Here is a 243,202-nt window from a genome sequence, read left to right as displayed (position 1 = left end):
GACAAGGGATATATTCTACTCCTAGGGGTAGAGGCGCCCAGCAACAGATCAATCGCACAATCCCAGGGCCTATGTGGGGGTAGTTTAGCAGCCTTACTCTTACTTAAAACTTCTGCAAGTTTCTGATACTCCACAGGGATAACAAAGGCCTCTGCCATGTCAGGGCTTTCCACAGAGGTTGCCTGGAACAGACTGTTGATCATAGGCCGCCTGCTCTAGAGTTTTAGACAGGAAAGAGGAGGGAGACTGGTCTGTAGTTTTGGACCAAATTGGGAGGTGATGTGAGAGCAATTTTGAAGGCAACTGGGAAACAGCCAGAGGAGAGGGAGGAGTTGTTGATCTTAAAGATGAAGGTGGAGAGTTGCAGGGAAATGTTCTGTAGGAGTGACGATGGGATCGGATCAAGCGAGCAGGTGGTGGCTCTGTGTGATATCAGGAGGTCAGAGATTTCAGATTCGGAGAGCGGCTTGAATTTGGAGAGCATAGCTTCCCAGGGAGGTCCAGCACAAACCGGACAGGGTGATGCTGAGAACTTGTCAGTGACTGCTTTGATTTTGTCTCTGAAAAACAAAGCAAAGTGTTCAGCAATGAGAGAAGAAAGGGGAGGAGGCGGCAGAGGACACAGAAGGGATGAGAAGGTGGTAAAGAGTCTGTGTGAGTTTTTTAGTAGCAGACTATTTTTTGTGGTAGAAGGAAGCTTTAGCTGAAGAGACAGAAGAGTGAGAAGTAGCTAAGAGTAATTTGTAGGCATCCCGGTCCGAGTGAGTCTTGGATTTTTGCCATCTCTACTCTGCAGCCTGGAATTTGATCCTGTTAAGCACGTAATGTATCTGTCAGCCATGGGGTGGCACTGGGACGTATTGCTCTGGAAGATAGTGGACAGAGAGAGTCAAGGGTGGAAGATAGGGAAGAGAGGAAAATGTTAGTGGCATCGTCTGTTGATAGATCCAAAAATTATGCAGCAGAAGGGAGAGCGGACAGCATGGCAGAAGCTAAGGATGGGACAGCCACTGTTGCAGGAAACCACAAGGTCAAGACAATTGCCTGCTTTGTGAGTAGCATGGGATGGGGACAGGGAGAGATTGAAGGACTATAGGCGCAATTGAAGGCTGCTTGCATGAATGTCATCAACATGCAGGTTGATGTCTCCCAGGAGAATCAACAGAGCATTGTCTCCTGGCAGAGAGATCAACAAGATCTCAAGGTCATCCAAGAAGCAGCCGAGAGGGCCAGGACAGCGATAAAGAACAGCTACAACAAGAGTAATTGGGGCAGTGATGGAGACAGCATGCCATTCGAAGGAAAACAGATTATGCAGGTGCAGAGGGAGAACAGAATATTCCCACAGGGGAGAGATGAGCAGGCCTGTACCTTCACCTCTGCCAGAGGGACGAGGGGTGTGAGAGAAGGAGTAGTTAGTGGCAAGAGATGCGGGTGTGGCTAAGTTGTCTGGGGTGATCCGGGTTTCAGTTAGGACCAGGAGGTCCAGTGGCAGATGAGAGGCGTAGGCTGGTATGAAGTCTGCCTTTCTCACCGCAGACTAGCAATTCCAGGGTCCCATGGAAAAATTAAAGCAGGATGGAGGGTTTGACAGATGAGGATAAACCAGGTTGCTACAGCAGCAAGAGAGTCCAGGTGTCCAGTAGTGGCAACGTCGCACAGTTCAGTTGCCGTAGACAGCTTCGATGGTCAACATGTTAGATGAAACATCCCTTGCAGCGCACAATGCTGGTGGTCTTCCTCAGGGGACTCCCACAGGTAGACTCCCTTGTCTTTGCACTAAGAGGCTGCTACTACAGGTGACCAGCCGCTATTTAAAACAGGCTAATTCCTGTCAGCTGAGATTCCAAATTGAAATCAAAAGTACTCCAACAATAGTAACTAAAACAAACAGACGTGATTAATCGATTGATGGAGTCACCCCCACTCCACACTACGGTACACAGAATTGTTTTGGTGAATGGGTGCCCTAACAAACAAATTAATATATTTGTTTGTTAAATTGCTAATAATTAATGTTGTAGCATTTATATAACATTTGTGTATGCTAGATAGTTTTAAACTGAAGTTTTACCCATTAAAATCATGGAAATGGGTTTTTTTAAGTAAGAAAATTTTGTTTAACAGCAACTTTGTAGAACAGATTGTATCTGTGAGTGATAGCTGCATAGCAACCACAATGATGGATGTGTGATATAGTTTTCTCGATCAATTTGAGACATTACTCCAAACTCAGATCACTGCTTTCAAAACACCGCCATCTGAACACTTTGTATTTGTCCTAAATAGATTGACAAAAACTTACAATCTCATACTAATTACAAATTAAATGCATAATTTTCTCAAAGGGCTGTGCACAAAATTCTTCAATGTTTACACAATAGTTCATACAGCCAACCAGAACTTCAATATATCAGGAAAAAAAAAATTGCATCTTTCTTATTGGTTTAACACAAATCGCAAACATTTATGTCTCATTTTTCCAAACACAACAAACAAAACTGTCGTTTCTTAAATTCTCAGTTATACATGGTATGTTCTCAATGAGCCCCAAATTGATATCTGCCGATTTAGTAATACACACAACACAGGAAATGCAAATTTCCTAATTGATAAGTTATCACAAGTCCTACAACTATAAAAGGGGAAAAGAAAAAGACAAAGAATGAGAAGGAGAAAAGGAAGAGATGTGAGAGGTGGTGGAGAGGGTAGAGGAAGACAAAGAGTAGAAGAGGTAGAAAGATGAGGGGAGCGAAGGCAAGGATGTAGGAAGAAGAGAAGGGAGAGGAGTAGCGGGAGAAAATGATGGGTAGACTGGAGGGCAATGGTGTAGTGGAAAGAGCAAGAGAAGAAAATATAACAAGACATGAGCAGAGAGGAAGGGGAGAGCAGGGTGGAAGAGGAGGGAGGAGAGGCAGAAGGATAGGGTACAGATGGGTTTCAATGAGGGCCACACTAATTGACCATGTAATAAATCATGGTCTCTCCTTCAGAGAAGCTGGGCGGAAAGTTTAGCCCAGCATAAATAGATCCACAGTGGCTTCAATTATCTGCACATTTCAGAGTGAAAACTGGTAACTATACCATTCTACTTCTATAGTTAGTCTAGTTCTCTACTAATGTTCCTACTCGTCCCGACATTTTTCAGAATGGAAGTCCAACAACATTCAGGTGGACAAACAACTCTTTTCAACTGAGCAAGAGCATGTCATTGTTGACATGGTTGTCCAGAACAACACCGTCTGCCTCATAGAAATTCAGCAAAAAATAATACAGGACAACCAACGATTCCAGAATATTCAGCAATGCAGTCTTGCCACAACTGATCGTGTTGTAAGGAGAAATGCCATCCGGATGAAGCAGATATACAAAGTGAGAGGAACTCTGTCAGAGTGAAGAATTTCCGATTCCAGTTTGTTCAGATACGTGTAAGGCACACGATTACTGCTCTTTTACTGTAAATATAAAGATATTGTTTTCCTAGATGTTTTGTGTCTGTATACTATTCCACTCTAAGTGGAAAAATTCAGGCATCTCTGGGCATAGCGCTGTGTCAAAGTGGGAACCTAGACTGTTCGCAACAGTTACAGTATAAACTTTGCAATCAATACCATCACTTTAAAAAACACTCACTTATTGTACCTTGTGTTCTTTTTACTCTAGAGGATTTTGGAGTTGGATAGCAGTGCTACTCATTTTGAGTACCTGTATACTGATGAAGCTGGCTTCAATCTTAACAAAAAAAAAGAAGAGGGAGGAATATGATTGGCCATCGTGCCACAGTAAATGTCCCTGGACAGCGGGAAGGCAACATCCCCATGTCTGCCGCAATTTCAACTACTGGTGTTGTAGCACACAATGCTGTCTTCGCGCCATGCAACACCAAAAGGATACACATTTTTTTTGAACTCCCTCAATGAAATCCTCTTCCCGCAGGTTGACCAGAAGCAAATGGATCGAGGTTTTGTAGTTGTTTGGGTCAATGTGCCATTCCACTATTCGGCACTGGTGCAGGACTGGTTTGAGCATCACCCATGTTTCAGGATGGTGTTCCTTCCACCATATTCTCCTTTCCTAAATCCAATTGAGGAGTTCTTCTCCTGCTGGAGATGAAAAGTGTATGGTTGCAACCCTTACAGCCAAGTAAGTCGTCTTCAAGCAATGGAAGAGGGCTGTGGAGATGTTGAGGCAGTAGCTTGTCAAGCATGGATTCAACATTCACAGTGTTTTTTTTTTTTTTTTTCACGATGCATGGCTCACGAGAATATATGCTGTGATGTACATGAAATTTTCTGGCCAGATGTGAATGAGAGCCATGATCAATAAAGTTCAGTGACTGCAGTGTATTTTTTTCTTTCTTCTTTCAGACAACTCATTGTTATACAACAGAACTCCTCAGTAGAGAACTTCGCGATAAATGTGTATTTGCATTCATGTATTTGTGTGTGTACATCAGACTACGTTATACAGTCAACAGAGCACACGCTTGCACTTTTGATGTTAGTATTTATTTTTAGTAAATGCATTAGAATAAACGGCAGTACTTCATTATGCAGTGGAACTGAACTGTCAAGGTAAGAGTGTGTTTAGTCGGCTGTGTTAATTGTTGTGAGAGCAATTTAATTCATTTGGAGAAATGTGTCAAAAACAATTGAGAAAAACTGTAATAGTGGGTTCAAGTTTCCTGAGACAATGTTAACCGTGAACACATGCAAACAATTTGTTTGTTTGTTCTCTGGTTTTCAATTTGGAGTTATGGGATTTTTTTTAAGGAACTGAGTTTGGGAGTAAGGGATAAGTGGTTCTAGTTCTACCTTTTAAAGTGGGGTTTTCCCAAAGGAATCTCTGCAAGCAGAATAGAGGCCATCTCAATTGAAGGTAGAGTATCTGTCATTGTTTTAACTGTTTACAGATTATTCATACACAATTGAACCTCAGGTGATAATAATTTTGAATAATTTGAATTTTGAATAATTTTGACCAAACAGCCTAGAGTATCACAACATTAGATTTAATTGGGTTTTAACTATTTTCAAAACAAAAAAATCAGAAAACACAAAAAAATGTAAAGATAAATTGTTTAAAAAATCATTATAGGGTAGTTGCACGGCCACTTAAATTCTGTCTCCCTTTTAGAAACCCAAATTTTTTATATTTCTTCCTCTGTATGAATTCTTAAAGTCAAGAGGTCAACTGACAGAGTCTTTCATCTGTCATTCCAATGACGAATACACATCACACATCTGAAACCGCTTGTCCCAAACGGGGTCGCGGGGAGCCGGAGCCAAATCCGGCAACACAGGGCAAAAGGCTGGAGGGGGGAGGGGGTCACACCCAGGACGGGACGCCAGTCTGTCGTAAGGCACCGTAAGCGGGACCAAAACCCCAGACCCACTGGAGAGCAGGACCCGGTCCAACCCACTGCACCACCACGCCCCCCAGTGACGAATAAGAATACCCAATTTTTTTGTACAACACACTGTTGGAAAAGTAAAAGCAAATGAAGGAGTCATGGAAAAGAAATCAACTCCGAGCTAAGAGCCCAGAGCGGTTGCTGTAAGTACATATAAAGAAATTGGTCTTGTTTGTCTATCACATGACCGGAACACCATTTCCAGCCCCTGGATTAGTTTGGTCATGTGGAGATTAATAAATACCGAGTGGGACCGTACTGAACATCTAGGAAGGGACAAGTACTTAAGAAAGAGTATCTGCTGACCTTTCTTTGCAGAGCAATGGAATAAAAACTTTGCTTTGGAGTGTTTATGGTTTAAAACAAGGTAGTTTTAGGGTTTAAACTGAGGCAGTTTAATATTGGGGTGTCTTTCATTTATCTGCTCATTGTTTCCTTCTCCATGACGACTGTAGAAGTATATTTTATTTTTTATGCAGTTTAAACCCATAGTGTGCTGTAAACTGATTGAAGTGTTTTTTTTTTTAATTTTGAGAACTCAGTTTTATCTGCTGCTTTGCAGAGGGCTGGCAATTATTGGTAAGAACTCTGGTCTGAAATCTGTAGTGCAAAATGCAATTTTAACTTTATCTGTGGGATGCTGCAGTCAAGAAAGATCGAACTGGAACCCTCGTAGTAATACACTGCAACAGAACGGCATAGAAAGGTTTTTCTATTTAATCGTCAAACAAATTTTTATATGGTCATTGGTCATTTGCGTTTGCTGTTACTCATTTAGAATATGTTTTTCTCAGACAATATATTTCAGATCACATTTTACATATTTAAATACAATGAATCAGTTGCTGGTTGTGGAACGTTTTACACAATCTGCAAGTGCAAAGTCACTGTGAAAAACTAAAAAAAAATTTTTTACTCTAAATTTACTGGTTTCAATTCACATACCACTTTTAAGTACATTATAGAATAATTGAAAACAGATGTCATTGTCTTCCTCTTGTAGCACACTGCAAAATTTACAGATGATTTGCAGGTTTGTATACACACATTATGCACGTGCTATATATTTATACAATCTATATTGTCTGCTTGTATGTATGTGAATGTGTACATGTCCATGTGAATGCTCTAATTACTGTGTATAATTGTTTAAATGCACAGAACAATTTTCAATTTTATATGTGTCCGTCTGTCCCCCCCCCTCATTTGGACATATCTGAGGAAAATTTTAAACACTGATAAATGTAAAAAATAGACTTTGTGGGAATTTCCTCACTGAACACATACCTTTTTTGTTAGTTACCAACCATCGTATGTTTGATTGGGATTAGAAATAATTCATTCCGTCAAAGCAGGAGTCATTCTGAAGTTCTCACAATGATCGATAAACACTTTTTATGTATGTGAGCATCAGAAAGCATCTGTCATAATGAGTGGGCATAAATGCTTCCACACAAAGGAACTTCATATGTATTTGTCTCCCATCTTTGCCACAAATAATTTGAGTCCAATAGAGTCTGGCTTCTCTCTCTATACATTGCTGACCCGAACTCTAAGGGTGTTGCGCTCTCCTGTTTCCCTGTAGCTCTGTTCCGTGATCTTCTCTGCCTCCTCCCTTTCCAACACAACCCCTCCTGTGATTGGATAATGGGGCATGTGAGGGGTTGTGTTTGGGGGTGGGGCTTGTTTCAAGAGGGGTGGGATCTTAGTCTTCGTAACCTTGTCAAAGAATGTGAAGTCAGCCACATACTTCCCAGAGGGTGCAAGAGAGATGATTGGGGCAAACTCGTTACCCCACAGGATCTCCTCAGGCAAGTAGGAGGTGCGCACCTGGCAAGTGGCTGAGGTGGGCTCTATGGTGGCGCTCAGGATAACCAGTAGCTCAAAGTCACCAAGCTCAGGTTCCACCCACCCTCCTCCTGGGGAGAACAGGAAAAGGTGTCAAATCAGGGCCATACACACAAATCAAAGCAACTGGGATGAGCAGTACAAAAACATCAAACCCTTCCTGCCCAACCTATAGCTGCAACATGCAGACTGAAGAGTGCCACGGCCTGTTGACCCACCTTTCTTATATTCAAACACTCAGTCTCACACACCGACTGACTGTACAGTCACACACTTTTAGTTCTATACAAAAGGATGTGCACCCCTGGTAAAGCTGCATATTTCTCTGAATCAGTAAGTGAACCCCTGCAGTGTACAAATCTGAATATTACACATTTTTCAAAAAGCAGTGTCATGGATGAGCTGCCACATTTAGTCTCTAAAAACCCAGGTTTGAATCCCACCTCTTGCTTTAGTGCCCTGGTGTGTTACTTGCTATTGTACTCACCCTGACTTGCTGCTGTAAAAATTACCCAGCTGTTCAAACAGGAAAGTCATTGCAAGTACCTTAGCATTGTAAGTCATTCTGAAGAGTAAATAAATTGATACATTTAACGCACAATTAATATTTATTTGCTCATTTAACAGATTGAAAAACACGACCTGGGGCCCAGGTTTTTCCATACATCTGATCCTGCAATATAAGTTGCACCTGTACGGTGCGCTAGACTTCTGTTTCCACGGCATTTACCATCATTATGACAGTGGGCCATGCAGGTACTGTACATGGCTAAGAATCAACAGGCACAGAATTTAGAAACTGTCTCTACAACATTTTAAATGACACAGCAAAATTCCTCAGGAGCTTCAAGACGTGTCAGTACTGGAGTGGCTGGATAAGTGACTGGTTAAAACATAACCACAACCACTGAATTAAGCTCAGCCAACACTCAGTACTGCCAGTCACCAATGTCCTCACTCTGAAAATATGTAACTTCATTGACCAGCCAGATTATTCGTACCCTTGGCCGCCCATGCGAACAGAGGGCTGCTGTCATCTATCACATGGTAGAAAGTGAGGGGCAGGATGAGGAAGGGGCTGTCACTGGATGTGTCCACCTGAAATGAGACGTTCCTCTGGTCCAAACACAATGTCTCACCCTCCTTTGTTAGAGATGTCTGCAATAACTTGCCAGTCACCTGGATAACACACACAAACATAGAAATTGCTCTGTACATATAAAATAAAGAGATTAATTGTGTATTGAACAGGAAAAAATACACCCCACATCATATGCTTCCAGAACCCACCAGTATGTTCTATTGCCACATTTTCATGAATATCTAACAAGCTACATGTAACCTGTATCTTTTTTTTTTAAAACTTTATTAATTTTTTATCAGATATATCAAAACATCACAACACATAAACCAACACAACCACAACCATGTAGAAAATAATCTCACAGAAAAAAAAAAAAAAAAAAAAACCCTCTCCTTGTACATAGTAGTGTCAGCATCCCTCCTTCCTGAACCTGTTCTTTATTCAACAGAAATAGCTAAATTTATCAGAGGAGCCTGCATAATTGACAATCTATGAGAAAGCAATTTACATTGCAAAATCCATAAACTTTCCTGACATTAGTCACCTTTACAGGTTAAAAAATGTCCAAGGAGGAAAAACAAAAAAAAAAAAAAACAAAAAGGGAAATAAATAAAAAATAATCATAGTAATAAAAATAGTAATGAATGGCAGGGGGCATTAGGCTATTAAATACTTCATATATTCATTAAATCCACTTCTTACTTTGATCACTGTATATTAAGGGGTTGTGTTGTTTAGCTGTCACCTGTAGAATTAATCTCCTTGAAATAATCTATGAAGGGTTGCCAAATTCTATAAAATTTTTCCTCTTTCTTTTTCAAGGAGAACCTAATTTTCTCTAGCTCCAAATATTTCATAACCTCTTTCATTAAATTTATATGTGTAGGGGCAGATTTATGTTTCCAATTTAATAATATTAATCTCCGTGCTAGTAAATTGGCAAATGAGACCATACTGTGTTCAGCACTGTGTTTTTTACTATCTCGGATTCTACTATACCTAGAATCGTCGCCAGGGGGTCTAGATTAATAGGCCTTTGCAATATTCTTGACAGCGTCAGAAAAACACCTTTCCAGTATGCTGACAATTTAGGGCAGCTCCAAAACATATGGGCCAATGAAGCTGGTGCAAGCCCACAACAGTCACATGAAAGGTCTATATCTGGAAATATCCTGTTCAGTTTTTGTTTAGACCAGTGTAAACGATGTATTATTTTGAACATGTAATCTGTATCTTACCGAGTAAGTGCTTCCTTGTGCCCAATCACATGTTGTGATTCACACCGCAGCACCAGGCTCCACCCCATTTACACTTGACATCAGTTTAACAAGTTTCACCCAGCCTAAAACCAATAAGTCAATGAGAGGTACAAGGTTCCTCCCTTTTACCTGACACCCGAGCAGGAGGCTCTTGCGCATGTTGGCCACTCGGATCATGAGGCATGGTCGGCCCTCATAGTTGGACACCACAGCATGGTGACTGAACTTCACGGTCTCAGCACGCTTCTTGGGACGAGCCACCTGGATGGTTCCATCAAGAGTGCAAAATGGTAAATGGGGCACCTATTGCTGACAATCAACAGCGTACTCTGTTGTGTTGCAGTGTACCTTGGCGAGGAAGGTGCCAACAATAAAGATTTCCAGCACCATGGTGATAACTAGCTGCAGGATGAGGAGGACTATGGCAACGGGGCACTCCTCGGTGATGCAACGGAAGCCATAGCCAATGGTGGTCTGGGACTCCAGCGAGTACAGGAAGGCTCCGGTCAAGGTGTGCACCTGCCTCACACACGGGGTGTGGTTGGATGGTGGGTCAAACTCTGGTGGCGAGTGAGGGGGCAGAACAGTGGCGCTATTAAGAACCTTGAAACAATTATTTGATCAATTAATTAACTTTATTTATCCCAGAAGAAAATTCTACAGCTAGCTGCATTGTCTCGCATAGCTATACAACAACCTCAAGTCAATAATTACATTCACAGGATGAATAGAATTGATAGAATAGAACTGGTTTTCTAAATGATGATGATGAGGATGATTATTACGGTGAATTGAAATTGATTTATAAGTGAGATATTAAACATCCAATGCTGTCAAGTCATTAAAGTATGTGGTCCATAAAACAAGACATAACACAAGAAGGGGCTTTTTTGTCTCACCCAGCAGGTCTCCATGCATGAAGGCAATCAGGTACCACAAGAGTCCAAAGAGGAACCAAGTCCCAGCAAAAGTAGCAGAGAACAGGAACAGCTTGTAGCGCCACTGCATGTCCAGGAAGGTGGTCCAAAGGTCCCGTAGGTAGAGCGCACCCCAACCACTTACGTGGGCGATACGCACGTTGGTTCGTCCATCTTTGGAAAGCATGCGGCATTGGCGGCGCAGCACTGGTGCCCCACCAAATAAGGGCTTCAGTGGGTCCGTCTGAGTGGTCTGGGTGAGAAGCATCTTGTCGGGGGATGGTCTCCAAGAGGCGGGCGTGGTCATCTGTGAGTACAAGGAGAAGGAAGATGGAAACATTATCAAGTGCAGTCAGTAACCAAGAGATGTGGAGATAAGGATGGTGGAAACATAAAGTTCACAAGGTTGACAAAAGGGACCTGAGAGGTATGGATTGATGGAGGTCCTGTAGGAGAGGGGCACAGCATAAATTGTGTGTGCAATGTGAAGGGCAGTGTTGAGGATGTGCTCCTTCTGTTTGGGTCTCCTGAGTCACAGATGATTTTATGAAGCAGTACATATTGCTGCCTTTGGATCTGAAAGGTTTCTGATTCGAAGCTCACCTCATAATTTCCCAGCTATATAAATGGGTAAATAGTTGTAGATACCTTAAAATTGTAAGCAGCTTTGGAGAAAAGTGTCAACTAAACAAATAAATGTAACAGAACTGGCTATCATCTGTAAGCAGAAGTTACATTTGCATAGCAGATGCTTTTCTCCAAAGCAACTTCCAGCTAACTCTATGTAGTTGTTATCAGGCCACACACCTTATTCACCAAGGTGACTTACACTGCTAGATATGCTACTTACAATGGGTCACTCATCCATGCATCAGTGGAACACACTCTCTCTGTTACTCATACACTCTGCGGGAACCTGAACAGCATATCTTTGGACTGTGGGAGGAAACAAGAGCACCCAGAGGAAACCCACGCAGACATGGGGAGAACATGCAAACTCCACACAGACTGAGCAGGGATCGAACCCACATCCTCTCACACCACCCAGGTGCTGTGAGACAGCAGTGCTACTTGCTGTGCTGCTCCAGTTAAAAATAAAAAAGTGTAGCATGACCAATGCTGCATGTGGACCTTTGATTTGCTCTAGTTACACGATCATGTTTCTTCCAGCCTGTTATCCATTTGCAGTGAATTGGGGAACAGCTGATAAAATAAATATCCATATTTGTGCTACTTGCCACAAAAGCCACTGCACTCCAATGAGAGTAGTAATAGTGAAACAGATGAGTTTTCTGTACAGAATCAGCGCTCTTAGGAATATTTAATAAGATTTTGCAAATGCTGAGCATCAACCTACATTTCAGTGGTAACTGTAGAGGAAATAATATATTACCACAAGAGTCTGCAAAAGAGCTCCCTACATTAACATTTATCTGACACTTCCTTTAAAGTGACTTGCAATATTGATCTGTTTTGCAACTATTTACCCATTTATACAGCTGGGTAATTTTAGTGGAACAATTTAAGGTAAGTACCTTGCTCAAGGGTGCTACAGCTGGAGGTGGGATTCAAATCTGTGACCTTCAGGTCTAAAGGCAGCAGCTCTAACCACTACACTGCCAGCTGTCACTGTTCAGCTTTCTCTGTCTCGCTATCATTCATACAGCCTCCCTTCCTCTCTGCTGGTGAAACATCCTTTTCCTGTTTATCAACGGGTGTGCAGGGTCCCAGATGAAGAGAACATCTGTATCTCAGGCTGGACTCACACTCCACATTCAACCTCATCAGGCACTGGCCAAACACACACACACACGCGCGCATACAATACCACTTTTACAGTATTGTCTCAGTCCCTGTATGCAGCGAAGGACCCTGACATCCCTGGACCAATCAATGCACCGTAACTCATCCTAAGTGCATTCATATCATGATGATTGTGTTGAACTATTACATGATTACTTCTGTGCTTGGCTGATTTTGTATTAATTGTGCTCCTAGACTGTCATCAGTTGCTATCTTGCAACCTTGTGAGCATTTATAATAATAATAAGAAGAATACTAATAATAATAATAATAATGTGTCAACCCCAGAATAAAAGAGCATAATACAGTACTGTTGTACAGTCCTCAGTACTCATGTTGTAGATTATAGTTCACTGCAATATGTGGTACAACTATTCTATATTTCCCTTTAGACAATAACACACTGTAACAGACACTGTATCAATCACAGTATGTCGTAACAACTAATATTAATGAACTCATTCCTGAAGGGCCATCAGTACAGCGAAACTCTTGTCTCTCTATTCTGTTACTACCTTCCTCTGTAGCACAAACACTTTGCCTCTTTCTCTTCGGCCTTGTCCCCATCTCCCTAATTCACGTTGTCCCTCTCTCCAGGGTGGACAACAATCCTTTGTTTTGGGGAGCAGTGAAAGGGACAAAAGATACCATTGAGAAAGACAACTGTGAGAGTGTGTGTGTGTGTGCGAAAAGAAGGGGCAGAAAGCCCTGGAGCCTGAAAGAGAAAAAGGCAAAGACAAGAGGGGAAAGAAAGATGTTGAGAGAGAAGGAAAAGAGCGACAGAATATGACAAAACGATATCCGAAACAAACACATGTATTTAGTATTCAGCCAGACTGGATCATTCACAACCAGCACTGGATGTGTATGTGTGTGAGCACATATTCATGTGTGTTACAGGATGTGTGACTGCAAGTGTTGCCATATGATTTTTGGAAGATATTATTAATATCTCTTAATCACTCACCTTTGCTAACCACTTGTCCCGGTCAGGGTTGCGTGGGTCTGGAGCCTATCCCGCAAATACTGTGCACAAGCCTGGGGGGTTCAGCTTGGACAGGTTGAAAGTCCATTGCAGGGAATTATTATTATTGTTGGTGTTGTTGGCTTTTATTTAGCTGATGTCTTTTCTTTCCAAGGTGACTTACAGTGTTAGATAATCAGCTTTTTTGTTTATAGAGGAGGATATTCTTGTATCAAATCAGGCACAAACATATATATATGTGTGACTGTATTTCACCCAAGAGTGAATAAAAACAGGTCTACAAGATCCCTATTACTTTCATATCTGCATATGAGCCCCAGAAGACACACTCCTCACAGTAAATACCATCTCATCTACTTTAGAATATGCAGATTCTACCAGTTTTGGCTTCCGTAACAGTGCAACAGTTCTAAATTATGCTCAAAAGAACAGAACACAGTATTAAGGCAACAGCAATAAAGCAGAAGTGTTTTAAAGATCACATGGTCACCAAAAAAAATCCCACATTAAGTAAAGCATTTAGTCCTCTGACCACTGCAAATACAAATTAAAAGTAACATTTGTGAAAAGTGAATATTTGTTGTGAGCTGTCTGTTATAACTGTACCATTCGGGGACAGGTACATATCACAGCTACCTGATCAGGGACCTAGAAGAAGATATTGAAAGAAATGTGTTTAGGATGTAAAGAAAAAATACTTACCTTGCTGTTGTTTCAGTTGCTCACCTTGAAAAGTATGTTATATATTTTTTTGAAAATAGGAAGTAAATCAGAGATAGTGACTGTTCCAGAAAAGCAATCAGTTCTCAGTACTGATTCCTGTTTTGCAGAGAGAATCCCAGCATTAAAATATTTTAACTTTTATATTTTCTTTTTCAAAAATTAAAAAAATAGTTGGGATATTTAAAAACAACAAAACATTCCCCAAAAAGCAATACGTGAAGTCAAAATAGGCTTTCGGACTTGTTAGGAAAATAAATACTGTACTGTAAGGCTACAGGCTGGCATTTAATCAGGATTTATAGAAACCGAAGAGAGTTGTGCATGTGTGTGTGTGTGTGTGTGTGTGTGTGTGTGTGTTTCCCCTTTTTCTTTTCGTCTTTCTCTGCCTCAATGAAAATACAACCATTCAGTGTCCTGCTCCCTCTCTCTCCATCCTTTCATTCATTCATCAGCCTTCCCAGTACAGTCTCCTCTTTGTTTTTGTTAATACATGTCAAGCGTTGTAAGCTGACATTTATCTTCATAAATATATTTAAAGTATTAATATATGTATTAATAAATTAAAATTATTTATGTGGGCTTTTCAGTATCGAATAACACTGAGGGCATCTCATAACCTTTCCTCAATCACAAAAAACAAACCCAAAATCGGAGAAAGACAAAAAAGGAATATAAATTTAATCATGGGTCATCCTGTGTTTTTGTTTCCAACCAAGTGAAGAAATGGTCTCTATACTGTGAATTTACTGTATGCTTGGACTGCAGGAAAGGACACATGGAGCTTGACACTGTTGAGCTGTGTGATATCCCAGCGCTGGGAGGCTTTCTCAGAACTCTTTCACACGCACATCAAACTCCCAGGCCATCCTGTATGCCAAAGAGTATTTGGTTGCAAATTGTCATCCAAACGAACCTGGGTTCCCAGGTTGCAGATGTTCACTCCAGAAATCGAGTGTTTTACACTGACTCTCAGAGTTCCTTTCCAGTACCCTTATGCAATTTGATTAATTTGGATGTAAAATAGGAGATGAATTGTATAGGGTGGATTCTATGCGTACCACTTGCTGGAACCAAGTCGTGAGAGGTCTGACATGGTTACAGTTTAAGAAATATTCCTTTTAATTCTGCAAGCTTTATCTTTCATTTTTATGTGTACAATATAGGACTTTAAGCAGTCTTGGGGTTAAAAATAGGCTTAATTCTGTTCAACTCTGTAGCCAGCAAGTTTTGGGGTTAAAAAAAAAATGCTTGATTTTGTCCTGATTAATGTACATTTGGATTTTAAAAATGTGAAAAAGAGTTATCATGGAGTTATTAGGAATGGTAGTATGCATTTATTTAATTAGAGCAGAGACATGGAATGTTTTTTTTTTGTACCATCTCGGCAAGTAACCGGTGCAAATGGTTAAAATACCTTTGTGTAACCTGAGGACTATCTTTTCAAGTCCATTTATTGTTCCTGCTTCGTAAACAGTTTATTTCTTTTTTAATTTACAGCTATAGAAATGGATAGTTATGACAGTTATTATTCATAATAGTCAGCTATTACGAAAATGTACAGATACATTTGTTGGGTTTCAAAGAATGATTGTCATTTCTAAATTTATAATATGCTGATGCTGAGTTACTTCCACCTATCAGATATGTCAAAACCCCAGAGTTTTCCTGGGACGATCTGTCGTCACACTGGTCCACATAGCTGTGTGAAAACTTCCATGAGCTCTTTGTCGCCCTCTAGCGGCCCCATGTAGCCAATGCACAGCTATGTGGTTCCAGCTTGATAACGGATATGTGTTGTTGAGCGGTTTTCCCATTATTGTGTCACCAGAGGGCAGTAGAGAGCAGGTCCTGTCTGGAATTAACACTGTTCTACAACCTGTCCAAAAAAGACCGTTGTTCTGCAACGATTTAATATGAATATACAATATAAACGCGCTTTTTCATGAAAAAAGCCCTGAAAATATTCAAAATTTATTTTGGTTATGTCCCATGATAAAGACTCTTTGCACTGCACTGCAATGTTGAATTTAAAGAGAGGAAATACACACACACACACACACACATTTTCAGAACCGCTTGTCCCTTACGGGGTCACGGGGAACCGGAGCCTACCCGGTAACACAGGGCGTAAGGCCAGAGGGGGAGGGGACACACCCAGGACGGGACGCCAGTCCATCACAAGGCACCCCAAGCGGGACTCGAACCCCAGACCCACCGGAGAGCAGGACTGTGGTTCAACCCACTGCGCCACCACACCCCCCTAGAGAGGAAATAAATGTGATAATTTTTTTAATTATTTTTGAAGAATTGATGACGTGACGATAAACTTCAATTCCTTTGAAAATAATTTTAAAATATATTTTGCGATTGACTTAATTAGGATATTGGTACCTTACTACATACACAAAATTAAACGGGCAGGAAAGTCCTTTGAACATTCGCGATGAGAAGGGCAAGTCGTTTCGAACCGTAAAAAATATGAAAGCAAGCATAACAGGTACCCCTCATGTCGTTCTTTTCAACTGTGGATATGGTTGCGGAACGCTGTGTGTACTTTGTGTTGTTTTCTCTGATGTTGTTGCTTAAATCAATTTTTTTTAAAAAAAAACTGTTGTTTTCCCCTTGGTGTCACTAGAGGGCAGCAGAGAGGTTGTTCGCTAATCTTTTGCAAACATGTTAATGATTATATATCGGCACTTTATTTGTGTATACAAAGTAAAATGGTCGGGGAAAAGATCTGTTTTCGTTTTATCTGATATCTTTTTCAAAATGTAATCTTTTTTCATAACGCGTATTTGAATTGTCATATACTGTTGACACGTATTTGAATTACCGTGATTTGCCCACCACTGTTGGGGGGGCGGTGGCGCGGTGGCGCGGTGGCTTTGGCCTGTGCCTGCTTTTCGGTAGGTCTGGGGTTCGAGTTCTGCTTGGGGTGCCTAGTGATAGACTGGCCTCCCGTCCTGGGTGTGTCCCTTCCCCCTCAAGCTCTGTGCCCTGTGTTACCGGGTTAGGTTCTGGGTCCCCGCGACCCTGCATGGGACAAGCGGTTTCAGATAATGTGTGTATGTGTGTGTGGTTTCATTTCTCTACTGCATTGCAGCATCATCTCAACCATTCTTGTCTAAATATGTGTTTGTTCATCTCTAATACGTGCTTGTCCTGTCAGTCTCTGAATCTGAGCCTCGTCTCAAGCATTTCAGTACCCAGTGCAACTGTGCAAATGACAAAACGACTCTGAGTGTATTTTCTATGTTGTTGTTCTTGTTGTTTGATTTTTTAATTGTATTTAAAAAAATTATAAGTAATAACATTTAAAAAAAAACTTGTATTTAATGTTCTTTAATGTTTTCCCACTAATGTCACTAGAGGGCAGTAGGGAGCCAGGTGCTGGGCAGCTCCCGCTCTCTCCAAGGGCTCAGATCTTCAGGTCCTTAAATCCTCATTTTATACAAAACCGGTTCACACTTCGACACCCTCACTGCAGCTGTGCACTTTCACATTTACAGTGTTTACTAGTGTGGCAGACGCATTTCTGCAAAGAGAATTGCACCTGAGTAAGCAAAAGTGCATTTCATTGTGGAAGAAAAACTCCATGTATTATTATTATTATTATTATTATTATAAATCTAATATTAATGCGACAAGCTGGAGCTGATCTACTTTACATGTGTTCAGTCAGTGCGCTCTTTTAGCGGGGCTTCAAAAACCGTTACTTTCCCCATCAGAAAAAACGACTGCGAAATGCAAATAACCCAAAGAGGCGCGAGTTTCGCCCGGTCGTGTGCGCGCGCTTCGGCTGGAATGTTAGGTTTCGTTTCCCCTGGACTAGGCTGACGGGCGCGCGCCGAAGCGCGAGGAGGGTCGCGTTCTGCGTGTGGCGCGCGCTTCATCATGGCAGCGGGGAGACCGAGGACCGCTGTGTCGGGTTAGTCCTGCTGTCCTCTCCGGCGTTTTCCTTTCCTCCGCTCTTTAGTTTCTGCACGCTCAGCTAAGTTACGGCTTCACCTGTTCTGCTCCTCACACATGATGATGATCTTTTCTTGGCTTTTCTGTCCTTCCTTTCGCTGCGCTTACTTACTAACCTACTGTTCATGTAATTATTTCAATTATGTCATTAAGGACAACAACAAGCATACTACTAGTATGTTTAAAAGTACTTTTATTATCCAGTACCATCACCATGGCTTTTCGAATAGATTAAATACTATTATGACTTTAAAAATTATATTTTTTTACATGTATTTATTTATTTTTTATTTATTTATTTAAAGCCTACAACATATTAGAATAAATAGTATTACGATTTTAAAAAATCGTATTTTTTTCCTTTGTTCATTTTTTTTTATTTCATCTGACAACATATTTGGCTGCTGAACACATGATTTGTGCGGAACCCGTGGGATTCGGGAGCCCGCGCAGGCGCACAACGCACGTACCTATGTGCCTTCGGACCAATCAGAGTGAGGCAGTACCGACGTTCGGTCCGGACCAGTAGGGACCAGTAGGGACGAGCGCTCCGTGTGCTGCGCGAGAGCATAACGGTCCACCTTATGAATTGTAGCTGGGGATCCAAGAGGCCATGGCATTTACCAACATTATAGTTACTTGTTAAACACTGGCTTACAAATTGTTACTTTCTAGAATGCCCAGGAAGGGTGGGCAACCACTGGCCCGTGGACCCCAAGAGGTTTTTTTTTCCTCCCTCAGCCTTCAGTTGGGAGTTTTTGTTCCTTTCCCTGGTGGCCAGTAGGTATACTTATAGCTCTATAATAAGTTCTTCATTATGGTAGCCATTAGTTGACTGTCTTCTTTCTTTGTATCAATTTTTCTTGCTGTATGCCTGTGTTAAAGCGCTTTGTGTTGCTGCGTGAGAAGAGCGCTCTATAAAAAATAAAAATAATAATAATAATAATTGTTGTTTGCGTCTCGCTCAGTGTCAGTGCGGCTGTTAGTCTGGCAACGGTTGCGTTTTATTGACAGACATTTTGTTTTATTTACTCACTTTTTGTGATTTCATTCAAGGTAGTTTACATGTGCTGTGGCAGGCAAGCAAAAAAAGTGAGCATCCTGGGGGTACAAGTTGAAGCCAGTTTAGAAATGTGAAAATAATAGTGCCGTACAAAAGAGTTGCAGCGAGTATGGTTTTTGGGCTCTGACTGCCCAAAAAAGACACGGTGGGATAAAAGGGGACTGGTAGCATAGGGGTTAGAGATGCTGCCTTTGGCCCTAAAGGTTGTCGGCTTAAATCTCACATGCAGCTGTCGGACCCATGAGGAACTCTCAACAGCTATACAAGTGGGTGAATAATTGCAAGTTGCTTTAGAAAAAGCATCACCTAACTAAATGAGGATATTATCTATCTCCCCATTTATAGAGGTATTCAGGATTAGTACCTTGCTCAAGGAGGTGGGATTCAAACCTGCAACTGCTGTGTCCAAAGGTAGAGACAATAAGGACTATGCTACTAGCTGTCCAATAAAAAAAAAAGCTGCCAAAAGGCCATGCCAAAACTGACTATCATTTGAGATCACCAAATAACAGCATGTGTTTAACCGCTCAACTAAGAGCTGTTTACTCTTCCAGTCCCTCAAAGACCCCTCTGCAGTTGCACAACTATTTACATTACACAGCATCTGGTGTTCATAACAACTATTTTTTACTCAATTCCTGCTCCTGGGGGCATCCTATAATAATTATAACACTATATATCATGTTATTCTCTATTAATAATATTTTAACAAGAATAAAATTAACAAACGGTATATTGATATTATAATTAGAATAATGTGTGACATTTCTGGAAGTAAATGAACAAAGACCTGTTATGCAAGGCAGCGTTCTTGCATGTTAACTGTTCGCGTATCTGTTTGGAATGCGAAATAATGCAGGATTTAACACAATGGAATGAATGCAAAAACTTTTTGTAGCTGAACATTTAGCTTGCAGATTTATTTTTTTTAAATCTCGTGCACCACACGGAATGGGTTTCTCAGGCTACTGTGAGCCATTAGAAAACTGTGTTGTTACAAGTGTCATTTTTGGTTGAGCAAGGAGATTAAATGAATATTTCCCCTGCAGGTTACAGGCGGGTTGGGAATGCAGAACCCGAAGAGCTGCGACTCGTGCTGGTGGGGAAAACGGGGTCAGGAAAGAGCGCCAGCGGAAACACCATCCTGGGGGAGGATCACTTCGCATGTGAGCTCAGCATGAGTTCGGTGACAGAGACCTGTAAGAAGGTGCGTGGTACAGTACTGGGGCACCGGGTGGCTCTGGTGGACACGCCTGGCCTGTTTGACACAGAGAATTCCCTAGAGAACGTGGAGCAGGAAGTTCAGCGATGTCTGGTTATGTTGGCACCAGGACCGCATGCTGTGCTCCTCGTGATGCAAATCGGCCGCTACACTGAGGAGGAAAACCTCTGTGTGGAACGCATCCAGACCATCTTCAGCCGCAACATTGTCCCCTACACCATACTGCTCCTAACCCACGCAGACAAGCTGAAGGGACAGTCCATCGAGGACTTCATTGCTAAACAAAACCGTAAGATCCAAGACCTGGTCAAACACTTTGGTCGGAGGTTCTTGGCTTTTAACAATGAAGACCGAGAGAACCGTTACCAGGTTGCTAAACTCTTGGAAATGATCAATCGCATGGTCAACCAGAATGAGAACAGCTATTTTACCAACGAGGTCTTCAAGGAGACTAATGAAGTGGTGGAGGTATTCCAGAGGGAGCACCTTGAGCTCAACCAGGAAGAAATCCGGAGAGCGAAGTTGGAATCCAAGATGAAGTGGAATGAAAACTTGCAACAGTTCATCAGGAAAATGCAGGTGGAAAGATGGAAGGCACTGAGAGAGAAGGCTGAAGTTGAAGACAGGATGAAGGTGCTGAAGAACAACATTGCAGAACTAGATCTGCAGCTCAAGGAGGAGACAAAGAAGCTGAAACAGCTTGAAGTTGAAGAGAATAACAGGAAAAAGGAGGAAACGCAGTACAGGAGGAAGATTGAGGCTCAGATCCGTCAGGAAGAGGAGAAGATCGACCGCAGATACTTTGACAGCAGTCGGGAGGAGGCAGAGCAGTCACCTGAGCTCCTCAAGAAGGTGGGGTTGTTTGTTGCGGGGGCAGCCTTGCTGGCTGCAGGGGTGGGAATTGGAACAGGAGCAACAGTGATGATGAGCAGTGCCAGCGCAGCACCAGCTGCAGCTGCAAGCGCTTCATTCTTTCAGGTGGCAGGACCAGCTGCGGTTGCGGCTGCTCAACAGGCAGCAACTCTCGTAGCAGCTCAGTGCTCCATACAGTAACCCTCTCACAGGCTAATTAAAACACACCCATTTCTCAGTTTGCAAGTCGAAATTAATTCCTCGATATGCGTTAGGTGAAATGACAAAAACCATTATTTCTTATGGGGAAGATTATAACTTGCAACAAGCTGGACCTAAGTATACCCAAAAATACAGTAAGAAATATTACTATCCCACCAGAAAATAAAAATTGAAAAATTTCATATGAAAATTTAATATGAATGTTCCCAACAACTGTCATTAAACAGTTACAAATACGGTAATAAAATACAGCACTGTACGTACATACATTTATGTATGCATGTTTGTATGTAGTATATGTATGGTGCACAGAAAGGTAGGAATATTACTTACAAATATACACACGATTGTTCCTATTCTATAAACTATTTTAAACATAATAAACAATCAGCGAGTGAGCCAATTAAAGACAGCTGCGAGGCAAGAAGCTGGCCAGAATAGCGAACAATTCAGATGCGTTTCATTTTTAGCAGTAAGCAATCAGAACACAGCACAACTTACCGCTTCGAGGGAAGGTAAAAATTAATCCGTTCATTCCCACGATGCTCAGCACCAGAGGGATATATTACAACGTTAGAGTGCTGGGCGCAAATTCAAGGTGGGGCACCGGCACGAAGAAGATCACTAAAATTGTGAACAGAAATTTCTGTACCTTTGAAAATAATTTGGATTTATAGCTATAAACTGAATGGGTTCACAAAGGTGAGAATTTGCAATGCAAACATTTGCAAGTCAAGGAATGTGTGTTTATCTGTCCCACTTTCATGCCCCAGACTTCATTGCACCCACCTTTGCCGTATAGTTCATTCTTCAACATGTATCTGTTGTCATTTAAAGCAGGAAGGAAAAGGCTACACTTGTGAAATTGGTCCGTTTGTCGGATACAGAGAGCTGTAAATCCAACGTTCACTTTCCGGTAGCTAAAGAAGCTTTTGAGCAAATATAATAAGATGCAATTAGATAATTCTAAATAATTGGAATGTCTTAAAGTTACCTGCATATTCGTAGTATACTAAGCAACTTTACAATCTCATCTGCTTTTTTGAACTCAAAAATCATGCATATAGATTGTTCTTATTGCATACTTTAGTTATGACAGCAATATAACAGCATATAACAGTCATATATAACAGTGGTAATTGAGCAACATTGTTTAGTTACACTAATACCTGACAAACTGATGCACGTACCATGTTTATCAATATTAATACAGTCATGTGTATCCTTCAATATATATCTTTTTCAAAATATCCACAATATTTTACTGGAATTCTTGCATGTTCTTATTTGTACCGTTTCCTCTTGAAAGTGTGCCTGTGCTGCTCTCTCTTCTAAATAAAGTTTGATTGTCTGATAATGCTATTATAATGATAATGGTTTTCTTGGGCATTATTATTATCATAAGGTAATACACACACACATTTTCGGAACCGCTCGTCCCACACAGGGTCGCGGGGAACCGGAGCCTACCCGGTAACACAGGGCGTAAGGCCGGAGGGGGAGGGGACACACCCAGGACGGGACGCCAGTCCGTCGCAAGGCACCCCAAGCGGGACTCGAACCCCAGACCCACTAGAGAGCAGGACCCAGTCCAACCCACTGCGCCACCGCGCCCCCCCAATAAGGTAATAATAATAATGATATCATAATCAATGATATTCTCATATCATCATCTCCGTTCACCTAGCTGACACAATGCATTTGGAAATGCTAAGTAAGAAACTTCATATTTACAATCAATTCAGTGTGAGTACTATGGTCAAGGTTCTTGCCCTGGAGGGGGATTTGAACCCACAACCTTCGGATTACGTATAGACAGCTGTAAACAGGCCATTACCCAGTTTTGGGCTCAGAGGTGGTTCAATTTACAGTCCTCTTTTCATTGAGCCTGTTTCATTCTACGAGTTTGGAGAAACTGGCACTTTAAACGCAACAAAGCTATAAGTTTACTGAATCCCATCATCGATCTAATGTTCACGAGTTCATATTTTTTCTGAAAAACAACAAAAGTCAAACATTTTACCAGTTACATCACACAACGTACCTATAAGCACGTAAGAGTTACTGGATTAAAACTATAGTTGCATAGATGATACACCAGTCAGGGGTTTTATTGCTTATTGTTGTATGGGAAAGCGCTAATGGGACTGGCGCTGTGGGAAGCGAGCCAGAGAAGATTAGGTCAAGTTCCACTTCCGGTGGACAGGGGGAGTCTTTTTTTCAAAATAAAACCCCCTTTTACGTCAACTTGCGTATATCAAGACCTGCTAAACTTCTTTCTTTTTGTTTTAAATTTTACTTGCAATTTTTATTTTTCCTGCCACTCATTTTCAAAACTTGTGGAACTTTCTTAAATTTCTGTGTCAATACATGTAATATGATTCTTACCAGTTATTTCAAAAGATAGTGACTTTAATATGTGCATCTGCATACGTGACTTATTTTGACGCTTGAATTACTTAATGGTGTGATGTTAAGACCTTTGCAATTTTCAAATATCTGCTTAACATTTGACCCTGGGAGCAATGCTCCTAGTGACCCAGCAATGGAAAAATGGATCGTGCACAAAGCCTGGCGTCAATCGATGGTCCTTTTACTGTGAGCAGGTGGACAAGCACTTCATTTATGAGGGAAACAAACGTGAGGTCAACCTCTTTGAAAGAGGCCAGAGTTCAGCTGAGACTGAAGTAATGGTGTTGTTAACAAAAAATTCAAATCATCTCAATAAAATTAAAGTTAGGAGATTCCCTATTCTGCAGTAAAAAAAAAAAAAAAAAAGACTAAAAAAAAATCAACATGATGCTTGTGGAATATCTTATCTCAGCATAGAGCAGGAAGCAGAACAAACGCTCAAGAAAATTTATTTCAAGCTCCTTGACTTTGAGCTGTAGATCGAATTTTCCTTCCAGTAGGTCGACGGCCCGGAGGGAACCGCAAAGCAACGCTTGAGCTACGAGAAACTGAATGCTCTCGAGCAGCGATGTCACTGCCGACTTGAAGCCCAGGAACCAGCGAAAAGCCAAATTCCCACCCATAGCTTGTGAAAAACTTTTTGGAATAACAGGACAAAAACGCACCGTGCAGCGGCGCAATGTCCGCGAAACTCTTAACTGAAAAGGTATGTTGCCGTCGATGGAGTTTCCTCCATATAAGAAGTTCACAGGTTTGAATTCTTACGTGATCCATGTATTGCAGGTTTTCGTCTTTATTTCAGTTTCACTGTAGGCTCCTACCATTAGAAGTATTCAACTTGAGCCTCAAGGTACTCAATCAAATATCTTAACCATTCCATAAACCCGCCGGTTAGGACAATGGTTAAACAATAACAAACATTTATCGGTATTCTGTGGTATGATACAGTTAGAAATGTAAACCAATATACAAGAATGGCACTTAAAGTACTAGGCAGAATTCTTCATCATATGACGAATTAGCCTTGTCAGACGAGTCCCGTAAGAAGCCACGTTAAATCCGAAAAAAAAAAGAAAAGAAAATCCTGCAAAAAAGAGGAAACTCCTCCGACATTCTACGCATCACCCTTCTGAATTTACTAGGACCTTCACAGTACAATAAACACAGGTTTACAGTTGCGTATATCCAAACGGTCTATTTCAAATACATACACTTGTGGTCCTTAAGAGACTTGAGATAAGAGAAACACTTCCCACATTTATCACAACCGAAGGGTTTCTCCCCTGTGTGAACTCGCTGATGTTTTTTGAGGCAGCTCGCTTGGCTGAAACTCTTTGTGCACACCAGACACTTGAAGTCCTTTATTCCGGAGTGAAAGATCTGATGTGTTTTCAGGTAACCTTTCTGACTGAAACTCTTCCCGCATGTGGTACAGCTGTACGGCTTGTCCCCCGTATGAATGCGCTGGTGTATTTTGACGTGAGTCGCTCGACTGAAGCTCTTCCCGCAAATGTCACAGCTATACGGTTTCTCTCCGGTGTGAAGCTGCTTGTGTGTTTTCAGACTGTTTGCGTGAATGAAGCACTCGCCGCACTCATCGCACCGAAACGGCTTCTCTCCCGTGTGGACTCTTATGTGAGCTTTAAGGTTGCTTTTCTGGGAGAAGCGCTTGCCGCAGTGCGGGCAGCTGAATGGTTTCTGTCCAGTGTGTGTGTTCTGGTGTGTCTCGAGGTAAGTCTTTTTGGTGAAACTGGTGCCACACTGCAAGCAGGTGAATGGTTTCTCCCCGCTGTGAGTGATCTGGTGTGATTTTAGACTATACATGTAAGAGAAACTCTTCCCACAGATATCACAGCTGTACGGTTTCTCCCCAGTGTGCACAACTTGGTGTTTCTTCAGAAGGCTCGGCTTGCTAAAGCTCTTGTCGCACAGCGTACAGCCAAACGGTTTCTCCCCAGGGAGGAGCCTGTGGGGTATACTAATGTGGGATTTCTTTGTGTCGAACCGATCATAAGCCGATCCATCAAGCGTTACTTTTCCGCTGTGAAAATTCCGTTCGTGTCTTTTCAGGTTACTTAGGTTAGAGAAACTTTCCCCACACTTATCACAGCTATACGGTTTCTCCCCTGAGTGTATCTGCTGGTGCGTCTCATAGGCACTGAAACAATCAAAACTTTTCCCGCAATGCGAGCAGATGAACTGTTCGATCGACTGTTCGGCAAACACGTGACTCTGTGTACTGTAAGTATTCCTACTCAGGGTAGGTCCATCCTTCTCCCGACCACCCAGGTCGTACTCAGAAGAAGGGAGGATGTCCCATTTTTCGGGGTTTTTAGCTGCCGCGGTCTCTGCGTCAATATCGTCTTCGTAGAGTTGGTCAAAGATGGGTCTGTGTCCCGCATCAGCAAATTCCACATTTCCTGTGGGAAATACAGGAAAAAAAAAAAAAAAAAAAAAAAAAAAGAGTGAATCTGACAGGGTGCTGACACAAAATTACTGCCAGTCTTCTGCGTTAAACCAACGTCCTGTAATTAAAATCACTGTCCTAATGCCCTTCACTCACACAAGACTTCAATAGAGATGCTACAGAAAAGAAGATTTTTTAGATGTAACCACCTTAAGAGATGCTGATATGATTTCCTGTTCAAAGCTTAATTTAAAGACTATAAGTACTTTAAAACATCTTTTTCTCAAAGACTTATGTCAGGTCATCTGGGGGCTACGACTTAGCCACTCATTTCACAGTTCTTCGGGGGACCACCAGTTCCTGTCCAGATATACGGCAGATTAATGCAATTTTCCTTGTCAAATTTGAAAGTGCCCAATATTAGTAATTACTCAGACTGACAATTAACCCATCCCATTAAACCTAGTAAAATACTTCGGAAACTACAGCATGTGACTCCGTTTTTCCATGTGTTGCAAACACATCCATGTAACGATTGTATTTCTTGAGCGATTCCATGTTTGCCACTTACTCTTCTCTCTGTCGTGAAGCTGACTGCTCCACAAATCCTCTTCCAGATTCTCTTCCTTTATCATCATTATTTCAGGCCTGTCATCTTCCACATCTGCAGACTGCAAAATTAAAATTGGCAAACGGTTTCTAGCTTGCCCGATGTTGAAATGAGTGTCACACAAAGTTACAGAAACACGTGGCATCAACTTCGGCGACACCGAATGAGTGATGACCCTCATAAGCATGAAAGCCAGAACGCTCCGGGGTCTGACCTCATCACTGACAGCATCACATTGCAATGGACCACCTTCCAGTTTCACAGCTATGGTCTCTCCGTCGATCCAGACCCTGTTTCTCCACCCTTTTAGAGGCACCCCTTCTCGCCCTGGAGAATGTGCCCCTCCTGGAAAAGAGGCCAGAAAATCAGAAAACCCCACAACTCCTGTCAACATTAGCAGCCACACATGAATTATCTCAGACAGTAAAAACATATGACAACCAAACCACATTGTACAGCAGCTAAATATACAGCAAATGCCATTTTAAAGGCTTCTTTGTCAAAACGGAGTTTACCCAGTCATGTGTTATGCATACATCAAAACAAACACATGACTGCAAGGCAAATTAGAAGAGAAGCACTGAATTGTAAGAAAAAGTCTGATTCGGTACTACCGCAACGGTCTAACTGCACCGTCACTGTAGAATAGCAGTGTAACAAAAATCACGAATAAAATTAAAAGTTGATATATCAACTTATGGTTCATTACTATTGAATGTCATCCACAACGGGCTCAGCCAACGAAATACACGAAACCAGCGTGCAAAGTCACTTACCGCTCTCATAGTCCTCCAGACTATATCCGACCTGAACTCCGACAGAGCGACTGGCGACAGCACTCTCTCCATGTCTTCCTGCCGTCCTCAGCTCGCTCTCCATCAACTCTATTTTCCTCTTAAGGCCTTCGTTCTCTTTTTTATTCCGGGACATTTCCAAACGCAAGACGGCGAAGCCATCATCTGCAAGTTTGCTAATTTCCGCCACTGCTGCTTTGGCCAGCGTTGCCATGATGGAGGCCAGCTGTGTCTGAAATTATTACAATTTTAGATGCGCAAGGTTTTTTTTCTTTACATTTTTTAAGAGACATTTCTGGGCCACTTTACTGTCGACTGCACCAATTGTAAATTGCATGCAAGCTGTACACCTCCTAAAAGTAGAGGACAAAAACACTCCAGACATTTTATAATGGAGCTGTCTCGAAGAATAAATTGATTAACAGAGGGCAGCAGGTGGCTAGTAGCTCCAAGGACCCGGGTTCAAACCCCACGTGCTGCTGTAGTGCCCTTGAGGAAGGTTTGCCCTGAACTGATAGTCAAAATGTCCCAGTTGAATAAGGCACATAAAGGAAGAAATGCTTTTTGTAATCAACAAATGAGTAAATAAAGAAAAATGTGGTACAAATTATTTATTTCAGTTTGCAAGTAATGGAATTAAAGGGACTATGGAATATGAGCATATTTATAAGCATGTTAATCAGGGTGGAAGAAACAAGAAACAGGACATTGTTTAAGTAAAAAGCAATGTGGCTTATATGTATGTACGTATGTATATATGTACGTACATGCGTATGTGTTCGTAGCCTGACAAGAAGAGTTTCATCATTGGGGGAAAAGACACAAAGCGAGGCGCTTTCACGAGACAGAAAATGAGTCTCCGTGTCATGATCTCGTGCGATTAATTATTGCGGGACTAATATGATCACGTCTCCAGCCGTTTCCCTTTAACTGCCTTTTAAATCACTGCCTCGATAGATACGGCGCCTTTTGTTAAGACCTCGTCCTTTCATTCGCGCTCAGAGCTGCCGGCAACTCGGACGTCACATCATTATTATTATTCGCAAAAGGAGAAGTCCCTCAAACTATGCATTGTTTTTGCCGATGAAACTCTTTCTCTACATCGCGCTTCATCTGTCTTATCTGCCCCCCGCAAACAAAGACACAAATTAGACTTCTGATGGACATTAATCCCCACCCCAATCAATCCAATGCATTATTGGCATAACTTTAACAGCCGTTTTACTGAACATTTCAGAGGGCTGCGGCGTAAATGAGACGGATCGCACACGAAAATCCGCGATCAGAACTTGAGAAACGCGGCTCAACGCCCGGGATTAACTGAGAAGCGCACCGCGGCTGGAACAAAGAGCGCAGCGCAGCGCACGGGTCGGGACTGGAGCGCGATTCATAAACGTGCGAAAATGCATCCGTGGAGAGCGCGCTCGCGCCGCACACACTGACACTCTGCATCCTGCACACACTTTTTTTTTTTTTTTTTTTTTTTCCCCTTCTACGGATCAGAATGGATCACCAGCCCACCCAAAAGGTGTCTGGCTCCACACGCTCAGACACTGACTGTCAAACTCGACACACCGCGCACACGCGCGCGTTCCGTTCGCACAGCGCAGCATCTGCTCTTTCGCGCACATCGACGCCCCTTGTTGTGCGCAGTCAGATGCGCCTGGCTTTGTGTGCACCGGCGTTATGGGGGGAAAAAGGTGTTTGCAGCCCAGGTCAAACTGCCACCTTGGGGGGTTTACACTCACTCACTGTAACCGAGTCACGGTAGCGCGGACTGCCGGACTCACCGTCCTCTGCTCGATCGGAAACGGCGCCTTCTTCTTCTCGAGCTCTTCATCATCATCATGATCCTCCTGCTCACCAGGAGACATTTCCAATCGCAGCACCGCAGAGCCAAGTTTACTCAATTCTGCTACGGCTGATCGCACTAACACATCCATGATGGAGGCTAATTGTGCCTGAAAGGTAACTAAACTCGACATCTTGCCCCCCGTTTCAAAATATCTATGCAAAAATATACATATGAAAGGCAGCTTCAACAAAACTTAAATCATCGCGTTTGCCAAATATGCGCCTGTGGGTGTTTGCTATTTTGTGGGAAAACATAAAGCCGTAATGGGACTTGCGCCGTGGGAAGTGAGCCGCAATAGGGATTAGGTAAAGTTCTACTTCCGGTGTACAGAGGGGCTCGCGTTTCAAAATAAAAACCTCTTTTCCCTCGTTTGGAACCTCCAGGTTATTTGCGCTTCTCCGGTGTTCTTAACGCGGTGATTGATGTTGGCGAAACGGCATATTTGTTTATTACATGTAAGTTATTCATAAGGTACCTTTAAATAATAATAATTAATAAAACCAACTAGTCGTTGATGTGAAACAGTGTTTTATTCATTTCGTCTGTCATGACAGAAGAATTAGAATGGATCTGGAGTACAAAATCAGTAAGATACGTGTTGATCTTGTTATTATTTCTGTTATTTGATACGTTATTACTCATAAGTTATGTGTAGTATTGTAGCCTTAATTTGAATAGTCTATCTGTGTTATTTATTTAGGTAGTTTTAATTCCTTACTAGTTATATATTTTGTTGTGGTGCAACTGTGCACATTGTTGTTCTGTGCCATGTGTGAATATCCCTGCAGGGATTAATAAAGTATCAATATTCGATCCCATTCTGTAAGCATGTCTCAGTGCTGCTTATTATTATGGTACTCCCTCAATCAATATGTTTTTTAACATTATTACTCAATTTAAGACTGTAGGGACCTACACATACACGCAAAACGTACTGGACTCCACTTTTTATCTATAAATCAAGGATATTTACCGACTCTTAAGTGGTAAATAAAAAAAAAAAAAAAAAAAAAAAAAAGATACAATTATGAAAACAACGACTGCGGTCGAAGGAATATTAAGACATCTCCAACCTTAAAAACAGAATCGGAACATCGGTAATGCTATTGATGGATTACTTGTGCGCTGTCTAGAATTGCAGTTTACAATCTGGCCACTGTCGACTGGCTGTTTTAAAATGTAAGAAATGTTATTTATATTTGTCAGATCTGAGTAGCCACTGTGGAAACCAGCAGCAGTGATCTCGTATCAAATGAAAGTCCAAAAAAGCGGGAAAAAAAATAATATTGATTTGTGGAGTCTGCATACAGTACTTTTATTCTAAAACCATGTATTAAACGTAGGTATTTTATGTTCTGGGCTAACAAAATAACGTCTGAAATTGCGCCTGTTTTTCGTGTAATACGGTAATGCAACGCGTCACTGTAGCGTTTCCAGCTGTGCGGAAAAATAATGTATCGAGCCTCGTCAGGTGTTGTAGTGGCGAGCAAATTACTCTCCGTGTAATTTTTGTGATTGAGTGAGTGAGAGCTGATTTGAACGTTTGCTGCGAGACAGATTCTGAACGACAGGGCGACATGAATTTTTCTGTTGTGGCGCTCCGCTGCTTTTTTTTCGGCGCAGCTGCTCGCCTTGGCTTGAACTGAAGTTGGATTTATCATTCCTGGCCGTACGGCAGTGCAGGAGATGACGAAGCTGGTGGTGAAGGACGGGATCGGCCGCACGCGCCTCCACGCGTCCCGCAGCCTGCGGAGGAACGAGCAGCGCGAGCGGAGGCTGCGATGGACGGGGCGCGCGCTCGGTGGGAGCGGTGGCAGGTCGGAGACCCTTCAGAAGTGGTGCATAAGGTAAAAAAAGAAAAGAAAAGAACCCCATTACCGCTTTAAATCGTGTTGCTTCCCAGTTTTATGAGTTGGAATAGGCCGTGACAGCTCGTTATTATAACTGAGCGTGTTTTTATTCAAGAGACGTCATAATTTTTTTGCAACTGAGTGTGATATAGCGGAATTTGATCGATTGAAAAACGCGGCTTTTAAGGACATCCACAACACGTGGATTGTTTTGCCTCGTGTCACATTGTGATGCAGAGGGGGAATCTGTGCCCCGTGAGCCCGAGGTCGAGTGGAGCTTCGAGCCCTGGAGGGGATCAGGTGTTCGAATCCAGTCCTGTGTTCTCATGCCAGAATCATGATACCATATTTCGGTCTCGATTTGATTTAGTACGGAATCATTTTGTTGGGCTTTTAAAGCCAAAAGGCCAAATTATTTGTCGCTTCTCATGAATCTGGCTTGTATCATGTCTAGCTGGTGGTGTTAGTGTTGTAGTTTTCATGTCTGAAACAACTGCCTTATGACAAATTCCTTTTTTCCTGAAAGGTGTACACCTTTTTTGTTAATAAAACTAAACCTGCTCTATGGGGGCGATAAGCAAGTTAAACTTCTGGAGGTATATCTGAAATCAAAGCAGTAGTGACAGCTGTAGTCGCAGTCACAGCACACAATGACTCTTTTTTCTTTATACAGATTAACACATTACTCTTTTTTTTTTCTGTAGCTCACCATTAATTGCTGGAGTTTGTTGATGTTTATTTCAGCCGAAAGAAACTGAGGAGAACATACCTGACTTAGGTGTACTCAAGGAAGAGGGCCCTGAAGAGAAGTTGGACTACCTGCAGGGACGACTGAAGACCTCGGATGAGGAGGTGTTTGGCGTCCATCCTGAAGCTGATGAGAGTCTGGAGTTGGGAGCGCAGATTTATGGGGAGATCCACGGACAGCAGTATCAGATGAGGAACGGGCAAGCTGGAGAACGTACTGCGGGAAGGCTCCTAGACACGGGGAGCAGAACACGGCACAGTGGGCACCGCAGGCCTCGAATACGTCACGTGTGAGAGAGAGTTCGTGACGGAGCCCACTTGCACGGACCCGGAGCCTGGCGGCGGCTCAAATGCCAGAGGATCGTCTTCGCAAGGTGCGTCTATGCAGACACAACACGTGCGATACCCTGACACAGAGGAAAACCATGGTATTGCATCACCTTCTGAACAGTACATTTTTTTTCTGCTTCAGTGAAACTTGAGTGAAACTTAGAGATATTCATGTCAATGCTAAAGTTTGGTTCACACTTTCACAGAGGTGAAGACTATTTTTTCATCTGATGAAGAGCTCTACAGTATCGCAGGGCCTCACAGTTGCCCGTTTTGTGTGGAACCAACAGCTGCGATGCTTGAACATTTGCGAAGGAGACATTTGAACTTTGCTATTCACCTACTGGAAAATGAGACTGGTATTTAAATACTTCTGCTGCTGGGTATAAGAAATTTCTTAGATTTTCTTTATTGTTACAAAAGCCAGGGTGATTCCAAATGATTATTTTTGAGGGACTTATGGTATGGCTTTGATATCCAGCTACCCTGTGTTGCTTGAAGAAACATCTTTACTCTTACATCACATTCCCGTAAGACCTAAGAGGAAAAAAATGAAAATATACTCATCCCTCATTAAATGGGGTTCCTTATAACAATAAATTGCTACGGCCACCTCCAAAAATGTGTTTTTTTCATACTAGAGACTTATGATTCAGTACAGTAATTTGCCCCTTATTTGGTCATTTTCTTTCTGTAATTGACATAAAAATGTCAGTGTTATTCCAGCCAGTATTATTTTTTTTTTTTAAAAAAATGAGCAGTTTAGTCCCAGTGCAACACAGGGGCTGTGCAGCTTTCAGGCTACCCTACACACTGGTCCAAAACAGTCCAATCAGGGCAGCGATCACAGAAAGTATAAACAATTAATAAAGAAAAGCCGGTTATTAATTTTAGGTGACATTTTTAGTCCTGCAACTGATTATTTTCTTTTCCCACATAAGTATTGATGGTAATTTTACCCCCTCATGAAAGGAAATCGAGCTAACAGGGTGATTTCATGAAGGATAGTAACAACGTTATGTCAGAAATGGGTCTAAAAGCAAAAGCACTAAATCTGTCAATGACACAAACTCCTTTTTTTAAAGGTTTATACATGGTAGCATTGTTTGTGCCATTTTTCTCAAACAGAGAAATTCACCATTCCGTGCTTCTGTGAAAAAGTAGAACTGGAGCCACTGGCACTGTCACAGGTGCAATGTGTCCATAGAAGGAACCATCGTTTCACAGATCACCTGCTAAAATATGCTTACGACATGAGCTCGCATAGATTTTTGCTGATCTGCGTTAAACTTTGATATTATTTAAATCCTCAGTGGACTCAGTAGTATTTTTTCTTTCATAGGGTACACCATCCAGAATCCTAAAGTTTGCACAGGTACTTTTTTGTTCTGAGGGTTTATTGCCACATCAGTCATTGCTGAACATATTTGTGGTAGAGGCATTTTCATCACATTTCATTGTGCCTATTCAATACCCACAAGAGCTCACAGAATCTATTATATTTACAGAATGGAATCATACAAAACGAAAGAGACATCACAGTGGAGCAGGAAGAGCTCAGTCCTGTAGAGGGTTTTTGGGGCAGGGATGCTCCAGCGCTGGATACCGACATGGGGACTCTGCAGTCTACCTGGCCACAGCACGGCACATTCAGTTCTGGAGAAGATAATGGTCTGTCTTCATCAGTCCTCGTATTAACCTCCTGAACATCTATTTGAAATCGTTGGTAGAGGTGCGCCTGGTTCACAGCACTTATGGTCACTAAGTGTGGGATACATGATCTACTACCTTTTTGTTCCCTAACACCCTATATTATGGATAAGGACACCTTGAGAGAGGTGTTTAACATTTTGAAAACTTGTTTTAAATTAAATATCCAAGGTTTTGTTTTCTATTTTTATGAAAGCAAAAGGTTTCTTCTTAAATTGCCTGTTGCTTTGTGAAATAGCTCTAGGCTAATGCAGGTGGGGGAATTAAAGTTTTCCAAGGTTTGGTCTGGAAAATTCATCTAATTAGTATTTGATAAAAACTGTTGGGTTTTGGTATTTTCATTGAGAAAATTTGTTGTAACGTCATTTGGATTAGAAATCCATTAAATGTAGATGCTTAAGTAAAAGTATTTCATTCAAACAACTGATGTAAATGTAGCAGTTGGTAATTTAAGCACACTAAAACAGTAATGTCCTCTGTGCCCACAGACCTTCTTAAAGAGTAACCCATATGACTCCTGTGTATGCTGGGCATAACTACAACCATCCATACTGAGTAAAAAAATAAAAATCCAAAAAATCCATTTATCTTGGAAATATTTATACAAATAATAGACTCTTCCTGATCTTGCACATATAATACATTATGGAAAAGATTTTAAAATATTATCACTGGGACTTGTACAGGAGAGCACGGAACAATCCAAAAACAAGTTCATCCACATTTAAAAATTATCCAGTAAACCGAGTTCACCTTTAAAAAAAAAAAAAATTACATTTATAAAAATGACCTTGCACTTCTGGTGAACTACCTGATAAGAAGGACAAGGCTTTGCTTTGTTGCAGTCTTAAATATGTTGTGTATCTGAAGAGCTGCAACATATTAACCTGTAAAGAGCAGGAAATGACTCCAGTTAATAGTCAATCACGATTAGCATGCTGATCACAGGTCTCTGCTATAGAAACCGGGCTTAACATTTTTAAATAACAAGTAATTTTTTTGTTGAGGCCATGGTGGTGCGGTGCGGTGGGTTGGCCTGGGTGCTGCTCTGCGGTGGGTCTGGGGTTTGGGTCCTGCTTGGGGTGCCTTCCGATGGCCTGGCGTCCTGTCCTGGGTGCGTCCCCTCTCCCTCCAGCCTTATGCCCTGTGTTGCCGGCTTAGGCTCCGGTTCCCCGCAGGTCAGAAAGTGTGTGTGTGTAATTTTTGTCAAAAAACAGTGCATTTTGCTGTGCAATCACAGTGTTGATGACAGGGAGTGTAGCAATGCTAAATTTACAGGTGCTTGTATTAGAGAAACAGCTGGTAGCATAGTAGTTAGCGTTATTGCCTTTGACTCCAAAGGTTACAGGTTTAATCTTCACCTATGACTGTAGTACCCTTGAGCAAGGTAATTACCCAGCTATTTAAATGAGTAAGTAAATACCTTTACATTATAAGTGAATAAAATGTATATTTCATTTGGCATTTTCTTATACCCTGCAGCAGACTGGCATTCCGCCTGGGGTGCACCCTATTAAAGCTGGAGTCCCAAGTTTCAAGGACAGGCCATGACCCCAAGTCGCACAACCGGCTAAAGAAAATGAGTGAGAGAGTGATTTTCTTATACCATCTTCATGGCAACACTGACCAAGTTCATGTACTGTACTGGCTTTATAGTCATGAAGGCATACAAACACATTCTTCCTAATACCCATTGTGTTTGAGGAGGATCTTCCATCTCCATTTTCACACTCTAACCAATAGGGGTCGATAGAGCAACTTCTCTACCTGAAATCATGACAATAACTAAATGAATCAACATGAAGCAACATAAAACGAACAAAATATTAACAAACTGCATTTAGAAGAAGCACCAGCAATAGAGCAGTTCTTCACAATACTTCACAACTGTATTGTAACAATCCCAGCTTGTTTTCCTATTCCCTAATTTATCAGACCAGAGTTCTTAAGAAAATAGATACATCTGTTGTAGTCTACAAATTTTATAAAAAGAATATTTACATGGCTTGACATAGTACGAATATGTTGAACATGCCAGTAAGTTTAAGTTGCATTTTGGTTCAACTACAGTCTGTTTCATGACTCCATACCTTAGACGTTGTTGGAGTCATCCTGGTTGTACCTGATGCAGAAAACACAATAATCTGCACAATAATCAAGCAGCTGAGGAGCCACAGTAAAGGGACAAAAACTGATTTTTTGCTGACGTCTTTACAGCCATGTTCATGAAGGTGTCGCTTCCCACGACATGAGAAACTTTTCCCAGACCGCCCCAGCAGGAGGGCAGTAGGCAGACCTTCATACAATCTGGCCCTTGGGGTGGATGAGGATGGCATTGGGGTTAGCTTTTGGCTGAAGGATTCCATTGCTGTATTGGAAATTGTTGGTAAGAGCCTTTGACATCTGGAAGCTGTTAATCTTACTGTCCTGGTCACAAGCCTCTCCCTGTATCTCTGTTCGGCTCCTTCTCCCTCTCCCGTCCTCAAATCGATCCTGCTCTTCTTCTTCGTCCGTGAGCACAGGGTAGCCAGTGTCAAGAGACAAATGCTGCTGTGTCCTGTCATTGGTAGGAATAATGGCCTTGCCATTGACGGGCCTCAGAACGTCAGCAGTGCGCTCGTAGGGGGGTAGTGAGGGGTGTAATGGGGGGTGAAAAATGGGTTGGAGATGAGAGTCCTGAGAAAAGGAGGGGACACAAGGTTAATAAATAGTGACTAACCTCACTGTTTATTGTGGTTGCTGTTGAAGTTTGTGCTGTTGGACCGACTCGTGAGGGCAAGCACTCATAAGCTTTAAGTTTTCCAAGAACTGATCGGTATCTAGCATAATATATGCCCGTCTGGAAATACTATCATCCTGGAGTAACTGGAAATTACTCCATACCGAAATACCGTAATTGAAAATTGTTAATGTTTTGAATTGGCAAGAGATTCTTTGTTTCCTCATGCTATTATTCAAGAAACTTGACAGAGTTTTATCAGCTCCAAGTTTATCTTGCTGGCTTACACTTTCACACCCACACATTTATCTGTCACAGTGGGATTCAGTGAAATAAATAATTTTATCCACAGGAACCACATTAAACAGGCTTTATGTTACCATATGCATACACACAAAGCCATACTAACCAGAGACACACTGTCCATCCTGCCCATGCCATCCTCTCTGTCTCCATCCCGCTCCAGCTCTCTCCCTCTTATTCGCTCGCTACGGCGCGAAGTGTTGTACAGAACTGGACGACCCAAAGTGTCCAGACCCCCCCGGCCACCAGACAGAGTGGAGCGGCTGTCCCTACAGCGACCTTGTTCCTGAAGGAAAAGACAGTTAAGAACACGGATCAGTAAAGAGAAGTCTGAATGGGAGACCATGTCTGAACCTTGGACCTCTGAATTGATTTGATAGATTCTAAACTCTACGAAGGACAAAGCCTTAGATTTTGAAGCCCAAAGCAGAAAAACAACAAAAAATAGAATCAGAAGGATTGACACAAACAGAAATGTACTCTCACTAGAAAGTGTTATTTGCACTGCATAGAGCACTTAAAAATCAGATTTCATACATATTTCCAACTCTTTAGAGAAAAGACGTTGGAAAAGCAGATGTAATAAAAAACAAGGCAATTTATTTGTGCATCTTTGCTGACTGTGTATGTAAGAAACTATGTCTACAATAAAGTGTGTTATTCCCGCTGACAATAAACACGCAGGAGGGACTAACCCCGAGGGAAGACAGGCTGTTCCGGAGGGTTCCCTCCACTCGAAGAGGGGTGCTTTCCTCTGCCTAAGAGAGATAACAGTGTTAAACACACACTGCCTGCACATGCATATCAACAACAAATTGTAGATGTATTGACTGTGTATGTGTGTATGCGTGTGTGTGTTTCGCTGTTGAAGTCCTGTCCCGATGCATAGACACATGTAACAGGTGTGCATTGTTGCTGATCTCCTGCAGTGCTATGGACCTGTATATGGTGATCGGTGCTGACGGAGTTCATTCTTCTGAAAGAGGCCTGTCTGGACAGAGTGCTGATCTGCTCCCTGCCGGAGAAACACACACAGCCATGAGTGCTGCCACCACCACCCTGCATTACTCCCTAAGTCGTTGTAGCCGTTTGTCAAGTCAAGCTTACTTCTTCTCGATCAGCTCCATCTCGAGCTTCTTGTTCTTACGCTTGTGATAATGATTCACCAGGACAACTGATATGACCAAGAGGAGCAGCAGCAGCCCTACGATCACACCCACGATGATCATCAGCAGACTGTCAAAAGATGTTTTCTTTGTTTCTGTTGGAAAGGTATCGTGTACAGTTACACTCATTATAGTCATGGCAGCAGCAGGCATCTAAATAAAGCCACACATACACACATACTTGCCAACATATCACTATCATATCATTAACACACCACTTAGGAGTTAAAATTACTCCTAAAAAATGGGTAAAAATGTATTACAAAAAGTAACTTGATTTTATAAAAAGGCACTGAATTCATGGTAACCTGATACGTTGTTTTTTAGGACTGGATATCCTTGTGAGGACTTTTTTCTTAAGGTTAACAAAATGTATACACACACACACAAAACTTTTAAAGAGAGGTGGGATATTGTTAAACACGGGGTCTTTCACATGAAAAAGTGAAATATATAGTGATTTAAATATACATAAATTTTTGAAGTACAGTATATGAATATGTTGAAAGTTTACACTCATATCAAATCTGTATGTTATACGTTTTTTTGTACCTTTGTGAAAATTAAGATAACACACGTGAGCAGCCATATTCCAGGAACCTCATCAAACATGACTGTGTTTTACCTAGAACTCGAGTCAACAAGATTATTTTCATCTTTTTACAGCTAGACTCCCAGCATGTTTCAGGTCAATTATATCTACCATAGGGGCCAACTCATTTACCTGATGCTTTTCTCCAAAGCAACTTACAATGTTAAGGTTACAATTATTTACCCAGCTGGGTAATTTTTACTGGAGCAATTCAGGGTAAGTACCTTGCTCAAAGGTATTACAGCTAGAGGTAGGGATCAAACCTGCGACCTTTGGGCCCCAAAGCAGTCACTCTAACCACTATGCTACCTGTTCAACTGTCTGATTTGGCTCAGAATGAATGCTTGGACCTAAAGCAAGAAAAACATGTCATTTATGTTAACGTATAATAGGAGAAGGATTGCATTACTCGTACCTGCCACACTGATTTCAATTTCTGCTTTCACTGGTCCCAGGTAATTCTTTGCCATACATTGATAAAGGCCTGAGTCGGAGAAGCTCAGAGGCCTATTAAACACCAGCGTTTCATTCTGCACAAACACGCCCTCTGGAAGTGGTCCATCATTTCTGCACAGAGAAAACAGAAAAACAAGTTTAAAGAAAAATACTCTGAGCTACGTGCCAAACATAGTACGAAATACATTACGCTAAATGATTATTAAACCTAGGCTCCTGCTACAAAGTTATAGATAAATACTCATAAAGAGCAATAAAAAAGGCAAATATAAAAAAATAAAGTGACTATAACCAAAATTTTAAAAAGCTATGACTGAACTGAAGAGGAGAAAATGAGACTTCAATTTATTTCCAAAAGTTCCTGTGCCTGTATGTCAGTAGAGTGTTTTTATGAGGGACTGTGTGTGGAAACGCTATATCGGCACCGTGGCCTTGTGGTTTGGTTTCTTCCTGTAGCCAAACGCGTGCCCTTTATTTTCCGGAAACTTTTTGCCCCCCCCAACCCCCCATCCCCCGTGTGAAACTTTGCTCCGTCTGGTTTCACAAGCTGCAACATGAAACTGCAGTTACTTCACCTGCTTTCCATTGGTGAGCTCAAATAAGAACGGCTCCTAGCCTCAGGTTTCCAGCTCTAAGGACGTGGTTTATGTCTGTGGCCCTCTCTCGTGCACTCAGACACACACATGCAGACTTAGAACTACACAAGAGTGACTCCTCTACAATTATTTGGGGGGTTAGTCACATAATCCATACTGTTACTACCCTTCTGAAGAGATTTGGAAATTAAAGAGAAAGACAGTTACAATTACTATTCCCCCCCCCCCCCCCCTGCATTGCACCCTTTCCTTCTCCTTTTTATTGTTCATTAGTTTTATCCATCCATGTTCAGCAATGAACAACGAGTCTGATGTTTTCGTTCTGACGCTGTTAAATTTTGAAGTAAAACCAGCAGCCTAAGAGGCACACAATCTTTTATAAATTGTAATGGATCATGTTGCACACAGTGTGGTAAAGCAAACAGCGTCCCCTTGACTTTGGGTCCGATTTCAGTTTCCATGGAAATTTAGAAAAAAAAAAAAAATCTTTTTCATGTTTGAAATTACAGTGCTATAATTAATAGGCAGAGGAGTACCTGGTCCAGGTGAAGGTCTCAGCTTTTGGATTCCCTCCACCGTTACACTGAAGGGAGGCTTGCTCCAAACCCACATGCCAGTTTCCATCATACCCACTAATAGTAGGATCTGGGGGGTCTGAACACACAAGAAATATATCAAAAGCAAACAAAAACAAAAATGAGAATAAACTAAGACAGACTTAGGGTATAGATAGAACACCCACTGGGTAAAGACAACACCCAGCGAAATCTGAAGTATTTGAAAAGCAAGGCTGATGTCCTCAGTAAGTATGACACTGTTTGCTTGGAAAAGTGTTACATAAAATGTATTTTTAAAAGAATTATTACACACACACATTTCAGAACCGCTTGTCCCATACGGGGTCACGGGGAACCGGAGCCTACCCGGCAACACAGGGCGCAAGGCTGGAGGGGGAGGGGACACACCCAGGACTTACAGTATAAATATTAACATAAGCTGTGTTTGTGTTGTGATGTTTGTTGCTCTATGGTCATCTTGTGGTTTTTATGAGTCTGAACACGAGATTAGCAAGGCATTGCAGTTCCTTTCAGATATACGAGTACACTTATCCGGCTATAATTTGTTTCGGATTCGTTCCGGAACAGAATGTCGAAAAATCAGATAACGAAATTCCTCAAAAATTCATATTGTTCTAAGCCCAAGTTCACTCCTAATAAGGAAAAAGTTGTGTCACACATTAGAAATAATGAATAACAATTAACAATAAAGTTACATATAAAATAAATCAAAATTTCATACATTTACAGTGACTGTGTGGAATGCCTTGAGGAAGACAAAAGCTATATATCTCATTTAAATTAACAACTACTAAATTAAAGCACAGTAGTGCAAAACAAAGGATAAAAACTCAAATGCACACTGTGACATTATGACTTCAAACACAAAACGAAGCCATACGTTGCAGGACTGAGAGTATGGGTATGTGGTTCCTATCTCTCACAGCTTCTCTCACAGCAACCTGGCATAATTTTTCAAATGCGATCTCAAGTTATTGCACCAGACTGCATGTCATAGACTGGATACAGTGAAATTAATAAGTGGTTTTAATTATCCAAGACCGAATAAGTGAAAAACTGGGTATCGCGAGACCAAAAAATGGGAGATGAGTGTTTCATATTTTGTGGGATCCCACATCACTCTGAATGCACACCACAACAACGGAGGGACAAGAAATTCCTGAAAAGTCAATATTGTGATGCTAGAAATGCTCCAGTGTTTTGTAATCTCCGCCCACAGTATAACCACAGCACAACTCCCAATAAGTTCTAGTGGAGACAGGACACTCACAGTGCACAACTAGGCGGTTGCTGAGCCTGCGTGGGTGATCCTGGGTCGGATGCCACACCAAGCAGTCCAGCTTCTTGCCGTTCATGCTGCGCAGGGGGTGCAGAGAAAAGTGGCTGGACACCGCCCCCGCCTCTGAGCTGCGGTTCTGCGCCTGCCCGGGAAGGTCTGTGTCCCAGGAGAGGCGGGGTGAAGGGCGGGCCACGGAGCGGCAGGTGGCCGCCACATGGAACTGCTGTCTCTCCACCAGCACTACTGGCTCCAGGGAGGAAATAGGCGTCGCTACGCATGACAAGAGGGGTGGAGTCAGGCTGGGTCTGAGAACTGAATTTACTGTTCTTACAAGTAGGTACAGGTACAAGTAGTAATAGCAGAAAACAGGACAGGAGGAGGATGAAGGGACTTACTCCACACCGTAAGCGACAGCTCTGCCTCAAAGTTGCCAAAAGGAAATGTGGACACGTGACAGATGTATTTCCCCTCATCTGACAGCTCGGTGGTGCGAATCACCAGCGCAGAATTCAGAGTGGGGTCACTCTTCTCAAAGTACACACGCCCGGAGAAACGGCCAAACTCTGTGCATGTAGGAAAGGGAAAGAAGGGGAGACTTCCATCTAGCCAAATTCTAAAATGTTTTCATGTTAACATCATATTTATGTGTATCATCAAGTCACGATTTTACTTCAGCACCCTTAAATATAAACGAGTCTGAACGATCTACAGCATCAGCACAAAATTCACAAATAAATGCAGGTGATTCTATTGTTTAGATTGTAGGGGAATATGGAGATCATGTGGTCATTTGCAGTTTCAGAGTGTGACTGTTTGGAAATCTTCATTCACAATAATAGCCGCCTGAGATGAAGCCATTCATTTTGTCCACTCTAGAGGACATGTGTTTTTAAGTGAACCTTCCAAACTGTACATGCTACAGTGCTGAATCCTAAAGCACCTTATAGAAGTCATTCGCTGCTTTTAAATGACACCACAATATTCGGGAGTGGGGCTCCCTAGAAATCAGAAATTTTCCAAATTCCAAAATAAGAAATCATCCAAGAAACTTTTCCAAAAACCTTGGATATTTGCTCCATCTCAGGAGAATAATGAAACATACAACATATAGAAGCATTAAGAGCGACCCTAACACTAGCAATTTAACACTGGCACTGGCACTTTCAGCAGCACTACAGACAGAGCTTTACTGTGCAAACTGACCAACAACCAGGATCAAAACCAGGAAGAAATATCTAATCCAGAGATTCCAACTTTATTCATCTACATGTTATGTCACCGTACTTCATACCGTAAACGTGAACAACAGTTAAAATCCACTGAACCCCAAAATGTAGTGTGAACATTTTAAAAACCTTTTTCAAATTGTTAGCCTCATATTAAACTCAAAGGCAAAAGTTTTTACATGTCCGGCAGGTAAACACAATATTCACGACATGCACTTGCAGTAAGAGGCCATATGGTGATATGCTCTGTGTAAGGTGTGTGTGAAGCTGCAGCGTGGTGGGTTGGGAAGGTGTGAGAGAGGCCCACCTGTGTGTCCTTCCGTATGGTGACCGGTGATGATCTGCTCTTTGCTGCCATCCAGCCCCTCTTTGTACCAAGTCACCTGAACTACGTGGTGTCCCTCCATGCGGAACTGGCACGGAAGCCGGGTGGGGCCTTCCGCTAGGGAGCGCAGTGTCTCACCATCTGAGGGCTCCACAAACTCTTGCCCAGCCCACATGGCAGGCACTAAGAGAAAGAGAGAGTTTTAGCATCACATGGAAAATCAATGTAAAGAACTCGAAAAATATCATACAAACTGAAACAACTATTCAGCAGCACCCACACCAGTAAATTTAGGAATATTCTGCTGCTCTTAGACTGACCCTGGGCAAAAAAAATCCATCTCCGTGCACATCTGACACCAAACGTAGGCTTCGAAACTTTTCAGTCTTAATGGAGTAATTCGTTTTAACAATTTGTTTCTTAGCTAACATTTTTATTGAAAGTGACCTATTCATACAGATACTCAGTATTTACAGTATTTTTACAAATAAATACCTTCCTTAAACGACTTTCTAATCCATGTATTTATTACAAGATACAGCAAAACTGACTTAAATTTCTCCATATGCAGTCATGGCATGAAACATCCTTGAGTGCACAATTACGGTTCTCAATCATTTTATGGACAAAAAGAAAACTCTGAAATTATGAGTTTACCTAAACAAGGTGTACTCTATAACAGTTAGAATTTCTTCCCAGAGAAGCACTCAGTGTTTATTTGTTTTTCCTAACCTCACATATTTTTACAGTCTTCCTTACATGTTTGTGTGTGCTAATAATCATTTGCGGGAAAGAAGTGGCCACTGTGGGCAGCAAAAGAGCAATCTGACAACACATACAGTATAAACCTAACACACAATTACACACGCAGCACAGAACCCAGACATGTGCCAAGGTTTACACAGTGAGAACAGCAGGAAATTTACAAGTCCTGTGTTACACAGTGTGTGACACTTTTCCTGAATTATGATCACCTCCATATCCTAGAAGGGTGGAAGTGACATAATTCAAAGAATAGTGTGAGAAACTGGATACCTCTGAGTTTTGTTACACCTCACACTGGGTCTTTACAGCAATATCATGTCTCTGCCCACCGATGACACTTATTTCTTTGCATCAGAGACACTACCCTCTATATCGGTAACACCTACCATTAGTCTATATAAAAGACAATCTTTATGTCAGTGACAACTTTTTATACTAGTCACACCCATATCTGACTTCATCTGCTTTCACGCAGTTACAGACTCACCCTCTTCTCCTCCAGCCAGAGTCATTCTACAGTTACCAGTTGAAGTATTTCCACTTCAGAAGACAGACCCCAAAGCCTAGTCATAGGGGCAATACATATGCTCTTATTATAGTTATAATCCTGGACCAAAGAAGCTGTGCCAATTCTTTTTTGTAAATAAATAAGTTGGGCTTCCTATTAAAATATCCGAACAGCTGACTCACTGCCCAACTTTTTGTCTTCAAAGCTACGGAATTTGGTCCAAACACTTGTCACTACTAGTCAGCACATTTCTAACAACAAAGGATTCAAGAAAATCTTGTCAATCAAAATTTGCAAAAACAAGACCCATTCAGAAACAATGAGCAGAAACCACACCTTGAAACAATTCAAAACAACTCTGTACATCAGTTCACCACAGGATGATGATCCACTTATGTTGTCACAGGTGTTACTGTTCCATACGGCAACCTGAGTTACTAAATCTCCTTCCCTTCATTATGACCTGACCCAGTTGTTTCCCTAACTACAAATTTGCCTATACAGTTATTTTGCATATTAATATCTGTGCATTGTATGTGGCCCAAATAAGGACATTATTCATTATCCACTTTATTATTTTCTCTTTATTGAATATGTAAATATTGCTGGTCATCACTACTGCTGTTTTTGCTTGTACAGTTCTTGCAAAATATCACAAACTTACATCTACATAGTATGGCCCTATGACACATTTCCACCTAGAGTCTAAAGGCTTACTGTGCCTTAGGCTCTTGCTCATATATCAGGAAACCTGAGTTAAAGCAATAATGTAGTAGACAATATGGTGGAAATGAACCTGTAGGTTGATGGTTCCACATGGGGCTTTGTTGCTGTGCCCCTGAGAAAAGTGCAAAAAATGGTAAACCAAAATACTGAGCTGCAAAAACTGATAAAATTCTAGGCTTAGAAACAACACCCTCAGTATTCACCTAAATGGGAAAGTGGAATAACAGAAGTTTCTCTCACACACACACACATTTTCAGAACCGCTTGTCCCATACAGGGTCACGGGGAACCGGAGCCTAACCCGGCAACTCAGGGCATAAGGCTGGAGGGGGAGGGGACACACCCAGGATGGGACGCCAGTCCGTCGCAAGGCACCCCAAGCGGGACTCGAACCCCAGACCCACCGGAGAGCAGGACTGTGGTCCAACCCACTGCGCCACCGCACCCCCTAACAAAAGTTTCTTTAGACTTATTAGCACGGGACAGCTAGGAGTGTAGTAGATACAGTCACTGCCTTCGGACCCAAGTGTCACAGGTCTGAATCCTACTTCCGGCTGCACCAGTAAAATTGGCTCCAGTGAGGGAAAAAAAAAAAAAAAAAAGCAGTATAAATGGGTAAATAAAGTTACTTTGGCAAAATTTGTCAGCTAAATTAATAAATATAACCAGTAAAGCACATCTGGGTGATGTATGTTCCTGTGAAGTAAGCACAACCCAGACCAAACCCTGTATACGCACAACAAGCCATATGACAGAGATGTGAACTCTACCATTTTGAAAATCTGCATTTAAACTATAAAGTGCATATTTTTTCCAAGACATATCCTCCTGTCTCCCGGTGTCTCCCAGCATCTCTATGTCAGTCTCTTACCTCTTTAATTATTTTAATTAGTTTGACTATCTGTCCCCGTTCTGACTTGGATATGAAGAGGAGTGCCATTTTCTCTGTGGACTCGCAAACACACAACCAAGTTGCTGCCTGCTGCCTGTTTAAAAACAGTCATTACACTGCGCTCCCGAGAGGCACAGCCAGAGAGAGGCATTGTTAAAGGCAGTTTAATACACAGGGATCACCCAGTGATCCCCTAAATCACCACACAGAGAAGCCAGGCAGACACTGGGAAGGTGCTGCGGGGTGGGGGGCATGGTGAGAGACAAAGATCTAGTATGTAGGATTGTTTTTGTTAAATAACTCGCGTACCTGAAGCAGGAATGCGAATAAAATGCTTTTGAATACAGATTATACAGATTACTGTTTAGCGAAGCATCCGTGAGACAGGCCCAAGAGATGGGACGAGACAGGCGGCGCGTCTGTGAGACAGGCCCGAAGGAGATGTTGACGCTGTGGCAGCACATGTGAGAGTGACAGAGTGAGAGAGACTGTGTGGGTGTGCACCACGGTACGAGAGTCACAGCAAGTGTTGAGTGTTGAGTATTAGGCAACTAAGAGAGCAACCAGTTTTTCCAGAAACGTGAAACGATGTTTTCCAAAGCAGGGAAACAAGTATTGGAGGACAGCCAAACATGGGTGTTTTAGTTTTGGTCTTCGTAATACTTGTATTTTTTTCAGTTTTACTTGTAATAATAATAATAATAATAATAATAGTAATAATAATAATTCATATAAAGTGTCTTTCTCCACCGACCATTACAGTTTATCATTTTCCTACTGCCTGTGCTCTGTAAATGCCAACCTTTGCTTTAATTAAAATCAGATTTTTCCATTTACACAGTATACTTACCATATCAACGTCAATAAGCAAATTAACAATAATGGGAATTATAAATAACTGCTGTAACAAATTAAAAGAAAATGACAAAATATTAATAATAGCAATAACAATGCCAAGATACTACAACTACGAATAATAATAATAATAATAATAATTTTAAAAGAGTCATTTTAAATTATATATAGTAATCGTATTGTTGCGGGCTCTCACCCAGTGCCCAAACGACCCCCCAGCACAGCAATAGGGTTTCGGGCCGTGACGTCATCATTCTCAGGTCCGGTTCCCTCGCGGTCCAGAACAGAAGTCGTCCCTCCACACAGTAAAACCAGTGGATCGGGGCAGATTCGCGCTAGACTGGGAAGTCCTCGGTGTCACACAGTCACCGCTGCAGCCACACACACTGTAGAGCCGCTCCAGTCGAGGGTTTGGTGCGGGTCACTTGGGGCGCGCGCACTGCCGCGCTGGGAGCGCTCCTCCGGTGCGCCGCATTCTAAGTCTATACCAGCTCAGAACACACTCCTCTCAGCACATATGCAAACGTTTCAAATGACACTTTCTTCCTTTTTAATAACTTTAAAGCAGCTGTACATTAAAACGGATAAAATATCCAAGGCGTACGGCAGACAGACACTCCGCTTGGGGAAGGAGGGTTACCTGACGACTTCTGCCAGAAGAAGTTCTGGTTGCCTAGTTTCCTTTCCAAGACTTAAGCCAAGGCAAATGTGCACTTTCCAAGGGAAATGTCCTATTTCCAGGAGAAATAATTTATTTAAAAAAAAAAAAAACGTTCAAAAAGAGAAATGGTCACGAAGAAGCATTAAAAAAATAGTCGTGCAGCCCTCTCCTCAGGACTCCTGCTCCACTGCCATTTGATTTTACTGCGCGCCCGGGTCCTTTTGTCCAGGTTGCACGTCTCGTCGTTTGCGATTCTCGACAGCGCACGTGGCGTGGAAAAATTCGACGAACGAAGAGCACAGTATTCCAGTTCCCGAATTTTTCTCCCGTCCCAAAACGAACAAAACTTGAAGAAGAGGCCACGCTCGCTCTTTCTTTCGCATGGACGGCGGTCGCGAGCGGGCGCGATACACCTGTCGCTCGCGCTCGCAGATACACAGGACCTTCGCCCCGGGAAGCGCGCGCTCGGAGGGTGGGGGTGGGGGAGAGAGGGGGGAGACACGCAGGTAAAAGGGGCGTGTGCTCGCGCAGGGGAAGTCGGTGTTTGCTTGTGCGGTAGCTGTAGCACGGTGGTGAATATCATACAATCACTGTTATGGGGCAGAGACACCGAAACTGAAGGCAACATGTTTTTCTTGTTTACTTAGCCTTTGTCTAAAGCGACCTGCAGTGCTCTAATAGGCTTATATACTGGGGCACTGTGGGTTCGGATGGGGCGAAGAAGGACCCACAGGCAGCGTTCGTCAGTTTTATCAGAACACTAGCACACAGGGAAATTATACTCTACGTCCGAGGACCCCGTTTCTGCAAGGACCTGCGCCTCAAGCCAGCCTTCCCAGCCTGCTTAGCGCCCTGAGGCTTTCTCTCCACACACTCCCAAACACAGCCACCCAATGTACATGAGTGCAACAGTGAAGACTTAGACTCACCCGTCCGTAATTCCGTTTCCCCCTCATCTGCTGTCCGGTGTCTTGTTCTTTTGTCCATTTTATCCTTTTCTTTTCATTAGCCAGCTTCACATATGGCTTTTTCTTTGAAGCTCTGCCTCTAAGGCCAATTCTGAACCCATAAAATGAATTTTAGGGATGCCGTTACCTTACAACCCAAAGGAATACAATTTACTTCCTTTGTTGAACAGAATAGTGAGTTTCAGCTGTGCTAACACAATTACAAAGGTTTTTCTACCATAAGGACCATTACCATTAGGACACTGGAGTAATGACTGCTGAAAATGGGGCTTTGTAATCATGTGTGTCAACTCTTAGCTGGTTGTTAGAAGACCAGATGCTTTTTAGGACAACTATCCATAGAGTCGCCATGAGCTCAACAGCACCTAACAATAAATCATGTGTGAATGAACACACACACACACACACACTTTCAGAACCACTTGTCCCATACGGGGTCATGGGGAACCAGAGCCTACCCGGCAACACAGGGCATAAGGCCAGAGGGGGAGGGGACACACCCAGGACGGGACGCCAGTCCGTCGCAAGGCACCCCAAGCGGGACTCAAACCCCAGACCTACCAGAGAGCAGGACCCGGTCCAACCCACTGCACCACCGCACCCCCCCAATAAGGTAATAATAATAATGATATCATAATCAATGATATTCTCATATCATCATCTCCATTCACCTAGCTGACACAATGCATTTGGAAATGCTAAGTAAGAAACTTCATATTTACAATCAATTCAGTGTGAGTACTATGGTCAAGGTTCTTGCCCTGGAGGGGGATTTGAACCCACAACCTTCGGATTACGTATAGACAGCTGTAAACAGGCCATTACCCAGTTTTGGGCTCAGAGGTGGTTCAATTTACAGTCCTCTTTTCATTGAGCCTGTTTCATTCTACGAGTTTGGAGAAACTGGCACTTTAAACGCAACAAAGCTATAAGTTTACTGAATCCCATCATCGATCTAATGTTCACGAGTTCATATTTTTTCTGAAAAACAACAAAGTCAAACATTTTACCAGTTACATCACACAACATGTGTGAATACTAAATTATAAATCAGTCATTTCATGCACTAATAGCCATTTGCAATGTTAACAATGGTTTTTTGGCTCTATTTTTAAATCAAGGAATGTTATTTGATTAAAAAAAGTATACTTTTTTGTCAAAAACATGAACATTTCCTGGTCATTCAAAAGTTTTTAACACTGGTTAAAAAATCTCCCTCTCACCCCCACTTCCTCAAGCCTGGGTCTTCTACCAGAGACCTTGGAGTCTGACGGTTCTGCGCAGTATCTTAGCTGTTCCGAGGACTGCGCTCTTCTGGACAGAGACTTCAGATGTTGTTCCTGGAATCTGCTGGAGCCACTCTCCCAGTTTGGGGGGTCACAGCCCCGAGTGCTCCTATTACCACTGGGACCACCCTGCAATTCTGCCTTCTGGTAACTCCACTCCTTCAGTCCTGATCACCTTCCCTTTTCTTGCTACCATTCGACCACACTTATCCACTCCGAATGACACCCCAATGTCATCACTGTATATCTTGGTGAGGTGGATCGATGTCTTGTTCACTCCTGGCATACAGCTTGACGTCATCCATGTAGAGGTGGTGGCTTATGGTTACTTCACTTCTAAACTTTTATCCATATCCAGTCTTTGCGATGATCTGACTGAGAGGGTTCAGGCATATGGAGAACAGCAGCGGATACAGTGCATCACCTTGGTATATGCCACACTTGATGGTCACTTGTGTGATGGCCTTGGAGTTGGCTTCTAGTGTTGATTTCCAGAGCTGCACTGAGTTCTTGAGGAAGGATATCAGTGTCTTGTTAGCCTTGTATAGTGTCAAGCACTTCGGTATCCATGTGTGGGGCATTGAGTTGTAGGCTTTCTAACCAAGCATTGTAAGACAAGGTACCAACACTTATTAAAACAGAACGGTATTTAATGCAGAGATCCTACCCCTGGAACTCTTGATGTTTAGCTCTGAGCACTAAACCACTTGCCAAATGTGTTGCAGAAAAAAGAAGGTGAGCGTGCCGATGCGTGTGCGCAAGAATGGCAACGTCAAGAAGACGCCCTATGACAACTGGGTGACAAGGCAGAACAGGGTAAAAGTGTTGTGAAATAAGGTTCATGAGACCATGTTGGTTTCCAGAAAGCAGCTGACACATAGCACAGTGCCAGGACCAGGTAGGATCAAGCACAAGCTACCTATTGGTGCAGGTGTGGGCTGTTTTTCTCCCTAAAACTGAGCTGTGGAAACTGGTCAAGGTCTGCTTTACACGCACAGCACAAAAGTAGACACTGAATCTGACACATTATATGTGGCCCAGCCCAGAAGCAGCAAACCAGTCTGACTACTTAGGTGCTTCCAGAAAGGAAAAAAAAAAAACTTGTTTTTTAGCCTGCCTGTAACTGACTGTAATATGCCCCCAAATATTTAAAAGATACTTATTTATTATCTCTTAGCAGCATTATGATACAAGCTATGAAAACATGCAAATGTCCCAGGATTTTACACATTAACATTAGTTATTATTAATTACATCATCTGTTTCATTACCATGTGTTAGAATAGTTATGGTGAATTACATGGTAAATACTAGAATAATTATCAAAGAATAGTTAAAATAAACAAAATAATTATAATAATCAAAATGTAATAAAGATTAAAAAAAGTAATACAATAACTGAGTTTTACTGTAATAAAGAGTAAAGAATAAAACAAACAAGAACCAAATAGAAGTAAGTACACTCCAACACCATGTTATACTTAACATGAAAATGCACACACACAGGCTGAAACCACTTATCCCAAGTGGGGTCGCGTCAAACCAGAGCCTAACCCGGCAACACAGGGCGCAAGGCTGGAGGGGCAGGGGGAGACACGCTCAGGACGGGATGCAAGTCCGTCACAAGGCACCCCAAGCAGGACTCGAACCCCAGACCCACCAGAGAGCGGGACCCGGCCAAACCCTTTGCGCCCCTGTGTCCCACCCCTATGCCCCCCCACACCATATAAATACAGCTCATTATTAATAGTAGTCTTTATGCACTTTTGCAGAAAAGAAAGATCATTTAAACTGCTTAAAGTGTCACAGGTGAAGAGTTTAATTGTCTGACATGTAAGCAGATTTTTTAAAAGACTCTGGTATCTTCCTGTATGTTGTGTATGTGCAGGTAAATATGAGCAAAGAAAAAAAGGAAGGTGTGCCGTGGGTGGGGCTCATCGTACGGAGGGGAAATAAGAGCCCTGTTTAGAGAAGATAGCACAAATGCTGTGCTCCCAAACTTCATTACAGCATTTATAATCCGATATGGAGCCAGCTAGGGGTGTTGTTTTCTGCATCATTTACATTTCGGCATCCGTTGCCTTAATGGAGCACCAGCGAATTATGCTCGTGTTGTTTACCTGGAATCCGGCAACACTGCGTCAGCGTTCTCTGTGGTCAATTTTTTGTTGGTGATAACGTCACACCAGATTGCGAGAAAGTTTCTGTTCAGGTGGTGATTAATTGTCTAGTCAGAAATCACTGTGGGATGTGCTGCGATTGATGAGAGCGGGTGAGTCACATGGGAAAAGGGAGTAAAGAAAAGCGGGAGGGGGGTGGTGACCCGGTGGTGACTGAGTTACAGGTAAGCAGGGATATGCTGCTCATTCCACTTCTCTCATCCAGGACCCGTTGCTTATTAAAGCCAGATTGCATCCTCCTGCTCTGCGATCTTCTGCTCATTCAATCTCAGGTGAAGGAACCCTCAGTCAGACATGATTCCATACACCTATATTTTACCATAATTGTTGGGATTCCCACACTGACACTCAATTAAATGCAGTATGATTACCAGGTCCACCCCAATGCAACTGAAAACAATGAAGTTGACAGCAAACAAAACCTTCTCCAGCTTTGTTTTTTTCAAAGTCGAAGAAACTTTAAAAAGACACGATGATTAATGGGAAGGCCCCCTGCATATGCTGTCAGATTAGCGTACACACACAGGCACTCCCCTACATGTTGTATTTTTTGAGGATTTCTGATTGTTTTTTTTTGCAGTCTTGCTTCTTCCTCACACCGAGATGCAGACGGGAGGAGGGGGCAAACATTTCGATGCTGCTCTTTCTTTCAGTGGCAGGTGAACCCCAGGCACTTTCAGCATGCTCACACAGAACTGTTAGACCACACACTAAATTTCCCTCTACATTAATTTCAGCCTTTTCGATACAGATAGAATAATTTAAAAAAAAAAAATCTAGGAAACAATTTAATTTTCCCTTTTGTCCCAACACATCTGCAGTTTAGAACAAGTACCGATCGAATATTCCCAGAACAGAACTGTAAGTAGGTGTGGTAAGAGTGCCCTTGATGTTGAAGTGAAAGAGGTCCCTCTGGTGTTATTCTTGTACAATACAGTACGGTGCCATACTGCATACTCAGAAAGAGTTACAAGAATACCTTGCCCACATACCCCACTTTACGGGCATAATTCCACCAGTTTATGAGTGAGAACTGTATATAAATCTCCTAGATAGGAACATAAATTACAAGGAAAATTATAATTACATACATACAAAATTATTCATAATCATAATTAATTATAATACAAATGAATCACCATTCATCTGAATAGTAAAGGTACAATGCTGAGCTGAGCATAAAAATGAACCAAAATATGCCTAGTGATGTCTTGACTATATAGATAAGGACGAACATTCATCAAGGTATAGTCCCGGTTGTCAGAAACCACTTTAACAAGGTAATTATCATAGTGAAAGTACCTGGTAAGGCATGTAAGCTGCCTTTGCTGAGATATTTCTTAAAGTGCAGTGTGGCAAACCAGACCACTGCGGGATGGGCACACACTGGACTCAAGTGTGGTGATGAAACACTGGAAAAAAAAAATTATTGCATAGGTTCTTGGAAACTCTTTAAAAAAAAATTGCAAAACTTCACATGCCAAAATATACGGACTTGCAACGACAACAAAGACAAAAACACGAAGGGAACTCAGCGCAATCACTATCCAAGATACACATCTGTCTTTTGCACAAAGTTCTTGTCCTCAGTGATACTCTGGGCAAATGTTGCAATTAAAACCAGAGTGTGAACAAACAAATCATTTTCCTGATTTCTCCTGGGTGTTTTCGTGGGCGCCGCCTCTCTTCTTCACGTCACCCTGGACAGAACATCCCCAATACAGTTTGCAAGAAAACAATTAAAATGATCAGGCGCATTAACAAGAACGAGAGGCACGATATGCTACAGAATGCTCCATAAAAATAAAATGCATTAAAAGAAAGAAAAGATAACTTCGGGGAGGCTGACATGGGTGCTGGAGAGCCAAGATGCAAGCGAGAGTTTCGTGTGGTGGCTCCGATGCGGTACATGCTTGTGCCCCTGTGCGCCGTGTAAAAATGCTTTATGGTGGCCATGAAATTGCTGGGACTCACTGTGTATTCCTGCTCATCATCAAGGTGTACCGCTTGAAGGCACTGGTACAACTTTGTTGTTCTCCTCCAGAATTAACCTTTACATTTACATTGACATTTATTCATTTAGCAGACGCTTTTGTCCAAAGCGACGTACAGTTTATGCATTACATTGAGAAAAGGAGACAGAGCTGCAGACACGAAAGTCTTACGTAGACATAGTTTGTTCCCTACCACTTGCTACACCGAGGTTCATCGTTCAAGTAGGTGCATAAGACACAGACAAATCCCGATACCAAGACCAATTTTTTTTTTTTTTATTTATTAAATATTATAAGATACACAAATGAGCAGTACAATACCAGAGTAATGGCTGAATAAAGGTTGTGTCTGGGGATGCTTCTGGAGTTACGATGCACGAACGGTTACACCATAGATGATCTGAAGAGATCTTGGGCAAAGTGTAGTTGTTTTGCTACCGCTATCACCTTTAGTTAATTCTTTAAAAAATTTTCAGGGCATAGCTTCTAAACTGAATTCAAGGTGTACCTTCTGCTTGCTCATGAACTGAACTTTAAGGTCAAAATACCTTCTGTTGTTCTTTTATTCCAAAATATGCATCAGAATTAAAAGTCCAGGTAAAAGTATTACAAAGGCATTATTTTAGAAAGTTAGTTTGACAGTTATGGAAGACACACACTGCTGAGTCAGTGTATTCACCATCATATCTGTCATTTACATTCCAGAGTTCAGCGCTGGAGATCGAGTTGCCAGTGCTTAATAAACTGGATTTGTGGCCAAATGCTTCAGATTCAAGTCTCAGCAGGCATCCCGGTGTACAAACCGTTGCGAGAGTATTTTACCATGAACAGTGTCAACAAAATGATTCATGTGCATAACAGCAACACTGTAAAGACTGTGGAAACTGCTTGGTAATTTGTTATGTAGGTGTTACATTTCTAAATATATGTACATAGGACAAGATGCAAAGAGGTCCGGTTTTCGGTTTTTCTGATCAAATAAACAGATCCCTGGTGCGAGGGGAAAGCAGGCACGACGCTTACACGTTAAGTCTTACATTCTTTGACGCACTTCGAAACAGTCACTTCCTCCTTTGCGAATAATCTCACACCCTTAGATAGAATATGCTTAATAATGTCAACGCACAGAAAAAAATCGTTGTATGTATCTAGTCACACAAGCAGACCGTATGTGTGGTCAAGCGAAAGAGGAAATGGACTTGAGTTTTGTGGTTGAAAGGAGGGGTTAGTTGCCATGGTGCCAAAGAACGGAAACTCGGCCCCAAAAAAAAAATCACCAAAATGAGAACTTGGAGCACACGCGCACTTTTATACTCTACTTAAAATGACATTAAAAGCATATAAACGTATTTTTTTCTGTTAAAACAGTACACTGTTAGGGAAAAATAAAATATTGTGTTATGAGACAGAAAGGACCACTGTTGACCCTATGTCTAGGGCATTTTCTCTGTGGTGCATTATGGTAAAACTCATTTTACAACTGACGAATGCTTAATTTCATGCGAGTTCACTGCAAAGAACCACGTGGGAAGTAACGAGATGTTTCATGCTGCCATGTGCGGCACGCTCTCTTGCGGAGCAGGGACATCCGGCTTATATTTCTGACCCTCCAGAGCAGTCTGTTTTGCTGTTCTGCATCTCACCCTCCTCATCATCAGTTTCTTTGCTTACTGATCGTGTCATAGGTGTCTTGGGCATGAGGGGTTAATCCCTGAGGAGCAGAAAACTCTATTATAACACACAGAGCAGCAGTAGCAGTTTAAGAAGTAGAAGTAACAACTACAAGAAATAGCAGAAAGTACTGCATGAAGAAAAAGAAGAAAGTGACCAGTGATACTGATCAATGAGGATGAAGATCTTACAGTGTAGATGCCCTCGCCTTGGTCTTTCTTCTAGAAAATAAAGCAGAAGTGTATAGTTAGACAGAGAGATCCTTCCACTAGTAACTCCCAATTCTCCATGTCCACTTGCACTAGATGCCCCCCCCCCACATCTCAATGAATATATGTACATGAAGTACTGACACACATACTCATTCATATAGAGTATGAACCTTTATCGCCTTTTTCTGAGAGCAGAAAAAGCACCTCATCATGTGGGTTCAATAAATCAGTTCCATACATCCCACCATCTGATCTAAACCTTCACTTCCAGAGGGAAACTATTTCTGCCAACATAAAACAGCTGGCACCCCCTTTCTTTCTGACACTTGAGTTTTCTGATTAACAAAATTATTCCTGCAAATCTCATACAAACACAACAAAAATATAAATATACATTCACTTAATAGAATTAACGGAAAAGAGTTAGTTATTGATACCTGAGACAATGCACTGTTCCTTGTGCTTATCTGCAGAAAAAACAAAAACAGGAGCTCACAAAGGGTAGTATGTCCAGAATTGTTATCAATGAAGTGCGTGGATGTGTGCATCATGGGGTGTATTAATGGGGTTCGCAAGGCATCCAGCACATTGCAGCAGGTAGGTTAGTGGATAGCGCTTCTGTGCGAATGTCCTGGGTTCAATTCCCACTGCCTGCTCTTGATCCCCTTGATCAAGGAACTTTCCCTAAGCTAAAACACTCAAAAAATTACCCACCTGTGTAAGTCACTTTAAGTTCCCCTGAATAATTGTGTGAGCTGAGTTGAATAAATATGCACTAATGTAGTGATGCGCTCTGAATATGTATACTGGTGTTTGCTGCTTCATAGTGACGGAGATGGGAAAACAAAGGTGTGAGCAGGGTGAAACTTCTATCCCATCCCTACCTTTAGCTGTTATTTGGAAATAAGACTGTGAAAATCTTGCTTGTAATTCACTAAAATCCTCCTCCTAACAGAGTTACCCCTCCCAGTTGTAGCCCCAAGCACGGCACCTTCAGTCTGCAGTACAGCACGGTGAGGATGATGCCGTACAAAAAGAGGATCCCGTCCAGGGTGTAGCAGATGGCTGCGTGGTTCGAGGCCTCTGATCGCAGAAGACAGAGAAAACACACGTTGACATGCTTAAAAACACACCAGCAGCACAATGAAAATCTCCAGCGTTGCGTCTCGGCGTCGGGGCATCGTGGTCACGACAATGACAAGCTTTGTTGAGATCACCGTGCAAATACATGCAAAGAGCCTAAAAATAGCGGCACAGCTCTCGTCTCACCCGCTAATGCTGATCTAAATACGTTTTACACATAAAAAGACTTCAGACATGAGGAAGTTACGTGAGCTGCTCTTTCGTTAGAACAGTGGCTGCAGTCGTGCGTTTGAAACGTTTTCGAGTTTATGAGGAGCCGTCCCTCAGGAGCACGAGTTCGGCAGCAGAGGTGGGATGCAAAAGATATGAATTTGTACAGCTGAAATAGCACAGCTGCGCTTCAGTCTAAAGAAACAAGTATGCTATTTTACAACGGGAATTTATATTTAGACTGTGCTCTAGATTGATTTCCAGGTGGCACAAATTTTGGTTAGGATTAGGCTTAGGGTAATTCAAGGTGATGCAATGTGAGAAAACATTCACATTGTCATTTTTTACTGTCACATATACACACACACCCAAATCTTTGTCTCATTTCCTTCTTTCTAATTCACAAGCGTTATAAAGAACATCAAAGTACCTATCAAACATGAACACAACTGAAAACACTTCCGCCCTTCATATACCCCTTACTGCTCTTAATGTGATTATTGTTATTAACGGGGGACCCGAAAGGCGGTTCGTCAGGAAACCGGAGGTGAACATCTGGAGGATAAAGGCTATGGAAGAGAAATAGCCAAATTTGGCCATGTGATGCTCGGGGGAAATGAGACATCAGTGAGAAGAATTTCAACACCCTATGATTGTCTATATAAAGACTTAAAATGGACATTAAATATGCCTGAGGTTGTTTCTACTGCTCATGGTAAGGGCACATAAAATGACTTTGTCAGGGTTCAGCTGCAGGTCTGAGGTGTGGATCCTCTAAAAGACACTATATTTTGTGTATTATTAAAATATTATAATATTTTGGAATATTTTTCAAACACATGTAAAAGTATATAGTATAAATCATTAAAATATGGGAAAAATTTGTGTACTATATTGTACTCTAACAATAATTTTGTGTTTAAGTATTATGTATATGTATATTGTATTTATTGTCTAATTAAAAGTTTTGTGTGTCCTTATGGGTTTTAAGTATCTTATCAACCCTTTGTTTCTTACTTAAAAATAAAATATCTGTTCTAATCGAATTTAGGGTTGTGCTGAAAATGGGGAAATTGCTCAAGAGACGATACAGTTGTGACACCGAAAGATATCGGACTGAAACGTTTCCCTTATGCTGGAATACATTTGTGAAAATGATCATGTTCACAATAATAAATAATAATTATGTTCAAGTTTCCATGTGTGCTTGTTTGTGGGCATACCAGCTAAGGAAGTGTTCTTTTCTAGTATCTGTGGCAGATGTTAAAATTGCAGTAAAGTATATTAACACGCAGGAAAGCATAAATAATTTATAGGCCCTAAGGTATTTACATTATAGCCTACTTACAGATAAAAAAAACTTAAACTAAATGGAGGACATTCAAAATGTTGGTCTATACCTTTTTCTCCCAAGTTTTCCTTTTTACATTGTTTTGTATAGGCTACACAAAGTATAACTTAAGACCTAGTTTGATTAATTCCTGCCCAGCCGGCATTGCTTTTGTCTAAGATTGATCATCAAAGACAACTCAGTTACTATTGTTGTACACATTCATATATTTCTATATATATATATATGAACGTATGTTAAATCCTTGTCCTTGAATCACGAAATGGTTTTTTAATGAGAAGCAGTGTTTCTCATCTGACATAATATTTGTAATTACCAATTCCATGTTTCTTTAAAGGAAATTATTTAAGATTTAGATTTAAGTACACTTTAATATTTCATACAACAAGAATTATCATACATACAGGGTTCACATACTTTCAAGCAGCACTTGGTGCGCGTGTAAATATAAAAGGTACCTTGCCAATTTAGCGTGATAACATACGTATGGGAAATAAGAAGTTACTGACCAGCACAGTTCAGGTTCATGCACAAAAAGAAGGCACACGTGTAAATGAAGCCCCCCGTCATCTTGTCACCGGGACGTGGACGCGTTTAGTGCTGCAGCTCCTTGTGCACTTGATCTACGAGTCTCACTGTCAGTATGTTTGTGTGTGTGTGTGCATGTTAATGTGTGAGAAAGCGGTAGTAGGAAGTCACCGCACTGAAGTGCCCACACACTCAATGTTTGCACCCCTCCTAGCCAAGTGTTGAACAAGGAAAAAGAAAGAGATACAACTGAATGCGCTTTGCAAGTGTGTGAAACTAATTTGCCAGTTAAACTGAATTCTTTAGCTTACATTTCCCTACAAAGCGACAAAGCTACTTACACTGACTGAGCCATGAAAGAAAAAAAAAAAAAGAATTACCATTTTTAACAGTTATCAGTTCAGGGCAAATACCATCACCAAGGGTACTACAACAGGAGTGGGGATTCAAACCTGGGTCCCTCCAGTGCAAAGCGGCTCAAACCACCGCGCCAACTGCTGAACCACTTGATACTAACAGGTTAACATCGACAGACCTATGTATAAATGTATATGTCATTCTGAAAGATCAACATATATTTAAGGAAGTGATAGAACATAATGGAAATATGGAGCAATTATTGAGCAAGTCTTTTCAAGCTTTTGGGAGGTAATGTGCATGTTGGTGCAAAGCACATCCTCAGTTTTCAAACTGATCATCACATCTTATTACATAAAATGAACACTGTATTTTAACCAATGCATACAGCATTTATTGGGTTAGTTATGACTTGTATGTTAAACTACTTTACATTGCACTCATGTACGTGCAGTGATTTTTTTTATGAGTACTGTGCTAAACATTACAGCTTCTCCCAAGTATGTTGCAAAAATCACAGAAATAAGCTAATTTTTATGCAACACATTTATTTACGTTTGTACAGGTATCCGCTTCACTGTCACCACATCCCACCCTTGCGTGGGGAAGACAGATGGTTAAAGATTCCAAAGCAAAAATCTATTTATAGCTGAGAGTTTTCTGAGTGGATTACAACTGGACCAATGCGGGAATGAGGTTGACTGTTGGAGCTCTAAGCGCTCAGGACAGGTAGAGCTGGGCTCAGACCTAAAATAAAACTGCTCTGAGTCACTTCAGCGGTCCACTTCCCCAAACACGATGTCCTGGGTGCCTGGAAGAAAAGCAAAAAGCAAGCTGGTTCTCACAGAGCCAATAGAATACAGTTTAACTTCTACTTAACTACATTATGTTATAGACAATACATGGATTTATAATTTTTATAATAATTTAAATAATCATAACTACATAAACCATATAATTTATATACTAAGCTTAGATTGTATGATATTACAGATTATGAAAAATGCAGCAAGTCAAACTAATAGTGAAGAGTCTTACCTATAATTGCCACCACATCAGCCAGCATGTGGCCTTTAGCCATTTTGTCCAATCCAGCCTAAAGGAGAAAATAATGAAGAACACTCAGTTTAAAATCTCTCAAGATTAAGTACTTGAGCAAAGTGCGGTCACAGAGATAGTCAAAGAAGATATGAAGTGTAACAGCAGTTTGGTGTGTAATGGCTGAGGTCAGAGCCAAGGGCACCAATCAGTTATTTTTACTTCAGATATTCAACCGGAAACACTGTTCATTTAAAAATATTCTGAACTGATATCTAGTGTGGGCAGAAGTTTTATAGCTACAGCTCAGGTTTTACTGCTTAAAAAAAATTAAGGCAAGAATCAAAACAAATGATGGGGTGCAGGAGATGGATCCCTGAAAACTAGTCAAAGTGTTACCAGGTGAGCAAATCCGGGGGCCTTGATTTTGCAGCGATAAGGACGGCTGGATCCGTCCGACACCAGATAGACACCAAACTCTCCCTGTGACCAAACACATAAAGTGTCAACGCCAAAATTGACAGCAACGGGCAGACACACAGCTCTCGGTGGTCATCACATAGTGTCACAGGATGTTTTTTTTTTTTTTTTTTTTTTTTTTTTAAACCTTGGGGGCCTCCACAGCAGTGTATGTGGCTCCAGGTGGCACCTGGTACCCCTCAGTGTATAGCTTGAAATGGTGAATCAGAGACTCCATGGACATCTGTATGACAAACAGAACAGTTCAACATAACTCACGATACTTAACATTTTCCTACAGCACAATCAGGAACATAGTAATAATCCACCACATTTTGCTGCCTGGCTGATACGTTTTAACTTTATATAAACAGGTGCTTATACAATAGAGCAAAATATATTAAGAACCTTGCACCAACTTTTAATCAGATCCCCCGATTAACACTAAACCATTAATTACATCAGAGGCAGGAGCGGCAGAGCTGTAAATGCACATGAATAATCCACAATAGTACAGGGATACAGGGACACCCAGGTGCCATAAAGACACAGGTCTGAAAAACAGTAACACAGATGATGGGCTCTTCCTCTTCTTACCTTCATCTCAGACCTCTTAGGGGGAGCAATCTTGGCATCATCTACTTTGATCTCCCCTTCCGGCATCTTATTGAGACAGTGAAGCATGATCCTGAGAGACTGCCTCATCTCCTCCACACGACACAGGTACCTGAAAGACAGGGAGACACACTGTTAACACGCACCATACAAACACCATACAAAGCTGTACTTATAAAACCATTTATAAATACTTAAAATCTAAATAACCATACAGAACAGCTCATTCACACAGGAACGGCCATCAGGTGGCTGGATATTGGAATGACCGGATAGTACAGTGAAACACAATAGTTTATATCCAAAATACAACTGCAGAATTTTTTTTAAAAAAAAAAAGGTTCATCTGGAATATTTTTTACCTAGGTTATTTCAATATTTGAAATAATTTTGAAACATACAACTTTCAATAAGCAAAACTATTTTACTGAAAATGATGAATATGGAGAATTTGAAGAAATCATAATATTTTGTGCACCAGCCTCCTTTTCTCATTCAGATTACTTGTAATTCTTCTCTGTAGTAGGATACTTGGCAAAATTAAATACAGTTTATTTTCAAGCAATTTCCAAGCTTACTATAAATAAAGAACAAAAAAAAATTAAATACACAATTTCTAAGGAATGTTTGTATACATTGCACAGAATGTTTTGTGCAATGACACTTTTATGCCTCTTTCCATGTGCATCAAGTATATGATACATAGAGATGATCAGTTAAAAGCTTGGCATGACCCATCCTTATCAGTCCAGTCATGGAAAGATGAACTGTAGATTGTATAAATGTCCTCCCCAAACACATTTAAAGCATACAGAAGTACCAACAGAATTACTGAAGATTATGAAAACACACACCAGGAGTTTGTAAACTCCTAAAATGTAAGGAAGCAGTTTAAATACATAAACACACATTCACTAACCTGTCATAGCAGTCACCATTGCTGCCAATGGGGACGTCAAACTCCACCTGATCATAAACATCATACGGCTGAGTCTTCCTGAGGTCCCATTTGATACCTGAACCCCTGAGCATGACGCCACTAAGAGAGAGGGAAAATCTGACTTACGAGGGCAATGCCAATGTGAACAATTTCATCTGAAGGAATGTATTTAATATCTTATTATCCAAGTGTTGACAGGTTGACAGTATTATACCACTACATGATTCAACTAACAATACATCCACTTAAATGCATCTTCAATTATAATTGTACATAATTATGTAAAACTGTGTAAGAGTTTTGAAGCCTTAGACTAGCCAAAGGTTACAGCACTGCTCACAACAGAGAATGTAAGTGGGTTTTTGACAGGAGCAATATTTATACCTAAAACCATAATTAAGGGCATCTTCTGCTGTCACCACCCCAATGTTCACTGTGCGATTCTTCCAGATGCGGTTGTTGGTCAGCATCTAAAAGTAAAAACAGGTAGGAGACAAACTGTATACAGTCTCATAAACATGTGACACTGACAACACTGTATGGAACACAGGCATCACTTTTCTCTCTTTTGGGAGCTGGACCTCACCTCTTCCACCTCATCAATTCGAATAGAGAAGTTCTTGCACCACTCATATATGTCATCCATTAGACCCAGGGGCATGTCCTGCAACACAATCATAATCATCACCACCACCAACACCACCAGTGTCGTCCCCATTCCTTGGTTTCTCCTCTTTGAGCAACAATTCCATAAAAACATATAGCATCTTAAACTAGAGATACATGCAGTATATACAAACAAAGGTACCATATGCAAGTGCATATTTACACTTGATGCTGACAGAAAGTTGAACTCACCTGATGGACTCCTCCTGGTCTGACATAGGCTGCATGCATCCTGGCTCCTGAAACACGCTCATAGAACTCAAACATCTGAGAAAGAGAAATGCAGCTATTAATTGTCATATTACTCACTCTCACACACAAACCTAAATGATCACTGACAGGGCCACTGAACATCAATGCACACACAAACCCGACCGATATGCAGTCAACAACCATCCATAAACAAAAGATACAATTACTAATGCAGAGAGAACACAAATGGAATGATTCCAATGTAGTTAAACTTTAAAAACAGCTTAATTCCAGAATTCTCTCCAACTCATTATACCCGCTTTTTCTCTCACCTTCTCCCTCTCCTCAAACATCCAGAAGAAGGGGGTCATGGCACCAATATCAAGGGCGTGGGATGTGACAGCCATAATGTGGTTTAAGATACGAGTCAGTTCCCCAAACAGCACTGTGTGAGAAGTAAAATATGAGTAGATCACTGATTAATAAAAAAATCTTGTTTGTGCAATCATTAAAGCTATTTTGATAAGGTACCCTTTAACAAAGACAACATTTGTAACAGAATTGTTAGAACCTGTGCTGTAATTACGTTAAATTTATACAGCACGTTTGCAGTTCATCTGCAGATCCCTGTCAGAGCTTTTTCATTCAATATTCTTTGTTATGCATTTTTAATTTTTTTTGGTACAATTTTGTCCATTCTTTATTATCTGATGCCAGACTGATCTGATGGCAGCTTACAGGAATAGCTCTTAAAAATAAAAAAAAAATTAAAAAAAAGAGTCAGCTCATGACAGATGCTTTCAGTACATTCTTCACACAGTGCTCTTTTCAATACAGCAACACACATCTCAACATAAAGTGACAGGCACAGAAAAACAATCAAGGCAGTTGCTAATGAGTTACGGAGATGAGTCATCTGGCAACATCTGAAATATCCAGTAGCACAACTGTTAGGGGATTTATGATATCCCACCTTTATCCTCGCAGTCTTCTTATATTGTTTCCCTGAGGCCTGTGCAAAGCATGCGCCCCAAATAGCTTATATAGCCAAATACCTACTTATGAACTGAACAGTGATGGCGAAGGATTGAAGTAAATATATTCCACATGCAATAAACACTGTGAAGGAAGTACACATATTACTGTGGAAGACACACCTCTGATCCACTGTGCACGGGGCGGGGCCTGAATATTAAGCAGCTTCTCCACAGCCAGCGAGTAGGCTTGCTCATTGCACATCATTGACACATAATCCAACCTGTCAAAGTACGGCAGGGCCTGTTGGAGAAGAAAAAAATTCACCGCACATTTTGAAAGAGTAAGCCAGAGTTCGGCATATTCACACTGAGCATATCGCAATCTCAAAGACACTGTGGTGGCAAACTACCTGCAGGTAGGTCTTGTACTCAATGAGCTTCTCTGTGCCACGGTGCAGCAATCCAATATGAGGATCACACTTCTTCACTGACTCGCCACTGAGCTCCAGCACCAGCCGCAGCACCCCGTGGGCCGCAGGATGCTGGGGCCCAAAGTTTATAGTGAGGTTGGACACCTCCTTCTCCGCAGGGGGATCCTTGTCTGTGAAGAAAGCAACATCGCAACACTGCAGAACCACAATGCAAGCACTCAAAGACTGTTACAGATAAACACATTCAAAGAAACTATGTGTCCTGTAACCTTCCTCTAGATAATGGGGCCAGACAAACAGCAAATGAACTATTTAAAAAAATGGAGGGGTACCATTCCATGGTGGTGGGGTCCACTTCTCAGTAATACTGCTGGGGTACATGACGGCACCCGCGTACTCCTCAGTCCACTCCACATCTGGCTGCCACTGCTTCTTCCTGAAACAACCACAATCAGTGTCAATAAAATGGTTTATATGGTTTACTACATTAAATAACAACACATTGTCACACTGCAATTTGAAAAACCCATTCTTGTACCCTTGATCAAGGTACTTAACCTAAATTTATACAACAGGAATAAACTGCTCTATAAATGTGTAAAACCTCTGTAAAGTCCATGGTGTAGCATTTTAAGTCACTTTGGACAAAAGAATCAACTAAATAAAGGTTAATTACAGTAGAGGAAATCAATCACTGTGTGAGAGTGGCAGTCAGCTAAACATTACTTTTTTAGGGTGTATTTTTCTTTAGTATTCCTAGTGTTTCCTTTCTCTTTTCCCTTTGTTTCTTGTGTTTCTGCATTCTCTCTCAGTGTGGTCCTAAGCAGACAATACCACTTTTTTATTTATTTTTTTTTTACCATTTTACTAATTATTACTGTTATTTGCACTGCTTAGTACCTGTGTCTTTTGTTTATCTATCTATGCTGTAGCCCATGCAATTTCAGTCTGTCATCAATTAAGTATTTATCCATCTAAGAGTATAAACATAACCCCAGACATGAAACCAGCATATTAAAAGCAATAAAGCTGACAAAAAAAAAATATTATTTGCACCATTTTTTTTCCAGGGAAACCATGATTGAGGATTGACAACACTCTGTGAAAGAACAGACACAGACGGATACAACATACTGATCATTCCTACAGCAAGCAGAACTTATGTATGCAAAAGAGTTTTTAAGTAAAATTAAAAAAACCTTTTAAACGGTTGTTACCTAATAAGTATGATGAACTGTGTCTTGTTATGCATCATCAGCTGGACGGATTATTATTCTGACCTGCTGCTGGCCACTTCGGCCTTAAAAACCACACTTAGTTCAGCAAGAAACAAACAGCATAACCGAAACTTGTTTGAACGTTTGGATCTTACCTATTCTGCAGCACTGTACATCCAGGGTTTATAAAATTATTGCTGAAAATGAAGGTTGAAGGACGTCCTAGCCTGGTGATCGACCTCAACATTGTTGCCGCCATATTGGCTGCCGACAAAAATCCCGTCCGGGTCGAGCGCGTGCACGCGCACCTATCGCGATATTACAGTAAAGTGGCGTTTCAGGCTAATGTCTGTTCTTATAACGTAATGGCTGCTGTGGTATGGAGGCAGTTTCGTTCATATGCAGCTGCTCGGTTTTTGTGATGTCTATAAAGAGATAGAAAATCAGCAGTTCACCGATTAGTCAGTACTTTCTGACTAATTATGTAATATTTGATTTCACGTTACCTTAAATTTGTCTTAAAATGAACATTTCTGTTGTATTTCATAATGACTTGTTGAAAGCAGTATAAAGTCAACACCTGACCTCCAGCACCTTAAGTCCTAAAAATGTAGTTATGCACTTTTTAAATTGTTTACGTAACTGGCACGCTCCGAAACAAACTATTGTGCCATATAAAATCCTTTATATCATAATTACTTACTTATTCATACAGGACAGTCTTGAGCCCTTGATGCAAGACTAAGCCACAGGTGTAATAGAAGGCGAAAGTGTCCCCCAAGTATTCAAGCACACCTGTGTATTATTATTCTTGTATTGCTGTTGTTTATTAAATTATTAATACACATACGCACACACGGATACTGCTTGTCCCAAACGAGATCGCGGTGAGGCAGAACCTAACCCAGCAACACAGGGCGCAAGGCTGGAGGGAGAGGGGACACATGCAGGATGGGACGCCAGCCCGTTGCAAGGCACCCCAAGCAGGACTCGAACCCCAGACCCGCCAGAGAGCGGGACCTGGCCAAGCCTGCTGCACCACCGCACCCTCCAAATTATTAATAATAACTGACAAAACTTGCTTACAAAGTTAGCTTTGCATACTAAACTACTTCAGAGAATTTCACTATTTATACATTTTTGTTGGAGGAAACCAGGTGAAGTCCATGGCTCTGGAGTTCAACAGCAGGAGCAGGATTAAGAAGTCTGTGAAAAGTCAATTTTGTAACTTAACTACTTCAAGATAGAAAGGTAATTATAGAAAGTGCAGTGCTAATAGAAGGGATTCCGCAAAGCAAATCGAAATAAAGCTACTTTTGCCTTATGGATAAGATACATGCTGTTTAAAGGCCCACTTTTCAATGTAAATATGATATTTCACAGCTATAAACATCACATGTTATCCGTTAAGGGCTGTTTATACATTTGGTTGTACTTTGAATATACAACAAAACATGCTACAGTCAAGTATTGCATATGAAGACGAATCTAAACATAAGAATTAGGCGATTACGGACATGCCATCGAGTCAACCCTGACTCAAGGGACCACTTGTGTGGTTTGCCACGCAAGGGAGGAGTGGAAGTGGTTTTCCAGTGCCTTTTTATGTGCATATCTGGTTTGCAAATGAAGGGAGACGCATATAAACTCTGCAGACACTGAGCAGGATTCAAACCCTAGACTCACTGAGCAAGTCTAAAGCTGTGTGGTACCAGCTTTATCCGAAGTGCCACCGAATTAAAGTATGCACTCGCAATAATGAGCACAAATTTTATTAAAGAAATGTTTTTATTTCTATAATACTGTGGAAAAATAATTACATACCTTTTTAAAATCAAAAAATAAATGAAAATTCAGTTGACTTTTTTTGCCTATGAGGAAAAGAAAAATCAACACATTTTCTTAAACAGGAAAGACTGCAAAATACTGAGTGCAACTGGATCAACAATAACAGTAACAAAAAGAACGATATAGCGGAGGAAATATTACACAAGTTCTGATGGAAAGTAGAACGAATTTAATGAGGTCAGATCTCTGACTCCACACAGAAACACTAGAAATATTCTTTATCTGGCCTCTAAACACCACAAATGATTGTCTTGTCTCCTTTATGTTAATAATACAAACCTCAATATTAAGATGAACAGTGGGGTAAAAGCTTTTGTCCACCTCCTAAGGCCACTTATTGCTACCCCAGAAACATTGACCTGTGATCCCACATGATGTTGTATACATAGAAAAGGTAAGTGGGAACAAAGGACAATAGAGTGAGGAAGAGGATGGAGACTGACCTGTTACACAGATAGCAAAGGAAGGACTTTCAAGGCCTGCGACCCACCCAGTCCTTTACACTGGACTTAATTACCCTAGGTGTAATTCACATGAGGGTTTCCTACACATTCGGTTCTTGGGTCTAGTCCCTGGTAACATGTCCTGGGTGTAGTCCTTACAATCATCTGCTGGATGTAGACTTGGCCAACAGCGGTTGGGTGTAATTTTTGCAGCTCTTGGATTTAGTCCTTACCAACAGCTGCCGAGCTGCTGGGTATAGACCTTACAGCTGTTGGGGTTAGTTCCTTCCAACAGCTGCAGAATGTAGTCCACAGAACTACTGGAGGTAGCCCTAATTGTTGGCTTTTGGGTGTAGCTCTGACTGGTCCAGTTCATCTCAATAATTTGAGAAGCTCATTGGAGGCGGCTTGTTGAGAGGTTCAAAAACAAAACTGAGGCTTAAGCAGCATGAATCCTCCGTTTCAGAATTTATTTTTTTTCATATCTGATTCAGGATAGTATGTATAAATACTGCGTAAACAAAAAACAATAGTACACCGACTATAATAAACAGAAAAAGTACTGAAAATATACAAATGAATATGGAGGATGTATACAAGGCAAACACACATCGGCATTTATTTTTTTTCCTGGAGAAATGTATAAAATGGTACGTACAAACAGGACAAGAAAGTTGTCAGCCAAGGTTCATGTTCTTCTCTCTAGTCTAAAATCTTGACCTCAGCCTTTAGAGCTGGGAGGTAAACATTCAGCACTGTGTGAAACAGAAGCTCCAAGGGCAAAGAGTTAGGATTGGGGGCAGAAGAGCAGTGTCTAGTGTCCTTCATTCTCACACATGGGTCTGCATCCTCTGGTTGTGTCTATGTGTGTAGTCTGTGCGCTGCGAGGTGTAAGAGAAGCGGGCAGAGCCACCAAACTTGCCAAATCCAGTCTCTTGCGCTATCCCAGCAGTGGCTGCCGTCCCGTACATCTCAAAGGCTGGAGTTCCCTCCAAGGGGGTGAAGCCCAGGCGGTATGGGTATTGAGCCCGATAGTTGTATGTCTCATAAGCCAGCTGTGTGGATGACTCCAGAAGGCCACAGTCTCTGGAGAACTCCCCCATGGAAGGGGCAGGGTTTGTGGTTGCTGGCTGGGACTTACCGACCCGTGCAAAGGTGCTGAACTGAGCGTAGTTTGTGTGGGAAAAACGCGATGGGGGGCGGGGGTTATAAGTTCCTGCTCCAGCTCCCCCTCCACTCCCGGTGCCACCAGCCACAGCTCCGCTGCAAGCCACACCCCCTCCACTAGGCACACCTGTGCCACCTGCCACAGCCCCCGCTGCCCCACCTGCCATATTGGCAGGTTGGTATTCATGGTATAACATGGAGCATGTAGAAGGCTGAGTTTCATCATGAGGGTTGGCTCGCACATTGTAGTAGCCATTTGTCGGGTCCTGCACAAAGAACGATCCATTACATCTATTCTCAGCAATGGAATAGCCAGAAGAGCTTCATCATCAGGACAGGACTGCAGATCATCTCCTCAGAGAAGACATACCCATTGACTTTGTCATAGAGAGGAAGGTGAACTCAAATTCCAAAAAGATTCTATAATTTTGTTGCATTATTCTTTACAAAAATACTGTTTCTACAACCTCTGAACAACCCTGGCCACACAGGGGCGCCATGCACAGAGAGTCCAAGATAGAAGGTCTGTAGGGCTACGGTTTTTGCAGAATGAGCTCTCTCTGTCCCTCAGAGATGGTGAATCCTTTTCAACATTCAAGAAGGGTCTTAAAACACATCTATTTCAGACCCTCTTCCATCCTGATCTCCTAACAGCTTCAAAAATTTGCATCCCATCATGTGTTATGACCACTGTTGTATGTCCTATCAGTTCTACAGGCAGCTGGTCGTGTAATGTGCACCAGGAAAAACAGTGGTATTGGACAAACTAACAGTGCTTCAGCAGTCACGTGTCTGCATCTAAATCTCATTATCTGCTGTGAAATGCATTTAGTCTATCATGAATTATACGACACTTTGGAAAAAAGCCTCTTCTAAACGTGTAAATGTAAATTAACAACCTTTGTTTGGTTGTGTGCTACACATATATAGTACATATAGGTCTTGTGGAATACAGTACAAGTTGTTTGAGAGTAGAGATTTGCAACACTGCCTGCTCCATATTGTTTGTAAACTGTACAACAGATTTGCTGGCTCAAAAATTATTGGAACCTGTAGCGAAGATGCACAAAAAAGTGCATAAAATAAATAGAGCTGATAAACAGCAATGTGTCATCACCAAAAAAAAGGATTTTATTCAAATATACTTTGCTCAAAACAAATATTCAGAAATGAGCAATACAATATTTTCTTTAGAAATACAGTTTGGTGTCAGGCAAGGGCTGCAGGCACAAAAGCTCAGGCAAATTGTTCATGTTGGGTTCTTTTGCTACCAGTGAACTTGGGGCACTTAAAGATCAGTGGTATAATGAACTGAAAAAAGTGTCAGCATATACTGGCTGAAACCAGGTTGCTGGTGCCAGGAAGCTTCAACTTGCATGCGGATTGGCCTTCCAGCATGACAATAAACCCAAACAAACCCCAAAATCAACAAAGAAATGGTTGGCGAAAAACCAATGTTTTGCAATGGTCATCACAGACACCAGACTTAAACTCCACAGAAAACCTGTGGTTTAAACTAAAGGTGGAATCCCATAAACGTAGACCTAAAAAATATCAAGGACCGGGCAAATTCTATGTGGAAAAATGATCCAAGATTTTATTCAGTGTGTCTGCCAGGCTTATTAAAAATTACAGGAAAAAGCTTTGCAGTGTCTTCTGTACCCGAGGAGAAACCACTGCATTACTCAAGTATGAACATTCATTGAGAAAAAAGGTATGTTTGAACAAAAAGCACACTGATTTTCAGATTTTTCCTTACGTGATGACAAGTACCTGTTTATCTGAACTATCTATTTTATACTTTTTTGTTCATCTTTATTAAGAGTTTCAGTACCTTTGTGTGTCTCTCTACGTTATTCATTAATATTCTTTACTCATACAGGTTTCAATTATGTCAAAAATGACCTGAATATCAGGTTAAATACTAAGCTACTTACAGTTATTTACCCATTTATAAAGGAGGATAATTTTTATTAGAGCATTGTGGGGTAAGTACCTTCCTCCGTTGACTGATCCTTTCATTGCAATGCAACAACCCTGACCAGCACGCTACCTGTTACCCTCATAGTATATATGTTGTGTGATTCATATTCTAGGCCCCTGAAGTGATGCGTATTTATGGACCATGTGTGTAATACAGCAAGAACGTGCATGCGTATAGGAAACCTATCATAGAGCATCTAGTAACATGTCAGAAAGTGACGTGTGTGTCCAGCTTACCTTGATCTCATATTCCCCGGAGGTGTCGAGCGTGTCGCTGCGTAGTTCCTTTTTGAGCTCAATGTCGTCTTTGAAAGACTGAGTGGAAGGAGAGAGGGAGACAGATGGCAAAAACTAAATAATCAAACCACAAACACACGCACACACACATACACATAAACACACACACAGACACAGATAGGGAGAGAGAAGGGAGGAGAAAACAAAGCCTAAGGGTTACTGTAAGCATTGAAAAGTAAGCATCTGAGAGAATTTAAGAACTTAATTCAGAAAATTAGCAATCTTTACAGGATTAAGGTGTGTCTAAGAGAATAAGTGATACTGCTAAGACATAAGACCGTTACTGTATACCACTGATATTACCTACAAGAGGTCTTAACCTCATCATGGTACCAGTTAAGAGAAGTGTTACTACTTTTCTGTTTTGCTGACACAAATTGAATTTGACCTATTTGCTAAGCAGGATATTTTACCCATTTAGTTCAAGTTAAGGGTGAATTCTACAGTATAATAGGCAGGGCCCCATAGCCTTGGGGTTCCTTTCCCCCATCTGGTGCTCTGGAGAACAGTTAAAATAGTAGTTACTTTGTCACTTGTAATGTCAGTGGTGTTACTTGGGCTTTGTGTGTGTTAAAGACAACAGGCACATCATGGACACTCACAGAGTACATGGCCTTGACCATGCGGGTTGCTGTGGAGATGCTGGAAGAATCTTCCTCTAGACTGGGAGTCTCCTTGTTGACTGTCTCCACTCTGATATCCGCCTTTCCCAGAGTCACCCCACGCCGACCTGGTGGTCAAATAAAACAAATATATATTAAAAAAATATAGAAAAATAAATGTAAAGTTTTAAAATGTATGCACTGTAGTATGTAAAAATGTGTATCCATGAAAGATTTCATTCACTACACAGTGATGTCTACGCTGCAAACCTCAATTAATGCCCATGTGCATATTTTAGTATTTAAGGTTTTTTTCTCCGAACACTCTTCATGGAGCTTTTATTGATTATGATTGCGAGTTACAAACAAACGTCATATCCCAGTTGTGCTCATAAGTGTGTAAATCCACCCGGTGTAAATGGTATCTCTTTAGATTACGTAAATGTGAGCACGAATGGTATCTGAAATGTGTATCTGTGAGAACCCTCTGTGTCTGCAGTAACTGTAAAAGTAACTACAGTATGTATATCATTTGTATTTCATATTTACTGATAACTAGGTGTGGGGGTGTGGTGGTGCAGTGGGTTTGACTGGGTCCTGCTCTCTGGTGGGTCTGGGGTTCGAGTCCCCCTTGGGGTGCCTTGTGGTGGTCGGGCATCCCGTCCTGGGTGTGTCCCCTCCCCCTCCAGCCTTGCGCCCTGTGTTGCCGGATTAGGCTCCGGCTCCTCACGACCCCATATGGGACAAGTGGCTTCAGATAATGTGTGTACGTGATAATAAGGTACGGACATGCTTGCTTTATATGCATAACCAGTGCCTGAAGTGGAGTAAAAAGGTGGTGTTACACTTCAGAGGATCTATTGTTATTGTTACGCAAAACCTTGTCTCCTGCGTTTATTTCCAGTAGCATCGTTGGAAGGCGCTACTGAATGTTACTTTGTGATCCTGTTGGTTGTTTCTACTGGTGGCTGCAGTATACAGATGTTTCTTGTATTGTCCTTATTCAGGCTGTACCCTGCCCTTCAAACTGATTTTGGCAGCTGAGAGTGTGATGGTTAGAGCTGCTGCCTTTGAATCCAAAGCACCTTAAATTGAAGCACCGTAAGTTTTTTTTTTTTACCTTAAATTGCTCCAGTAAAATTACCCAGCTGTATAAATGTATAAATAATTGCATGTAGCTTAACATTATAAGTTGCTTTGGAGAAAAGCGTCATGCAAATATTATTATTACAACAGTGAAGCACACATTGAAAGGCGCTGAGTAAAACATGGTATTGCTGTATATTGGCCATGTTCAGGCACTGTTACTGTTGAGGATTACAAGCATATTGTACGTGCACATGGCACACCGGTGAGAACATATGCTTTAAAATGAATTTCGGAGACTGAAGAGTGGTACTCACTTCCTTTGCGCTGACGGAAGAAGAAAAAGGCAAGCGCCAGGAGACAGAGGAGAAGCAGGATGAGAGATCCCACAGTGCCACCGGCTATTATCCCTACTGGCACCGTCTCTGAAAGACAGCAGGAGAGACACGAAGGAGAGAAGGGGACAGAGAGACATGGAGAAGAAAGGGGGAAAGAGACAAACATGGGAAACAAGAAATATAGGGAGAGAAAAGAGGGAGAGAAAGGAAGAAGCGCAGACAAATGAAAAATGTATATTATTTCCACCGGGAAAAATCTTATCTGTTTTTGGTCAGCATATTTTTACTGAAAGCAAATCAAATAAAAAAAAATCACATTTACTGTCAAGAAACTGAAGGAGACTTTGAGAGGGAAACATGAAAAAAAAGAAAGAAACAGTGGATCTGACCTGATTATGAAACACAACCTTTCAGCTTCAACATATTGTCTTACTATTATTTTCCAGATTCCACTGAAGTAAGTCAATGTATCAAATGCTGCAGACTGTAGCAGACAGACAGGTCTGTAGCCTCAAGGTCACTGCTTCTGCTGTACTACTCTCAGTGAAGGTACTTACCCTGAATTGATACAGTAAAAATTACCAGGCTGCATCAATGGGATAAATACTGTTTTGAAGTTGCTTTGAATATAAACATGAGAAAAGCAACACGTATAACAAAACATTGCTGTTAAATAATATAGTATAATGTGTGAGTGACAGAGAGAGTGTGTTCCACTGATGTATGGATGAGTGACCCGTTGTAAGTAGTGTATCTAGCAGTGTAAGTCACCACGGTGAATAAGGTATGTGGGCTGGTAACACTACACAGAGTTCACTGGAAGTTACTTTGGAGAAAAACATCTGCTAAATAAATAAATGTAAATAAATGTAAATAATACTATATTCAGTGTAATGACTATTATATTTTTCTTCTCCTTTACCTTTTTCTGCAAGTAATTTTTTTGGGGAGGAACGTTTTCATACATGTTACGGGTACCATACGTATAAAGCTGTATTTTCTCCTGTACTGCATTTGCTGGACACAGATGAAAAATGACAGGTGTAAATAGCATGGCGTGAGCACCTTTCTCCTGCAGGTAGATGACCATGGACCCGGGTCCGAAATGGTTCCAGGCCGTGCAGTTGTAAGGAGAGTGGAAGTCCGAGTCCATGACGCTGGTGATGAAGAGGGTGGAGAGCACGGCGCCTCCCGGCAACAAGCTGGGCTCCACCGTGTACCTCTCATCCCCCCACACATTCTCATTCCACGCCCACATCTGGAGCACACACATCCACACACACACACACATTACAGAACACACAGTGAGATTTTGCATGCGTATTTTACACCATGTTATAGGCACTGTGTGTGTTTGCATGCTGGAGTGTACAAATCAAACAAAACACACTCACAATCTTGTCCGGGGGAGGGGTGCTGACAATGTAACACTTGACCTCTCCTCTTTCCCCTCGTACCGCATACTGAATGGGATCGCTGGAAATAACAGGAGGACCTGAGGAGAAGGTAATCGAGCATCAATGTTGCTATAACTACCATTATTATTTTTTTTTGTTGCTGTAACTGCAATTTTTTTCTCTCCATTACTGTATTCTGTTATTTTCATTACTGTTTTCATTGTCATACACCACTGTAGTTAACATTGTAGTTATTGCATTGCAATGTATAATTATGCTTTTAATTAAATTGTGATTGATAAAGTGCTTAAATTCTTTTAAATGTACAATAATGTTAATGTTTCTGTTGACTGTGATTGTCTTTGGCTGCCAGCTGATGTTTTTATTGGACATTTTCACGTTCACACGAGATTTAAATTTTTTGTTGTTCAGGAAAAAAAAGCAGGAATAAGAGGTGAGATGTGGTTTAATTCTTCATGCTGGCGTTCAACTCACCGTTGACAGTGAGAGTGACCTCCCTCTCGCCTACGCCAATCTGGGGGACGATGGCCTTGCAAATGTATTGACCAGCATCACTCTGACTCACAGATCTCAGGTACAGCTGGGCATTATTACTGAGTACCTGGCCAGGTGAGACACAGACAAATCTCAGGTACAGCTGGGCATTATTACCGAGTACCTGGCAAGGTAAGACACAGACAGGTATATCTGGCAACTGAACTGCAGAACAGCCCACTACTCACCACACTGGAGCCCTTCTTGGTCCAGGTGAGGGTGGGAGGGGGGTTACCAGACCACTTGCAGCGCAGTGTGACATCAGTCTCGATATCTGCTGTCACAGGGGTGGGCTCTGCCAGCAACAGGGGGCCAACTGGGGAGGGTAAAAAAAGGCAATAAAAAACAAATAAAAACATGAAAGTATCAAATATGCACTTCATCAGGGCATCAACATATTGGGTGAGGGAGGGTACACCCTGGACAAGATGCCAAGAATTTGCAGGGCAATTACACACACTCATTCCTTCCCATACACACTACATGCAGTTTTGAGTCACTAGATCATCTGAAACATGTCTTTGGAGCTTGGGTGGAAACCCACACGAACACAGAGAGAATATGCAAGCTCCACACATCCATACATAGATAGATAGATAGATAGATAGATAGATAGATAGATAGATAGATAGATAAACAGACTCACAATGGACATCCACCAGGATGCTGACGTTGGTGCCGCCCACTACGTTGAACACCTGACAGGACACTGGCTCCGTGAAGAAGGAGTGGTCGGCCGTGGTCACGAACACACTCTCCCTGGCGCCTTCCAGCAGAATGCCTCCCTTCGCCCACCTAACAGGAGGGATTTCTTAATGGCACACCATCAGAAACTCTTGACCGCTGCGTGTGCACAGACACCGGTATGAACATTGACGCAGGGACAGAGGTTCGCAGACCTGTAACCCATGACAGGTGGGTTGGCGCTGGCATGGCAGGTAAAGGTGACTTTGTCTCCCTGGAGCACAGAGCGTGGTTCCACAGACAGGGTCACTATGGGGGCATCTTGGAAGTGCAGAAAAGAGAATCAGGACAATGTGTGGGAGCCAGAAAAATCATGGTAACACACATTACTTTGCTAAATTGATTTTTTTTTTTTTTTTACTGTCAATGACTCAAATTACAGTAAATTCATTTCTGTATTTATTTTCTCTATTACTTTTCCAAATCAGAAATAATGGTAACTTAAGAAAGGAATGGTAAACCCCTATTAACTGAAATTCACCTAACAAATGACTTCATGGAACACATTAACCCCATTAAGCAAGAGATGGGTGTAAAGTGAAATAGGTTATTCCCAATAACCCAACAAAATTTGGATGGGATGCATTTTCGATGTGAAACTTTGTTTTTCAACTATTTTAAAGGGCATTTTACCATATTTTACAAGGATTACTGTTGCCGAGTGGATAGGATTAAGAGCACATGGCAACAGACACACACTCACAGTGGACGTTGAGGGACACGGTGGCGTATTTGCCGGTGGGAGCAGCTGCGTTGCTGCTCACACAGGTAATGTTGCGTCCTGTGTCTGATTCCACGGGGAGGATGGGTAGGAAGCTGCGGGTGGTGGTTCGCTTCCGGTCTGCTAGCACCTCCTAAAGTGTAGGAAAGGAATTACAGGTCCGAATAAATTTCATAATTTAATTCGTTTATACCAAATAGAGCGTTGGATGAAATAGGGGTGTAGAGGCAGCCGCACTCGACGGTGCTGGAACAAGCCAATTCCACACACACACATAGGATGTCTGTATGAGTGTGTGCTTGTGCGTTAGAGCGAGTGCTTGTGCCTGTGCATGTATGTGTGCATTTAGGAAAACCTGCATATGAGTATATATGTGTGTCTAAGTACAGTAATACCTCGTCCTACGTCATTAATTGGTTCCAAAGGGCGCGACTTAAGTCGAAAGAGGACAGAAAACAAAAGAACCCCTAAAAAACCGATTTAGACCACCTATAAACTAATAAAGATTCCCCTTAAGTGTATACAGTTCAATTAATGCTAAAGTAAAGAAAAAACAAAAAAAAAAAACAAAAAAATGGCAGGTAAATAAGACAATATTTTTTTATCTTTAAACTTTTAATTGATCTTATAGATTACAATATATTATTTTATATATTTTAATGTTTATTTTTATCTGATTTGATACTTTTTTATTGTTTTGAAGTGATTTTTAAGTTTTTAACAATTTTTAACATTTTCGGCTGACCGACGTAAAGTCGAAATTGACGCAACACGAAACGACGTAGGGTGAGGTATTACTGTATGTCTTTGTCCACGTGCGCGTGAGTGAGATAGAGACTCACGGTGACACTGAAGCCCCCATCTAGCGGCATCCCGTCTTTCTCCCAGTGGATGCGCGCAGGCGGCTTTGCCCCACGAGACACACAGCTCAGGTTGTAGGCCTCACCCGCCCTCAGCAGCACCTGCGGACCCTCGTAAATCACAGGGTCTCCAGGGGGCACTGGAGAAAGAGGGGTGTGGCACAGACACTGTTACAGAGAATATGTAGCATACACAATCACACTGACTTTTACGCTTACCGTTGACATACGCACTCGTTTATCACACACGTACCAAAGTCATCAAATACACAAACACATACACACAGGCGCGCGCACACACCGAGGACAGTGAGTTTTGCTCTTCGGGAACGGAGGGCTTCTTCTGTGGCCTGGCACTCATATAGAGAGTCATCCGACAGCTCAGCTGACAGGATCTCCAGGTCATACTGGCCCATCTCCATCCCACGCAACACACGATACCTGGGCCAGGCTGCGGAGAAAGGAGGCGGTCAGTAGACATTGAGACACACAGAGGAAAGAAAAAACTTAAAATAGTCCCACACGTTTAAACACACACTCAAATTCGAGTTCACGTGTACATCATGCTTATATTCCACACACACTAGTATGCTGACAAAGAGAAACAGAACAGACATTACAGACTATTCAGCAGTTCCACTGCAGCCACATCTGGCCAGCAGGGGGCAGTCATGTTCTGTTCATGTGCAAAAATTATGATGTCATTGACATTTTCATATTTCAAGTATTGAGGCAGATTGCATCATCCCCTGAAACCAAGGTGATCGGAAAAAACCTGTATTATACTTGTATTCACTCACAAAACAGCTGGGTCTGCAGTGTGCATAAATGAAAGCCTAACTGTTTACACCCTGCACATTTCTTCTGAGGTAGGAGTGCCTCTCTGCTTCTGTGTGTGTGTGTGTGTGTGCCCGTGCTCATCATTCAAGCGCTTCCATTTGAAAGCATCAGTCAAAAGGAAAAGAAAATCGTTCCAATTGCAATACGACGGACGAGAAGGAAGGCGGTTAAGAACAGAGAGGTCCAGATAAGGCCTGGAGAATAGAGGAAAAGGATAAGTAAGGGCATGTCGAGGTAGACAAAAGAGAAAGGACAGGTATTAAAAAAAATCCGTGCATCGAGGGACTTTGGGGACGGCTATGGCACCACCCAGATAACTCCGCTGACACCTGCAATTCTCCACTTTATGTGAGACCTTCAGAGACCTCTTTAGTATATCTCTTCACTTTTCTTTTATGGTCAAAGATTTGTTGAACAGTAATAATTCGTAATAAGTCTTTGCTTAGCAGACACTTTTATCCAAGACATCTTATAATATTTGGCACATTCATAAACCTGTGTGTTTTCAGTGGCCAGTTAAAAGCAAGTATCTAGCTCGTGGGTATTACAGTAACAGGAGTGGGACTCAATCCAGGAACCATCAGGTTACACAGCCTTGCACTTTGCTGTACCAACTGCTGCCCGTAGCCCTGTTGATTTATAACTCTTCCTTCACAAAACCCATCTATTGGAAGGTATTTGGTAGCATCATAAACACTGACCTTCTAAGATATGCAGTAACAAGATGAGATTCAAAGACAAACTGAAGTAACAGCTCCATAGACACCAGTGGTGTGAAAACTGGCTTTAGAGTAACATTACATTCATGCAGCTGATGCTTTTCTCCAAAGCAACTTACAAAGTTAGTGTACCTACACTGATTTTCCCATTTATACAGCTGGGAAATGTTACTGGAGCAATTTTAGGGTAGGTACCTTAGTGAGGGGTACTACAGCCAGAAGTAGGTATCAAACCTGTGGGTCCGAAGGCAACAGCAGAAACCACTATGCTACCAGCTGTCCCCCGATTAAAATAAGGTACTAAATAAAAACACTGAAATTATTTACAGTTCTTTTAATTTAAAACCACATTCTTATCAGAAGGAATTTGTACCACTGAAATGTTTTTTTTACCTTTCATATTTTACAATATTGCCCATGTATATTTCTATGTGTTGTAATAGTTTACTACTACATTTATTCATTTAGCTGACATTTTTATCCAAAGTTACTTGCAATGTTAAGCTGCTTACAGTTATTTACCCATTTACACAGCTCGGTAATTTTACTGCACAATTCAGAGTAAGTTTGATGGAAAGAGGTGGCCACTATGGGCAGCAAAGGAAGAACAGTCCACCAAGATAAAAATAAATATTACATGTAAAATATTAATTTGCTTTAAACCAGTTTTGGGAAGGGGTAGATCACATGAGATGAGATGGAAGCTGAAGTTGAGATAAGAAGAGAGACTTGGGCCCGCGTGACAGGGCAAGAGGGGGGACAAAGGCTCTCACCTCGAAGGTCATCTCCGATGCCCAAGGCCAAGCCGTCCTTGGTCCACTGCACGATGCCCGAGTAGTTGAACACGACGCAGGACAGAACCGCCCTCTGGCCCAGAATCACGGACTGATCCGCTGGTTCCTGTGAGAAACGGGCCGCCCATACTGACCCAGGAACAGAACCACAGTCAGCCACACTTAGGTCGGGAAATCACGCTTCGCATTACCACGTTCAAGGCTCACACATTACACCACTACCACATAAAACGCAAGCACATCCATAAAGAATATACAGTTCTCAGTGGAAGCTGCTATGACCAATTTAGGCAGCAATAAGTCAGCACTCAAAATACATGACAGCATGAGGGATGCAAACTTTCCTCATCATTAGCGTCCTGTAAAAGTTCTGGAAAACCGGCAGTGGGGTAAGCACATTTTAAGGCGCTCACGTATGAAGACATCTGACCTTTTTCATGAGGGCAGCTTTCCGACAAGGACTCGTTTGTTTATAAATGCTTATGGACGTTTTTCGGCTAACGGCGGGGCACAGAAAGAGAAGCGTTTTTACATCGCAGTCGCTGGTTTGTCTACCGCTGGCCCGTTCCCTGCAAATTAAAACGCTAAACCTACAGCAAATCAGCCATCGAAACGATCATATTTCAGCGAGCAGGACAAGTCCATTGAATCAGAAGTTACAAGTGTTACGCGGTCTACATGCCCAATTTTTAATGCTTTGTTTTTAAGCGAAAACGGGCAAAATCAGAAATGTCAAAATCATCCTTCCGTGCTCGCTTTTGGTAAATGTCCTGCATCTTGTTGTTCGGCGCCGCAGCTGACTGTGAAAAAGATTTCTGAGCACGCCGAGGATTGTTTTTCCTTCTCTTTGGACGCATTTCTCCTTTTTCTGCTTGGCCTGAGTTTATGGTTGTTAGGCCTGCAGATTCCAAGTTGAGGGTAATGTACCAATGCTTGCATCCCATCTACTACGCTAATATGGGCTAAAATGCATATCTAGTCAATTAAAAGTACTTGTGTGGTTAATCAGATTTAATGCAGTTTCACTGCCTATATAATTCATTTATTAATTATTAATGAATATAAATAAGATAATTATGTTTACAATGGATTTCCGCATCAGTAATCTGATATCAGTTATATGGTATGATGGTATGGTGCAGTTATGTGGTGTTATGGAGGAACATTTTCTTTGTTAATGTTATACTCTAAGACATAACATAGCACTATTTAGTCTGTACAGGCAGAAAAATACTTTGGTGTCTAATGGCATAAATCACATTACACTTCACAACAGTAGGCCAGAAACATTTCACAGAAATTTGAATGGATGTTTCACACTATCTTCGCACAATATACATAGTGTAACTGCAGGAGAAAATACATTCATGGTGATATTACTATGTATGAAATCAGAGCTGGGCTAACCACCACCGAGTGATAAAGGATAATCATAGGAAACTGTAGGTTTGACCTCATCAGCCCTCAGTCTCATCATTAATTTTGGGAAGCTCGAAGTATTAATTTTCAACCACCTGTTAGAAAACTTGAGAGCAATGAAAATTTGCAAAACATTATATTAACAATATTATACAAAAAAAGACATCATGGATTTAAGGCATTTGTAGGGAATCTTGATCTTTGATTACGTTTGCAAATTAAAGAATTTCCTCAAGGGTATTTACAATGAAAATTACAATAGTACTGATTTAATTGTTGAGGACAATTAATCGTTCCATTTACTTTATTTTCAGTAAAAAAGTTTCTTTTAAGTGTTTCAGGTGCTCCCCTTAATATAATAACAATAGTAACTCATGTATTTAAGTAAACACATAACAAAAGTGACATACTGTACATAAAAATATTACATATATTAATATTAATAATAACAATAGGCTGCGGTTACTACGAATATAGTGATTTTAATATAGAAGACTTAGTTTTCAGTTGTTTTTACTATTTTTCAATTCACCTTTTTAAAGTGTAGTGATGCTTCGAGCCTCTGAGTTTCCCCAGCAATAAGGGGGAAACTCATAGGCTGGAAGCATCGCTACACTTTAAAAAAAGTTTAATTAAAAGTTAACTATAGTGTGTGTGTATCTGAGAAAACAAGTTAGGCTCCTTGTTTACTGGTTTACAGCGATAACTCCAAACTATGTTCTAATATAATTTATTGGCATATTAATGTTTGGATTTCTCAGTTCTGAAACGTTTTGTAAAAAAATGACCAAAGACATTGAAGCAATGGCAGAAAACACAAAAACGATGGGATGAAACTAATATTCGATTTCTTTTAACCTAGGATTTTTGGTGTGTATTACTTATTAAAAGTCATCTTACGGCTAAAGTCTTCTAGGCTTCGTTTGGCTTACAGGCACAAAAATTCGTATTACAGCACAGGCTCAATTTTTCAGTGAAAATCCAAAACATTCACTACAGATAATTTTACTTTCAGTGAATAACACAGTACATCCATGGGTGCTTTGAGCCTGAAACAAATAATATGCACGTGATCTAATTAGTATGCAGCCTAGGTGTATTACACTTGGTCGCTTTAGCACCGCATTACTTTTTTTTCTGTCTGTAATGATGATTTAAACACTTGCGCATTGTTGCATTCCCAAAACAAGTAAACATGGTAAAATGGTTTTACAAGCTCAACATTGCCTAAATCTACTGGTCAGCACATCAGAAAGGTACAATACGTTAAGTTTTTGCTTTTTGGTGAAGAACTGAAAGAAATAGTTCCCACCTTCACTGAAAGTGATAGCAGAAGTTATTGCTCATGAATGCAAACTAAACTGCCCCAACTGTAAAGGTACATCAGCGGTGAAGGGTGATGAGACCTCAGGAACATTTTTATTGTGCTGCTTTTTACATGTTGCTGTTTGAGACATTATATTAAGAAAAATTCCCCCAAATCCTTTATTTTTTTCTAGCCCTTGATTACGATGAATTAGTCAAATGATAAACAGAATGATATCTAGCTTAAAATGAAGATATTAAACAATTTGTTTTAATTTTCCATTTTACATTTATGATTAAATGTGCGTGTACACAGGATACAAGGACTAGCTCGTCTGAAATGTAGTTTAAAATTAATAATTGTCCACTGATATCAGAAAATCTACCAGCCTAGGACTCTATAGCTGCATTTTTTCTTTAATTGCTCACTTTGCATACTTTAATGAAAAGCAGTTTAGATACATTTACATCATGAAAGTAGATATTTCACAAATAGTGTAATTTTTAGTGTAAACTCATCACAACCAAGACCTAATTTAGTGTTTAGAACAGACATACCCTAATATCGATCCGTCTCATTTCATGACGTCAGTCTACAACAATATGTTATGATCTCTTGCTTATGATGTTGTGACATCTGATTTCTAATAGCACAGCAACACCTGAAGTTTGGGGTTAATTTAGTGTATAAGGAGGGTAGGTGGGGAAATGCCATTGACTCAAAGTCTACTTACAGTTACCATCTTTGTGGTGCGTATTGGAACAGATACATGTTTTAAAAAAGTCAAGAGGTACGTATATTTATTAGTGACATTTTCTCTCTGTAATAATTTTCCATCTTTTTCTCGGCCACAATACCCTGTCTTCAAGAATCAGAATAGAAAATAAAGGATTACATACTTTCAGATGACACTCCGAAGCCACTTACGACTATTTACCCTTTTATACACCTGGGTAATTTTACTGGAGCAATTCAGGGTAGGCACCTTGCTCAAGAGTGCTGTATCTGGAGGTAGAATTTGAACCTGCAACCTTTGAATCCAAAGGCAGCAGAGCCAATCACTACACTATGTGCTTCTCAAGACATGTCACTGAGAGACATAGGAAGAAAGAGAGGAAGAGAGCTAGAGAGAGAAATGCTAGGTGATAAAGAAGGAAAATGTAGGGGAAGATGGAGGAGAGGGAATAGGTGAGGGGTGTTTGCAGCGGGGTCAGCGGACAGTTAGTACAGTTAGTGACCAGTTCTAAAGGGGTGGGATGGATGGCGATGGGGTGGCCCATGAAATCTATAATCAGCACTCATTAACAAGAAACATCGGGCTGCGCTCACTGGTCACTGAAATTGTTGGCACGGCGGGTGGCTGGCCCTATAAAGCATGGTGTAAACCAACCCAGCAGAGGATGAGAGGACCCACAAAAAGGAAAAGAGGAGGGGAACAAGGAGAGCATGGAGAGCAGGGCAAAATGTGGGTGCAAAATGCACAAAGAGGACAGCTGTGCTTCATCTGTAACAGACATAGAGAACAGGTGCTGGGGTTCAGGGACATTGTCATGGTAACAATAAAACTAGCGTGAGATTGGGATGACTAAGATCCAAATGGGGAGAGAACGGAGATATTAAAGAGGCAAAGAGGGAACATGCAGTCACTATGGCAACTGAAAAGGAAGGCAACTGAAAAGGGGGCAAAAATGGAGAGTGAAAATAGAAACATGCCAGATGAGTAGATGCAAGGAAAAGGGTAAAAAATGAATATATTACTGGGGAAACACTCGGACACGACACACTCTCAACACACTCTTCACTCTGCTGACAACCGAATGGTGGCTTCGCTGAGCATAGGCTTCTGCTCGGGCTCTGTGGGTCACGGGTAATACAGGTCGGTGACAAAGACCAGCCAAGTCGAGGAAAAGAGCAACAGCATCGGCCACCGCATCAGCGAACCTGGAACGCTAGAACGTGCTCAGTGCCCAGTGGCTCGACGGATGAGATCTTCCACCTGCTGCAGCTTGTTGGACGACCAGCAGTCCGGATTGCTGCAGCTTTCATAGCAGAACTTCCGGAAGCTGGACCTTTTTCAAGCCCAGCTTGCTGAATAGGATGTCAAGAACCCGCAGCCGAGCAAAACTGCAGTTTACAACCCTTTACCCAGCAAAATACCGTTTAAAAAATAAGAGCTCGGAGCTGGCAAAGCAAGTTCCTCGCAGCACCCCTTTGTTCATCGTTAAACACAGTGTGTATCAACCACACAAATCTCTGCCACAGACAGCACACCTTCCATTGGCCTTTAAAACACACCCTTCGGTCACACACTCACAAACACACTTAACACAAAGCAAAAAAGGCCGGTCTCTTAAACTAGCTCTCTCTCACATGCAAATAGTCTTCCTCCCTTGCGCTCGCTCTCTTTATCGCTACAGCCTCTACTTAGTTGCTATAGAAACAGATGTATTTGAAACTGCAGCATACAAAGCCATGTCATTCTCTCAAATATGATAAAATCATTTTTTGCTGCCATGTCTTTATATCCTATTTGCCAAACGCTTTAGCCTAATTTGCGATTATTTTTTCCAAAGACCGCCAAAATTCGGAAGATTCGGTTGCCATGGCTACAGTTCAACCACTGACACACTGATGCTGATGATCCCAGTGACAACCCTGACACACAGAGTCACAACGGCCGCTGAAGAGACCACCGTTGTGTTACTGTACACGCTTCGATAAGATCTGAATCGGCGCACGCTGCATGAGATCACCACATTTGAAACCAACGTAAGTGTTATAAGTGGGGTTCCTGAGCAAAACAAAAAAGCTGAATAGAAATAGAACCGAATAGCTGTAGCGGTGAAAGGCAATCTAGTTCGGTGCGGAAGGAGCGCAGCACTGCTTCTGCACAGGTAACAACGTGTATTGAGAGCACAGCGTATGGGATGCAAGAAAAAGAGAGCAACATCACACGCAAAGCTCAGGTATGGATTTAATGGACGGCTCCGTTGAAATGACTACGGACTGTCTGAACGCTGGCTAAACAATGCCCGCTCTGTGCGAAGATTTATGACGGCCCCGCTTGGGGATGAAGACACACCTGCGCAGGTGTCCCCTAGTAACAGAGCAGAGCCCGAGCAGACAATGGACAGCACAGCATAGCAGAGCACACATTTCCAGGACAGATGTAGAATGTTGCACGCACTCCGCATACGAGCGGAACAGGAGCAATCAAACCGAGACTGCACACTCCAGAGGAGCAAATTACAGGACAGACACTGGGAACAGACCAATAAAACACACCGCAGATAGACGGCGGAGCAGAGTAACGCTCAGCACTCTCGGTTCCTCTCGGCATCGACCCACAGAGAGCAAGACAGAGAGAGTGAGGAAGAGAAATGACATCATAAGGCACATTCCTGAACGGGGGAATATGGCGGAGGAATCCCGGGCTTGGGGTAGAAGGGGGCGGGGGTTATGGGGAAAAGCACTTTCCGAAATTTGGACGAACCCAAGTCTCATCCACGCACATCTGAGTGCTTTAGCGCGTGCCAACTGTCTCCCCAACACTTCCCGTGTCCACTCTGGGTTCGGCTTTTGTCCTCTTTCCTTTCTCTCTGTCCTCGTTGGTGACCCCCCCCCCCCACCACCACTCGCCAGCTTCATCCCCCCTCCCCCGTGTCTCGTGTTCTCTTGTGAAGGAATGTAAAAACCACATCTGGAACTCATTACAGAGACAGAGGGGGGATGGGAGGAGGGAAGAGGTCTTGGGAAAGGGAGAGGGCCTGAGGAAGAAGGAAAGAGAGAGAAAGAGCTCCAGCAGAAGGGCACATTTAGTGGGGGACAAGAATGGACTTCACGAGACAAAGAAAGAGAGGGGCTGGAAGAGCGAGGAACGGAGGGAAAGAGAATAACTGGGGGAGGTGGGGCTGGGGGGGTAACGCCAGCTTCCTTTGCCTGATACTACGCTTCAAGTGACAATAAATACGGCAAAATATTTTAACGAGACACACTCGGTGACTCACATTTCCAAACACACAAGGCAAGGCGCGGAAAAGCAGCGGCACGAAAAGGAAACAAGGAGACACAGACTGCACAGCACAACAAAGGCATATTACCATAATGAGTGAGAAACAGTGCTGATACAGTAAAACAGTGTAAGGCTGCAGCATCACATTATCGCTGTGTACTCAGCTTGACACGACAGAATGATGAGCTCTGCTTGATTCCTAATATGTGCTGGGATTTACTGTACGCACTTAACTTACATTTGAATTTACTACATGTTGGGAAAGATGCACAAATATGAGGGGTTACACTTCTTACACTTCTTGATACTGCAGCCTTCTTATTGTGAGCGGGTTCCACACAGACAGAGACACACACGTCCTGCATGCTCTCTTCTGCCCTCGATGGCTCCCAGGCTGCAGCGGTCAAACAGGTAGGTGCGCAGGCACGGCGCCCCGCGGCGCCCCGCTGACAGGTGTGTGACAGCGTGAGTGTGTCGTGACGTGCGCGCGGCCCCGTGCCACTGCGCTCCTCCACATCTGGGCTTCGCGATGAATGAATGTCACCGCATTCGCCACGTGCGCTGCCGCCGCCGCCGCCGCCTCCGGCGAGGAGCTACGGTTTACACGGTGCTCGGGCACGCGGCGCGTCCACGTACCTGCGTTCGTCGCGAGACTCGGGCGCGTCGCTCAGAATCAATGTGACATTGACTTCGTCCCGCTGTTACGTTATTTCCCACATTTTCTCTCGGCCGTTTCACCGCATGCGCCCTATTGCGGCGATATACAGGCAGGCAGCGCCGCAGCGGACGGGAGCGCACGTGCCATCGGCTTATTTTCTCCGCTGTGTGTGAACACGACTGAGCTGAGGTGAACAGAACGGCATTCGTCCGCCTACTGACGACATAAAATTCACCTTCGACTTAATTCCCACGAATATTTATAGTAGCTATCGGAAGGCGATGTGTAATGAAGCCACGACCCGCACAAAAGACGCTCATTTTCGGCAGCCCTCCCTCAAAACTTCATCTGACGAGCGCGAAAAGGCACCTCGAACATTCCGCGCGTCCCATCGATTTATACCACATTGAAAAGGCGTGATGTCAAATAGGCGCGTTAGAAAAAGGCGATTTTCGAAGATGACTGAAAAGGAAACTCGCGACACAGAGAGAGCCGCGGACACACGTACACAGTGTTGTCTGGCGGCCGAAAGGCGCGAAGGAGCGAAATGTCCAACTTCGCGGTCCTTTTTTTTTTTCCCACCTCGGTCGTGTTCGCGTGAGGCGCGAGGAGCGCGCGGTCACATGGAGGGCGCGTGACGCGCGCGGGATGCGGCTCGTCGGCCCTAGTAGAGACGAGGTGTGTGTGGGGATGCTCACCTCCGTGGAAGCGGAACGCCAAAGTTATGAGCAGGAGGCTCCTCATGGTTGAGCCGAGCTCATGGAAAGGGCGAGCAGTTCTCCTCTTGGCGGGGACACCGGCATCCAGAGCTCCGACAGCAGGTATCGGCGCTGCCCTCCCTCAGCGCGCGTGTCCCCCGCTCCCCTCCGAGTCGCTCATTCGCACCGATCGCTTGTTTTTTCCTTTTTTTTAACCCCGTTTTTACCCCTCCTGCTGTCTCCTACGCTGTCTGAGTGCGAAAGGCTCCTTCTCCCTGCGTCTCTGCTCTTCCAGCATGATCATGGGCAGCAGGACGATGAGGACCCCTGCATCCCCTCCTCCTGGGCATCCTTCCGTGTCTACCTCCTTCACAGCTCTCTCTCTGTGTGTGTGTGTGTGTGTGTGTTCTATTCCACGAGCCCCGCTTTTATCTGTAGTGCCGCACACAAAGGGCGGAGCGCAGTATTGCAACCCCGCTTGTCAGTGGTCCTCCACTCTCGGTGGACCAGATGTGTGTGTGTGTGTGTGTGTGTGCGTGTGTGTGTGGTGCCATGTCCCTCTGTATTTCTATGTGATTGTGTGTCTCCCTTTCTCTGTACTATAACAGCGTTTCCAGCCTCCAGCCACAGCCACGGGGTTACACCCCTCGAACCATTAACTCTAATCTGTGCACTGGTCCTAAGGCTGTGTGTTTTACCTACAGATGCCTTGTATAAACACACTTTCTGGAATATGTAAATACATAGCACCATTTTCCAAAGCAAGTTGTAACAAATGCGCATTTTAGAGGAAAGACATTAAACTGCTTTTGAAATAAAAGACCTATACTGATATATATCATCAATTTCTGGACTTTAAGCGGACACTGGGAATATCAACCGGGAAATGACTAGGATGCAGGCAATATAAAACTGTGGGGAAAATGTGGAAAAGTGACCATGTGTACACATTTTGTATTTGCAGTGAAGATCAGGAAGGTGATGTTAGTGTAAATGGAAACAATATGACCAAGGTTTTCTTTCAAGGTGGTAACTGGACATGCAGGAAAGAAAAAGGGAAGAAAAAGGCGGTGAGGAGCAGCCTGAAGGCACCCACAATAAGAGCAACACAAAGAAAACCCTTCAACATATTAACATTCCACACACGTATGGCAGGATGTCATAGATGTGTGTTACACAAGTTCAATAAGTCTTTAAAAATACAGTAAACATTATGTGTGCATAATTTATAACAAATTCCAGCTTTGAACAGAAATATATGCAATAGAGAATCATTTTCAATTCTTTCAGTATTGCTATTTTATTGCTATTTTCTCTGTTTAATTCCTTCTGGAGAAAGCACTTTGAAGAACTGTGGCAACTCACTTAAAATGCGATATAATAAATGAACATTTAGTGATTTCAATCAAGACTTAAAAAACCATATGTAGAGGATTTTAATCAATATATTTCTCAATGTACTACTTAGATATTGAAAGGAAAACCCATTTATCTCTATGTATGTTAACAGTAGTATCTCGAAATCAACTCTAACAGAGGAAAATGTTTCTGAGTGCCGGGGAAGGTCGTATCGGAACACAGAAATAAGCCATAATAAATCGAATAAACGGAATGATCCATTGTTACAGTTCTGGATGCAGTTTGCATTTCTGTGGCGGAAAAGGAGTTTATAAATTATGAAGTGTCTCAGATCACTTTGTCTTTACTGTATTCTGCTATGACTGTCAGCAAAAGTCGTTGTTCAGAATAATTAGACGATCGACCAGGGCAAACGAGAATAGTCCTAAATGCTGAAATGACCGTGAATGTTGCGCCACCTAGCGGACACAACCTGCCATTTCACAATGATGCACTACAATGTTCATGGAAAATCATTAGAAAAAATAACCGGCTCTGTGCATCACATTTACTTTTAAAACATTACATTAGGAATTTGTTATTTGTCAAGTCTTTAATTCGCGATGTAATCTTATGCAAAATGTATATCTAAGACTGAATACATTCCGAATGCTGTAGACGAAGAATCACAATTTAAACAGAATTAAGTGCTTCACATACACAGGTTTCTCTGAAGGAGACAAAGGCTCCGTCTGAGACGAGTAATTTCATATTTGTTTTTCAATAAGGTTCATACATTTTCCCTGTTCGAGTGAAAATCCCGAAATAGCAAAGCACATCTTAACCGGTGTGTTCATTATTTATCTATCAACTATCACGGTGATCTTCCAACATGAGGGAATATTCAGCTGCTCACCTGATTCGCTTTACGGGGATTCGGCATTTTAATTTTTTTGCTTTTATTTTTCATTAGCGATCACATTTCACGGACGTGGTCATTTTATTTCTCCGTGTCATCATTTTAATTGTCCCTCGTGGCACTTCACCTAAATTAAAACATTGATTTTACACAGAGCTTTTTTATTATTCAGCCTTTCAATAGCAGCACTATTAACGTAAGAATAAACGACGTCCGAAATCGTATTCGGTCACTCACACTCACATGTGAAATATGGCATAAATATCCTACACTTGTCGGCTCTTAATGAATAAAAGAAATGCTGTTGTTAAACAAGGCGCCCACAAGCCACATCTCTGCCGGGACTCGAACCCGGAGCCTCTGGATTAGAAGTCCAGCGCGCTATTCCATTGCGCCACAGAGACTAAGCCTACCAGGCACCGACACACTCCGTTTAAAATTCATACGCTCTTCGCTGACGTCGTTCGCAGCATCTCTCAGCATCAGGACCAGTTGGGCGACATTTTGGCGCTGTGTGAACAGGCCGCTAGAGGGCGCTGATGTCGCCGCGCTCTCACTTCGCTATTCGGAGCGCAGAGAGACGGACGCGTCCGGCTGCGCGGTTGCGAAACCTCGTTTTCCCGCCAAAATTTGCCCGGTTGAGAAACGGTTTCTTACAAAATCTCTCATAATGTGCGCAACACGAATTCATCAGGCAGTTTCACAGACGAAGCAACCCGCAGAGGCGAGTGTTTCTGTTGCCTTGGTATGGTCAAAAAAGCACATGTACGCGGTGAATGGATCATCTCTGCAATAAGGTAAGGAGTAGTAAGGTAGTAGTAAGGTAAGTAGTAAATACGTTGAGGGACTAAATATAATAATTAAATAATAATGCACAAGAAAGGACCGTGTTGAAATATTGGCATTTTCACATGGTCCTGGAGGCGGAGAGGCCACAGCAGGGTCCGGATCGCAAAGTTACACTTAGGATGTTGAAGGAAACTAGACGGAATAACATAATAAATATGGCGTGTGGAAAATGTGTGCTTCATCTCAGTCATCATTCCTTTTGGGCCACTTTTCTTGAAACACATTGTTTGGATCAACTGGATGCTTCTAGTTTTGTAACTGAACTCTGGCAGAACTGAATCATGTTGGAGTTAAAGGACAGTTATAATAACCTGGACAGGCCAAGGATTCCGAAACCAAAGAAACTAATCACTAAACACAGCCTACAACAGTCTCAACAATACTGAGAGCACATGGTGTAGTAGTTATGGCTCTCACCTCAAAGCCCTGAGAGTCTTAGTTCAAACCCCTTCCCCCACAAGCATGTTTTAGACTGAAATAAGAATACACTACTCTATGAATGGGCAAACAAATGTAACTAATTTGGTTATGTTGGACAAAGAAATCAGCTAAATAAAGGTTATTCATTTCCATGAGCAAGATGTGGAACATTTTTACGACGACTCAGTTTAACGGGAATATGTACTGTCAACATTACTGTATTTATTCCCGCTGTGTTTTCTCTTTATTTGTCCACAATTAACTTTCACCCACCACTTGAGTGAAGACTCCATAGGCGCAAGTTGCTGTAGGCGAGACACTGAGGACGCAGAGACAGCGCTGGGGTTTGTGAACAAGGCAGCCGTTTATTTTTAATGATAATGACATCATTACTGCGCAGCTGCTAATGAAATCATCATCATCATCATAGAATTCAAGGATAAAGAAATACCACAGCAGAGGTAGTCTTCCAAGCCTAAATTGCCACTACTATACCATACTGAAGCCTAAATGGACACAGCCCAGGCAATACAAAGGAACATGGCTCCAGCAAAAACCTCATAACTACGGTGGAACAAATGTGAAATAATTCTGGTCGGAAGGTCTGGACATAATTCAGATGCATCTGATACATATACGTATGCATTTTCTTAAAAGGGTGTTTATTTGTCTTAAGCGCAAATACTGGTGAACAACAAGCCAAATGAGAAATGAGTTCACGGTGTAAAGCTGTTTGCTGGAAAAACCGCTTGTTCGATCGCCGTTGAACGGTCTTAACTACAGCAGTAATACAATTTTTAAATGTGCTAAATATTTTAAATGTGCTCATTGAAAAAGTGTCTTTCAGACATAATTCACACTAACAAGACACAAAATAGAGCCTAAAATGCAGCTCTAGCTAGTGAGCAACTTAACTGCTGTACAATACTTAGTAACCTCTTATTTAGGCTATTTTGTTGCCTATATTATCTTCAGTAACTATCCACTCATTAACTTTTTTGAACTAAGCAACTACCCCTCTCTAAACTATGAAACTTGTAATATTATACAAATTCTGGTTACCAAAGATGAGCATTAAATGAATATTAAATACTATACAATACAAAAACCACTTCTATTTTTATAACTGGTGTTCTCATTAGAACACCTTTCATCAGTAGTAACTGATCGTCCTCATGAAACAGTTCTTTCCCTTATTGTAACCATGACTTGAGCTACACAAAAAAAAAAAAAAAAAAAAAATCAATAGTGCAATATTGACACTCCCTTCTTTCCTTTCTTACAAACGAAAAGAGAAACAATCACTCACAAAATTAATTCAAGTAATGTGTGCCCATGAATATTCACTGGCATGGGAAGGTGTGTCGACTGGATGGCAAGGGATCTGCCACCTTGAAAAACAAACCAGAAGACTAAGAAAATAAATTTTAGAGAAACACATGGGGTGTTAACCTGAAGGTTTATGTGACTCATGTTCCTCTGTATTGCCAGTTGTTTGAAGCCAAGCAAGGAATTGTATGTGCTTATCATTTACATATACGCGAAGCGTTTGCCTTAACGATTGTTAGACAACTGGCTTTTTAATTTGTTTTCCAATTTATCATACTCATGTCAGGCTGGCAACAATCAACATCTGTAGAGTACATTTAAAAAAACAGTCTGATGTTTTTTTCACAAAATTGAGACCTAATATTGAGTACTCACAAATACACACCATATAAATACATGATTATTCTTTACTGTGAGTAAACTGTGCCAAAAAAATGTTCATAAGAGCAACCTAATTATTAATTATGCTGTAGAAACTTTTTTTTTTTTTTTTTAGCTAAAAGAAATTGAGCATCAGATGCTTTACCAAGTAAGCAGTACAGTGTCTTCCTGGTCATGTGTTGAATGATATTTTACAAGTGATTTTAATAGTTGTCAGGAAACACTTAATCCTTCTTCAACCCTCCCATGCATACGTATGGTGCGCGCGCGCACACTACTACCAGTACACACAGCACAGACAGACACATTCTCTCACATGCAGACATATTTTGTGTCCACACAGGTTCACAGAACAAAAGCCATTATGTGCATCATCATTGGTTTGGGATAAAACATAGAAACATACAAAAATAAGAATAAAACTTAAATCAAGACCTTGTCTAACAAAATAATTTAATAAACTGCAAAATGTGGAAATAAAAAATATGTACATAAAACAAAATACTGGCATAAAAAAATACATTATAAATGCACATAAGAACACAAAAATTAATTTCAAATGAGTTTGTACACAGTCATATGCACTACATTAGTATGTAAACTGTAAAACATATTGGTACGCTACTCTGTCCAGACTGCATGGGTTAGTTTGAATTACGTGCGTTAATTCTGTACGAAGGGCTGTTTTTTGTGTGGTTGCACTGTACGTGCAGTAAGATTCCTGGGAGAGATGAGACACGAGGAGGAGCTCGCATTTCCAAGAACAACTGGGTTCATCCAGCGTCACCACTGGAAAGGTTAGAGTATAAAGTATAGAGTTAGGTAGGCTGGGCACCGGTTCTCTATGCACTATATATAACTGGAGCATTTGTCACGTTTACTTGGGTGAATTAGAACTGAGTGGCACCAGCTGATGGTAGCAACATGACAAACATCACCATACCCTTACAGCCCCACAACATCATAGGATGCAGACGGCACATTGAGGGTGAGAGAAAAGAGCAGACATGTTTCAGGGTGAGATGGAGACAGGACTGGAGGAGGTCAGGGCCTCCTCTCACCCGAGTAGAAAAAGGGCAAGGGAAATTATAGCGCTGCTGACTAACATGTCTCCCCACATCCCTCTTCCTTTTCAGCTTCCCGTTGCCCGCCCACCCACAACCTCGACTGTCCTAAGAGAAGCTCTGCACCGGCTGGCTGACCCGCATGCAGGCCCAGTAGAGGCCTCGCCCCAGACTTAACAAGACCAGCATGAGCATTACGGCCCATGAAGCGTAGATGCCCCGGTACACCTGCGCCTGGTTCCAGGTACCGGCCTATAGAGAGAGAATGAGAGGAACACAGACAGAGGTTATTTGTGCATTTTCCATATTCGTAAACAGTGTCAAACAGCGAGCGTATGACCTTCTTTTGGCAACTCCTGTGGGGACTTTTTGAAGAAATACACACTTTTCAATGTGTAATATACTGTTCCCATTAAAGGTCTGAGCACATTTGCTGGAAAATTGTTCCACAAGGCATTCGGTGAACAAGAATGAACAGGAAACGAGCCGACATATCTTCCCACATCTTCTGCAGCAGCTCCCTGAAACGCAGGACACCTGTGTGCTGTTTTGCTTTATTTGTTCTGTCCAGTTCCTCCCATACAGGCATTTCCCAGGTCTCCCTGATGCACTCCAAATTTTGGCTAGTACTGTTCAGCCTACAGCGTACGCTAAATTATACATTCTGCAACATGCAGTGCATTTGACTAAAACACACACTGAGGCACATCCACTTACCACCAGTCCAGCAGTGGTCATACTGAAGAGCAAACACAACAGGAAACACCACAGGGTTCTTCTCCTCGGGTACCTTCGACCTATCGAAGACCTGAAACAAAGATAACAATCCTCCTTTATTACTAATGGTGCACTAAATTTGGTTATTTTCAAGAGTCAACACACTACATGTATCCTTATATAGTGCTCTGCCCTGAAGACAAACTCAAGTGTTCACAGGGTTACAAAAATGTCAACTACAAATACTAGCGCATATAGTGAATATTCTACTTTGCGCTGAGAGACAGCTAAACAAACCACTGGAACGAACATGTTAACTGTGATTCGTCCTGTCTACAGCTACATTCAGCTCCGATGTCCACGGTTGCCTAGGAAACGCTTTATTACACACGAGATCCTGAGCGCTTATACATGAAAGAAGTTTAACTATAATGTTCATTATATCTCAGAAGTGAAAGACGTTCTCTGATAATTCATGCTGTGGTTGTTCTTTAAAAAAATAAGGGCTTGTTATGTAAGAGATAACTAAACACACAGCGCTACAGAGCACAGTAATGGTGGCTGTGTTACTAGAGGACTTATAGCTATTTATGCATCCTGCAATGCAAACTTTCCTTGGTTTGAGTATCTGTCCACCTGCAACCTGAAGTTAACAAAGAGGGCATGCAGACAGCATTTAATTTTTCAGCGAAGGATCAGATAGCTGATGGGGATCTATGACAATAAACTGGGGTCCAACTACGATTCGCATTTTGGTCAGAAACACCGAAATGCAGGATACTTACACCTTCCTGCAGTGGGGACACCTGGCAAGTGTCTTATCTGTAAATTCTGTCCACTGAAACATGAAACATAATATCGCTATTATTTTCCTCTATATAGATTTGAACTATAACAGGAATTATAATACAGAAAAACGAATAAAAGCCCTTAGATTCAACAGCTAGGCTACATTCATTCAACAAAGTTAGAAATAAAGATTATAATGATAATGGCAGTTTGATTATAACAACGATGATGATGGTTCTTACCAAGAAGGTGCTGCTGCAGTGTCCGCAGATGACTCGTGCACCTACTGGCTGGGGGTCTGGGCTTGATGGTCCCGGATGCACAGGACCCAAATTTATTATCCTCTTGCTGGAAAGACAGGAACACACAAACTGACCCAAGATCGGCCACCATAACATAAGCTATTTCATCCTGGATTGATAAACTCAGCTGCTCTTTTAATCAAAAACAAACTACACTGGATCACAAGCTTATGAACACAATTGGGATTGGAAGTCTTTCTGTAACTCTGTTTTGGACTCCAAAGTTAACTTTGTCCACCAGTTACAATCAATAACAGCTTAATAATGGATGTAACTCTTGATATACAGTACTGCGCAAAAGTTTTAGGCACTTGGGGGGGGTGCTTCCAAAAATAATGCTCTTAATTAATAAACTTCCTACAAAGCTTAGTAACCATCCATCATCAACAACAGCTTGTCCCAAGCGTGGTCGCAGCTGGCTTGGCAGGGTCCCGCTCTCTGGCGGATCTGGGGTTCAAGTCCCGCTTGGGGTGCCTTGCGATGGACTGGCGTCCAGTCCTGGGTGTGTCCCCTCCCCCTCCAGCCTTGCGCCCTGTGTTGCCGGGTTAGGCTCCGGCTCGCCGCGACCCCGCTTGGGATAAATAGTTTCAGACAGAGAGAGAGTGTGTGTGTGTGTATGTGTATACTTTCTTTAACGACATACAAAACCCTTACTGTAGCATTAACTTTTTGCAAAAGGAATGCTAATATCTAAAAATCTAAATCTGGAAATCTAATATGTGGTCTTTCCCATTGATACTAATCCAGAAGACATTAAAAAACTGTATAAAACATATTTTGTGAAACATCTAAGTGCCTAAGATTTTTGCACAGTGCTGTATTTTCTGGATAGGTTCAGATTCTGTAACAGCCTTGGATATAGCCATTTTATATATACTGTCTGTGCATATTATAATATAAATAGCTGTAAAGCTATTGTTTTGTTTTTATTAACTTTGAACTACATTATAATTTGACATGTTTTCTCCACGAGGTGTTCAAAAATGACTTCTGTCCATGTCGTCCCACAAACATTAATCTCCTGGCATTTTCAGCTCTCTTTACAATCTTGACTTTGGTTTCCATGGTAATAGCACATCTCTTTTTACTTGAGTTATTCAGAAACATCAAAAACAACTGACAGGAGCTGTAAACGACAAGGAAGTGAATTGAATTAAGGTGATCTTGCAATCATATCCTGGCTGGATGTGCTTCACTGCTGTCTATCAGCATGGTGCATTAATATGGGTTGCAATCACTGGACTACAAACAAATCACGTACCCCAGTTTCAGCAACTGACTTCTGCACTTCCTTCAAAATGATGGCTGATGTCTTTGTCACTTCCTTTACAAATTTACGTCTGGCCTGGGCACTATGTTCTGAGAGGCAGCCTTCTTTACACAGCGACTGGGTGGTGTGATACATCTTCCACTTCCTGATATCACACTTCCATAGTGCTCATTGGGACATCCAAGCTCTTTGAATTTTTTTTTTGTACCCTTTTTTCTAACTTCTGCATTTGGATCACTTTATCTCTTACATTTGTGGTTTGCACTTTAGTTGTATTTTTCACAGTGTGTTCACAGCCTAGCCAATGACCTCTTCCACAGAGTGATTTTTAAATCCACAAAATGTGACCTTTATCTTCATTGCTCGCTGGTAGAAACTAATCACAATTACGTCCAAATAAGAGGTCAATATGTCTAGTTTGGGAACAATTTGCTACTTTAAGCTTTTAGAGCACAGGGGTTTGAATACTTATGCAAGAACATTTCAGAAAGACATTTTATTTCTAATAGTGAGCAACAACTCATGATTTTGGCTTTTGAAATAGACTGTTACTATGAAACAGCTCTCAGTAAAAATAGTGACTGGGAGAACATTTCTATGTATCTTTTGAAATCCAGAAAATGGTGCTAACTTTCAAAGGACTTGAATACTGGAATAAGGCACTGTACCCTAAACTGAAAATTACACAGCTGTACAAATGGGTAAATCCCAGTAAGTAGCTTAACATTTTACGTCACCTTGGAGAAAATCATGAGCTAAATAATTAAATTTAAATGCAATGTAAATGTAGGTAAAGATACAGTGTGTTCAGAACATGCAAGTTTCCTGGAGGGTGTGTGAATCTAGGGTGAGCACAGTGTGAGCATGATGGTATCTCTTACCAGTAGGGTCGGGGACAGGCAATCCTCTGGGATGTCACTTTGCAAATAAGCAGGCAGTTGCACGGACAGCGAACATACTTCTTCCCTGCGGGGGCATTCTTAATGGGCTGGAGGGACAGAGGGAGAATGGTCGCAAAGGGTTGGGTGAGGAGACAGATGGAAAGAGTGGGGAGGAGAGAGAGTAGGTGGAAGGTAGAGATGGACAGAAAGCGTTAGTAGCGTTGCTTGATGCTGAAGGTGATAAGACGTTGAAAACATTCTTGATACTGAAGTTAAAAGATGAACAATGCAAAGCATTTTTTTTTAAAAGAAGTCAGCAACTTTACACAAACACAGCATTCAGACATTCTGGAGATATATTTCATGGTTTCCAGTTTCTTTGGCATGAAGGGAAGAACTATTTATTTCATTAAGTAGCGGCTGCAGGTAAGTAAACGTGTTTCTGCATGTGATCGTCCGCATGTTTTACTTACTGTTGCTTCGTTGCAGACACCACACTTGACCACATGCTGGTGGATCTTGCCCTCCACGCTGATAAGACTCTGACACACCCTGCAGCTGATGACTGGGGCGCTGCCGCTCTCAGGGGACGTGAGGGGGGAGTACTGGGGTGGGTTCTCACCCGGGAGAACAGAAGGCTGTGGGGCACTGGGAAAGGCAGGGAAACCTTGAAGAGAGAGAGAGTATATATCATATATATTATATATCTACATACATACACACACCCACTGCGTGGACACTATACATCCATCCCTCACCTAACAGGATTCATTTGCTCCGTGAAATCACCACGTTAGAAGAATTCCGGCCATTAAGGAGTCACTCTACCATTATGTCTTATGGGGAAAAAAAACTGGTTCTAGAAAGGAAAAACTAAACTAAAACCCAAAATAAGAATTTTTATGTGTGGCAATGATAACATAGGTCGCAGAGCACTTTATTAGGGACACTTGTACACCGGCATATTCATGCAATTATCTAATCAGCCAATCATGTGGCAGCAGCACAGTGCATGAAATCATGCAGATACAGGTCAGGAGCTTCAGTTAATGTTCACATTAAACACCAGAATGGGGAAGAAAATGTGATCCCAGTGATTTTGACCATGGCATGACTGTTGGTGCCAGACAGCCTGGTTTGAGTGATCTCCTGGGATTTTTACTCACAACAGTCTCTAGAGTTTACTCAGAATGGTGTGAAAAACAAAAAACATCCAGCAAGTGGCAGTCCTGTGGACGGAAGCGCCTTGTTGATGAGAGCAGTAAGAGGTGAACGATCAGACCGATACGAGCTGACCAGAAGGCTACGGTAACTCGGATAACGCTCTTTACAGCTGTGCCGAGCAGAAAAGCATCTCAGAATGCACAACACATGGAATCTTGAGGCAGATGGGCTGCAGCAGCAGAAGACCATGTCAGCTTCCACCCCTGTCAGCCAAGAACAGAGAACTGAGGCTGCAGTGGGCACAGGCTCACCAAAACTGGACAGTTGAAGACTGGAAAAACAGCCTGGTCTGATGAATTCTGGGATGTGGCAGAACCGGAAATTCACAGCATGAAAGCGCAGTTGACAAATCTGCAGAAATTGTGTGACGCAATCACGTCAACATAGGCCAGAATATCAAAGGAGTGTTTTCAACATCTTGCGGAATCCATGCCACGAAGAACTGAGGCTGTTTTCAGAGCAAAGGGAGGCCCTACCCAGTGTCAGTATAGTGTTCCTAATAAAGTGCTCAGTGACTGCATTTTGCAGTGGTAAAATACTGAACTATCTTATTATCCAAATTATTATAGGTGGCCCCATGAATTGCACAGAGTAGCGAGTAATCTTTGTACCATCCCTGTCACCTTTGTATTCCGACTAGTAAACAACAAGAAACGGTTTATTTACAATCGTGTAAGTATTTTCATGTTACAAAAGCTCTTTAAATTATTTGAATAATTGAGCTGTTTCTGTCTTTATATAGTGTATTTCTAAATCTTTGCATTCAATCTGCTATTTGAGTTGTGAGTTGGGTTTACCTTGATCAATGTGATTGGTTGAAAGTGTCCATGTGACAGGAAGTAGCAAACAGGAATTTTCTATATTCGGCAGCTGGTCTTCTTATGGAAGTACCATAGCAACAGAGTGCTTTGCGGAGCAAACTACGCAGTCGGAACAGAATAAAATACCTCTCGTAATGTAAAATTACAGCAGTACCAAGGAAAAAGTCATTACACTGAATACTAGCATGTTGTGAGAGAAAATTGAAAACATTTTCATTGTACGGGGCCCTTATATGCGGTAAGAGTGAAATAACACTAACATTGTACTGAGTGTGTTAGTGAGGGGGCGCGGTAGCGTGGCAGGACTGGCAGGGTCCCGCTCTCTGGCGGGTCTGGGGTTCAAGTCCCGCTTGGGGTGCCTTGCGACGGACTGGCGTCCCGTCCTGGGTGCGTCCCCTCCAGCCTTGCGCCCTGTGTTGCCGGGTTAGGCTCCGGTTCGCCGTGACCCAGCTCGGGACAAGCGCTTTTCAGCCAGTGAGCGTGTGTGTGTGTGTGTGTGTGTGTGTTAGCACACCATATACACTCCCTGTCCCACAGAGTACAATAACACTGCAGGAAGACCGGATTAGGACAACATACCCGCTTAATGTACTATTTTATTGTACTGTAGCGTGCATCAAGACAACGCATAAGCACACACCCCTGCAGTGCCGCTCGCTTTAAAGCTCTTCCAGCACGCCATCAATAAATAGAAACGATTACAGGGCCTTTAGCTGTCAAACACTAACAAGTCTAGCCGCGCAATTCCATATTATTAATGAGAAAATACAATTTAGCGGCCAGTTCATATTTCAAAACGCTTTTTACAGCAGAAAAAGTTGTTCAGCGAAGCAGAGACTTCACTTACCGAATAGTCAGCGATACCAACGAGTTACTTGGGTGGGACGTGTGGGGTACATTAAGACAGGTGTGTCAATGTATATCATCATCATCGTACGAGTCGAGTGTGTGTCACTGTGTATCTAGATGTGTGTGTGTGTGTGTGTGTGTGAGAGAGAGAAAGAGAGTGAAATCATCCGTGAGACAGACACACGTGACATGACACATGTCATGTACTATGCCATGTACTACGCCGTAGTCTACGGTACTCTCTCTCTGCGGTCGGTCGGTCGTACATCATGATGAAGCACAACCGGGCGCGCGCACCCCGTGTCTTCTTGGCTCTGCACGAGACAAAAAGCGCGCGGCCTGCTTCGGCTCGCGCCCCTCCGGGTACCCCGCAGTGAAGCGCGGCACACAGAGGGCGTGTGTGTGATGCTGCGCGGCAGGTGCTCGCCCCTCTCCTCGAAGGTAAACACAGGTGTGGTCGTGCGGGGCGCTAGACCCAGCAGCAGTACTCACCCTGCGGTTTAGACGGCATCCCGAAGGGCGCCATTCCCTCTATTCCACCGTTACTGGCCTCCCCGGGGTCGGAGAGCAGCGGCGAGCGCTCGCCGTCCGCCATGGCAACAGCACAGAAGCGAAAAAGCAGCGGGAAAAGGATTGGCGACGGGCGGCGGCACCCCGGTCTGCCGTGGCGGCAAGCGGTCGTGTTGTGACGAGCGGGTCACGTGACTGCGAGTCCGCATGCGCCGTACCGGAAGTTAAATTAAAGCAACGGGGTGGATATTTCAAAATAAAAGCCGTACGTCGGAATCGAGCTTCGAAAGGGAAAGTACGAATATCAGTTTGACTGTCCTCCTGTGTACTTAATACAAGTGCATATCACCCAGCGGCACAGCTGCTGAGTGGTGACACTGATCTGATGCCTCTCAGCTCCCTGTGTGGGTTTGAATTCGGCTCCGTCTTTCTTTGTAGCGTTGTTGGCATGTTCTCTGGTCCTATTACTTACAATTCTACAGAAAGTCTGTGCTTCAGGTGAAGCAGTAACTCTAAAACGTGCCCATACTTACATACTGCACATGTCATATGTGACAATGTCAATGTGCGTGTGATTGTCCGTGGTGGCATCATGCATGGTACCCCATCCAGCAAGCCTGTATAGGACAAGCAGTTGATGAAGGTGGGGAAAGAGATTAATTGAAGAGGTCATGGATGGATGATCCACATTTCCTACTTTGGAGGAAAAGAAATAAACCAAAAGCAAATGACTACTTAGCTATTCTGGCTTTCTGTGAGAAGCACTGGTTCAGCCAGGTTAAAATTTCCGTGCTGATGTTGCTGTGGAAATGCCAGCGCGCAGAGGAAGTCTGTTGTTTCCCAATGAACCAGGGTGAGCAGCTTTCATCAACACTAATAAGTGTTAACCCTTTCGGGTTTTTTTTTTTTTTTTATTTAATTGGACCACAGTTCTCAGACTGCCCCTTTAACTTCTGGTAAAGCTGGTGTTGAATACCCATAGGAAATTAGCAATATATTACAATATCTCATTCCTGCACACAATAAAAAATAAAAGATATGGGACAATATCAATAAAACCAATTTATTTCATATGATTAAATATTTAAAACATGTAACTCACAGTTAAATAGTGAAATAAAGAGCAATAACTTTCCCCACCATTCTTCTTAAATCTTTTAAATAAATATATAAATCCTTAAAGCTGACAAATAGCAGCAAATGGAGATTTTGTAACAAAACATTTCAACAAAATACAGCCCATGTAAGTAAGGTAACACTTGTTTCCCAGCACACTTGTATGCAAATTGCCTTATTAGAAAATACAGTTATGTACAGTTAACTCACAGACAATAACAGCAAAGTATATACATACACGAATATTTACAGGTTGAGTAACACTGAATAAATATGCAATAAACATGTACTTGCACATTTTGTAGAAATTTCATAGAAACAGCAGAAGTGGTTGAATTCAAATAGTGATAATTTCTTATGACTTAAATACTCCCCAACGATCATAAGGACGATATCCCACAGGTCTGCGAAGTATTCAATGCTGACTGCACAGGTTTGTGAAAAAAAAAAAAAAAAGACCTGTACATAAGTGTGTCAACAGGGCTGCGTGAGGTACACATGAGTGCGTGAGGAGAAACGCAAGGCAAGTCTGAAGGAGAACTTCATGTCTGGACAAGAGTTTCCTTTTCTGCAAATGTAAGAAGTGGAATTGATCCCACTCAAATTTCACCCTGACATTCCTAAAGTAAACACCAACTGTTTCTTCACTAAACATCATAGTCTGGTAGAGCAGAGTAGCTGATCCCCCCAGCAGAGGGAGGACTGGAGTGGAGAGGGAACAGCCAACACAGCACAGACCCTAAATGAGACACAAAGAGTGGACAACAGACCCAGAACATTAACAGTCTTAAAACCAAATGCTAAAACGGCATTCATACACAAATTCTGCAATCACTAGCAAACGCTTTAAGCTTTTAAAAAGAGAAACCCAAATACAATGCATACTCATGCAATTTAAAAAATTAAAAAATTCTTAGACACGCACCCCTGCCAAACACCTCCCTCAGAAGAGCAAGTTTTGGTTTGCGTGTATGTGAGTGCTGATTGCCAGTTGTCCGTTCCTTCATGAGCCTGTTCCTCATCTGCTCAATGGGCGTTTCGTCTGTTATTATGGACACCAGCTAGTGAGAGACAGAGAAACACAGAGCTTGCATACTGTATGTCACCAGCAAGAGATACATACGGTACTCAAGTAAGACACATAACTAACTTAAACAGATGTTTTATTGCCTGCAGCAAATACAAGCTAATACTTATTTTCCATATTACTGCATTAACTCAGCTTATTGCCATTCCAGAGTAAGATAAGCAGAAAAGATTACTTTATGCACTAAGATCACAGGTGACTTGTCTGCACTAGACTGCAGCAACAGCACTCCCTTATGGAAAGGAAAGAATCACACTACCATTTAACACAATACTCTCAACACAGCACGGTACCTGGTCATAGAAGATGACCATGACAAAGACCCCAAATAGAACTGACTCGACGAGCAGGATGATGTAGTGTGCTCTGTGGGAGACGGACAGGTCACATTAGTGGGACAACATTATCAAACGAGAGTAAACACCTAAACATTTCAGTTTAAAGAGTGTCAGAAACACACACAGATGCTCAAAGACACTGCTCGCACCTCTCTGAAAGAAAACTTACACAACCAAGTGTTTGCTGGGGGCTTCATCACCCTCCTTATCTCTTTCTCCATCGCCTCCTCTCTCACTCCTTATCCTCCAGATCCAGGCTGTCACCACCAGAGCAATGGAATACAAGCTGGCCAGTCCTGGAAGGCATAGCTGACAAATATTACTCACTGACACAGCAATAACAATATCACTAAATACTGTGGATGAACAACAACAATAACTGAGCTCACCAACTGGGAATGTTAGCAAAAACCAAAGTGCAAAAACTACAGTTTCCTGGCTAAACAAATGGCAATGGCTTCAATAAAAAAATAATATGATCACGTCTTCACAAGCAAAGTATATTTCAGTCACGGGTGTCAATCAGCATCAAACTCATAGTTTCGACAGATGTTCCTGAACTATATCAAAATAGATTTCAAACAGGAATGGCTGGTATCACATAGGCAGGGATCACAGATCATCCTGCAAGCAGTACTGAAGCTTGTCCTCACCAGTGTAGAAAAGAAACTGGATGAAGTACTTCTGGTTCAGTTCTCCAACACAGTTATTGATCCTGAAACAAACATAAGCACGAGCATGTACACCCTCATGAATAACAAATTATTTGATAAAATCTACACAGTCACCCTGAACGGAAAACTACACATGGGATATATCTTACAACACACTTACTGAAGCACAGGCACTCATAGGTGTAGGTATTAACCCAAGGAATGCTGGAATGGTTCTGTATTGTTCAGGGGCATACTGACAAGGGGCAACATGAAGGTGAAGGGGTAGATTATTGAAGGAAACCTGTGGAGGAATAATGACCACGAGAATGTGGCGAGATGAGAACTGAGCAGTGGTATCGAGGGGGTGAGAGTGAAACAGATCAATTTGATGCTGGCCACCAGAATGATGCTACAGTGAGGCACAAGTGACCTGGCACAGTGAGGGGGAGACAAACTGAGCAGTGGCAGTGAGGGGGGAGAGGGGGCAGTGTTGGAGAGCAGCCAGACTGACCAGGGGCAGTGGTGATCCATGCGACGGATGCAACGCTGACAGACCCTGCAATGGTGTGCACGTGGGGGGCGATATGTCTCACACCTGCTGCAAATGGTCCATCCCTCACAGCCCTGAGAGAGAGCATCATTACTGGCCACTGATCTGGACATCTGAACATAAGTGTGTAAATAGCACCGCACTCGCCCGTAGCCGCGTAGGACTGCTGAGCATCAGCAGTCACCGCAGCACCAACTTACACCAGCTGCAGACTGCTAACATTGACTACTAGCTTCTAACACCCTCCACCGACGATGGTCAAGAACTTAAAAACATTGGTGAAGTTTGGATGGACGGATGGCTCACCCTCTCATTTTTCCGTGATGACTGAGACCTCAGGTCAGAGAAGTCGATGGCTGTGTCTGGCAGCGGCACCATACCTGGCAGAGGGCAGAGGCAGAGTGTCCACTAAAGGGAACAGGGCTGCGCAAACAGATTCTCAATCTGAGCATCATTAAACACACAATCAACGGGGACCTAATATTTACATGTCTTCATTTAGCTCTTCTTCACGCAAACTTCCGCATTTAAGCTACATACAACTATTTACCCATGTGCACAGCTGGGTAATTACAGCGGAGCAATTTAGGGTAAGCACCTGGATCAACGGTGCAACAGCAAGAAGTGGAAATTGAACCTTGGTCCTCTGGGTTCAAAGGCTGCAGCTCTAACCATTACGAATAAACCCACACTCTGCACAGCTAAACTGGTGTGTCAACATTCAACATACACAGGCTACAGGGTTGCACAAGCTGTTTATTATTAAAGACAAAGATTACAGAGGTACTCGAGCAGGTTAGAATTAGACATGCGGGATACAGGCTGCCCAAGCTGTTTACCATTAAAAGCGGCCTATTGACTTGCTATAAATAAACGCGTGGTGGCAGAAGCATTTGTGGGGAGCTACTGACCTGGGTCAGAGAAGACAGCCTTGGAGTGACAGGCTAGCAACAGCAGCAGAATCACATTGAAGACAGCACCGTGGAGCGAGCACCACACACTGCGACGGACAGAGAGAGCAGACACGATCAGGTGGAAGAGCCAAGGCACCACTCCCAGTGACAGTTCCTCCATCGTACACCCCTTAGGCTAAGGCATAGAGTGGAGAGGGTGCTGAGCAAAGCAAGTAAAGCAAAACATGCCACACATGTAACGTCCCATGGCATGTTGTGGTACTGAAGCAGGACCAAAAACCGGCTGACCAAAGTACATTTCGAAAGTTGATCTGAGCCTGAAGTAAACATCCATTTGGGATGTGGGTTGAACATGACATGATGATCATCATGTCATGATCATTGCCGGCTTGTGGCTTGTTACCACGAGTTTGATGCACAAATGACATTGATTCAATTTCATTTCATTCTGACACGGGCATAAACACCCTTAAAGTAGAACACCAGCTGGCAGCCAAAATTAACACTTTTGAGGTGCAGTAAAATTATCGCAGCCCCGATCCCGACACAGATTTAACCACAGATCGTGAAGTCATGTTTACATGGGGGAAAAAGAGCGGCTTGTCAACGACAGCAGACAAATGCAAGGGCAGACGCGACATCGCACTCACCTCCCGGAATAGGCCGGGATCAGGACATACTGAATCACCACGTAGTCCGCGTAAAGAACGCTGAAATACGTCAGAATCAGGCACACGAAACCGCAAGGATCACGCCGACAGCGAAGCGCAGCCATGTTTGGAGGTAAGGACCCGCTTCCGGGTGACGTCATAGTATGGTCACATGATCACATGCACCTCCTCCAATGAGCGCGACGAGGTTTCCCGCCTTCAGGGCATCACTCGACAGAAGTGACCTTAGTTATTGTGTATTTACGTCACATTTCTGTTTAGTGTAAAACCTTCATGAGGGGCTAGGGAGCACTGGGCATAAGTTTAACTTTAAGGGTAATACTGGGCTGGAATTTTTTTCTGAAATTCTTTTCAATAAATGATGTTACAGCCGATGGAAGATGCTGGGTGCCAGAATGTTCTTTATCTTATCATGTTTGGCTTTCTCAAGGTTCTCTCCAGCTCTCAAAACAGTTCATTCCACATCAGAAGCAAGACTAGTTCACAATATTGAGAATAGTAAGAGTAAGGGAGGGGCTGGAACTGGTTCTCGTTTTGATATGTGATTGTTTTGGACACTGTCCAACCTGCATATTTTTAACTGGCATGTGACATCCAGAATGTTCTTTGTGTCAACGTATGAATGGATGGGACTTTGCTTATTTTCGTCAGCTGAGGATTGAGATAAAGGGAGACTATGTTCAATCCTACATGCGTGATTAATGAAGTTACTCTGCTCTCAGCATCAGAGACAGAGTGATCTTGGTTTTCTTCAAGCAACTGTGGAAAAAATGTAACCCTAACCCTAAATTATAGACATAAAGAGGGAAGAAGAATAACAACTGGCAGTGTAGTGTGTATTTGTGTACACACACATATACATGATGGCACTTCATGTCCGTCTCTATGGTAAAACACCAGAAAAGAGTTCATCCACAACAAATGTGTGAAAGCTCTGAAACTTTATTCAAGATTGTCTTTCAGGTGCTACCTTTTGAGAACAATTATACTAATTTTTCAGTAAACTTTGTTTACTTTATCACCAGCTCTCAAGATGGTTTTTCTTGCCGTCCATAGTTGTATCTTGTACAATCGCTTTCATAACTTGATGCAAGTCCTGCAGACACACATATGGAAAAGATGATGAGGACGTTGAGGCAGCAATATGTCAGAAGCACCTGGCATCGTTCACAATCTATATAAATACAATGACAATTTAAATCCTTTCTTTTATAATTGTAAGGAAAGTTTAAGTGAACCTTTAACCACATTTCATTCATTCATACTTATAAACATTTCATGCAAAAAAAATCTAGGCAATATTAATGAAAAGTCATTTCAGTTTCTGAATGGCAAAACTATGGTAAATTATGGACATAATAATAAAAGAAATACTGCACAACTCAACATTTCCAAGACTGAAATCATGTACCTCCCTGCTCATTCTTCCCCCTATCAAGAGCTCATCTTCAATAGTCAAAGCCTGGAAACAACTGACTGTAATCTCTGCTCCTCCCAGCAAATCACAACCCTAACTTACTCTCACAAACACTCTTCAAAATTCGCAGAATTTGCCAGTGCATCACATCCTAGTCCAGGCCATGGTGATCTCTCATCTAGGCTACTGCAGTGCCCTCCTGTCTGGTCTTTCGTCCTCTGCCATCAAGTCTCGACAGCTCCTTCCACATCTGGGTGCCAGCTTGTCTCCATCACAAAGGGCCCAAAATCAAAAACTTCACTTTTCACTCTAGGCCATGATGTGATGGAACAAGCCACCTCTGTCCTTCAGAACTGCTGAGTCCATTCTAGTATTGAAGATGGCACTCCACTTTTGGACTCATTTTCTTCCCAAGCTCCTGACAGCTTTGTCAAATAATGCTTCCTTGCATGTTACTTTAATTTATGAATTGTCTATTTCTATACATTTCTAAAGGTATAAATATGTAATATTTAATAAAGAATATGTGCTTAAAAAAAGTTGTGTATCTAAGCCCCCTCTGTGTTGGTGAGACAATTTTTTTTAATTCTGAGATGTACAGTATGTTGCTTTGGGAAAAATATAATGCCAAATGAAAAAATATCAGTGGAAATGTAAAGAAGATATGGACATTATAAAAAGTGTAAAGCAAGAAGTTTATCCATTTCTGTTCTAAAGAAATGCCTGAAGTTGAGCTGGCAATGTTACCTGAGGACATTCATATCAAGGATACTCTTAACTGGCATACTCTTTGGCCCAGAGGAAGGATGGAAAACCTTTCCGTCCTTTTTCACTGATGCAGCTCTTGATGTTTTCAAGCCATAAGCGTCAGCAGAGTGGGAAGGGTACGCCTCAAATGTTCCTGCCTTCATTCCTCCAATCTACCAAGAGACAACAGCAATTGCAAGTGAAAATATTTTTGATTATTCAAATTCTGCAACAATTACACAGACACTGGGACATCAGTAAAAAGTCCATTAATGATGGAACTCTGTAGGAAGCAGGCTGCATATTTTTTAAAGCTACAAACTTCGGATTTGAAGGAACCATGTTTGAATCCCACCTCCCCCCGTAGTACCCTTGATCAAGACACTTATCCTGAATCAATACAATAAAACGTACCCAGCTGATGGATAAACCATTAAGTTACCTTAGAGAAAAGCACCAGCCAAATAATGAATGTGCTTCCGCATGTGTGTACATGCAAATAACAAACTCTATAGCTATGTACATTATGTAAGACATTTATACCGACCCTTTTTCCAGGTGAGCTTGGTCTGAAAGGAACCAAAGAAGCCTTTATTTTTTCAGGGTTTTTCATGGGTGGTAGTGGCCTGTCAGCCTTATATGGATTATTATCAAAATACTCCATTGGATGAAGGTTGAAATGGAAGGCAGGTCCTTTCATCAAGGACCTGTGCGCTCGCATCTCTCTCTAGAAAAACGGACAAACATTTCCAATTACGAACAGATACCCAGCTTGGTCCAGATGGTAATTTGGGGTTTTTATAACAAAGTTTATCACATTAATATTTCAAATTTTTCTCACCTTTAAAATCTCTCTTGTTCTGTCATAGGGGTCAGCAGAATAAGATTCAAGTTTCGACAGAGTGACATTTGGATACCTAATTAGCATAAAAACAATCGTCATAAGTTCTCCTGAAAGCGTATCAACATGTTATGATATGTATATATTTTTTTATTGTGTACATACCCGTATCCACTTCCTTTTTTTGGTGGGTTTGTTACAAAATTCTTCCCTGGTGCTTTGTAGGGTTTTCTAGCAATCTGCAATGCACTCATGGCTTTGACAGGTCCGCTCAGTGTCCCATAGTAACTGCCAGCCCCAGACCTTAAACACAAGTCTACCTTTTATAACACTTCAGATCCCTGGGATTTTGTTCATACTCAAGTTTAACTAGACCTTTACAAGCCTCATCTGAGATCATTCCCTCTGGGCTCATTACTGATTCAACAGTCATTTTGAAACAATGTCAATTAGACTTGTGAGACAGTAGCTGAAAAACTTGGGACTTGAAAGTCAATACTCTTTATTACTGTATGGATCTGAATTTAAATCCAAGTTGCAGCCAAAATGAAATCTTTTGCTTTTCAAAAGCGGACTTGTCTGTCATACACAAGGTCATTGATCCACCACTGAAGGACACAGATGAGGGTTTCCTAATAACCCTGTGAACTACTGACAAGTTAACATCACATTTAATTGTGTGTACCCTTGCCTCCAGCAAACAATAAAATATGTTCTTACGGTCTCTGTTCTCCACTGCTTGGTAGAAAGGCCTTCCCTACATTACGCTTGGCCTGTTGCATTTTGTACTGCCTTCGAAGTTTCCCAGGGTCCGCGAATGCTTCCCCTTCAAAGATCCTTCTATACTGAGACTCAAAGTAACCCACTTGTAATCCGCACTTTTTCTTTGGTACGCTGCTCAGTATTTGTTTGTTTTTATAGGCAGACTCATTGAAAGGTCCTTAAAAATGCAGACCAAAAACAACAGAAATGTAACGTTAACCACTTTCCAGGATCACAGTAAAAATTGCATTTTCATTTTTATGTCACATATGGCAAGTAACAGAAATCAAAGTACTAAACTGGGTCTTTGAGTTATGAATGTTCAAGTCACGGAATTTTAAAAGGTACAAACGATTTCGCATTTATGTATATTCTAGTTTCTTTGCTAAACATTTTTAAAAATTTGTTTTTTGCAAGGCAAACATCACTTTGATATCTACATGCAGAAGTTAGTTTGCAGTGAAATGCACCCAGAGTAGGAATGTAGGATCGGAGAAATTCAAATCACTTAAAGTGTTTACAGCTCAGGTTTGGATTTTGTGAATGCTGGTGCTGATAACACAAATGTTGTACGTGTTTGTGGGATAAATAGGAATTAATGGAAATTTTTCTTTTTAAGCATTTTAAATTTGCTGAGTCCCTTCTGCCATTCAAGATGGGACTGAACTCATGTCCTTTGGACTTGTTTCCCTCCAAAGCTGCTGACGGCTTCATAAGATAGTCCTTCACCGTTTGTTACTTTTATTTATGAATTTTCTATTTCCATACACAAAATTACAAAAACGTTAAAAGCCTTACAGTTTTACATAAATTGGTCCTATGTCTTTATTATGCCTTTTATTTTTGATTTTAAAGATAACTTCTGTAAAGACGTTGATGAATGGTGCACATGTTATTTTAAATTAACCAAAAATGATAAATAAGAATGCTGTGACAGATAGGCATCCTATCCATTGTGTTCCTTGCTTCATGCTCTGTGTTTCACAGATTTGAAACAGTGATCCTGCTTTGGACAAGCTGTTGATGAATGTGTAATAAATAAATAAAGTCCTACAAGAAACTTTAAAATCATTATAGATTTGTCTGAGGGTTTTTCAGAACCTTGCCTGTGAATGAATAGAGGAAAATCTGTGTTATTCCATTTTTATTGACTATAACATAGCGGTTTGAATTTAAACAACTTCATTTATTATCAGAATCCTGGTCCCAGTTATGGTCGTAAGGTGAGGGCCCAGTGTATATTGGATCAGACCATTCCCAGATTTTCTGGAAATCATCCTGCCAAAATAACCTCGGGTACTTTTTCTTTTGTACAGTTCTCAAATTTATCAGTGGCAAATTCAGAGTAGGAGTCAATGAACGTACTGTAAACAAAAGGGACATATTTGTCCCCAGTGCTGATGTATCCCATCTCTTTGAAGAGCCCTATCCTCTCCATGTCAGACTTCCCTTCTTGAGGCATAGCTGTGAACTTCAGCACCACACTTTGTAGCAGGAAGAAAATTAACAGCAATGTGTTCTGCAAAATGAATAAAGCAATACAGTAAATAGCCATTTAAAGTATAAAATCTAAATCCTCATCCACTTTGTAATAAGATATATTTTCTGTGTAGCTCTTCAATTACAGTTAATTTTCATATTATATAGGAACAGCACATTACTCTGGTAAACTTCTGCAATTTGCGCTCTTTATTGGAAAAGGAAACAAACAATCCAAACAAGGTACAGGTAACTTATTTATGCACATATATCAGGGTACTGGATTGTACTCACATAAGTACAATATTAATGCTGATGGCACGGACTTACCAAGTCCCCTGTCAATTAGCGAAATGATGCTCTACATCATTGCGTGTCCTTTGTGATTTGTGTACAGCTGTTACCCTGGAGATCTCCCTGTGCGACTTGATAAAGGCTCCGGAGTTGAACGGACAATCTATCTACATACAGTTCCAGATTCGCCAGATCCATTTCCAGTTTTTGCAATGGTCTTGGGTCTGGGATTTGCAATGGAAGGGAATTTTAAAAGGAATGAAATTTCAGTATTTGGTAATCCAAAGAAAGCGATACCGGGGGACTTGGCGTGTGTGGGGTCGGCAGCCCCAGCCGTCCCCGCTACTCTGGAGCTGTCACTGGTGGAGCGCAGCCGGGGCGAAATCGACCAGGGAGCAGAAGGTTCGCCGCAGAACGGGCCGCCATCGCCCCGCCCATCGCTTATCGCCCCGCCCATCGCTCATAGCCCCGCCCATCGCTCGTCGCTCACCCAGAAAGTGTCCTGTTCTCCGATCTTTCTGAAAACGTTTGGAGATGAAGATCAGTAACCTCAGGGAAAGGGCTCAGGATCTCCAGGGAAATAAAGTAGGTTAAAATAAGCTTGGCGTTAGCTATAAATACATCACTTGGTGTTTTTTAATTAATGAAATCGAATTATGTATTAATTAATTTTCTATTACCTGAAGAAACGTATAAAACACAGGTAGATAGATTATAAACAGTTTAATGTACGTAATGCATAGATTATCAGGGAAGCCACATCTGGATGAGAAAATCCTTTTTTCCGTGTTTCTGCTTTGAAAAATCTATTCACTAAAACCTTAATATGAATAATATGGCCTTTGAGTTTGAGCAACTTTAGTAAAACAGAAAAAATAACATGTATTGAGCGAGGCTGTTTTCGGTAAAGAATTCTGCAAAATGCTTTGAAATACATGTACAGTATCTGCTGGATCATGTCCTAGGTACGTTATTTAAACTGTTGACTATCGGTGCTCCTCTCCGGTCCATCATGGACAACGATTGCCATCCTCTGCACACCACCTTGGTCCATTTATCACAGGATCTCTTTCAGCAACAGGATGCTCCAGTGGAGGCTTTTCCAAGATGCTACCAAGGCTCAGGCTCTGCAAAGTGGGGGGCGGGGGCATGATTCCTACTGGCACCACCTCACTTAATTCACTCTGCCCTGTCTTGTGTAAATACATTTACCTTGTTCATTTACCTAACTTGCTTATCTCCTCTTCAGTACTGCATGTGTGTACATGTGATGTATATTGTATGTTGCTGGTCACAGAATTTCCCCACTGGGATCAATAAACCATTCATTCATTCATTAACCTAAACAGAACGCTTGAATAATTTAAAAACTAAAATTTCTATAGTAGGTTATGAAATTTAAAGCTAAGAAGCACATTCTGTCACCAACAGCCACAGGCAACGCAGTGGTTAAACTGTCATTTATAAACTGTCAGTTCCAAAATGAGCCCTGCTGCCGTTATGTTGAAAAGTGGGTAATCTGAAACACTTTTAAAAATTATCCAAATGCATAACTGGGTGAAGTTTCACACACTTTCTGAACCGCTTGTCCCATTCAGGGTCGCAGGGAACCAGAGCCTAACCTGGCAACTCAGGGCATGAGGCTGGGGGGGGAGGGGACACACCCAGGACTGGACGCCAGTCTGTCGCAAGGCACCCCAAGCGGGACTTGAACCCCAGACCCAATCCAACCCACTGCGCCACCGCACCCCCCTATGGGCAAAGTTTCAAGTGACTTAAAATACTGGCTTATCTTAACAAAAGATGAATAATAAAAATGCACATTGTTGGAATCTCCCTGACTAATGACAATGTGGATAGAGTAAGGAGGTGGCTCATGTGTAGCAGGAGTGCATGTGAGGTTTTCAGGACCATCCCCAGTGGACGTCAATGTGCATGACTAGGAGGGGCAAGGACTCTTCTTTTACTACATAAGTCATCTCCTTTCCAACACCTCTTCCTCCCTCATTCTCACCCATTTCCCAGACCTTCTACTGGACTTGCTGTCAGGAAGATAAAGGGTGAATTTCATCCTTGTTAACACATGTGCGCTGGTGTTTTCCCTCTGAAGAAATCAAGTTTTCATCTAGAGAAAGCAAACGCTTCCACATGTCACCATCTTCTTCTATTATTGAACTTATTTCTTTACATGCATTCATCTACGTTTATTTCGATTACCCTTTTCTGCAAAGGAACCTACAGGGGTTGCCTCATTTATATATTTGGGTATTTTTTTACTGTAGTAGTTCAGGGTAGGCACCTTGATTTCAAGGGTAGCACAACAGGAGGTGGGATTTGAACCTGGGTCCGAAACAAAAACTCAGGATGGATTTCTTTCATCACATCAAATGGTACTAGATGACCATACCCATAAATAAAACTGAACAAGACAGTTATATGGTTTTGCAATTTATTGTTTATAAATGCTGTAGAATTTGGTAAAAATAAAATTTGTTCCTAATAAACAATAAAATAGTCAACTTTTCATAATATATTGCACAATAAAGCTTTTTTTAATGGTCACAACAAAATAGTGAAACAATGTTCAGACACTGTCTGTGGACATTTCTTTACATGTACAACACTTATCATTCCACAACTATTCACAATAAATAACCAAAAAGGTCGGAAAAGCTGATCTTGGCTTCCTGCGCTTGATATTGGCAGTTAAGCTGGCTCTTCGTTATCTTCCAGCTAACGGACAGGGAGGTGAGGGGTGGGGGAGGATTTGAAAATAACCTGAAAGGCTCTTTACAGTACTGTATTGTCATGTATCTTCAGATAGTGGTGTCAGTGAGGAAAAACAAAATCAAAGAACTGAGTAAAAGTGTTCATTCCTTTTGCTGTTACATAACAACCCATTGGGCTATGACAGTTTTGCAGGATAACAGGTACTCCTCTTCCTAGTGTTTGGGGATGAGAGTCATGTCACTGGTCAAGTGTGGTCCGTTTCCACCCTCATCTCAGGGCAAAGCTCCTTCAGCAGCATTTCCATGAGCACCTGAAAAGCACCCAGCAATGTGTCACGCTTACGGCATAAATTTCAAACTGATCACATCCAAACAGCCTATTGATTCATAACCCAGTAATGCTTTCGCTTCAATTTTAATTTGCAGGGCTGCCTTCATTCAACTCCTTTCCACAGTGTTTACAACTTGAGTCTGGTGTTTCTGAGTGCTGGTGATGAATAAAAAAATGAGGAACACTGAACATGTGTATGGGGAGAATCAGTCAACAACTGGCATTCAGTAGGGGTTTACAGAGAGAGGGTATTTATATATTTATATATATATATATATATTATTTAACAGTGATTTTAAATTAGGTTTAATGAAGCCTAAGGTTAATCAAACTGTTCAAATGAAACACTGCTGATTTTCATTTACTATTTCTATATTGAAGATTTTTAAACAATCATACATTAGTTAAGCTGTTATTGACTGAAGAGTTGACAACCTTTGCGCATGCTTATTTGAGGCCAGCAGCACTGAATGGAAGGTTACTGAGATTTGTTCTCAATAATGTTAAAGTTTTAATCTTAGTGTAGTATACTACTACTACTACTAAAGAATTCTAAAATAAAAGTGTACAAAGTGGTGCACCCTGTGATGAAGGGGTGTACCCTGAATTACTCCCTGCTTCCCTGGTACAGGAGACCACAAAAACCTTTTTGACTTAGTAGTAGTAAAAGCGATCTTGGATTACCGATAAATCAAATCACATACAGAACTGGAACTTTCTTCCCCAGTTGTGTTCATGAGCTGAGGACCCAGTGTACATCTTCAAGCTGGATCCACTGGATGGCAGTACTGGATAAGTGCTAAATACCAAGCTAGAGCCATGTGACTGTGCCATGAGAATCAACAAAATGAAAAAGAGCTCCTATTAAATTTTACAAGGAAACTTATTGCTCCAAAGAATGCCGTAACACTTGGTCCAAATTCACGCAGCAGAGCTCACACAAAGGATCCCTCATCACAGAAAGAGTGCAGAACACACAAAATGCCATGAAATAATTCAAAGGCTGTCGTGGACCTCGTGAAAAGTTCCATGGAACTCCTGTATAATAACTAAAACTTACGTAGAGGAGATGCTTGTTGGCGCTGGCCTCCTGAAGTGCATTGAAAATCTTGATGATCCCATACCTGGCGTTCTGTTGTCCCACCAGGTTCTGGAGTGCATCTAGAAAAGAGCATTTCCAAAAGTCCTAAAGAACACTTGAATGTTTGTGAAAAATCGTGAAAAATGAATGCACCAGGTAGGAGGGAGGGACTGAGAGCGATGGGGGCTCGGGCTCACCAGGAATGTTGTCCAGCAGCTTCTGCTGAGCTTTCTCTTTGGTTGCCCTGCGCTCCGCATCTGACCGCACCTTGTTGTGTGGCGCCAGCTTCCCATTGGGCCAGAAGGCGTCTCGGAAAACGTTGATGTAATACACGAGCATCGGTTCACCGAACATCCAGCTGACAGTGTCTCGGATCTGCCTGCGAACAGTAACCGAGCTTTGAGGTCCGGTGCAAGAAAGCATCACTAAACCAGACTGAGTGCTTCAAATGCAGAACTGTACACTCACAGTCCACCTGAGCACGAGCAGACCTCAGGTGGTCACATATTGGAATGAATGGACAGTCTTAATGCATCACAATATTTAACATTTTCAGGGATTTTTAAATAATAATAATTAAAAAACACATACTATACACATCTCAATACATATCATAAAAATTATTTTTGTAAATGCAGAATTGGAAGGACTCGTATTCTTTGCACCAGCTCCTCCTCCTCATTAACACCATAGATAATTTTTCTCCCTAGTGCTACAACATTGGCTTAAATGAAACCCACTTAAAAAGATACACTTTGGATGTATGTTTTTTTTTTTTTTTTTAAAGAAAAAAAAACATTTTTTCATATACTTTTCATATAATAATATGAAAAGTTAATTTCAGAGTGATGCAAATAAATCATATCTGGCAGATTAGAATGACTTGTCAATTACATGAGCAGACCCCCTCAAGCCCATTAGTCCAGTCATTCTAGAACGAAAAAAGATTACCATCACATTGTTGATTAGAATACATTACCCAGATACTTTAATGGGGAAAAAAAAGCTTATCAGAAGCTGGAAAAACACATCTAGGTCTTTCCTGGGTATCAACTCATGCCAATTACCTTTGTCAAAGGTAGGACTGCAGGATGTGGCTTTCAAACCAGGGTTATTTGAGTACACAGCAGTGATTCTAACCACTATGCCACCTGTCACCTAGTCACTTTGTCCTGGCCTGACTTCCTGAATCCCATATGCATGTTTTACAGATCGCATACATGTGCGTACACATGTGAGCTACAGGCCGACAGTACAACGTATTATAGGTCAGTTACATAGATAAAATCGATAGAGACAGTTGATGATTTAAAAAAAAAAAAAAAAAAAAAAAAAAAAAAAAACACACCTCACAGAAGTCACAATACCTACTTGTTTATGGTTCGCCCAAATGTCACTTGGACTAGTGCAATTAGTGTCTTTCGGACCCATTTGAACACTGAAAGGGAAAGGGCAATTGAGTTAGAGAAGTAAAACAGAGCTACCTGTTGCTGGACTTTTACAGTACCTTGTTGTAATGCCAAGTATGAAATATGTAATAAACGTAATCTAAACAAATATAATATACGACTATAATTACAACAACATTTTAAATGATATGTAAAACCATATATAAAAGAGTACTCTGTATTCTGATGGGGTCTTTAAACCTCTCGAAAAAACACACACAATGTTTGGACAAGAAGTGTTTACAAAAAAGGCAAAAATCATTCATACAAAACATAGAAATCATAAAAATATCCATGAAATCTGAGACACTTAAATAGACAGATAACGAGAACTGAAATAAAGCATAAACCCAACGTGTATGCCTAAAAGAGAACCTGCGGTTAATTTGCACGCTCCTTTATTGCGCTTAACCTCAGGCGTGAGTGTGTCCTGTCACACAGATGGCTGCATTAATTTGCTGATGCATATAATGGAACACAAACAGGAGAACTGACAGGTACAGCAATGGTCACTGCAACGGATGCAATTCATATTCTATAAAAGGTGAAGCTGCACTTTGTCCTCTGGTGAGCTGCGGTGTCTGGCCAGGAAGCTCAGGCCAGTGAAATAGGATAAATCTGACGTGTCCGCAGAATTAACAACATTTGCAACCATCCGACCATCTTTGCTTTTCAGTCACCTTTGTCCAGTGCAATTTATATCGTGCACCACGAGCCATTGACAAAGCTCAGTATTTTCCAAGCACGTCTGAACTCTCCTTTGAATCCGAACCTGCAGTCCTGTGTGGATGGTGTAGGTGTGCCGGCAGAGTGCATTAATGACCACGCCATCAGCATTCTTCCCAAACATAAGGAATAAGGAGGATATTCGGCAATATTTACAAATGCAGGCTACAGATGCACAGATATTACAATAAATGAATATATTCATGTCCATAGAGCACCATGTGCTATGAAGAGGAACAGTACTTGTCTGAACATTCACGCCACTGAAATTTTTACAGTTACTTAAGTGACCTTCAGCGCTTGAAATAAAAATACCTTTCAAACCAAAATTTTCTATAACCAATAAAACACATTATCCTGGCCCATTTTCAAACCAAGGCTACCATGACACTGAAATAATGGCACATCATTTGGAAAAAGACAACTATAAAAGGAAAGTCAGACTCCATCACCAATATCAGTAAAAATCAAGTTAAAATAATTAAAACAATTGAGATCGCTAGTTCAGTTAAAATCAGAATTGTTCTTCAGGTAAGCAGCATTTCAAGTGTTTTGGAGAAACTGAGGAAACGGTGAACTTTGCTGACGGACAGTCACCTCAAAAAAGCGACAGACTAAATGTTGCGATTTCCCCTCTAAGTGCTATATTTTCCTAATTGTTCATTTTATGGGGCAAAAGCTCAGGATGAAAGCAGCGGGATGCAAGTTCTTCCATCTGGATCGTGTGTGATATTCCGAGCCAGACATTTCTTCTTGTCTGTACCGTTTCGGAAAATCGCTGCTATGCCTTTTACTTAAATAGATGAAGCCAAAGGATTAAAGCAAGAAACCCTGTTTTGTCTGTTCGGCAGAACAGGGAACTTATGACTCCTGTTTAGATGAAAACACCCCACTGGACCCGGGATTTACACACATTAGAATAGAGGAGCTTTGTTAATAAAGTGAAGGCTTTTACAAAAAATTTCCAATAACTGATGAAAGGACAAAATTGAAGTACACTGCAGACTTTGTCCTCATCCATCCATCCTTTTTTTTTTTTTTTTTTTTTTTAAAAGCAGACTTTCTATCAAACACATACACACATGTTCATTAGTGTAGTGAACTTACTGCCAAGAACCTCTCACACACACTCACCCATCAGCTGATTGCAGTGGATTTACTGGCAAAAAGCTCAAAGATCTCTCTCTCTCTCTCACACACACACACACACACACACACACACACACACACACACACACACACACACACTCGCGTTAGCCGAGTGTAGTGCCCTTACTGCCACGGAGCTCAAAGATCTCTCCGACGAGCATGAAGAACGGCTCGGCCAGTGCATCCTTCTTCCCGTCCGCCTCATCCCCATAGTCGGAGAAGTCGCTGTCGTCATCTGCATCCTCCTGCGAACATCAGTGAGGATTCGTTTAGTTTACCTTCCAAAATCCCGCATCTGTTGGGGAGTCAGCCAGAGAAATCTGCCAGTTCACGAGCACTTCAAGCACTGTGATCACGTTCTCGCCAGATCCTGCTGCAACTGGACCACTGTCACACAACAGACCGGTATATTCACGTAAAACTTCTAGCACATCGGCTGTTGTAACCCATTTTTGGCAGAAACGCACTGCACTCGTACCCTTGCATCTCCTAGAGGCTCACTGGGTGTGCCTCAGGTCTTGTGTGGAAGTGCGTAAGGCCCTGCGTATGTGTGAAAACGCTGAGTTGTTGGTGGAAACTGGGTAAGACAATGACAGCTGTGCCACTGGCCTCCAGAGATTTTATTCACAGTGCACCTGGGGAAAAAAAAAAAATCCAAAAATATTTACAGTAAAGAGAAACAAATCATACGTAATGAACACAAAAACATGTACAGTCACCCTCAAAATATACCCGTTTGGGTTGAGAATTTTACCTTGAAAGCGTATCCGCTGCTTATCTATAAAGGTATTCTCCGTTTTTCGAAAGTTCGCGTTACGCCACTTTGCTTTCACGAAAGACCTGCATTAGTATCCGTTTTTGTTCCCCGAAAGAAATCCAAAGAGGATTTTTGCTTTTACGGCAAAAAGGCGAAAAGCGAAAATAGCATTCAGCGATTGTTTTGGCGAGCCGTTATAGAGGCGGCGTGCATCCGTAAGCAAGATGTGTCCTACGGTATCAGAAAAGCCAAACAGCCTATCGATATATCGATACCCTTTTACGATATGGTAGTGTTATTTCAGGTTTGATGTGACATTCGGTATGATTTGGTAGGTTGTTTTTGGGTCTGCAAACGCTCAAATCGTTTTTTTTTGTTTTAAAAATAAAAAACAAATGAATTAACTATGTTTACAAACCATTTTTTGCTCAAAATGTAAAATACTGAAAATATGCTTCATTTATAGTTTATTGCCATCTTATTTTTTTGACACAGTTTTTTTCGTTTTGTGGTATTCTTGGAACAACTTGGATGTCAACGAATTGAAACCGCGCGTAATCCATCAGTGGCTTCATCCAACGTCGGCTTTGCTCCGAATTATAAGTTAATATGGATCACTACCTGCTTTTCAAAAGCAGCAAGAAAGTGACAGTAAGAGAGGATGACATGTCCACTGAGAAAATCGGTAGGATTTTTCAGGTGCTACTTAAGAACCTTATTACTGATTAAGCGCAGCTGTTAAAAGCACTGTGAAGTTCTAGTTTACATTTATTTATTTAGCAGACACTTTTCTCCAAAGCAACTTCCAACAAACTCTACGTTGTGTTATGAGCCCACACACCTTATTCACCAAGGTGATTTACACTGCTAGATACACTACTTACAATGGATCACTCGTCCATCCATCAGTGAAAAACACTCTCTCTGTGTCACTCACACACTACGGGGGAATCTGAACAGCATGTCTTTGGACTGTGGGAGGAAACCAGAGCACCCGGAGAAAACCCACGCAGACACGGGGAGAACATGCAAACTCCACACACACCGAGCAGGGATCGAACTCACGTCCTCTCGCTCCACCCAGGCGCCGTGAGACAGTGGCGCTACTCGCTGTACCGACGTGCTGCTCCAACATGTATAAACACACTTTTTCTCCCTCTTCTGCAGACCCACCTCCTGGTGTGAGAAGAAGTCCCCAGGCAGCCTCTCCAGGAAGGAAGCCAAGGAAAATGAGGACTTCTTCTGGATGTCCATGACCTTGAGATGCTCGGGTGAGGGGCTCAGGAAAGCATACAGGGCCTCGCTCTGGCACATGCGCTCGTCTGTCAACATTTTCTGGGTAGGCGACACAAGGGCGCACAATTGCCACACGTGCACTCCTGATCCACACACCTTACCATGATAACAAGCCCCAGGAACAGCATCACGGAACACCACCAAAGCAGAGGAGAATGTTTCCCCATATCAGATGATACAGTGACAATCATTTGATATTTATTAATTTCTCTAAAACAACTTGCAATGTCAGGTGTATATACCAAGCTACTTACAATGATTTACCTATTCATAGATCAGGATAATTTTTACACTATCAGTTCAGGGTAAGTACCCTGCTCAAGGGTACTACAGCAGGATGTGGGACTAGAATCTACAATTGCAAGATGATCCACTATACCACTGGCTACCCCAGATTAAAGTCCTTTCTACTGCTCTACTGTCATTTCTACTGATTTCACTTTAAGACTTTATATAGCGGACACTACTTTACATGTGGTCATCAGGAGACGAGCAATGTGGACCGTGCTTTGAACGGACTGTCAAAAACTGTTGAACTAAACCTGATATGGGAAAAGGCAAGATAACAAATTGAGCTACATTAGGCAAATTAAAAATGTTATTTTATATTTGACTGAAAAATAAAATATTTAATATATAATATAAACAAAAGTGAGTGCATAATGAGCACTACCTTAACGTTTCCCATACTGAGCATCAATACATATTGTGTCAAATTGTGAGCGTTTGGGCGACACAGTTTTACAGCAGTTTAAATTAATATACATTTAAAATGGTCACATTTAAATGGATCTGCACCACACTTTCAAGTAACGTTTATCTCCTGCTGCAGAGTCTGACCTGCAAGAATGTGTTGAGTTGGGTTTTCGACTTGTCCAGGAATTTTTGGTCCATTGATTTGAACGGCAGTTTGCTAGGAGAGGGCAACTGGATTTTCTTCAAGGATGGGAAACACTGCAGAGAGAGGGTGATGGTGACTACACTTCCGTGGCTCTTTAAATTACTACATGACAGAATGGAAAAGAGAGGCATGGAAAACTGTCTAAAGTGTAGTGAATAAGTATTTCCCCTCTTTCTAACCTCCCCCCCTTTTTAAGTTTCACCAGATCTTTCAATCGATTTCTTTCGTATATAAATTCAGCCTTGGAAAGAAAAAAAAAAATACAACAGTATTGTTTTTATGTGTGGAAGATAATGAGATGTGCAATAACACATGTGAAAAGATAATGGGCTCTTCATAGTCAATAACTGGTTGCACCTTTAGCTGTGATGACTGCAACTAAATGTTTCCAGAAACTGCTGACTGGCTTTAAAGGAATTCGACCTTCTCCTCCTTGCAGAATGCTGCTGAGCTACAGCCATTTTCAGGTTTTTGAGCATTAAATATTTTTTCAGAGCACTGCATATGCAATCAGTAGCCACCTTCCAACCAGTACCTCTGATAGTTTTCGGTGGAGCGCTTGGAACTCCAGCAGCTTCCTGGTGACTGTCCAGCGGCTTTTGGCATCACCTGAATCCTGCAGGCTCACGGACACCGAATAAAATGCCATCTGTTCCCCGTTCTCCTCCACAGCCTAATCAGGAAGAGAGCATAGGCACAACCCATATGTTCACCTGTGTGCATGAGCCCTGAACCAACCCTCAAGTACTGTAAACTGGTTTTCTTATTCACCTTAACCACTCCTTGGATCATCCTGATAGTGGAATGGTGAACTGGTCAGCTGAGTCTATCTCCATGATCTCTGGCAGAGTCTACCTGGGCACCTTTTATGTGACCGCACTACATTTCATCCGGCTGTGTTACAGACATTTATTTACTGAGGAGTGATTGTTGCCCAGTAAATTCAAATGCAATTCCTTCAAAACGAATACTGTGTAACTCTGAGAAAGCAGCTACAAGACATTCTTTATTACATAATTTATTTAGCTAACTGACAATCATCTCCAAAAGAAACTTATAATGTTAAGATAATTACAATTATTCACCCATTTATACAGCAGGGTACTTTTTAAAGCAGGGAAATTACCTTCAAAGGTACTACAGCAGCATCTGGGATTTTAACCCAAGTCCTTCAACTGCAAGATGCAGCTTTAAACACAATACCACCTGCTAGTGGTGTAAACTATGTTACAACAGATCAAGTTACATTTAAAATGATACCTTATACTACATTCGGAAGACCCTATATAGTGTCATGCGCTGCTTGACGACGCTTCGCTTAACGACTGACCGCATATATGACGGTGGCCCCAAAGGATGAAAATGGAGTTGAAAAATTCTTACCGACTAGCAGTGTCATAGCTGTTGTGATGTTATAGCGCAACGTGTTACGTGTTCGTGGTAGTGCTGGTATAAACGAGCCTACTGCGCTTCCAGTCGTATAAAAGTATAGCACAGACAATTATATACAGTACATAATACTTGATAATAAACACTTGTTACTGGTATTGACTAAACTGTACTTATTATTTTAGAGTGTACTCTTTCTACTTATAGAAAAGAAAGTTGACGGTGAAACAGTATGCTGCGTTACGTCAGCAGCAGTGTCAGAAATCTCGTTTACCGCGTCTCTTGACTGCATCAAGGCTATACCATCCAGGCTTGTATAAGTTCGCACGACGACGAAATCGCCTAACGACATTTCTCAGAACGTATCCCCATTGTTCAGTTATGCATGTCTGTATATGTAAATAAGGAGGAAGTGGGATTTGATCCCGTGTCTTTCAGGTGGAAAGTGAGAACTATAGCCACTATGCCACATGCTGTCATCATTAAAGTGTTTTGACCTGTTTCATGAAGTAGAGGAAATAAACCACAGAATCCCACACCGATGACACTGCAATTCGATGACGCTAAACTCATCTTTCACCCTGGAGATTTTTAAGCACTGAGCACCCATCAGCCTTCGAAAGCATTGTTGCTGTTCCTCGATAAAATCTAATGGTGCCATTGTGCCTCCTTCAGACTTGTTACTTCTTGAATCACTGGCTTTCTGGAGATGCATAAAGGCCATCAGTCAGACTTGCGCCCCTGCTGAGATGAGGGCACCCGGTCTGTTCTGTACAGTCCCATCAGGATGAATTAGCCTGTCGGCACTTCCGAAGCTTTGCGGCTGCCATGACGACTGCTTGTGAAAATGGAAAAACGCAGCCAAAACCTAACAGCTGCAGAGGGCTGTTTTCCAAATGTGCTATGATTTGCTCCTCACAGAAAACATGCGGCAGAGAGTCCACAAGCCATCCTCAGACATCACCAACAGCGATACCCTAGACACAGGACTAGTATACACCACCACCCAGTTCAAGGATTGCAAAGCAGGTGGCTTAAAAAAATTTGCTTTAAAAAAAAAAAAAAAAAAAAAAAAAAAAAAAAAAACTTTGAAAAGGGGACTAAATGACATGTCTTCATAGTTCTTTTTTATTTTTTTGCAGAGTTCCCACAGATGTTGGACACTTGGGTACTACTTTCCTTTCACTCTTCTGTCCAATTTGTCCCATACAGGTATTGCCAGGTTGCCTAGGTGTACTCAAACTTTTGACTGGTACTCTACATAAATGTAAAGTAATAAATGGAGTAGAAAAAGTGTTACATTTAATGATCACAGACCTCAGCCCCGCTGATCAGGGCCCTCCACATGCCCAGGTTCTCACACCACCAGTCCGTACGACGGATGTGCAGCTGCAGGTCGCTGTGCTCTTTCTCCATGGTGCCGATCTCCTCCTTCAGCTTGGAAACAATCTGCAGCGATTAAGCAGAAAGAGTCATCATGTTACACTTGGCCCTCAGTTTCCAAACCCAAATGGAACTGGAAGTCTCTTTGCAACTCTATTTGCCCATAACTCCAAAGTCACTGTTACCACTGTCACAATCAATAAAAATAGGATAATACACGTCCCTCCATTTTTTAAAAGATTAGGTTCGATAAAAACCTCAGACAAAGCTATAATAAATGAAGAAATATACTCTGTAATACTTCCACCCAGTCACTATCAAAAATTGCTTGCCCACTGCAGGGTAGTGGTAGTCTGCTGTATCCTGGAAGGGTATGGTGTAAGACAGGGTACATCCCCTCTGAACCCCCACTACAGTGCAGGGCAACACATATTTTATTACTTTTTATTAACGTCAGACTATATTTAAAAAAAAAAAAAAAAAAAAAAAAAAAAAACTTGTTTAAATGAGTGAAAATTAAAAGAAAAGAAAATCGTCATCTTTACAACCTCCAATTCAAAGCCAACTAAGGTTAATCCCAATACTGTGAACCATCATTCCAATTTTGCCTATTTTTTGGGACGAATCTCCCATTTGGTTGCGAGATCTGCTTAAAAACGGTGTCAAGCTACACATACAAACCCAAAGACATGCTATGCTCATGCATGATCACCAGGCAGTATGACTCACTTTCTTGTCAGGCTTGGGTGCATTCTGGATGGAGCCCAGAGCCTGGCGCTTGTACTCCAGCTTTTCATAGAGCTGCCCCAGCTTGTTGGCAGCGTAGCTGGCCTGTTCGTTGATGCCCTTGCTCCCCTCATCCAGCACGTCCTCCCCAGTCTCGATAGCCTGGCACTGAAGAGAGGAGCAGGGGTGGATATCTGGACACCCATTATTCCTCCACCACCACCCTACAGCTCCTTCTTCACTGCAGCTCAGATCAGCAATGAGTAACGTTTCCTGCTGTCCAGCTGCTTGACTTATATCCAGCCGAAGAATGCTTGGCAGAAGTAGCAAAGTGCCTTTTCTTTTTACTGTCGTCATATTCCTCATGGTCAATTTCAGTTATATCCAACATTACTTAGTGCACACTCTCTTGCAAAGCTATACATCCATAGTAATTGGAAATCATATGTAAATTAAATTTCAAAAGTGCTTTTAGGATAGAGTCACAATTCGTTCTCAAAACCAGAAAACGAGACAATTTTGCTTTTTCATTCTATATGTGAACATGGTATATGCCAAATAAACAAAAGGGTGAATGCCGTATTTAATCACTCATTTAGCTGATGTGTTTCTCTAAAGTTGCGTATAATGTTAAGCTACTTACAATGGCTTCCCCGTTTACACAGCTGGGTAATTTCTACTGGAGGAATTCAGTGGTACTAGAGGAGGTGGCGGGACCCAGGTCCTTTGAGTGCAAGGTGGCAGTTCTTACCACTGCACCACTTACTGCCAGGAGCAGTGCCACCAATAGGTTTGTCAAACCACCATATTTGAAATGACCACGTTTATCATATCATATTTATCTGCTTATATATTTAGCTCATTCTATTCTGAAAGTTGACTTATTACAATGAGTTACTCATTTACATAGTAGTGTGTATGGTTACTCTATCAACTCGGGATGAGTACCTCGACCAAGGGAACTACAAAATGACCGTTTTAGCTGAACCTGGGTCCATTCGAATGCAGGGCAGCAGCCCCATGTTGTCCGTGCTACCTACATTTCCCTGTTCACCCTTGTGTTAAAAGTGACAAAGCATTGTCCAATTTTACATATAAATTGCCCCTTGTCCAGCTCCTCAAACTCACCATTTCATCCTTGTCCTCACTGCTGGACTGTGAGCTGGACCGCTGCTCCTCCCGCTTCACCAGCCGCTCGTACAGGTCGCTCACCAGGAAGGATGGGTAGTAGCGCTCCTTCATTGTCTCGTAAACGCCTGCCTGGATCTTGAGGAACACGTCGGTGCCCTTGTTTCCCACCAGCGTCTGCTGGATCTCCTTGTACAAGGCCTTCTCCACTGGGATCTCTCGGCTCTCCACAAAGTAGTTCTGGTAGATCTCACCCACCAGCTGAGGCACTTCACTCTGCATAGAAAACAACACTGTGTCCATTGCATGTTGCCCTGAGGATCTTCTCAGTTGATGCAGAAAACATTCCATTCAGTTCCATGCCTGTTACCACACTGGTCCATTATATAATCACCCCCAGCTACACATTCACAGAACTGTAAACCTTCATCTGGGTCCAAAACATTTATGCATATATGTAGCATCTTAACCTGAAGCCAGGCTCAGAGCGCCTTCACACGTAGAGGAGAAAGTGCACAGACTGAATTAATAAGTACAACTAAAAATAACAGGAACCTCACGTTCCCTCTATAAACAGAATACGTGGATGACTGAAGGGATTAACTTCTTGTCGGTAGAATATTGACATTTAATCTGCATAATTCATACAAGTTTTGCAATAAACTATCTGGGCCCACTCCTCCACCCCAGCTGGAGTCTCTAAAGTGGTCCTCAGAGTTCTAAACGGAATACAGTACTTCATGTCGACGATATATTGACCAAACTATAAACAGTGTATAATACTGTATAAAATATATAAAACTAAAATCTAAAATTGATAAATCCTTCTACACCAGAATCCTGCAGTCCTCAATACTAATATGTAGTATAGATTGCAGCTACCCCCTAGTAACAGCTATGCTTATACATCCACTATGGCACATACAGTGCAGTCAAAAGTTTGGGTACACCTGGGCAATACCTGGACAAAGGACTGCACCAGTGTCCTACATCTGCAAGAACTACAAGCAGAAGAGCTGACAAGACATGTTGACTGAATATCCGAATCCACTTCAGACACACCACAGAGTATCTTCACAACACCCGAAGCACTGAAAGTTCAGCCTGAAATATGACCTTGCTGGCACTCTTCAGCATCTCCACTAGTTCCCAGAAGCTGATGAGCGCTCTCTTATCCACTCTTTCCATGTACACGCGAAAGTGTTCCCGGAGGGCTGGGTTCGACATGATCTCCTCAAACTGGAGGATCTGAAACATGCAGAACAAGGCACATCTCAGACATGACAGCTTAACTATGTAGGAAAGCAAGACAACACAAACTCTTATGCTCTGCTACTGAAATAAAAACATAGACATAATTCTGCTTAGCAGCTGACTTAACAGAGGCTACATCTCTTGCATGGAGTCTCTGACGAGACGGAGTAGCAGGTGACACAGTAGTCCCGAGTTTGACAATACCTGAATTGCACCAGTGAGGATATGAAGTAATACAGTTTATCTGAAGCCAATTGCTCAAATAAAACACTTAATAGCATAAGCAGCCGTCTTGGAGTGTTAACGGTTAGAGCTGATGCTTCGTACTTGAAGGACTGAGGTTCGAATCCCACTTCCTGCTATAGTACCCTTGAGTTAGGTACTTACCCTGAACTGACACAGTAAAAAATATTCTGCTGCAGAAATGGATTGTATGGAGCTTAACAGTATAAGTCACTTTGCGGAAACATGTGAACTACAATAAATGTAAACATGTAACCATCCTGTGGTTACCACTGTTACTTTTAAGATGCTTCTTTTGTGCCTTTCAATTATCACGCAGTCTTGGGTGGAAGAACATGGTAACAGAACAACATAATAGGAGACTGGACTGCCAAATTGCCCCACCTCAATTTGACCCAATATAAGCAAATCAGGGTCACAAATCTTTTTCTTTTTTTAAATGGTTCTAGGAGTTATCTACAAAAAGGACAATATATTGACTTTCACTGTATGGCTCAATGAAAAACAGAACTCGTACCCTGAGGCGTCCAGACAGACCGATTTAGAAGAACATGAAGAAATGCTACGACTCAAGACCATGTGGCTCTTTCTCTGTGACAAGAACAACCAAGCAGACAGCAGCCTGGGGCAAAGCTGTGGCGTGTGAAGAGAGAAACTCCCTCGCATTTGGATTTATGTCATCGGAGTCCAACCTGCATGTCTTTTTAATTATTCATATTCTGTAACTCCTGAACCCCAACCCCCATAGCTCCAGTGTCTCTTTATGGAAACCCTTTAACCCCTGTAACCCAGTGTATCTTCATGGGAAACCCCTACCTTCTGGTTCTGTGGTCCCTCGCCATCCTCAGCAGCCCCGTCCTCCTGTTGGTCATAGTTGGGCCCCCCCAGCAAACGGATCCGCTTCTCGCACTGCTTCTTGGCCACTGTGAGCTGGTTGATGTAGCGCTTCATGTTGCGTGCCCTCAGCAGGTCCGCCTTCATAGCCGCTGTTTCCTTCCCCTTGCTGTCTGCAGAGACACCGAAAGACCGAAAGCACGGGCACATCTCAGGTCTGATGTTCACATGCTGTAAGGATCACTCTTTAAGTCCACAGACAAAACCAAACACTCCATGTTCCACATGTGCACAAATACTCTGGAGATTACAGGTAATCCTTCACTACTACTGCAAGAAAGGAATATGAAAGTAAGAATAACAGCATACAAACGTTTAAACAATAAATATTTTTTTTAATTATTGGATGATGAATTATAATACAGTTTACTTTCACATGACGAAACAAATGGAGGGAGAGTGGGTCTGGTCATGTGACTTGTTGGTCATTCCAACATATCATATGTGTGATTCTAGTAACAGTAGTAGTATAGTACAAGTAACATAGTAATAATAATCTTATAATACTGCACAAGGTTATAAAATTTATTTTCATTTTAACAAAGCAAATGACAATATAACAAAATAGACACATGAACAGCCAATATTCTTTAAGTTATATTGTATGGTGTTTACAACATTTCCTTACCAAATCTGCATTCATAATAATTTGTTATTTAATGATTTAGACAAATACAGTAAATCACTTCATTTATCAAAATAATTTCTTAAATTAGTCTTCCACTGTTCCCTTTTTTAATTATGGGAAATATATTAGGAAAATATTATTATAATGCACTGGGCTGTTTAGTTCATCCCAATGTCCAGCACCCGAGGTTCAGTCATGCATAGGCGAACTGCAATAATAAAATACTCAATGTTGCTGTTGACAACAGTACCTATTTTGAATTTAACTAACAGCTTTTGCACTGCAGTTAAACTCGAGTGGTGTTCATTTCACTAGGGCTCTACGTGGCTCACGGCACTGAAACGAGTCGATTGTCTCTACACACATCTGTTTACCACTAATTTTCAGTCAAATAAAGAGATGTGAAGCAGGACTGACTACCTTTCTGCTTTTTCAGCTGGGGAAGGCTGCTGATGGTGGTCGCTTGTATGATCTCAACAACAATCTGGTACCTGTGGCGAAACAGTCAGAACCTGTCATGTGGACAAGTTTTCAGACATAATACAGTTTCCTCATATTCCAATATTCAAATGATGTGCAAGTAGTCCTACAATTTAACTGTACCAGCTGGAGTGCCTAAGCATAACAATTAATATTTAATACCCATTTAAAATTTCAATTATTGTTGAATAATCATGCTTTGTTTTTTTAAGTGACAGCTACCAAATAGTGCAGATAATGTTATCTGTCTCTAAAAATGGCATAGCTGTAGTGTAGAGAGTGAGCCCTAAAAAGCCTGTGTTACCCTGGATACCTTTATCACACAGGGAAATCAGAGTCCAGCTTCTTTCTCTTTGGATTTTAAAGAAGAGACAGAAAAAACCAACTAAATGTATTAAAATATACACTATTAAGAGAGTTTTATCATTATGAGTTAAAAGGCATGAGCTTGTCTGTATTTAACAAAGGCATAGTTCATCTACAACGACATCTGGAAATTTCCTTGAGTACATTTACATGCATTCATTTAGATGGCACATTTCTGTAAATCAGCTTATCACGTTAGGGAACTTAAAATGATTCACCCATTTATACAGCTGGATAATTTATTACCATATCAGTTCAGGGAAAGTACCTTGATCACAGGTACCACAACATGAGATGGTTGGTATTCGAACCGGCGAGTAATCTATGTGAAACCCTAGCTCATACCAAAAATGTTTCCTTACAGATTTCAACTTCAAAACATTCCCGAGTGATGTTTATTCTAGTATGAAAAAAAATCTATTTTTGAAAACGTTCGCTTTTTTGTGAAGACGCACGTATCCTGACCACCACTTGCAGGAAATCGAACGACGACAAACCGTGGTTAACTGCTAAACTGAGACAGCTACGGAAGGACAAAGAGGCAGCTTATAGGAGTGAAGACAGGTCGCTCTACAACAAAGACAGAAATATGCTAACAAAAGAGATCAAAACTGCTAAACGACGCTATTCTGAGAAGCTGAAACAAACATTCTTAGCTAACGATCCAGCGTCAGCATGGAGAGGCCTACAAGTCCTCACCAACCTTCAAAGCACCATCCCCCTACTCAGACAACACCCAACAATTGGCTGAAGACCTGAACAGTTTCTACTGCAGGTTTGAGGGGCCCATTAACCAGCCATCAAGACCTCTCCCTCAGCCTCCACCCAACCACCATTTCCCCCATCCAACTTTGACGATCTATGAAGATGATGTAAGGTGTCTTTTCGAAAGATTAAAGACAAGGAAGGCCCCCGGCCCTGATCAGGTGTCTCCCTCCACCAGCTAGCCCCCATCTTTACACAGATCTTTAATACATCATTGGAACTAAGCATAGTTCCATCGTGCTTCAAGCGCTCCACCATAAAACCTGTTCCCAAAAAAAACCAGCATCTCAAGACTGAATGACTACAGACCAGTGGCCCTTACCTCCATAGCAACGAAGCGCTTTGAGAGGCTGGTGCTAGCATACCTGAAGGTCATCACAGGCTCACTGCTGGATCCCTTCCAGTTTGCCTACAGATCAAATAGTCTGTGGAAGATGTTGTGAACATGGGGCTGCAGTACATCCTGGAGCAACTTGACTCACCACAGACATACGCACGAATCCTCTTTGTGAACTTCAGTTCAGCCTTTAATACAATCATTCCAGACATCCTTTACTACAAACTCAGCCAACTCTCTGTGCCAACATCCATCTGCAACTGGATCACAAGCTTCCTCACCAACAGAGAACAGCAGGTGAAGCTGGGGATATTCACATCCAGCACTCGCGCACACAGCACCGGTGCCCCCCAGGGATGTGTTCTTTCCCCTCTGCTCTTTTCAGTATACGCAAATGACCTCACCTCTGCGGACTCATCAGTTAAGATCCTGAAATTCGCTGATGACGCTACAGTCATAGGACTCAACAAGGACTGCGATGAGTCTGCATACAGATGGGAGGTGGACCGGCTTTCTTTGTGGTGCAGACACAACGACCTGGAACTTATTACCAGTAAGACAGTGAAGATGACAGTTGACTTTAAAAAAGTACCTACTCCCCTGCCACCACTCACTGTCCAAGGTTGTACTGTATCCAGCACTGATTCCTTCAAGTTCCTTGGCATTACCATCTGCAAAGACTTGAAGTGGGAGAAGAACACCACCAACATAATCAAGAAAGCCCAGTAGAGGATGTACTTCCTCTGCCAACTAAGGAAGCACAACCTGCCCAAGGACCTGCTGTGCCAATTCTACAGGGCCACCACTGAATCCATACTGTGTACATCAGCCACTGTCTGGTTTGGCTCTACCACCCAAGTGGACAAGCACCGACTTCACAGACTGGTTAAGTCAGCAGAGCGCATCATTGGGATCAACCTGCCCTCCCTCCAGGACCTGTACACGTCTCGTGTGAGGAAACGGGCTGGGAAAATCATAAGGGACCCCTCACACCCTGCAAACAGTCTGTTCAGACTGCTTCCCTCTGGCAGGTAATACAGACTGATCAAAACAAGGACTACCAGACACCAAAACAGCTTTTTCTCGGCAGCCATAAAAATTCTAAACACCCTCCAATAAACTCAACCTATACTGGACTTTTTACTACTACTGTACCATACTTTGTGCAACATCACACCCATGTGCAATTTTTTTTTCTTTTTTTTTTATCTTTTGATCAACATCAGACCTGTGTGCAATATGTTCTTTACATCTTGTGAGCAACATCATACTACATATGTGCAGTATGTAGTAGACTCTGTACTGCTATTGCCGTTTCAAGTATTCTCCCCTATTTCATGCAAAATCATACCCATGTGCAATATGTCCTCTAACCAACTGAATCACTGCACTATAATGTCACTTTATGTTACAGGCCAATGCGTATTGTTTTCTATGCTTGGTCATTTAGTTGTGTTATGTTTGCATGGTATTGTGTTTCTGCTATTTGTTGTGTTCTGTCTGCATTGTACTGTGTTCTTGGCTGCTGCATTGCTAATTGTCACGTGCCATCTGTAATCATGTTCGTATTAGTCTATGTCTAGTCCAGTATGTGTATATGTAACCTGCATGTGTGAATGTGCATTGTAGGTTTGCTCTAAACCGGAAACAAATTCCTTGTATGCTCAGGTATACTTGGCCAATAAAGCTAATTCTGATTATACCATTACACACTACAGTAAAGGTGCCATTAAGCAATAAACTTATTAAAATTGTTACACTCTTGATAACTTAGAATTCTTTTGCAGCTAGTGCATATACAAATCTTTTTATTTGTTCATGTTGGTAAATTGCTTTGTGTTTCTATGAAAATTATGGTAGACTCCTGTAGACACAGATTCCTCTAGTGCCGTAAAAGTTTGTTCACAAATCAAAAATCGGTTTCCGATTCGAACGGATCATTGTCAGTAAAATTTGTGAAGTCATATCTAGACCCAACTCATTTCTATATTTTATCAGGTTAAAAAGAAATGAATCAATGAAGAGACAGACTTTAGTTCTTTGCAACAACAGGAAAATATTGTGAGGCTGCACAGACACAAACACATCATAAGCACCCACAGTAAACCCTCCTGAAAGGCAAATCACAGATCACACAGAAAATTCCAGTCATGGTGGTGGGGTCTGGATAACTTGACAGCTCACCTCAGCTGTTTGAGGAAGTCCACGTCGGAGCTGCTGCTGATGAGCTTGATGAATTCCTCATACGACGGAGCGTAAGTGTACGCCTTCTTGTGGTGCTCGCTGAGCTGCTCGCGGAGCTCCAGCTGGGCCAGTAGCATGCGGTTGATGTAGTCGGGGTCACTGAGCACCTCCACCATGGGTCTGAGCACTACACACACACACACACACACACACACACACACACACACACACACACACACACACACACACACACACACAGAAGGGTCATTTAAGATGCTGTCAAAGTACCACCTTGTACATCACATGGAAGACAAGTGAGGAGTAAGTGATCACTTCAAATAAAATACACAATAACCACACGGCATCTGAAAACAGTGAAATAATGGCAAAAACAGCAAATTAGTTAAACAGCAAACACAATTTTATTATTCTGAGTACAAAAAAAAAAAAAAGACAAATACTATATATAGAGATATATACAGTTAGGTCCATAAGTATTTGGACAGTGACAATTTTCATCAATTTGGGGGACCACATTAAATAAGTGCTGTAATTCCTATATCGTTCTCCCAGTTTGAATGTAAATACCCTCAAATTAAAGCTTAAACTCAACACTTAAAGCGCATCTTGACAGTTTCATTTCAAATCCATTGATCTAGTACAGGCAGTCCCCGAATTACGAAAGAATTCCGTGCCCTCAGTCTGTCTAAGTCAGAACAGTTTGGTATTGTGGGTATCTAATGCCAGTTTGTCAAATTTTTGTCTAAGTATATCGTATACCTTTCTATGCATAAAAAACATTAAAGAAACACTTTGGATACACTAAAACATCTTTACTATAACGATACAGTAATAATAAATGTAACTACAGCATTTATAACAGAGAAAGACATAGAAAGAGATAATAAATGTTACTACTGTCATGATGAACAGAGGACACGGAGGAGGCTGGACCCAAGTGAAGGATCATTTATTCAGATTAAAGGACTAGACGTGTGCTTGTGGTCGGGGATGGGCGAAGGGTTGGTCGACAGGTGAACCGAACAGAGGCGAGGATCCGAAATCGTGGTCGAGGGACAAGACGGGTGGTCACTATCAAAGAGACGTAGAACGGGACTGGACAACGATGAGGGATGGCACTTGGGAAAACAGAGAGGGGGAGGTCTGAGAAAGCGTGGGGGGGCCTTATTGTCTGGAGTGAGATTCCACAACTGGGAAGAAGTGTCTTTTGTAGCTGAGTGAGAGAGAGGGACAGTGTGTGTGTGTGTGTGTGTGTGTGTGTGTGTGTGTGCGCGCGCGTGCACGCCTGCACAAAATTACAGAAACTTTATCGTTTGCTTTCTCATTGCTCGTTGGCGTTTCACCTTTCGCGCTATTATTTACTCTTGATTTTCAGTCATGATCGTTTCCCTTTTCTTGGCTACATCACCATCACTTGCATCACATTTACGCTTTGCTGAAATAGGGTGGGGGGGAAAAAAAAAAAAAAATTAAAGCCAAACGCAGTAACACACGAGACACTTGACAGAAAAAGAAGGAAGTCTGTCCTACCTCGGACTCACGCCCCTCCACCCATGAACCGATGTAGACGCGCAATGTTTTCATGCGCTTCGCAAAGTAGTGTTTGTTATTACGAACCATTCTATATACAGTAACTCATTTTTTAATATAATTGGCTTAATTATGAAGTTTTCATTTGATTGTTGCTTAAGGGTGACCACACACACACACACATTTTCTGAACCGCTTGTCCCATATGGGGTTGCGGGGAACCGGAGCCTACCCGGCAACACAGGGCATAAGGCCGGAGGGGGAAGGGACACACCCAGGACGGGACGCCAGTCCGTCGCAAGGCACCCCAAGCGGGACTCGAACCCCAGACCCACCGGAGAGCAGGACCCGATCCAACCCACTGCACCACCGCACCCCCTAAGGGTGACCAATTAAAAAAAAAAAAAATACTTCTGGTCAGTAAGGGGGTGGTTCTTAAGTATGGGTTGTATGTAAGTCAGATGTTCGTAACTCGGGGACTGCCTGTTTTACAAAAAAATACTATTATTTGAACAATTCAGATCTTTGCTCTTCTGGAAACACATCAGCACATTTGAAGACCTTTTCCTGATCTTTCAACGCAGCTCTGCCAAGTGCTGGTCTTCACTGTATTTCCTATTTGCCAGATCCCTTGTTGTTGATCTTCCAAGAGTCCAAAGTTCAACACTTATGTCTGCTGCTGTGCCAGCTGTCTTTTTGTTTATTCCTGTTATTTTACTTACATTTTTTGCCCTTCTCTCTAACTTTTAAAAGCAGGATATCAATGCCTTCTTCCTCTCTGCCATTATTGTGGTATCACTGGTCTACCAATGATTACTGATGATCTTCCCACCAATTTAAAATCCACATTACAGGTTTCTCTTCTGAACATGAGTAGAGATCCTGCGGAGGGGTGGTGGCTCACCTTTCGTGGAGATGACCTCGACCAACACGGCGCGTAGGCTGTGGGAACGTGCGTCACGTGAAGGCAGTAGACTCAGCACCAGCAGGCGTGCGCAGCAGCGCAGGAATCGCAGCTCCTCTTCGGGACTCCGCAAGCAGGGGTGCAGGGGGAATGGCCGAGGCAGTTCCTCTTGCCTGTAAGGTAACGCAATGCACGGTAAGAGTTCGCAGGCCAGAGATCCACTGTAGGGAACCGCCATGGACTATATTTCAAGACTCGGACCTTCACAATTAGAGGGCTGCATCGTGCGCGGGTTTCCCAGCTCTCTGTTAATAACATTAGTATTAACAGACAAGTTCCAATAAATTAGTTTATTTAGAGAAACAATTCAATACAGTCAATGATCACATTTACATTTATTCATTTAGCTGACACTTTTTTCCAAACCATCTCACAGTGTTAAGCTACTTGATCTGACTGATCAAACTGCAAATTGGTAAGTATTATAATGTTTCATACGCCATTGTTATATTACCAGAGTATGGCAATAATGATGATCAAAGTGCTACAGATACTTTCACCCTCAATACTGCAGTGCAAGCTGCAAATGATACTCAAATCACCCATTTTGTTGTTTTTCTTTATAAACAACATCTGCTGAGGCTTTCCTCCAAAGCACATTATAATATTAAGCTACAAAAAATTAGTTATCCATTTACACAGTTGGGTAATTTAACCATCAGTTCAATGCGAGTACACTGGTTAAGGGCGAGAGGTGGGATCTGAACCTGGGTCCATCGAGCGCAAGGTGGTAGCTATAACCACTAGTCCTCCAAGTCTAGTAGTAAAGACCTAAGTGTTTATTTTTATATTTCTTAAAGTAACTAACATAGAGCTTCATAATATACCATAATCGTCTCATCAAAAGTACATCAGCAGGGCAATTCTTGCAACTTGACCTGGCATCTTAACCAAAAGACCACATCCTTAACTAGTCTGCCATGTATTAAAGTGCTAAACAGTATGCCCTACTTTTGTTTCGTACATTGTGACCCAGAAATCATTTATATTTCTAGCATGGTTTAGCAGTTTCGACAAAAACGGTACAGTATCTGCTGCGTGACCAAACAATAACATCACAGTACTCAGCCCTGCACACTGAGATCTGCCTCAAAGGAACAAAAATCTCTTCTTCCGCATGAAAACACGAGGCAGAGAAAATAAAACAGATGTGATGGGTGGGTTTCTCGTTTACGCCTCCCAGGCTGAGATCGACGCTATTAAGAGCTGTGCCAAGACCATCCACCAGTGGGCGTCACATTGGACGTGGAGTAAACCAAGATCCACTGTGCATCCAAGCTTCCCCATCAAGAGTAAAGTATGGTACCGGTCCAGAGTCTATCCTGGAAAGATAGGGTCTTGGGTTACTGAGGGTACACTCTGGATGGCATGCTGATCCATGTCAGCATAGTAAAGTACACCATTTGATACTAAATGGGTTAAGGCAGAGGACCCAAAGGCATGCTGCATCACATTCAAGCACTTCGTGTCTTTTCTCCTCTGCCAGGTAAGTAGCCAGGGATGATACCTGTGTTTTTGATCTTACTTTTTCTTTTGTCTGTGTGATTTCTGTACCCCGCAGTACTGGGTACACATCACTGTTTTGGAGATGAGAAAAGACGCCGCTAAATAAATTAATGACATGAACAATAATGCATCGAATCTGCTGTTTCAATTGTGATACGACATTGACAAAAACCAATGGTTGTGATTGGTTGAGAAATTGAATTAATAATGACAACAATAATCTCTCTCACACACACACACACACAGGCTGAAGCCGCTGGTCCCAAACAGCCCAAACAGGGTCATGGTGGGCCAGAGCCCAACCTGGCAAGGCTGGAGCCGGGCGGGGGCACACCCAGAATGGAACACCAGTCCGTCACAAGGCACCTGAAGCGGGACTTGAACCCCAGACCCGGCAGCAAACGTGACCCAGCCAAGCCTGCTGCACCACCGTGTCCCCCTCGACAACAACAACAACAATGCATATCATCATCATCAATAATAATCAACTCTTCAACCAATTACAACAATGTGAAAACCAGACATTTCCAGAAAAATGTTTCACTGAAACACACACACAAAAAAAAAAAAAAAAAAAAAAAACTCAAACCCGCAGGACTAACGAGCAAACTGTATACCCAAGCTAAGACAAAACGAACGAAACATCACTCTTTCTCTTGCGCCTTATGCCATACACAGTACTGTCATAAACAAACCTTCTTGCACAAAAACAAATGAGATTCTGTGTCGTCCGCTACCCCCCTCTTGCTTCTCCTCACCAAAGCTGCATTAGGCACAGCAGAGATGCAAAAGCACATCATTTCATCTCAGGGCACGTCTTCAAAAAGGACACTAAGAGGACTTCAAACATATCCTTACACCTTCATTCCATCTCAGATTACAATAATAGTGGTACCGGTGTACGTGGGGCTGAAGGCTTATTCATACTATAGGTCGGCAGGAAAAACAAAAAAAATATGGGTTTATAAATACAAGGAATGCAAGGCTCTGAGAATGATTATTCAGTATCTTTAAGGGCCCTCGATCTATGACACACAACTGAAGCCAATCGAATTAGCAGTGAAATCTGCAGAAGTGAGTCATTAACACATCGGCTAGATGCAGCACTACAGCACACGCCAGTTACAACAGTTCATTGGCTTCTGAATCAGTGCGTGCCATTCCTATTGAGCTCCCCTGTCCCTCAGAACTGCTGAATCCCTTCCAGTGTTAAAGAATTGTCTCAAAACTCAGTATTTTGGCTCCTGAAACACTTTCAACTTAGTTCCTCACCACAAGCTACATTTCATCTTCCTTTTTTCTATTCATATGGTATTTTCATCGGTAACTACTGGAACTGCAGTATTCAACACTGCCCTACTCTCAAGGACAGGTAACTTGCTTAATTTTTCCACACTAACAGCCTGAATTGTTCAACACTTGTCTGTTGATCAGGTGGATAACAAATTAAGGTATTTTAAAAACTGATAGAAAACATCCAATGCCATTATATTAAAGCAACCGTGCGACATCACTGTGTCGCCTCCAATATTTTCTCACTAGAAAATGACCAAAAATGTGGCAAAATAAAAGGAAACGGACACAAAATCTTGCTATTTCAGAGGGTGTCTTCATGTCAGAACTTTTCTTCTTTCTAAGCATGCTTCTTCCCACAATTCCTGGATTGCTTCATTTTGACAATTTACAAGAGTGGAGGTTTTGTTCTTCTGGATTAAACCGCATAATCTCCCGCCTGAGATTGCAGAAGAAATAAGACAGGACGCCTCGGTCTTAGTACGGCAAGCAAAACCACCTACCAGCAACATCAGCAAAGAGGAGTTAAAAGCACTAAAACAACTACGATAAGACCCAGACATCGTTGTTCTCCTGGCAGACAAAGGTAACGCAACGGTTATCTTGGAGACGACGACGACGACAACGTATAAGAATAAAATGAGGGATCTACCGGAAGACAGCTCCTACTGTAAAATACGTAACCCAACCAGCAGCATTAAAACGAAGTCCATACGTGGTTTAATCCAGAAGAAAACCTCCAGTCAGTTGACTCCAACCGCGGAAGCCTACAGTTTTTAATTTACAAGAGTATTGTAAAAATAAGTTTTAAAATGTAAAACTCTTACTTTTGTCTTTTTCACGATTCATAATTGGACAGCTGCAGAATTTGAAGACAGAGGTAATTTAAAGTGTTAAACGGGTGTATTATACAAATTATTTGTATACGACTTGGATACATATACACAATTAGATTTGGGTACTCATGTACGCAAGACTTGGATACATACACAGACGGTCCCCTGGTTACGGACGTCCGACTTACGTGCAACCCGTAGTTACGAACCACTCCCCATTTAAAAAAAAATAAATAAATAAATAAAAAAATTACCAGGAAGGTGATCAGGAATCATTGATATTCTGATAAAGTTTTATCCAGCTACTCGTGTGATGTACATTGGTTCATATGGTGGAAAGAAACAAACTAACCGCACTTAAGAATCGCACGTCTGCATCTACGTCTCTCTTCCTGCTAACGTAATACACACATTGTATAGTCTATGAGATGCACGTCGCTTTGGAGAAAACGGTCTGCCAAATGAATCAATGTAAATGTAAAGCCTGTTACATTAAAAATTCGAGTTACGTACGACGCATGGTTCGTAATAACAAAGGGGCGCTACTTTGCGACGCGCATCAAAACTTTGCAAGCCTACAACGGTTTGTCAGCTTGTGAGCCCGAGGTAGGGCAAAGACTTGGTTCTTTTCAGTGGGACTTTCATGGTCACGACCTCACCTGTCCGAAATCAGAGCAGCGGGGTATAAAGAAGCCGCACCCGCACGCCCCGGTTGCGGAACCTCGTTTGACAAACCTGTCTCTCCAGCGCTCTCGAGTGAATCCACAACAACGTACCCGTGCTTCCAAGTCCCTCGTTCTCCTCAATCCCTCGTTCCCGTTCCCGACGTCCACAGCTCCCAACACTTGCATCGCCTCCTCAACTACGACATCGGATTCTCCCCAAGACCCATGTTTGTATATCGACCGACCCACGCCTGTCCCTGTCCACGAATTTCACCTGCTTCCTTGTGTACTGATAATAAAGATCACGCAGTTGGGTCCACACACACACACAAAAACCTAAGTCTCCTACCCGCTCAGTATGACATGGACCACGTTACTGTTAAGTGTCTCTTTCATGTGTCTTACTGTATTTGGCTTTAATTTTTTATTTTTACCCTCCTAACCATGGCATGAAAGCATAAATGTGATGCAAGTGATGGTGATGGATCAAATAAAAGGGAAACGATCACAACTGAAACTAAAGTGGAAATAATAAAGCGATGGGAAAAAGGTAAAACGCCAACAAACATTGGAAAAGCAAAGATTAAAATGAATGTGTATGAAAAACACACACACACTCACTCTTCTCCTCCCTCTCTCTATTATAAATACTGTAGTAACATTTATTATATAATATGATGTAATGTTGATGATAATAATAACTGCTGTAATTTTATATTAAAGATGTTTTAGTGTATCCCGAAGTGTTTAAGATTTTATACATAGAAAGATACACAATATACTACATACCAATGCAAAAATTTGACTAACTGATGTTAGACACGAACCGTACCTAACTGTTCCGACTTCCGTACAAACCCGACTTAAAGACAGGCTTAGGAATGGAACTCGTTCGCAATCCGGGGACCGCCTGTACGCAATTATTGAAGCACCGATTATAATCGGTACTTCAGTAACTGTGTATATGTATCCAAGTCTTGCCTGCCTGTTGATGCGATCGCTTACGTTATGTTGCTTTGGAGAAAAGTGTCTGTCAAATGCATAGATGTAAGTAAGTCGGTCTGTACGAGTCTCTCCGCTCTGGCTACCCAGGGGCCACCGTGGGGCACCTGGCATCCTCCCACCTGGTATTGGCTGCCTTAAGGTCACAGAAGTGCGTGTGGAGAGTCTTCACGGTGTCGATGCACACCACGCTGACGAGGTCCACGTCGGCCAACCGCCGACTCAGCTGCCTGGCCATCTCCCAGAAGTCGTCGGACAGCAGCTGGTAGAGCTGACCCTCGTCGCGGCTCAGCGGCACGTACCAGGACAGGATGTAGTCCCTGTAGCTGTAGTCAAACACTGCGAGGCGGGGGAGACAGCATGGGACACAAAGGAGACTCTAATGTAGGAGACGCACAATCAATGGGACAAGGGCAGCACCCCCCTCCCCCAAACACACACACATAAATCACATCTCGGGAGAAGAGTCCAAGTGCAGCCCTAGTATCCTCCTCACCAAAGGTGGAGATGAAATGTCCTCTCACAGCCAAAATACATTTTTTTTTTTAAGGAAATCCTAATAAAGACAGCAGGAGAATTTACATGCATTGAAACACAAATATTCACTCGTATACTAACTGTGACTAGGGCCCTATGACTAGTACTGTTCTACCTAAACAGCTTGGAATCAACAACAGAGTTATGTTGGAATAAATGTGTTCTAGTAACACAGTACATGTGGAAAATAAGCACCAGATGTGTGAAATTCATTTTCTAAAATATACTAATTTACATAAAATATATCTTTCAAATACAGCATGAAATATGTATTTATAAAAATATATCAAATAGTGTAATCAATCCATACTCGTATACATGATGTCATGCGATGCAGAAGGTACAGCATATATGCAATACATGCTTTACACCTTTATGCGCAAATAACGTCGATATTTACTCATTGCCTGCTAGTAAGGAATGCAGAAGCACGAGCTGTGCGGCGAGAGCAGAGGCAAATCTTATTCGTTGGTTCAGCAGGTTCGCTCACAGACGTAAGGATTAATGAAAATGTACTTATGAGTGCAGTCCCTGGGGTAAATATTAGAGAACATGTTCCAAAAACGTCACGGTTGTTAAAGCGAGCCATCTCTGACCGCACGTGACATTAATCGCACAATGACTATATTCACCAGGGAAAGACGGTCTGTAGAAAGCAGGCGTCCTGTGATCATCACCTCAAGTCAAATACTGCTTTTTCATGCACTCCTTAACTCCTATATGCGAGTTGCAGCTGAAGAGTTGCAACTTTCACTTCTGTGTTTTAACGCTTTGGCCTGAACTTTTTTCTATTAATACACCTACTTTCACGTAATTTGCATAACCCTTTGCCGGCGAACCCCAAGAAGAGCTCCGCCAACCCACAGCTTAAGTAAAATTGGTTTAATGAGAGCAACTCATATCTATGACCCTATACCTTCAATGTACAGCACTGGTCAAAAGTTTGAGCGCGCCTGGGCAACCTGGACGCTCTCTCTATGGGATGAACCGGAGAGAAGAGCGAAAGCAAAGCGAAACGCAAGAGTCCTACACCTGCGGAAACCGCTGCAGAAGAGTTGGGAGGACACGGCGCCACATCTCCTGATCAAACTAGTAAACCAGATGCCTCGTGGTGGAAAGAGAAAAGACTAGTTTCCAGCAAGTGAAACTTTTGACTGGTACTGGAATTACTCTAATTATAGAGCACCAGGAAGCCAATGGAAACCATGTGTCTCCACAGACACCGAAGGTCTTAAAACGAAGACGACGGCTCCGTATGCACGCCTCACGTAATAGCAATCGGCCAAATGGCTTCATTTTCACTCGTTGAAACGTCAAGCAGACGTCAACAACCTCACAACGGGATACCTCTGAACTAACAAACATGTGGAGATGAGAGACACACGTACACACTGTTGTAACCCTTCCTCCCACACGTGTGGCACAAAGCAAGTGAGCGGCTTAGCACTGGGGGGTTCCAGGTGACAGACGGGAGGAGAAAGGACATGCAGGCATGAGGTCTGGATAACTAGTCCTAAGAACCAGCATAACCATCCTTGTTATCATACGTGTTTTTTTAAAAAAAAAAAAAAAAGAGTGACAAGAGTAGCATTTAACCGTTTCTTGAACTCGATCGCAGGTGCTTTTTTCCTTTGAGCTACCAACTTTACTGTACATTTATTTGTAAAGTTTGTACCTCAGACAAAGAAAGGAAAAAAAGGGTTTTGTTTCTCCAAAATGGCAAACAATGTTGACCTACAACGTTAATCTTGCAGAAATTTAGCCATTTAAACAGCTGCTAATTTTTTATTGCAGAGGGGGGCGTGGTGGCGCAGTGGGTTGGACCGGGTCGGACCGGGTCCTGCTCTCCGGTGGGTCTGGGGTTCGAGTCCCGCTTGGGGTGCCTTGCGATAGACTGGTGTCCCATCCTGGGTGTGTCCCCTCCCCCTCCAGTCCTTTACCCTGTGTTACTGGGTTAGGCTCAGGCTCCCCGCAACCCCGCATGGGACAAGCGGTATCAGATAACGTGTGTGTGTAATTTTTATTGCATCAATTCAAGGTAAGTACCTTGATCAAGGGCACTACAACAAGGGGGTGGGATTTGAACCTGGGCCATTCCAGTGCACGGCAGCAGCTCTAACCCTAACGCCACCTGCTGCCCCTGGGTTACATTTCCTAGGCCCTAATGCTGTTCTGCCACTTGAACAATTAACCTTTTACTAAAGGTGTTCAGCAGTTGTTAGCCACACACTTGCACATTTTTTTCACCTATTCGCCCAGTTGCACAGATTTCACACAAGTGCACACACACATTTATGCATTTGGGCTTTTTGCGTTTCCCCAAAGCGATGAGTAAAGAAATGATGAGTTACTCGGAGTAAAGAAAAGTGCAAGAGCTTGGGAAGGACATGGGTCTGAGAGAGATGAGTTCAGAGTGTGTGGATCTTTCAGGACATAAAGAACAGATATCTGAGCAAAAGGGTTTTATAACCCATGTATCATTTCAATAATTTAGGGAGAACCACCGCCACTATTCAACATGGGGGGAGGGGTATTATAGAGGGGAAGCATGGCGCTCACAACATACAACATCAGCGAGCATCACCCATCATCACGTCGGGCATTATTACCCATGTCATGCCATGAACGCTGCAGCCACACTGACTGAACACAGCTCACGTGTATGCACCTATGTCACGCGAAGAATCGAAAAACAGATCTGAACTTTATCCGCACATCGCCGCATTTTTACCACAAGGCAGTCCGTCTAGAAAAACAGCAATGTTGCAAATGCCTTCAGATGCTCACGCTGCATAGCTACAAAAATATAAAACAGAGTAATGACTAAAAGTGTTAAAACTTTACCGCAGTCCTGTAAACTGGCAGTAGGTGGTGAAGGGTTCACACCAGCCACCTTGCACTCCAAGGAGCCAGGTTCAAATCCCACCCCCTGCTGTGACACCCCTGATCAAGGTACCTACCCTGAACTGACACAGTAAAAATTACCCACCTGTATAAAAGGGAAAATCTGTGTAATTAGCTTAACACTAATCTGTTTTGGAGAAAAGTGTCAGATAAATAATTATGCTCTGCTTAACATGGAACTAGTGTGAAGTAAACATATAAGACATTTATAATAACATAAGACATTTTATGCATTTTCTATTTTATACGCACGTGCGCACAGAGTGTCGTGCATCCTTTAAAACAGACTTTCATTAAAAAAAACAAATAAAAGAAGGGTCGACGAGACCCTTCAACGTGCCTCTTCGTACGAGCAGCACCTCGGCTGCCGTTACGCGTTATTGACTGCGAGTCGGAGACACACTTATTTACATGGCTTTGTGTTTCCTTCCAGTGCTAACAAGAGCCTTCTGTTGCCGGAGAGGAGAGAAAGTCCACTCAGCTGAGCCTCTAATGCCGATTAGTCAGATAAGCAGGAAACACAGGAGTCCAAGAAATGGGAAGCGTTTCAGCAGATGCCAGAGAAGCTCATTAACACGGTAACGTAACCGCCTTTACTGACCAAAATACGCCATGCAAACTGCAATGGAGATATTACGCAACGCAGTTCGCCGAGATCACCTAACAAGACGTGCCGTCTCCCACGGTTTTCCAGCAATGAACGTAACGAGCAGCCCGGCGACATTCCTGAAACCAAGATCCTGGTTACACCAGATGACGGTCTAGTTTAAGGCTTTAAAAGCGCAAAATGTGCAAGCTGCTTGTCGTGCGGGGAGCGTACAACACTTTATTCCGCCACATCCTTTCCGCAGGTGGCTCGGTGGTTAGAGCCGTTACCTTGCAGGTTTGAAGTCCACCTCCTGCTGTAGCACCCTTGAAAGGGTATGGACTCTGAACTGATACAGTAAAAATTACCCAACTATGTAAGTGAACAAATCGTTCTAAGTACTTTAGCGTGCAAACATCACAGTTTAAGTCACCTTGAAGAAAATCAATTAAATTTATAATAACATAATGAAAATAATAAATTTTTCATGTTCCCTGGAAGGCTCATTACAAGCAGGACTATCTTCCACTTCGACCAATTTATCACTTTGTGAGACTTTACAATTATATGACAAAAATTTGACATTCTGTAATCATTTGCCATTTGGCCAGGGTGCGTTTGTGCAGGAAAAATTAAAAGCACGGCCTTTTAATTTTTTTTTTTTTTTTTTTTTTGTATTTGACCCTGCTAAAATTGAACTAATTTATTAACCGCAATTAGCCTTGTTTAATTAATGATTAGGGGGTGCGGTGGCGCAGTGGGTTGGACCACAGTCCTGCTGTCCGGTGGGTCTGGGGTTCGAGTCCCGCTTGGGGTGCCTTGTGATGGACTGGCGTCCCGTCCTGGGTGTGTCCCCTTCCCCCTCCGGCCTTACGCCCTGTGTTGCCGGGTTAGGCTCCGGTTCCCCGTGACCCCGTATGGGACAAGCGGTTCTGAAAATGTGTGTGTGTGTGTGTAATTAATGATTACAGCAGAGAAACGGAGAAAAATTAAACCAAATGCTAATTTATGCTACTTGCCTTGAGGAGAACAAAGGAGATGCAACTCAAGTGAAGGAGTACAGAACTGTAGTGGAGAACTGTGATAATTACACAATGTCTTGCTGAGGAGACTAATTATTACATGCCTGTATAACAGTCACGGAACAAAAAAGACGAGGCTCGTTTCGCCAGTCCAAATAATTAGGGGCTATTTCCAGAGCTCCGATCGGCTGAGTCAAACACCAGCGGCGGAAAAGAAGCCCGTGCAAAGAAAAGAGAAGGAAGCCTCCATCATGCCGCAGGAGCCGGAGCCGAGTGGGGCAGGGAGCGGTTGGCACCATGATCCAATTACGCCCACTCAGAGAAACACAAACCTTCGGCGCTCATGATGCGGCAGCAAAGTACAGTGGAGGAAAATGTCGCACTTCACTTTGCTCTCAAAACAATAACGGGGTGCATTTCACTTTCGCATTCCACATATTCCATCATGCATCAACTTTGCTATGACCTTCAACAGTATTAGCAGTAAAGAAAGCATGAAAGATTAGCACACCGGGACCTACAGGGCCTGATCACTCACTACACTCCCCCCACAGAGCATTATGCTCCCCCACCTCTTGCTGCTTGGTGGCCCAACTCACAAGAGGTCCACAATCCAAAGTGGGCAGGTTCTCAAATTTGACCCTAATATGATGGAACATTTACATTTATCTATGTAGCAGACGCTTTTTACCGAAGCACTGTACAATTCGGAGTAAACAAAAGTGCATCAGCGGAGATGGAATGAGAGGTGATGAAGCACGGCTTATTTGTTATTTACAGCCGTTGTCGTACACATTTCACCAGCTACCAACTGAAGCGACGTACAAATAGGAAAACGGGTAAATAAAAAGTAGCAGATGCTGAGGTACTAACTTACAAAGGAACTACCCCTGTTCCTCAGAGCTGCTGAGTCCCTTCCAGGATTCAAGGAGGGTACAGAAACAGTCTCTTGTAAAGCCATTTCTATCCCAAGCTCGACAGCTACATAAATAAACCAAATACCATCTAACCCTATTAACAGTTTATTTACTATCTAAATGCCACTTTGACAGGCAACTACTATTTGTGTTTGCCTAACAGTATCAAACGAACTGTGCTTTGATTTGTGTGCGTCTGCATCAAAAGCTCCCCAGCTGATACGGAACGCACTGCTGTTTACTTAAAATTCTACATGACTGCAGAGAAAGGCAACTGCCCAAATTATAAAGGCAAACAATACATAATTTAAAGGTTTAAGAATGAAAAAGTCAAAAATATGTACGTATAGATAAAGCTAAGATAAACAACCACAATAAGGAAAAAAAAAGGAAATGATTTGCTAAATAAATGTGTTCCACTGTTTTGTAAAACTTATTTTTGCATTTATGAAAACAATGGGTCTATGATGATTGCTGCATATCAAAGGACACAATTACAATTGCTGGAGCAAACATTCAGAAATCATTCCCCCCCCCACAGCACACAAAATCCATAATCAAATTGTTGTGTAACATTGCATCATGCTGATAATGTAGTCACACAGTACACGTCAACCATTCTTTTATCCACACTATAATTTAAGGGCTGCTTGTGCCAAGTTGACCTTTAAACAACAACAACCCTACATCTGGAAGCCAGAGGAGTATGCCAGTGACTGGACAGTGATTTGCAGTGTAATTTTTAGTGTAATAAAAGGCTCTTAGACAAACTGGATGACAGGCATAATTGCAATGGATGTGAGAGGTTCCCTTTAGCAATCGCAGTGCAAACAGCAGCATTTCCATTAGATCTGCACAAAATATGTTGCTTTCTCCAGCATCATCAGAAAGGCTTTTTCCCCCCCAAAAGGCTAAGACTCGCGTGTTTTCGCCTTTTCCTGACAGCTCTAACCCTGACTGCAAGCGACTACGGACATAACGCAACACCACACGCAATCAACGCAGTGCCATCTGTGTGTCCAGAGAAGAATAGCAAAACATAACCAAAGGCTGGTGTTTTGGGACAGTGGGTCAACCTCACTGGTCGTCACTTATATGAAGACACCTGTATGAGTCTAATCACACTCTAAGATAGGCCGGTTCAGGTTACGAAAACTGAACTTTATGAGGAGGTTCAGTTAATAACCCTACTCCAGCTTACGAGGCAGCTCATCGCACTTATCGGGACCGATCAAGACTTCACAGGACGAGACCAGAGCCACCATGCGGTCCGCCTCTCAGTTCGGCTCCTGTCGCGCTAAACTACCAGCCTCCACTTGCCGTCGTTTGCTCGTTTCACTTGTTTAAATCTCAGTAATCACAGGTCACATTTGGACTACGCAAAGAATGCTTATTTATTAGAGAAGTACAAATTAATTTCCATTGCTGTTACTGATTTTTTTTCTGATTTGTCACTGTCCTTTTTTGCATTAAATGTTTAATACACAAACATTTGTTTATGAGTATTAAGCACACTGCACAAAATAGTAAGAGAAGAGCTGAAGGGGAACAGGTACACAGCCATACAGTTTTAAACAGTAATCGATGAAGGGACGCTACCTCGTTCTGCTGTTTTATTAAAATTAACATTTTAATGGAATCGTGGCATTTTAGCATAAATAGGTGCCAGTTTTGGGGCTCAGAAACGCATACAAATTTTTACCATTAAAACTAACAGTAATTATGCCTCAGGTTTACGAGAATTCACATTTCAAATGGTTGATCAGGAAAGAATTGCCTTCATAAAGTGGGGGTAGACAGACGGTAGAAACCTATAGTTATATACACCTATATACTGCGAGTTCCCCTTGAATTCTGCGTGCATCATTTCCCTCCAAAGTTTTCTCAGTTTAAAAAAAAAAAAAAAAAAAAAAATCCAGTCTTCATAAACCACCCTTGTTAACGATGACATATTCCAACCAAAGAATGGGGTCCCCGTCACGCATCGCTGATCTAGTGTACATAAAATCTATCCCCTAAGGGTAATGAAGGTGTACACTCCTTTGTTTCAGTAAAAGATGCCTTGAGAAAAACAAAGGACTAAAGCACAGAAACTGCCCAGCATTATTTTATATCAGTTATATATGACCAAGACCAAGCCCTGGGGGGCAAGGCATAGCATGTGTGTGTCTGTCGGCGTATTTGCACATTTCTGTACATATTTACTCCTTTAGAATCCTCCAGAAAATCTCTGCTGTGTCATGGCAGAGAGACACATTCTGGTTATTATGTTGGATCTAAATGAATGGGTCACTGTATTATTTGCTAAATGTAGTGCTTTACCATATTACACACTGAAAAGCATGAGCTCTGATGAGTGTTGCTTTCAAGTTCTCTGCTGTAACTGCACAAACCTTTCAGGAGTTTTTTTTTTTTTAAATGGTATGCTCAGTACAGACTCCTCAAAAGGCCTTTTAGTATCATACGAAATAGCACAATGGAGGAAACCTTTGCGCTGCAGAAAACATTACCATTAGCACAAAGGCTTCTTTCCTTTAAGTGTAAAGAATTAGCCACAGGAGAGTTCATGACACAAGCTTGATTTCCATTTATGGTAAACAGTGCTTTGTATACAACATAAAACAACAATATGCCAGAAATCCTTAATTATGTACAAAAAACGTTACATTTTTCCGTGTTCCTACAAAAAAATAAATTGTCAAAAAACAGGCAATACACTTGAAGATCAAAAAACCTTTAAAACAAAATATTTTAAACTCTTGATAATGTTTAGAAGGCAATAAAACTTTAGAACTGATGGTAAATGAAAACCATGAATATGAACACTTGTTATGTTCTTGATAGTCTCACCTTCTTTGAGAGCCTTATCCACATTGTGGGATATCGCCGCTCTTCTGTTCTGCGCCGGGTCCGACAGCTGCGCAGAGAAACGCCCCTGCGGAGCGGAAAACGGTTATAGAACTACTGGAGTAACAGCCCCCTTCCTGTTCATGAGAAATACCCTGACTGAGTACAAAAACACGATAAGAGCGAAACTGACTGTTTGCTGGCTTATTCCACTGAAGTGGGCATATGACATACTGGTGACCTGTGTCTTCAGGGGTTGCTAGCTCTCATCCCATTTGGGAAGTAGCGACTGAATACTCCCCGGACTCCACGGAAGGTACGAAGACATAAGCAAGCGACGTGGCACCAGCACTGCAGCAACAGAGCGCGTTACCCCGCAATCAGTGCTTTGGAATTCCAGCCCTTCGTTAAACCTGCCACAGCAAGCGGTGGAGCGATTAGAGCCGGCACACTCCGCCTGGATGACCCGGGTTCGAAACCCGCTGCAGTACCTCTGATCTATGCATGTACCCTGAACTGACACAGTAAAAAATTACCCAGCTGTGTGAATGGGTAAATAACTTGGTAACCTGGCCCTGTAAGTTGCACTGGAGAAAAATTATCTGCCAAATATACAAACGCGACGTAAAGGTCCGGTAAGAAAACCGAAGGTCAGAAGTCAAGTCGAGGCAGGCTGTGCACAAGAAAAAGGACACAAAAAGGGAGCATCCTTTCGACAGTAACTTAACTGGCTGCAGGCCAGGGTATCTCACTGCACCTGCAACACTTCCTTTGCATACAGAGGCCAGATCTTGGCAGCTGTGGTCCAGCATCATCATGATGTCCCTGGCTGGTGTGCACGTGACAGGCATGGATTACCATGTACAAAGACACGTGATTAAGTGGAGCCGACACATCTGGACAGCCTGGAAAACCATAAGCGTCGCTATCTTCACACTAGGGTGCTGCAGATGTGGAGCGGGTGCGGGTCCGAATGCAGCCCCCTCCCCCTCCGCAACAGCGGCGCTCGCAATAATTGATATTAATAATTGCCATGATTATTATTAATTAATGCCCCGCCGCGAAAGAGCGAACCGAAGCCAGAAGGTGCCGCATGCACACTGCCACTGTGGGAGTAGATGCGCGGGGACACACCCACCATCATCAGTTTGTGGAGCAGCTCCGAGTGCGCGCAACGGCTCCGCGGCGCGTCAAAGCGGCTCGCGGCGGGAGCGCCGCTCTGCGCGAGGAGCCCGAAGGTGCCCACGAGGATGCAGAGCAACGCGAAGGACACGTAGAGGAAGAGCCGCAGCAGGAGCGACGCCAGGCTCACGTCGGAGTCGCTGAAGTGCAGCAGCAGAGCCAGGGCGAGCGCGGCGGCGATCGGGGCCAGGAGGCGGGAAGAGGGGCTCCGGCTGCTTCTGCTACTGCCGTCCGCACACATGGTGCCGTCACTGACATCTCCGTGGGAGGCGGCGCGGAGACGCACCTGGCCGCTCTCCGCCGGCTCACCTGCGCTCAGTGCCGCGGCAATGTCTGCGCTTCCGCCGGATCGATGATGAGGAGCACAAAGCCGCTCGCGAACGCAGTCATTCACACGCGGGGCGTCCGGTGCGTAACTAACAACCCGGCGGGTTTCATCTTTTTGTTGACATCGCAGCTCACTCGCGCAACTCCAGCCTGAGCGACAACCGAGGAGATCGTAATAATAACAGTAATACTAGTGATAAACGTGAGCCGGCGTCCTGTGTTGTTCTTCTTAATAAAAAGAGCGTCTAGTTCATGTTTATTTTCTGCTACAATCTTAGTAGTAAGTCGCAGTCACACCACAGTTAGTCCTCTTCTCTTGTTCTCTCTGTATCTCTTTCGCGTAGAGGGCTATTTAACGGACGCCTCGCGATCCTGCAGGCACGCGAACGGCAACGCGGCTGATCGACTCCAATCAGCACGCGTAGTAAACGCAGGTAACGGGAAGCGCCGCTGGGGTCCTGTTTGCCCTCGTTCCTCGGAGCAGCTGAGCAGCAGGTAACGCCCCCATAAGCTCACGTGACACCGATCCACCAATCGGCGACGTGGTTGACGACTGTTAACAGGGAGGACACGCCTTTGTTCACGTGATATTTGTCCACCAATAGAATATTGACCAGAAGGGCCAGGACCTCCCCCCCGCCCACCTCTTCAAGTTGAATGTATGTTGCTGTACCGCTGGGTTGCGCAGAATATTGTCCTCCTAGATAAATTCCATATGCACAAAGGCAGATTTTTGTACGCCCTACCCGTTTATGTATGGCATTTTTTTTTAAAAAAACAAAAAACATGTTTCTGTCAGTCTTATGAAAATTAAAAAGTATTTCTTCTTTGAAACTGAAACATCGTTTACACTTAATCATACATATGCGAAACCCGGCTAATCCTCCTCTCCAGTAGATGGCGATGTCTGATGTCGCTGTTGCTATTTTTGTTTGCACATAACATATTTCTTTGGAACCCTAAGTGAAAGTTTGGGCGTGTATACGAGTATTCGCTCTAAATTCTTATGCTTTACAAAGAAATGTGTTTGTGAATTTGCACAGATTTGCGGGGGCGGGTGCAGAGTGGCGTGGCCCTGTGGACTGAAGTGTTGTGCCGCGTGATCGCCGTTTGAACATTTTACGCGGGAGATGAAATACAGCGGAAGTAAACAGTCGCTTTAGTCGCTAATTTCATTGTGAAGGAACTGCGTAGGAAGTAACTTATTTGTGTAGGTAAAACCGTTTCGGGAATATCGCAACGAATCAATTTCGTACCGGTTAATAAAAAGATTTTATGGGGTTAAGTATGTTTTTGTTGGTAGGTTGTGTGCACTAGACTTGTGCTGCTACTACTAGCTAAATGAAATGCCCGTGTTGTTATACAACTCGCTGCATGTTCAGTTTTTATATTATTATATATGGCTCATATAAATCATTTACTCTTATTTTTGTAATAACTTAAATTATTTTTTCTCTAGTTTTTTTAGTCATGAATTATTTTATATGCATTCTTGCTCTTTTGCAGGTTACAAGTTTGACACAGCAGGACTGAGGAAGATGAGGTGCGTTTCTCTCTATTTAACCAGTTCTCATCATGCATGGGAAATGTATTCTTATTCTTTTTTAAAGTTTTGTGTTTGTCTCTTTCCCTCGTGTGTCAGCTCAAAAAAGTCTCGAGTGGTGAAGATGCTGAAGAAACTCCAGAGTGACCTTTTGGTATTTAGCTAACTTGATCCAGTCCTCTTTTCTGTTGTTTCTCTCAAAATGTATGTACAGATATTATGTTTTAATGTTTAATTTGTGTGTATCTTAAAATTCATGAGTCACTTAAGAGCAATCAGAAGATGTGCACATCTGGGTGCTCTGGTTTCCTCCCACAGTCCAAAGACATGCTGTTCAGGTTCCCCATAGTGTTTGAGTGACAGAGAGAGTGTGTTTTGCTGATGTATGGATGAGTGACCCAGTGTAAGTCACCACGGTGAATAAGGTGTGTGGGCTGGTAACACTACAGAGAGTTCATTGGAAGTCACTTTGGACAAAAGCGTCTTGTAAATAAAGAAATGTAAATCTGTATGTATCCTTTTGGTTTGGGGTTGTTGTTGGTATTAGGAGTTGCAGGAGCTTAGTGGTTAGAGGCGCACCTTCTTGCACTGGAATGTGTCAGGTTCAAATCCCACCTCCTGCTGTTGTAGCTTTGATCAAGTTACTTACCCTGAACAGATACAGTATAAATTGCCCAGCTGTGTAAACAGATAAATCATTGTAAGATGTTTGCTATATAAACCAACATTGTAAGTTGCTTTAGGCAAAAGCTAGCTAAATGAATGACTGTTAATACTTATTAGTAGTAGTATTAATTTCACTGATGACTTTGTCCAGGTGCACTTGCAATGTCTGATAAGTCACCTAGAAGGAACCTGTTATACCTTTGAGCTTAAAACCCATGCATAATTAGACTTTTAAATATTAATCTATGTAAATTGTGTAACATGACATTGTCATATAAAAGTAAGGGTGTATGTTAAATTGTTTTGCACATTGCATCTCCTGAACAAGATGAACAGCCGTGTCTTGAAAAAATAAGACAATTTTGGAAATTTGATGTGGCAGTTAGCTGCATACAGTATAAAACTGTCTGTATTTGGCTTCATAAATCCTCTCTTGCTGAAACCAAATTCTGCTGCTCCAGGCGGAAGACGGGGGCGTGGAGAAAACGCAGACGTTGTCTTCATTAAACGTCTCCTCTATTGAGAAGGCCAGCTTTTTCGAGGACGACGATGTTAGCATTCACGGTACATGAATATCAGATTTTCATTTCTTTGTTTTCAGGGTGGCACGGTGACACAGCGAGTATTGCTGCTACCTCACAGTGCCTGGGATGTTTGAGCTTTGGTTCGAATTTGGCTCAGTTTGTGTGGAGTTTGCATGTTCTCCTCGTGTCTGCATGTGTTTCCTCCGTGTGCTCCAGGTTCTGCAGCAGTCCAAAGAGAGTCAGTTCAGGTTGCCCATAGTGTGTCTGTGTGTGTGTGTGAGACTACTCTGTGATGGACTGGCACTACACGGTGTACCCCCCTTTGCCTTGTACCCAGTGATTCCAGGGATCTGGACCACTGTCATCAAAACAAGGTGTCATTGAAAATGGATGGAAGGATGCATGGATTTCCATATTTCCACTTAGCGGTGGTGTAATTTTCAGCGTGTTTATTTACCAAGGTGATCATTTGATTTTGTCATTGTACTTAAAATGTGAGACTGATTCAATTCCCAACGCCTGCCACAGGCAATCCACTTCATAGCACTGCGCTTGAGGATGTGCTCAGTCCTGCTCTGGGACAGAGAGAGGGTCTGCCACAGCCATCTGTCAGCAAAGAGGAGACCAGAGGCAGAAGGAAGAGTGCTGGGAGATGCCATGCCAAAGGCAGCCACACGCTGGAAAGGCAAACAGGCACAAGAGTGAAATCAAGGTCTCGTATAACAATTGCCCACTTTCCTATTCTGCTGCTGTGACTTGCAGGCTGTTTTTTTTTTTTCTTTTTTTTACATCCCAAGTGTTCAGTCCATGGATCTCCATGTTTCTCTCTGACCTCCAGGACTTTAGGAAGGGTTTCAGAGGGTGTGGAAACAGTGGAAACATCCGGTACGCAGAGTGGGTCTGCGGTGACTACATCCTCCAAGGTGCTTTCTGAAGATCATAGTGTCCAACCCAGTGACTTGGTATGATTTCTGTAATTCTTAATTTGGCTTGTGTTGTTGTTTTCCATATTTTATGGCATGAGGTCATTATAACAACACATCAGACTTAACATAATAATTCTGAGCTGAATGACTGTTTTTCCTCATATGGCTAAATCCTTATGATGTTGTGCTATTTTCTAACTAACGATGCTGAACAGCATCTTTGCTACATACTTTAATGGTTTTAGAGCGCCTGATGGGAACACTGGACTCTTTCTTACTGGACTCACTCTTTCTTAACTGTTTTAAATTGTTGTAAACTGGACCAGCTCGTAGTGTTGGGTATCTGTGCTTTAGAGCCAGGATTCACACCCTTTGGGCCTAGCACTGAATCCCACTGTCAAGAAGGGGATGAAAGGAAGACAAAAGGCCCTGATTCCAGCACCCAAAACACAAGTCTGGCTGCTCCCTTAACAGATACTGCTAAATTGGCAGTGAGTCTTCTATAAGGTTTTCACTTATTCAGTTCACTGAAGCTTTTCTCCAAAGCGACTTATAATGTTCACACACTGGCTGAAAACGCCTGTCCCAAGCAGGGTTGCGGCGAACTGGAGCCCAACCTGGCAACACAGCGCGCAAGGCTGGAGGGGGACACACCCAGGACGGGACGCCAGTCTGTCGCTAGGCACCCCAAGCGGGACTCGAACCCTAGACCCACCAGAGAGCGGGACCTAGCCAAACCCACTGTGCCCCCCATCTATAATATTCAGCTACTTACAATTATTTTACCCATTTATGAACTGAACTGCATGTTCTGTGTGGTACGGAGATCCAGAGAGAAACGGAATTTCATTCTCCTGTATGTGTAACTCACCTACAATCAGAATGACAATGAAGTTGACTTTATACAGCTGGATAATTTTACTGGAGCAATTAAGGGTAAATACCTTGCTCAAGGGTACTACAGCTGGAGGTGGGAATCGAGCCTGCGAACTTACCACTACGCTACCAGCTATCTCAGACCACAGAATTGGTGTGATGTTAATTTGTACCCATCTTAAAACAAAATACAGGAAATTATGGAAGAAATGTCATTTGCCTTAAATAGTGAAGTAAGGAAATATATGAAATATTGAGTATGAAACTCAAAGTGTACCTTTTGTCAGAGAGAGAGCACCGAGAAGGATGACCGAAAAAGGCTGACATCTGTGTCCTCTGAAGAGCTCAGTGATGACGACACCAGCTGGGTGAGAACTGATGAAGGCATCCTTCCATTGTTGTTTTGTTTTGTTTTGTTTTGTTTTGTTTTTTTTTTTAAAATTTATTTTATTTTTTTAAATCCTTCAGTAACTGGTTCATAGCACCATTAGCAACACACAACTACTATATAGAACAATATAGTAGTACTATAGTATATAGTAGAACATGGATAAACTAATTGGGACCAAGGCTGGTTTGGTTAATCAGGCAGTTTGGATAACCAAAGATAAATGAGAATACCGACTGACAACACATTGCAGGTTCTTCTGCCTGTAAACACCATTATTAACAAAATAGTGCAGCAGTATTGAAATTAAAAAGCAGAGTGACTCAGTGTTCCACTTTGAAACGGCAACAAACAAAAACTGGAACATTGAATAATCCATTAGATACAAAAAACTTGTGATAACATCACACTGCAGTGGCTCACAGCAGACTAAGTGAACGCCAACTGCCACCCCCTACCACACACCCCCTCCTGCTCTCACAACGAACAAAGGTACAGCTGCTTTACTGTACTTTCAGTTTACAGTTCTTGAACTTTATTGTTCTTCACTATCTTTTTTTATTAATAATATATTGTATCTCTGGTCTCCAGTGTCAAATTGTTCTAGTTTACAGTTAAATTACATGTCCCGTATAGCCTTTTTTGTATTTGTTATACAGTATTTATGTTAATTTTTTTTATAGCATTGTGTACATTGCCAGACTCTAGCCTGTGCACTACACTATCTTGTGGTGTTTCTGCACTTGTCTGTTGTATTTATCTTTTTTACAAAATGCACTGTATATTTTGTGTGCCACGGAGGTCCAAAGAAAAACAGAATTACGTTCTCCTGTATGCGTAACTCACCTACAGGCAGAATGACGATAACTTTGACTTTTACTTGACTTGACTTAAAATTTTTATATTTATATTTTTAGCTGATACCATTAATTAATGCAAATTTAATCAAACTGAGCTCCTGTAACAGAAGTGATAGCAATTACTTGCACTATCTGCAGTGATTAGGGCATCTTTATTATATACTGAGACCAAATAATCTCTAAGCCTTTCCTAATATTATCAAATGCTGCACTGATTAAACCTAATCATAACTAATAAAGAAATCATTGTCAGCACAGCACAAGTTAGTGTAACCAGTAGTTGGCTTGAAGAGACTGTTTTCCTTAAAACATTACATTTACATTTGTGGAGTTTGCCATGAAGGTCCTCACACAGGTGCGGTGAGTAGCTAATTGGGTTTTACCATCTACTGTCTTAGCACACAGAACAGGGCAAGAAGAAGGCATTACCACGTGGGTCCGTGGTTAACAAGACGAAAGGCATGCACAAGAACAGGAACTTCCGGTGTAGGACTTCGGGTAACCTGTGGTTTTTATTCTGTGGCTGCATCGTGATTTCATTTAATAACAGAAATGGTTGTGAAAAGATAGTTTGATGGTTTCCTGTGTGCTACAGGTCCTCCCAAAAAAAAGATGCGCAAAGAAATGGATGTAAAAAATCCTATTGACTTGGACATAGCGCTGGAGTCATTTAAGGCATTTGTATCGGAGTATATGTAAGCGGATATTTTTTCTTCTTAAAAAAACCAAAACAATTGCTACTAGCAGAAGGCTTAGAGGGTAATGTTTTTATTTTATCTCATTCAGAGAAACCGTTGATTCTCAGTCAGTCAAACAGGCAATAAATGCCTTCTCAAACACATTTGAGGACAGACTAATGGAACTGGTGAGTAATTCTCTTTTAGTCAGTTTCTTGTTTTTTGGCATGATCATATTGTTTGGATTGAATATTATAGAAGAAAAGAATAGAATTGCCTAACTTAAAAGTTGGTTAAGTAGCTGAAGTGACTATAACCTTTTTTTTTTTTTCCTTTCTTTTTCTTTCAGATATCTGAGACAAAGGAGCTGAGCACCTTGAAAAAGCAAAATACCAAGGTAATTTTGCTGCCCTAGTTTTGCTTCACTACTACTCCATCCTTTTTTGATAAGCTGTAGCCAACATAATGTCCTAATAACTGGAGGACCTGGACACAACAACACATCACAAATTGTGTTTTACTACAGTAAAATAAAATTTCTGTTTGTCTACATGTCTTTCTATAATTGCAGTTTGGACTGTTGTACGTAAAAGAAAAATTAGCTTTTTGCTTTCGTATTTAATCTACAATGTTATTTCACTAGACAAACGTTTGAAGTTTGAACAAAAAATTTAAGTGTTTGGCCTTATAACTTTTCTTTAATGTAAGCAGAGTGGTATTGGAACCAAATTTTCCTGTTCTGTTTCTCATGCTCACTCAGATTGATGCTGCCATCAACCGAAAGAGAGCAAGGCTGGTAGAAGTGAAAAATGAACTGATAAAGTATGTGCTATGACTGAGAAATTACCATGTATAATTTATCACAAAATGAATCTGACATTGTAAAAATATCTAGCACACATACAATTCCTATACCAAAAACAAAATTAAATTGGTTTGTATTAATTTTAGCTTTTGTGTCAACAATGCAAAAATAACAGGTGAATACTGGCAGACCGAGAAGCAGTGCGGAGTGATGTTTTGTTGTTTCAAATGGCACAGGAGCGAGGTGCAGCTGAAGAAGATGGAGAAAGAACACGCTCAGCTACGGGAGAGACTGACTGACATTCAGAGCAGCACCTCTTTCCTTGCAGACCTAAGGGACCTTAACAAGGAGTACCTGGCGTACCGGGAACGGCACCCGGGCGAGGTGGAAATGGTGAGGAGATGGCTATTGCCATGGCTGTTTGTACCAGATTGCTTTCTGTCATTACATAACATAAATCATTCTTATTTTTAATAAATAATGTGTGCTGTGGCATGATGCAGTTTAGAGTGGCTTAGCTGACTTTTATGACCAGACAGTGGGGTTCAGAGTTGTTATCCTTCCGCCCTCTCTAATTTGACAGTATGGACCATCCAGCCTCCCAGCCCTGCTGCTGGAGGCTCGCCGTGTGATGGGGGCAGAACAACAGCTGAAGATCATCAATGAGAAGCTGCAGCAGGCTTTGGATCGTGCTGCGTACAGTTGAGCCAGCTTCGACCCTGGAGGGGCTACAGGAATACTGTGAAGGGTCACATTGTGTCCTGGCCAACATCCAGAGAAATGAGACTTGTGATCTTGTCTCATATGAAAAGCTCAGCCAGATGTGTGCTTTTATGTCCTCTCTTTCTAGTGCATCATCCTCTGTGTGGATACCAGGATAGTGTAAAATTACTTCTGTGTAATTGCCTGTGTGCTACACTATATAGCTGGAAGTCTGAGTGTGACATTATGGTTTATGCAGACACACTAGACTACAGTGTAGATGAGGTACTAATTACACTCTGCTATTTAGGGCCAGTTTTCTGTCTCCCAACCCAACGCACGAAAACTCTGTCACCTATGGGTTTAGTATATGTAAAGTGGACGATGACTGGCATCTAATGTAACTTCAGACATTCAGTAGATGGGTGATCATGAACGAATCATGACTCCAGAACTAGTGGATGCTGATAAAGTTTCAGCCCCTGCAAACTTTCACATTAAATAATCCATAGTATGAATCACAGCTGTAAATAGAACTAAATCTTTATATTGTCATAATGCACAAGGCCAGCAAAAGTTGACTTTCTGGTCTTTTTTCTAGACTTGTATCTGGATGGAAAAAAATGTATTCAGGAGGACAAATGAAGTTTGAATGTAATCTTTTCAGTTCTGTTTGTGTGAAGTGTCCTGAGTTTCTTGTATGTGTTGTGCATAACAGTTGATTGTAAATTTGCTAATTTTGCAGAAGCCTTTTACACATCTCATCAGTAGGGGACGCTGTCTAAAGACTTTCTTTTACAGAAATTATAATGTGTTAATATTAAGAAGAAATCCAATACCAGTCTTTTACATATTTTGAAGGTTTGAGTTTGAATTATATTTCACTTATCTCCTGATGTGTAGAGTTGGTTTTGTGTTGTGTAGTTGTCTCTTTTGTAATTAGGTAACAAGCTACTTTTTTATTGATATTAAAACCAGTTTGAAGTATTTTTCTAAATTCTAAGCTTTTTTTTTTTTTTACATTTTAGTCCAGCTGACTTTGGTGTTGTTATAGGCTATTGTAAAAACTGCAGAATTTCACAAAATAGAAAAATGTTTAGAGTTTAGAACTTCCTAAAAGTAATTACCTACAGAAGAATGTGTTCATTTTTCAGCTTTCTGAAATATCTTTAAAACGGTGATATAACATATTTTACAAAATATGGTTTTCTGTAGCATTCTGAAAGTATTTTTATGGTTGTTTCTGCAAAAAAAGGGGGTAAAAATTCAACTAGAAGGAAAGTGTGCATTTAAAGTGGTTTCAGCAAATTGCAGTGTCATTTCTGAAAGATATTCTGTAAACTTAAAAACATTAATTTACATACACTGATTAATGACATCACGGAGAAAAATGTTTCAAAGCAGACTTGTGTGAACCTGGTATTTATTATGTGTAGTATATGAACATGTTAATGTTCCGAGCAGCACAAGAAATAATAAAAATGACTAATAAGTAAGGTGCGAGTGCAAAACACCACGGACAGAATGAAGGCTCCTGAAAGCTGCGAAAAGCTCGTTTGTGTGGAAATGAAAGTGAAAGTGTGCAGAAGCGCTCCGAACACAAGTGACGCGCGCTCCGCCGCGCAGCTCCTCTTCCGTTGGCTCGGCCTTTGCGCGCTCCCGGGCCGCTGGGGGTTTCCGCTCGCTCCGCATTATCCTGCTCGCTCGCTGCTTTTACTTTCGACCCCGGAAAAGCCCGTTTATTACTATTGCTACTATTTCTATCATTATTGATTGTTAATGATTATTCATTGTTTGTGTTAATTCGACCGTGTTGAGGATTAACTTTTCAGCTTCCGCCTTTGCAAACCTCTACACCACAGGTAACTGCTGGTTTTATTTCAATAAAATGAACATTGATTGGAACAACAAATAAAAAGAAAATAATGCAAATATATTATTGTTCCAGAATGGGCTGCGTAGGTAGGGTCCGTTTGGTAACGGCAAAAGGGCTTGACCAGTTAGCGCTGAACTTTGTTCTTGTTTACAGCTGTCGCAGTGCGGACGGCTTCATTACTTAGGAATAATTTTAATTCGTATAATTATTCGTGTCAGGTGAAAGTGTCGTGGTTACAGTCTCATACTGTAGAATATTAAAAACAGAACCGACTCTCAGCCTCAGGCTCAGGCGCTGAATTTTGTGTCGAACACTACACGATTCTGAAAAATATGATGAGCCACTCTGTCGGAAAAGGAAGTATGTTAAGAAATATATTTGTGGGAGATGGTATTTCTTTAAGTTTTTTCTTTTAATAGTGTCTCTTGTGATTAAAAAATTACCTCTCGGTAATAAAGATACTTATTCTACACAATAGATTGCTCTCTCTTAGTTTCGTTTTCTTCAGCTGCGGAGCGCGCATCCCTCGGCTCCGCTCGTACTCGTGGCCTGACAGCCCTCTGTCGGCCAATGAGACAACTGGGGGTCTCGTCAACCACCAATGACAAGCTGTACCACAGAATATGGGCGGGACCAATATATTTTATAATACTGTACTCCAGAGAACCGTTGCAACTGCTTTCATGTACTGTATTATATTCAGCGATTAGTGTATAGTTTCATATATACTGTACGTCTTTGCCACGCGTTGTATGTGGATGGAATGTGAAATGAGGAATATAGATAGATAGATAGATAGTGTTATTAATTCCAAACAGATAAATTCTTCATCGATCATAATTGTACCGATGGCTATATATAATGACACTAGAGTCACACAGGATAAGTCAATATTGTTTTATTCTGCCTCTTATCTTGAATAAAGACAGGCAATTCCAGTTCTAAAGTGATTGTTTAATAAACTGAGAACACTGCACTTATGCACTCACATTTGTCTGGGCTAGTTTTGTTCCAGTGCACTCTCAAAACTGGCACCTGCTGCAACGGCATATACGACAATATTTCCCATTGTTACAAATATAAAAAAAAAATATATATCAGTCAGAGACCTAAGTAATGCAAAAAAAAGAAAAGGTCATGGCTAAGTAGTAAAACAGGTCATTGTGATTTTCCAGCAGACTGAATGTTATACTTTAGTTAGTTTACTTTATTCAGTGGAAACAAAAAAACATTTCTAAAAATGTCTGAAAAAATGTCCAATTGGCCGTAAGTCTACTACCACAGGACTGACCAACCCCCAAAAACTGATAAAAATTACATTTTTATCTGACAACTCTCCTCAGTAACTTAGAATGTAAGAGTTCTTTGTGTACAAAGCTATGTACATACAGTGATTTATTCTTTTATACAGCAGAGGAATGATAATACTGCAATTCAAGGTACGTTTCTAAAGGGAACTTCAGCAGGAGCAGGGCTGTGAAATCGGAACTTCATGATAGAGTAAACACTGATAGGATTAGGTGAATAGCCCAGAACCGCGCTGTCTAGACAGGTGAAACCCTTCTCACACCTTTCTTAATGTCTTCAGGTCACCATGCCAATAGAGAGAATGCGGATGCGGCCATGGCTGGAGGAACAGATCAACTCAAATGAAATTCCAGGACTTAAGTGGATTGACAAGGTGAGTGTGTGAAATCTGCATTCCGCTTTTCTGACACTGTTTGCATATCTGAGGTGCATGAAATGCTCCGGTAAACATGAAAGTAATTTTGGTAATTTACAAAAAGACAAAAGTTTTTAAATTGATGTGTTGTTTCTTGTACCTTAACATACATATTAATATAGTGTGTCCAAATGTTTATTGTAGAATGTGTACATTATGCTATTATTAACAAGTTGCATCTTTAGTCAAATGTATTTTCAGACATTTTTTGGGTGAGGTCAGTTTTTTCGTAGAATCCTGTTATTGTTAGAGTATCTTCGTGGCTACAAATGGAAAAAAAAAAAAACTAGGGTTATGGGTAGAGTAGAACTTGAATTTGTCTTACAGCATTTCAGTACACACATTTTGTAAAGCAGTAATTCTTGTTTTTTCAAAAGCAAATGATATAGTAACTATGCAATTCTTCAGAGCTATTTTCGCTTTTGTTTTGAAAGTATGTTTGTAATAACACCTGCAAGACATATGAACAGCACATTCTGAGCTGAATTTTTACAAGTGTCAGGCTATGTTGTGTTCGTGTTTATAATGAAATACATACAACACCAAAATACATTGATGAACTTAGTGAACCTCAAATGGACCTTAAGTATCTTCATTTATTAATCTGGTGCGTTTCTCCAAAGCAGCTTACAGTGATTTACCCATTATATAGGGGGGTAATTTTAGCTGTATTGATTTAAGGTAAGTACCTTGGTCAGGGGTCCTGCAGCAGAAGAATGGACTCAAAACCCAGTATTTTGAGTACAAGGTGGCAGTTCTAAGCACTGCATGACCTGTTGACCACAAAGATGTTTTCCATGTGCCTGTGTTTTTTGTACAAAGGTTGGACAAGTTAGAGGGGTGTAGAGGAACAAACTAAAAAGGAGGTGGCTTTTTTACCTGTAGGAGAAGAAGATCTTCCAGATCCCCTGGATGCATGCAGCCCGTCATGGCTGGGATGTGGAGAAGGATGCCCCGTTGTTTAGAAAATGGGCTGTTCACACAGGTAGTTAAGGGTCACTTTTCTACCATTGGCCAGGAGGGACTGACGAAGGGAAAACAGTCATTTGCCCTTCTGAACATGGAACAGACTCTCTCAGTTCATGTTTTCTGTTGCAACGTTAAACGGGGAGCCCTACCTCTCTGTTCCTCAAGCGAAAAGCAGTGTCCGCACAGCTGAAGCACTTTCATGTAGTGATAAAAAAAGGCTAGAGTGATTTTTGTCTTTAGGAAATGGACCTGAGGACCAAAGTTGGAGAAATTTTGAAGTAAACAGACATGTGGAGTATGGCCATTTGCTGTGTATTATGCTATGCCCACTGTGTTCCGTTTAGGCAAATATCAACCTGGGGTGGACAAGCCGGACCCGAAGACCTGGAAAGCAAATTTCCGCTGCGCCATGAACTCCTTGCCAGACATAGAGGAGGTGAAAGACAAGAGCATGAAAAAAGGAACCAACGCTTTCAGGGTGTACAAGATACTGGTGTCCTCAGAGCGGCACAGCAGGAAAGGTGAGAGATGAGCAGTCACATTCTACAGTGTAGGTCATGTGCTCACAGCTGTTTTTTCAGACCACCACCTTTTTGTGCAGTCAGCATTATGGACCATTGTGTTTTAGGATGTCTGTGTGTAATATAATTATAGATGATGTATTACATGCACCAAGGGGGGCGCGGTGGCGCAGTGGGTTGGACCGGGTCCTGCTCTCCAGTGGGTCTGGGGTTCGAGTCCCGCTTGGGGTGCCTTGCGACGGACTGGCGTCCCGTCCTGGGTGTGTCCCCTCCCTCTCCGGCCTTACGCCCTGTGTTGCCGGGTTAGCTCCGGTTCCCCGTGACCCCGTATGGGACAAGTGGTTCTGAAAATGTGTGTGTGTGTGTGTGTATTACATGCAGAGAGAAAGCATTCCTATTTCGAGAGGTTGTAAATGGCGTTACATAAATACAATCTCCCAGCTGCCTTTTCTCTTCCTTTGCGAGCGGGGTATCCATTACTGACTGCACATTTTTCTACTGCTAGACACCCCTTGGATTCTTCATTTGCGATGATTAAACATCCCAAAACCCAGCCTGTTGTTTAGGACTCAAATTGTTGACTTTGAAGCAAATCAGATGCAATATTCCCATGACAACGCAGTCATCCAATGTTTGCAATAAGTCAACCAGCGGAACAGTACAAATATCACGTGTTTTTAGTGTTTGGCTTCAGGTATACAGAAAAAAGAATCAGGATGTACTGAAACAGCTTGTACACTGAAGTAAAATAGGATAAAAAAACACAATCAGTCACATAAAAAAATCTGTCAGTATTTTGGCATTTAATTTTATGATCCTACAGAGGACTTCAAATGTAGTACTGTTTATTATATAGAGCAGCAGGTCAAAATTTTGGCATTATGTCATCATCATCATCATCATATTGTTGAAGTTTTTAATTCAAAATTTCCTTAGTTTCTGACTTTAATTTAAGAAAGGATTTTTGAAGATCAAAGATGGAAAACCAGAGAAAGTGATGGATTTTAGGCCTACTTTAGGCCCTAGAAGACCCTTGAAAAATGAAAGCTGACTATATTTGTGGTGTGTTATTATTTTATAAGAAGCGCCATGCTGTGTCGACATTTGTTACTCCGTCCACTAAATGTGATTATGTTTAATTTTTTAAACATCTAATTTCAAAGTTATTTTTTTCCTCTTGCACCTGCTGCAAATATCTGATATATATGATCTCCATTTTTTCTGCTACCCTTTGATAAAATAGTGCAACCAGACAGAAATAAAAAATGCTAGAGAGAAATGCTTTGCTTTTGTGTAAATTCACATCCCTTTCAGCCCCTTCATCCTCCCCCAGGTAGACTATTCTTGTACTGATGTAGTAAATGTACACATCATAAATGTTATTGCTTGTTCCCTAGGTAAGAAAAAGGCTGAAAAGGAAGAGAAAGGAAAGGTAAGACAATGTTCTACAGGAGATGTTTTCTTTATGCGTCTTATTTTATTTAATACAATCCTTTTATTTTTGGTGAGGGGGGGCAGTGGCACAGTGGGTTGAACTGGGTCCTGCTCTCCGTTGGGTTTGGGGTTCGAGTCCCGCTTGGGGTGCCTTGCGACGGACTGGCGTCCCGTCCTGGGTGTGTCCCCTCCCCCTCTAGCCCTTCGCCCTGTGTTGCCGGGTTAGGCTCTGGCTCCCCGCAACCCCGTATGGGACAAGCGGTTCAGACTCTGTGTGTGTGTGTGTGTGTGTGTGTGTGTCTTTGGCTATTAAAAATTAATTTTATGTGAATGTGTGAAAACAAGCATCCAGAGAATAATAAGCGACTCACATTCACAATCATCTGTCTCCCCATTCAGATCAGTCTCCAGGGTTCATGGAGCCAACCAGTGAAAGCTGGTCATGCAGGTGCCCAGGTGTTCAAGGAGGGCAGTGTGGTAGACAGCACAGTATTGACAGGTAACACAGCATCTCCACCCCTCTCCATTACTCCTTCTCGCCTCCTTTGCATGGGAATGAATGCATGAATGAATGAGAACTTTATCCCAGAGGAAATTGTACAGCCACAGGACAATAAACAAAGTCAACGGCTGGTCTGTTTTCGCTGTGACGGAAGGAATAGAGTACCCTGATAAAGTCCGTGAGATCGAGGGAAACTGCTGTGATTCTGCTGGTCAGTTGTATGAGAATGTTCTAGAAACACACACACACACACACACACACACACACACACACACACACACACACACAAAGCATCACACCAAGAACAAAAACAAAGAAACCACATTTTATATTTTTCTATACATTTTGTAATATTTTAATATTTATAACACACAGCTGGAGCATCTGGCTGCCACTACACATGGTGTCATCTTGCATATGGCCACTATATACAGTTTTATCTTCACTTTCAAATTGAGACTGTTAAGGCTTATTTTGTGAAATAAACACCAAATGCACACATGTTGGCCATAGTGTTTTCTTTTTTAATTTTTAGCATCAGTTTCAGTATACAGAGGCTTTCATTATGTTGATCACTATGACATTGATGGATGTACAGTGTTTAGAACGGTTACTGTCAGTGTTGTCTCAGTACAGAAATACTGACCATACTGTATACATTGACAGATTAAAGCATTTTAATGTAATTAAAAAACCAAGACATTCTTCCATCTCCTTTGGAATTTAATGGAAATCCTCACTTACACCTTCTCCTCATCAGATCCCTCCCGGCACCCGCCTCACAGCCCAGAAGTCGAGCACCTGGCCTTCAGTGAGCTACCAGATGTTGGTCAGACCATTGAAGTGATCACCGAGGACGAGGAGCAGTCTGTCAGCTCCAGTCACCCCTACCCCCTGCAGATCTCCCCCATCTCTTCATGCACAGGTCAGTGGGCAGAACTCCAGGCAAGCCTCATATTTCATGATCATCCCTCTTTTCATACTTTAGGTCTATTTTCAATGTGAGTGGCAGACTCACACACACACACACACACACACACTTTCTGAACCGCTTGTCCCATACGGGGTCGCAAGGAACCGGAGCCTAACCCGACAATACAGGGCGTAAGGCCAGAGGGGGAGGGGACACACCCAGGACGGGACACCAGTCCGTCGCAAGGCATCCCAAGTGGGACTCGAACCCCAGACCCACTGGAGAGCAGGACCCGGTCCAACCCACTGCGCCACCACGCCCCCTTATGAGTGGCAGACTCATTTCCTGTTATTCAATGTCCCATTACTTGGTTCTTCACGTTTCCAGTCCGCGGTTATTTACACCACTTATCATTAACTGGTCTGGATTTTCATTAGTGTGGTCTGTGGCATTTAGTCCAGTGCGATAAACTAGGACTGTGTTTGAAAATTGTGCCCAGCAGCTGTGTGAGCAAGACTGTCAGACACAGTGTACCCATGCTCTCACCTGCGGTCTGGCGCTCTACTGTCTTCCCTGCGATGTGATGCATTTACATTTTCATCCTCTGTTTTACACCATATCACACTAAGTTTACTTGATCAAGTCATTTTTTAAAATTTATTTTATCTATATTTTTGTTAATTGTTATTCACTCCTTTTCAGTCTGTCGCACAACTTTTTACTTCTGATATTAGGCAGTGTTTCGAGTGATTTTAGAGTGAACTGAAGATGGGCTTAGAAGGAATTGAAATGTTTACATCTAAGAAATAAAATAACTTCATTATCAGTTTTTTGGGGGGTGCGGTGGCGCAGTGGGTTGGACCGCAGTCCTACTCTCCGGTGGGTCTGGGGTTCGAGTCCCGCTTGGGGTGCCTTGCGACGGACTGGCGTCCCGTCCTGGGTGTGTCCCCTCCCCCTCCGGCCTTGCGCCCTGTGTTACCGGGTAGGCTCCGGTTCCCCGTGACCCCGTATGGGACAAGCGGTTCTGAAAATGTGTGTGTGTGTGTGTGTATCAGTTTTTTGGCATTCAGTCTGTTTTCAGGAACAAATTAAAACTGGATAACGGGATGTGTACATGTATTCGGCATCTCAGGAGTTTAGTCAGTGAATTATTCTCTCATGGACTCTGAAGCTCTGGGGTTATGGGTTATGGGACCTGGTTATGTCAGTATTATGTACCGAATGTTTCAGTTTTACCGCTTTTTTCACCGTAGCTTGTTTGCCAGGAAAAACCACAGTGTTTCACTCTTCCGCCACTTCCCCCACAGAAAGCGATACAGACAGCATCCACGGCGAAGAGAATGGCAAGAAGGTTAGTCTCACCTGTCTGAACACATACATCTGTTACATTTTTGTGTCTGGGACAGTTTTCTTTCCCAGCTGAAAGAAGCTGCAAATGTGAATTTCTATTTCATGCTCAGTTTTTAGTTCCGTCATATCAGTCATTATTTGTGCGGTAGTTTTAATTTCATGTAACTAATATAAGAGCTTTATAACAAACCTAAAAGCAATTTTATAAAAGCTCTGGAGGCAAAATGTTCAGCCAAAACACAGCCAAAAAGTTCAAACAAATTTGCATTTGTGTTGTTTTCATTTATAAAACTCTCCTTTTATTCTTTCATTTTAGCTTCAGTAATGAGTAATACCAAAGTAAAAATATAGATTTTTTGTATTGTTTTGGTGATCTGCACCTCAGGCAGCAATGAGGCACTAGTGAAGTCGAAGAAGGAAGAAAATCAGCAGAAAATCTGAAATCTGTGTGTAAGTGAGAGGTGGAGGTTGTCCTGCATTTCAGCGGCATGGATCTTTCGGAATATTAACTTGCATGGATTTTATAAGGCCTTAAGGAAATTAATAGTGTGTGTGTGTGTGCATATGCATGTATGTTTGCGAGTGTTTGGTGAGTGGACGGTGCACTGTTTGTTCACACCCACCGTGATGGGGCCAAGGCTGACGCACATTGCACCTAATGTGGCATTATGATTATGAATGAATGTCACAGGGTGGAATCTAAGCCACACAAATCTCCGCCTTTGTGGTGTGATTGACAGGGCCTGTGTGACACATGGGGCCTGAGCCTGCCAGAGGGGAAACCTCTCTTTAGCAACCCCAGGACAACGCCGCCCACCTGCCCGCTGCCCAGCATGGCTACTTTCGTCACCTCAGGGAAGGCTGGCTTTTCAGTGACTAGCAGCAGGGAGGCGTCCCTGTTGAGCCCCTACACCACTTGGAACTACCAGGCCTTTGAAGCCGTTCCTTTTCCCAGCACCTCAGACCAGGCTCCTGCCCACGAAGCCCGAGCCAGCGTGATCATGAAGACCTCGGACGCCTCGAAGTCCACAGTCAAGTCGTGCTGATCCAGGGACAGCTCCCAACCTGGCTGGACTGAGAAGGCTTTGAGGTCTTCTGGCTCCAACATGGACAAACACACTGGATCTGGAGTGGGCAAAATATTTCGAGGGCCATCTCAAGCAGCACAGATCCCCAGGACTGTAAATGATGTGCTTCATTTATATTTCATGCCGTGTAAATAATCCTTATGCTCTCCACTGTCTTCTCTGAATTTTACAGCACGATCATGGGCATACATTTGGAGCAGTGCAGGATCTCACCCCACATTGCTGAGGAACTGTCAGATGATTCCTTTTAAACCTTACCACTCTGAACTTAAAATGAAATGTGAGTTGTCAAATCCACTTCTGCTGTATGTTTTGCTGGAGGCAACGGCCTTGTGAGGGTCTCTGGGTCTCCTAATGAGAGTTACTCCGAAGACCCAGAAATTTTAGTGTCTCCTCTGTGGGACACTTTTGACTTCAGTGCTTTCTGATGTTGTAGCATGGCTGTCGAGCCACAGCAGACGTTTTCCTAATAAAGGCCTTCTCTATCAAGCTTTTGTAGCCTTTATTAAGGTTAATTTAAGTATGCACTTGTTTATGTGAACATTTTTAAATGACTTTTTATACTGTACATGTGGCAAAATCTTTAACTGTGTTAATCATGAATATAAATTTGCAGAATTTTTATATGTTTGTGCTCATATACTTGGACAGTATATGTATGGGTATGTTTGATTCTATAAATATTCATCCTGTGGATTATTAAATATGCAAATTATAACAGTTTCTGATCTATGTCTTTTATTGTTCTTTAAATGGTACATGAGTATACTAAGGACTAAATAAAAGAAACAAGCCGTTCATAAGGGGTTTCTTCTGCTCCTTATGAGTCACTGGGATAGAGCTGACAAAGTTAAAATTAAACATATAAGTCCACTAATAATCAGTTAATGTGAGCACCAGATAATCACAATGCACATATGAAAACTTTTTTTTTCGCTAAATTACACAATTTAACAATAATATCTGGTGTTTAGCCGTCAATATCAGCTCACATAAACACCTGCGTGAAATATACTGAAACAGTCCTATTTTTCTGCCAAGAGTCAGTCCTGGATTTGTCTGCTTATGGACCTTAATAAAGTTATTAAAACGGGTCATATTCTTTGAAGGTCTCTGTATAATGATGTGAATTGTTGCGATTTCTATTTGGGAACCACATACCACCACCTAATTCTTGATAAAATTGCTGAATTCGTATGTCACAGGTCACCAGAAAGCCATATACAGCTGTGCAACTCAGAGAGGGGAACAAGTCCTGGAATAAAAGCAGAAATGAAAATGTACACACTGCAGATCTGGCAAACTGTGCTTTGTATTTACTGTACCTGCATTAATTTTATTTTTTGTCTCGAGGCAGAAAAATCATGTACGGAACTGACTGGCAAGCAGACTCATGTAATTCACATAATGAATTCTAGATATTTTGATGAAACCAGAAATTAAATCTTGTTTCTGTTCTTGTGAGCTTATTGCATCTGTGTACTTTTCACTATAACCTGCTGCAATAAAACAGATAATAAAGAAACATTCTATAAAACTTCTATTTATGTCTGCAGTCATCTTAGCTGCGCAGTTTTTTAAATTCAGGGAATGTTTTACTATCAGGACTTTGCCAAGAACACCGTTTATTATGGATAATAAACAACCACAACAATAATTCTGTACTACATACTATAAGACACGAAACCTCACCGACAGTCAGCAGATACCAAACAGCCAGAAGAATAAAGCAATTTTAGAGTGAGAAGGAAAAAGATCATTATTCATGTTATTGACTAAGAAGTATTCATTCATTAATTTACTGAAACATTAAAAAGATGTTGTAGCAGTAATATAGTACAGTATACTAGAATACAAATGTATCGTTGACAGTGTTCCTAGGTAAATTCCATAGTGATTTATTTAAATGCATAAAAAGAAAAAAAATTGGACAGCATAAACATATGCATGCTGCAGGTACATTGTCACTGGCATTTGTTTTCAGTGATTTAAATGCACAACCACATGTTTACTTTAACAGATTATTACAGAATCTGAAGGCAATGTTGAAATTTGGATTAACTAGTTCAATACTATTTGTTCTTTAGCAAGAACTGTTTGTTCAGTACAGGGTTGTGCTGGTCCAGAGCCTATCCCAGCAGCACACAAGAAGGGTGTGACCCAGGGTACACTCTGGAGGGGACACCAGTCCAGCACAGGGCAATCACACACTTACACTTACACACACACTATGGACAATTTAGTCATCAGAACTCAAGAACCTTAAGAAAACAGCTTCTTAAGCTTCTTTCAAAAACAAGAACATTTCTGGGTGATTCTAAACTTTAGAATACCAGTGTAAATGAATTACTTTAATCAAGGACTAACCCAGACTTGTTCATACTTTCTAATTATAAATAACATTTCAGAATGATCAAATGTCCTTAAAAAACCATGTGCAAATAAAGATCATATTGATTCCGATTTGATTGGTATTTATTTCAGGCTGTTAAGATACAGTTCAGAAAAGGTGCGTATACACCTTTCTGACACTTAGATAAAACAACCCATGAACCCTCATGGACTTTCAGATACTGTTTATAGGTAAGTCCTTTCAAAATCTAACTTTAACTCCACAACATGAGCTGACAATTATTCACAAATGAAAGAATAACCTCAAATGCTTAAGTTACACAGGTACTGGAGTAGTGACATTTAGATTAAAATTAATTCCAGTGAAAGAAATCATTTATGAACAGCACGTGAATTTATCTGAGCTCAAAGGGCACTCTAGAAGCACTAGAAGCCCAAGAAACAGTAGAAGCCCCTGACACTGTGCAATGATTTATGCTTGAATAATAATTGACTTGAAAAGTTAAAACTTCATGATTCTGTTCTGACTCGAGGGCGCCCCTATGGGTAGGAACGGGAAGTGAACTGCAAGCAGTTATTTGCATATTATTTGCATGAAATTGTTTTACGTGCAACCAAAAGGAGGCAACTTGCAGTTACCGTGCACGGTACTTGTCAGGTTGCGTAGAAAGCCGAGGCTGGGTAACAGCAGGAAAAGAGAATCGTGTAAATCTTTCGCGAATTATTATATATCCTGGAAGCTTGGAATTACATTACAGCATTTAAATGCGAATTCAGTGGGCTTGATCATGTGATGACCAAGGTGTTACGTGTTTTACCGGAACTTCGTTATGGATGGCAATTGTAATGTAGATTTTATTCACTTTATCGAATAAAGTTATTTGGATAAAATAGTGACCAGCAGTTAAAGTCGCTTCTCCGCTTGATTCTTGAACGATGTATTATTATAATTATATTCCTGTGGCTGACGCTTTTCTCCAAAGCGACTTGCAAGTTGCAATGTTTTTACCCATGATTTTATACAGCTGCTGGGTAATTTTACTGGGGTAACTCAGGATAAGGACTTTGCCGAGGAAGGGGTACTACACTGCACTACTACAGCTGGGTGGTGGGGATTAAACCTGTAACCTTTGCAGCGCTAACCACTACACTACCAGTTGTCCCACGTTTATGAAGCATTAGGGCAACAATGTTTGTTTCCTATTTCCCATTATCAGCCATCGCTTCAATGTATCCATATAAGTAAGACAAGTACTGCAGGGAACTACAAAACCTGCCCCGTTGAAGATTAACGCGAATTGAGCGAACGGAGTGCCGACGGAGCTGGAGTGGCAGCCCGCCAGCCCCGCCCCCCCGGTCATTGGCCCCGCCCCCAGCCATTGGCCCCGCCCCCAGTGCTGGTCACGCCGCTCGGCCGCTCGCCGCAGCACTGGGCACCATGGCCAGGGGACGAGCGGTATCGTACGGCTCCCTGCTTCTGTGCGCCCTGCTGGCCGTCGGCGCGGCCCGGCCAAAGCTGCTGGTTCTGCTGCTCGACGGGTTCCGCTACGACTACGCGGACGCGCTGGAGCAGCTGGCCGGCTTTCGGGAGCTCGCGGAGGGCGGGGTGAAGGCGGACTACCTGACGCCCAACTTCCCGAGCCTGTCGTTCCCCAATTACTACTCCTTGATGACGGGTGAGATGACGGCTGCAGGACACGCGGCGGCTCTTCGGGGATCCTTCGTGTCTTTGCTGCGCACATCAATCATCATCATCATGTGTTTCTCAAATTCGCACTTTGCCCATGTGTGCATTTTGCTTGACAAGTTGATTGAGCTAGAGGTGCAGCTGTCCTATGTTGTCTCTGTCTGAGCTGGTGGTGGTGGCGGCGGCAATAAATTTGATTGTTGTTGCACCTCTCTAAACATTAAGTTGCAAACACAACGGGATGATGATAATAATAATACATGATTTTGTTTCTGAGACGCGTTTCCCCAAAGCGACTAACTTACAATAAGCCGGTACTTGCACTGATTTTTCCACATTTATTCAGCTGGGGGAATTTTTTTTTTCACTGTACCAATTCAGGGTAAACACCTTACTTTCAAGTACTACAGTATGAAGTGAGAACCTGGGTCCTTGCAGTACTGGCAGTGGCTTTTACCACTGTCCTGCTAACAACAGTATAATAATAATAATTTTTAATTAGTATTATTCACATTTACTCACTTAGCAGATGCTTTTCTATAAAACAATGTGCATCTCACAGACAAATACAAAGAGTGTATTACATCAGCCGAAGGAGAAAAGCAACATACAGTGTTAAACTACTTATAAGAATTTACCCATTTATACATCTGGGTAATTATAATTTAATATATTACTACTGTAAATTATTTTATGTTGACATTTGTAAGATAGTGTTACTTTTTTTTTTTTTTTTTTTTTTTTTTTACTTTATAAGTTAGAATTTTCAAGCAATAGGTGTTTCTCAGGTTCAGGGAAAGTCCCGTGTAGCAGCTGCTGCTGCTTGACAGGTATATTACACGCTGCTTGTGAGGAAGCTCGGCTTCTTAAGACTTTCCGCTGTGACCTGTGGACTTTAACTATGATGTCACAAGGCAGGTGATATGATTGCTTCCTAAGAAGATTACACACAGACAGCCCTGGAAAAGGTAGACGAGGGACATAGATGTCATACATTTTTATTAGCCATGACTGCTGTGATTTTTCTATGTTGGTGATAAGGCATTTTGAGCCTTGAAGGTTAGAGGTTTTGACACTCATTGGCAATTGTATATCTAAATCATCCTCCCGCTAAATGATTACATATTAGCCTCCTAACATGTATTGTGTATTCAGAAGTAATCCTGCATTTCAGAAATGAATTAATGGCCTTTGGCGTGATCCCTCTGTAATGACATCCTCGGACCGCAGAGTATTGCCCTGGAAGCTTGATCTGCAGTACACTTACATGGGTTGTGTTGTCAGTTAGAATTCAATGTAAAGAAATTGTGGGCGTCTGCAATTCAGTTATATTTGACCCAACTTGTTTAGTTTTCACCGACCTCACCGTTTTTAGGGTTGTACTGCCAGACATGGAGGGCTTCGTGAAACATTGACTGCAGCCCCTTCTCAAGATGTTTCTTTGAACTTCTTTGTAAATCTGAGCAAATATATAAATATATTGTATGGGCGACAGTTACGTACATCATCGGATAAATGAAAATAAGCGGCCAATTCAGTATGAACGCTACAAGAGGAGGGTCATCTGGACAAATAAGCATCCCTGTTTAAAAACAGAATGATGGCACAGCTGTCCAGGACGTGCCTATGATTATCCGTGCTTCAGTGTCTGAGGAGCGGGATCCCCTTACTTGCGGCTTGCCACCCCCACGCTGTGGATCTTCGGCACCAGCCGATGGACCACTCTGACGGGCTCCTGGGGGTGCGCAACAAAGCGTTGTCGCTCAGATTTACGATTACATTTATTCATTTAGCAGACGCTTTTCTCCAAAGCAACGTAAATCTCATAGAAAATACAATGTGTGCATTACATTAGGAGAAGAAGACACATAGTTGTAGATGTGTGATTCTTAAGTACAGTCAGTTTGTTTCTTTCCACCTTATGCACCAATGTTCATCACTTGAGTAGCTGCTTAAAACTTTATCAGAATATCAACGATTCCTGATCACTTTCCTAATAATTTTTTTTGGAGATACATATTAACATTTACGTTACATTACAGGAGTAGCTGTGTAAAGGATTGATCTGGGCATCTTCTTAAAGTTATAGTGCACGAACATTTACACCTTACATGATCTTAAGAGATCATGGGCGAAGTGAGTCTGGAAGAGGTGAGTTTTCAGACTCTTCTTAAATGTGATCAGTGATTCAGCAGTTCTGAGTGAGAGGGGGAGGTCGTTCTACCCCAACGGAGCCAGAAGAGAGGACCTCCGTGCTTTACCTTTCATGCATGGGACCACCAAGCGGACAGATGTGGAAGAGCGTAGAAGTCTGGTTGGGGTGTAGTGGAAGATCAAGTCTTATAGATAGCTGGGAGCAGTTCTGTTGATGCAGTTATAGCGATGATCAAATGTGTCATCACCTTCAGCACAGCTGACATAATCCGTTCCATCTCACATCAGATCAGTTCATGCACGCTAACAGGTGCCGTACCATTGCTCTCGATATTATTTATTTATAATATGTATATTTCAAGCACGAGGTGGATCTGATACGTCAGCGAATATTCCCTTTAACACACGTAGTAGGCTTCGCTACTCAGATCTGTTCCTGAGGGGGCTACGGTTACAGAGAATGTTGCAGTCTTGACTCCAAGGATGACTACGAGGAGGATTTGCTGACGTGCGTTGTTCAGATGGAGCCACATTCCGCTCGACAATACGCTGATTTAGTCCGAGATGATTCTGCCGTGGCGGTAACAATATAACCAGACAAAAGAAGACAAAGCCAACCTGCTGTAAGGCCCCTCAGCGCTGTGCTCGGCCATAATCGGGCACAAAGGGGGAGGGAGGCAGCGGGTGAGAGGGGCCAGCGGTGCGTTTTGAAACCCAACATTTCAGAAGGTCAGCAGGAACCCGGGCAAATCAACCTTCCACAATGGCCGCTGTGTTAGTTAGCTTCCGTGTGTTTGCATTAGCTGTAGGAAACACAATTCTGCTAGTTATAGAAGCAGGCATTTCCGTTATTGCCGTCCAGAGTTATTTCAAGCATAAGGTCCAACATTTTAATGTACGGTGACACTGCGAAAAGCTCCCTTAAAAAAAAAAACGCCGTCGTCGCGTTGTTTTTCTCAGACGTGCGCAGTACGAGAGGGCGGTTCGGCGAGTTGGAACGTCACGCTTTTTTTGGGAGTCGTGCCCCTTTGAGGTGCTGCTGAAACGCTGTCTAGCAGTCTTCCGCTGAAGTGCTGTACGGTGCTGCTTGAAAATGCGTGAACCCTATAGCAATGGTCATTACTTGTGTTTAAAATTTTAAAATAAATGTGCAAAATCTGAACCTTAAACGTAATAAATGATCACAAATTACACACAGAATTTCCTCTAAAGCAACATATGGAATTGCTCATTACACAGCTATTGTGTCACATGAGAAGGACTGATTCTCATTAAATTACCTTTACATGGTGAAACTAAGGGACACAGGGGCTTCACATACTTTCAAGCAGCACTGTGCTATTAAAAATGTGTAGAACCCGTTAAATGAATTTTAAGCAAAATATAATCAGTCCAGACTGAGTGACAGTTGAATGCAGATTTATGTATTTATGCTGATCTTTCTGTATCGTGGCCGCGCTGTATAAACGGAACGGGCTCGTGGTGCGTTGCAGAGGGCGTTGCTGTGGGCTAATAAATCCCTGCCAAAGGTTTTATTGTCATGTTTTTCCCAGGCAATTGTGTGTCGTTCAGGCTGCTGATCTCGGTCTAGTGCAAGGCAGCAGCCCGCGTGGTTTCATGCTACTGCATCCTAATGCTCAAATGCTGCTGAAAATATCAAAGTACCCGCAACTCGATGACACTCCAGGGGTTTTGGTCCAAAAGTAGTCTCACAAACACAGTGGAAAAATTAGCCCTAATTGCTGGTGCAAACAGCGGTTGGTGAAAGAAGGACGGCTTAGGTCCCGGTTTTCTCAGGACTTGTGGAAACACAGCTGTGGGTAATGAACTTTGGCTATGGTTCAGTCTGGTTCAGTATGGTTCAGTTCCAGCATCACAGCCCCAGCAGTAATTAAATCACTCCTGCAAAAGTGAAGCCTTTCAAACAAATGACATTTCTGAATTTCAGTTTTTAGAGAATTATTCCACTAAACAAATGCTTTTTCTCACAGATTTTCACAGCAAAGGGTATTCAGTCTGAAACTGTACAACATCACCAAGATTGGTTTTTTGTCTCGAAAATGAAAACTCAGAGTCTCCATTCTCTTAAGAACTTGCTGTTACACTACTGACAAATATTTTTACTTTTTATTTGCTTTAAGTACTTTGGTAAATTCTGAGCTCTAACTTCATAAAGATTAAAATGAATTTTGAGTAGTGGCAAATATGAAAGTTGAGGGTGGCAGGTGGTCAAGTGCTGAAAACCGCCACCTTGTATCCAAAGAACCCAGATTCAAATCCCACCTCCTGCTCTGGTACCCTTGGTCATGGTACTTACTCTGAATTGATAACAGTAAAAATTACCTAGCTATACAGTATAAATGTATATCATCACAGGTGCCTTAACATTGTAAGTTGCTTTGGAGAAAAGTCCATCCATCCATCCATCGTCAAGAACCACTTGTTCCGAGCGAGGTCGCGGCGAGGCTATCGACCCGGCAATACAGGGTGCAGGGCCGAAGGGGGAGGGGACACAACCAGGATGGAACGCCAGTCTGTTGCTAGGCACCCCAAGCAGGGCTCGAACCCCGACCCGCCACACAGTGGGCACCAGCTGAACCCGCTGCAACCACTGTACCTTTTGGAAAAAGTGTCAGATAAACCATTTTTAATGTTCATTTGTCCAGTTATCATCCTATGAAAGTTTTTGGTATGCTTTAGGCCGGTACTGTGAAGTGCACCAGATGACGGGCAATTACATGTGGGACCAAGCCTCGACAAAGGAGTTCCTTATCGGCACCAATCCTGATAGCCACCTGCCCATGTGGTGGGAGGGCTCTGAGCCCCTCTGGGTCACCGTGCAGAAGCTGAAAAAACACGTCTTCATGTATTATTGGCCTGGTGAGGATTTTGATCATCTCCTGCATGTTCAGTAAATGGATAACAACTTAGAAGTAGAAGGTGAAATGAGGATAAGGGCATTTAATTGAAACTGAGGACATGGATAAGAAATTACATTAACCAGTTCTGCCCCAAAATAAGGACAGAAATCAGAAATCAGATTACCCCTTGTTTTGGAAATGCTTAGCTTTCTGAAACCAAGAGGAATCATAATCATTCATTGGAAAGGCATGATTGACAATTTAAACTATGCTACATATGACTTTGGGCAGACATCTATTTTTACTTTGAATTAGGTTGTGAGGTGCCAATTCTGGGGGTGAAGCCAACGTTCTGCGAGGAATATGTCGGCAGCCCGTCAGAAAAAAACTTCACCGATGCAATTGAGAATGCTCTCACTGCTTTACGGTAAGAAATGCCCTGGTCGTTTTGGATTTGCTAAAGTCACAAACTGTGGTCTTTTCAGGTGTCGTAATTTCATTCCATCTGAGATTTCCGCTAAATCCGATTTTCATAATCTGTTTCCCAGTGTGGTCGATTCTGAGGCGGAGGTGGCCATATGGGACAGGTTTTCCCAAAAAAAACCACAGACAACTTGGGGTCATGGCCTCTTCACAACAACAGGAAACATAAAAAAACCAGAATATCTAAAAAAAAACCAGAAATCATACCATAAATCTAACCATACCAACCATACCCATAACCAATACCAACCATAAATCGTAAAAAACCAAGGTATCTAAAAAGCAGAACCTTTGTAGACTACTGGGAACCCTCCTGTTCCAGCCTTTACTGCCTCCCCAGTTGTCTTTCCATGTCAGACCAGCTGCCATTAAGTCCATGCTGATCATCTCCCAGTTGGCTTGGCAGGGGTTCAAGTGGAGAGCTGGCCATCACATTCAGCCCTACCCCATTCCATAAGTTAACTGCCCAGCAGCTCACACAGTCTTGTTTTTACCTTAGTCTAGGTCAACATCACTCAACAAAGAGTATCATTTTGCCAGTCACACGTCATCCTGTTACCACAACAAGCCTTTCCATAGAATTACACCAACGGTTTCTGTATTTTAAAAAAAACTCCTCCAGAGGAGTATTTTTGCAAGCAGTTTTTCAAGCATATTATTTAGCCCTTGAGCATGTGTAAATACAGCCCCATGCGAACATTTCTGTCCATAGGTCTAGTGCGGGCATGACCAAACACCTTCCTGTCAGGATCTTTTCAAAAGCACCCTGCCAGTATGATGCCAGGTTTTTACTAATCAAGCCAAAATATTGTTTGAGCCATAATGAGTGTAATAACTCTCGTCTTCTGTATGTTTTTACTGCATACTTGGAGTATATGTGAGGGGAAAAATCAACCTCCCTGTGCGCTCTTGGTGTCTGGTACCCTTGTGTTGAGATGGGCCAGGATCTTATGGTGCACCTGTTATAGAGAATAGTTTCTCAGCATTTGTAGAAGAGATGTGTTTGGGGAGGTGTAGAGTTTCTACTCCCGTTGAGCAATGTGAGAACCGTTTTTTTCCTCCGACCCCATGGACCTTGTTATGTTATCGACAGGGACAACGCTGATATGGCTGCAGTGTACTATGAGAAGGTTGATGTGGAGGGGCACCATTATGGACCACTGTCCCCACAGGTACAGGCAGCAGTTCGCTTTGTGGATTCTGCCCTTCAGATGCTAAACAGGAAGATCAAGGTCAGTTCTTTGCGTTGGACTCCTTTGGTTGGTATTAATATTTTTTATGAACACCCTGCTCAGCTCACACTTCTACCAGCATGTTGCCATGCAGAAATTCAGTTTCGAGCATCTTGCTCTAAGGTGTTAGTGCACTCGCCCTCCTGAATGTTAGCTGACAACCTTCATGTTGCGAGTTAGAGAACCTGAACTACCTTAAAGCCGCTTTGTGCTTTTATAAATGCATAATCATGAGGTTACGAGGTTATAATGAAATTCACTTTGTGAGTGATCGGTCCAGAGTTGAGGAGTAACGACTGACTCAAGTGTCCGCTTCTCCCAGCACAATGACGGCAAACTGTTTTGAAGGTTCCTCTAGAACATTCATAGAATCTGTCCAGACCTCTTTCTAGCTCCTGTTTCAGGCTGTAGCAGTATGTCACCCAGATCACTTTAAGCCCCGCTATCTTGTCATTTGGCTTAAATTTGGTAAAATGACCTCCCTCTCTCCCTCAGAACTGCTAAATCCTTCACAACATTCAAGATGAGTCTCAAAAACCCATCTCTTTGCAACCATTTCTCTCCCAATCTTCTGACAACCTCTTAAACAAGCCCAAGACTACCTGACTATGAACATAGTTTGGCTACCTTTTTAATTTTTTTCTGATAGAATGGTACATGTATCCCTTTTTTCCTCAGGAGAAAAACATGCAAGACAATTTGAACGTGATTATTTTCTCTGATCACGGCATGACCGAGATACAGTGGATGGAGAAAGTCATTGAGCTCAAATCGTACATCAACATGTCTGATATTATAAAAATGATGGACCGGGGACCCGTTGTTAGTCTGTGGCCAAATCCAGCCAAATCTGAAGCAGTGAGTAGCTCAGTCTGTGTCCTGATGGTTGCGTCTTTATTCAGCTCAGCATATAGGTAATTGATTTTTTTTTAATGAAGCATAAACAGGCATTATTAATAACTCTTCTTTAATCATTCACTTTATTTCCGTTACTTTTTACTCTGAATGTTTTTCAGAAACTAAATGTCAAATTTATGTACGTGTACATAAATTTACGTATGATTTCACACGTATCAGACCACTCTAGGCTACACTCCACGTAATACAGAACGCAAATCAATACATAAATCAAACAGGACATTTCAGTGCTGCCCTTGCTTAAATATTTTGACTGTATGCTTAAGGTTTACAGAAGTCTGAAGACTGTGGGGAATATGAAGGTGTATAAGAAGCAAGAAATTCCAGATCGATTTCGTTATAAGGGTGGGAGGTTTGTTTCAACTTTGACCCTTGTGGCTGATCCTGGCTGGTTTATCACTGAGGTATGTCAACTAGATTCTTCTACATTATGTATTCTGTCATAAGCAGTATATGGATTAATTTCCCAAACTGTTTGTTGTCTTACAAGGACAACCAGATCAAGTGTCTCTGAAAAACAGCCATGCTTTCTAGAGCTGAGAAATAATATAAACTCATAAACCTCTATGATTCTGTGACTTAATTTGTTATTAAAAATGAATCAAGAATATGCAGGCACATCCATAAAACTGAGTGTGTAATTTTTTATAGTCTGTAAAGTACTCTAAAAATTTCCTCACCTTTTTCAAAGTATATTTGATCGGATCTTTCTGCCAGCTCTAGTGGTATATGAATGGAGTTTGAGAGAGAGAAAAAATGACACCAGTATTATTTTATGTCATTTATTTTTTTTTGCTGTGGAAGATGATGAAATGTGCAGCCATAGATGTGAAAAAGCAATAGGCCCTCACAGTCAGAAACTTGTTGCATCACCTTTAGCTGCAATGACTGCAACTAAACAATTCCTGCAGCTGTTGACCAGGGCCTCACATCACTGTGGATGAATTGTGGCCTACCTCTTCGTGCAGAACTGATTTAGCTCAGCAACTAAGTTAACCCCAGACTTCAGGTGTTGCTGTGCCATTAGAAATCAGCTGTCACAACATCAGAAGCAAGAGATCATAACATATAATTTATGGCTGTTGACTGATGTCATAAAATGAGACAGATATTAGGGTTTTCAGTTTTTTGAGTACGGAGAGCTCTTTTCAGCACTGTATCCAAAGCAGGAACATTTTAATCCTAGATACCAGTGAAGGCTATTGACCGTGAGCTCAGGTGAGAATTGGGCTTCACTCAGGCATTGTGCTACATCTAATGTCATTACTCTTCTAAATGTAGAACGACCATGTCCTTTATCAGACTGCACCATTCAAAACCTGACACGTCAAATTCCATGGCCTGGAGCGGTTCTTCTGGCTGAGATGCTGGCATTTCTCACCACGGTGTTCAAAACTAACAGTGCTCTAGTGGGATGTGCTGGTGAAACAACAATGGAACTTGAGGTCCTGAAGCAGCAGCTCAGAGTGAAAGCTTTTACTTAATAGGGCTTGGAGCATGTGCCAGACACAAAGGCATTCCACGAGTGTGAAGGCCAGCGTACGTGAAAAGAATGTACGGCATGAGCCATTAAGACATACCCCACCTTCCCCATCACCACCATAACACAGCCCCCCTCTTGGACTCTTGTACATGTGGGCAGCATTGTTCCAGGTGCTTCCAGCGTAACATGGTGGTCACACTTCTCCCTTCCGTTGCAGAGCATCGAGAAGCTGCCTTACTGGCAGAACGGCACTGGAGGGACCCAGGGCTGGCAGCATGGCTGGCACGGGTACGACAACGAATTTGTGGACATGAGGGGCTTCTTTCTGGCTTGGGGACCAGGTAAAGACCAGTACAGCCATCGCAGCAGCTGTTTGTATTCTAATCAACAGATGCTAAAAGCTTCTGTTTATTTTTAATAGCATTTTCTTCACTTATTGATTTTTTTTTTTTTTTTAAACATTTTTTGTCTGTAGCGGAGTGAATGTGATCTGCATTTCACAGTCAGCCATCAGTTGGCAGAAAACACACCAAAACAGTGTAGAAGTGTTAGACTGCCTTCATTCAACACCTTTACACAGTGTTCACAGCCTGATGTTTGTGAGTGTCTGCTATGAATAACAAGATATTAAATGCTGCACAATTATGGGATGCATTGTCAACAGAATTAAAGAGGAGTTTGTGGAGACTTTTATTTTCAGTCATTTCAAGTGCAGTCCTTAAAAATTAGTTTAAATTGCATTGTAGTTCAAAATTAATAAAAATGTTAGTAAAAATATTGTACACATTATAGCTCTATCAGAGCTATATCAGGTCAGAAGATTGTAAAGACTACACACACTTATGGGATGAATCAATGGTTGAGACTGATTAGGAGGTTGTGGAAATAATGGAGTTTTAAATTTTCAGTCGTTTGAAATTAACTTTAGTTTTATTGTCGGTTGAAGTTAAGGCAACAATAATCTAATACCTCTTACAGAAAATTTTCTTTTTTCTTTTTTAGCTTTTTCTTAGGTTTTTACCGAACTTAAGTGGCAAAGAAATCAAGGGATGTCTGTATTAGTAAGCTTTCATTGATTGTGAAATAGTGGTGTAAATGACTGGAATTACAAACAAATCGAAGTACAAATGCGCTTGCGGTCCCAGTTGTGTTCGTAAGTTGACCAACTGCTGAATATGGATCTAGTATGTTCTTAAAGTTAGACCTCTAGAATATGGTGACATTGTGTAGTGCGTATCATTACTGTATATCCGTTTATCAGATGCTTGATGAAATGAGCCAGTTCAGCCGCTCGAGGAGACTAATACCTACTCTCTTCTTATGTGCCTTCCTTCACAGATTTCAAGAGGAGTCTGCGAGCAGCTCCAATTCAGACAGTGGATGTTTACAATGTCATGTGCAAAGTGCTTGGAATCGAGGGTCTTCCGAACAATGGATCTTGGTCTCGGGTAGAGTTCATTTTAAGCGGAACGTCTAGCTGGACCCGACCCAGTCTTCTCAGCAGCAGTGCCCTTGTCCTCCTGGCACTGGCTCTATCCCTCTAGGTGAGGAAACCATAACCTGATTATTCTAAACTGTTTTTTACACAGTGATTTTCATAAGATTTAAATTTATAGTTTCACATGCAATATCCAGTTTTGTACCTTTGCGTAGTTGCCAGTGTCCAGCGGCACTGTTCTTGACTTATCTATTGCTAGAAGGGAAATATTTAAAGTCAATATGAATATTTTGAAAAATTAAGTTAACTTTTTCCCGTGGCAAAGCTGTGATGCTGACTTTTAACTGCATCACAAGTGTTCTATTAAAATTCTCTACCTTTTCCAAAAGTATATCGGTTGTGTTTGTTCTGTCTGTATTTTGTTTACCAGCCAATTTTTGTTTAAATAAAATTCTTCTGTTTTGTCCAATGTGCCTGTAATATGAAACTATTCTGCACTGTAACTTTAGAGATTAGTTGTTTTTTTTTTTAGCTGACTTCCAGTTAAGTTCGTCATGCATTAATGTTTTTTGAAGGATTCCACTTTCTACTAATTTGATGTATTGATTTAAAAAAAAATTAAAAGTAAAATCAGAAATGTTTGAATCCATATACAGTTCCTGATTGCCGCTGAAGCGTAGGCCCTTATGCTACGCTGTGTATTGAAATCACTCCTAGAATGTTATGTCCCACAGATGTGGCATCAGCTTTCATGTATGTTTTCATTTTTAGTATGTCTAACTTTCCAAATTCTAAATTTTAGCAAAGTGCCTAAATGTTGTGGTGTAATCATGAACTTGCTAAAGAAAAAGTGTTTCATTCAATTACAGACTTTTGCAATTACATTCGTAAACTTAATGTTGCTTGTTTTTCTTAAAGTTTGTGCACAGAATTTAAATTGTTTTAGTCTATGAATTGTGTTACTCTTTGGTCATATAGCTCCCTCTGTGGACCACTACTTGACACAACAGCTGTGCAAAAGCAAGTCAATAATAATAATAATGATAATAATAATAATAATGTAGTTATTATCTTACTGTTGTTGTTTTGTTGCTATTATTATGTTCCTACAGTCTCATGCCATTGCATGAACTTCCCACTTTTTTCAAGACAGCAACATCATGGGAAATACATAACCAAACATATAAGCAAATATATAACCAAAACTTTATTGTGTTAAAAAGTAACACAACCCCGAAAGGGGGAAGATCACATACACTACAACAACAGTAAACACCATTAACTACACAAATATTGGACTCTCAAATATTATAGACATCAGAAAAAAAAATCCCTAATTTCTCCTTTATTCAAATCATACTAAATATGACATTTACAGTATGACCTACCGTAACAATTTAAAAAAATCGTCGCTGGGCTGTTAAAAATCCATAATGTTAAGGGAAGACATTTCACGGACTGTCGTCATTGTCTATGAAATACTTTACAATATAATTACAGCATCCTTCTGGATGAATGTTACAGCAACCAGACCAGGCATTTCAGTGCAAACATGTTTATACAAGGCAGTCTTGGCTGCAGAACTCCCTTTTGGAAAAGAAAAGAAAACAGGTGAGTAGGAAAGGGCTTAATGAGACAGACCTTCTTCGCGTGCGTCCTTGAGTTCAGTCCCCTCGCCCAGCTGGGCGTCTCTCCTGCGCTTACCATTGTTACATGTCAACTAAATAGCATTAACAATAATGACCTGACAAGGAGAGAAATAAAATACCAGATCTAAACTGGGCTGATTGCGAACAGTGCAACGTGTTGGCCGCCAAAACCGGATGTCTGCTCAGTGGTATTAAGAGAGAATAAATAAAATAAATTAAAAAACAAACAGTGACTGGCACTCTTTCTTGGCCCTTAGTCGGAACCAGAGTCCCTGGATTCATACACGGATGCGAATCCGCAGGGTTAGCACATGCACCCCTGGTGACAAGTTTCATGGCAAACCTGAAATTAAACCATAGCGAAACCTCGGAGCCCCTGAAAGGGCAGTGTCAGACATATGAAGGACCTTGACAAGTCTTGTCTATTTGCTGTCATACAAGTCTTGGAGGTAGTTGTGTATGTGCATGTGCGTGCGTGTCGATCTACAGAGCTCAAAATGAGTAGATGACAACCAAAATGTCACAAAAGTTGAGGGACCGGTGTTCATTCAACATGTTATAAAGCCACTTGCTGCCCGCACAACGATACGTGAACAGGACAAAATACCACAGTTAATAGCACCAGGAAAACATGGAATTCGTGAATCACCTGAAAAACAACATCATTTTTAGAGCCCCAGCTACTACTGCAGAAATAAGACATTACGTGTGGCGTCCGGTTGAACTCCTCTAAATGCGTGAATGGATTTTTCTGCGTAAAACAAATGCTGCTACTATTGAAACAATCACCTGTATAACATATAAAAAAAAAAACCGAGCGGCCATCGGCCTGGACGGCTGCATGGACGTGGCAGGCGTGGATAAATGCTCTCTCCGAATGTTCGTAAACCGTGCAGGCCGTTGAGCCACCAGCTTTTATTGAGTACCTGACTCACAGCAGATGCACAACAGGAAATTGCTCCCACCAAAACAAAAAAAGAAAAGAAAAATGAAAACTGGGTTCCTTGGTGGAAAAACAGGAATTGAAGAGTGGATTTGAAAAAGGATTAGCTGCCTAGGAAAGGAACAGTGTGAACTGGGCTCTTCTGAAAGCCCTCGGCATTTGTGAAGCAGCTCACCGAACGCTAGCGTGCTGGACATCGAAAGGAAGCGAAGTGCCAAAAGACCTGATTCTCATGTGAGCGCTGAGTGTCTCAAACCTGGCTCATATCAGCGCTGTGAAAAAAGGGGCAGAAGCGAAGCAGCAGGCTCCGCGGCCCACCGATCGTGTTCTTCGAAGCTAACTTTTGTTGTGGTCCCGCGATGCAGCTCACTTGGGGCCTCATCTAACATTAGACCTACAGACCATCTAACATTTGTGTACACCAACTTCGCAGCTTGTAAAGGAAAATGAAAATGGCATTGCGGGCCGAAGGGGTCCCAATACTATAACATATAATATTGCAATATATATATATACACATCACCTATAAAAAGTATTCACCCCATTTGAACTTTTTTACATTTTATTGTTTTGTTATTAAATGTCTTCTCTAATTAATTTAATACTGATCTGTGGCAATGTGTTTTCGCTTTGACGTTAAGAAATATTTTTATGTTGGTCAGCGTCACGAAAGCCTCATTAAGTTCTTTGTGTTGTAAAACAATAAAATATGAATAAGGTCAAGGGAAGTGAATACTTTTTATAAGTGCTATACATATAATTAAATTGTGTGTAATTATATGTATTTATATATCTTAAGGGGGGGTGGCGGCACGGTGGCGCAGCGAGTTTGGCTGGGGCTGCTCTCTGGTGGGTCTGGGGTTCGAGTTCTGCTTAGGCTGCCTTGCGATGGACTGGCGTCCCATCCTGGGCGTATTCCCTCCCCCTTCAGCCTTGCGCCCTCTGTTGCCGGGTTCGGCTCCGGTTTGCCCTTTGGGACAAGTGTTTTCAGGCAGTGCGTGTGTATATATCTTAATGTAGTAGAATTTCAAATGACCTGAGATTTCCTATATGACAGGAGCCACATTACATAGTGAATTTCAACTGTCAGGTCAAAAACTGTTAACTGCTTATGTATTCAATATGCTGTAAAAGCTTGACTAGATTTAGGACTGTCAAAATAACTGGTGTTTAGAAAGCAAAAGAAATTTGAAATTTAGATCAGCTCAAACAAATATTTGAGTTAATTTCCACACTGTTATTGTTACTCCTGTAAATCACTTCTCCTGTGCTCAGTATATGCTGTGTATTACACTAAAACATGTAAAAAAAAGCAGCAGTAAAACAATTAAAAACAAACTAGATGTTATTTGCAACAATCCTGTCACGGGGTCTGGAAGTCATATGCAGTAATAACAGTCCCAGGAAGGAGTAAAGGGGGTCCTTCAGAGCTGAGAAGAGGGGTCCGCTTCCTTTCCTCTCCTTCCGTCCAGCACAGTTGTGTCACACACTCGTGATGGAAGCTAAACAGTTTGATGGTTTTTGCAGTGTCTCGGGCTGGCTGGCTGGGGGTTCGAGGACTGTCCGGAAGGTGAAGGGCAGGGTGCTGGCAGTGCCCAGGTGCCCGGGGCTAAGGCCCGGGTTCTGGCGCCTGTTGCTCTCTACAATGCTGGATGTGTTGGAGGCCAGGCTTTCCCTAGTGCTGAGTAATACAGAAAAAGAATGGAAACCAAATGAATTTCAGAGCAGGCCTATATGTCTGTAATGTCACCCTTGATATTTGCATAAAGTTAAAAAAATCAGACCTAAGTATTTGACTTTCATGTACCTTTCATGACAAGTACGGAACTATGACAGATATGGAAGCATGGTAACCACATCCAAAGGCTTAAAAAGCAACTATTCAAACAATTCTGTACACAAATGTTACTAATATTACTTGGTATCTCCAGTACTTGAAAAACACACTCATTCACACTCATTGCCTAAGAGCATTTCTGCCTGTCTATCCATGACACAGTGCACTTTTGGTAAACTCTGTATGTCAGAGGGAATTTATATATTTGTAAGTAACCTTCAGATCTGACAGCAAACAGTATGTATTAAGTTCAAAAGTACATGGATTGCCAAGGAAACAGTCTATGCCAGTGTAAACTGTAATTCTCATGAATGACAGGCCTCTAAGTATGAACAGGTTGGCTGCCTGTCACGTATCTGCCTAGAAGCCTAGAAGGGGAGGGTATTGGTCATAGTGGTCATAGCTCAGCAACAATCTGGAAAAGGTCACCAGCGACATCTAATTATCTTTCCAGGATGAAGGGCAATGTTGATAAATACACATTTAATTATTCAGCTGATGCTAAATTCTCACAACCATGAATAGCTCAAGTGGGTTAAGCAATATTTTGGAATCTTCAGCCACACTGGAGGAATAGTTTATCAAAACTTACTGTATTAAAAGCCCTCTGTGTCACATTAAAAGACAAGTGACCTTTTAGAGACTCTTCTGCTGAAGAAAGCCACCCATCCTCCGTGTAAACTTGCCTGACTGTATCTTACCGTGGTGAATTAAATCCACTGTCCACCGTGACACTGCTGCTATCCATGCTGTCTAGACGGGCTGAGTGGGCCGACTTTTGCACATTTACATTTTCGTTGTCCTTGGGGGTGAGGAGGGAGAGGTTCTTCTCAAACCTGCGCTGCAGGTCTCGCTCCTTCTCGCGCTCCAGCAGCCACTGCATGGTACCGCCTCCTTCCCGGGCAGTGCCCTCTTCGGCCTGCTTGCGTGTAGCTTCTGAAGAGTCATCATCATCTGATACATTGTAGTAATCAAATGTGGCCCCGGGACCAGAGGCCAGCTCTGTGCCCTGCTGGACCGCTGAGCCAGGGGACGTCGATGACTGTGTAGGCTTCTCAAAGCGTTCACGGTCGCTCAGCATCTCGGAAGAGTTCACGCTCGGGGTCCTCCTCAACGTGCCTGATTTCGTGTAGCTGTTCTCTGCGTAATTCACACTCAATGTATTGTGTGGTGGCTTAAACAAAGTGTCTTTGCTGAAGATTTCCTTCCTTGTGTCCGTGCCCCCGGGGTCTAAGTTATGTTGGTGCGGCAAGCGTCCATTTGACGCTGGCTCTTGTGCCTGACTCACCATCGGCAGACAGATGCCATGCTGTCCTTTTGACGTCTCTTCTTTGTACTCCATCGAATGGGGGGAAGTGATATGGGGTGTCTGCCTGTCAGAGGGACTCCCCTTTTTGACACCATCTGATTTTGTGAAAGACTCCTGCTCAGATTTCCCCAGAGGGGAGTGCGCAACGTGAGATGATTCCAAGGCCGTATTGCCCTGAAAATAACCATCAGCTGTGGACTTAAGCAAGGAAGGCTTAAAGTCACTGTAGGTCAACAAATTGTCTCTGCTTTTGCTTTTCTCTAGTGGACTATAGGCTTTGGAGTCCTCAGAGTTGCCTATCTCAGCATCAGGCAGACAAACCTCATGATTAAACTTTGCAGCAGAAAGCACGATTCGCGTGTAGTGGGGTTCTTGAAGAGCCCGCAGAGTGCCATGGTCAGTGTAATAGCGACTCCTGTCCTCAAAGCATTCATAGTCTTCCCCAAAAGGACCTGTCCCTAGAGGGCCCCTGGAGTTGTCCATGGAGCGAGACCTCTCTTTGGCCTTGTCAGGCCTCTCGTTGCGAGACTTCCTCTCTTGTGTGTGGCTCTGGCTGCGGTGAACCTTGGAGTGTGATGTGCCCCTAGATGGTTCTGGGAAGGGCATCTCTGTCCTCCTCTTTGCTAACTCCCCTGACACATCCCATTCGGGTGTGACAGGGATGTGAGACTCAATGATGTTGGGATTGCTCTGGGCAAAGTACTTCCCCCTGCGGCGCTCCATACAGAGCACGGCATCTCGGTGGTCCAGGTTGGAGTCCACATTTGGGTCCTCCAGGGGGTCAGCTCTAAATGTCCGGGTCTTACTGTGAGATCGGGACTTTCCTTGTGGCTTGTGCAGGCCACGGCTTCGCCGGCTCCGGCCACCATGTTGGGCGGAAGAATTCGCCTTTCTGCGTTGGGCGCGCTCTTCTTCCAGCCGCTTCATCACCGCGGTGTGCCTCATCACATTCTCCACTGTCAGGTCTGGATTGATACGTCGGATGATCTCCATCTCTACATCCCGAGGGATGTTGTTCGGTGTCTCCTCGTCCCGCAGGGGCCACTCCTCCGGGGGGAACTGGGCTGAGAAGTTGGCCACATGCTTTGTTTTGTCCTTTTTGAAACTCAGCCTGAAGAGCTTCAGCCCAAACTTCTTGGACTGCTTCTCACCCGAGCTGTTTGCTTCTCTGTGCCGGGTAAGAGTATCTGTCTTGAAAGAGAAATTGAGGTTGCCCTTGCTCTTTTCTGGGGCAGCGGCTTGGTGGGGAGGGGGAGGTGAATAGGAGTCCTTTAGGTCCCTCGGTGACTTCCTCTGGAGAGTGGAGGCATGAAGACTGGGCAGATCATCACGGTAAGAGTTGAATGAGTCGCCCTGGTTTTTGTGATGGGCTCTATCCCTCAGGCAGCCTGAGGTGGAGGGTGTGATGGTTCCAGACTGTGGGGAGGTGCACTGCTGCTGCTGTCGGTCCGGGACCCGTTCATCCAGGTGATACCACTTACTGTTAGCTCTGATGAGTGACGGAGTTATGAAGTACGTTTGTGGCGTTACAACGAAGTATCCCTCTGGAGAGGGGTAGATCTTTCGTTCTCGCACCAGCATGTTTAGAGTGTGTCGGAGGACCTCCGTACTCGGCGTCGGGACTCCTGGGAGAAGAACATGACAGTCAGCAAGGTCATGTGATATACAACACAAATAGGGTTTATCCTCCAGTCTGGTCATGTGAATAACCAGCCAGTGCTTGCAAATCCTGTGAAATAATATTGAATACTGCAATATTTTGATGAATTGAGATTTTTTTTTTAGAAATTGTTTTGCAAAACTTTATGAAAGGAAGGAGGTTAGTGCAAGGAATATAACAATTCCCTCCAATTCTGCATTGCTCAAAAAATATTTTTATTGTTAGGTATTGAGAGTTGTGGAGGACACCGTGGTACAGCAGATAAAAGTGGTGCCTCAAAGTTCCTAAGCTGTTCGGTGGTGTGAGGATTTGAGTCTTTCATTCCTCCATTTCTCCCTTGTCTCGGAAACCATTCGAGCGGCTGCTATGAATTGGACTTGTACCATTGTACCGTTATAAGCCGCAAACCTTCCTTCGTGCGATTAACTATCTCCAAATACATTAAAAAAATCTGTTATTGACTTTTAAAAATGTGGGGCAATAGTTTGCTAATTGTTTTCATTTACTCTTATTTTACGAGTGCCCTTGCAGCATCTCGCACCACAGATGTTACTTCCTGTTTGATCACAGTGATACCTTTGCCCCCTCAGGAAAACTAAGCTCTTTCTTTCCAGCCATGTTCTCAGGAAAACCCCTACCTACCAAGGATTTTCAGCAATATTTAGTGAGATCCTTGTTTTAATTCCACAAGTAAAGCAATATTTAAGGCCAGTGACAGGTGTCACAGTGTATCGCTCTGTGTGTAAGTAATGGACTGCCATAAATTTACATTTATATTTGTTAATTTACCGGACACTTTTCTCCAAATATATCTCTAAAAGTCCCTCTATCTGATCCCAATACATATGTGTCTTTTTCTTGCCCACCTGAAATTACGTGTCTTAAACTGTTAATTGTCTGCTTATCTACATAAATATTGCACAGAATAGCAACTGAGTGCATGAACACTTGCTAGACAAAAATCACTGCAAAGAATAAGCCTATTAACAATACCAGCCACTTTCGTTTTGTGCAAAATTACAAACTTTACCCAATGTAATATGTTCCTAAATAGTCCTGAAATTATGAGAGACAAATGAATTCGTGAATCCAAAAAGAAAGTCACCAACACTGACGTAAGCACTAAAAGACAGCGTTGGCGATCCAGCCGTGAAAAACTGCAAGGAAAAAGAAACCATTGTTCAGTGTAGCCCCTTTTTCTCACAGTCACTATCACTGGTTTCTCCAACCAGAAATGGTAAATATAGTCTGATCTCATCCAGGTCTCCTGGGGTTAGGGGCGGAGATAAAGCAGGAATGTACAAGTCTACGTCTTTGTAGCTTCTATCACAGGAAAAGGGCCATTTGAACTTGAAACAGGTGCCCCCTCCTATCCCCTCACGAACACACATGCGTACGCGCACACACACACACACGCACACACACACACACACACACACACACACACACACACACACACCACCTGAAAGGATAAGAGAAAAGCTCTAACTAGTCAGGGTTAAGTGTTGCCAGCTATTACATCATACTAGTGTAGTTGCCATACTAACATGATGCAACCACAAACCATTTCAATAATTCACAAGAAAGAGTTTCTTGTGAATTATTAAAAAAGGGTTTTGACTTGGGTCCATCCATTTTAAAGTGCGGCGGAGCCGTGCTATGAAAATAGACGCGTCGGTGGCGCGGCTTCCAAGATGGCTTTTCGGCACTTGCCGCATCACCCTGGAGAAGCTCTACTTTTAATGACATATTGATGCGGTTTCACGGCGACGCGGCACAGCCGGGACTTCACGCGACGATACGCGGAAAGGCAGCAGACCAACGGCGGCATGGCAGAAATCATTTCCGTCTGGGTGCCCTTGATCAATAATTCATGGCAAATCGTCCTCGCTGCCCTTCGGGGAAACCTCTCTGCGTGCCTCTTACTCCAAGACACAGTGCTGCAAAGTGCCCCCCCCCCACTTCCCCGTGAGAGAGGGACCTGCCGCACACCCAGAGGCCCACATTAGTGTGGGATTGGCGATGGAGCTTAAGATGCCACGTAATAAAAGATAAAAGCCATCTGACCAACGGGGTGATCTAACAGCCAGCTGAAACCCCTAATACTTAAACCTGTCTGAAAGTTTGTTATAAAAGCCTTTAACAGGATCAGCACTCCTGCACCTTATCTTAATCCTGGCAAAAGTGCTCTTCATTTCCAGCGGATGGGTTTGCCCCACGCGCAGGTGAGGGGAAGGCACAGATCCGTCCTTCTCTGCAAGAGGCTTTCCTGCTGGACATAATTATTTTAATACTGGAGATCACTACGCGTAACAAACAAGTGGCGCTTTACACGTACTGTCACAATTCCTGTCTTTTATATTAATAACAGCTAAAATAATCATCTTTGCATAAATAAATTGGGGGTATTTGAATTATTCATCATTTATTTAGCAAATACTTTTCTCCAAAGTGGTTTACAACGATTTACCCGTTTATACAGAAGGGGCATTTTTACTGCATCAATTCAGGACAAGTACCTTGATCGAGGGTGCTACTGCAGGAGATGAGATCTGAACCTAGGTTCTTTGAATCCCAAGTTGGCAACTCGAATCACTATGCCCTCTACTGTCTTCATTTCAGCTGTTAAAGATGAATCTGCCATGGAAGTAGAGCACACCGAGTTCATCCTCTCATAACCAAGGAGCTGCTTCTGGAATGTGTGTATCGTCTCTGGTCTGTGTGACATGTTACGGTTCTGGACATTGATGCGTGGTGGCTTTCAGCAAGAGCAGTGATTGCAAACAGCTTCAGGCACTGCTAGCCGCACTGGACCTCTCTGTAAAATATGGGTGATATATCATTGCCGTTAATTAATTTAGTACCATAAAGGCTTTTATGGTGTCAAGAGTGTAAGCTGCAATGGAAAAAAGGTGCGGCGCCACAGCACCTTGGTTCTGAATGCAAATCTGGGTCCGATCTCTGATCGGTCTCTATGGAGTTGGCATGTTTTCCCTATGTTTGTGTGCTTTTTTATCCAGGTGCTCCGGGCTGCTCCCACAGTCCAAACACATGTGTCTCAGGTGGACTGGTGATAACTAGATTGCCCTGTGTTTCTGTATGTGTGCCCATGTGTGTGTGTGATCTGATACTAAATTGATCTGTATAAATGTGTGGATTACTTTAGTTAGTTTACTTTGGGGGTCTGGGGTTCGAGTCCTGCTTGTGGAGCCTTGCGACGGACTGGCGTCATGTCCTGGGTGTGTCCCCTCCCCCTCCAGCCTTACGCCCTGTGTTGCCAAGTTAGGCTCTGGCTCCCTGCAACCGCTGCATGGGACAAACGGTTTCAAACAGTGTGTGTGTGTGTGTGTGTGTGAGTTTACTTCAGTGTATTCAGCCCTGTAAGTTGTTTTGCATAAAGATAGGAGCTAAATACTCCTTAACAATAATTTGCTTGTTGATTTGGTGAAGGGTCTTAGTAAAATGTCGGGCGACACAGTGGCACAGTGAGTAGTCCTGCTGTTTCGCAGTGCCTGGGTGGTGCGAGAGGACGTGGGTTTGATCACCGCTCAGTCTGTGTGGAGTCTGCATGTTCTCCCGGTGTCAGTGTGGGTTTCCTCCGGGTGCTCTGGTTTCCTCCCGCAGTCCAAAGACATGCTGTTGAAGTTCCCCATAGTGTGTGAGTGACAAAGAGAGTGTGTTCCACTGATGTATGGATGAGTGACCCACTGTAAGTAGTGTATCTAGCAGTGTAAGTCACCTTGGTGAATAAGATGTGTGTGCTGATAACACTACACAGAGTTCACTGGAAGTCGTTTGGAAAAAAGTGTCTCCTAAATAAATTAATGTCAATGTAATTTTATAATTTTAATATTAAGACAACCAAGACAATTTGTTATAAGCTGCCAGGTTTTGTAGGTTCTGAAAAAAAATGATGTTGTACCAGTAATAATTTGTAGGAAAAGCCAAGTTCTGAACTGCATCCAAACATCCATGTAACAGATCGTGTTTTAGATGATTTGATGGCACACACTGAATGTTGGGTATCTGTATGATCATATAACATGACTTTGTGGATGTGAAAGCTGCACATAAAAAAAAAAAAATACGGCAGGAAAAACACTGACACCTTTGAACTGTGGTGTTGGAAGAGACTTTTTAGGACACCGTGGGCAGCCAGTAAAAACAGATGGATGTTGCCTCAAATCAACACAAATGACGAGACTGAGGTTAGCACACTTTGGAGATGTCATGAAATGGTCAGATTCCTTCACAAACAACTGTAATGCTTGGAAAATGAGGAAGAGGACGAGCAGCAACCAGATGGACGGACTCCATCACAGTGACAATGGACACACTACTTTGAACACTAGGGATACAAGAGAGGCCAGAACTTTCTAGAAAGGCTCTGCACATGCGGTCACTAAAAGTCAATATTTTCTCTGTGGCACAGAACAACAACCACAATGACATGGAATTTTGAGTGAACTTTTGTTGGTTAGATGTTGCTTTGTAAGGAGTTCCAGTTTTACAAAAAATATTTCTGTATTTTGGGCCACCAAAAGAATACAATAACGGTATAAACCAAAGAAAACAAAAACATCTTCAGGATTTAATTTTTCCAAAATATGATAAATACAGATAAATCTGAGGTCAAAAATCTATTCAGCTGTTATCATAATGATGGCTGACGTGTGACGTTGCATTCTGTAGGCTGACCTGTTTGGTTACAGCTGGAGAAGTGTGACCTGTGGTCAGTGCAGATGTTGTACCTGGGAAACAGGTGGCCAGGTGCTCCATCAGGGTCTCCTGCGTGACGGTCTGCCGAGCCGAATTCATGGCCGAGATGGCCAGGCAGAGGACCTCCCCCAGCGGGATGAACTGGGACTGGCCAACGGGAGACATGCTGAGGGGCGACGCATCACCTGTGGGGTGTTCAAACAAGGGTCATCCAGCCTTTTCTCAGAAAGACATGAGATCACTAGGTGCCATACATAATAGACATTTACATTTAGCTGATGTTTTTCTTCAAAGCAACTTACAATGTTAAGGTTATAATGTTTTACCCATTTATACAGCTGGGTAATTTTTACTGGAGCAGTTCAGGGTAATTACCTTGTTCAAGGCTACTACACTGTACTTACCCAGAGGTGAGGCTTGAACCTGCGACCTTCAGGTCACACTAACCACTGTGCCACCAGCTGTCCTGATTCATTGTTCACCGCCTCAGCAGTGAGAGTCCCAGTTTTCCGGACAGCACAGTGGGTAACGCTGGTGCCTCACAGTATGTAGGCTGTATACTTGGACATAGAATTAATTCCTGTCCAGTCTGTGTAGGGTTTACATGCATTCCCTGTGTTCATGTGGGTTTTTCCCCATTGCCCAAAAATCAGGTGAACTGGTGACTCTGATTTGCCTGTAGTGTGTGAGTGTGTGTGTGAGTGTGGCTTAAAGTGTGTGTTACATTGCTCTGATGTACAGTTGGCTAAATATTGGAGGGAGTTTAGAGCGGTGTATATCTAACACTGTAAGGGACCTTGAACAAGGATGTCAGGTCATACTGTTTAATAATCACTGTATACCAGTGCTAAACGCACGGAAAGCATCTGTCAAATGAATAAAAGTAAGCCTAATAAACATGCCTCATTCAACAGTCTAAACAAGTCGTAGAAAAACAAACCAAAAAAGAACCATTTGTGATGTTGATGGTCAATTAAATCAAATAAAATTATTTATTATGAACTATGTAACTATCGCACACAAACCATAATTAAAGACCGACTAGCTTATGACAGCCTAAATATCTTGTCAATCAACAATGTTAGGAAATGCTTTTTTGTAGTTCTACACCCGCAGCGAACGTTCGTATGGGATGCGAACCGCGCACCGTAAAGGATGCACTACTGCTCTGTTCAGGTTGCTCGGTACACTTTTTAAAATGCTGCTTCGAGATACGGAGGACTTTCAGCCAAAGACTTTGTCGCAGGAACACAAAGACACCTTTTTGTCACTTTTGTCCCTTGGAGCCAGTTGTTAATAGCTGACATCTCCTTCGCTGTCATCTGAGGAAAACGAATGGCTTGATGAGCAGCACCTCTTCAGACCTCCATACCACAGTAAAATTACTGGCACAAATTCATGCAGGATGTGCCAAAACATGCACGGTGCATTGCGGTCTTTGTTTTTTCCGTTTTTAGCTTTTTATCTTTTTTATTTTTTTAATAGCAACAACAGTCATCTTAAGACGTTATTTGAAAAATCTGTATTTATTCATTTAGACTGAAATCATTGGAAATGCCAGGAAAAATAGAAATCTATTGCAGCATTTGTATTATTTTGTTTCATATTACATTGTTATTTTTGGTAAGAGATTAAAGAAATTTTTTTATACCTGCAATGATCTGTGTTTTTTGTCTTCTTCTCGAGCAAGTGCTATCCTGAAAAATAAGGCTTTATACGGAACTAAACCATATTTGACATAAATTATGTAGGCACCTACCAGATACTGTGTGACTAAATACTTTCGTAGTTAAGTTAATCATAAAGGGAAATAAAGAATGTTACCCAAAACATAGTAAGTAGAATATTAAGGGATTCTCACTCACAAAAACACCTTACAGTCTGACTTGTCCTTGGTACTTCGGTCACAAGGAGAGATGAGACCGAAGTACCAAGGATTTGTTTTTTATCTCGGTCCTCAATTCAAAATAGGCAAATCTTTTTCTAAGAGATATTGTCACAATTCCTCACGTAATATTTTATTAGAATGGTTTTGTTAAAAATATTCAATCCAAAAATGTCAGAATAATTCAGTTTAATTTTAATCGAGGTTTGGGCAATGTTGTATAAATGGCTTCCTATATTTTACCCTTCTAAAATCCATTTTAAGAAATTGAAAATAAATACTGATACAAACTGCTCTTTTTGCAACACCTGCTCAGAAAATGTTCTGGAAGCCTTGATATTCACAGCCGTTCTGGAAAGACCTATATAGGTTCAACAGTGATCATCTGTGCAATGATTTTTCTTATTATTTAAAGATGTACTGCTTGCTTTCCGTAACGTCGGCAGGGGAGACAAAATGAAAATGATCTGATTAATCCTACTGTCTCCTCTGCAGAATTTCGTACTCATAAGAGTAAATTTAGTAGCAAAAACCTCTGCGGTATTTCATAATAACATCAAACAATGTCTCGGTACTAACTTGATGATCTAACGGTAACAGTGAAGCCCTACAAACTATTGAGTTTTTTGAGTAAGTTCTACAGTTATTTCAAGCTTTTTTGTGAGGCAGTTATTCCCCTGGCATTCATTTTTCTCTTTGTTCTGTGTTTGTTTTGTTAAAAAATATAATAATAATTAAAAACAGAGAGTGGAGGAAATGACCTCATTCACACACGCTCTCCCACTAGGAGCCACCCAGACAGAAAAGTGATGTTTGACATGGTTGTTGGTTCTGATCACACATTTCCAGACAGCGAGAGCTCAACCTGATGTCCTTCCGCCTTCCCATCACACCAATGCCAAGGTGCGTATCAAGGGCCTGAGCAGCCTGGGGGGGGGTCTACGGAAAGGAAGCGCATTCAGCTGACCCCTCATGATCATGGCTCAGCTTTCCCTGCCAAACAGTGACCACGCATTGAACCTGTAACCCTCTCAGTCGGTGTCTGATCCCCGTTCGCGGACGCATTCCTTCCTGAAGGCGAGCCCTGACAGCTGAGCGTGCGGTCTGGCGCTATTGCACGGAAGCGAGGGGGGCCAGGTTTGCTGGAGGGGAGGCACACGCGGAAGACGTTCCCGGCTCGGTCGGCTCGAGACCCGAATGCCCAGCAGCGCTGAACACACCGTCAACAAGAGGAAAAAATTCGCAACGGCCCGATGGCGCACGATTCCGCGCTGCCCACATGCTTCCAGCTCAATGCTGTCATCTCGCCCTCCCGTGTATTTCAAGGCAACACGTAACACATCAGAAATAACGCACATGAATCGAGGCAGGTGGAAGAGAGAGGGGACTGAGAGAGAAATAACATTTGCAGTACCTTGGCCTTTTCCGTGGACTCTGTCTAATCCCAGCAGGTTCGAAAGCAGCTATGTCGCGGAAGCCGTCAGACAAACAAGCATTCACTCTGGGGCCTTTCCCAGCATGCTCTAGTCCACACAAAGGCAAAGGGAGGTGTGACCAATCATATTGTGGCTAGGCATGCTTGCTTTTGAAAGCCCCTTGCTCGTAATGCCCACTGACACACAAGCTTGTCGACGGCCCGCTGAACTGGTTGTTATGGCAACGGGCCCCGGCTGCAACACTAAGCTTTTTGTGCTGGCTTGTTCGAACCCGTTCGCTTGCTCGCTGGCTGCTAATTACAAATTAAGGCTGTGTTTGTGCGCTACAGCCATCAAAAGCGTGCTCTGTTATCTGGGAAACAGCAAGCGGGAAATTTCCAGCCTTGCTGCGACTCCCGGAGGGGGTGTTGGCGGGGGTTGGTAAAGGGGACTCCTTTTGTAATCTCATTAGAAAAGGACCAGGGCGGCCATCTCTGGTTCGGGTGGGGAAGGCTGGGTTGGGGGTCAAAAATCAGGGGGATGTGAAGAGTCTGAGGACTTCAGAAGCCAGCACAACAGTGTTAATGTTGTACACGGGGTAAGGAATAAAAATGGGGTTTTAAATTAAATTTTCTAGTCACTCCTGCCAATTCTCGCAGTGGGTTGGACCACAGTCCTGCTCTCCGGTGGGTCTGGGGTTCGAGTCCCGCTTGGGGTGCCTTGCAACGGACTGGCGTCCCGTCCTGGGTGTGTCCCCTCCCCCTCTGGCCTTACGCCCTGTGTTACCAGGTAGGCTCCGATTCCCCGCGACCCCGTATGGGACAAGCGGTTCTGAAAATGTGTGTGTGTGCCAATTCTCAGCCTCACCTACATTGCATTACACAGACAGACCAGTGAGGTTGAGAGCTTGTGGCTAAATGCAAATATGGATATGAGATCTGATGAAAAAAAGATAGGATGGGGGTCAGTGCTTCTATGTGTTTGAGCAGCTTTTATTGAACATTTACGAAAACTCCTTACTGCTAAGAAAACTTCCCAAGGGCTCTTGCAACAAACTGTCAGAGATACTAAAGGTATAAATCAATAAAATGTGAAGAGAAAATGAACAATAGCATTACAACATTAAAAATAATACTAATAACCTGCAACCTTGTGTGCCCTTATTTCCAAAACTCCTCTATATTTGATTGGATCTTGGATAGAGGAACACTGCTATTTGACCTATGCACATCCCAGGGGAGAACTTAACACTAAATTAGCACTAAGATCTCTAGAGGAGATCTTAACACTTGATTTTATCAGTTAGGCAATATTAATGACCACATTCATGTGCTATCAAGAGGCTTGTGGAATTTTGGTACATTTAATTGGGTAGAAGGAATGTTAAACCAGATATGATTTCACACCAAAGGTGTTTCCAATTTTTTTTTCACAAAATTCTTACATCTAGTTTTACTGTAACCACAAATTTGATGAAAGAATAATTCAAGCATATCAGGTTGGGGCAGTAGGTAGTGTAGTGGATAGACCTTTGACCCAGGTCTGAATTCCACTCCCTGCTACAGCACGCTTGAGGTACAAGGTACTTACCCTGAATTCCTCATCTTAAAAAAAAATAAATAAATAAATAAATAAATAATAATAATAATAATAATAATAATAATAATAAGAAACGACAATTGCCCAGCTATATAAATGAGTAAATCATTGTAATTAACTTTATGAGTGGGAAAAATAATGAAAAAATCAAGCAGCAAATAATTACATTTTCAAACTTAGCAAGTTAAAGTTGGAATTTTATGGCATTTAGTAGACTTTTTCAACACTTTTATAAGCTTGACCAAGTTTATCTCTTCTTAATCGCAAGTTCTGATGCCTGTTGGCGCAATGGAACGATCCTCATTTCACACATCAATCACTGGACAAACTTGTTCAAACACAAGTTCTAACTGCAAAGGACTGAAATGAGACGTTCAGAATGCCTTCTTTCCGCATGCTTGTAAGGTGGTTTGTACTTATAGACAACTGTCTCCTGGTCTTGATTTTTCTTCAACAAGTTATTTGCCGTGCTGACAGAGGCCTTGTACAATAAGGAAATTAATGACTTCCCACAATCAGTTCCTAAAGATCAGATCAAAAATAAATTCTCTTAAAAAATAAAACAAAATAAAGATAAAGTTAACAGTTAATTTACCACTGATTTAAACATGGAAAATAAGCCACAAGAGATTCACCTATTTCTCCACCAAACATGCAAAACTGACTGACCGACTGAAACCGCTTGTCCCAAACGGGGTTGCGGCGAACCGGAGCCTAACCCAGCAACACAGGGCATAAGAACGAAGGGGGAGGATACACACCCAGGACAGGATGCTGGTCTATCCCAGGGCACCCCAAGCGGGACTCAAGCCCCAGACCCACCGGAGAGCAAGCACAGGCCAAGCCCGCTGTGCCACCACGCCCCACATGCAAAGTTATCAGAGTAAATGTAATTAAAACCAGAATACTGCACCTTTAAATCCAGGCTTAAGACTCACATGTTGAAAAAGACTTATACCTAACACAGGATATCATTATTGTGACAATTTATAACCCTTGAAGTTCCTCTCTGTTGTTCTATTTATAATGTGTCATCTGAGGTAAATGAGTAGCCAATATAACAAAGTCACATGTAATGATATTCTATTTCAACGGAATTCTCTATTTTACCATTTCAAGCTTTAAACTGAACTACATTAAAAAGGGTCCTCAGCTCCCTAAAAGTGGAACAAGGCTGTAGTTTCCTTTGTACTGAAAATCACCATAACATTACTTCAGATTAAACTTATGTCCATACTTTTTCATCTTCAGAAATATTGGTGATGGTGAGCCACTGAACATTCAGTTCAGCTCTGTAGGAAACAAAACATCTGTTGATAATTAGCTTAACTAAATCTAGCAGGCTGAGAGCCATTGGCAGAGATGCTGTTCCACTCTGTTCTCTCGTGCACACCCTAAGCCGTCTGACTTAACTTTATATATAAATCTTTAACAGTGTTCTGCTTTTACCATGTACATTCCCATTATTCTCCTTTGGACTTTAGATGAGCAAATACAGTAATCCTCTCATAATGCTTGCTGGTTCAGATGAACTTTGGGCAGACGTATTTATTCTTTGGTGAGATATGTCTCTAATTTTAAGTGCAAGGACTAGTCATTTGTACTGTGGTCTGTGTGACATTTATGGCTATACAAGACCTTGAAAGGGTGGAGGGGGTCAATGAGTGAGGATTATGGTCTTGCATGATTGCATACATGCATGCAGTTATTAATATAGTAATGGAAACTTAAGGAAACCCCCTACAATATGGTTTTATTCCAGTTTTCTAAAAGAGGATTTAAATCGGCCAGAGCAATATGCATCATCATCAACAACGCACGCAAACCTCATTCGCAGCCGCAGTGTGTTTCTTCACCCTAATAAACAAAGTCTCACAATAAAAAAATCCACAGACCAATTAACCATAATGCTAGAAGCTAATATTCATATTCTGACAGTGGTTTTTAGTTTTTACTTGGAATTTTGCTGAACTGGAGAGGCAAAGTTGAACATATTGGCCTTAAACCTATATATAAAAAGTACAGACACCTTATAAACTGGTTAATTCTGAAGAATTGTTTACAGAGACAATTTTACTTTCTTTAAAGCTTTGCTGGAATCTGCCTTAGTGTGACTTTGTACTCTGTTGTGACAATTTAGCCTAGATCTTGTTAAGTAGAGGTTCATTAAATACTCAACCTAGTGTTACTTCATTACTGAATTCGACTGGTTCAGAAATACTCTTATGACCCACAAGCACTTCACCAACAGCACCCAGATCACGCAATGTGCAGTAATATCTATCAAAACAACTCCGGTGAGTGGTTCTGGAAATGGCCCAGTCCAAAAATACACCCTTGAGATTAATAGGTTTGTCTTCAGCCCCACATGGCTGTCCTTTGCGGCACACCCGCTCCCAAAAAGTAGTAAAGAGCTGATTAGTAGGTGAAGTGGTGATGAACCCCTGTGCCTGAGTGTGGCTCATAGCAGGTATGGCGAAGTGCTGGAGTACAACTACAACACATCATGTGGTGGTGGGTTTTCGCCCGAGAGTGAAGCGGAGCAGAATGGAGGAGACAAGCAAAGCCAGTCAGCCGTTTGCAGGCGTCGGGTTAACGAGTTCATGCTGTCCCATCATGCACCTCTCCTCTAATTCCTCTCCTGGAGCATATCAGCCCACATGTCAGGGACAGATGATGCCTACTGGATGAGAAGACGGAAGAAAGCAGAAAAAAAATGCAGCATGCACAAGGGACGTCTTCAACAGCTCAAGCTTAGACCAGAGCCTGGGCCAGGTTCAAAGTGTAATCATATAATTTTTTGCTGTTTCCTACTCTCGATGCTGCTGATAGCTTTTAGAACAACAAAGTCCAACTATAGTCAAATGTTTTGATAGGCAGCAGCACAGAGGCAGGGATCAAACTTGAAACATTTAGTTTTATAGAAAATTTTTTAAAAGTTACATGTAAAACATAGTCATCCATTTATGGCAGCCATGAAAACAATAGTCTTGAAATCCAAGGATAGATCCATAGAAACTTTAGAAGTCTCAAAAGAAATTGGACAGAATAGGTATAATTTAAACTGAAATATCATTGGAACGGAATAATATCCAGACATATATTGACACTTTGTTTCTGTTGCAGAGTAGATGAGACAGATTTAGAAACTCCAACTTCAATGAAGTGCTCAAGTCTTCATCAGCTTACAAAAAAACTCACCCAGAATAATGATGAAGTAGGATGAGGAACTACAGAGAGAAAATTTGGAACACTGAATACCCCGTGTACGCTCACGGAAAACAAGCATAGTGGTACACGTATCCAAATATACCTGCTGAAGATGACTCATAATGAGTCATCATGAAAATAAATAGATATTTTAGCACAAGCAATTACTACAGTACACTGAAATAATATTTCCCATAGATTTCACTCATAAACGATGTGTTCCTGTTCATAGTCATGATTTTTGTATTATATATATGGATAAAAAGCAGAAGTGAATTATGACTAATAAAAAATAATACTGGTTTTCTGACTGTAGTTTTTCAACAACAAAAAGTCAGTCTGAACAAAGAGATAACACAGTGAAAATGACACAGTCATGAGCGTGAAAAGACACAGCTGTAGGACTGGTGATAGCTTGGTTCCCTGAGCCACTCTACCCAAAGAATAAACAGCTGTATACATAATAAAAAAATTAATGGTCAAGAACATATAAAAGCAGTTTCTTAGACATATCTTCATCCAGATTCTGAAGCCTGGAACTCCTCTCAACCCTGCCTCTAATGTTCGCTGGATAGTCCTTCAACCTCAGCCCACAGAACATATTTCTCTGCACTGGGGTCAATACCTCATGGCCGCACTAAACATTTACAAGCAGATTTTAAATTTATGGATGTGGCAGATGTTTTTTTCCAAAGTGACATACAACTGAAGGTGAAGACAAGTGCATCCCACAACAGAGGACTGAGATACATACACACTGTTGTGACAGTGATCATATTTCAGTAGCTCCTCAATGAAGTGACACATACACAATGTCTACAACCACTTATCCCGAGGAGGGTCACAGCAAACTGGAGCCCAACCCAGCAACACAGGGCGCAAGGCTCGGGGGGGGGGGGGGGGGGGGGGGACACCCAGGACAGGACACCAGTCTGCTACAGGGCACCCCAAGCAGGGCTCAAACCCCAGACCCACCAGACAGCAGGCCCTGGCCAAACTTACCGTGTCCCCCCCCCGAAGTGACATATGAATAGGAAAATAGATAAAAAAGTAGCAGGTTGTGAAGGTCTAACTTAGAAAGATTTCAGGAGCTTGAGGGAAAAGAGATGCAGTTTGAGACCCTTCTTGAATATTGGGTGGGACTTAGCAGCTCTGACGGACAGAGGGAGATTGTTCCACCACAATAGGGGCAAAACTGAGAACATACAGACTTTTGAACGTTGTGGATCCCTTGTGAGTTGAACCCAAGTGGGACCAGAAGACCATAAGTACAAGAGCACAGCACTCTCGCTGGGGCATAAGGAATGATCAGGTTCTGTGGGTATCAGAATATAAAGGTATAATGTTTTGGAACTCCAAAATCTTAAAATTTTACTTATATTTATCTTTCATTTCTTTGAAAGATCTATAATCTTGATCTATTTATACCCTATAGAAATGCTTCTGCAAAATTGTGGTTCTCTTGTCTAGATATTGTTTGCAGCTGAATCTAGTCAAAGGAAAGAACGGCAGGATTCTGTTAGAACATAATTTTTCTTTCTTGACATCCTGTTCTGAATGGCATTAGTTTGCCAAGAATCAGGGAGGATCTGCTCCCTCTCTACTTTAGTTTTTGGTATCAGTGCAAATTTGAATTGAGGTACAAGCTTTAACTTGTGTCTTTTTCATACTTACAGTGTACACTTACAGTATACAGGTACTTTTGGGGAATTACTCCAAATGCACTAGCAGGTGACTAAAAAAGATGTTGTCTAAAAACTGTTGGATACATATTAAGCATTCCTCAGGGCTCAGATATTTATGATATGTGGAGAAGTACAATGGAAGCCATCTCTTATCAAGACCCTAAAAACCATGGAATTCTGAATGTCAGGCTTCACAGATAGAAAACACTTTGCAGAACAAGGATTTAAGGATGTCATCTATGTTGAGTTCATCGTGGAAAAAGTCCACGGTTGTCCTGGATGTGTCCCCTCTCCCTTCGACCTTGCGGCCTGCGTTGCCGGGTTAGGCTCCGGTTTGCTGCGACCCCGCTCGGGACAAGCGGTTGTGGACATTGTGTGTGTGTCTTTTAATATCTATTTGCTGAAAGCAGCACAAGTGTCCATTCAGTTCTCTCCTCATTGAAACCAGCAAAGTGACCAGCACTGGGCAGAGTTAGTGTCACCCCTTTGTCCTAGGATTTTGCATTCATCCACAGTGGCCGTGTCATTTCACCTTTGACCCAAGAGGTTGCTAGGAAACAGAAAAAAGCACTGAATCAATGCGGATTTGGCAGCCCTGGTAGTGCCACCATTCAGGCCCCGTCTATGGGCTCCTTCGAGCTTAAAATACACCCTATTCTCTTTCTGTGCATAAGCAAACCGATTTTTTCTGTTCTCAGTCGAACCTTGCATCCATTTTGGCTCCAGGGCACAGGAAACTCCTTCTGCCATCGCCACAAACAGGCTGCCATTCAACCGCTCTCGGAGCTGCCCGTACTTTACAAAAGCCTGTGAAACAAAGCTGACTTTGCGACCGCGGTGCAGGGCCCAGCGGTGGACGCGGATTGCCGCTTGCTGAGCCCCCTGCAGCAAGAGGACGGGAGGGAGCGGACATGGGCTGCTGCTCGTAATACTGCACCGAGGCCTTCTTTCACACTCCCCGCACAATGGCAATGGAACTTGTGCCGGAGCTGGCGGACGTGACCAGCATGTGGAAGCACGAACGGGCACATTGTGCCCGTTCACACGGCCGCTTTGTCCACGAGTAAAGATTTCAGACACAGCGCTCAAAGCTGAGCTGCGCAAATCAACACCATAAACATCACGCAGCCATCAATAAGTCTTGCAGGCAGACACAAATGCATACGTTAAGAGTTGCGTTGATATTTTGGAGAGTGCGGTGCCCGCGCCAGGCCCCTGTGTCCAGTGCCACGTTAAGCCTTGGAACCCAGAAGGTGCGGTGCTTTGTACTTTATTGTTGCAGAACTTCCCAAATGACACATTTCTCACAACCGGTCGCGGTCAGGGGACACCTATTGTTTGACACTCTCGAGCTCTACGGTTGACTGCTCCTCACTGAGAGAGGAGAACAGAAAAGGAGAGAAGGAGCGAGGTGACAGAAAGCTAAAATTAGAATCTCCTCTCGCATCCATTTGCTTCACGCAAACCAGCTCGGAAGGTCTTCGTGGTTTACTGACCACACGCGTCACATCTAAAATGCACTGCTGCGAATATTCGCTTCACTTATCCCAAACTACCGTCACTTACGTTTCTTCATTTAGCTGACGCTTTTCTCCAAAGCAATGTACGGTGTTCAAGCTACTTACCGTGATTTACTCATTTATACAGGTGGGTAATTTTTGCTAGAGTCATGCAGGGTAAATACCTTGATCAAGGGTACTACGGCAAGAGGTGGGAATCAAATGCGGGTCCATCGGGTCCAAAGGCAGTGGCCTTAGCCGCTGCACACCTTGCTGCCAGGTGCCGAGTTCGCCAGCAGCAGAGCCCATTAGGTATGCTTTCTTCGCGACCCGGAGATTCTCCAAGGGAAGCGGATCGTTGGACCAACCTGACGCCGTGTATCCCCGAGGTGGCTGGGAGACGAAAGGCAGAGGGAGCTGCCTGTGGAGACGGTAGTCCTTCTCACTTCGAGACCGGGTGCGCTCCGAGGCCCGTTCCGAGGCCCGCTCCGAGAAGTCAGAGCTGGGCCAGGCCCGGCGGAGGTTGCTGCTGCGTGTCTTCTTCATGACGATGGCCGCGGAGGGCTACCGGAGGCCCCCCGCTGTCCCCACATTGGCTGGGCCCCTCACCTCTGCTCCGAGGGCACGGCGGGGATCATGGCGGGCAGCTACTGAACCGGCAACCTCCCACTCTCCACCGCTCGGTCTCATACACACAGTCACGCACCACTCACTCATACACATGCACGCACGCACACTCACTGACACAACAGCCCCGGTACGACAGCTGATGCTGACTCTGCCTGGGATCCAGATGGGATATGATTCCGAGTTCCTCTCCTCTTCTTGATCTGCTCCGGTTCTGTACGCGTCCCACAATGCATTACACTGCACTCGCGATCGGTCTCCGATTTATAGTTTCCAGGTTCACGTGCGCGGAGTAGCACGTTATGTGGCTTCTCGGCTGCAACGGGGGGGTGGTGGGGGATGGGGGGATGGGGGGAGGCAGGCGAGGAATTGGGGGAGGGCGATTTGGTTGGTCCGAGCAGGAGGTGGTATTGTGGGGGGGGGGGTGGATTTCGAGCGCTAAGGACCCCTGGATTCAAACAATAGCTCAATTCAGCCCAGGAGCACCGGGCCGACGGGGAGCAATGCACACAAAAGGCCCAAAAAAACAAGAAAACCCAGCAGTGCCGTCAGTCGCGGCCCGACAGCACAGGGGAACGAAGCGGAGTGTCATTCGCCGTCTTGCCGCAACCGCCGATGCGGCTTAGTCCTCACAGATGGTAAGGGAGGGCAGCCGAGGGGGGGGAGGGAAAGATTAAAAGGTGGCGGAATGAAAAAAGAGAGTCTTTTTCAGTCGAATAAAATCCAAGCGGGAAATCGACGAAGCTCAGCAAGCGGAGACATGTTCGTGACAAAGCCGTCTCCTTTGATGCCAGCGATGCGCAGCGAAGGTGTCTGCGTGTGCGTGTGCAGCTGCTAGGAAACCGTGTGCGCGCACGCGCCTGCGTGTGCGTGCGTGTGTCCATGGCGGAGCAGCAGGGAGCGACACGGAAGGCAAAGCGACATCTCAGACGGCGCTGTCAATACTGCAATCAATCAGTCCCCGGCATGCGCAGAAGAGATGGCAACCGGTGCTGCGGTCAGGCCCCGGCTTCGTCTTTCCAACCGTGGATGCGGGCAGCTACGCAGCCGCGCAACTCCGGGCTAGCGGCGTAACCACCTTAGGCCTCGTATGCGGGTCCCCATTGGACGGTGGGTTTTGCTGCAGAAGTGACCTTCAGGCTCTCCGGGCCACTGGATCAAAGGTCAACCAATAGGATGGCATTTCATTTGCATACAAAAGCTGCCCAGCATTTGTCCGAGCCATTGCCCCTCCCCTTTTCAGAGAGAATGTGGAAGAATTAATAAACACTTATATTCTCTGGTACAGATATGCCACTAGAGCATGCCGTCTTTGCAGAGCACTCATCTTGTCCCCGTCTTTCCCTCTTCTCTGCATTTGGCTCCGCCGGAGGATCAGCTGCGGTAGAGTTCCTCCGGAAGGCAACTAAAGAGACGCGTGGCACGGCAGAGGGTTTTGGGGGACACGACAGGACAGAGTGGACCTCTCACAGAGAGCAGGGACCCAATCACACGGGCCCCAGTGTGCAGCCCCACAGCAGCTGTTCCACCTCGCAGCCAATCGCTCCTCGACAGCTGCCTTCCCTCCTAACCAGGGATGAAATCACCGCAATTGGCACTGGCAAAAACGCTGAATTATTAACCGCGCGCTATATATGGAACATGTTAAGGGAGAGCGAGAGAGTTCAAATATAGTGCAAATCGAAAAATGGGAACAAATGTGCACGACAACATAGTTAACGGCACCTTCCTTTCAACATATCAAGGGTAGTGTAAACGTATATTATTACAGGAGGTACTGGGGAAAAACACGCATCCCTTAAACACAGTACTTCTCATCAGAATGTGTGAAAGACCATCATCTCAAAATGAGCAAGACAAACTGTTACACAAAGTGACACAAGGTGTCCCGGCCAGTTAAAAGCGTATAAATGACACATTTTACGTGAAGTTCACATAGACATTCGGATAAAGTTACTACATAGACTCCAACCTGTCTCAATTCTGTTGAATAACACACCTAAATGTCAATTTGGATCACAGAGAAAAATTCAGTGCAAACAAAGCTGCTGCTCTGTGTGTCAGTGAAGCCAAAAAAATTCCCCAAAATTCCATTCCTCCACAATGTGAGAACAAAGCTGTCGCTCATGTACTGTATTTCATGTTAAACTGTGGATTAATCGATTAATAATTAATACATTAATGAATAGATTACAGAGAAACACCGTTCTTTATTTAAGACATAAAATCTGTGATGTCGCTGTAGGATCCACGCATTTCATAGTTTTATAAGGGAATGAAAACCAGTGAGTGCTTAACGTGATATGGGTGTGGTGTGAAATACCGATGAAACGAAGTCTCCGTGCACAATGAATTTCCCTTCGAGCCTGATGGACGTTTGCCATAACCGCAATAATTTTCTTGAAGGCTGCAGTACTGACAGAGGGAAACTGCAATCTTCTTTATCGTGGGCGCCTTTTGCAAACATGAGCAAAACACCTTTTGCGAATCGAAATCAGTGAGCTAATTTCACGGAAATGCTCTTTTTAATAGTATTATTGGATTTGAACACAGAGCTCAAACATAGTTTTGGTTAATAACATTTCAAAGTTGGACTCAGTCACACCTCGCTCTCCCCATGTTATTGCAGGCAATTTATCTTTTTTTTTGTAAATCCTGTTTTTCGTAAGGACTATACAATCATACCATTTCTTTACCCCGGTAAAAAGTTTAGTTTCTGTTGTTTTATTATTTTGGTGTTTTCAATGCCTACCTCAAAACTCTTATGCAGAACAAGCCACAACCAGTCTGGTGTTACTCTTTTACTTTCTGAAAAGGCTGCATTGTGTAAAATGCTAGTTAATTTGGGCAGCCCTCCTAGATTTGAGGCTGAAATGGAAAAGGAAACAGAGCAGGTCTTCTGAGAAACAGCTCTGGAACAGCTTGTGCATGATCTCACATTTGTGAGTGGCAGCTGCGTGGGAACCCATTTATAATCAGGGTCACATGTCCCCAGTGCCCAAGTTTTCTCAACATTATAAAAAGTTTCACGCACACTGCCTGACCCCATTCCCTTTGCTGTGACCTTTGGCCTCCTAAAGAGCATTGGATTCAATGTGTGTTTGTTGATGCGTATGGAAGCCCGGGGATTTGTTGGTTCTCCCAGTATGAGAGAATTTCATTGAAGAAATAGAATTTTTCAAATGCCTGAAGATTATAAAAAGTGTGACTGCATTTCTGGCCCATTGCCAACCTTTTCCACTAAACATTATCGACGTGAAATGTTGGTTTAAAATTAATAATACACACACACACACACACACACACAGAGTCTGAAACCGCTCGTCCCAAGTGGGGTCGCAGTAAGCCGGAGCCTAACCTGGCAACACAGGGCAGCCTTGCTGGAGGAGGAGGGCACACCCAGGACGGATGGCAGTCCATCACAAGACACCCCAAGCAGGACTCAAACCCCAGACCCACTGGAGAGCAGGACCCGGTCAAACCCACTGCATCACCACACCCCCTTGAAAAATAATAACAGGATACAATATAATGATAATATTCTATATTTCAGACTCTTTGAAATAAACACAATATTTATTGAGAGATTTTGTAGTCATAGTGCACAAGAATAATCAATTGTATTGGTAAGACCTAGAAGAAAACTCTAAGTTATAAAGATTATGCTGAAAGACATTGAAAGGGCAAATATTCAAAGACAGGCCTTACTTATCATTCTGAAACATTGTTTTAAAACAGAGAGACTTTTCCTTAAAGGCAATATCATAAAAAATGGTTTTGTGTCTTAAATTTTATTACTCTTCATTAATTGTGACACCACAGGGAGCAGCGGCTATCACTGGGGCCTCACTTCTCCTGGGCTGTGGGTTCTAGGGTTGCTGTGGGTGCTCTGATTTCCTCCCACAGTCTAAAAACATGGACGCAGTGTTACAAAACACAAGCACAAAACAGCGTTGCAAACACCAACAGGTTCTGTGCGCCGACATAGCACTATGCTTCCAGGATAGGCTCTGGACCACCATGATTCCGCAATAGACAAACAATTGCTTATAATGGATGGATGGATAATCACAAGTTATGATTCTTTGAGGAGGGATGATGAGTGATTACAGGAATTTCTTTCTTTGAATTTTTCTTTAGCGTTCTGATATTCAAGACTTTCGTTTAAGCAGTGTTGACAAAGCAAGAATTTTGCATCTCTGGTTAAAAAAATTTCCAAATCTTTCATGACTTACAAATGCGTTGTTTATTATTCCTGTTTAAATCAATGGTGGTTAAGAACTCATTTTAGAAGAAATTAGTTTACAAGCTTTATAACATTTTGAGGAACAAATTACAGTCCTTATGTGAAGGAAATCTCCACCCATCCCTTATAAATCAGTTTCAATATTTTCCATGAAATCACCATTTGGCAAATTTTTGTTGAGGAGATTGAATTAATTTTCTTTCTTATGGATAAAAGCAGTTGGTCCCCTTACAAAAATTTTTTTTGCAACATGTTTCAGTGTTATATATTGCTCTTGTTAAAGTATCTTTGCCTGCCGTTACAGCCTTTCTCAGTGTGTTTTGCACTTTCTTTTCAACATTTTTAGAAGACATTTTGATTATTCTCTACAATACAATTATTCTCTACAAGATTTTTTTTTACCCCCCAAATACTCACATAATACATTCAACTATACACGCATATTAATACTTGACTTTTATTTTATTTATTTATGGGACGAGCGGTTCAGAAAATGTGTGTGTGTGTGTATTTATTTTAATCGCCCTGTGTTGCCGGGTAGGCTCCGGCTCCCCGCGACCGCGTATGGGACAAGCGGTTCGGAAAATGTGTGTGTGTGTGTGTGTGTGTGTGTGTGTGTGTGTGTGTGTGTATTTTAATTTTTTTTTTATTGTCTGTCCCGCTGCCTTACTGGTCTACTATATTTTGTTTCAATTGTTTAGTTTTCTATTTTATACCTAAGTGTTTTAATTTTCTATTTTTATACTTAAGTGCTTGTGTTTTGGGGGGGGCCCTGTGGTGCAGTGGGTTTGACTGGGTCCTGCTCTCCAGGGGGCCTGGGGTTCGAGTCCCACCTGGGGTGCCTTGTGACAGACTGACGTCCCATCCTGGGTGTGTCCCCTCTCACCCCAGCCCTACACCCTATGCTGCCGGGTTAGGCTCTGGCTCACTGTGACCCCACATGGAACAACCACTTTCACACAATGTGCGTGTTTTATGTGGGGGGTGCAGTGGCGCAGTGGGTTGGACCGCAGTCCTGCTCTCCGGTGGGTCTGGGGTTTGAGTCCCGCTTGGGGTGCCTTGCGACGGATTGGTGTCCCATCCTGGGTGTGTCCCCCCCAGCCTTACACCCTGTGTTACCGGGTAGGCTCCGGCTCCCCCTGAAAGCGTGCATGCATGTGTTTGTTTGTTATATTGTTGTCTAAAGAACTCAGGGAATACCACTATAATTTTGTTGTATTGTGCAGCAGTACAATGAAAATAAAGTCTTCAGTTCAACTCAATAATGGTTATGACATAAAGCAATAAAGTTCACAAGATCACTGCCTGTGTCTTTCACTGTGCCGAGCACATGGGCAGCAGACTGTTAGAGTTCGCGTGTAGTTACTAACAAATGTTTGAGATTAGATGATGTCAAGATTGAGGCCTTTTTAGGGTAGCAGTCATTATTCCAAGGGTAATTTATATGTTATTACACAAGATTTAGGGGGTGCGGTGGCGCAGTGGGTTGGACCACAGTCCTGCTCTCCAGTAGGTCTGGGGTTCAAGTCCTGCTTGGGGTGCCTTGCGGCGGACTGGTGTCCCGTCCTGGGTGTGTCCCCTCCCCCTCCGGCCTTACGCCCTGTGTTACCGGGTTGGCTCCGGTTCCCCGTGACCCCGTATAAGACAAGCGGTTCTGGAAAACGTGCCGTGACTACACGAGATTTAGCCAGAAAGAGGCTGGACTGACACCACTTGATGGACAGCACATTGTACAGCCCTTGGGCTTCAGACACCAGGTGTCTATCTGTGTCTGATACAAGCAGCAATGCTGTTCAAACAGAATTATTATCTGTTGTGGAAGTTAAAGGGCCAATATTCCATGGTATTAAAAATAAAACAAAACACTGAATGAAAATGTAATTGATATTTTAAAAAAATAAATTATAACGAAAGACCATCCGGTCTTTAATGAAAACACAGACGGAAATGACGTAGACAGGTAGAAAATGTAGATCTGACTGATCGTCTTCAGCACATGAGCTTAATATCTAAAAGCTAATAATATACTTTATGCAAAAACAAAAACGCAATATGAAAGATATTTGAAATTATATGTCAGAAACAGTGTGGAAAAAGTAGATGCAACAGAACAAAAATATGAACGTCATTAGTTAGACTAATGATTAGTATTTCTGTGTGTGTGTGTTATTTATTAACGAAGACATGATGATGATATTCTTTGAGATTAATCTAACTCAGATTTCGTTAATGTACAGCTAGCGACCTCCAGCATGGGAATAAATTCTTTACAAGCACCGTAAAGACATATTCGGCTGAACTATATTTTCTGCGCGCACGCGGATTTTTGAAGATATTATTTATAACCCTCGCGAATATGTAAAGTATCGCGACAAAAACAGTGATCATGACGTAAAAAGGTCAAAGCGGAAGGGTCAAGGTTCAACCGCAACCCCGAGCGCTCATTTGTGGCTGCAGTAACTCTTACTGCTCTTCTCAGCAGACGTACTCATGGTGTGGCTTTGGAATTAAAGTCTTTTCTCTGTGAATGTTCCTGAAAGCGAGACAATGACTGCTAATGAAGATCAAGAGGTATGACTATGAGGAACATTTTTTTTAACTTGGCATATACGACAAGCCTGAGAAGTTTAATTATTAATATCATGTCGGTAAGTCTGTGAGCAGCAGGCAGGTTTGCGGGTTTTGTCCTGACTGAGTCTGTCATCACTGGATGGCTGTCGACTAGCTTCGTCTTGTAAACACTTCCCACTGTGCAAATAGTTACTATACACGTGGCGATGTGTTCATTACATAATTTACTGCTGGCTGTAACATAGATAGACTATGTCCCTAAAAAATTATGGATGCATGATGATTCATTCAATCACATGTGATGATGAGCTATACTAAGTAAGTGGATTAGCTCACGCCTGGTTTGGAATGTTCCTCGTTGCTGCTCTTCCTGCGTTCATATCATGAGGGGTTCTAATTAGAAGTTAAACTTTCTGCCGCAATAAGACATAAACGGAGGTGAATGAATGGGGGAAAACTTCCTTTAGGTTCTTAAAAGTTGCCCTCATTCCTACTCCGCCTTCCCTTTCCAAGCCAAGGGTGACCTGCTGCTTTGGTGCTCAATGAATGACACAGGTGAAACAGTCCGTCACCAGCCAAGAAGGACTGTAAGACCTTTATGGCCATCTGTGTTCATACTTAATGGCAACCTTCCATGGTGGATGCTCCTTTAGACCTGCACAACATGCAGAACAGCAGCAGGGTGGTTCATAACCATATGACAGCAATGGTTCACAACCCTACGCAGTATTCCTGAGGGTCATGGGATGCTCTCAACTCAATTCAAATCAGTTTATTTTTATAGAGTGCTGTTCTCACACAGTGACACAGAGCACTGAACAAAGGCATAAGATAAGTCGACAAATAGATGGTTGACTATATATTAAATTACTGCAATATCTACAGAGTTATTAAAGCTATGAGTATGCCTACTAGCCATGGAGGAAAGGAACAAAAAACTCTCAACTGGAAGTCGGGTTAGGGGGAATACCTCTAGGAGTCCAAGTTCCGGTGGCTGCCCACCCCTCCTGCACATTCTCAATTAAAAAAGACTTATGACTCAATTTACACCTAATAATAATATTGTAGCTGAGTGTTAACTTGATATTCCAGTTAACAAAGCTTTGTCTAGTTCATCATTGCAGGCGATCAGCTTCAGTCCATGGGGTGCTAGTATGATGGCTGGCCAGCCTCCTCGGCTGTAACATTTACATTTATTCATTTAGCAGATGCTTTTCTCCAAAGCGGCGTACATCTCATAGAAAATACAACTTGTGCATTACATTAGGAGAAAGAGAGACACAGTTGCAGACGTGTGATACTTAAGTAAACTTAGTTTGTTTCTTTCTGCTTTATGCACCGATGTTCATTGCACAAGTAGGTGCATAAAACTCAGAACAGATGATTCCTGATCACCTTCCTACAAAGATATTTTTTTTAAGGTACACAAACATTTGCGTACAATGCAGGAGTAGTGGCCGTGTAAATGCTTATCTGGGCATGTTCATAAAGTTATGGTGCATGAACATTTACAACTTACATGAGCTTGAGAGATCATGGGTGAAGTGAGTCCAGAAGAGGTGAGTTTTCAGACCCTTCTTAAATGTGGACAGAGTTTCAGCAGTTCAGAGTGTGAGTGGGAGGTCATTCCACCACAGCAGAAACAGAACTGACAACGTCCATGCTTTACCTTTCGTGCGCAGGACCACCAAGCGGGCAGAAGTAGATGAGCGAAGGGGTCTGGTTGGGGTGTAGCGGTTGATCAAGTCTTGTAAATAGCTGGGAGCAGTTCTGTTAATGCATTTGTAAACAATGACCAGGATCTCAATTTGATCCGGGCAGCTATAGGTAGCCAGTGCAGAGAAATGAGTAGAGGAGATGCATGGGAACGCTTTGGCAAATCAAACACAACTCGTGCAGCAGCATTCTCTATCAGCTGCAACGGTTTGATGGCAGTAGCAGGAAGGCCACACAGGAGAGAGTTGCAGTAGGCCAGATGGGATGTTGCCATGGCCTGGACAAGTAGTTGGGCAGAGTCAGTTGTGAGATAAGGACAGATCCTGCGTATGTTATGCAGGATGTATCTGCAGGTCCAGGTTGTGGCTTCGATGTATTGAGAGAAAGACAGACTTGAGTCAATCATCACTCCCGGACTCTTAGCCAAGGAGATGCAAAATGAGTGAGTTGTCCAGTTTGATGGATAGATACTGACAGGAGGACAGGCCAGCCTGGAGGTGAAGAATCTCTGTTTTGGAGAGGTTGAGATGGAGGTTGCGATCAGACATCCATACAGAGATGTCTGACAGGCAGGCAGCAATGTGTGGGGAAATGTCTGATGCTCCAGGGGGAAAGGAGAGGAAGAGCTGGGTATCATCAGCATAGTAGTGGTATTTGAATCCATGGGAGGCTGACTGGGCTGAGGGAGGAGGTATAGATCGAGAAGAGAAGAGGACCTAGTACCGAGCCCAGCGGGACACCGGTTGAGAGAGGCAGAGGAGAAGAACGAGTGCTCCGCCAAACCACTTGATGGGATCTGACAGATAAGTAGGACTCAAACCATCTTAGTGCCGTTCCTTTGCTCCCAAACTGACTGAGAGGAGAGTAGAATCCTGTGATTTAGTGGGGGTCTTGTCATATAGGGAAAATGTTATCAAAAAATAATAATGATATAAAAGAAATTTGTGTCTGTAAGGGCATGACTTCACTGAGTATGCAGGAATATTGAAATAGTACCTAAAGTAGAAAAGTTGTAGATAATATAGCATCCATACATGCTTATTGTAATTATGTCTGAGTTCATTCAAGACCAATAATCATGTGTCAAGCAGGCTAGTGAGGAGTCTGCTGTGAAGCAGCACTCTTTTGTCAATACAGTGTTACAGATGGTGCTGTAATTTTACCTGTCACAGAGGTGCTCGCCCACAAAATAATGAAGCCTCATGGCAGCCACTGTGAAACCCTTAAGTGTCAGCAATTAATTCAGTAAAACTATGAATAAACACTACAGATCAAAATAGTTGCCTATTAATGCTGTGGATACTAGTATTTAGGCTCGCCAAGGCAAGATTATATTCTGGGGTGCCAACAAAACAGTTTTGGGAACCACTGCCATGTAGTAACAAATTTTGCAGAAGGTCAAAAAATGAATAACATACAAACAGTAAATTATTTGCAGTAATGTGTATGAACCAGTTCAGATTTCAGTTGTTAAATGTTCATTGTGGACATGGATTATGATGTCCCCTTCAGAGTTTGATCAGGGTTGCTGCTTGATGGAAAATGGCTTTTTTTTTTTTTTTTTTTTTTTTTTTTTTTGGCCTTGTTGTGTCATTCATGATTGTCCTGTATCACTTCCCAGAGCAGAATCTGTGGAAAAAATGCTGGTGTGGGAAGGTTCGGCGATCTCCCCCTTATGCTTTCGGTCCTGAATTTTGGGCAGGTCACAGCCAGCCGTTAATATGACCACATCACTGTCTTTTTGACGTTGCAGATGGAGCTGGAGGCTCTTCGATCCATTTATGAAGGAGACGATTGCTTCAAAGAGCTAAGTCAAGTTTCTTTTCAGTATAGAGTGAGTCATTTGGTTTTGCCCTTTAACTCATTGCTTTTGTTCGTCGTTATCTCTACAACACGCTTCTTTTGCTGTACTTCTGTTACCTTGGATGAGATTTCCACAACGCTGCATTGCTCCTAAAGAAATTCTTGTCTTTCAGGTAGGAAATCATGAGGACTCTAAAGCGTTCCTATTAGAAATTTCCTGGCCAGAATCATATCCCGAAACTGCACCTCATATATCTCTAGATGCCTTTTTCAACAACAGAATGTAAGTACACAGAGCAGCAGGTAGCATAGTGGTTAAGGAGCTGGGCTTGTGACCGAAAGGTTGGCAGTTCAAGTTCCTGGAAGGGGCCCTGCTGTTGTACCCTTCAGAAAGGTACCTAATCTGAATTGCTTCAATAAACATATCCAGCTGTTTAAATTAATAACATATTACTTTGTCCATTAAGCAGCACAGTTAATGTTGTCTGTGCAAATATGTACATTTTCATTTTAAAATGTTTCATCACCCTTTTTGTTCACTGTCCTTATCTATATTCTAGATCTCCAGGGATAAAGCAAATAATAATTTCTAAGCTGGAAGAGCAAGTTGAGGCTAACCTTGGGACTGCAATGACATACACACTGTTTGAATGGGCCAAGGAAAACCAGGAAACACTTATGGAGAACCACCAGCCAGTGAGCATGACACTGGTTAGTGCTTTTAAAATTTCACATCTCTGGTTGAGTGATATAAAGTGGCAAAATTGATTAACGAAGCATCATCTTCATTGCCGTACAGGACATTTCATCATAAGCCTGATGCAGTCGTGTGAGTTGATTGAATTAGAAGTTAGCGTTTGACCCTTAAGGCTCCGCACTCCGAAATGTGCAAATGTGAATGACGCTCCACAAGTTAACACAAAAGGGCCAGAGGTTTTTGTTAAAAAATATCAACTTTTTCTCTAGACACTGACAACGCCCGGCAGCGAAACTTCAAACTTGAACTCCACCATAAAGAAAAAAGAGAAGAAGGAGCAGCTGACCAAGGCTCAGAAGAGGAAAATGACAGGGAGAACAGGTCAGAACACGATTCATGTTCTTTTTGAAATATTGACCGCCTGCTGTGATTGGCTATTTCCAAGAGTTCTATTCAGGAAGCCATAATACCACATTGTAATCTAAGAAAAGTACCTTTTGTCTTGAAGTATTTTTCTGCAAGTGATTATTTTTTATTTTTAAAATGCCACATAAATTTGTAGAAAAGAAACTGTTCTCCTTAATTGTCTTCCTTTGTATTGTATTCCTTTGTGTCTGGAATACCACTAGAGTTCCTTAATTTGTTTAGCTGACACTTTTTTCTCCAAAATGACTGATTGTGTTAAGCTACTTGCAATGATTTACCCCATTTACACAGCTGGGTAATTTTTACTGTGGCATTTTAAAGTTGGTACTTTGGTCAAAGGTACTACAGCAAGTGCAGGATTCGAACCTAAAACCTCTGAGTCTGAAGGCAGCAGCTCTTATCACTGTACTGTTTACCTGAGATTAAAAATAAATAACTTTGCATTTCTAAAGTTTGTTTTTTTTTTTTTTTTTAATGGGTCAGATTTTTGTCTTTTTACACACAGCTTTTAAGTTGCAAACCTAGAGAATGATACAAGCAAACACGCAAAATATGGTTGAAACCGAATTACATACCTTGATAATGACATCATTCAACCTTTGTAATATTGCAATTTCTTAATGATGACAGATATTAATAGTAATGTGAAATTTTGTTAATATCTTAATAAAATTTAAAAAGAATTTTAAAAAATATATATTGCTCTACTATGTACGTACAAACACACACACACACACACACACACACACACACACACGTTGTCTGAAACCGCTTGTCCCAGCGGGGTCATGGTGAACCGGAGCCTAACCCGGCAACACAGGGCGCAAGGTTGGAGGGGGAGGGGACACACCTAGGATGGGACGCCAGTCCGCCACAATGCACCCCAAGCGGGACTCAAACCCCAGACCTGTCAGAGAGTAGGACCCAGGCAACCTGCTGTGTCACCGCGCCCCCCTCTACTATGTGAAACAGCTTGTATTAGACTCTGTGTGTGATTAGATGGATTTCTTTTGTGATATTTTTGTGAAGTTAGGGCTTCAGTTAACGGTAGATCCTGTGATTTAACCAACAGATAACAAGGGAGAACTTCCCAGAGGCTGGAACTGGGTTGATGTTATCAAGGTAAAGACATTTTGATCTTCCGTATTGATAAATTCATTCTATTTTAAAATAACAGGTAGTGATTGTTTTGTGGCTTCATTTTCATAGTCACGGTATTAATGATGGATCACTTATTTGTCTCTTTCTTGTCAACAACCCCTGGTAATGATGTGAACAACCTACTGGGAAATAACATCATATAGCACGTAAGTTGTTCTGAGACCTTAAGTGTCATCAATTTTTTTTCTATTATGAACCTAATGGAACTGTTTATTTGCAGGGTAACGATGTTTAGTAAAATATGCATGGCAAAGACACACTAGCATACTGAAGAATTTATCTATCTCTTCATTAAGCACTTGTCCAGTACTGGGTCATGGTGGTCAATCTTGGATGCATAGGGTGTGAGGCAGGGTACACACTGGAAGGAACAATCGTACACACATTCGCTTACACTGTAGAGTGACCAGTCCCCTTGACTGTTGACTGTGAGAGGAAAGCAGAGCACCTGGAAGAAAACCACAGAAACACGGAAGGAACATGCAAAACTGTGCACAGACTGAGCTGGATTCTAACCCACATCTGAACCCACAGTCCAAGAGCAGTGATGCAGTAGCGTTTCAGAAGTTCTCTTTACAGAAAAAAAATTTCAAACAATGTGGCTGCTAAAGCTTATCAGTCCTGGACGTTAGCACACTTAAAGCATAACGGAGAAGCTAGAATATTTGTGTGCTTGTCAGCACTCACTTTGGCTTTCCTATTTGCATCTTAATCGTGTATTATTCTCATAATGCGTGTCCCCTGCACAGCTAAGCAAGACAGGTGGCAAAGAGGACGACTAGAGGGCGGAGGATTCGTCCAGTGGATTCACGTTGTAGTGCAATGAACTTGCCTGACCTCACACAGACCACCTCCAGATGCTTTTCTTCAGATGCCACAGAGGCCATTATGCGCACAGTTATGGTTTACTTGTTTTTAATATTATGAAATAATAGAGGCTCTGGGTAAGAATCAACATCTCTGCGATGTATAACTTTTTTAAATTTCATATCAGAGTGAGTCTGTGCGCTGTCACTGTTGTTCTTCTTTGCTCCACCAACACCTCCTCGTAGTAGTTTTTGCTCTGGACTGCTGTGGTGACTGTGACTTGTGTAACAGTGTGCTTCAAAGTGTGTTTTGGCAAAGAGGAGACTACAAGCTTAGATACACACATATGATTTTCTTTGGCTGTTTGCAGTCAGAGTTAACAGGTATTAGACTGCGTTGGCAGCACAAGGTCATGTTCTTTGTGTTTCTCCTTTTCAACATATTTACTCAGGCGTAATTAATACAAATAGTTATTTTTAAGATGTTTGCCAAATACATTAAGGGACAGATTGGTAAAGGAGCCAGGGAAAGGATGTGTTCTCCAGCCCCATTATATATGTACCATGTTTTACAACTGTTCAAGGAAAAAAGAAAAGGCATTATGACTTGTTTCCTTTGACTGTATGGGCAGTGTGACACATTCTGTACTGTGGCTGTTAATACAAGTTTCCACATTATCTGTGTGGTACAGTGTGTTACCATAAGGCAGGTTTCACTGATTTCAGCGAATTTTGCTGTTTGCGCTAATGGTAAGACCAGTCTTTTACCCCAACTGAGCATCTTTAGAGGTGTTTTTTTAATTTAAAAAACATTTTTTTGTCAATGCAAATTTCTACACAATTTGCATATATGTAAAGTATTTTATATGCTTTGTGATTTTAATAAAGAAAATGCATTGACTGATGCCGTTATTTCAATACCAAATAACAAAAGCAGTTAGAGCTGTTGCATTTGGGCATGAATGACCTGGGTTCAAATCCCCTCTTCTGTTGAAGTGCCCTCGAGCAAGAGTCTTACTTACTCTAAATTGATACAGTAAAAGTTACCCAGCTGTATAAAAGGGTATAATCACTGTAAGCAGCTTAAGACTAAGGCATTTTGGAGAAAAGCATCAGTTAAATGAATAAAGGTTAATGTAAAAAATTGTAAATATAAGCCATATCAACATCTGAAATATGTGTGAACATTATTTGCCTTCAGGAAAATACTCCTATATGCCAGAGCTGATACACAGCACACCTAAATGTGCTAAAATGTTCTGTTTTTGTCAGTGCAAGACAATGTAATCTGTTCTTGTCTTCAGTAGTACAATTATACCGACTTCTCAATTTATGAATATAATTAGGACCAGAAGTCTCTTCAGGACTTCTTTTGTTTGCCCTTTCTGCACCAAAGAGGTGCCAGTTTATTTCTTTACTTACTAAACAAAGATCTCTTATTATAATTCATTATAACTGCTGTTTATTTCGCCAAGGCTCCACTCAAAATAAATTGCTCCTTCTTCCTAATCTATTATTAACATAAGCATATAAATCAAATGTACTTTTTATTCTCTCCTTTACAAGCTTAAAGAGATGATTTTCTGCAAAGCAACTTGCAGTGTTAACACACACAGGCTGAAACCACTTGTCCCAAGCAGGGTCGTGGCAAACTGGAGCCTAACCCGGCGACACAGGGCGTAAGGCTGGAGGGGGAGGGGACACGCCCGGGACGGGACAGGACGCCAGTCCATCGCAAGGCACCTCAAGTAGGACTCAAACCCCCAAAGAGCAGGACCCAGCCAAGCCCGCTGCGCCACCACACCATCGTGCCCCCGCTTGCAGTATTGAGATACCTACATTTATGTACCCTTTTACGAAGCATGGTAATTTTTACTGAATCAGCTCATGAGACGTAGCTTGCTCAAATCAAAAGGTCTCCAAATCAAAAAGTTGTAGTTCTAACCACTATGCCACCTGTTCCCAAATTTAACACTTCCAAAAAAGCTTCTGGATATTTCAGTGACTCCTCGTCACCAATGATTGTGGTAGTTCATTCCTCATATCCCAGATTGGGATTAACATTCAGTGCAAATTTTACTAATTTTACAGTAGATGTTAACACCATCAAATTAGAGCAATGTGGTAACACCTTAAAAATAGTCAACTGTTTTAATTCTCATATACAGCAGCTTCACAGTTTCTTGCTCTAATGTGGATCTATCTGATCAATTAAGGTCCAAGGTGTCAGGACCAGGGGGTCTCAACACGAATGGTTTTACAGCCTCAACTTCATGGTTTCGGAGCTGGATAAATGAATTGATGGCTTAAGTGTGCAGAAAGAATAATGCCTGTAGTTTCCACTCTGAAGGTCTTGGGTTCTAATCCTGCTCCTGCACACCAAGTTACTCAATCTGAATTGATGTATAAACAGATGACCTCAGAGGAAACTGTGCAAAAATTTAATCATATCGTTGTGACCAGAGGGGGGCCTGGTAGCGCGGTGGATTTGGCTTGTGCCCGCTGTGTGGTGGGTCTGGGGTTTGAGCCACCTTTATATTCTGATACCCACAGAACCTGATCATTCCTTATGCCCCAGCGAGAGTGCTGTGCTCTTGTACTTATGGTCTTCTGGTCCCACTTGGGTTCAACTCACAAGGGATCCACAACGTTCAAAAGCCTGTATGTTCTCAGTTTTGCCCCTATTGTGGTGGAACAATCTCCCTCTGTCCGTCAGAGCTGCTAAATCCCACCCAATATTCAAAATGCATCTTTTTTCCCTCAAGCTCCTGAAGTCTTTGTAAGTTAGACCTTCACAACCTGCAACTTTTTATCTATTTTCCTATTCATATATCACTTTAGGGGGATGCAGTGGCGCAGTAGGTTTGGCCAGGGCCTGCTCTCTGGTGGGTCTGGGGTTCGAGTCCTTCTTGGGGTGCCCTGTGGCAGACTGGTGTCCAACCCTGGGTGTGTCCCCTTCCCCTATGCTGCTGGGCAAGGCTCCTGTTCACCTCAACCCTGCTCGGGATAAATGGTTGTTGACATTGGTTGGTTAGCTGTTACCAGATTTTTCCTTTTGTTTTCATATTTTGACAAAAACACTGAAGAGTCATAGCTCAACTCCACGGGTCCCGTTTCTACTGTTCCCATCAGCCTACAGAACATCTCTGCAAAAGTCAGATTTTGTACTTCCAGATAAGTGATTCATCAAAAATCTCAGCAGCTCTAAGATACACACATTGAGCATCTGATCACGTTGATCATTGGATTGTTCACGTTGATCACAGGATCATACATGTTAATGCACCTCCCTATAGCACAGCCCCCGAAGGTAATACATTAAGACAGGTCAGCCTCACAGAGGCCATGGGTTGGGGTGGAGAGAATCCCTCCCGGTGGCCATGCCGAGGCCTGGACTGACCACAAGGACTGCTGTCACGAGCCACATCGGGCCCTTGTCATCAGGAACTGGATGCCATTGTGGTTCTTTGGCGTAGAGAATGCAGTCTGGCACAGAAGCCCAGCAGGGATGCCAGAAGAAATGTTTGAACTCAAGGTCCTCCGTCTGTTGGCCGCGCAGATCCAAAGCTTCGCTCTCTGCGTCCCTGTTCCCCCACAGCAGAACGGTGACTGTGTGCTGAAGCCGTCTGTCGACATCTCGTAGAGCAATCCAAAATCTGGGAGCACCATCAGTCATTTATCTCACAGCCCCTTTGAAGTGCGCTTGCAGTTGTGGGCCAGCTGTTCACGGCTCATTCGAGTAATGAATAATTAACATGTCAAATTGTATTCATGCAAAAACAGGCCTTAACGACACACTTCGATAGAAATCTTTAAAGGAGTGGATTGTCATATTTCATTTTCTGCTGAACGGTAAGTGAATCTCAGTAATAACAGCGGTTTCTAACTGGACAGAAAAAAAGACATGCAAAGATGGAATTTATCATCTTTTCCAAACTATGTTCCAGAAATTGTTCACATGGGCTGAATGTCTTTGGCAAGGCTGTATTGACAGATGACGTGGAGAAAAAGCAGGCAGACATCAGCAATAAATCATATTTATATTGTATACGCAATACACAGAATAATATAAAACTGGTGCTCTGTTTATCAGATGTTCTATTATCTGTAAAGATTAATGATTTGGACATTTAATCTGAAAATTACTGGATCGTTTGCATGTAGAAGCCCGGCCAGTATCGTGAGCAAGATCCTTAACCACATCTCTCAGTAAAACAAGAAGCTGAATAAGTGGGTAAAATTGAAAAAGACTTGGGATAAAAGTGCCAACAAAGCTAAAAAATAATATAGTTAATATCTTAAAATGCATTTCAGTAATAGCATAGGATAGGGTGGTACTTTATATTCATTTGGGCACATATAAATGTTTCTATGTATGTGCAATTTGTATGTTTACAAACTGACTTGATTTTTTCTGTCCTTGCAGGCTTTGAGTTAAACAGTAACAGAAATACTGAAAGAACACAATCATCATCAACATCATTTCAGTACTATGAAATACAAACTTGTTACACTTATCATATGAAAACTTATGGAGGTCATGTCTTACCCACTTAGTCATCATTATTGATGTTAAAATGTGATGACAGCTGCTTTACTTAAAAGCCACAAACAAAATCCCTAATACTTCTTGGCAACGGTTGTACAAAAGGAACCGTCTCTGACAACCAACAATACACTGGAAATTTATAAAAATGTATGACTTTCTGTGTAAAGTGCAGTCGACAGAGCAGATTGTGTGTACAGTGCAAGGATGTACCATCACAAATTTTCTTCTGCCATTTGCCAAACTAATGTAACACTCACAAAAAGCACTAGGGCTACTCATCCCAAGAGTTTTATTATCTATTTATCAAAGAATTTTGCAGAAACTCTGGCAAATTAACAGGTATTTTTTTTTATTTTTATTCTATCCTGTCAGCAAACAATGGGTTGCTAACATCATCGTGAACATTTTTTTTTTTAAGTTCGCCATGTGACACGCAATATTTAGGATGAAACTCAATCAATCATTCTCCCCCTACAATTCTCTAATATACTGGAACTCACCTTCCCTTTTTTCCTACACTGTTTTATTCTCCACTGGCACCTAATGGAGAAATGACAGTTGTGTACAATACAGCACCATGAGCAGATTGTAGAAACGAGTTAATATTTTCAAAGTTTAACAAGAATTAAAAAAGTTCTAGCATCCATGTTGTATTTTATGTGAAACTCCTGTTTGTTGGACAAACAAACACTGCACGCTGGCGTTTTAAACTGTACCTAACCCATGAAAAAAAAAATTAAGCTATATTATTTCACTTCTGACTGGTATAGTGAGTGGACTTACGAATAATTGCGCTACTACTTAACTTCCTGTACCTGACATTTGTAAGGTATAAATGTATAACATGATACAAACACAAGACACTAGCTTAATAAAATGTAAATTTGTATTGCAATATGTACATTGCTCTGTCACTCTGAGAAGAGTGATCTATTAAAAATAAAATGTAGAAAAGCACCACAGTGACCCAAAAGCACCCTACAAAACTAAGTTCAATTAAAAAAAAAATTGGAACAGCTCAACAATTTAAAAGCTCAGTAAGTCACTTGAACATAGTAAATGAGTGGAACCAAGATGATTTCTCAGGCACGTTTATTAAAATACTGAAAACAAGGTTCAAGAACAATCAAAACAAATTCTAAATATACTGAACAGTGAAAATGCTCACTGGCTCGGATGGAAGACAAAAAAAAAAAAAAAAAAAAAATCATTTTCCCCACTTTACAAAACAATAAAAAAAATTAAGTTTTGTAAATGTAAGTTCTCACAAATATTTTGAACAAGGCCTGGTGAAACAGAGAATTGCTTGTACAGTAATAGCTCTTGCTCTTGGAGCTCACTTCAAGCAGCTGGGTCTCTGATGTCTAATTTAATAAACAAACAGGTCTGGAAAGTAGGAAATGGTCTGACACTGGCAGTAGACATTTCACCATTAAAGAGTCCTTTTACAATAAATCTGGTGAAATCTGTAAAGCACTAGTGTTGTAGACCCATCTGACAAAAGTCAGGTTCTCTCTTTTTAAGTGCTACAACAGCTTAAACTGAATGAAGCTGAGCTTTCGCAATATGCCAATACCACCAGCAGAAAAGCCATCACACACCCAAATTCACACACCACATCATCAGGACTGTTGTCAGAGTATGCCGTTGCAAGACCACTACCTTGACCGCCTATCCTTTTTTGTTTTTTCAATGCTTTTGTCCATTGTCTTTTCACTGTCCCCCCTACACTTCGGGCAGTACCACTTGCCCTTGGGCTTGTAAGTCAGTCCAACGCAGGAGAAGTGGAACCACTCGATGGGGCACTGTTCGTTGTCGCAACCAATCATCTCACCGTAGGACACCTGATCGCACAGGCAATAGGTGGGCTCGTTGGGGTCGATCGTGAACTCCACGGGCGAAGCTTCACGTTTGGGTGCCTTCGAGCGCTTCTTCTTCTTCGCCGACTTTGACTTCTTCTCCCTGGGAGGTGGCTCGTCTCCCTGATCGTCCATGCCGTTGGCCCCGTAGCAAGAGTCGCGGCTCTCGCTGTGGCGTTGCCGCCGCTGCCTGCGGGCCGAGGAGCGCTCCGGGGCTGGTGCCTCCTGCTTGGCCTTCTCCACGCTCTTCTCTGCCTCCGCAGGCTCCTGGAAGCAGTGTGCATGGGAGTCCATCTGCCGCGCGCGGTTCTCCACTAGCTCCATCATCTGCGTCACCACGTGGATCTTCTCATCCCCCAGCTCCTGGCTGCAGATGAGGGCTCTCTGGAGTTGGTTCTGCAGTCGCTTCCTGTGACTGCCATCCGTCTCCTTCTTGTACTTCTCGTACACATCGTCCACCTCCTTCAGCACCTCTGGTCAAACACAAACAAAATATGCCTTATAGACAGCTGTCAGCCTGTACACTCAACTCGACTAAATCCTAATCCTCTTCTGTTCACCTTTCTCTGAGCCAAAAACTGACTCCATCAGCAAACAACAACTAGAATGCCAACAAGTAATTATTTAAGAGTTAGGACTTTAAAACGGGCATATCATGATTTAAATGCTTTTTTTCCCCACAAATGCCAGTAGTAGGTACATGTACATGAGGACAACTCTGCTACAGCACCACAGGTGACCGCTCAAAATCTAGGCATCTATTCTAGCGGGCATTCAAACTTAATTCGATTCAACGTGGAAGTAAGTTCTTGATACTTGGACATCAGCGCTTCTATTACTGAAATATATCATCACCTCAGGGTCCAAACGAGCGTTTTCAAAACGTACAACGTTTTTTTTTCGCGCCACTTCCGCTTCCACGTTCGGAGCGTGCGCCTTGCGTAAAGGAAGTGACGTCACCGGACAGCCTACAGAAACACGCATCGACGTCCACGGTAAGGGAACAGTTAGAGAACCCATTGTCTCGAAGTGTCCACATTTTTCTCCCGGAGCGCTCATATAGTTGAAAAATGACCGTCCCGATAACCAGCCAACGGGCTACTGATAAAATAATGTCGCCTAACGCTGTTTACCCAATTCTAGTTCGTTGCAGTCGAACTGGCAACGTGAAAAAAAGCCAGTATCCCCGTCTGTCTCTTACGTTTTCGCTGCTCAGCAAGACACGATGATTTCAGCATGTTAAATCATACAATACTGGAGCGCACTGTTTTCGCCGTTTTCCTAGTAGGAAGCGACACGCCAAAACGAGTTCATCTCTCACTCAGTGCTCTTCTGCTGCTGGTATTTCTTCTAGTAGCTGTCAGAGAAAGCGACCGATGTGGCAAACAGAAACGGAGACGGCAAGATTATTACCCAACCCAGATTTATGTTGTTTCAGATTTGAGATGGACATTTGATTTGTGCGACTCACTATTATTTGACTTTCTACTCATTTGTTGCCAAAAAAATGGCTGATCCCCCTCCTGGAGTCACACACTCGACTTTGGGAAGCTCGCCTCAACACCGAAACCCAGTCAACGACTGACATGCGGCTGACACAACACTTCCCGCATTTCTAAGAACCGAAGGATCTCGAGTCAAAAATACACTATTTAATAAACTACTGTTCGATCCTAAAACAAGGAACGTGTTCAGGTTTTTTGCAAGTATAAGTGGGGATCATCATGATGATCACCAAGTGAGCAGTTAGCTGCCAGCCAGGTGATTGCCGCCCGAGGTACATACCCTGGTACTTGGTGTCGATCTCCCGGAGCAGGGACACATTCCTCTGTATGTCCAAAGGCAGCGACTCTACACATTCAAGGTAATCCTCCACATAGCTCACCAGCTGGCTCTTCTCCACGCTCGGGTAGTGATGCCCTAACATTGTGATCGCACCGCATCCAACAAGTCAACGAAGCCTGCAGACGGAGACAAGTGGCCCGGGCAGCCGCATCTAGGACTACTCTGTTGAGTGGCTTTTGTTTTGTTTTGTTTTCGATGCCGATTCGGTTCTGGCTGCACAGCCCAGTTCCCCTGACTAACTGCAATTCACTTCAAACAAAACTGGCGCTCGTGCGCATGCGCGGACACGGTCCTTATAAGGCAATGCGCCGCGTTTTTGCGTTTTCCCCGCAGCTTCCTCTGAAGGGGGTTGGGTCCCAGTGCTCGGGTCAAAGGTCACGACTACAAAGAGCTCCTGGGCGGCATTCTTCGGGAATGCGACAGACGCACACTGTGCGGGTAACCCTTTATTAATACAGTACAAAGACGTACGCTTTAGTTGTAAGGTCGAAAAGGGGAAAGTCGGCGAACGCGTGAGCGAGGCCGAGCAGCACCGGCGCGCGCTCTTTCCGATCGCGGTAACCATGGAGACGATGAGCTCCGCAGTAAACAGCGACCCTGACGTGTCATCGCAGCAAGTTCGCTAAACAGGCGGACATGTTTAATGCTTAACAAGAAAACTGAACGTCGAGCTGTTATTTGTGAGAGAAAACAAAACTTGGGGACAAGTATGTATGTGCGCTTAATTCACGCATGATAGATTCTGCAGGAACAGACGGAAGACAAATATTTACATTTCAAATTATACTGTATATTCAAGACGGTATAAAGAACAAACGTGCTATGTGTTCGTTCACACTGCACTTTTACGGCAGTTTAGCAAGCAGCAACCCTCATATATATATATTATATATATTTAAAATGTTTGTCGTTAGTTGTTGACTGTTAAGTCAGTAATTTGTAAGGCGTCAGCTTCCATAATAATAGTAATAATAATAACGGGCACTGGGTGGGTACTATAATTTCCTTGCAAGATTAAACTCTTCATTCCAGTTCCACTTCCTGTCCCCTTGTTCAAGTCAAGGTAGTTGCTAATTGAAAGTTACTCCAGTAAAAATGACTCTGCTCTGTAAACGGGCTGTTAAGTTGCTTGTCAAGCGCTGCTGATGATTCCCTTGAACCGTGAAATAAAGAACAATGAGCAATGTTTTCTGAACTGGCCTCTATCCCCCCATCTCTGAATCCACTCGCTACCAATTTAACTGACTCTGGAAAGACGGCCGAGAGTTTGTAGCGTACTGGTTAGAACTGTTTCCTTCAGCCCAAACCTTACAGGTTCTCATATCTCGCTCACTGCTGTAGTACCATTGAGGAAGTTACTTACCCTAAAATTGCTCCAGTAAAAGTCACCCAGCTGTAGAAATAAGTGAATGATGATTGTAGGTAACTTAACATTGAATGTTACTTTGGAGAAAAGTGTCAGGTAAGTGAATAAAGGTGAATGGAGCTTGGTAATAGGGGGGCGTGGTGGTGCCGCAGGCTTGGCCGGGTCCTGCTCTCCGGCGGGTTTGCGGTTCGAGTCCTGCTTGGGGTGCCTTGCGATGGACTGGCATCCCGTCCTGGGTGTGTCCCCGCCCCCCTCCAGCTCTACACCTGGCGTTGCCGGGTTAGGCTCTGGTTTGCCGCAACGCCGCATGGGACGTACAGTTTCAGACAGTGTGTGTGTGTGCGTGCTTGGTTATGAATCCAGTGAAGCAGCTAAGTGTTAATGAAAGAAAGAAAAAATTTTCCTTCATGTCAGTTTGGTCAACAAATCTCTCTTAGTGAAGTAAGAGCCTCCAGTCGTTTTGCAAAATCTCTCAGAATTCCTAAATTATAGGGGTGCTTTAGTTTTGCATAGATGCACATTTATGTTGTAGTTGTTCAAGAAGTAGAAGTAAGGCATTAATATATCTGAAGAAAGGCTTGGGTTCCTAGGTTGTTCCGTGATTTATTTTTGCCAAGTGATATGGGTTTGATTATATGAGATGACAGTATTCAGTAAAACTTGAATGCATATAAACACCGTGATTGCAGAATTGAAAGGTAAGAGTGTGATGTGATATAGACAGCGTTTTGCGAATATTGAAAACGTGTAAATGAACTTTTTTATAGACTTTCTTTGGCTGCATTGTCTGAAGCAATTTGTCAGGATCCAGTCTAAACATTTCTTTTTTAAGCAGAAAAAGTAATTCTTATTGATTTCAGGGTGAAATGATTTTTCTCTCACAGTCAATAGCATTCAAAATAGCATGAGTCATAAGTTGTCTTATTTAGTGGCTCAAATAACAATAGAAGCACTTCTGAGGCACAAGCTGCTGCTGGTGCCTGAATGTACCAGTTTATACACTTACAAATAGTTTTTTTTTTTATTTCTAAGTATGTGTATTTATAAAGAACCTGCACTTAGTTTTACAGATAGACTGTTCAGCATGCTCCCACTGTTCTTTTTGTGTATAATACTCTAAATATACAAAGCCTATATTGATTTTTTTTCCACCATATCTGTGACAATAAGCCATACATATATACAAACACAAGGTCTGAAGGCTCTGCAGATGTTTTCACATGAGGTCCCAGTTTGTTGATTTATTTATTTTTTTGTCCATTGCATATTTCTTAGGGGGTACGGTGGCGCGGTGGGTTTGGCCGGGGCCTGCTCTCCTGGGTCTGGGGTTCAAGTCCTGCTTGGGGTGCCCTGTGGTGGACTGGTGTCCCGTCCTGGGTGTGTCCCTTCCCTTTTGGCCTTGTGACCTGTGTTGCCGGGTTAGGCTCTGGCTCGCCGCCGCCTCATTCGGGACAAGTGGCTTCAGACAGCGTGCGTGCATATTCTTCACTTTACTGAACTTTAGCGGGTATTGTCATCTGCTGTTGCATCATCAGCTTGAATAGAGAAGCATAATGAGATAATGATGAAATAGAATTGTTTGTTTATTCACCCTCTTCCCTTTGTACCATGTAACACCATGAATGTTGGCAGGGTGATTAAAGGATATGTTTGCTGGATGTAATGGGCACAAGGGAAACTGCAATAGATGCAATTATCCCTTTCTCTCTGTTGTCACAGGGGGTCTGTATAATTTGAAGCAAACCACACTGTAATTCAAAATTGCAAACTTCTTTGCCTTTAACAGGGTCCATATTCCTGCATAATAATTCAGCACACCATGCTGCAGTTATCAGTGTGTGTCACTAGATGGAACAGTAACCTCAAATAAAGTTTATAAATGCACCAGCATTCCAGGAGCGGAAAAACGTTTAACACAGATTCTGGAATGAATAATTAATATATTTTACGAGAAGCTACGTTGTAGTGGTCTACGTACGAATCCAAATTAAATTTAAAAAAAATGTCAAAATTCCAGATCAAAAGGGTCTGTAAAAATTAAAATGGCACCAATATAATGTTATGAAGGAAAATGCAATATTTCTAATGTAATACGAGAACGAAAACTGAATTGCTGATTTTTGTACATGGATAGGCAATGCAAATAGACAATATATAATAATATACAAGGCTTGATGGTGAACAATACTGCGGTTCGGAAAGAATCTGCACTATTTTAGTAGAATTTAAGAAGAGTAGGTTAGTGGTTCTCCTATGTGTTCAATATTTTAATACGAAAGAATGAACCACAGTCGGTTGTTCTCAGCCCGGGGTGGCTCTTTTCACTGGAGCTTATTCCTGAGGAGCTGAGTTCTGCAGCCTATTGATTTCTTGGCAGACAGCATACAGGGGCTTGTTTATCTTTCAAAAGTCATGTTTCTGCTCCTGCCCTCAGATAACATGCCTGACTACAAATGATGACTGCATTATTTTTCTGATTTTGAAACCAGCAGCTTTATGGAGCATGGGAGCTGCGGTCTCTCTGCGGGTTCGGGCAGCTCCGGTGCTTTCCATCGGCCCAGCATATTGCACACCCATTGTGACACTGAGATCGAGCGAGCGGAGTTGAGCAGCTTGTACTCCGGGAGCCTTCCGTCGGGTCTGCGATTGAAAGGCCTGCTGGAGGGTGACTGTGACGTATATTCGCAGTAAAAACTGAGAAGCTGCAGCAGATGGCAAGGCTCAACTTTTGTTTGTGTTTTTTTTTTTTTTTCTTTTTTTTAAATAGAAAACTGCTGATCAGAGGCGGTAAAATATGGTAAAAAGACATTTCCAGCCTTCAGACAGGTACATAAGAACTCTTCAGACACATTACATTTATTGTGTTTTACCCATTGATAACGCTGGGTAGGTTTTACTGTATCAGTTCAGGGTTAAGTACCTTGATCAAGGGTACTACAGCAGGAGGTGGGATTCAGTCGTGTGACCTTTAGTCCAAAGGCAGCAGCTATAAAAACTACGCCATCTGCTACCCACACACTTGCATCCACACACATCGAAATCTCATTTTGCAAAGTCTGTCAAATAAAGGCATGAACACAACATTATGATTGAGTTACTGGATGTGAACTTTATTATTCCCTAAGGGAAATTGGAGTAGGTTGCTGCAGCATACAACATACTTACAACATGAAGGAAATAAGGAAGTTAATAAACAAATTTAGATACCACAAATGTGGTGCGTACACATGTGAAATATGGTATTCCACATCATCACATCAACTGAAATTTTGTATGTAATGGTTTGTACTGGTGGGGGGGCACGGTGGTGCCGTGGGTTTGGCCGGGTCCTGCCCTCTGGTGCGTCAGGGGGTTCGAGTCCTGCTTGGGGTGCCTTGCGATGGACTAGCGTCCCATCCGGGTTGTGTCCCCTCCACCCTTATGCTCTGTGTTGCCAGGTTTGTCTCCGGTTTGCCGCGACCCCACTCGGGACAAGCGGTTTCAGACTGTGTGTGTGTGTGTGTTATGTACCAGGTTTGAGTCCAGCCTCCTGCTACAGTACCCTCAATCAAGGTACTTACCCAGTAAAAATTACCCAGCTGTATAAATTGGTAAGTTGTTAGCGCACAAACGTAACATTGTAATTCACTTTGGAGGAGTGTCAAGATAAATGAATGAATACTTTGCTGGAATTTGTGCTTCTCCATGTAGCCTTGTCTTGGCTCACAAATTAAGATACTTTGAAGTGTTTGTATGAATCATATGACCTAGAAGTAGGGTCCATAAGTGCTGCTGCCAGCACTGGTCACTATGTAGTGATTCCCTGTGGGAAGGTGATGGATGGTTCGAGTGCGCTGGCATGGCAGAGTGGAAGAGCAGCACTGGCCCAAAGAGGGCGTCACCTCTTGGGGAGGTGCGGGGAGGTAGTGGGGGGACCGCTTCGTCCCAGCCCTCCTGGAGCGGTTAGCCGCAGTCAGCTCACCGGGTCCAGCGATCGGGCGCCAAGCAGATGGCTCTCATTTTCAGCTCCATTTGGTTCCCGAAACGGAAAGGTGCGCAGGAAACGGGGTCGGTGTCTGTGAGCAGGTGAGAAATGAAGTGAAGTTGGCCAGTTGATGTTGAGGCACATTGCTGTGGACTGCTGGCTCTCCGAGAAACCCAGTAAAGAGCTCACAGTTCATCAGGCTCTGGAAGGATGAGCCGCACCTCCTGTCATCGGCTCCGTTTAATAAGATTATTGCTGTTTTTGTAACTTTATTCGTTCATCTAGATGATTTGATGCAACAACCTTGTTTTACAGTCTTATGTTTATTTGGACTGGTATCCACATGCTTGAAACAAGAGTAAAAGTTCACAATATTTCAAACGTCTGATCACTTTGCACCAAGTTCCAGAAGGGTGTCCAGACATGCCAGAATTCCTCCATTTTGTCGCACAGTTCAAATGTTAATGTTTTTAGCGAGAGAAAGTAAATTTTAGGTATGTTGACTAATTTTTACTGTATCAATTCAGGGTAAATACTGCAGCAGGAGGAAGGATTCAAACCTAGGTCTTTCAGTTGCAAGACAGCAGCTCTAACCGCTACGCCCCCTGTTGCCCCATAATAAACGCTAAACCCAGCACAAAAACATTGTTATGGATTTTAAGGTCTGCAGAACTTATTCATATGAATACTGATCCTTACATAGATTTTAAAAAAGAAACCATGCATCATTTTAGTTACTGTCTTCCTGCTGTATACATTTTATCCGCTTCTCCCAGTTCCTTCACTATATCTAATTTTGAGATTATGGCATGTGTTCCATAATACATGCAGTCTGATGATTTCTGTGCTTGTAGTGCGTGTGCTGGGGTGTGGCTCTTTACAGGGCCCCAGTGATGTTTTAGACCTTGCCGCCACCCTGGCATCTCTCATGCCTCTTGCCCCGCACTGTAGGGCATTGTGGGAAATAACGAAGCCTATTTCCACTCGTGATGCGTTCCTCGGTTTCAGGCGCCAGCCATTCCATCAGCAAGACTGTGTCTCCTGTGCGCAGAATAATATCAGGTACATCCAGCGCATGAAGACCTGTTCCATTTATGCAAAACCAGTACTAATGGGAATAATAACCCCATTGTGGCACAAACAGGAACTGGACCTGTCTTGGTTTTACAGTGTCTTTTGACCGCTTGTAGAGCATTTGAACAGTTACAGACCTTTCCATTAGGGCTTTTATTCGTAAATGCATCTAACTCACTAAGAATTCAAATTGGCAAACATTTTTATTCACAAATAAAAAATAATGTGTAAGAATACAATATCTTAAAAAATAAAATTAGTTCCTAAATTTTGTCTTCTTCTACGATTCCTCTTGATGACACGGGAACTATTATTATTATTATCAGTAATCATCATGATTATTCTTGTCAGGATCAGTATGATACAATACAAAGTACATTTTCAGCCCTTTGTATTTACCAAAGTTCAACAGGAAAATTAAAATTAATGACGCTCCTGCATGTTCACACCTTCATTGCTACATCATGAGATGCCATGTTCTTTCTGTCCGTTTCTCTGAAATGCTGCGCTCTTCTTAATTGGGTAGCCAGCATAAACTTGAGGTGTGTTATACAAAAAAATGCATTTGAACGCAGAAAACAGGAATGCTGATGGGATAATGGGCTGAGAGCGCGGGGTAAGTGTACGGTAGCGTCACATCCATGTTAGGGCTTTTAGGACACGAAGGGTGAAGGGCCGCACGAGACTTTGATTTCGGAGCAGAGGAATTATGCTGGGTGCAAACAGGGCAGTGACTTACAATTTTTTTATTTGACACTTTTCCCCAAAGCAACTTACTAAGATTTATCCAATTATACCCGTTACCCAGCTGGGTAACATCTACTGTATTGATTTAGGGTAAGTACCTCGATGACCGACACAAGAGCAGGAGATGGGATTCAGACCTAGGTCCTTCAAGTTTAAAGGCATTGCCTGTAACCACTACACCCCCTGCTGCTCCAAATAAGTATTGAAAAATATCTGCTGGACGTTCAAGTGACGGTGCTGAAGATTTCAGTCAAAGAGATTCCAACTCCAGTAAAATATAGACGGAATATAGAGAGTGCTGACTCACTGAGTGATGAGCTGGAAAAGTATAAAACATAACGTGAAAAATAAAAATGAATGAACTTAAATGAAATAAAACTATGTAAGCTCTTTGATGTAGTTTATACTCACAAGGATTTATCTGCTTTTACAGCAAGGTCATTTTTACTGTATCGATTCAGGGTGAAAACCTTGGATCAAGGGTACTGCAGCTGGAGGTGGGATTCCAACCCAGACCCTTTCAGTGCAAGATGAGACCTCTAACTGCTACGCCACCTGCTGCTACCATGTCAGCGCTGTACCATTCTGTAGCGCCCAGTACTTCAGGGCCATATTTGAGTGACTGTTTAGTTCTGCTGAGATTAAAAAAATTGGAGATGCTACATATAGCTAAATTTAGGACTGGATGAAGGGCACTGGCTGGCAGCAAATGCCAGGGGCTTTGGGAAAAGGAGAAAGGGGATTTTATGTTTTAAATTTGTTGCATATGAACTAAAATGTGATTTATGTGTGCCCAGCGAGCAGTTTCTGGGGATCTGACTGTGTCCCGTTTATAGCGGCAGATGCTCCCAGGACAGTACTGCTATGGTTTCATGATTATGGTTTCAGTTTTGTTATTAACTGTGTTGGAATAGCATAGATATAGGTTTCATATTTCTCGGTGCCGAATAACGTATCCAAGAACGGCAAATTATTCGTCATAACTCCTACATACACTTCATCATTTCACATCATCATTTACATCTAACAACTTACAACTATTTTGCACTGTTTTCCAATAAAAAAGTAATTTCCCTTAAAACACGATCGTATATCACCAGTCGGACGGGATGGTACATTTATCTTGTGAAGTAGGGCGTTTTATCCCTAAAGACAAGATGTTGAAAGCTGCTTGCAGTTTTAAATGTCAAACGTAAAAAGGCAAAACAAAAACTTCCCCAGAAGACTCATTCTGGACACATTCAGGTCCCAGTAATGATGTATTAGGAGATACGCACTCGCAAAACTAATGTTCCTAAAAAAGGAAACGCATCTTTTTAATAATATACTATTTGGAAGCATCTTCCTAACAAAGCATTTAACAAAAATCCTTGGGTCTGTTTGACAGCAGGAAAGATGCACTTTACGGTTTGAATGACAAATTAAATTGGGAAGTGGGACTCATCGTGGGGCACTAGGTGGCGCAGTGGTTAGAGCTGCCGTTTTGCACTCAGAAGACCCAGGTTAAAATCCCACCTAGTGCTCTAGTCCCCTTGATCGAGGTACTTGCCACGAATTCATACTGTAAAAATTATCCAGCTGTATAAATGAGTAAATTACAGTAAATAGCTTAACGTCGTTTGTTATTTTGGAGAAAAGTGTCAGGTGAATAATAAAAATGTAAATGTAAACGTCGGAGTGTTGGCCTTGAGCTGTTCTATTCGTTGTACCTTAACTGTTTAATTAAAGCCATTTTTTAGATCTGTCAGTCAAGGCACCTGGTGTTACTGGTGTGAATGTGCCACTAATTGAATTGGCTGCTCAAGGAAACTTGCGTCCCGCTGCTGCCCTCAAGGGCCGCGGGGTTTGCAGGTTTTCACCCGAGCTTTTAATTGCTTTATCAAAGTAATTAATTGTACAGTATGTCCCCTCATGTGCTGTTTCAAGTGTAAATCACAGACTAATATGAACTAGTAGTATAATAAAACTAAAGTAATCTTTCTATACTAACATCTGTGTTACTCTGAAAGTTTCTTTCGTACTTAATTCACGCCGCTCTTCTTGCTCACTCAATATATAAGAATGTATTTTCATCAGGTTCGGGATTACTGTTTTAAATTGCCGGCACGGTGGCGGAGCGAGTAGCGCTTTCGTCTCAGCACCTGGATGGTGCGAGAGGATGTGGGTTTCCTCCGGGTGCTCTGGTTTCCTCCCACAGTCCAAAGACATGCTGTTCAGGTTCCCCCATGGTATGTGAGTGACAGAGAGAGTGTGTTCCACTGATGTATGGATGAGTGACCCATTGTAAGTAGTGTATCTAGCAGTGTAAGTCACCGCGGTGAATAAGGTGTGGGGGCTGGTAACACTACATAGAGTTCGTTGGAAGTCGCTTTGGAGAAAAGTGTCTGCTAAATAAATAAATGTACATGTCCATGACCTCCTGAGGTGTTCTGGATATGACATAAAAAAACTTCTTGGTAAATTCGAAACAATATTTTCTCAGTGGAGGAAAATTGTACAAGAGGATGGAAAAAGGTGAAAATCGTGCTTTGCGGGTCTTCGACTTTATCGGAAGCGTACGTGCGAAATGAACGCACGCGGTGAAATTTTAACCCAATTACAGGTTTTTTGGTAGAGCGCTGCAGAAATCTTACCAATCCCTTTTGTTTTCAATGTGCTACAAGTCAGTGAAATATCATTGTTTCATTAAATAATTTAAACTCTGGCGAACATCCTTGCTGAAGGTAATTTTTCAAGCAGGTGAGCAGTAACGTATCTACCTGGAATAGCAAATGTGTCCCGCAGGGTACTGTCAGCACTAGTGCACTTATTGATGTGCTTAAACTACATATAGACTATTTTCCTCACCTTGCTGCTTTATACGCTATTAAAACTTTTATTGTGATATGCAGTTTGCAGGGCCCAAATGAGCTGTAATCCTATTATATAATACAGCAAAGAATTTTCATACACCTTTCCTTTGGATTTCACCGGGGTGAAAAAGTGCAACTCATAATTTCATTTTAAAAATACACTTGAAAACGTTCCTATAGACAAACAGAGATACTGTTACAGTAGCATGTTGCACCCGGAGCCTTAACTGCTGCCCCAAACTAGTGTCTTCTGCAATACTCGTCGAAAATGTTGTTTAATCTTCTTATGCTTAAACATGTTTATTTAAATCCATGATCAGTGCGACAAATTCCGGAACCGCTGAAGTGACAAAAGATTAAACGTGCTTTTATCGTAAAGCGAGATATCAGATCTTAATAATTCACTGAGTTTACATTGTACAAACAATCTGAATGTGTTAAAAAGTCACGTTTGTCTATACTTATTTGCAGTGCTGTGCCTGTTACTGTTGGCTGTAAAAGTAAAAATAAACTGGAAACGATATTCGCAGCGTACCTGCATTAATAATAATTGTAAATGATCAACTATTACCATGTGACACAGGGCAAGTCGCTCATTATTATTCCTCGGTACAGTGATAATTATGCAGTTCTGTGTTATGAACCACACTATACATGCTTTTTTCTGGATCGTAAACCAAGCACAATGTCGTTTACTTCATTCCTTACTGTATATTCTACCATACACCGCTACTGCCCTCGAAGCTCGTAGTTCAGGGGGCGAAATCGTAGAATGTCTAAATTCCGGCCCAGATTACTGCTTTCAGTTACAAAGCCGGTGACGACTTCGACGTGAATGGAACGGTGTGAACACGGGGAAGCGAAGGACTGCTTGAGCACAGGGCTCGCCTAGTCAGCGCGCGTGCGTGGGGAGGGGCGCTCTCCCGGCCTCGGCTCTCGCGCTCCGCCACGTGCGGCGACAGCGGCGTCCCAGATGGCTGTTTGCCGGTCTGGCAGCCTTTTATTAGGCGGTGCATGGAAGCCCGTCCACGCAGTCCCCTTCAGCCTGCGCCGATTACAGGGCTTGTGTCCCGATTGAT

The 243,202-nt window shown here is 42.3% G+C and overlaps 17 protein-coding genes, 2 long non-coding RNA genes and 1 other non-coding gene across 32 annotated transcripts; 6 read left to right on the top strand and 14 right to left on the bottom strand.

Moving 5' to 3' along the window:
- Positions 1–6,263: 6,263 nt before the first annotated feature.
- On the bottom strand, positions 6,264–14,195 carry LOC108926084 (ATP-sensitive inward rectifier potassium channel 10-like). 2 transcript variants are annotated; one of them, XM_018738558.1, is made up of 7 exons: positions 14,012–14,195; positions 13,292–13,375; positions 10,504–10,828; positions 9,953–10,164; positions 9,734–9,865; positions 8,263–8,440; positions 6,264–7,332 (listed from the first exon to the last, which is right to left on the bottom strand). In XM_018738558.1, the coding sequence occupies exons 3-7, from the start codon at positions 10,826–10,828 to the stop codon at positions 6,944–6,946; spliced, it is 1,236 nt and encodes a 411-aa protein (XP_018594074.1). In that variant the 5' UTR covers positions 13,292–13,375; positions 14,012–14,195; the 3' UTR covers positions 6,264–6,943. The 2 variants fall into 2 exon arrangements, with proteins under 2 accessions (XP_018594074.1, XP_018594073.1); XM_018738557.1 differs by lacking the exon at positions 13,292–13,375.
- A 3,684-nt stretch (positions 14,196–17,879) lies between these two features.
- On the top strand, positions 17,880–22,687 carry LOC108926076 (GTPase IMAP family member 7-like). Its single transcript, XM_018738542.1, has 2 exons — positions 17,880–17,960; positions 20,114–22,687. The coding sequence occupies exons 1-2, from the start codon at positions 17,927–17,929 to the stop codon at positions 21,337–21,339; spliced, it is 1,260 nt and encodes a 419-aa protein (XP_018594058.1). The 5' UTR covers positions 17,880–17,926; the 3' UTR covers positions 21,340–22,687.
- Positions 22,688–24,200: 1,513 nt separating this feature from the next.
- On the bottom strand, positions 24,201–29,898 carry LOC108925978 (zinc finger protein 883-like). Its single transcript, XM_018738383.1, has 5 exons — positions 29,374–29,898; positions 27,566–27,815; positions 27,004–27,134; positions 26,751–26,850; positions 24,201–26,192 (listed from the first exon to the last, which is right to left on the bottom strand). Exons 1-5 carry the CDS (start codon positions 29,566–29,568, stop codon positions 24,967–24,969), a joined length of 1,902 nt encoding a protein of 633 aa, XP_018593899.1. The 5' UTR covers positions 29,569–29,898; the 3' UTR covers positions 24,201–24,966.
- Positions 29,899–31,207: 1,309 nt separating this feature from the next.
- On the top strand, positions 31,208–35,109 carry LOC108925988 (uncharacterized). Of its 3 annotated transcripts, none has more exons than XR_001965448.2 (4): positions 31,208–31,285; positions 32,033–32,409; positions 32,572–33,740; positions 33,874–35,109. It is a non-coding gene; the product is annotated as an uncharacterized LOC108925988 (long non-coding RNA). The 3 variants fall into 3 exon arrangements; XR_003797540.1 differs by having other exon boundaries at positions 32,033–32,724; positions 33,708–33,740; XR_001965447.2 differs by having other exon boundaries at positions 32,033–33,740.
- A 427-nt stretch (positions 35,110–35,536) lies between these two features.
- nectin4a (nectin cell adhesion molecule 4a) lies at positions 35,537–48,178 on the bottom strand. Of its 2 annotated transcripts, none has more exons than XM_029250690.1 (11): positions 47,258–48,178; positions 43,298–43,498; positions 42,160–42,327; positions 41,756–42,034; positions 40,444–40,561; positions 39,271–39,422; positions 38,205–38,358; positions 38,037–38,112; positions 37,793–37,855; positions 37,204–37,383; positions 35,537–36,751 (listed from the first exon to the last, which is right to left on the bottom strand). In XM_029250690.1, exons 1-11 carry the CDS (start codon positions 47,313–47,315, stop codon positions 36,374–36,376), a joined length of 1,827 nt encoding a protein of 608 aa, XP_029106523.1. In that variant the 5' UTR covers positions 47,316–48,178; the 3' UTR covers positions 35,537–36,373. The 2 variants fall into 2 exon arrangements, with proteins under 2 accessions (XP_029106523.1, XP_029106524.1); XM_029250691.1 differs by having other exon boundaries at positions 47,702–48,178.
- A 6,382-nt stretch (positions 48,179–54,560) lies between these two features.
- On the bottom strand, positions 54,561–59,539 carry fcer1g (Fc epsilon receptor IgFc epsilon receptor Ig). Its single transcript, XM_018738569.2, has 5 exons — positions 59,187–59,539; positions 57,025–57,116; positions 56,471–56,500; positions 56,013–56,042; positions 54,561–55,861 (listed from the first exon to the last, which is right to left on the bottom strand). The coding sequence occupies exons 1-5, from the start codon at positions 59,245–59,247 to the stop codon at positions 55,805–55,807; spliced, it is 270 nt and encodes an 89-aa protein (XP_018594085.1). The 5' UTR covers positions 59,248–59,539; the 3' UTR covers positions 54,561–55,804.
- A 439-nt stretch (positions 59,540–59,978) lies between these two features.
- Positions 59,979–66,394, bottom strand: ndufs2 (NADH:ubiquinone oxidoreductase core subunit S2). The gene is made up of 14 exons (XM_018738543.2): positions 66,253–66,394; positions 65,213–65,316; positions 64,860–65,050; positions 64,630–64,750; positions 63,805–63,917; positions 63,473–63,547; positions 63,201–63,278; positions 62,999–63,084; positions 62,594–62,713; positions 61,657–61,786; positions 61,208–61,303; positions 61,000–61,083; positions 60,601–60,658; positions 59,979–60,373 (listed from the first exon to the last, which is right to left on the bottom strand). Exons 1-14 carry the CDS (start codon positions 66,354–66,356, stop codon positions 60,336–60,338), a joined length of 1,398 nt encoding a protein of 465 aa, XP_018594059.1. The 5' UTR covers positions 66,357–66,394; the 3' UTR covers positions 59,979–60,335.
- A 2,445-nt stretch (positions 66,395–68,839) lies between these two features.
- LOC108926150 (kin of IRRE-like protein 1) lies at positions 68,840–89,002 on the bottom strand. Of its 2 annotated transcripts, none has more exons than XM_029250438.1 (15): positions 88,585–89,002; positions 80,471–80,620; positions 78,440–78,589; positions 78,121–78,278; positions 77,261–77,411; positions 76,713–76,818; positions 76,460–76,608; positions 76,002–76,129; positions 75,754–75,880; positions 75,256–75,356; positions 74,927–75,119; positions 73,841–73,948; positions 72,438–72,565; positions 71,776–71,889; positions 68,840–69,821 (listed from the first exon to the last, which is right to left on the bottom strand). In XM_029250438.1, the coding sequence occupies exons 1-15, from the start codon at positions 88,628–88,630 to the stop codon at positions 69,219–69,221; spliced, it is 2,412 nt and encodes an 803-aa protein (XP_029106271.1). In that variant the 5' UTR covers positions 88,631–89,002; the 3' UTR covers positions 68,840–69,218. The 2 variants fall into 2 exon arrangements, with proteins under 2 accessions (XP_029106271.1, XP_018594195.2); XM_018738679.2 differs by having other exon boundaries at positions 71,776–71,853.
- A 2,169-nt stretch (positions 89,003–91,171) lies between these two features.
- trnar-ucu (transfer RNA arginine (anticodon UCU)) lies at positions 91,172–91,245 on the bottom strand. Its single transcript has one exon. It is a non-coding gene; the product is annotated as a tRNA-Arg (tRNA).
- A 3,084-nt stretch (positions 91,246–94,329) lies between these two features.
- Positions 94,330–102,429, bottom strand: LOC108926151 (type I phosphatidylinositol 4,5-bisphosphate 4-phosphatase-A-like). The gene is made up of 7 exons (XM_018738680.1): positions 102,230–102,429; positions 99,317–99,510; positions 98,844–98,950; positions 96,633–96,738; positions 96,387–96,439; positions 95,602–95,692; positions 94,330–95,136 (listed from the first exon to the last, which is right to left on the bottom strand). Exons 1-7 carry the CDS (start codon positions 102,330–102,332, stop codon positions 94,993–94,995), a joined length of 798 nt encoding a protein of 265 aa, XP_018594196.1. The 5' UTR covers positions 102,333–102,429; the 3' UTR covers positions 94,330–94,992.
- An 886-nt stretch (positions 102,430–103,315) lies between these two features.
- On the bottom strand, positions 103,316–107,693 carry LOC108926090 (palmitoyltransferase ZDHHC3). The gene is made up of 9 exons (XM_018738570.1): positions 107,559–107,693; positions 106,906–106,994; positions 106,301–106,374; positions 105,956–106,068; positions 105,442–105,503; positions 104,958–105,084; positions 104,744–104,816; positions 104,289–104,424; positions 103,316–104,102 (listed from the first exon to the last, which is right to left on the bottom strand). Exons 1-9 carry the CDS (start codon positions 107,681–107,683, stop codon positions 104,011–104,013), a joined length of 891 nt encoding a protein of 296 aa, XP_018594086.1. The 5' UTR covers positions 107,684–107,693; the 3' UTR covers positions 103,316–104,010.
- A 2,042-nt stretch (positions 107,694–109,735) lies between these two features.
- On the bottom strand, positions 109,736–113,223 carry cfap96 (cilia and flagella associated protein 96). The gene is made up of 7 exons (XM_018738595.1): positions 113,156–113,223; positions 112,712–112,865; positions 111,305–111,524; positions 110,750–110,887; positions 110,585–110,660; positions 110,291–110,470; positions 109,736–109,916 (listed from the first exon to the last, which is right to left on the bottom strand). Exons 2-7 carry the CDS (start codon positions 112,806–112,808, stop codon positions 109,740–109,742), a joined length of 888 nt encoding a protein of 295 aa, XP_018594111.1. The 5' UTR covers positions 112,809–112,865; positions 113,156–113,223; the 3' UTR covers positions 109,736–109,739.
- Positions 113,224–115,684: 2,461 nt separating this feature from the next.
- snx25 (sorting nexin 25) lies at positions 115,685–153,967 on the bottom strand. The gene is made up of 19 exons (XM_018738374.2): positions 153,083–153,967; positions 151,948–152,032; positions 143,254–143,470; positions 137,770–137,942; positions 135,315–135,501; positions 131,603–131,673; positions 130,477–130,667; positions 129,280–129,411; positions 128,164–128,439; positions 127,039–127,203; positions 126,244–126,375; positions 124,073–124,210; positions 123,477–123,590; positions 122,514–122,675; positions 120,711–120,828; positions 118,632–118,698; positions 117,458–117,639; positions 117,240–117,340; positions 115,685–116,159 (listed from the first exon to the last, which is right to left on the bottom strand). Exons 1-19 carry the CDS (start codon positions 153,365–153,367, stop codon positions 116,094–116,096), a joined length of 2,862 nt encoding a protein of 953 aa, XP_018593890.2. The 5' UTR covers positions 153,368–153,967; the 3' UTR covers positions 115,685–116,093.
- Positions 153,968–154,319: 352 nt separating this feature from the next.
- Positions 154,320–162,256, top strand: cenpu (centromere protein U). Of its 2 annotated transcripts, none has more exons than XM_018738562.2 (14): positions 154,320–154,599; positions 154,960–154,996; positions 155,096–155,150; positions 156,124–156,226; positions 156,715–156,898; positions 157,025–157,148; positions 158,276–158,356; positions 159,635–159,734; positions 159,832–159,931; positions 160,023–160,101; positions 160,263–160,310; positions 160,674–160,735; positions 160,955–161,111; positions 161,302–162,256. In XM_018738562.2, the coding sequence occupies exons 1-14, from the start codon at positions 154,584–154,586 to the stop codon at positions 161,422–161,424; spliced, it is 1,269 nt and encodes a 422-aa protein (XP_018594078.1). In that variant the 5' UTR covers positions 154,320–154,583; the 3' UTR covers positions 161,425–162,256. The 2 variants fall into 2 exon arrangements, with proteins under 2 accessions (XP_018594078.1, XP_018594079.1); XM_018738563.2 differs by having other exon boundaries at positions 154,320–154,663.
- An 804-nt stretch (positions 162,257–163,060) lies between these two features.
- Positions 163,061–172,445, top strand: LOC108925965 (interferon regulatory factor 2-like). Of its 4 annotated transcripts, none has more exons than XM_018738361.1 (10): positions 163,061–163,282; positions 164,885–164,977; positions 165,905–166,004; positions 166,333–166,509; positions 167,907–167,941; positions 168,343–168,442; positions 169,206–169,370; positions 170,666–170,709; positions 171,094–171,158; positions 171,449–171,530. In XM_018738361.1, exons 2-9 carry the CDS (start codon positions 164,891–164,893, stop codon positions 171,109–171,111), a joined length of 726 nt encoding a protein of 241 aa, XP_018593877.1. In that variant the 5' UTR covers positions 163,061–163,282; positions 164,885–164,890; the 3' UTR covers positions 171,112–171,158; positions 171,449–171,530. The 4 variants fall into 4 exon arrangements, with proteins under 4 accessions (XP_018593877.1, XP_018593876.1, XP_018593875.1 ...); XM_018738360.1 differs by having other exon boundaries at positions 170,612–170,709; XM_018738359.1 differs by lacking the exon at positions 171,094–171,158 and having other exon boundaries at positions 171,449–172,445.
- Positions 165,195–165,974, bottom strand: LOC108925966 (uncharacterized). Its single transcript, XR_001965446.1, has 3 exons — positions 165,899–165,974; positions 165,709–165,792; positions 165,195–165,282 (listed from the first exon to the last, which is right to left on the bottom strand). It is a non-coding gene; the product is annotated as an uncharacterized LOC108925966 (long non-coding RNA).
- A 3,001-nt stretch (positions 172,446–175,446) lies between the features above and the next one.
- On the top strand, positions 175,447–186,831 carry enpp6 (ectonucleotide pyrophosphatase/phosphodiesterase 6). The gene is made up of 8 exons (XM_029250595.1): positions 175,447–175,824; positions 180,690–180,869; positions 181,166–181,277; positions 182,427–182,565; positions 183,244–183,423; positions 183,750–183,887; positions 185,184–185,307; positions 186,305–186,831. Exons 1-8 carry the CDS (start codon positions 175,587–175,589, stop codon positions 186,508–186,510), a joined length of 1,317 nt encoding a protein of 438 aa, XP_029106428.1. The 5' UTR covers positions 175,447–175,586; the 3' UTR covers positions 186,511–186,831.
- Positions 186,832–189,942: 3,111 nt separating this feature from the next.
- On the bottom strand, positions 189,943–211,947 carry LOC108925956 (storkhead-box protein 2-like). Of its 2 annotated transcripts, none has more exons than XM_018738345.2 (4): positions 210,183–211,947; positions 198,554–198,706; positions 191,535–193,767; positions 189,943–190,677 (listed from the first exon to the last, which is right to left on the bottom strand). In XM_018738345.2, the coding sequence occupies exons 1-4, from the start codon at positions 210,358–210,360 to the stop codon at positions 190,479–190,481; spliced, it is 2,763 nt and encodes a 920-aa protein (XP_018593861.1). In that variant the 5' UTR covers positions 210,361–211,947; the 3' UTR covers positions 189,943–190,478. The 2 variants fall into 2 exon arrangements, with proteins under 2 accessions (XP_018593861.1, XP_018593862.1); XM_018738346.2 differs by lacking the exon at positions 210,183–211,947 and adding an exon at positions 201,821–202,517.
- Positions 211,948–217,123: 5,176 nt separating this feature from the next.
- Positions 217,124–224,661, top strand: rwdd (RWD domain containing 4). Its single transcript, XM_018738369.1, has 8 exons — positions 217,124–217,258; positions 220,728–220,808; positions 220,951–221,060; positions 221,338–221,488; positions 221,744–221,855; positions 222,973–223,022; positions 223,205–223,207; positions 223,811–224,661. Exons 1-8 carry the CDS (start codon positions 217,235–217,237, stop codon positions 223,841–223,843), a joined length of 564 nt encoding a protein of 187 aa, XP_018593885.1. The 5' UTR covers positions 217,124–217,234; the 3' UTR covers positions 223,844–224,661.
- A 4,966-nt stretch (positions 224,662–229,627) lies between these two features.
- Positions 229,628–232,840, bottom strand: ing2 (inhibitor of growth family, member 2). 3 transcript variants are annotated; one of them, XM_018738550.1, is made up of 2 exons: positions 232,061–232,840; positions 229,628–230,748 (listed from the first exon to the last, which is right to left on the bottom strand). In XM_018738550.1, exons 1-2 carry the CDS (start codon positions 232,200–232,202, stop codon positions 230,075–230,077), a joined length of 816 nt encoding a protein of 271 aa, XP_018594066.1. In that variant the 5' UTR covers positions 232,203–232,840; the 3' UTR covers positions 229,628–230,074. The 3 variants fall into 3 exon arrangements, 2 of the variants coding, with proteins under 2 accessions (XP_018594066.1, XP_018594067.1); XM_018738551.1 differs by lacking the exon at positions 232,061–232,840 and adding an exon at positions 231,747–232,051; XR_001965451.1 differs by lacking the exon at positions 232,061–232,840 and adding an exon at positions 231,131–231,241 and having other exon boundaries at positions 230,676–230,748.
- Positions 232,841–243,202: the final 10,362 nt, after the last annotated feature.

Source organism: Scleropages formosus, chromosome 3, assembly GCF_900964775.1.
Source record: "Scleropages formosus chromosome 3, fSclFor1.1, whole genome shotgun sequence".
Taxonomy (NCBI): Eukaryota; Metazoa; Chordata; class Actinopteri; order Osteoglossiformes; family Osteoglossidae; genus Scleropages; species Scleropages formosus.
The sequence above is the reverse complement of the archived record's forward strand: the minus strand, read 5'-3'. Positions and strand labels throughout refer to the sequence as shown.

What these genes read in the sequence shown, in the direction of transcription:
- LOC108926084 (XM_018738558.1), bottom strand. Translation starts at nt 10,828, where the DNA reads ATGACCACGCCCGCCTCTTGGAGACCATCCCCCGACAAGATGCTTCTC. An exon ending in CATGCATGGAGACCTGCTGG is followed by an intron (nt 10,165 to 10,503) that starts GTGAGACAAAAA and finishes ACTCGCCACCAG; the next exon opens with AGTTTGACCCACCATCCAAC. An exon ending in GTTCGCATGGGCGGCCAAGG is followed by an intron (nt 7,333 to 8,262) that starts GTACGAATAATC and finishes TGTTCTCCCCAG; the next exon opens with GAGGAGGGTGGGTGGAACCT.
- LOC108926076 (XM_018738542.1), top strand. Translation starts at nt 17,927, where the DNA reads ATGGCAGCGGGGAGACCGAGGACCGCTGTGTCGG. An exon ending in ACCGAGGACCGCTGTGTCGG is followed by an intron (nt 17,961 to 20,113) that starts GTTAGTCCTGCT and finishes TTTCCCCTGCAG; the next exon opens with GTTACAGGCGGGTTGGGAAT.
- LOC108925978 (XM_018738383.1), bottom strand. Translation starts at nt 29,568, where the DNA reads ATGTCGAGTTTAGTTACCTTTCAGGCACAATTAGCCTCCATCATGGAT. An exon ending in GTGATGCTGTCAGTGATGAG is followed by an intron (nt 26,851 to 27,003) that starts GTCAGACCCCGG and finishes TTAATTTTGCAG; the next exon opens with TCTGCAGATGTGGAAGATGA. An exon ending in GCTTCACGACAGAGAGAAGA is followed by an intron (nt 26,193 to 26,750) that starts GTAAGTGGCAAA and finishes TATTTCCCACAG; the next exon opens with GAAATGTGGAATTTGCTGAT.
- nectin4a (XM_029250690.1), bottom strand. Translation starts at nt 47,315, where the DNA reads ATGATGACGTCACGGCCCGAAACCCTATTGCTGTGCTGGGGGGTCGTT. An exon ending in CCATACGGAAGGACACACAG is followed by an intron (nt 42,328 to 43,297) that starts GTGGGCCTCTCT and finishes CTACATGCACAG; the next exon opens with AGTTTGGCCGTTTCTCCGGG. An exon ending in ATGGAGCTGATCGAGAAGAA is followed by an intron (nt 38,113 to 38,204) that starts GTAAGCTTGACT and finishes TTTCTCCGGCAG; the next exon opens with GGAGCAGATCAGCACTCTGT.
- fcer1g (XM_018738569.2), bottom strand. Translation starts at nt 59,247, where the DNA reads ATGACGGGGGGCTTCATTTACACGTGTGCCTTCTTTTTGTGCATGAAC. An exon ending in TGCTGTACTGCAGACTGAAG is followed by an intron (nt 56,501 to 57,024) that starts GTGCCGTGCTTG and finishes TTTTTTCTGCAG; the next exon opens with ATAAGCACAAGGAACAGTGC. An exon ending in GGAACAGTGCATTGTCTCAG is followed by an intron (nt 56,043 to 56,470) that starts GTATCAATAACT and finishes TTTATTTTCTAG; the next exon opens with AAGAAAGACCAAGGCGAGGG.
- ndufs2 (XM_018738543.2), bottom strand. Translation starts at nt 66,356, where the DNA reads ATGGCGGCAACAATGTTGAGGTCGATCACCAGGCTAGGACGTCCTTCA. An exon ending in TGTTTGAGGAGAGGGAGAAG is followed by an intron (nt 63,548 to 63,804) that starts GTGAGAGAAAAA and finishes TCTCTTTCTCAG; the next exon opens with ATGTTTGAGTTCTATGAGCG. An exon ending in TGATGTGGTGGCAATTATAG is followed by an intron (nt 60,374 to 60,600) that starts GTAAGACTCTTC and finishes CTTTTCTTCCAG; the next exon opens with GCACCCAGGACATCGTGTTT.
- LOC108926150 (XM_029250438.1), bottom strand. Translation starts at nt 88,630, where the DNA reads ATGAGGAGCCTCCTGCTCATAACTTTGGCGTTCCGCTTCCACGGAG. An exon ending in TGGTCAAGGCCATGTACTCT is followed by an intron (nt 71,890 to 72,437) that starts GTGAGTGTCCAT and finishes TTGATTATTTAG; the next exon opens with TTTTTGCCATCTGTCTCCCT. An exon ending in CCGGGGAATATGAGATCAAG is followed by an intron (nt 69,822 to 71,775) that starts GTAAGCTGGACA and finishes TTCTTTGTGCAG; the next exon opens with GACCCGACAAATGGCTACTA.
- LOC108926151 (XM_018738680.1), bottom strand. Translation starts at nt 102,332, where the DNA reads ATGGCGGACGGCGAGCGCTCGCCGCTGCTCTCCGACCCCGGGGAGGCC. An exon ending in GATGCCGTCTAAACCGCAGG is followed by an intron (nt 99,511 to 102,229) that starts GTGAGTACTGCT and finishes TCTCTCTTCAAG; the next exon opens with GTTTCCCTGCCTTTCCCAGT. An exon ending in TGTCCCCACTGCAGGAAGGT is followed by an intron (nt 95,693 to 96,386) that starts GTAAGTATCCTG and finishes TCTTTGTTTCAG; the next exon opens with GTCTTCGATAGGTCGAAGGT.
- LOC108926090 (XM_018738570.1), bottom strand. Translation starts at nt 107,683, where the DNA reads ATGGCTGCGCTTCGCTGTCGGCGTGATCCTTGCGGTTTCGTGTGCCTG. An exon ending in CCAGTTTCTTTTCTACACTG is followed by an intron (nt 105,085 to 105,441) that starts GTGAGGACAAGC and finishes TATGCCTTCCAG; the next exon opens with GACTGGCCAGCTTGTATTCC. An exon ending in TGGTCATCTTCTATGACCAG is followed by an intron (nt 104,425 to 104,743) that starts GTACCGTGCTGT and finishes GTCTCTCACTAG; the next exon opens with CTGGTGTCCATAATAACAGA.
- cfap96 (XM_018738595.1), bottom strand. Translation starts at nt 112,808, where the DNA reads ATGCCTCAAGAAGGGAAGTCTGACATGGAGAGGATAGGGCTCTTCAAA. An exon ending in GAACAAGAGAGATTTTAAAG is followed by an intron (nt 110,471 to 110,584) that starts GTGAGAAAAATT and finishes CCGTTTTTCTAG; the next exon opens with AGAGAGATGCGAGCGCACAG. An exon ending in CAAGCTCACCTGGAAAAAGG is followed by an intron (nt 109,917 to 110,290) that starts GTCGGTATAAAT and finishes GTCTCTTGGTAG; the next exon opens with ATTGGAGGAATGAAGGCAGG.
- snx25 (XM_018738374.2), bottom strand. Translation starts at nt 153,367, where the DNA reads ATGTGTGCGGACGGCAGTAGCAGAAGCAGCCGGAGCCCCTCTTCCCGC. An exon ending in TGCTGAAGAGTGCCAGCAAG is followed by an intron (nt 128,440 to 129,279) that starts GTCATATTTCAG and finishes TTTTCTATGCAG; the next exon opens with AGTGAAGTGCCTCAGCTGGT. An exon ending in ACTTCTTCTCACACCAGGAG is followed by an intron (nt 120,829 to 122,513) that starts GTGGGTCTGCAG and finishes TGATGTTCGCAG; the next exon opens with GAGGATGCAGATGACGACAG.
- cenpu (XM_018738562.2), top strand. An exon ending in CTTCCGGTGTAGGACTTCGG is followed by an intron (nt 159,735 to 159,831) that starts GTAACCTGTGGT and finishes TGTGTGCTACAG; the next exon opens with GTCCTCCCAAAAAAAAGATG. An exon ending in AGGACAGACTAATGGAACTG is followed by an intron (nt 160,102 to 160,262) that starts GTGAGTAATTCT and finishes TTTTTCTTTCAG; the next exon opens with ATATCTGAGACAAAGGAGCT.
- LOC108925965 (XM_018738358.1), top strand. Translation starts at nt 164,891, where the DNA reads ATGCCAATAGAGAGAATGCGGATGCGGCCATGGCTGGAGGAACAGATC. An exon ending in GACTTAAGTGGATTGACAAG is followed by an intron (nt 164,978 to 165,904) that starts GTGAGTGTGTGA and finishes TTTTACCTGTAG; the next exon opens with GAGAAGAAGATCTTCCAGAT. An exon ending in GCGAAGAGAATGGCAAGAAG is followed by an intron (nt 170,710 to 171,448) that starts GTTAGTCTCACC and finishes TGTGATTGACAG; the next exon opens with GGCCTGTGTGACACATGGGG.
- enpp6 (XM_029250595.1), top strand. Translation starts at nt 175,587, where the DNA reads ATGGCCAGGGGACGAGCGGTATCGTACGGCTCCCTGCTTCTGTGCGCC. An exon ending in CTGGCTGGTTTATCACTGAG is followed by an intron (nt 183,888 to 185,183) that starts GTATGTCAACTA and finishes CTTCCGTTGCAG; the next exon opens with AGCATCGAGAAGCTGCCTTA. An exon ending in CTTTCTGGCTTGGGGACCAG is followed by an intron (nt 185,308 to 186,304) that starts GTAAAGACCAGT and finishes CTTCCTTCACAG; the next exon opens with ATTTCAAGAGGAGTCTGCGA.
- LOC108925956 (XM_018738345.2), bottom strand. Translation starts at nt 210,360, where the DNA reads ATGAAGAAGACACGCAGCAGCAACCTCCGCCGGGCCTGGCCCAGCTCT. An exon ending in TCGGGGATACACGGCGTCAG is followed by an intron (nt 198,707 to 210,182) that starts GTTGGTCCAACG and finishes AACACCCCACAG; the next exon opens with GTGATGCGTCGCCCCTCAGC. An exon ending in AGTGGATTTAATTCACCACG is followed by an intron (nt 190,678 to 191,534) that starts GTAAGATACAGT and finishes TGTATTACTCAG; the next exon opens with CACTAGGGAAAGCCTGGCCT.
- rwdd (XM_018738369.1), top strand. Translation starts at nt 217,235, where the DNA reads ATGACTGCTAATGAAGATCAAGAG. An exon ending in CTGCTAATGAAGATCAAGAG is followed by an intron (nt 217,259 to 220,727) that starts GTATGACTATGA and finishes TTGACGTTGCAG; the next exon opens with ATGGAGCTGGAGGCTCTTCG. An exon ending in GAAAATGACAGGGAGAACAG is followed by an intron (nt 221,856 to 222,972) that starts GTCAGAACACGA and finishes TTTAACCAACAG; the next exon opens with ATAACAAGGGAGAACTTCCC.
- ing2 (XM_018738550.1), bottom strand. Translation starts at nt 232,202, where the DNA reads ATGTTAGGGCATCACTACCCGAGCGTGGAGAAGAGCCAGCTGGTGAGC. An exon ending in GATCGACACCAAGTACCAGG is followed by an intron (nt 230,749 to 232,060) that starts GTATGTACCTCG and finishes GTGTTTGACCAG; the next exon opens with AGGTGCTGAAGGAGGTGGAC.